Below are 276,394 nucleotides of genomic sequence, written 5' to 3'. Positions count from 1 at the left end.
TCAGCGATGCACAGAAGCATCTACGGCAGCACGTGGATAAGCAGAGCCTCATACAATTGAATTAGACTTTTGTCCAATTTTACGGCGCCGTCTCCTGAAGATGAAACATTTTTTTTCGGCTCGGGGACATGCTAAATCTGTGTACGGCTGAGTACAGAAGCACGTTGTCGTCATACCCTACACCTCACACGCATGTCCCAGAACGCGCATATGCAAGAATCAGTAGAGGACGGCGCTGGAGCTAAGCTGGTTGCCCTATCCACGAGTTCAGAACTCAATATGGTGGCAGTTAGGCATACGGGTAACATCCGCCGGCAGAAGAGGTCGAAAGGCCGAAGATGAATGAACGAGGAAGTTGTCCGCTACGTCAGCCCCGACAAGGGCTCGGTACAGGAAGATCTCATGGGTAGGATTAGCCCTGTGAGCCTTCTCAAAATTTGAGAAAAACAGAAGGCTTGTTAGGACTGGGAGGAAGAAGAGTAACACCAAACGAACTTGAAGTTGCGTCGGGTCTCTTTTGAAATTCTGGCAGGAAGCACGGCCGGGCGAAAAAGCTCCATTTCGCAACACCTCAGTCTGTCGAAGCGATGAAAAAGCCGATCGTGATGCGTAAGTTGAAGGGCTTTTCGCAGATACAGCGTGGAAAACATCCGTAGCGACAAGTCTGCCTTGTTTACCGGCGGCGATGCATTCCGCCACCCCGTCCGCCATTACGGCAACCTCGCTCGCGCTCGCCGCATAGAGATTCTTACTCAGGCTCTACGACCGCTGCGCGAGAAAAAACATGGTCGGGGCATGTAGACGGAAAACGAACTCTGTATTTCATGCGCGGTACGCGCAACGTGGCGCGCTCGGGGCATCATGCGCGGCATTCGCAACTGGTTGCCCACGAGATGCTGACATGTTGGCTAAAACGAGGTCTGTGGAGGACTTGCAATCAGAAACAAAAGCCTCGTGTTCCCTTTTGGACACAGGTCTCGGCAGCCCGTGGGGAATGCACCGGTCATGCCATGCTTGAGGGTGGAGGAAGTGAGAACTTGCGCCTCTCGGCCGGTGCTACAAATCCAGTTACATATCGCTCTCCAGAGCTGTTGCTTGCGTGCTACCCTCCTGTAGAGGATGTATGATTGATCCACTGCAGATGAAGCAGCAAACAACGCACTTTAGCGACAGCAAGAAGCTGTTGATTGACAGCTCATAGGGAGGCTTGTGGTGCTTATCCAAGAAAAACAGTGATTGCGGTGCAGGTGGTGGACAGGCGAGGCCAGCACCCGAGTCAATAAAGGGGAATGGTTGTGCCTATTCTGTGAATGGTAGTGAGCACTGCGTAATAGCCACCCTCGATGATACGCCATCAGCTGTAAGAAAATTTCACATGCGAAAACAACTGAGACTGCGTGTAGCTGACATTCCGGACTCACCCCTTCCTCTGGATCAGGCAGTCACTGCAACTAGTACGATGCCGGGCCCGCCACTCATATCCTCTCGAGGAGTTCTCACAATGCATCTCTCCTTTTCCGTAGCGTCAAAGTGTGTTTGCATCTTGCCGAATGTTTAAAAAGCATGATGTTTGATTATCCCAAACTCCGCGCCAGATTCCTGTCGGCCCCGCTTCCGACTCGTCCCGAGCAACCAAACTCCCCAGGGGGCTTGTGTCTGTTGCATGCGTCACCAGAAGCTAGCAAAGAACTGCTAATCCACTCCTACCTCCATGGCTGGTCAGACGAATCATCTTTAGTGTGTACGCCGTCGTTTTGCGCCCCTCCTCCATCACGTGGACCTCGCTTCAGCGCTTTCCTACAACACGCTGGCGTCTCTCTGATCTTGTTCCCTTGCATCGCTGGCAATTCTTTGGCGCTGCGCTGCCCCGCTAGACCCTCCGTTTTTGCGGGCGCGAGTTCAGAGCGCACTACTAGTCTCCCATATTCCGCAGAGCTGGCTGCACGATGCACGCAATTCACATGGTATCGCTCCTCTTTGGTTCTTTTTAAGTCTAGACGGGATTTGTTTAAATCGCCGCCGTTCCCCGCCACGCTTGCAAGCGCGTGTCGTCGGTTTCCTCACGAGCATGGTTTTCCTACCACCGCTGCACAGTCGGTCAGTCTCAGCTCTCTGCGGGCGACTTGCTACTCGCGCGCTAGGCTGCCCGTATCGCCCAGTGGCTTCTTGCCTCTGCTCTCCTCCGGGGCTTTGACGTGGCTTCTCGGGTTTACTCGTGAGCTTTTCGGCACTGAACACAATCCACGATACCTCTTGCATTTGAGTGTAAGGGCGGTAGATCTTCCAGAAAGGCCGCTGTTTTTACTCTCCCATCTTGCAATGGGGAAATGTATTTTGTGCTGGTGCAGATAATGCGCAGAGTGTCACAGAAAAGCGAGGAGGATGTCAGGCCGCGTAGTCGCCTAAGCATGCAGAGAGTTGTGTAGGGCCTACTTCTGAGGCATCCGACTGTCGATTTTCCTTTTACCTCAGCTCGACCGTTTCCAAGAGACAAGACTGCACTTTTCTCATCTTTGTGCATGGTAATTCTCTCTCAAGTCAATGCCTGAGACTCGGAGGGTCGCTCCTCCAGTTTTTCCGCTCCGTCAATTTCCCCCTTCAGTTGCCCCTCGCGCGGGCGCGGAAGGGCAGCTTCACCTTTTTCTGCGTTTGCTCGCTCGCTTTGACTTCTTCTCACTGCCTTTGAGTCACTCAGCAGTCGCCAGGCGTTCGTGGACGATTTTTCCCGATGGTCGGTTAGTCCCGTTCACCTTTTCTTTGGCGCGTGGTCAGAATTGTTTCGTTAAGTTTTCACGTGGCCGTGGGCCGACTGGAAATTAATTGACGAGGCAATTCCCCGAATTCGTCAAATATCGCTTGGATCTGACTGATCTACGACATCGTCACTTATTTTTCCTGCCGGATGTGACCTCTTAAATCAAAACATCCGCTGAGGACACCCTTCCCGCGCGGAACATCAATTCCAGTTCGAGAATCTGCGCCTCTCAGCATTCTTTTCCTCAGCGAGTGGTTCCCAGATCCGCTACTCAGTGTGGAGAGGCTCCGTGTACAAGGAAGTGTCACAACTCACGAGGTTAGCCTTTAATTCTCTGCAACGACTTCTGCACCCCCATGTGGTGGTTCCGGACGTGGCCTCTTCGCAAACTTGAGACGACCAAAGTGAATGTCATGGTTTTCGTACAGGGTGTGTACCAAGGTTGGCTTCACAAATGTGCGCGGTTAAGGCAAGGCCGTGTATTAGGCAATGCATGGTTGTCTGTATGTTGCGTCGAGCAGCTTTCGCAGGTCGTATGAATGTTCCCCGGCGTGTGGTCGGTGAAGCTTGTTTTTCGTCTGTGTAAGAGACCCCGCTTCTGGGATTGCCTGCCGAGCCTCGAATTCAGTCGACAAGGATTCATTTCCGTGTCTCAATGTTCCTCCCATTCATCTCCTCTGTGCCTCGTGGAGAGTCTCCTCCCGTATTGCAGGCAACTTTTGAAGCGGCTTTCGAGGGGCGGGGGGTAGTTGTACTTTGCACATGGCCTCCACACCTTGTACCAGAGGCGACCTTTTGCCGGCAGGCTTGCCAGACAGGTTCCATCCTGTGCGCGCATCTTCCACCTTCTTTAGAGACTGAACAGGAAGGGCACGCTCACATGTCGCGGGTGTTTCCCCCTGTTCCGGTCACGCGTGTTCAGGTCGGCGTCATTTTTGTGAACTCGCTTTTTTGCTCACTTGGACACGAGAGCGGGAGAGGAACCTTGCACGTCCCGTACATTGACAGTCTCCAGTCTCGCTTTCGTCAGCAACCCAGGCGAAAATGGCTCTTCCGGTACGTCCGGTTCAAATATCAAGTTTCTGTGCAGAGTCCTATCGCCTTGGTTGGGGGAGTGTCGTGTTCTTTTTTTTTGCGTTTTCTGTTTCGATGTGGGGTAGTATCTTGGGACTAGTTGGCGGCTGAGAAGTGTATCTGTCGCGGCAGAGTTTTCTGCTTCACCGTTACAGGGTCTCCGGATGATGAAGACTACTCTGTGGGTAGGAAGGGCGGTCGCGCACGCATGTAGCTGGCGCGTGTTCCCGAGCCTCGTGTATCGTCGCATTCGTTTAGGGTTTGCGTAGACAAATGTTTTTGCACATGTCGCGAGTGCCCAGAGGCATGCGATTTCCGTGTGTTTTGTGTGCTGGGTGCGTGTTTAGGACTTGTATTGCCTCGCGTACGCTCCGCTCCAGAGCACGTGTCTCGATTCTCTTGGGGACGAGGACTTCACGGCGGAGAACATCGTGAAAGAACTTCGCATGCTGCAGGAGTTCGCCACATGCGGATTCAAGGTATGTGCGCAGTTTGGTGCGCGCACGGTTAAGTTGGCGATTGATCGTTCCCTCTGCTGCAGCGTCTTGTGTCCGTGTCCGCGGACTGCCGTCGTCGGCCCTCGGCTGCTTACGGCTGTGCGGGTTCGTGAGACGCGCACCGAGGGCGGCGTTTGCGTCGGTATGATTCGGCAGTAGGTGCGGAAGCGTGTGCGGAGCTGACAACAACGCATCGCTGGCTTGTCGTTACCGTGCTGCCCCTTTTGCTTTGCGTGGCGGGGATACGGGGTGAGTCTAGCGGTGCCTAGTGCTCAGTGTGTGGGCCGTGGCGGCATCGGCAGAGGCTCGAAAGGGGGCGACTGGAGAGGGCGGTTTTCGTCTCCGTGAGTTTCCGAAGTCTCCTCTGAAATACTTCCGTGGTGTGCTCGCTTGTTTCGAATCGGGATGTCGTCGTCAGTCGCCGGCTGGATGACTGGCCTTTGCCGCGGCTGCTGTGTTACTGTGTTTGACAGAACTTCAGCAACTACTTCGAGAGTGCCGATGGAAAAGAGAAGTCCTCACAGGCGGCGGCTGCGCTGTATTGCCTAACAGGATTCTGCAATCGCATCCAGACTCTGTCGCTTGCGGCCAGCAATTTGGTGAGCGTCCGGAGAGCGTCCTCGATTGTGTTTCCGCAGGCGTTGGGGTTGTGTGTGTTTCGACGCTGGTGGCTGTAAGGGCACAGCGCCGCGGTCCTCCAGCCACCGGCACAGCCGCGTGCGCGTGGATGTTGACCTCATGCCTTTCCTCCTCTTCTCTCTTTGTCTCAAAGCGGATATCTCGTGTGTGGATCCACGTGAATGCGTGTGCCTGTGTCGTGGTTTCTGGCGTCCGACGGGTTTCAGGCAGGAGGTACCATGCAAGATGGCTATCCGGACGGTGCCCCCATCCTGAAGGAGCTCGTGGCGACTGCGAAGGACGTTGGACTGACGCCTGCGGACAGCACCATTACCGATCTTGTGGATTGCGGTGAGAGGCATGCGGGGGTCCTCGTGTGGGCGCGGGTCGCTGACCCAGCGGCACGATTGTCGAAGCCGCTTGTTCGGTGTGGGAGGGGAAGGGAGGGGGACCTTTCCTCCCGTATATTGATGCACTGGGAAGTCGCCACATTGGACTGATTGTGAAGCGTCCTTCAGACAGACTTACGTAGGCTTCGTTTCTATATATTTTCAGTTGCAGGTTGCGGGTCCCGCGTTCGAAGCCGAAAAATTCGTGTGCTTTACACTTTTTTTTTCAAGGCAGACAAGTGTTTTCGGTCCAGTAGCATGGCTGTTTTATGCGTGGGAACCGGGTTTTTGTCCTTCCCTTTTTCTCGCAGAGAAAGACGCCGAATGGGAGACCCCGACAGTGGGGAGAGGCAAGGTCGAATTCCGCAGCTCGGTTTCGATGATATCATGCGTGAGTCGCGGATCTATTTTCTTGTTCTCTTTTGGGGGTCTGTGCCGTCTCCGAGGAAGGTGGTATGTGGTTAGATATTGCCTCGCGAGTTCAACTGACAGCAGCCTCCTCTTGTTTGTTGTGAGAACGCGCAAGTGGTGAATCAGTGATTGCTTGGGCGGTCACGCGTATTTCGCCGAAGTCTCTCGTGACAGCGCGGACCTGGTCTGTCCCTTTTCGATTTCCGCAGAAGGCAGGCCAGGAGGAAGCCCCTTCAGTCAGTCACGTGCCCGTGAAAGCTGATTTCAGCCGAAAGAAGGTCCGGAAGGCAACAGGCTACGCGAAATTCAACTTCGAGAAAGGTATGGTGTCTGTCAACGACCCGTCGAGAGCGTGTTGTACCGTATTCGCGCTGGAACAACACGGGTGCAGGAGGGCGATCCCGGCAATGCCGCTCGCATCTGACTATTGTTGCGGCGACGTGGAATGCCGTGAACGCTAGCTGCCCTCGCGGGCAGCGCTTCTATGCCGCTGAAAGGCTGTCGCATGATGCCATAGTTCTCGTAGCAGCACCAAGCCGGCGGAGCCCAGGAGTGCGTGTCCTAGTGGGGGCACGGGTGGCGCGAGCTAGGGAATTGCAGGCCATAGCTGGCTGCGTGTGGAAAGGGGGGAGGGTGCTGTGTTTCAGGAAGGTGAAAGCACACCTGCAGCTGCAGTTTTCATGCTGTGTGATGCGTATCACTTCCAGAGAAGGATGAAGACGATCAGGACGATGCGTCCACGTCCGCTAGCTCGCAAGCGGTAAGTGTGACAGAATCTATATCGTGGCGGAGCGGGGGTGGTGGCACCTCTTCGTTCGCAAGTTACACAACCCGGTGTCTGCGTGCATAGTAAGGTTGTCGACTTCAGAAACGGACGCACAGACTTTTGTCTCGGCGAATATGTATATATGTGTACTGTAAGCGGCCTCATCACGTGTGTATCCCCAGTGCGTGTACTGTCGTCATACGGGGACGTTTTCCGTTTCTGGAACGTGTGTGCTGTTAGTGGCGATGAGTTCCGTCTTGAGACGGCTGAAGGTACCGCGACGTCGTTTCCCGTGGAATGTTCGTCCGGGTGATTTGAGGTCTGAACGGTTGAGGACGAAGAAATTTGTGTAGTTGCTTCACCAGATTGCGCATGTGAGGCGCCGCAGACGGCAGCTCGTGTGCTGCGTTATTTTCGTGTTTGCAGAAGAGCAACAAAACGACACCGGAAAATGAGAAGCGAGACCTCCAGAGCACCCCCAAGTCCTCGGCTGGTCACCCAGAAGGTGGATCACGCTCGCCCTTTTTGTGCAGACTCTGCACGTAGGTTCCCCCTGAAAAGCCTTGTCTCGCTGCGTTCTTCGTCTTGGTAACCGTAGTGTAATACTTCATGTGTATTTCTTCCTCACCTTCGACAATTTGCTTATGTGCGGTCAAGAGGGCTCTTTCTTTCGTTTTGCCAGCGGCTGCGCGTGTGCTGACTTGTTTTGTGTTTCTGCGTGCCAATATTCACGCCCATAGCTCGTTTCTGGTCTTCTACCAGTCCTTGCGAGGGTGTGAAAGCGCGTGCATTTCTTCCGTTTTTGTGTCACGTCCATCACGTCTGTTCCTCAGGCCCTGCTGGTAGGCTTCTAAGTAAACTGCGTCATCTTGGACCTACTCCTAGGAGCCGTGGTCGTTTACAGTTCTAGTGTGCGGACGTGTGTCAAATTCTGAACTGCCGTGGCGCCGCGCTCGGTCGACAAGATAGTGTCAGGGACTTCGAGTCGCGATCATGCAGATGTCGTTGCGCGGGAGGGAGTTTCTCAACGTGTGGTTAGGACGTTAACGCGGCACCGGAGGAGCTGTTGTAGAGTTTGGCAGCTACGGAAGGGTGAGCCTTCCCGCTCAGTCGTGCTGCGTTCGCTCGCCTCGGAGTTTCGTTCTGTTGGAGAGGCGTTAGTCAGAATCGTCCGTTTTAAAAGGTGCGCTCATCGGATTTTGTGATTCTCCATGATTTTGCGGCGGAAACAAGTGTGTGCGCGCCTTTCGGGTCTTCGTAGCAGTCTCTACTTTGCGGAGATCTGTTGCGTTCAGTGGTGTCGATGACGAGCCAGAAGTTCACGTCCTGAGGCGCGAAAGTTCCGTCTCCATGGGCGTCGTTCAGGAGATCAACGTAAGCGCGCGGTCGACCTAGTGCGTGTGCGAGTTTTACTTCCATATCGCGTTACTGCACGGAAGATAATCGGTAGAGTTTGCGATAAGACGTGGCATGCCATGAATATGTGGTAGTGTGTGTGGGTGTAGTCCATCCGCGCAGAAGTGGAGAGTGTGCGTTGTGTCTGTAGGAGCGTGTGCTTTCAAGCGCGCTTGAGCGTCGTATCGGGAATGGTGGTAGTCGCTTTCTTCCACAGAGTCTGTAGTGGACAGCGCGGGTGTATTTTGCTATGCATGTCGGCTCATTCGTGTTTGTTCAGGATCCCGAAGGCGACACTCACTGGCACGACAGCGAGCGCCACTCAGGCCGCTTCAACCGTATTAGAAAACGAGTGTACGCTACAGAGAAGGGGGAGAGTGGAGATTGACAATCTCGTTTACAAGCCAGGAGCAGTTTCGTGTGGAGTCGAGGAATGGGGAGGTTCATGTGGAGGGCTGCAGGTTGGTGGCATTAGCGTGCGCGCCAGTTGTGGTATCTACCCATCGCCTCTTCGTGTCTCATCTCGGTCCGCCCATCCTGGCGATGGAGGGGGGGTATTTGAATTTCAGAAAGACGCCGTTGGATATTCATGTCTCAGATAGTGTGGAAGGCGATGTTTCCGCAGTACATTTTCGCAGCGTCTCATACGGCAGTCCCCAGACGGAAAGGCCAGCAGATGGGTTCTCTGCCGCGGCGTACTTTGTGAAAGCTAAACGACGTGAGCGTGTTGATGGGGTTGCTAACGGAAGGGAGGAAGCTCCGAGGGGACGAGGAGCCAAGAAGAGGCAGGCTGTATGATCTGGTGGTGTGTGCCTTCGCTGTCTTGTGCAGGCCGACCGGGCATGCTTCCTTGATGAAGAGAAGCAGCGACGACCTTCTTGAACTTCTCGAGCAGGATGACACTGAAGAAGGAAGAGCGGCGAGAGAGATCCTCATGCGCAACACTGCCCTGAACACAGCTGAGTGCCCGATCTTTGCACTGTCGGACGGGGAAGAGGAGGCGGAAATTGAGATTTTGCGCTGTGTTGACGGAGCCATGGACTTCGGGACGCAGAACTGCGTGGCAAGCGGCGAAACGCGTCTGAATGTAGAAGATTTCAAAGTTTTCCTTTCTAGTTGCGAATACAGTGTGACGGAGATCTAGTTCGGAAGGCGTTGCTGAAGGCAGGGGAACGCAATTTATCTCAACAGGATCGCCAGAAATGTCTTGCATTCCTGGAAAGACACTCCATCGCCTCCCGTACGTGATAACTGATGTCAACAAGCATGTTCGGCATGGCACTCCTGGGCGAGTGCTCAAGAATGATAATATGGAGGCGCGGAACCGTAGTTAATCCGGATTTCGGGTACGTCAACAGTGGCGCTGAGTAGTTGCAATTTTGGGTGATATTTGGTTGTGTGTTTCGGGGGATGCTACTGGCGTGAACGATATTTTCGGCTAAAAGCTCGTCTCAAGAAGAGGGTGGGCTCGGCGGTGTTTCCTACAATTTCCGAACTCAGGCGCGGAGGGACTTTCCGTGAGGCGCTTAAAGAGATCGGATATGCGTTGCATTTCCTGTGGAAGTTGCACGACCATCTCACGTAGGAGACGAAAGATTGATGCATGCGGCGACAATCTGGTTGCTATTTCCGGCCGTGATCGTGTGGCATTCCGGTTCAACGGAGATGGGGGTCGCGTCTGTGTATTGCTCCCACGTTTCTGTCGACCGTCTGTTTGATGGCGAAGGCATCTGCTCTCTGGGCTGCACCTAAAGAAGAAGCGGGTTCTCATGTCTCCTCTTGAGCGGCCAGTTGACATGTGGGCTGGTATGCCAAAGCTGTCTGCCCATCACTGTTCACTTGGGGACTGGAGACTTATTGTCATCTTGGGTTCGATAAAGTCTCTCAAAGACTTTATGAAGTCACGTTTTTCTCATCTAATATTGCTCCAACAGATGGGATACGCCACTCACAACAAGTGGCTCACTTGCGATTTCCGCCAAACATCTCGTCTCGACTGGCGCTGCCAGTGCATGTCCGAGAGGACTCTAGATAAAATATTTCAGAATCAGAGACTTGATCGATAATAGGAGGGGTAGAATATCCAGAATTTCAGCACACCTGAACAGGTCCCTACTCTGAACAACACTATACAGCAGTTCCCGTTTCTACGCCCTCGGCGCACTGCCATCATTTTTGGATCGGGGCTGGCGTAGCCAATCTCGCAGTGTCAGCGGTCGGTTCAGGCTTATTGCGAGACGGCTAAAAATCGTCGTTGACAAGGCGATTCGGGGCACAACGGCATCATACTCTATGAGTCGCACGAAGGAAAAGGGTCGTTCTAGACAGCCACGGCAACCATCAATTCTTCTATTATCTCGTTCAAGTCTATTTTGGAGCGTAGAGAGGCAGCAGCAGCGATGTCCGAAGGAATTATTCTGCAAAAGCCCCTGTTATACCTAGTGGGTCGACCACAGCGTCGAGAAAAAATGCTGCCATAGAAGCAGGCAGGGCAGCATTGCCCACAACCTCGCCCATCTGAATGGCGGTTCCCAGCACCTTGTCATACGGCTCGCTCCAGTCGCCGGTTTCTGCCGCAGCCTGGAAGCGTCCGTTGGTCACCATGCCCAGCGCGCCCCTCGCCCTCCGCAGGAACGACATCTCTGGAAAAGTTGAGGTTCCGACTTTATCAGTTTTAGCCTGCAGAAGGTCCGTAAGCCTGCTGGGGTTGCCAAGGGGCTCGAGGAGTTGCAGGAGTGCGAGTGTGGCGACTGAGTAGAGATGTCCTTTGCCCCAATTTTTACCAATTTGGTACGCCAGGCTCGATATGTTTAGCGCGTCTGTGGGATACGCGAGACTTTCGGACGCCAGTGGATGCACAGTTTGAGTTAGCCAGTTATCGAGAAGCGGTGAGAGTTTCAACGACTCTGTTGCTCGCTTCACTGTGAAAGCGGCGAGTGCTTTTGGGGCAATGATGGACATCAAGAACGGGCTACCACCAGAACTACGTACCCAGGCGACCTTTAGCGCTGCAGTTGAGAAACTTTTACCTTGGCGCGTGCCTATAAGATCACACATTGTCGAATGCAGATCCAGAGGTCCGAGGAACCAATAAAACGCGTTTGCAATGCTCAAGAAAAAGCCTTCAACGTCTATTGTTTCGCCGGCAGCTCTCGCTATCTCCAGCAAGGCGGAGAGATCACCGGATGGACCGGCCAAGTCTTCTATACGCAAACCAACGGGGTTCCACAGCTCAAACACGTCTCCGTTCTGATCACCTACGCTTGTTCTGGCATCGCGAAGTAGCTTGGCGGCCTCCTGAGGGACCCCTGCACGCAGCAGGAACTCATCGGAGAAAGCTGCGACTAGGTTAGCATAGTGGTCCCCCACTACAAACCGGTCTACAGTCTCACGGGCAAACGACATCAGTAAGTTCCTTGCCAAAATGATTCTGTCGGAAGGCTCAGAGGGGGCAAATTCCTCCCCCCCTGTCTCTGAATGAGACTGCTTGGGCAGCAGTTCAGTGATTCCTGTTTCATCTTTCGTAGCACGGGTATGTGCGGGATGCAGTTGCCCGGGCTTGCCGGGCTGCAGAAAGTATCGAGGGAGCCAGCAAGGCGAAACCGTCTCCGTCAAGCCGGGACACAATCTGCTGAATGATGACTGCTGCTAGACCTTCTGTGTGACCCAAGCTTGAAGGATGCCATCGCCTCAGGTCGTGATTACCGCCTCCATCTCGCCCGACGCGGTGCGGGAAGGTCGTTAACCAGTAGCACGGCAGCACTGAGGTCCAAGATGCGACCCCCAAGCACGCCATCAACGGCCTACAGAAAGTATTGAATCTTTCTCTTGGCATCATCTACAGAACCATTGTCGTTGCCTGCCATGGTGTGCTCGCCGCGCAGTTGCCTGTTCAACAGACCTGAAGGAACAGGTTCACCGCCCGCTCACGCCGCATCACCTACAGTGCAAACACGGTCACCGACAGCCCCTAACACTGATAAAAGGGAGCTGTACTTGGTTTTCCTCCCTCGTCAGTGATGGCAATTTAGTGTATGCTTGTGCGCTCACCGGCAACGAGGGCACTGAGGTCAGGCTCTTCTTGTTTGAAGACAGTGTAATATGGGCTGACGAAACGAAGAGGCAGCCGGAACTTTCGGAATATGTCATCTACGAAGATTTCATTGCCGCTTGCCACCGGAACAGGCACATTGACGTCCGGTCGGTAAGCGCTAGATGTTGCTGGGGTGCCGGGCAGGTTTGATCCTGCGGCCCCCATAGAACACGTTGCAACTAGTGCACATGCTATTATCGCGCAGTTCCTTATATACTCACGCATGGTGATACCACTATAAGAGAAGTACACTGTCAGAGAATTCACAAAATAACTTTGAAGACTCCGTTCCACAAACAATGTCTTTTGCGTACTTTTATGCAGAGACGAGTATACTCTCACGGGGAAGGGGTATTATTTTTACGCGGCCAGAAGAGCGCGTAGCTTCTGCCGCTGTCCAAAATGTTGACGACCAATACCTGCGGTTATAAGCATGAGACTTAACGGAACATTTCTTTCGGGCTCGCAACTGGTTTCGAATTGTGCTAGCGATTTGTGGCGACATGCTGAGCCCCCCAGCCGCTGGTTTGCTGCCCAGATCGGAAGTCACCAGGCACTGGCCTGGTGCGACAGTGTTCCGGACAAGCTGCTTGTAAGCGTTCGTCGACATTAGATAAAGACTTCATAACTACAGAGGGGACCGCAGGTATACAACTTGGAAGCCCCACATTTAAGAAAATAAGTATGCCAAACTGCCAGCCGCAGCGGCACCTAACCTCAGGAGGCATGGATGTGTTCATACTGTCATAACTCTGCTGGTACACCTCACACAACGGTGTGCACACACTTTGTCTTAGTACGTTTAAACACGCAGCAGCTAAGCACACAGTCCAGAGGCTGATGGCTCAAGAGCTTTCGGCGGAAGTGCCCGCTTTTCATCTCCTCATTCTGCCGGCGAGGATACGCATTTCGACAATCGCAGGCCCCATAAATCTTGTGGTAGGATGCACAGTGTTTCGGTCAAACGCCACTACTATAAGAGGGGGGGGGCAGTTGGTGACCGCCGTCGCCCACTGCTCGGCACCGCCTCCACTGTGTCGACGGTTCGACGTCTGAAAACGCAGAAAAGGGTTTGTCGAGCCGTTCTGTCGCTTGGGGGTCGGTCCCTGGAGGGATGCAGACGTGGTGAAGATCCTAGAATTGCCTCTGCACGGTAGTCACAAAATTCTTCCTTTGCGTGTTTGTGATGTCTCAACGTTGAACAGTGGAGAACCCCGAGAGTGTGGAATGACAGTGTGGTGCAACATGGGACAACATGGCCGCATCTAGTGATTTGAATCCCTGCTGTCGACAAAGTTCATTGCTCTCAGTGATACCAGCAGTAGCCTTCATGTGCTCGCACCGCCGCGAGAGCATGTCACTCATCTGTGGCGGTTGCAGCGCGTGCTGATTTTCAGGAAACACTCCGGACATCAAGGGCCGCACGAAGGGAGAGCAACCTAGCCGGATGTTAAGGCGTCACCCGGCTATTTTGCAGCAGCCCGCATATCATACCTGCTGATTGTGCTTCTTCCGGTATACCAAAATTAGATCGCCATTTCACGGCAGATTTGGTCGGGAGACGGCGAGGAGAAAACGAAATTCAGCTCCAGACGCCGCCTCCGATTACTAGCGTCGCGGCGGAGGCCAGCTTGCGCTGGCGAGCATCTTGACAACGGTGGCGGCTGGGGTCGACGAGAGGGTGGCGGTCTAGAGGACACGTCAGTGAGCTGCCAGCTGAAGGAAATGCGCGCAATTCGCGTCGATTAGATCTGCAGGTCGTTCTTGCCTAATTTTTCGTTGTAGATACAAAACGAGCCGGACAGGACGGGTTAGGTTGGGAGGGGCCGGCACATCACCATGTCTTTGTCAGTTCGGTCTTAGTAAGAGACGGCCTGTACATGCTGACGTCTCAAGCCCTGTACGAATGTATTTCTAGCGAGCCTCTGTCTTCTCAGCTCTGGGATTGTCTTCTTTCTCCTAGGGACCCTGGCTAGTTTCCAAGACAAACATCGAATTGTTTTGTTGCTATATACACGGAAGGGGGTCGAGGGCGGCGGAATTCATGTTTTTCCCGCTGCATTCGATACTGCCTTCCCCGTTCCCTTGTCTATTAATCCGTTTTATGGGGACCGCTTCCCCCGGGATCTGCTCCTGCCCCTGCCCAGCGGCCTCCCTTTCTTTTTGAGTCTTACGAGAGACCATGGCGAAATATACCTGGGGGCCTTCTCTATCTTCTCCATTAAACATGGCTGGTGAGCATTTTCCACCTGCCGTACATGTTAGGAGACCCGGCCGCATGAGCCTGTTGCCGTCAAGCACGCGCGCACAATTTGCATGAGCACGGAATAATGGCAAGAGAAAGTTGCAGATTTTCTTTTGTCGTGGGTGGCTACGCGCCTTCATCTTACGTCTAGCACTACAGTAGCATTGCGTTACCACCGCTTCTCTTTGAATCAGTTGTTGTGGATGCATGGGCAGACGGCTGCTTTGTCACGCCGTCGCCTGCGCAGATGGGGACCGCCAAAGAGGCTATGTGCGCTGCAGTGTTTGGCTTCTGGTGGCGTTCTCACTCTCTGGCCGCCGGATTCTCTGTGCTTTTTGTCCGCAGCTCTTCTCCTTCTGCTCCTTGTCGGGGCGCTGACTGTTGAAGCGGCTTCCCGCCCTTCTGTCTGTAAGTGTCTTTGAAGGATCTGGAAGGCACACTTGCTTGTTTCCGGGGAAAAATATCGTCCTTCATACCAATCTTCTCTGCTTCGCGTGTCATTTTGTTTTCAGCTACACCGGGTAGGTGTTTGGGGATTGCTTTTCTGAACAAGTGCAGTCAGACGTGGCGGCGTTATTTACCGTGTCGCTTTCAGTGCAGCCACATGTATAATCGTTTTTGTTTGTTGTGTGTTGTCCACTGCAGAAATGCTTGCCAGTAAGTGGAGCCGTGTGGCTGCGAGAGAACGACTTTATTCAGCATTTGCAGTGATCCTGAACTTCTGCTGTGCTCATGGGGGACTTTTTGTGTGCTTGTGTGTGATGATGCTACCCTGCAGACGCACAGAAGGGCTTGGAACAACGTAAGTCTCGCCCCCTGCGACTCAGTCAGATTGTTAAAACGGATATTTGCCACCATGCGGCATGATACATGAGAGTCTGCTTCTGTGCGTTACCGCGGTGCTGCTCCAGTTCGCAGGCTTCGAGATGAAATGAACAAGAACAAAGAAGACATGAAGCAATCGGGAGACTTGGAAACGCCTTTCAACAAATACTTTCGGGGCGGTGATTCCTCTTTCACAGACCTTGCAAACATGGATGACCAGCAACTTCATGTTGCGTTCTATATGATGTCGAACCCGAACAGGTTCGAGGCAGGCTATGATCTTTTCACGGAACTTTTAAGGTGCTGTGAGACGTCGCTTCAAGGCTTCCTACAAAACGCCCGCCCGGATATGCCTCCCAGTGCATCCGTCGCTCAGTTGAAGGTCACCTGCAGGGGAACAAACATCGGACATTCCGTTGCAGCACGCCTGCGGAGAGAGCTCCTGAGACTGCTCGAAGGTACTCCTCTTCTCAACGCAGGATTGTGTCTGGTGTTTGAGTGAGGTTCCGGTTCGTTTTCGGTGCCCGACTATTCAGGCCTTCTCTGCTCACACTGTACTTTACGCGCTCATTGCGTCAGGTTTCCCCTGGTGTGTTTGTCGTGTTCTCAGGTGGCAAGGTACGCGCGGTCAACAGGAACAGGTTTCACCTTTTTTTCGCGACTTTGCCGTTTTTCCGCTTGGAAGCTGCTTGCCCATCTTGTTACACGTTCATGCGTCTTCTGCAGCTTGTAACTGGTATCCGTTCCAGCGACCTCTGCCGATTTGGTTTGCAGGTGTCTGAGTCTGACTCGGAGGGGTCTCGAGACGAAATGTTCGACACGGGGTTCTCGCCGCCCGCCATGAACGCCTCCGCAACTCCGGGAGGGGACAGACTTGTGCATGTCATGGAGTGCACAGCTGTAGAAGGGAAGATCGATTGCTCAGGACTCGCTCCTGGAGCCAAACAGCCTCTCTATCGGGGTATGTCTCAAAAATGCCAACATTTCGAGGGGCGCGACGAGTCTGGGTGAAGCGTAGTATCTAGCGCAAGCACCAACGGGGCACAGTCGTTTGCTTCTGACGTCTGCCCCGGTGCACAGTGTCGTGCGACATCATGTGTCCTCTCCCGTTTGGTTGGCTTCTGCATTTAGGCGGCATCGACGCGACAGAAGTATTTCAAATGGTACAGCCGAGGACCGTAGGTCCTGCCGAATATGACGAGGAGCGACCGGGTAAGACGGGTTCCAGCGTTTCAACTTGTGATGCAATCATGATGACGCTAAGGGTGAGCCGGCGCTTATTTTGCCGTTTGACTGCTGACGTGCGCCTGTCTTTTGTTTCAGATTCGGTTCCTGATTATCTCTCTCCGGCCGGTAGGTCACGGGCGCCAGAGATTGCTCACTGCTCCCCGTCCGCTGGGTATGCCGTACGTACCGTCCACATTTCTACTCAGGCAGACGCGACTCGCGCCGACTGCCTCAGCTGCTGTTTTTTCAGCAGAGGTGCTGTCCTCGAAATCATCTGCCACCTCGCAAGAAGAGAACAACTGGAAACCGAGCAGTTGACGGAGCAGGGTTGCGTTTTTGTGCTTGTCGTGGCCTGCGTTGCAGATTTCATGACGCTCCAGCGATTCACCCAAGCAGCCACCGCTTCGAGCAGGGCTTTTTTGGAGGACCCTGTCAATGCTTGCCTTGCGCAAAGGAGGCCCACATACATTTGCACACTTCTCCAAGAGTTCGCAGCCACATCAGTCATCCTCGAGGAATCTGGTAACTGCAGAGGGATGGCGTTCGCTGCAGAGAGGAAACACCGGACGAGGGGATCCACAGGAAGGGGGGTTGCCGCAGCTGCCTGAAGCAAGCTAGTGTCGACGGAGAACACGCTGCATTGAGGTTGTCAAAAGAAACCCGGCTGCGCACTTGAGCGCGCAACAAGACCTGGGAATCGACGGTAGAGGACTGGAGCGCTCGTGGAGATAAGCTTGCTTGCTCCACGCTGGCTGCTTCCGCTGCTGTTCGACGTTGCGGGAGTCACCTCTTCCACGCGGTAGCGAGACGCGTCAGGCGGAAGAGGCCATCTCCGAGGAGTGCTTGGGAAGCCGGGAGGAATGGCGTGCTTGCCGCAGCACTGTTGCGCCTGCTGTGAGGAGAGCCCGCCATGTGTGGACCTAATCTGTCCTTCCTTCGCTGTCCTGTTTTGTCACCAGGCAACCTCGTCTGCGAAGCGCGGGAGGCCCCGTCTGGCAAAGAAATTGAAGCGATCAACGCAAGCGTGAAGGGCCAACCCGTCATCCGTCACGGCGCCCTCGCGCAGCCGTCCGGTGGTGTGACTTCCTCTGCTGCTGGCAAAACGTCATCGTCACACCCACCGAAGACAGCCGGAGCCGCGTCGGCGGACATAGGTGCACAAGCTCCCAAAAAAGAGTCCGCTTTCTCGAAGCTGAAGTCATTGGTGCCCTCCTTTGGCCGAAGGAGGAAGGACTCGTACGACGTGGCTGCAGGTACGAGGGGGCAGGCCCTCTTTGGAGTTTGCGTGTTCCAGCCGCAAGCAGGCACTGTGAAGCTGCGTCGAATGCCTCGAATATCCTTGTAGAATCGAGCAGCGGCCGTAAGCTGGCCGGGTATCTTCGGCAGGCAAGCGTGGTACCGGATCGACGGCGAGAGTCCTAAGCCTTTACGGAGGCGGGCATTTGTGGCTCCTGAGGGCAGCGTGCACCTTGATGAGGTCTGGGACGTGTTCCAGACTTTGTGCGAAATCCATCCTGCAGCAAGTATGCACCCTCTGTGGCCCGGATTCACTGGTACTTCTTGACTGCCATCAGTGTCGAGGTGCTCGCGGCGACGTAAGCGCGACGGGCGGTGGATCTATGGAGCGCGAATGTGGTTCGCTCTGCCACGGGTTTCTGTCTGATACTCTGGCGCCGTGCTACTTCTGCAAGTCCTTGTACTCTCGATGGGTCTTACCCTCCTATCTGCGTGTTCTGCCGCAGGAATTTCGCAACTGGAAGAAGCTGCGGCCGAAGGCGAACAGTCCGAGGGAGAGACAGCGGAGGCAAACCTGAACCCGCCGCCGTATAATCCCAACTCAGGGCAAGTGGGTGTCCCAGAGGCTGTAGTCAAGGCGTACGAAGAGGCACGCCCCCTCCAGCAGCAAGTCATTGACAACTTCAAGCGCCAAGGTACGCTAGTGCTTCGATCTTGGGCGGGGACAAAGCAGGAGTCTGTATGCCGTTTGAGGTCGTATCAGGGGTATCTTCGTATCGTATGGGCTTCGGAGTTGGCCTCACCTTTTTATGCTTGAGATGTTGAACGACTTTCTACGCGCGACGTGAAGTCCTTTGATGTCCAACCGGAAAAGACAGGTTATTGGGCTCCGCGGCTCCCTATGTTTTGTTTTTCTAGTTACCGAGGCAGCCGCGAAGGCGGACGACTACGCTCAAGCTTCTGCGTACAACGCAATGCAAAATGCTCTGGCGAAGGTTTCTGGTCAGTTCCGCCGGTGTCGCTCTGAAGCCTGCTTCACCTCATATTACTAGCAGTCTGGCAGCCGCTATTGGAGTTGCTCCCATAACGTTAAAACGCACCTTCGAGACGGGAAGAACACCTTCCACCCTGCCGCAGTGCTGGCTTGAGTCTACCGTCCGCCTCCACATAGTCTCGGGCACAGGCACGGCCGTTTACCCTGTGGATCAGCCAGAGTACGCCAATCTGTTCGCATACTTTTCATGTACCACGTATCTTATCTTGTGTCTCCCTTGTGTTGGCGTGCAGCTGGCTACCACGTCCGCGCAGGCAGTGAGTCTCCCTTTAGGTCTCCTCTCTTGCACACCCGTTCTTCCTAGCAGATCTCCACAGATCGAGTCGCTTTCCGGTCTCTCCACGTTTCGCCCGATGTGTTGTCTCATGTACCCTTTTCTTCTCTTTCCAGTTCTTTTCCGTCTCCTCTCTGGATGTGTCCTTTGCAACGCTGACATGGTGTTTATTATTATTATTCGGCCCCGTTTCTCTGGGTCCAGCAGACCAAAACATTCTTGCTGCCGAGAGACTCGTTCTCTCTATCCCGGCTCTGATACGTCTCTTTTTTCTGCGAACTCGTTCACCGTTTTACCTGCAGCCAACGTCATCATGAGCTCCTGCAAGCGTCTCTTGGAGACGCTGGCGGCGAATCCTCCTGGGAACGGCGTGACGGTTCCCCTCGACACCATCCGGCTACAGCTCATTTCAGCCTTGACGCATGATTTCGCCGTAGCCCAGGCTTTCCTGGACTACCCGCTGAACATCGTTCAGAGTGCCTTGGATAACCTGTCGCGCCAGACGGTAGCGACCGCACTCCTCGAAATTGCTGGCATTGAGGAGCTCATTCACGAGACAGCCGGAGTCAAGTCCCGACTTGCTGCAAAAGGCGCGGACACCGCGGAAAACGTCCGGAAAGAAGTCCTCCACGAAGCGTATAGGCAGCTGAAACTCGAACTGTTCCAGGAGATTGTTGTGAAAGTCTGCGATGTCATCGATAGTAAGTCGAATCCCCTTGGGCTACGTATATTCCGTGCGACCCATGAGATTTTTTTTGCCTTGTGTAATGATGTTTTGGTGTTTCCTGCCGATAGACCGCTGCATGTGACCGCCTGTGCCAGTGGATTCTTTAACTTCTGTCGACCGCTGCCTGTTTTTCTCCACGGATGCATCCAGCACTGCATACTCCACAAGAGGTTGCTTGCCTACGCTCTGCTAGCTCGCTGAGCGTGCGACGCGTTGGTGGTTTGCTTTGCATAATCGGATTTTTGTTGCTGTGTTTTGCGTGCAGACCCTGACAAATTTGTTCGTAAGTCGGCTCCACGGAAAGAGACAGCATCTTACGCGAATAGCATTCGGTTTCAGCGGCTGCATCGGCGGGTATGTCTTCCTCATGCGTGCCTTTGTGCTCACAACGTGCCTGCTTTCAGAAAGGATCCTTGTCACTGAGCCAGCGCCCACCACGCCCCTGCGCACAGGCGGCCATCTCGCTGCGGTAAGCGTCCGCGCCTGTAAAGACTTTTGCGGTGTTCGACGTGTAGAATCCGCGGCTGGAGGCAGCATGCCTTTAGAGACCACCTCGCGGCGGCATCGCATGTTGAATGTCCCGTGGGTGGCGCGACCGCTACCACTGCCAAAACAAGTATTTCTGTGGGAGGCCGTACGTCCAAGTCCTCTATTCTTTTGACTGTCGACTTCTCAGGAGTATATCCTACACTTGAGAGACGATCTCTGCGACGTCACGTCCAGCGACGCTCAGATCTTTCCCTCAGCTCCCGCCGACGAAGGCCTCAAGGACTTCCCCAGACACAACCTGGGCGAACGGATTATGGGCTGGATGGATGTCATGGTTCGCTCCAAAACCGTGCGCAAGGATCTCTTCAAGATTATCGACTTCACCAAGACTCAAGAAGTCCTCAACTTCGCCAACGAATCATGTGAGGAGACTTGACGCGGGCGGAGGGAGGGGAGGGGAGAGGGGGGGGTGAGGGAGGGAGGGGACATGTTGACCCACCCCTCGGGAAGCGTCCAGATGCGTAGAACGCGAAAGCTCTCTACGGGGGAGACCTTCCACCCCCAGGCGAACTGCAGCGTATTATTAACGCGATTCCATTGTGCCAATGCGAGAGATGCTCCAGCCGCCGAGTGTTTCCGCTCGTACGCAATTGGTTTTTCTCCTACATGTGACTGCAGGGAAGGCGCAGATCGCCGAGCTGCAGGGGCCAGCCACCCCGGCCCCAGGATTTTACGCCATCACAAGCAGCGGCTGTCGGAACGTGAACGACGAGATCAAGAGACGCTACTTTGATTTGGTCGCCCACAACTCTGCCTTCATGAAGCTTAGCAGACAAAGAAGCGACGCGTCCCGCCAACGGCTCGTGCAGAAAGTCGCCATGCTCCACAACGAAGGTAAGAATTCCGATCTCGCATGCTGCTCGCACCTGTATCAATCTCTGCCCTTTGCCGTCTTGGATCTTACGCTTTGGCGCACGCCCATCGCCTCGCGCGGGCCTTGTTCTACGTCGCTCTCTGTTTACTCGAACACATTGGCGCTGTTTGTACTCGCCTGCACACTTACACTCTCACACAGCGTTTTTTCACCGGATATATTTTATTTAAGATAATTTAGTCATGCACTGCACTGATCCGCGGGAAAAATAGAGGCCTGTACATGTGTCAAGAAAGTTCGGATGGCGTGTGGATTCAACTGCATCGACGTCGACAGGCCTTGTTTCGATTTCGGTTCTCAGGCGTCTTGTCCCAGCTGCCCCTGAGCGCGGACTACGAGCTTATGGAGCTTGCTGATGCCATGCAGAAGAATTTCGTGGCAGGTAAGGCACGCTTTTTTCTCCGGAGCCCTGAGGCCCATAGATGCGGTATCTTTCCCCCGCTTGCGCAACAGTGTCGATTGTTCTGGATGTGTGTCTGCAGCCCCTAAACAGCTCCTCGCCCGTCGAAAGGGTAAGTCATTCTTCGTTCTCTCATGAGCGGCATCTGGGCGCCTCTGCGTAATGCCTACGCGTGCTCACTCAGTGAAACACCGCCTCTGCAGCCTTGTCTGGCGTCGCGTGCCACCCATTCACTTGCGCTGTGAAGCACGCGGAAGCGGCATCACACCATCCACGGTGCATGGCTCCACGGTAAAGTCCCTGTGCCGTGGGACAGGTCCGAGAAGGGACGTATGGGGCGAGCCAGCCTCTCAGTTGCAAATTCGCTGTCTGCACCACGTGGCTGAGTGTGCCTCAATATTTGACTTCTCGTGAATCTTTGTGCCTCTCCAGCCAAGCACTCGCCGTACGGCTACCTGGAGCTCTGCGACCTCACCTGCTTTCGACAAGTGGACAAGCTCCACAACGACGGTATGTGCCTCATCTGACCCCTTTTCCCGGTCGCGTTCATTCTTTTTCAGCTCTCGACAGTCCATGCGAAGGCAGTTGGTGGCTGCTCGTCGCTGTTGGCGCGGCGTCTCGCATCTGACTGAACCCTGCACTCCAGCGTGCTGTCTTTCTCATCGGTATTTGGAGCTATTGCCGTTTCCGATTCGCTGCACGCGTCCTCTCAATCCTCCAACGACCAGCATCCGCAGACAGTCCGTCTATGTGGTTCTGTTTTTGCTCAGTTATGAGCACAGTCTTTTTCTCTCTGGACGGCACCCTGATGAAGGTTGTCTCTAAGGTCCACCGCGCATACGGAATTGCGAAGGCCTTCTTCCAGCTTGGGCCTAACGAGCAGCACGTAAGGCCCTAGAGAGCGCGTCGTGGATTCCTGCGCACTCGACACTCCAAAGCGTGGAATCCTCGTTTCGCACTTTCCTTCGATTGCCGATATCCCGTTGCTTTCTTCCCACAGCCCGCGCCAGGGATATGTGTCGCTGAGTACTGCAGGATCGCCCTATTTGCTTGCTGTGCTCCATTGAGTACGAATGCGGCTCTCTGGTTCCCGAGCAATGAGTAGTTCTCTTTCAATCGTTCGCTTGCATCTTTTGTTCGCCACGCCTGCCTTTCCCGGTCTGCGGCCGCTTTCGGGGGTTGTGAGCCGTGGGTGCTTTCCTGCCAGTTCTAATATGACAGGGGCATCCCGGCTGCCTTTCTAAGTGTTGCTCTCGCTGGCGTCTCTCCTCGTGTCTGCCTGTAGATCGCGGACCCGAATCTCGGCATGTGGGCGCGTCGTCTGTTCAACTTCTGGGAGGCACACAATGAAGTCCGAAATATGCAGGGTGTGAAGACTGTCAAAGTGAACTACAAGAAGCTCGAGAAAGGCGAATTCACGTTGGATACTGTCCACATGCGCGACGCACTCGTCCGCTACGTGAACATGTTGAAGGCCGACCCGGCGACTCGAGATCTCATGAACCTCGTCATTCACACGTGGATTCAAGTCCGCGGACTTCGCAATGCCGCCAAGGGCTTCAAGGACTCTAAGAAGGTCAAGGACTCGCTGGGAGAGTCGGCTGTCGGTGCGGTATTCTCGAAGTTGTGGTATGAACACGACGTTACTAACCTGGCGCCACACCAGCACTTAAAGCCTTTTGGAGCCCCGCTTGCTTCCGTGGCACTTCAAATCGGTAAGTCAGACGGCGACGGAAACAGAAGAATGGCCAGCGGGGAAAAATTCATGGAGAGGAGCGCACACGATGGAGGAGGGGTGGATTGTTTCGTCTAGGGGCTCCCTGCTTGGATTCGTTCTGTCGTGATGGCGGGTGCATCGAGGGCTTCACTCGGCTGCGCGCCGTGAAACATCTCTTGGCACAGGAACCGCCACACGTTCGATTTCGCCTGAGTGGGATGCGCCCACCCCCCGCCGAGTCCTCATTTTCGCTGCAACTCTGATGTCACTGACGTGTAGGTTTCTTCCTTCATACTGCGGTCGAGGAGTACAAGATGTCGATTTTCGAGAAGGCGGGCGCCCAGATCAAATCGTGGTTTATGGGCATCTTCAGTAAGAACAAAAGGCGCTCGATCCCGCGAACCTGGCAGGAGGTGGTGGCCGCGACAAGGCGCCAGCCGAGGATCGACTTAAAGAAGTACCAGGGTGGGCTTCTGGTGCTTAAGAACCTCGCGAGAATGTTCCGCGAGAGATTCCTTCACCGATTCCACATGCAGGGGCAGGGAAGCAGAATCGACTACAACACTCCCACCCTCCTCATTCACGCGCTCGTCGCCCTATGGATGGACCCCACACTCAGCCGTCTCGATCTCTCCAGCCCGCACATTCACCAGGCCAAAAAGCTCTTCTGGTACAACGTCTGGGTCAACGGTAAGGCCACGCTAAACCAACGAGAGCTGCACTTTTTGCGGGCGGACTCGACGGGAACTCGCGCTCCACCGTCGTGTAGCACATCGCGAAAGGCGTCTGTGTGAAACAAGCCGCGATACTTCCTCACATCTCTGGCGCCGAAATCCGAACTGTTTCGCCACCGGATATGCTGGTCCCGGTCAAGGTCGGTACGCCCGTCTTCCGTGAGCGCGGGGGTCTGCTCCAGACACCGGCTCTCTGTTGATAGATAGCTCAGTCGTCCGCTCATGTATGTTGTCCATCTCCTCTAGGTGTCTTTAAGGATCTATGTGTGTCTCTATCTGTCGTACATATAGGTATCTGCATCTACGCATATGCTAATATGCCTCTGCACATGCATACGTGTTTCATCCGCTGCCTGGTGGATGAGTCCTTTGCTGTTTGTCGACAGAGAACGGTCCCTCCAACGCGGCCGCGCGCATCGTGCTTGTGGGGTGCAAGAGGTTCACTCATCTCGACGCCGGAGTTGTGAGAAGCGTGACGACCGCGACTGGCGAAGTTGTACAGGCGGGCTCGGACATTCTGAAGATCTCCAAGATTCGCGTGAACAGGAGCAGTATCGAGTCCTACATGAACCTCCTGCAGGCCTCGTACGAGGATCCTCTCACCGTGATTCAAGTCGCTCTTGACCTCGCAGAGCGGTGCGAGGGGTACACCTCCGCTGGCGACCGCCGCGCCCACTCCTTCGCCAGCTCCTTCGCGGGTGAATCCGCGGCGGGAGACATCTCCGCCGCGAACGCCCCAACGACAGGATCTTTCGTCGAGAGCAAAGAGCATGCATCCGAGGCCGAAGACGAAGACTTCGACGATGACGAAAATGTGGAACTCTTCTACCAGGACCTGCCGAAGGAGGGCCAAAGCTTTGCTCAGCTGGCCAAACTCAAAGTGAGGACGAGGACCAGCCATACATCGAGCCCTTTGGGGCAGACTGGAGGGGGGGGGGGGGGGGTAGAGGGCGAACTGTGTGCATGATGGCAGTGAGAATCTGTGCGCATAAACTGCTGTTTTGAAGGGAACATTCACATCGTCGGTTTGATGTCGTGGTGGGGAGACGCGCCCGTGCCTAGATCTCAGGGGGAATCGATTTGTTGCACCCAGAGTCTCAGACAGTTCTCGGCTGTTTGCCTGAGGTCTCGTTGGCTTTCCAGGAGAAGACGAAACTGAAGCTGCTCAAGTCAAACGGGCCAAAAGGACAGGTGAGGCGCTTTTCACGCACGCGAAGCCGTGCGCGTGGACCGACCGTGTTCCCTCCAGTCTTTTCAGCGGCGCTTGATGCAGCGAACAGTTCTCTGGCTGCTCTGTTCCAATGGAGCTCTGATCTGCCTGCTTTGTTTTCAGGCGGCGGTGGCAACTCCGAAGCCCATTAAAGTAAGCACCTGGCGGGGAGCGCAGGACCACAGTCGCGGAGAGGAGATAACTTGCAGGTGTTTTTCCTGCACTGGCACCACTTAGTGCCAGGAGGCAGCAAGAATTTTTGTACAGAAGAAACTGCCAGGTCCTAGACGTGCTCTCACTGGAGTCGTCGTTCGTCAGAAAGACCGTGTTGTCGCCAGCTTTGTGTCCAGAGGCGGACCGCACACGCGCTGCCGTAGCACACACACACACATAAACTCACACGCGGTCAACAGGCTTGCTGAGTCCTACGTTTGAGGCGGCAGATGCGTCGAGTCTCCTCTGAATCCGGCGTCCTGTGCGCTTCCGTTCTGCCGCGTCCAGGTCAAAGCTGGAAGTACCGACAGCGAGACAAGTGCCGCCATTCTGGGATCCAAATTCATGCTGGATCTGTGGTGCATCAAATACAAAAGTGAGGCAGGGGAGAGAACAGGGTCATCGTTCTGCGTTAGGTTCCTCTGCTGTCGCGCACAGTGAGGAGATGGCCTGCTTGACTGCGCCTGGTTTTCTCTTGGCTCTGGCGGCTGTTCCTCGTTTCTGTGCCGCTCTGCACGCGACCCGCGTGTGACTCGATAAAACTCCAGACGGTTTGAGTACCTGAGAGACCTCGCAGCGTCTGCTTCTTACTCGTGGACTGCTGATACGGAAAACGCTCGCTCTGTCCGCTGCGACCCTGCAGACATGGTCGTGGCCAAACTGGCGGGCATCAAGACGACGGACGTCGCCGCGATGCAGAAGGAGATCGAGAAGGTGTACAACGCGGTCGGCTCGATTAAGATCGCCGTCCCCGCGTACAAGAAGTTGTGGGACATATCGATTCGTTGCGACTGGATGGTGAACTACCCTGACCAGGATAAAATGCGGGCCTCACGCGCAGAGATGGTATCCTACGCTCTCTCAAAGGCAGGCACAGGAAAGAAGATCAAACGCGCTCTGCAGAAGGCCAGCTCGTGGATCAAGAAGAAGGCGCTGGCATTCAGCAAGCATCTCAAGAGGCTCAAGGAGAGGGTCAAAGGCGCCATCGGAAAGGCGTCGCCGGCGAAGGCGAAGGTCCGCGACTGGGCCACCGTCAATGCGGGATGTAAGTCTGTCGGCTCCGCTTTTCCTGCTGCCAAAGCGAGGGTAGCGCTGCGCAGCTCTAGAGTGTTTTGCTCTGTATGCCACAGACAGGGAAAGCCAAGTACTAGGGAGCGGCCTGAGAGGAACCTGCCGGCGCGAACGTTGTTGTGAGCCGCCACGGTTCCTCGCTGTTCTACGGTGGACTTCGCCTTCCTTTTTTCAGTGTCAACGCATCTGCGCTCCCCTGTGTAGCCGAATAGCTGCACTCTTGAGCCGCCTGCATCTCGTGTCTATGCACGCATCATGAGCGCGTCTCCAGCGGTGAAGACTGGTCCCCGCCTGTCATCAACTCGCGCGTGTGAGCTGATCTGCTTGACACTCTTCCCTCGGAGCACGGGCGGCGCTATCTGCGTGGAATAATTCGGCGCTCGTCTTTTCTACGAACCCGGAGAGGGCTGTGCCACTTCTTCCCTGTCCCTGAGACCCGTGAAGAATCAGTGTGGCTCAGATGCCGTCTACTGCATCTGTGCATCCACGTACAAGCGAACTTGCCTGCGTTTCTGTCTGCAGTGGGCCACTGGACTGGCAAGGTCTACACCACACGTAAGTGCTGCCTCGCGATGTGCCACGTCCTGTGGCATGCTCCCTGCTCAGATATGGTTGGAGTTCGGAACCCGTTTCGCGAGTGTGGGTCCCCTCATTTAACGTCCGAGTGCGTTTAGGTGAAGGCGCAGCGGTGCACGTATCTGTAAACAGCCAGGCGCGTGTGCAAGCGAGTGTACCGGTCCATACGCATGCTGTGTCTGATGATACCGCCTTCGTCCGTGAACCTTTCAGTGCAACCAGGAAGCCAAGAATGGTGCAGTGAACAGAGTCGGCGGCTTCGGTGGCTACTCCTCCCTCGACGCGGTATTCTGGCTTCTGCGTTTTCCACCTGGTTTTCAGATCTGACCTTCAACGAAGACGAAATGGCCTGCAGTAAGTCAGCGGGACAGTCACACCACGTCTCCCTCTTCCCTATTCTCGGCAGCTAGTATAAGGAGATATGCACATTCATCTGGGTGCCTCCCCGTGCGCGCCGTCCCTCCTGCATCAAAACGTTCTCAAGTGTCCGTTTTTCCATCGTCCTGTGATGAGACCTTTGGCGTAAACGTGTGTTGCTCTTTGCCGGAGACCGGCTCCACGCAACGTCTTCTGACTGGCGCCGCTTCCCAACTGGCAACGCTATCTGCAAATGGCGGGCACAGCTTGAGCCCCTTTCTAAATGCTGCCTAGATCCAGATGACCCGTTGTCTCTCTGTAGGCACCGTTAGATTTCCGCGTATTCTCTTCTACAATTTCGTGCGTGGCATCTTCCCTCTCTGTGCGCTGTCGTTCGCCGGAGGCGTCCGAACGGGGCTCCTGCGGTCTTCACCATCCATCAAATCTTCGGATTGCCTCTCTTGATGTGCGCAGACGGCCCGCACGAGCCGATCAGGGCCGTCTCATGGAAGGACGGCTTCACCACGTATGCCTCGTCCTCACCAAGAGGTGCGTCCACCATGTCCTCAAAAATGAGCTTGTGTTTCGGGGTTCTCCAGGGTTCCCGCTGCTCTTGTGCTTGCGTGCGGAGAGATTCGAGATAGATTTTCACGCATGTACGCGTACGGTAGGAAGGGTGCTGACTCTTAGTCATTTTCTGCGCATGCGCGGATCGCGCATCGGTCTCTAAGGTGGTTCCGCAAACAACCCCTCTAGACTGGGCTCAATGTGCACTAGTCCGCTCTTCCTGGGTGGTGAATGTCCCTGTTTTCAGCTGAACAGAACTTCGTGCTATGCAAGGTCGCCGATGGCAAGCACTGCTGGGCGACGCGCGAGGCGCTTTTCTACAAGGGATGGACCGGCACTCCCCTGTACCAGCATGCGCACCCCGCGGGCTTTTGGCTCGAGGAAATCGCTCCGTCGAATGGTATTTACGTCGTGAACAGGGACGGCTACCTCACGACTGGCAGCAGCCTGACGCTCCAGGACATCTTCGCCAGCGGTGAGCACGCGTCGTCGGGGAACCAGAGACCTGAGGAGGTCGGTTCTGCGCCACGGCGCACGCGAGCGACGAGGAGGGGGAGGGTGTCACTAAGTGCAACCAGATGAGGGCTCCATCGTCGCGAACAGCCGACGCGGGCTGTTCACGTGAAGCCGTCGAGGCATGCTGTCGGCATTGCTGTGAATGGCTGAATTACCAGCCCCGCTGCACCCGGAAGGGTTGTGCGCAAGTCCCGCAGCACTCCTTTTCGAAAGAATCTAAACACGACGCCTGTGTGTGTATCTGTGCACGTGGCTGTTCGCAGCGGAGCCCGTGGCGCTGAACCCGCAAGCGGTCATGCGCATCATCGGCTCAGACGGAAACCTCATCTACGAAGGCCCCGTCTCCGGTGAGGACGCGTCGAAAAACACTATCTGCATCTGGTCACAAGGCCGCCCAGGGCGATGTCACAGGTCGCCTATGCGCGTTCATACACACTCATTGCGTCATTCGTATCATAGTGGGAATTATGCGCTATGCGTCTGCGAGGATAGAAGATACGTTCGGAGCTGCCCTTGTCTCCAGTATTCTGAAAGAGGAGGGCGCCGCCTCCGCTTTGCGCGCTCTTCTGAATGGTGACCTTCCCTGCGTCTTTGGGAGCACGTTTGGTGAACGGCTCGTTTCCCGCGTGCTCAGGCTCTCCGTAAAGCGAACTGCGGAACAGAGGAGCTACAGCGACTGGAAGCGCATTTTATGTTGGCTGTGCGCTGTCGTGTCCTTCTAGGCGTGGTACAAACCCCCGGTGGCGCGGTGACTATGGGCAGCATCCGCCAGCTTGTCAGCGGCGTGCAGGCGGCTGGCGATAACATTGAAGTCAGGGTCAACGTTGCAGGTAGGATAAGAGATCGCCGAGCCTCATCACCTCTGTCGACAGTCAGGAGCTTTTGTCCGTGGTACCCGGGAAACTTTGTTGGCCTTGACAAATCGTAAGATAGAAAAACACAATCTGGTGTGTGAGTCTGTATCCTTTCTCAGGTCCGCAGCTCTCGAGTGTCGCGGAGCTCAGTGGAGTCTACAAGGGGCGACCCGACCTGTACGTCCGAGACAGCGAGCACCAGGGAAATTAACATGAATTATGGTTGCAGGGCGATTCTGCTAGTCTGGCCTGGAGTCTTCAGATTAGCAGTTCATGCTTGAGTCGTTTCCTTTCTTCCACAAGATAGATTGTTTCTGGCTGAGTTTTTCGGGGTCGCTGTTAAAACAGGCCACGTCGCTTTCGATCGGCATCGCGCTGTTTCACGCAGAGTGCCTTTCTGCCCTCATTTGTCTCGTGTTCGTTTTGTAGTCTGCCATCCGAGCGTCGCTCTTCCCACATTGTTTGCCGTTGCCCAAGATCCGTTCGCGTGAATCTTCCTGCTACTCCGTTCCGTTCGCTCTCTCGATTAACGAGGCGAGAGTTTCGCTTCTTCAAACCGCCTTCGTTGCCACACGCTCCCAGTCGATTTGTTTCTTGACTCGCGCCGCAACCTCGTTCACTTTGGTCTTTTTCTGGTACCTTTTTTCAGGATTATCCGATAAACGATCAAGCGATCTCAGGTGCTACGCACATCTCCGTGTATACGCTACGGCCTTTCTTCATACGGGGCAACAACTGCGATGATGATGATGGGAGCCGCATCCGTGCACTGGCTGCCTTCGCATGGAACTGCGCCTCCTGGCGACCAGAAGAGGACGATCCTCCTGAGCTGTTATGAAATGGATGCCCTCTGTTTTTCTTTTTCCAATCCGTATACATCCCGATTTACTCTGATGTTCTTCTGTTGAACACTGAACGCGGACCAGACAAACGTAATCGATTTTTGCCTTCTGAGCATGCACTCAAAACTTCCGGTGTACCGTGTCACCGTTGTTATCGTGCGTGTCGGCCTCCAGGGATGTGAGGGAATATCGGTTTTAGTTTTTTTCTTTGTTTGCAAATTGAACTACCTTGTTGGCTGATCAGCACGAACATGCGCGTGAAATATCGCCGTATTTCTGAAGTTGTCCAAACGTGGAAAACCGCTTCCCGCCGTGGCGAACTGAGTTGACGACGGCTCAGGGTTCAGTTCCATGTGAACGGCGGATGCCGTGCGGGCACCTTGATTCCTAGACTGTGGAGTCGCACGCCTGGGGCGCACCTCCTGCACTTGGTAGAGCGCAGATGTCCACGTTGTACGCCGTGGAGGAAGCGGCATCCAAATTAGGACAGTTATATCTCGTGGTTGCGGTCCGAAAGCCAACAGCTAAAGCTCCTCAAAATTTATCAAGGGTAACGCATCACTGCCTGCCTCGGAGGGCCCAGGGCCTTTTCATGAGCATCGCCTTCCAAAAAAACGTTCAGAAGCGCGAACTGGCTCCTTGCTGCACGTAAAGTTTGATCACAGGCGGTGCCCATGACTAGGGGCAGCGCGATAAGGAAACAACTCACACCTTCGCATGCGCACACGCATATTTAATAAGTTATTTCAGTGCATGTTTCCCTGTCAGAAGCCTCCTGGCCGCTATCCTGTGCGTACCATTACCACGCCAGCCAACACGCTGCCCTCTCTCGTTGCTTCATCCGCGGTCGTCTCACATTTGGACTACGGCTGAGACCGCGGGCGCGGGCGTACATCGCAATAGTTCTCGCCTCGTGGCTTCAGACCGAAATTCTCCCCTACGGTGGTGCAGTCTCTGAAGCGGCGAGGCGATGAAGGAAATACCGCAGGAGTTAAAAGTGCGGAGCCGCGACCGCCACCGTCTGCTCCGAGGCAACACGCGGCACACTCGGCCCCGCTCGGCAGCCCTCCCTTCCCCCCTCACCCTCGCTCGGCGATGCTCTACGGCACTCGTTTTGGAGCTTCAACTCTGAGGTGGTGCAGTTGCCATTCTTCTCGCCTCCCTTCTCTCGATGCGCTATTTGTACGCATGCGTTCCTTCCAACTGTTTTTCTTTTTTGGCTCGCCTTCACACGCACACGAGCCTGCGACAGACGCCTTCTGACCCGAGAAAGCGGGGGCTCCCTTTCACCCCATGGATGACAGCAGGCCCACCTGCACGGCGTCGACGACCCATCCCGCCGCCTCACCCTGATGTGAAGAAGTGTCTCCGCGCTCGGAGTCTGGCAGCAAAACTCTCCTCTTTTTCTCCCTGCGGTGGCCTTTCGCGGACCTCTGGTGGCGAGCTCTTTCCCTCTCGTGCCCTTCCACTGCTTCGCGCCCTTCCCCCTCGCCCGCCGCGGCCGCGCCGGTTTCCTCGCCCTGGCTCGGTGCGGAAGAAAAACTAGAAGCCCCAGAGCTTGTTCTCGCGTTGCCCGAGAAGCATATCGAAGGCTGTGGGGGAGACGGTGCGGGCGCCGCCCCACAGGTCTCCAAGAGGCTTCCGTCGCCTGAGGACTGGTGCGGCGGAATTCCCGCCTCGTCCGGCGATGCGGTTCGCGCGGCGCCGCCAGGAGGCCACGAAGCAGCAGAAGAAGCTGGCGATGAGATCAGGGCCGAAGAAGAGGGCGGCGGGTGCGAACTCGGCGCCTGCAAACTTGCCTGGCACCCCTCGGGCAAGCTCCACGAAGCACAGTCTTGCTCCGGACCGCGAACCGGCAGCGCGACACTCGGAGGCACTGCGGGCGACAAGGGGCCGCCGGACCGCGGGGGGCGGACGCCGTGAATTTTGATCAGGTGCCGCCTGAGAACGGCCTTGAAGCCGAAAGACGCCCCACATACTTCGCAGCTGAAAGCTCGCAACCGAAGGTGCTTCACGCGGTAGTGCGCGCGCATGTTGCTCGCCTGCAGGGGCAACAACGTGACAAAAAAACATCGATCCCCCAGCATCTCCGCGTAGCAGGGACACCGCCCCACGGGTTTCTGCGGCTACGCGCGGTGCGAAGAAACCAACAAATGCAGAAACGCTGCTCCCGCAGAGTTGGCGGCGCTTTTACGAGACCCCTTTGTCGGCCGCGTTCTCCCGAGATCCTCGACGTACGGTGGAAAAAAAAGCCGCGCAGCTCGGCTCGGGACAAGAATACCACCGGTCTTGCGGGTCCTCGATGGCCTTGTTTAGGTCTCCATCGGGCTCGTCGCCTGCTAGCCAACGGTCTTCGGCGGCGTGGCGCTTCTGCGCACACAGAGCAGCAGACGGCGCGCCACATGTCTTCGCGGAGGCCATTGAAGAGAGGCGCCGCGCCGGCATTCCAGGTGTACGCTCTGGCCGCGCGTTCTCAGAAGAGCGGCGACTGCAGGCTTTCCCGCTGACGGCGCACACAACACAATACGTAGGGGGCCTCTTCTTCCACATAGAATTCACAGAATCCCCAAACTAAAAACTTTTCACTCGTGTGAAAATGGCTGGGGTGCAATCCATGTACTTGCGCATGGCCGCAGCAGGTAGCCCGACCAAACATTCGTTGAAGGGACGATGCTCCGTACCCGGATGTGCTCTCGGAGTCGCGAGATCCTTGCGTAACGCTGCATACGAAAGCAAGCGGCAGGCCACAGAAACCACCGCTTTGCGAATTGGAGCGCCGCATCGCGAAAACGGGACCAAATAGCAATTCGCAAAGCACGAAACATGATCCCCTGAGTGAGATGCGCCGTAACAGTAGACTGCATTCGAAAAGCGCGCGTCTGGACAACACCAGCAACGGAGGATGCGGTCTTGATGGACGGCGCTGGCAAACGCCCAGAAACAAACACGATGGTGCCAGCAACACACACTCTGCAGTCTCACGCCAGACGACGGGGATCAGCGCCGCGAAAACTCCTGCTAGGTCGAAACTCGCTGCATCACCCAAAGCGCAGAAGACCAAAACCACGATTCACGCGCTCCTGGCGCACCGACGCATGGCCGAGCCCTGAACCCTAAACCCTAAAGCTAGTCATAGCCCTAAACCCTAAACCCCTTCCTTCTTACTTTATTGCAAGTTTCACAGACGTGGACGTTTGTCGGGTGCACAGTCCGTCGGTGAGCCACGAGCGACGAGAAGCGGACAAACGTCTCCGAGCAAGTCTCGCATGTATAGTCGCAGGACCCTGAGAAGCACCGAACGCACCAGTGACGAGACGCCACAACTCCGGGGATTGGCAACTGCAGTTCCTCTTCAGATCATGCCGCAGTGCAAATGAATGGCCGCAGGAAAAGGCACGCGCGACGTTCAACACACACCGGTGTGTGGTGTATCGTGCAAGAAAGCATCCACGTTCGAAATCCGGGACGAACTGCAATCTACAGCTGCAGAAAGCGGCGCAGACAACAGCGGCGATCACTCTAACGACAACAAGACAACGGAGCACGCACCGAGCTGATCAGCTAACAGACTCCCGCGAAAGCACCCAGTTCCACAACGGTTGCTTTCGAGAAAAATCGAGGAACGGTACCTTACTTTCGCGCACTCTCCTCAGGTGTCTGTATAGTTGGCCGCGAGTGAAGAAGATCATGTCGCAGTCCTTGTGCGGGCAGGGAAATCCCACGCCCTGGACAGATTCATCTGATTCACTGCGGCCAAGCTTCTCTGGACTCGTGGGCGTGAGGGGCGCTGCCTCGTGCGCCTCTCCACTGGCGTCCTCGGAGTTCGGTTTCTCTGCGGCCCTCTTCGCACATTCTGCATTTTCTTTTTTTCGCCGGACGCCCTCCGTCAGGATGTGCTCCATTTTGTGCCACCTGATCTGGTGCTTCTTGGCGAAGACTGCGCCGCATTGGTCTAAACAGCGAAGAGAGAGAAAATGCGAAACTTCGACTTACAGTTCCACGGCACACACACATGTGCTAACGTATTCGCCGACAACATACAACTCTCGTATCTCAAAACCCGCCGGAAATCCCGACATCCCAAAGGCTTGCGCAAGTCTCCCCCCCAGAATAAAACGTCCCCGCATCCGCAGGCTCGGGACTGAGTTCGGTAACGGGGAATTCGAAGAAGGCGGCGGCAGTGTCTCCGTGCCCAGGTCCCCTGACGAGAGGCCTTACACACCACACGACCGCTCTCCTACCCCCCTTCCCCACCGATCATGGTTGTCTTCCTTTCGCAGGAAAGGAGAATTCCGCGGAGAAGGTCAAGGCGCTCACCGCACGTGTGACGCCCCACGTGGCTCTTCTCGTGTCGGCGAAGGTGTTGCTTCAACCGGAAAGACTTTCCGCACTTCTCACACACGAAAGACCTCGAGCCGCGCTCGCCTGTGGCTGGCGAATAAGGCGCTAAGCTCTCGATGGGTGGCGTCGCGGCGCTCAAACGCCTTTCCTCTGTTTGGTCCGTTGGCTCAGAGCGACTGCCTGTGCGTCTGTGTTCCTGCGTCTGCCTTGTTTCGTCCGAACACGCCTCATGCGGCAGAGGCTCCGCCTCTCGGCCTCCAGTTTCCAATGCCGGCACGGCGCGCCTCCATCTCTGCGCCGCCCGCAGGCGTTCGTCGTCTTCGTCCTCTGTTTCTGCTCTGCCTGGGCAGACCGACAGGTGACATCTGTCAGATTCTCGCCCCCCCGAAGATATCGGTGTCTGAGCAAGAGGGACTTGCAGGTCGCGGGCAGATTTGGAGGTACTTGAAGCTGAAGTCCCCTGCGGGTCCTCAGGAAGCACCAGCTTGCCGTCTGTGTGGTGGAGAATCGCTACATGCCGCCGAAGGTGTTCGTCTCTCTTGAATGACGCGGAGCAGAAAGGGCAGTTGAAGGGCCGCTGTACGCAACACACGCATATATACACGGTAATAATGCAATGACGCTAGACGCTCCCCCCCCCCCCCCTCCCGCCCCCGTTCAACAGCGCTGCGCCGTCAGAAGTGTTCACGAATACGACGGAAAACTTGCGGGAGAGATTCCAAAGTATCGCACTACAGACGCTCGGAATGCGGGCCGTCTTTTTCGAGTTGAAGAGGCCCCAGGTTACTGCCAATGTCCTCATCGAGCCACACGGCAGAGACAGGACCGCGAGATAGATAAACATATCTTGGATGATTGTATATTAGCGGCTAAATGTCAATCAAACATGCGAAATTTACGTTTCCCATGAAATTTATTCGGAAGAAGAGGCTCTTCCTTGTCCTAAGTGCTCATCGGGCACCCAGTCTATACAGCAGAACTATGATCCAATGCAAATAGCGCCGTAGCCGCCACGGGCTCGAGTCGCATGGGGTGGGACGTCCCAGTAGCGGAAAATTCGCGTAGTGCATCTAGCCTACCTCCTCTGTATGGACCGATGCGTGGCGCCTGAGATGTGCAGGTTTTCGAAAGCGCGCGCCGCATCCCGCCACCGCACAGGTGAACATCTTCGGCGAAGAGGACCTTGCTGGGGGCGCGACCCTCTCAGACGGATTCGTTTCTTGCGACATGTTTGCGGAGGTTAGTTAGATTAGATGGTTCACCTCTTGACTGACAGCTGGCTATAGATCAAATAAGGCAAAACGGAGGGGCGAAGGGATGTGGGCGGTCCAATCGCGCAAACACTTCAACAAAACTTTCCGCTGACTAGTTGACAACCTCAGTTAACAGGTATGGAGCTTCGGAGGCGCACGGGGCAGGCGCCTTTCCGTCAATCACGAATATAGGAAAACGCAGACAGTCACACCAGGCAACAGCGCGCGAGTGCGAACTGAAAGGGGGGATAAGACACAGTGGTTGCGCTGAAAAACCTGGTCGGCGGCAGCTGTTACAACAGCTAACAACTAACTGACGACGGGGGCCGAACGAACAGGGACTCGGTAATGGAAACGCCGCCGCCAAGTGAGGAGAGATGGGCATTTTGCAGGTGCCCAGCCGTCAGAAGGACAGGGCATATGGCCTGAGAGGGGCCGAAATCTCGAGAACAGTGCCGAGGCAACCTAGACTGGAGACTTGGAGCTGATAACGGAGGGCCCAAGGCGTGAAAATCCGACAGGAGTAAATGAGGGGGCCGGCAGGCCACTGGCGAGCAGCCCAGTGCCAGTCCCGCGCGCTCCGAGGGGGACTGCCGCAACAGAGAGGAGAACGCACGAGTTATCGCATGCCTATCCCGTCAAATCAGTACGGTAACAACGAATAACGTGAATGGATCCGGGCGGCTCGTGCCGAGGTCTTGTAAAGCCAAGGTACAACCGCAGGTCCAGCTCAACGTTTCAATTTGCAACGCCGCGCATGCGCATGTACACGCGTCAAGTCTCAGCGACGGGCCGTCCTGAGACTATCTTTAGTACTCTATCATGAAATGGTTAGAACGCAGAAAAAGGCCGAGAATCTTTTTCAGCCCCATATAATTGAAGGAATGTGAGAAAGTGCGTACTGCCTTGGGGCCAGTAGTCTCTTCTCTGCGCTCACCTCTGCATGCATGATGGCGAGCCCTTCTTCAGCGTGCGGTGGAACAGAGGACCGCTGCATTCAGGCGCGGAACCTGAAGTCATTCACCATGCTTGTGCCAGTCCTCCTGGCCGCTCAATAATGTCACACACTCTGGTCCCTCCCGTGGGTTTTGTTCATATTATTTCGAGGGGCTAGATCCGGAAAGGATTTTGCAAACGGCATTGCACGCCTTGACTCCGGTCATAGCTACAGTCGCTGTGGCGCATGTCAGCCGTCGTCATTACGCAAACAGTGGGAGCTCGAGCACGAAGCGACCAACATGCCGCTCTCTTCAGAGTCTTCTCTTTCCTACACTGAGGTCATTGAACTGGCTGGAGAGCGCTATTTGTCTTGCCGTTGAATGCTGATAGACCACGGCCGGAACCAGCGTCGTGCCCCCCCTGCGAGCAGTATCACACGTTGGCTCGCTTCACGTCTCGGAGGCAAGTCGACGATCTTGACTCGCGATTGTTTAACTGTAGAGCGACTGTTTCCACACAGAATACGGTTTCTGCCTCTCTGCTGGAACGGTAAATGCCCTCCGCCCCTCCCGCCCCCCCCCCCTCAGGCGCCGGCGCCGCTGATCAGGTAGCGACTGCTGGTGTGCACGAGTTTGCGACCCCTGCGACGGCGAAGTGGCGGGATGGCATACCCGTCCTACGGCACCTGTATTCTTTTTTCGAAATTATACCATGCATACAAAGTAGCTATAACATTGATGGATGTACCAAGATGCCATCCTCTATCACATGGTGCGCGTCACGTGCTTCGCTCCAGGTGCCAGGTATCGTGGGAGATCCTCTAAAACTGCCTCATACGGTACACTCGACTCCCGCATTCTTTTTACCGATACCCGCCGCGGACGGCATGCAGCCTTGCGCCCGAAATAAGAATGGTTGCCGTCCTGAAGGACGATACATAGTGCACCTCACACTCCACCCATATCCGTTGTTAATTAGTCATGACTCGTCGCGGCGTTCATTGCCTTTCCGTCTCGAGCCTGGCCCTATCCCTAGCTCTGTAAAGGCTAACCCGTGTTGCTGTCATTGCCTTCTTAGAGAAAGCGGGCCATTTTGTGCATTGCTCTTGATGATTTGCGTGGGAAGAGCACACTCGCATGAAAGCGACTTCAAAAACTGCGCACAACCTTCTTCGCATGCTACTGGGTATAACGTCCCACCAACTGGGCATAAAACGGTATGACGACGAAAGCGGTGTGCCGAGTGGATGCATGTGAATCAGTGGTCCATATCACGAAACGAGCGGCTCACAAATCATGAGCGGAAGGAACTCAGAACAAGAGAGGGAGTACCAAAGTGTACTGGGAGGCAGCCACGAAAAGGACTGTTTCAATTCGCCGTGTGTGCCTCGTAAAGACGGCTACGGTCTGTAAAAGACGGGAGTTATATCCAGCGGCGCTGCACAGCGGCGCACAGAGTTCAGAAAACAAAGCCAAAATATCGGTTATCAGTGAACACTGGATACATGGCTAACTCCAGCGTCAGGCCCGGGAAGGGCGCTGGCAGCCTGTGCCCATCGGGAACTGGGATGCTTCAACATGGGGTTGCGGGCTCAGCGTGCGCTTTTGTACTTTTCGCTCAGGTGCTCGTGCAAGTTCCTGCTCGCTGCAACATTCTACAACAACGATACACGCAACTCTCTCATACTACTACCCTACCTACCGCGACACTGCCGATAAGGGGCAACTTCTGTTTGCTTCGCATGTTGCGTCTACCCCGATAAAAGCGACGGCATCGTCCACCCCCTTCTACCCCCCCCCCCCCCTCCCCCCGCCGACCTTCCCTGCCCCCCTCACTCTTGTGAAACCCCGCTCACCGATGATAGGTTTATGATGCCAGCAATTACCGATACGCGCGTGTAACATGGTATGACACTCGCGATGACGCCGTGTCGGACCGCGGTTGATGCACAGGCCGAGCTCTGCCCACGAGGTTTCGGTTGATTGCATGAATTGTGTGCTGCTCTTGTCATGACTCGACAGGGACGTATGAGCGCACAGTCTTTCACGGTGACGTGCGGAATCGGAGGAGACGCTCAACCAGCGGCTCAGGCGCCGTGTACCGGGGGCATCGCATGCCACGAAATCCATTATCCGTGATACTCGTTGCCGATACCACCACCCGAGTTACCACCAGGACGCGTCGTTAACGGCCCCCCAGATACACTGCAGCAAGACGTGTCATCTCGCTCCCTATCGCTCACATGCTAAGGCTGTGTCTCGGGTGTGACTGGGCTATCAAGGACAAAAGACGCGGGAACTTTGCCGCACACGCGGTGAGATTCCCTACCCACAACAAATTACCTGTTCCTCTCACAACCAGGGAGAAACCACATGCACGGCGTTTGGCCCTGTTTGTGTTGAGCATACCTGTTTTTTCTTCCTGTCTCTTCCAGGCCGCCCTGATTCGCGTCACGCGAGCGCCATTTAACGCGTTGGGGCCATACGGCGGCTAGCAGCGTGTCGCCCTATCCTCGAAGTCCAACTTGCCTCGTAGGGCTCGCACAAATTGATGCACTAAATTAGGTTATGCAGGTCTCGGAAGATGCTGTGTGCTTCAAGAGGTTTCTAGACTCGCCTGGTGAGAAGCCCCTGTAAAGGAGTCGCGGTAAATGCCATGCGGCCGTAATCGGGCAGGCGACGTGGCAACCGGCGTTGGCTCGGCGCATGCCCGTCGCATGCATGTTCAACAGCGTTGTGGGGACTACCAACCCCAGTACGTTTTGTAGCGAGGCGAGAAAAGAGTTCAGTCTGTCACCCTTCGTTGGCTTTGTTTCTGGCCTCTTGTTGTTTCGGGCCGCGCCAAAGCACAGGTTTCCTGGTTTCCCTCGTGGCTGCGTAATGCGCCAGTCGCTTTCGTTCTTTGCCCGTATCAACCTGCTCTAAATCGTAGTTTTCCGGAAACCGTTCGGAAACGGTCCATCCATTTTTCCAGCGGGTCGAAGCAGACGATCTGCCCGCACTGCATTTTTATAAACGTAGATCACGAAAATGAGAGGTGAGGAAATACGGCTGTGACTGTTAGCCACACATGAACTATAAGTATCTGGGGTCGTTCTGCCGTGGCGCCGAAGCAGGGTGACTTCGTGAAGAGTTGCATTTTCCAGTAGAAATTGTGTGCTGTGGCGAGAATGAACAGCGCGCGCCACTGGAGCAGGCGTACCGGCCTTTCACGGCGATTGCCGCAGAAAAGTAACTCCGCAGCCAGTGCGAGAACAGAGAGGCTCGAATGAATCGGATTACTGAAGGGAGGGGGCCAGGCGCGCTTGTGAGGTGGAGGCAAGGTTTCATCCCAGCAGAGGAGACCTCGAATGCGACGACGGGGTAACTAAAGGGAGGTTACGGCAGTCTGTTGCTTTTTCTCTGCTTGACGGCGGTATCCTCCAACCGTCAACTGTCCGAGCAAGTAGTGTTGCGCAGTCGTGCGTGCTTTTCCTCCCCGAGCTGGGGGCAATGAGAGCGAATACATGTGATATTTTCTCGGTGCTGTCGATGACCTGATTCAGGCGGCTTCCGAGGGGGCGGTCGAGGCGGCGGCAGAGGCGGCGGAAGAGGTGAGCGAAAGCGAGAGCTGTTTGCCTGTTGCATGCCTGTCCCTCGCACTGTGCAGCTCGTGACTTGCTTCGCCATCACGAAATGCACGTCGCGTCAGACGGAAAAAGTGCTCCGTGGCGAATTTTCCGTGGATGTTTCGTAGGAGGAAGAGGTGGCGGTGGAGGCTTCAAAGCGAGTCGCGGAGGAGGTCGAGGCGGAGGTCGCGGCGGCAGGGGCGGCGGAAGAGGTCGAGGCGGAGGCCGAGGCGGTGTTGGCGCCAAAGGAGGAGCCCAGAAGGTTCTTGTTGTTCCCCACCGCTTCGAGGGTATCTTTATGTCTAAGGGAAAAGCGGACTCCCTTGTCACCCGCAACATGGTTCCGGGAGAATCTGTATATGGAGAGAAGCGACTAGAGGTCGCCGAGGAGGGTGGAGAGAAGATTGAGTACCGTGTGTGGAACCCGTTCAGGTCGAAGCTGGGAGCCACAATCGTCGGTGGTGTGGCTAACATGCCCATCAAGCCGGGCAGCAAGGTCCTGTATTTGGGTGCTGCTAATGGCACGACAGTTTCCCATGTGTCAGATATCGTTGGCCCCGAAGGGGTGGTGTACGCAGTTGAGTTTTCCCATCGCTCGGGTCGCGACCTCACGAACATGGCCAAGAAGAGGCAAAACATCGTTCCCATCGTGGAGGACGCTCGTCAGCCGCTGAAGTATCGCATGCTCGTTGGCATGGTTGACGTCATCTTTGCCGATGTCGCCCAGCCGGATCAATCCCGAATCGTTGCCCTGAACGCGCACCATTTCCTGAAGGCCGGGGGCTGGTTCGTTATTTCCATCAAAGCGAACTGTGTAGATTCCACTGCAAAGCCTGAGGCCGTTTTTGCTGCAGAGGTGGACAAGTTGAGGAAGGAGAAGTGCAAACCCAGAGAGCAGCTCACCCTGGAGCCGTACCACAGAGACCATGCAGTGGTCATTGGTCAGTACAGAGTCTCCAAGAAAAAGGACTGATCGTCAATCTGCAGTTCTTTTCAAGATTACCGGGACGATACGTCTACTGTTTTGCCGCAGTCAACCAGTTCTCGCTGGTGTGCAGAGCGATGTGATTCATCTGCCTGGCAGGATCGAACCCGTTTTGGTATGGCCAGCCTGTGTAAGCGTGTTGTTTGTTATATGTTCTTCTTGGTGGGCATAAAGTTCATCTCCGTTAACTTCTAACTTTACTCATGTTGCGATTTGGCCGAATTTTTCGGAAGCTGATATGAAGTTCTTCCTTGGTGGGAAGCGCTTCTGGAGTGCAGCTGTTTGTCTCGCTGCCCAACCCGAAGCTTTTTTCTGAAGGCTGCGTGTGATTAGTACACAAGGAGTGAACTGAGTTTTACAGGAATCTGCGCATGCATGAGATATAGCAACAGTGCATCATTTGGTCGGCGGCGGAAAGTAGCATCGCGTGCTCGCCCACATGGGTTTGGAGTACATACGAAGCCGCTGAACAGTCGTGATTCATCAGCCAGTATCACCAGCGCTGACAAGCTCGAATGAACAACGGCACACAGCGCTGCGCGTCAAACCAGACCCTCTTGAGGCAGTCAGTCAGTGATGCTTGGCGGCACGACAATTTGCCCTATGAAACGAAATGCGGGAGGCAGTATCGGCGGCGTCGACAAGAGGATCCCTTTTGTGGCAGCCCAGGCAATTCTGGTCGTTCTCCTCGGGTATCGAAATGTACACACCAGCGCAGTTCTAGCCACTGACATAGTGTTTTTCTCAGTATCATGGCAGCTAAAGAACGCGACAGGCATCCTTCTTGTTATCCAATAGGGTTATGGTTTGGCGATTGTGTTTGGATATTTGAGGCAGTAGGGGCGATTCAAGGTGTTCAGGTAGGCAGGACGCGTTGTCCTCTTGGGAGGAAGTGACACTCCGGTCGCAGCTGCATAGAAACAGCGTGAACCATCCATCGGGCACTGACAAAAAAGTGGCTACTTTGCTTGTAAGCCGAACAATTGTGTCCTACTGAAAACTGATCCAGATCTGCTTTACCAGTGACATCTACACAGAAATTCCTCATGGTTGCGATGGGTTGCACCGCAGCCGTCGGCCTTGGTAATGCGTCATAACTCCGTTCGAATACTGCCGCACACCCTGCTTCTCCCCAGGACTGATAACGAGTTTGAGCAAATGTTCGGCATTCAGTCCAGTGTTATGGTGGATCTCGTTTTTTCACGTGGATGATCCTAGTAGCGGTAGTCACAGCAGGGTTTTCAATGCAAACGACGGGCAATCTTCCGAACAACTCGATACGAGACACGGTCTACCTCATGACTGTAAGATATAGATGCCGTTTCAGTAACCTTGCAAGTGTGCGACTATCTTCGTGATGCATGACTGGGCAGAAGAAGATCTTGAATTCAACTGCAATAAGGAGATCTTTCTCCTGGGAAGTTGCGCTCCACTATTGTAGATGCAGATGACATGCTTCTTCCTCAGCGTCTACGCTAGGCGAGATTGTGGAAGTTCGCATGTGCAAAACACATTTGCGCCTGCGATTAGTCAACTTTCGGCAACTAAACTCGCAACGTACAGTCTCTAACTCCGGCAGTGTCACAGAATGTATGAACGCTTGCATTCGAATGCTGTTTCTGCTTCCCACCGGATCAGGCAACCTTTCTCGTTGGTTCAAATTCGACGCCACCAAGAAGCGTCGAGTATGGGCGTATCTTCTTTGTAGATAGATTGACCCTACTGGTGAACGACGTGCTGCATTCCTGAAACTGGTTTTCAGTGTCAACACGCATACATACTATGCGACTGTTCCTGTTTCTTGTGCGACATCGTGTGCGTAGTGTATCAGTTGTATCTTTTACACTGGTGTAGATGTTCGCTTCTGGCATCGTCACTACATGGGTCGACAACTCTTTTGCAGCAGATTTCCCGCGCGTTCAATGACCGTGACCGTGCAACTGAGAATTCCTGCAACAGGCAGTTTCTTCATGAAGCATCTATGTAGCGGTTCGATATGAAGCGTCCGCGAGGCTGTGCTTGTAGAACTGTGTGACAAGGCCTCGGCGCTGTACGTGTGGGAAGTAGAAGTAAGCCACGCTGACTGATAAGTGGCCGCGGCATTCCGGAAAGCGGACTCTTGACCAGTCGGCTCTAACGAGAACTCTGCATTTGTAGCCTGGGATAGATCGCGTTAGTTCTTGGGAAAGCGACTTCCGAGCCACCAATATATATTGATACAAAGAGTTACCATATCCTCCATACAAAACAGGCATTAAGAACATAAAGATCATAGCTAGGCATCCCTTTTCTTTGAAACACACTTCCCTTCTCGCCGAGAATCTGGTTTGTAGTTTTCTTAGGTAGTATCTTATTAATTTTCATACCTATGCATATCCTTGGTTTCAACGTTATGCCAAGAAGGATACCAGATTACCCTGATTATCTTTGTTATATTAATACATGGTGTTCAATTGGTTCTATATCCACAATAGTTATCATCTTAGCTATGCTCTGCTAATGCACTTAACATGTTGGTCCTGAAAAGCACAAGAGAACTTGGATCCGGTAAACAAAGGCCTTCAAGATCTAAACCAGTAGTCCGCTGCTCTTAGTTTTATCCTACTGTTTACTCTATGTGGTACTATACGCTGGTATGGATATTGCCCTACACGATACATACTATATTGTAGCTCATTTCCATTTCGTAGTAACTCTTGGTGCAGTACGAGCTACTATATGTGGCATTTTAGACGCTAACTTTCCGGCTAAACATCCCTTTTCTTGAAACACACTTCCCTTCTCGCCGTTAGCACTCCGCTTCATATCGTACCTGAATGGTACTTTTTAGCATCAAAAGAGCTTTCACGCTATCTCTATTGCCTGTCGAGTCGCTCTACCTCTTCCTTTACGAGAAATAGTAGCACCACGCGGGGGCATCAGCCCTGCACTTTGACCGGAACTCCGTGGCGCAGATCAGTTTCGTTAGTCAGTCCGTCCTAGCAACGAGTGTGCACTTGAGCGGTAGCGGGACTCCTAATTAGAGCTGGCCATCATACGATCTCCCCATGTGATACTATCGACAGCTTCACGAACACCGAGCGTGAATGCCTTTTCTATCCTGCCAGTCTCATGCTATCAAGTTCCCGTACATACACCGCACTAGACGCTAGCACTGTGACTGAATTCTTGCGCCACCATTGAAGGCGTTGGCATTGCTTCAGTTCGGGAAGGGCAGCTCCGCTTCGACAGCCCCCGTGTTTTCGCGATGCCACATGACACGAGGCACCGGCTGCAGTTCGGGTCGGACGCCCTCTGTAGTCGCAATACCATACCACACCAGGCGCGCAATTACCACAGCTTTTCTTCACGCTAAGCAAGAATCGCCTACTTGCAATCATAGTCTACTGTCTACCTTCGAACTTGAAATGGTCACGCCAAATTTCGTGCCGGGTTTGCGGCGTGGTTGTACAAGTCTATGTGACCTGGGCTACTAAAACGCTTTTAGACATTCATTCCGTTCAGGTTTGGCATATATCGTATGGTCCGATTCAGGACGCATAAGTGATCAAATCGTCCCCGAGCTTCTTCGCACATGATTAGCCTAACACAATCGCCCCCGAACCTCGCCGGAGCAACGCGTGGTGTCCGCGGCTGGTTCTCTACTTGGAACCCGCTTTCTGACGGCGTTCCGATCGCGCAGCTTTCATCGCATCGCTGAGGAGTTCCTGGATCTTTACTCTTCTCTGATTCTTTCTAAGCTCTGCAATGGCTTCCTGTTGCGTTAGTCCAGTCTGCTTCTTGCTGAGCCGGTTCTCCTTTTGTTGTTTGTTCTTCGCCGCAATCTTGGTCTCCCTTTCCTTGAGGCCTTCCTTCGTCAGCTCTCCGCGTCTGACTTGCCCTAGCACGCGCTTGCGGCGTCGCTCCTTCTTGTTCCGCCGCTCCGCCTTGCGCTCGGCCTGCGTCATCTCGCTCTTGTCTTTCTGCTTCGGTGCCTTCCTGAGCTCCTCCGGCGCCTTCCTCAAGGCATCGCTGTGGAGCACCGGCACGGCCTCTTCTACCTGAACCGCGGCGACGCCGCCGTCTCCGCTGCCTAACTTCGCCTTCTCGGCTACCGCTGGCGGCGCAGGCCGGAAGCTCATGTTGCTCAGGCAGTCTAACTTGTACATCAACTCCCCAAACATTTCCAGCAGCTCCGCCTTCTGCTTTTCTTCTGCGGACACCTTTCCGCTGCCGCCCGCACCTCCCATGAGCTTCTGCTCGTATTCCATCGCGTACAGATCGCCCAACCCGACTTTGCTCTTCTCCATATCTAGTTCCACAGTCGCGTCGTCGCCCTTCTTCATTTGGTTTGGCGGGACGACGGCGCGCCGAATGACATCATCAAAGAGATTCTCCTCGATGCGCTGCCTCAGGATCTTTTCAATGTACTCACTGAGCTTGCTGATCTTCTGCGTGCCGCCCTGCTCTTCGTCTGTCTCTTCCTCACCGAGCGTTCCAAGCCTGTCATCCAGTTCCGCGGCCTGGTCATCCTTCACAGAAGATGTCAGCAGAGGGAGATCGAGGGGCCCGACATCGAGAAGCGCGTTCCGAGGGCGCTGCTTCGCCCAGGCCTCTCCCTGAAGATTCCAAGCCTTCTTCGCCACAAGCTCCTGCTCCAGCTTGTCGATGTCACTTTGCAAAGCCGCGGAGTGCGCCATGACTTCGCGCAGAGAAGCGTGCCGGAGGTTCTTGCGGTCTTCGCCACGGTCGTCGTCCTCAGCTGCGTCAGAAAAGGCACTCGAGGCATCGCTGGCGCCCTCTTCGTCGCTGTTGCCCTCCGCGTCTGCGCCTTTTTTCCCCTTCTCGCGACGCTGCTGACGCGCCTCTTCTGCGTCTTCCCGGAGCCGACGCTCCAGCCGGTCTAGCTCCCGCTGCAGGCGCCGCTCTTCTTCGTCCATCTCGCCATCCTCGAACTTGAAACCTTCCTCCTCCTCTTCACACGCGTCCTCGTCCTGCGAATCCTCGTCATCGGAAACCCTGGTGGCTCTCTTCCTGCGCTTCGCCGAAGAAACTCTGTCGTCGTCGCCGAGACCTTCGCCGGACGGCGCATCGAAGAAGTCTGAGTACTTCAGGTTTCGCGCTTCTTCGTCATCATCCTCGGCTTCCTCCAGAAGCATGTCAACGTCCTCGCCGTCGTCCTCGTCCAATTCGTCCGCGGAAGCGAGCGATTTGTCCTTTTCCGCATCTTGTCTCTTGCGCTCCTTCTCTTCTTCTTGGAGGATGAAACGTCGCATGGCTTCCATGGAGAAAAACTGGTCCTCCTCCACCTTCTGCGTCTCATCTGCCCCTTCCTCGCCTTCGGCAGCTTCACTTTCCGCGTCGCTTGCGTCGACCTCAGAGTCAGACGCCGCGTCTTCCGCAGCATCCTCCTCCCCCTCGGATTCGCTGCCGGCTCCCACCCGCCTAGCCGGACTGGCGTCATTGTCGCTTTGTCCCTCTTCATCGTCCTCCGATGGCGTCTCTTCGTCGTCTGCCTCTCTGTCGGAGTCGCTCTCCTGGATTTCTTCCTCTTCGAAGGGAAGCAGCCAAAGGAACCGGTCTTGCCACCGCCGGCCCTCTGCGGCATCCTGGAAGAACTCTGGTGCGGCAGACGGCCTGCCGTCGTCCGCGTCTTCCGCCCGTCGGCGCCGCTGCTTTCGACTCCGCTTCAGGCCTCGTCGGCTGGTCATTTCTGCCGTGTGCAGGTCCTTCACCTTCTTTCTCAGCTTCCGCAGCAGCCGTTTCCCCTCCGCATCAATGAGGGCCCAAACGTGCTGCACGGACACGTCCGCCGACGCAGCCTCGCGCGCAGGCGCTGCCAGCGCGCCCTCTCCGCGGCTCCCACCCGCCTCTTCGCCCTGCGCATCCGCCTCGTCCTCTGCGTCGCTCTCGCCACCGCGGCTCAAATTCCGCAGCAGCAGCGAAGTGAAGGACCTAGGTGCCCGCGCTCCGCAGCCGCCGACAACCGCGGTGCCGGCTCCAGTCGACTGAATCAGACTGTCCAGGTGGCGAAGTGTCATCTCCAGGGCTCTCCTGCGTTGCGACAGCGTTTCGCCTTCACTCAGCAACAGACAGAGGGGCTCCTCCGCGACCGCGTCCAGCCACGCTTCCTCAGGCGAGGCTTCCTTCTCTGAGCGACCCACAGGGACCCCCGCTGGAGCTTCCGCTGCGCCATCGGCCGCCCTCGCGCGCGAAGGAAGGACGGCGGAGACGCCGCTCTGTTCTGGAGCCATCGCGCCGAAGTCCTCGCGAGCTGGAACCTGAAAAAACCGACGCGGAACCCGCCAAGCGACGACGCCGCGGACGCCGGCAGACCCGTCACACAGAAGAAGGGATTCTGCCGGCTACCAACTTGCGTACAGGCACGCACACGTGAACTGCGTGAACGCTCGAGATGAGAAAATAAACCCAACCGACAAAATGGCACCCGGTCAACCCTTGCCAGCCGCCGCGCAGGTTCCGATACGACGAACTACAGGTTGTCGGCTCCCCAGCGCTAAGAATACGGATAGAGAAGGCATATGCGGATACTCAAAAACAAATTGGAAAAGGCAACGAATCGGATACCCGCTCGCTTTGGACCACAAACTGGAAAGAGTCCGATATGGGGGCGCCAGTGGACGATCTGTGAACGAGTCGGATGAAATACGAGCGAGTTCACGAGCCCAAACGGGCGCGCTGTAACTGAAAACTATAGCATCACGGTACGGCGGCAAATCCGAAAAAACGCCGCCAAAGTGTTTGACGAGAAGGAGAACATCTCAGGAGTTTGGATGGACGGCGAACATAAAAAACCCTGCATGCAGACAAACTCGAAAATGCCAGCAAAAGCGGTTGCCGTGGATGAGGAGGGGGAGAGAATGCTGTTCCACGAACGGCGCCTAGCGCCGCCGAAGCCGCGAGAACCTTGATTTTCAGACTGCGAACGGCAAGCTTGGCAGACAGAGAAGCTTAAAGGATTTCCTTGTCCCCTTTAGGACTGACAGAGAAGTCCCTGAATTAGTCCCGCCCCACAGAGCTCACTTTTTCTGCTGCTGCTCCTCCCGACAGGTGAAGCATGCAATTGATGAATCTACTGCCCCGGAGAGGAGGCACCGCGCACGTCGTTCACCCTCCTCCCGTAATGAGCAGGACGGCTGAATGAACGTGCAGAGCCAGCGGCGTACTGGTGGCGAGACATGCTACTCAAACAAAACCCGTCTCACAAAAGAAGGCAAACGGCTTGGGACCGGAAGTCCTTACACATCGATGCGTCGTGTGTATTGTTGACAGATTAAGCGTACGCACCTCTTCAACATGATACCGGGGCGGCACACGGGCGACTGTCGCGGAGGCGGCTCCGCAACGGTCGCGGGTGCGACAACGCTCTAGACGAGAAGCGCTGGGCTGGCACGTGACTTTCGCCATGACTCTGCTGATGGAGGAGGGAAGAAAACGAGGCAGCTCGCGACAAGAGGTGCTGCTCTCTTCCAGAGAAAGGAGACCCGCCTACATGATTGCGTGCGACAGCTTTCGGCGTCTAAATGCTGTGTGTAAAAGGCATCCGTTGGAAAGCGTGGATTCCAAACGTGAAGTTCAGCTTCTCCAGATTTTTGTCGGTAGCGCCTCTGGCGGTGTACACACTCTCAAAAAGCTACGGCTTTTTGTGTGCCTCGACCGATGCCGGCACGTCGTCATTCAGCATCCGTAAATTCGCACGCGGCGTCCTTCTTTCTGTCTGAGTTTGCTACATTGCGCGGTTTCTCTTTTTCTACTTTGGTCCTGCGCTATTAATACCATTCGTCTCTGTCGTGGTTTACTCCTCGGCATTTCCTTGTCTTCCGTCCAGCGTCCCTCCCCTCAGAACTATCTACAGCCCCATTCACCGTTAATCGGAAGCCTGTGGCTTTTTTCTGAGCGATAGTTTCCCGATTTCACTAGTAGCGTTCTCCCACTTGGTTGCCATCTTTGTCGCACTGTTGTTCACTATCTCTCGTCGCCTCGCCGCCCTTTCGTTCTGAAGCGAGCTCCCGTGTCCTACGGATCATAAAGAAAGCGTATGGAACAGAGAGTGACCCGAATATCCGCTGTCTTTCTCGGTCCTTCCTTCTCCGGTATCGTCTTCCCCGCCTTTTCGCTGACCTGCTCTCGTTACGCGACGTCCACTTCTGCCGGTAGTTCCGTTGCTGCCGCGGGTGCGGCGAACCCGTGTCCCGGCTAGTGTCCTCATGAATTCCAAGAACCGAAAAATAACTGCTGTTTCGTAAACCGTAATTTGTACCTTCCTGTAGTTACGCGTGACGTATTCTGTATTCGACTGCGCCAGCGAGCAGGATGTCGTTGAAGGAGGTGTGCCGTAGCGCATGCATTGCATGGGGGCCGCCCTCGGGCGGCTCAGCCCATGCCAAATGGATGGCTGCGTCCGACGACACTTCGTCAGGTCCATCCTCTCACCAGCTGTATTTGGCGTTGGGGACTATGGGCCTGGATCCTCACCTGGAACTGGCGGCAGTGGACTTCGCGTCTTCCTCTTCCGCTCTCCCCGTCGTCGCGTCCGTTTCCGCGGCTTCGCCTTTCCAGTGCATCGCCTGGGACAGCAGTGGGCAGAACAAGGCGGCTGGAGGGGAGCAAGGAAGCGGAGCGAGCGTGGGCGATCGCGTCTTTGGCCTTATCGCGGGCGGCATGGCGGACGGAGACGTCACGCTCTGGGATGCTGAAGTCATCTTGCGGTCAGTTTTCACGCAACTGGAGGGTGAAGTATCCGGAATTCACGTCACTAAACGCGCCGGCGCATGGGGATGCAGTGCTGCCTTGGGGGCGACACATCGGCGGAGTCAGCCTCTGACAGGAGGAAGCGACCGGGTCTCCACATGTATATCTCGAGGCACCGGTCGCCTTCGCTAGCTTTTTTGCAGGCACTAGAAGGAGATGCGCCTCTTTCTTCAGCTGCGCAAGTCTGTGGAGGCTTCGGTGACCTTTTAGACAGACAGGATTAGGCAAGCCGTTCGCGGGGTCTCGTCGTGCTCAGATGAGTACTATGCCAGCCCGAAGGCATTTCAGACGTTGCTTTAGTCAGTACGTGTATGCCTCTTCCATGAATTTGTGCGTGAAGACGCAGCTATGAGAGCTTTGTGTTCGGCTCGGCTGTGGGAACCGCGCGAGGATCTCCCAGCTCGGGCGCCAGACCGCGAGCCTTGGGTGGCTGCGGCTCTGCGCAAGTCTTCGGCTACGCGCTGGGGCTGAGTCAACTTAGGTGGCGTGGAGAGATCGCGTTCAAACGCCTGTTGAGGGCGCTCTGTCGCGTCTGGATTCCCTTCTGTCTGCAGCGCGGGCGCGTCTTCGGGGGCAGAGTCCTCCTCGTTCGGGAACGGCGCCTCGACCAACGGCGCGGCGGCGGGGGGTTCGGCTGGGCTTCTCGCTTCGGTGTCGGTTCACCGGAATCAGCGGGTTCACTGCATCCACTTCAATCCGTCGCGTCCGTCGCTTCTGGCGGCCGGAGGCAGCAGCGGGAGCGTGTCGATTCTCGACGTGGAAAACGTGTACGACGTCGCGGTCTACGAGCCCGGCGGGGAACAGCAAGGTAAGCCGCGCTCTCACCTCCAAGACTATGGCATCGCTCTTCTTGATTGCCCCAGCGTGCACCACGGCAGTTCGCCGCGCCGAGAGGTTTGTACGGCCTCTTAGGCCTTCCAAGAGCAGCAGCGCATTTCCTTTTTTTTTTTTCGTCTCAGCGTGGGCGCGGCGCGTCCGTGCGTGAATTTTCGGGGTTTGCGTCGGTTCCTCTTGTCACCCTAAGTAAATGTGTCCGCCCACAATCAAAGGAGCTTTCATCGACTGTATTTATGGAACGTGCTCAGCTCACCTGACCAACCGGACCCGGTTGTTTGAAACAACCTCCCTGTCTAAGGCCCCTTGCCGTTTGGCCTCTTCACGCCGAGCTAATGCATTCTGTCCGGGGGGGGGGGGGAAAGGAGGGGGCGTGCACATCCTGTCTTTTTTGGGTTTTTTCTGCGTTTTATTCAGGCGTCAACAGCGGAAGTTCAGGCGACGAATGCACATCGCTCGCGTGGAACCGCGTCGTGCCTCACGTGCTGGCGACCTCGTTCGGTTCGGGCTCGACGTCCGTATGGGATCTGAAGCAGCGGAAAACCGCCATCAGGCAAGTACATGAGTAGCCCACGAGAAAAAAACAGGGGGGGAGGGCCGGGGGGCAGGCTGAGACTGGGGTTGATGGAGCATTTTTCGTGGGGGGCTGTGGACTTCCCCACTCGGCCGATCATTCCATTGCCACAGCTCGGAAATATGCTGAAGGGAGCCAGAAGAGTCGGGGAGCGTAGAGACGATGCGAAGCCCGAGAGACTGGCCCCCATCGCCGAGCTAACAAACGGCCCCGCAGAACACCGATGAGGACTGGGAGGCGGGCTGTGGACGCGGTTGTTCGACGCTGACGCGCACTCAGATGCAGGCGGGAGGCTTTGCGTGTCCAGAAGCGGATTCCTCTTTGGCAGTCCGTTGGGAGGCGCATTTTTCCGCTCGGTGCTGCCTAGGCTGTAGGAGGCCCCAGTTCTTTTCAGTGCGTGTGGTCCCTGCCTCTCGTTTACTCAACGTCTGGCGTGATTTTTCGCGTGTCGCCTGTGGATTTCTTCAGCTTCTGCGACCCGACGCACCGACAGTGCCGGCCGAGCTCGATCGTGTGGCTGCCGAATCAAGCCACGCAGCTTCTGCTTGCGTATGACGACGACAGGCACCCCGTGCTTCAGCTCTGGGATCTGCGAAATTCGTCCTACCCCCTCCGTGAGACTGCCTCAGACGGCGTCTACGGACATACGCGCGGCATCGTCCACGCAGCCCTTAACCCCATGGACAGCCGCATGCTGGTGAGACACGCTGAGTCGTTACTTGCGGTTCTGCATCTCCGCAGGCTTCGCCTTCCGACGCACACGTGCTGTCGCGTTCTCCGCGCCTGCGCGCCCACAAAAGGCTTGTCGAAGTGACCCGCCCCAGAACACAGCCACCGCGCCCGTTCACGTCGCGCCGCTCTCATCGTGGCGCACGACTTCACTCCAGGCGCAGATCACGGCCTCCACCGTCGCCGCCCGCGCCGTGGCTCACCCCACGCCCTGTCCCTTCAACCTGTGTCTTGTCTCTCGACTTCCCGTTTGACCGGCGGCCCAGCGACTTGTAGAAGGCCGTCGCGGTTTGTCGGGTTGGGCTCGGTGCGAGCCCCGCGTCGGTTGCGGGTGCCGCTGCAGACGTGCGGGGCACCCCAGAATTTGGTTCTGAAGGCGGATGCCTCCTCCCGTGCATCGGCGCCTCTTAAACGCCGCTATTGTGTGTTGTGCGTTGCTTTTCTGCAGCTGACGAGCGGCCGCGACAACCGAATCGTGTGCTGGTGGCTTGAGGAAGACGCGTTCCACACGCAGGGCCACGCGAGCCAGGGCGGGGCGAGCAGCGGTTTCGGCGTGTATATGCAGCAGCAGACGCAGCAGCCGTACGTCCAGCTCCAGTGGGCTCCTTCCTCGACGCCCGGCGTCTTCGCCGCGGCCGCGCCGATCCGCGTGTGCATCAAAGGCCTCGGCAGCGGCGGCTTTGGCGGTGAGGGCGCCGGGGGCGCCGCGGGCCCGCAGGGGCAGCAGGGCCTCGGGGGCAAGGCGCGGAGGGCGGCTGGACCATGGGCCCGGCCCACGACAAATACATCCCCTCCTGGTTCCGGGTAAGCCCCCAGGCGTGTGTCGCACGGCCGCGCTTCCGGAGAGGGACTCTCAAGCGAAGGACTGGTCGTATAAATGCACTTCTACTCTAGCGGAGTTTCGAAGGAAGGTGCAAGAGGGTCTAGTCGCGAGCGTCATCCAGATCAGGTGCTAGAGATGGCGGGTGGCTTCCGGGCGTGCACGGCCGCTCTGGGGTTATGCTGTAAGCGTGGGGGGGGGGAGAGGGGGGAGACGAGGGGACGGCGCCTTCACGTCTGACGCGCGTGAGACTGGGCGTTTCGGTATCGCGCGGATGCCATTTCGCGTGGTTTTCTGTTTTCTGCGCCTTCTGTCTGCCCAGCATCCGCGCGGACTTCATCTAGGCTTCGGCGAGGAGATCGCCTTCTTTGGGCCAAACAGTACCTCTGTGGTTTGCGCGGCGCTGGGAGCGCCTCCTCCCTCAGTGGCCTCGACGAGTGGGTCGGAGGGAGACGCGGTGGGGCCGAGCGATGAGGAACGCGATCTGCGTGCGCGGCAGGAGGAGTGGAAGGCTGAGGAGAACGCCTTCCAGCAGGAGGCCCTCGCCCTCGACGCCCATCTGCAGCGCGGAGACTGGCAACAGGCCTGTGAAGAGGAGCTGCAGCGACTCGGCGTCGACCCGACGGCACCTCCGGGGGACGCCCCGGGGACGGACCCCGAAAAAAGAATGAACGAGAAAGTCTGGAAGCTCCTCGCAAGGCTCTTCCAGCAGGTATGCGCTCGAAGGGGACGCAGGGACTTCTCGGAACCAGCGGGCGACGCAGCAGAGACCCGAAGCGACGCTCGGGGAGAGGGGGGGCTTTGGCGCCAAGAAGCTCTGCGGAGGAGAAGCGAACGGTCACGCGCAGCCGGGTGTTGCTTTCAACAGCTGAGATATCAACACTCTCGAGGTGCCACGTGCCTCATCCCGTCGTCTTTTTGCAAGCGAGAAGCTGGTTCGTAATGAAATATTGACTGAAGAGCAGACGGTGATGGCCAAGCTGCCTTCGTGCTAGTTGCCTTCTCTGTAACTCGCAGTGGACTTTGTGGCGCACCGGCTTGCCTGGATTCGCTCTGCCGATTCTCTGCCGCGATTCTTGTCGTCCGCTCGATCGACGGACTTCCCAGGCTTTCTCCGTGCCCGGCGTCGGGCGTACATCTTTCTGGGCGCGCTGTGGTTTCTGTTTTCGCTCTCGCAGCCGCGCTCGTCTGCGCTGGTGGAGGCGTTCACGATGCCGAAGTCGGAGGTGGCGGCGCGCGTGGAAGCTTTCCTGGGCCGCCCTCTGCCGTCGACTCTGAAGAAAAGACAGGAAGCCGCGCAGTACGAGCAGCCGCCTCAAGGAATGCACGCGGCATCGTACGCACAGCCGGGGGGGACTGCCCCCCCCCAGCGCCCTCGTGTGCGCCGCTCGCCCAACCCGGCGCCTCGCCGTCTAACGCGTTCACGAGGCAGCCAGGCGTATATTCGCCGCAGCCCGGCGCGCCTGACGGGCTACCGCGCCCACCAGTCGGCGGACTGAATGCGGCGTACAGCGGACAGGCGCCTCCTGTCGGCGCCAGCATGCCCGCCCAGCTCAACGCCGGCACGGCGTTCTTCGGAGCTCCTCAGGTCAACGGCGTCGGCCCGCAGCCCCCCGCCTTCCACCAGGAGGAAGTCGACCCAGAGAGTAAGGACGGGAAGTGTGCGGCGTGAATGAGTACCGCCAAGCCTTTAGGGAGGAGAGACTGCAGAGAATTTTCTCGCGTAAAGAGCCAGACTCCGGGCAGCTCCCTGCTAGAGACCGGAGAAGCTTTCTTGTCGTGCACGCCGCTCGTCTGTGTGTGCCCTCCTCAGGAGCTTTCGTTGCGTGGGTCGCGCTCTCTGGCGAGCGTGTCAGGCCGCCAACCGCAGCTTTTTCAGAGGATCAGGAAGCGTTATGGCGTCTGTCTTGCGTTCTCTTGTTGTCAGAGTTTTTCTCGCAGCTCGGCTCGTCCAGCGAAGAGGAGAAGAGACCGCATCAGGCGGTTGAGCCGAACAGCGAGAGTGGAGAGGGGGCAAGCGAGGGACAGCTCTCTGCTGGCCAGCCCCCCGCGGCGGAGGCGGCGGAGGCGCCAAAACCTTCGGAGGACGAACAAGGGAAGGCGCCGAGCCCGACGCCGCCGGCTTACCGCCTGGGATCCTCGCACACCGGCCCCATCGATTGGAGTAAGGCGCGCTTCCGCAGCCGGCGCTGGGAGAGCGTGCTGCGGACACAGAGGCCGCGCTGATGTCGCCTGCGTGCTTACTTTTCTGTAAACGAGGAGAAAGCACTCGACAGCACCTCTCGCCGCGTTCCATGTCCGCGCATCAGCTATCCTGTCCGAGCGCCTTCCTCTCTTGGCCTCTTTTTCTATATATCCTTCACGTGCAGTCTCGTCCCACCTCCTGCGGTTCCACCAGTAGCCCCCCCCCCCCCCCCGGCCCTCCCTCGTCTCTTTTTGGGGCCTTATCGTTGCGTCCCGAGTGTGCTTTGTTCACAGGCTCCGAGGTTGGCTCGCTCGTGCGCGCCTGCCTGCTGTGCGGCTGCCTGGAGGGCGCCGTGGAGCTGCTGCAGAGTTACGGGAGCGAAGCAGACGCGCTCCTTCTGGCGGGGGCAGCCTCCGGCGCGGGGTGCGGCGGCGGCCAGGCTGCGCGGGGGACGACGACCAGCGTGGCGGCTGCGGCGGGCGCCGAGGGGGCGGCGCTGTGGACTTCGGCGTGCCAGGCCTACATTGAGAAGATGCAGGATCCGTTCATGAAGCTCGTTGGCTACGTGATTCTCGAGGACTTCCCCGGGCTCATCGCGGCGGTGTCGTCCTCCGCGCCCGCCACGCGCGGCGCGGAGACCTGGCGCGACGCCCTAGCGCTCCTCTACTGTTACGCGCCTGATGGGGGCCAACTCGCCAGTCTCTGTCGCCAGCTGGGCGACCGCTTGAGCGCAGACGGCGAGAACGTCTTCGGTGCCTTGTTCTGCTACTTTTGTGCCGGAGACTTTGCGGGCGCTTGCCGAATCTGGAGACACGACCTGCAGCTCCGCCTTGAGAAGAAAGACGTCTCCTCTGCGGCAGACGGGAAGCAAACCAAGAGCCGCAGCGCGTGGCTCGGCTACTACCTCCTCGCTACCGTGAAGCGCATGCTCATCTTGAGAGCTGCGCTGCGCTACGAGCAGCCGTGCGCCGAATTCGAGGAAATCGCCGTCGCCTACGCCTCCTCCCTCGCGTCCGACGCGACGCTTGCCGTCCCCGCCATGCGTCTCCTTGTCTTCGCGTGTGGGGTCGGCGCCCGTGGTGCCCAAGGCGAGCGCAAGGGCGCCGCCGGCGCAGCTGCCCCCGAGGATCCGCAGGCGGCTGCCGCCTCTCTCGCGTTCCGGCTCTTCCACTCGCAGCCTGAACAGATGCAGCGTCACGGTTTCTTCCCGCCTCCTTCGCCCTTCGAGGGCGCCGCCGCGGGTGCGGTCTCAGCCGCGAAGCCGCCTGCACCTGGCGTGCCCGCCGTCAGCCCGCAGATGCCTGGTGGTGCGCCTCCTCAGGCAGGCCCCAGGGGCTTCGGCGCCTCCCATTCGCACCGGGGAAACCTCGGTGCCTCGGAGGGGTTCGCGCCGCCGGCGATGATGGCGGTAAGCGTCGTTTTTACGCAGCCTGCAGACCTCGCGAATGCCTCTGCGGGGAGCGTATTAGGTTTCTCCGCCTGTTCATGCAGCGCGATCCCCGCTCTGTAGCGAAGGGCTTCTTCTCGTTTCCAGCACACGTGGAGGCGCGCCGCAGCGGAGAGTTTTTTTTTTGTCGCGGGGTCTCCGTGGTGTGTGGCGCCACAGGGACAGAGGGGCCCGGTTCCCGGTGCCGGCTGCCCGCCCAGCTCGTCCAGCAGTCGCTTCTCTGCTTTCCAGCAAAAAGGTAGGCGAGACTGTTCATCTCTCTCTCGATTTTGTGCTTTCCGTAAAGAGCGCGAGCTGGCGCCGAGTGAGCAGATCGGCAGAACGGTCTCGCTTGCTTGTGCCCCCGTCCGCGTGGGAGCGCGGCCGCTCACTTTCCTCCCTCTGGCGCAGCAGCCCGGTAGCGGGGCTGGCATGATGTGTGCCTTTGTAGCTACAGAACGCCGCAGAAACCGTTCTCGGTGCATTTCGTTTCCATCCGTGCGATTTCTGCGCCGAACGACAGCCCAGGCGACAGGTTTCTCTGGATCACGCAGCATTCTTGTTGTGTCCGTTGCCCTGCGCCTTTTCACTCGATTCACTGTATATAGAAACTCTCGCGCTGTCCGTGGCTCGGTACCCAAGGGTTTTGTCTGCTTCCCAGTTGTGCTGCCCGCCACCCGATCGTGCGTCGCGCCCCGTGTGGAGGCGCGGACTTTGCGGATGCCTGTCAATTTTTGAGGCCGCGCACTTCGCAGGTATCACGCATCGTGTGCTGAAATTCGTTGGTGTGCGTCGGCGCCATCGCCTTTCTCACGTTCGCCTGCGAGTCTCCTTTTTCTGCGTGCGTAGATCACGTTGTAGTTTCCACTGCTGTGCGGCGCTAGCCACATCCGCTTTTCTTCCGCGTCGTTTTCCATGCAAAAAACCTGCCTCGTTTTTGCATGTGGCGCAGGCCTGGGACCTCAGGCGCCTTCACATGGCTTCGACGGAGGCGCCATACCGCCGACTGGAGACGCGCAGCGCCTTCCGCCAGGCGGGGTCGGCCCCTCGCCTCCCAGCGCCCCTTTCCGGCAGATGAACGGTAGGGCCCTAAACACACAGGCTCGGGTGAAAAAGCGGTGTGCGTTTGAGGCGAAATGGCTGTTAGTCGTGTCGTTCGGTAGGAAAAAGTTTGTAGCTGTATGTAAGGCTCTGAGACGTGTGTTGGCCTGTGCGACTGCCTTCTCGTTGGTTCAGGCTACGGCGGTGCGGCGCAGCCCCCGCTGCCTCCTGCGGGGCAGGTGGCCCCGCCGTCGTCGGCGTTTGGGTCTCCGCTGTCACCGCCTTTGTCTCTTGCCCCCGCGCTGTCCACGCCGAAGCCTCCGGCGGCTTCGCCGTCTCCTTCGCCTTTCCTTTCCGGCGGCTATCCGTCTCAAGCCCCGCCAGCAGGGGCTGCGTCGCCCTCGCCCTCGTACCCGCCCCAGGGAGCGTACCCCCCGCCCGCGCAGACCCCGGCCCCCACGCCGTCCGCGGCGCGCCCGACCCCCCCGCAGGGCCCCATGCCATCGGCGCACGGGGTGTCTCCCTTGGGCGCAGGGGCCCCCGCGCCTTCCACCGGCGCGGCCCTCGCCCGCATGCACCCGGCGTCTGCCGCGTCCGCGTCGCCGCCTCCTCACCAAATGACGCTCCCGCAAGGACCCCCTCGCGGAGCGTTTCCGCCCTCTGCGGCGGGCGTGCAGCCCGGCAGGATGCCTTCGCAGGGCGGGGCGACTCCTTGCGGGGCTGAAGACCCGACAGGCTCCCAGGGATCCCTGGGCATGCCCGGGGTTCAGCCGCCGTCGCCCTACCAGCCGTCCCCACCCGTGGGAGGCGTGGGCGCGGGCGGTGTCCCTACCCTGCAGCAGCAGCAAGCTGAAGAGAAGCCGGTGGCTGCGTACTCCGCGCCGACGGTCGGCGCCCAGCCCATCAAGCCCGGCATGCCGGTCCCCTGGCCCATTCCGACGTCTGCACAACTGGTGAGACTCCTGCAGAAGACAAGAGAGACTGCGCAAGCAGCCGATAGGGAAGGGAGGAATCTCAAAAGCGCCGGAGCGGGTGGCGGATTCATTCGTGTTGTGTTCCTGCTTGCACTGCCTCTGTGCATGCGAGTCACGAGAGAGTTGTCGACACCAACACACGTCTGGAGGTCGTGGTTCTTCTGGTCGGAAGTGCCCCGAGTCAAGCCCCCGCCGATTTTCTGTTCGCCTCTCTGCTTGTCGTGGCGCGCCAGAACTCGCGAGCGACAAAAAGCACCTACGCGGCCAACGTGAACATCCACAAGGCCACGGAGAAACCCGACGGCGCGGGGACGCCCTCTCCGCCCATGCCGGCTGAGAAGCAGGTCCGCAGAACAGGGCTGACCTGTGTAAAGTTCGTTGCCTTGATTAAGTAGTATAATCACGGATCTATGTATACTAACTGTCCGCAGGCGAAGAGTCTTGCTCGGGGCTTCCTGCTGAGACGCAATGTACGAGAGAAAAAAGTCGGCGCGGAGGCGGGAGAAAGAAGGCCGAGCAGAGGTCCAGGTGCAGAGAGAGGCCAGGGGGACCTTGGTTTGCATTTGCCGCCTAGCAGGCTGCGCGTCGCTCTCGCGAATGTGCTGTGGCGGTCTGCTAGGCCCTAATGTGGGACTGGTTGCCCACAGGCCGACAGCTCTCCCGTGTAGTGTAACGGTGGGTATGCATGTGGATGAGCGGGCATTTCCTTCGCTTTTCAGGCGTACATCCAGCGCGTCATTTCTCAGCTTTTACAACTCCAGACAGGCGCTGCAGCCAACGACTTGAGCCAGAAGATGGAAGAGCTCTTTAGCAAGGTGGGGCGGGGCGACTAGGCTTTCGCGGTCTTGACGGGCGTGAGGGGGAGAGGCAGGCGCCCGCCTGTCTTAGCAGCGACGGGGGACGCTTCTCTGCTTCCCTCTGCAGGCGCCCTGCTGCCGACTCTGGCTGTCAGCCCGTGCCATAGTGCCGCGTGCCGCGCGGGAAATGGCGGGGATCCAAAGACTGACGAGGAGTCTGTTTTTGGGCCCAACACAGCCTTTCGCTCCCAGCAGGGTTGCCGTTCGCTGCACGGTAAAGCGCCCCAAAAGAGTCGCGCTTCTTCCTCTGTGCATGCTCGCGCGTGTCAGTTGTCGCCGTTCCTGCTGCCGCAGATCGCGCGCGAGACCTGCGTGGCGCTGTGACTGGCATGCGCTGGAGAGCGCCTGTCTCGCGCGCGATTGACGATCCCGATGCCCCACCTGCGGTGTGCTGTGGGGTGTGTGCAGATGCGCGCCGGCGAGCTGAGCGCCTCAGGTGGTCAGCGGCTGCTGCAGCTGTGCGAACTCCTTGAGCAGCAGCAGTACGTTCAGGCGCAGAAAGTCCACGCGGAGCTCTCCTCGACCGAATGGGCCGCTGGTAACAAGGCATGGTGAGTCTCGCGGGCGCCGCACGGGGCACTGAGCTGCGCATGCGCTCGGAGGGGTGTGAATCTTCCTTGGACTGCTGGAGAGCCGCTCGTGGATGCGTGTTGGGGAGGAGCTGCAGCCTGCGAGTAGCAGGAACGAAGGCGATTCCTGGTCGGGTAAACTGTATTGCTCCCGCTTGAGCGCCTACTCCTGCTCTGCGGTGGCTTCTGTCTGTCTCACTTTTCTTCTGTTAGGCTGTCCGCTCTGTCGCTATTTTGTTTGCAGGCTGATGGGTTTGAAGCGCCTGCTGCCGAAGCCGTGAGAGCTGCATTGAGTGGCGGAAGGCGAGCCCTGAAGAACTAGACGCCATGTGTGCTTTTTCTCTTGTAGACCTTTGCTGAGCGTGAAAATGCTTTGCATGTGACGAGTCTTTTTTAGTGCGTTTTGTGCCGCGTCTTCCTGCGTGATGCTTTCTTAACACCGAGAAAACCAAGGGCGTCAGGACACCGTTTTCCGTACTTCGTTATCCAAACGTGGCGGCCTTTTACCGCGCACCTTCTCAAGAGAGGGGGGAGGAAGCTGCTTTCGAGTTTCGTGCGTTTGGTTCGAGACAGCCTCAGCTCGACTTTTTTGGGGTTCGCGACACCGTGCTGCTGGTGTCTCATACCCGGCGTGCCACTGTGTTGCCCGCTCGCCACGTGAGCTCAGCAAACTGATGCGAGTGCGAATGGCGGGTAGCAACCCCCTTTTTATAAGGCACCCCGGAGTGAAGAGGCTGAATGCGAGCTGGATATCCGGCATGCTCCACGAGAGTAAGGGGATTCTGTATTGTACGCTTTCGTGCGGCCGATTGGAGCAACTCTGGCGTTTGCACATCAGCCCGCTCACCGCCCAACACAATTGGGCGCCATACTTGTCGCAGTCGGCTGTGACAATCGGTTGTGACGTTCGGCGGTTTCTTTTAAGGTTTGTGGATGCCCGTAGAACGGGCTTCACAGAGCCACATACCTCGCGCGTCGCTGAGCACCACACAGACACGAGCTTCTTTTCATAGCGACAGGCGGTCGCGCCACATCGTAAACTGCGTTGCGCCGCATACGGCGCAGGACGCCCCCATCAAAAGTCTGATCTCCCTTTTCGCGCAGGGAATGCCCTGACGAGTGCTGCGTGCCAGTCGCGAGTGGCCAAATACCCCAGAAGAATGTCAACTACCTGAAACGAAAGCACGCGCAAGACACGCGCAGGAACCTCATTACGGGGCGGGGGGGGGGGGGGTCACCGTCTGCCTACTGCTCGCACAGATATGCACGACATAGCAGGGCTACACGTTTGCCCACGCGTGAAGTCAAGAGATTGCTTAGCGAGCAAGGCCTGGGGTAGGAGGGATGCCGTGCAAAGAACTGAAAACACGCGGTCAGTGGATGATTGCTGCCTGGGTGACTGTGCTCTCCTCTGCAGCGACGAGAGGAATGCGTGGTGCCTCACTGGAAACGAAATTTAGACGGGGCTTTTGCACAGCTCGCACCAGACGAGGGGCATCCACCCTTGGGCGTCAACGTGTGGCGCGGAACCTAAAGCGGCGGGGGCCAGCACGCCGCACAAAAAGTTTGCCATCTTTTGAGTATCTAGTAGCACCTACCTGGTTGACAGTGAGAATGGCGCAGCCATCGAGTTTTCTACCCAAATATTCACGGATAGGCAGGCGAGCGATGGGAATGTTTTCTCGGTTGCCTTTTCGAGCCGTCAGCCCTTTGTGGCGGTTGCGGTCGACCAAGCCGCCGATAACGTAGTGACAGCCTGGGCGAATGTCCTCGAGCAGGTCCTCTGCGTCTCCACTCAAATAGACAATATTCGGCTCTCGCAGGCATTTCGATCCAGGGTTTCCTGCCTCCTCTGTCTGCCCTGCGTGCGAGGCTTCGGCCTTCGTCTCACGCCCTTCGCTCCCGCTCGCTGCGGAACCCCTGACGGCGGCGCCGACCCCGGCGCCTTGCGGCGCGTACAGCTCATTGAACGGCTGCGTATAGGCCTCGCACTGCCAGCGCTCAAAGCCCTGGAAGTTGCTGAGGTGGTGCGCTAACTGCGGGCCGACGCCCGTTACGGCAAATCCAACAGGCGGCACTTTTTTCCGCCGGCCGCAAAACTGACAGACGCCAGGCCCATCCTCGCTTGCACCCGCAGCATCGGCAGCGGCAGACGCGCTACGTTCCCGCGGCAGCGGCGCCTGTGCTGCCTCCCTGGCTGATCTGGCAGCCTCACCGACTTCTGTGGATGCAGCGTCTTCGCGTGGCGACGCTGGCGCTGCGCCGTTAAGCAACTGAGCAGTTTTTTCACGTCCCTGTCGTTCATCGTCCGCCTGACCCGAGCTCGGCATGTGCGCTCCTTGAGCTGCCTCCGCCCTGAGCGGCTCACAGGCTGCAGCGGCGCCAACCCCGTCGTCGTGGTCGGGTGCGTCGGACAGCGGATTCTGCTCTTCAGCAGCAGCCTGGTCTCTTCCCGCGTCGGATTCCCGCGTCCCATTGCCTTTGGGCGCTTCGCATGAACAGAGTCCAGCGGCTTCGCCGCTGTCTAGCAGACATTGTACTGTCTTATTGTGCCGCCTGGCGGCACCGTACGAGTACATGAGCTGCTGCGAGAGACTCATGATCTCCCGCTCGGTCTGGAAGTCCTCGAAATCGCAGTCGATAACGATTCCCACAGATCCTCGCCGACACGCACGACAGCGGGTACACCGTGAGCCTGCTGTCGACTTCAAAAAAAGACTCGTCGCACGCGACGAGTCGCGCTCGCCAGCCCCTGAATGCGCCGCAGGGGGCGTGGAGGGACCGGCTTTAGAGGCGTGCGGCATCGAAGAAGCACACTTGCTGGGACTGTCTGAGCAGCAGCAGCCGTCGCTCCCTGGCGATTGAACTCCTGCGAGGTTGCACAGCAAGGGACGCGGAGCTCGTCGCTGTGCGGTCTGATCCACGCACGGGTCCCCGTGGCAGGTAGAATGCGACGCAACTGACGATGCCTCTCTGCCGTGACCGCGGGCATCTCCACAATTCGCTGAGCAACATTCGTCCCGCGACGTCACGAGTCTTGAACTGTCGATGAGCGCCGCCTCTTCGCTGGCGCCGCTTGTAGGACGCTGTACCCTTTTGTTTGCTCTCAGTTCCTTCTTCTTTTCCTTCCACAACTGCTTCCTCTGTTCGTGTCTTTCCTGCCTCCGCCGTTTCCGCATCTGATTTTTGCTCTCGGGCGAACCGTGAGGCGGGCACACCATCGCAGCCGTCGTAAGCTCATCAGCGGGCGAACTGAGAGCTCCACGGCATGCGCTGGCATCTATATTTCCTCCAGGCCAGCAGGCTGAAGCTTCGCTCCTGGAAGCCTCCTCATTCGAGGGAGATTCTGGAGCTCGCGCCGCCGCTGGACTGCGGTTTCCGCCCCGAGCTTCCGCGGGAAATTCCTCGGAGTTCGTTGCCACTGACGAAAGATCTTCTGCCATCGTGAATCCCCCTCTCGTGTGCCAAGCAATGAACGCTGTAACCGTGAGGTCACAGGGCATGAAGAAGGAAGATGCCTGACCCTCGTATCCGCGGTGAGAGGATCTGGCGCAGAACTCGAGGACCGTCGTGGAGGTCGCTGTTGACAAGCATCCGTAGAACCGGATGCTAGAAGGAGACACCTCCCTGCGGAGAACGAATAGATGAAGCTCGTTCCAATCGACCACACCCGTGAATATCGGCGTCGGTCTCACATGTCCTTCGAGGCGCTTCTGCAGGCGGAATCGCTACAAAGCCAGGCTTGTGCTCAGACCAGCCAGTCCTCGAGCCGGAAGGACAAACCTCTGATCCCTCCTACAAGTGGTTCCTTTGAAATAGTGAACTCGGAGATAATGAAAAGCACCATATGCGATCCGGATAGCATCGATCTGTGATTTCGCCCGCCCTAGCGATTTTGCTTCGAGCTCCGCTCCCGCGCAACTGCCTGTCGATATCCGCGACCGACCGACTTTTCCCACCGCCAGCAATTTTACGCTACCACGCAGAAGGTAAAGTTCCAATGGCGGCTCCACCGAAGTCCTGCAAAGCAAGAGTGTTTCTCAGAACTACGAAAAGTACTCTTCAGTGATGGAGAATAAGCAACGCCGCGGCAGTTCCACTCACATGGCCGCAGGCACACGATATGGGGTTTTTGCAACTGAAACCCGCCGCGTCCTGCGAACGTGCGTGGAGCTGTGCATCGGCACGCACAGACCAACATTGAGAGCAGCGAGGCACTTCTTGTGCGCTCGACCGAATAATTCGAGACGAGGAAGGAAGACACCATAGGAACTTGCACGGTGATGTACAACAGCGGCAGACTGTTGCTGGCCGTGCGAGCAGCGAGACGGAGACAGACAGCGCCCGTGCTTCTGACCACTAGCCGAACGACAAAACCGATCCTGCGCGTCGAGGCACGAAACCCCGAGGGCGTAAGCATCGTATCAGCGGTCCTGCAGCTCTTTGTTGCAAAGAGGGGGAAGCGCATTACGCATGACAACTGCCAGAGTGCGGCTGGTGCGAAGAGAGGGAAAATCCGCTGGAGACTCTACAGAGGCCGCGGTTTCCAGTGAGATCTGCGTCTCCGACAAAAATTGACTGCATTTCCTTCTATGCCCGCCCTGCCCTCGAGCTGAACCCTTACGCCCTCGAAAACAACATCAGCGGAAAGTAATTGCCAAAAAATTGTTTAAAAGTGTGTTACACACATAGAATATGTACAACCAACCCCTGATACATACGCCCCATCCGCCGCTCTCTGTACCACCTAAACGGATCGTAGCCGAGCCGCTCGCCTCCTGTATACGGTGGAACAGACACGGCGTCGTGGAGGCTGTGTGCTCTCCCCTCTCCTGGAGAGTTTGCCTCCACACCTCTGCCACAGCTGCCCGTAACCTTCGCGAATACAGAGAGTAGCAAGACAGGTACGAGCTTGTTGCTTCCTTGTGCCGTATTCTTACCATTCTGGGAGGTCATCATGCAATGTAAGGGCTGTTTGAGTGCCTGTTAATCCTCTTCAGCGGCTTTTTCCTCCGTGCGCTCTACCTGTGACGCATCTTGCCAGGAACAAGCTAAACCATTTCGCTTCCAATTCTGAGGTCATCGGCCATTCGAGTAAGCAAGTGGAGAATCGATCCTGAAGCTCAGGGCCTGCAGTATATTTCTGCAGTGTGAGACACAGCAGTACTTCAAGAGCCCAGCGACGAAAGTGAGCGGAAGCGCTTACCCTCTGGAGCTGCCGCGAGGCCACCCCCCGAAACGCCCAGACAATCCCAGCACCGGCGATTCGCAGGACACCGACCGAAACTGCTGACAGAATGGGATATCCCAGTCCCAGGTCTGCTGTTAGCTTCACAGGCTAGCCAGGAAGACGTGAAGGAGCATTTTGGATGCAGCCTTTCTCCATAGTGGATATCCCGCGCCGCCTCATCACACTAGTAAGCTTCGTGCGGCATCGCCAGCCGCCCTCCCGCCCAGCTGGTGTCCGAAGGGTGGAGCGACAACCGAGTGCTTGAGAAGCAGTGGAAGGCATGCGTTATCAATACTTGAAGACGTAATAGTAGCATGTACCCGTGCAAACACGGATTTCCTAGTTAGCCAGCAATGTAGGAGAAATGCACTTCGCTCTACAATACTGTGCTATGTCACCAATCCATTATTGAGCGACATATCGCTCTCAGGTGGCATGAGCTAGGCAGAGTATGCTTGGAAACCAGTTCAAGCCGCCTTATTGAATTCAGCTCATTGCCAAGTGATGGGCCTTTTTTGACTGCGTGGCAGCGGCGACCACAGTACTGCAACGAAGCTAGACTCGCGCGACGAAAGATGCGTTCTTGCGTAGGGGCTCATTCATTGCTCGTACGTCCGGCTTCTCCGCTAGCGGCGTTTGACACCAAAGTCGGTCAAGACAATGGAGGATTTCAACGCACAAGGGGAGAAAGAGGAAGCGGGCCCGGCGTCATATGAATCGAAACTGTCACAGCGGCGCCGGGAGCTGGGGCAAACATCCTGCAGCAAATGGGCACGCACTGATGGCAACGCTTCCGTTGCTCCCGCGCAGCCATTTCAAATACAGAGCACCAGAATTCCGCCGATACAACATGATACATAACATATTGCCACCATCGCCATCAAGATAGCGAATGGGAAGGCGGCTGGTACTCTGCCGCCTCACGTACAGTAACAATACAAACAAACATGGGTTACCACTGTTACTGGGCGTCGAACACGCTGCCTCTCGAGGCTGAAACCGTGCACAAACGCCCTGATAGAGAGCATGAGAATGTGAAGACAGCAGGACACCATGAGCGTCCGAAGAAATCACTCGACGCCTGCAAGAGGTTGGCAAATTCGTGTGCACCCGCAACATCCCCGGCATCCCAATGTCAGAGGATGTCGTGAGAACCACCATTAGGGAGAACGACACCATCATAACCGGTCACGTTCAAATACAACAGGCCAGTGAGACTCCAACAAAGGACCGGCTGACGGTGACAATGTTGCATCGGGAACACGGGCGCGTCCATAAAAAGTCCTCCAGGAATTGATGCTCTTTATCAACAAAACACAAGGACGGGTGCATCACGACTGAGTGAGGAACTACGCACCAGATGCTAAGGCCGTCTCGTCAGTACAAGCTTCTGTGACGCCGAGGCGGCCATTCCGTATCCGTAGCACAGATCTTGTCTACTGTCCGACTGTAAGGCGAGGCGCTTCACAAGCACCCCGGGAGTGCAACTTCCAAGCCTGATGCTTTAGCTTCTGCGACGCTTTTTCGGGAAGAAAAAGCGAGGATAGGAATCATCTGGTACTCGAAAGATACATGCAAAAACAATGCCATGGAAACTGCATGATTGACGCCATCTGCATTGTGAAGAGGTGTCGCAATCTATACAAATTGCAAGTTCCCGTATGCTCACTTGGCTGCAGGAACCGCGCACGGGCAGATCAGGTACACATGAATAGAATCACAACCTCCTTCGCAGAAGAGAGGAGGCAGAACAAGATTCGCCAAACTGAAACTTCCCTTGTAACCCACACGAATGGTCAGCCTGGTCAAAAAACCCCGAATGCGTATGCAGCGCACCCGTTGACATGGTCACTTGAACCGGGACAACAGAACACCCACTAGGACTACTCTAAAAACGTCACCTCATTCAGTCTGCCTGCATCGAACTTCTTCACGCGGTCGCGAGCGGGTCGGAGGGCTGCCCAACAGCGAAAACCGCATCTGCTTGCGAGCCGCCGTTCACGCCACCAGTGTAGCCTAGTCGAGACCACTTCGGGTAGAAATCCCGGCGGGGGGGAGTAGGGGGGGGGGGGGGGGAGGTCCGGGAATGATTAGGCAAACACGCCATGGAGGGCTTGCATCCGCTACACCAAAAACAAGAATTCCTGCTTGTGGTGCCACAGGCCCGTTTGCAAACGGGAACAGGAGAAACACCTCTAGTTATGAAAAAAACTGGGCTCCTTATCACGCTCCGTCCAGCACTGGCTGGAAAGCATTCGCAGCACATATGCGCCAGATCACTACACCCGGAGGCCGCACATTCGAGAACGGCGAGACACGGACTAGGCGCTCAAATTCACTCTCGGATATTGATCGAAAAAAGAAACAAATTCGAAACGGAACAGCGGAATAAAACTGATACAGAAAGACAACGGGGACGTCGAACGGCGCCCCTGTAGAACGTTGAGACACTTTGGTTGCACATGACACTAGTAATAAAAGGAATCAGAAGGTCTTAGCCTTCAAATCCAGGATGCTGGTGTTTAGAGCACCGGCCTATGAACCGAACAACAAAACGAGAAAACCCGGTTCTGAAGTATGCAAATGTGCACGCAGCCACTCACCAAAGCGTGCGTTAGCTGCTCCGCCCTCACAGTCAACTCCTGCAAACAAAATTTTCATCTCGATCGATTCATCACCGAACCCAATGTACCACTACCTCCCTGGTCGACAACGCGCAGCCGATCGACGGGGATACATCGGACCGCACATTCATTCTGATCTGGATTCCGAGGCTACCCTTAAGACGGCGGAGCAGATATGATACATGGCAGTCCCATCCTGGACGATAGGCGTCGTTCGCGCGATCCCACGCGCCCGTCGGATTTTCTTCCCGGCGTTTGCACGCCAACGCGGTTTGCGTTTCTTCATGGGTGACCGGGTTCCTCCTCAAGATGTCCGTTTCCCTCCTCTCACCGCACTCTTCCTGGATCCCATGCTACGACGGCCAATACACGTCGCTCTAAATTGAAAAGAGACAGCTACCGGGCAGAGCAGCAGCAACAGCTGCACGTGAAAACCGGATCAAGCCCCACCTGAACTCTCTGCAAACCTTTCTTCCGCCCGCACATTCCGCGCGGAAGCGGTGCTCGTTCCACCATGGGGTTGTCGCCCCGCTGCCTCTCCCCTCACACGAAAAACATGAGCTCTGCGATAGTCAGGCTCTAGCAATTGTTGCATGGCGGAAGGCAAGAGCCATCCTGTGACATCGAAAACTAAACCCTAAACCCATCTGGTTCCGAAGGTAGAGGGGACGGCGATCTGGGCTTCCACGCGTCATTCAGTCTCCAGGTTCCTGCCCTCTCTGCAACGGAGAGAGACATCGCAGCCCGTGCTCCTATTGCCTTTGTTCCTACAGCTGGGAATCGGCGGACTCCTCCCAAGGCGAGGATACCAACTGCGTTCCTACAGAAGAGGCACTCATGGAAGCGAATCTCTCAAACTGACTTTCGAACCTTCCCCAATCATCTTTCTCGCATGCGACACCGCGATCACATCCCGCAGAACCTTGCGTACTGCCCCAAGCCGGGCGCCGCCGCGAAGACGTCATTTTCATCGGCAGGCAGCAGAGAAGTTCCCTCCATGACCCATTCGCACATGAGCAATTGCTGAACGTCATCCAATTCTCTCTGGTGCGCTCCAGGCGCAGAGGCGGTACGCACGCCCTGGTTGCCATCTGCAAAGAGTACTCCAGCCTCGCTCGACGGAGACGGACAAACACCGATATCCGTGGAAAGTGAGGCACTGTACCCCTGAGACACACACTCGAAGATATGCTGCTCTGGATGAGTGGCGAGCAACTGTTTCAAAAATGTGGCAGCAGCCTCTGCGGGAATCCGGTCAGGGGCATCCGTGCAGTTCTGAGGCAGCGGGAGGCGCTTCGGGGTCCGTTCGTCGTTCCACACGCCGTACGACTCCCCTCGCCCCTGTGCCGGCAACGCGTCGCTCGCGACCGCCTGGTTTAGAATGCTTGATTTGTGGTGTCGTGCAGGCCAGAGCGCCAGCGGTGTCTGATTCAAGGAAAACTCGACCGCTTTTTTTCCAGTCCCGTTCGACTTGCGCTCAGACACCTGATGCCGTTTAAGGCGCTCACTCTCGGAGTCTCTCGAGACCCCGCAGCGGCCCGCCATGTTGGAGTCACGAAAACTGCGCCCGCTCCGGTTCTGTGCGCTTTGACAGCTGGAGCGGACCTCGGGGCTCGGTGGCGGCGAGCTTAGAGCCCTGCCCGACGGGATCTGCCTGCTGCATACAGCCCGACTGTGCTCCATAGCGTCCCACGGCGCTTTCGCCCAAACTTGTTGGTCGGAACCCCGCGGTGGGTTCGTGGCGAACGCCTCCATTCTCCTAGGTCTGGGACAAGCTGCTGCGCAGCTGCGGCGGCGCGAGGAAGACATCGAAACGTTTTCCATTCCGAGATCCTGGTCAGCATCACTCGCTGCAGTGGACACTGAAAAAGAAAGGGGATTGCCCTCGTCGTCGATCCTTTTGTAAGACTGCGTGGTTCCCTGCGAATACTCCTGAGACAGCTTGTCTGCTGGCGAAGTGAAGAGAGAGTGTTCCAGGAAGATGTCCTCAGCATCCCTTTGCGCGAATTCGTGAGGCGCGGTTGACAAGCCTTCGCTGATTGTTTCCCTTGTCGGCTTTTCTGCGGACTCCCAAGGGATCGCGCCCTGATGCAGATTAGAGCTTCTGTGACTCGGCGTCGAGAGTTCTGCAATGCCGTCACACGCAGGGCGTTCCGCAAGCGCTGACAAAGCCAGTGCACCACAACCTCCTCGGTGCAGAAGACCGCGTCGATCATCAGGGCCTGACAGACCGCACTGGGAGGGCTGGGGCGGAGGAGGGGCGTAGCAGGCAGACAGGCCTGGGGGCGCCTCGTAGCCGCGTCGACGCAAAGCGAGCAGTTCCGCCGCAGGTGCGCCGTCGCCGGCGCCGTCCGCCTTGACACATGCATCGCGGATGCATCTGACGCGCTCTTCCCGGTCAGCTTTCTCTCCGTCCTTGATGGCGTCGGCAAGCCTGTCCGCGCAGCAGAGCCCGTCGTTCCACCGCCTTGGAAAACCGCGGTCGGGCCATGGCGCAGGCGCATTGTTTCTGGAGGCCTCGGCGGCGCCAGTAGAGAAGCCCAGCATCGGTTGAGGCGGACCGGGCACTTCAGCGGGGAGAGGCGGTGGGGAGCTCGAAGTCCCAACCCCCGCAGGACGGCCGTTGACCCACAGAGCGGCCCCAAGACGAGTAATCGCATCGAGCAGCCGTCGCTGGTCCGCCTGGGGGCGCCGCTCAATCTCGCCCACGATGTACTGCTCCACGAGCCGTTTCTGCTGCTCACGAGTGAGCTGGGCCTGCGTTTTCAGGCGCACTTCCCAGATGTCCGACAGCCGGTGAGGCGCGAGCGAATGCCGGCAAAGTTGACCGTCGAGGGTCGTCAGGATTGGCCGGGTTCCGATGCTGTACTGTTGAAACCGTGGATCGATTTCGCAAGTCATGCCATCGATGCCTCTGGTCGTCACGAGGCGCACTTCACTGACGCATATGTCACTCACGACCAGCCGAGCATACTCACGAGTCGGCTTCTCCAGAGGCCGCGTCTCAAAGGCGCGAACAGTCAAGTCCAAGTAGTTGCTCGGAACACCCGCAGACGCACAGGGCCCCCGACCAGCGGAGGCACTCTCGGCGCTCCCCGCGCCCTCTTCGCATGGCCCCGGGGGGCTGCCAGAGGAACTGCAGTCAGTTGACCTGCAGTCTGAGAGGTGGAGCGTCGCATGCATGTCACTGCTCAAAAAACAGGAGCTCGGGTTGACATGCCTCATCCCTACATCCACGGGGAAGACCTGAGCGCATCCACCAGGAGCGGCAGCGCAGGGCCGATGCCGTCGCGGCTGCTGGAAGCAGGCGTGAGCGTTCGAAGAGGAATACTCCGACGGCGGCGCCGGCGGAAGAGGACTAGGCAAGACCGAGGAGGGAACGCAGTTCATCGAGTAGCGCCAGATGTTGTGTTTGCGACCTGCACACGTCAGAAAATGACAGCAACAGGCCGCCGAGCAGTTGCACGCGGACCGACTTCTGAAGAACGCAGGCCGGATACACCACAGGCACGCGGCGGAACTAGAGGGAGACGCCAACCCATCCAAAGACACGCAGCGAGCGCAGCCAGCCAAAGCAGTCCTAACATCTTTTTGAAAATAGTACACCACCTCCGTTGCTTCTCTGGCGCGTACCGAAGACGGTGCTTCCAAGCCCGGATGGCGGCCCTCCTGAAAACGGGGCTGCGTCGCCAGCGCCTCCGTCGCCAGTCTCCACACTTGCTGGAGTCCCCGGAAGTTCGCCCTTTAGCAGTGTACCCGCTGTTGAGGCCGCGCCACCGGGGGAAGCTGCTTGCGGTCCTTCCTGCCTGGCAGCATCCACCGGCCTGGCGCCCTCGCACGCCGTGACGGCCTGCGGAGTCGCACCTCTCGCGCGAGTCGGCGACTGCTGCAGATTGTACGCCCGCAAGATGTTTTCCACTTGAAACTCAAACTGCGAGAAAAACTCCTGCATCCGCTGGAACTTTTGTCGCTCGTGCTCCTGGGCAGGACGCCGACAGCACAGACACATTGAAGTCGATGATACGACAGGAAACTACGGCACACGGATGGCACAACTCGGCGCTGCCGTTGCTGACAAGAGGCCAGGCCCTACACATGATGGTAGAAACATTAAGTTTATTTGATGGAGCCACTTCCTCGCTTCCGCCTGCTCGACGGTTGCAGCCCGCGGGTGATGGAGCGAAGCACACACGACTCGAGCTGGATTTGGAAATCGCTGTTCTGACCAGTGCACCGGAGCAAGGTCGCGTCGGTGCCGCAGGCAGTCGCTTACCTGTCCGATGGCGCATCCCACCGTTAGAACCTTGCCGCCGAATCTACCAGGAGCGTTGCGCTCCTGCAGTCCTCCGCATTCCAGTCTGAGCGGCTCCTCGAAACGCGGAAGAAGGGTCTCGGCCAAATAGTTAAACGCTGCTGCAATCCACGGAAGCACTGCCGGAGGGAGATACAGAATTGCCAGTTCCAAGTGGAGTGACGCCGCAAAGGTGTCGCAGATGCCGCCGGAATGAGAGAGGAGCGTATACGCAGCTTCGTGAAGCATTGGCGAAAAGCAGTAGTAGCTCTTCTTTGCGCCGAGCGACCGGGCCGACGTCGGTGAAGACGCTCCTGGCCCGGCGCTTGCAGCGCCAAACCCCGAGACAAGGCATGAAGCGCCTGCATCTCCCAAATTTCGCTCAAATCCGCGCTGCTTGCGCAGCGTCGCCGCCCTCGCTGTCGAAGCTTGAGGCGTGCTGTTCGCGCCAGCCACCATGGACGGAACTCCAAATTTGATGATGTGCCCAAACGGCAGGTTGAGGGGCAGCGTCAGGAGTAGAGACACCGGCGCCGAAGACGTGGTCGGCGGGAAGGATATGGGGACCGGGGCGACAGTTGGCATCGGAACCGCCGCGGGCACGGGCCCCGCCCAGCCGGACCTCGGAGGGGGCGGCAGAGGAGGCGCTGAGCCGCTGGAAGGTGCATGCGGAACCGGTAGGCCGCCGGATGCGATTATGGTGTGGCCTGGGTTTACAGGCCCCAAGTCCCCCTGCAGGGGGAGCTGCTTCTGCTCGTAACGCACCCCCCTTGAGTCGCACATCATCGGCCCATGCGCGCACGCGCCTCCGCAGGGGGACAGCCCGCCTGGAGGCGCAAGCCGCAGGGGCGCCGCCGTCGCCGACGGACCCTTCGCTTTCTCTGCTTCATACAGAGCACGCGCGTGCCAAGCGGCCTCAGCCTCGAGAAACGCGAACGCGTCTCTGGCCGCAGACGTGCCTGCAGTGACACTCCGCTTGTTGCGCCGGGACAGCAGACCCGTGTCTGGGACCGCCCTGTGGACGTCGACGGAAATGGACCTGCCCGACGGAGACCCCGGCGGGGCCGGCTTGCTGCGACAGCACCGGCACGAGGGAGGAGACTGCGGCCGCTGAGGCGGCACTCGAGCACACGCCGCCGCAGACCCCCCACAGCAGAAAGCCCGTGTCCTGCCTCGGCCATGGATGGGCGCCGACAACCCCGCGTGAGAAATGGATGCGGTCGCACCAGGCGAAACTGCCTCTCTCCACTGGCAGTCGTCAGGAGTGTGGAGGCACTGGGCTGCTGACTCTGGCGGCTGAGGCACGCACCAGGGCGCATATGCCACAGGATCGCCCCTAGAAGAGCTGTCTTTGCCAAACAGAGCTGCGCCAAATCGGGCTGCACCCTCCTTAGGCACAGCTGTGAGCTCCTTTGTAGGCGCCCGACACTTCTGCCCCAAGCCTTGCACCGGGGAGACATCGCTCTTCGTAAGATCCTGAGACATGTGACTGTCTCGAAATACCATGGCAGCGTACGGTCCTTCCTGGTAACTTCGGGAGCGTTCCGGCCCCGCACAGCCGTTTCGAGTCAGACCATTCCCCGGGGGGGCTGGAGGCCCCTGTCTCGGAGTGGAGCCTCCTACAGGGAAGCTAACCTCCTGCGCAGCAACGTCAACGTGAGAGCCAGCGCCGCAGGACCGAGCAAGAGGCGTTTCAGGCACGAGAGGCGGAGGCGGAGGAAGATGCGGCCGCGGCGGCGAGGCCGGGCGTCTCGCTGGTTTGTTCCCGCGGCTGCTTGGAGTGTCCACTGCGGCTGCTTCACCCCAGCCAGCGCCCTGTGGCAGGGGAAGGCGCGGCGCCGCGCATCCCAGCTCCTCTTTCGAGAGGCGCCGCGGAGGACCTTCCATCTCAGCTTCCAAGCAAGAGGCTGCTCCGCAGCGCGAGCGGCCGGCCCCTCCTCGCCGGCTGGCGCCGGGGAACTGTGGAGTCGTCAGACCTTCGATTTTCTTCGGAGCTCGCGCCGCCCCTGAGGTCACCACTTCCTCCGTGACGCCATAGGCACACGTCCCGCTCGCATGTTTCGAAGCCTCGAGGTGCTGCGATCGGTCTGGAGTCGACGGAATTGATAAAGACGACGCCCGGGAGCTGCACGCGGAGAAGTGTGGAAACCTGAGGCTGCCGTTGCTGTCCGACAGATGCCCCGAATTCGCCCTGCTATACAAAATCTGAGACCTACAAGAAGCGGGTGTCCCTGGAGATGTGGTGGGTACGCTACTTAGCGTTGGCAAGGTGGAATCCATCGAAGGCGTGTGCGACCCGTCGATCCCTTTGCTGCTGGCGACTGCCGTCTCAAATGTGAGCGTCGGAAGGAAAACGCCAGTGGAATGAGGCCGCTGGCCACGCATGGCCTGCGTCTTTACAGCCTCTTCGGCTGCATCAAAGTGCCGGGAGCAGTTCTCCCCAGCCGCGAGGTGGCATGAGTCCGCTAAGGCGGAGGACGCTTTGTCCTCACCCAAGCGGTCACCTGTGGAGGCTGCGGTGGCCGCAGGCGGAGTGGCGCCACCTGAACTCGGCGACACCGCGCCACGGTCGCTGCCACTGCTGTCGGAAAGCGGCGAAGTCGAGACAGAAACATGCGACGCAGGCGTCCGCTGCTTGATCCGCAGAGCCGACTCGAGGCCGCTCCGCGAGATCGATGGCGGCGCCGAGACGGCCTCTGCGTCTGCTCCCCGGGCCGCTGTCAGAGATAGCCGCGAGCCGCAGAGCAACAAGACGGGCACTGTTGTATCCTGCTCGTTCTTCATCGCCTCAGATTACTCGTTTCTCGAAAGACACCCAAGCTCCGAAGCCCGCCGCACGAGGGAATTGGTGGCGATTCGAGAGCGAAACAGGGGCATCTAGAGCTGCCGCAGACCGCCAAATACAAAACTTGCAAACCAACTCGAAGCTGCTCCACCCCGCCTTTCCGTCCTCTCCGACGCTGAAAAACCCCGAACACCCGCCTACAAAGGAAAACGTCGCGCAGCAGCGAGATTGTTGTCGCACGGCGGTAATAGGTCACCCCGCTGGACACGAAGGTGTGCTAGCACGGGAAGCTGATGCAGGTGATGAGAGATCGCCTCTTGGTGTTGGAGACCCACTGCGATGGGGACGGCGGCGCGCCGGTTTGGCGCCAGAATTAGAAATCCGCCGACCGGCAAATTCGTTCCTAGGCAAGACTCAGCAGCCACTGCCCCGTCATGAGCTCTCCTCTCGGTGGTTGAGACATAGACGCCCTGCCTGGAGGAAGGCGCTTTCTCCAAGTACCTGTGGAAACTTCATTACAGCCTTGGACGAGCACCTTCATACACCACACACACAACAGATGGTTCTCGCTGTCACAAGTTGATGGGTGTTTAGAAGCTGCCCTGCGCGGCAGCGGCATACTGCATAGCGTCAGTACGCGGGACGGCGAACAACTCAGGCAAAATGATAAGCAGCATCTGCATTGCGTTTCGCGAAGACCCCATAAACGAGATTCTGCAGGACTGAGAGAAGCTGTCAAGCCACAGAATGAGTTTCAGCCGGATTCGGGTGACAGCTGCGGTCGTGGCTTGTCACCACGACCTGCCTTCCACTCCACACTGGGTCATGAGCTTAGACAGAATCCCACAGGATGGCACGAGGGGCTGGTACAGCACCCGAGCTCGCGGGGACTGCAGAAGGCAGCACGCGTAGAAAGGTACCCTCGAATTGTAGTAGTCAGTGCCTGTGCCTCTCGACGGCTTTTTAGGCCGACGTGAGTGCGGCGTAGCGAGAACCAGCCACGTTGAGCCGACACAGACTTTCACTCTACAACGCAGAGCGGCTAGGAAGCTGCCACGTAATCGGCAAAGAACGATACAAGCTGCCGGAAAGTTTGGGCGAAGACGCACGCGGCCTCAAGCGCAGGTGTTTCAGTTCCGAATCGCAGGGGAGCTACACACCTGCGAAGGCGTGAACCTTGGAGTGTGCCACGAGCACACAGAATGTTAATTCTGGCAGTTGCGTTGCTCGCCAGAGACGTGGAAAAAACCCAGTATCAGAACCCTCACACGCGATCCTCGAAAGGGACTCGACACCGGGGAAGTGCACGCTGGGCGCGCGTGTCTTACCGAGATCGTGATGAGACCTGGAAAAGGGCGACGCGGGGGGGCGGGGGGGGGGGGGGTGGCAAGTGTTCGTCCTCGCGCGGTCAGTCCTCCGGTTTGTTGAGGCACAGCACAAGCGTCGCGTGCCTATCTTGTCGGGCTCTTTGAATAAATATGGAAACAGTCAAGCCTGCTGTCCATGGAGCCTCCTCAGCGCGTCGCGAGGCAATCTTACGGGGGGGCCGCGCAGAGGGCGGGGCTGAACGCTACTCTGTGCTGGGCGCCCGACAGGTTTATTATTGCTGCGTCCAGAAAGGGAGGAAGTCCAGCTGTGAGGCGCGTACACGATATAGCATTATTGCTGCTACTGAAGTTACGGCGTGGCGCAGGCGCCCGGGCCGTAGAGAAAGCGCAGAGGCGGAGCGACTACCCTGTGAGCCGGTGAGCTTGGCGATGGCCGCGCACAGCGCGCGCAGTTGGTGGACGAAGTCTGCCACAGCGTAGGCGGACAATTGTTGAACCAGGCCCTAAAGCAGATCTAGAAGACAAATGCTTCCGAATTGAAGAGATGTCGTGCCGAAAGGACAGCGGAAATCGCAGCTAACACTCTCCACGTCTTCCCCGCAAGAACCGGTATTTTCACGTCGACCCACCCGCGCCACACGAGCGCCAAAAGTGCAGAGAAAATACACAAAAACGGTCTCTACGCACTGTTGCAACGGACCCCAACCACCGGCGCCTCTAGCACACATTTGCTGCGAATATGCAGTCGGACCCTAGAGAGAGATGATACACACAGAAGAAACAGGACTGAAGACCCATCGCTCTGCTGCTGAAGAGTGTGACACCTCATCGATCCTAAGAAACATGTGGGGAGGCACGAAGGAACCTCACGCGGGCAGCAGCTTAGACACCACTACCCGGATGCGGAGCCTCTTGACTCCCGACAAATAACGCGAAAATTATCATCCGGCAGTTACCATTTCTGGCATTTGTGGGTCGCTTTCCTTCTACTGATGCGTATAGACACGGCTGGCGAACAACTGGACCCGCTACGCTCTCGATCGTACGGCCGTTGTGTGCAGAAAACGGAGGAGCACGCAGAACGAGCCAATCAAGACAATCAATTTGCCAAGATGCGTTTTGTGCCAGCACGTGACAATGGTTTCATGAGATGCCCTCTGGTGCGTACGGAGTTGCAGCAGCAAGCAGCACAAAATGACCCTTATGCGCTCTGCGCGCGACCGCGCACTGGGCTCCTCGCCTTCACATAGATCGCTCTTCTTGCCGGTTAGAATAATCGGCAAAAGGAGCAAGATCTGACAGCAGAGGACTAAGGGGAGACGATGCCCCACAAAAACGAGGAAGGAGAACAACGTAAATGACGCGCAGGAAGGAGGGTGAGGCGGGTGTGCCGCCGTGTACAACCCTCCTTGGGTCGCGAGTTTTTTGTCCACACTGCGGGTTCCGCGAGACGGTTGCACTGGAGCATGGGCGAGTCCCAGTGCGTTGCCCGCCCGCGTTGCTGGACCCGCACATAGGTCGAGCACTGTGCCAGTCGTCTCGCGCCCGAAAAATTAATCGAGGAGCCCAGCGGACACCCCACGATCAAAGAGCAAACTGCTCTGGCAAAGTAGCAAAATGTAGGGTCGTGTTACTCTCGGTAAACCCCGGGAACGGTCGCTTGGAGACGGTGCTCGCATCCTCACGCGGGCGTGTCGCGCTGCACTGATTCACGGGCACCTCGGCCTGCCAAGATATGCGCAGTGCTCCTGCCAGGGCGATCTGATTCACGAGGGGGCAGACAATTCTGGAGTCGTTTTAAGGCTCTAGTGCAATCAGGTGTGAAACAAAAGGCATCCGAACCAACGTAGCTGAACGTCCCACTGATTCGCTACAGCAAAGTAGAGGCTCCGGGTCCGGGACGGCGGATTGCCCACTACGAGACCATTCGCCTCTCCGCCTCGGTGTCTTTGTGTGTGTACCCTTTTGGATTCCCTTCAGCGGTAGGGTAACCCCGAAACCCGTCCGTCGTGTCCATCGTTGGAAATCTGCCGGGATGGCTTCTGAGTGGCATATTCTATACTCGACTAGTTTTGCACAGGGTCTTTCCATATATCTGTCGGCTGTGCGCCCCCCTTTGTACCACCTTCAGCTGCTAACGGGTACGAGCTATTCACATAACTCTACCGCAGGGCGACGAGGGACTCTGGTCGGACCCACCTCCTCACGCTACGCATTCCAACGGTTTTGCTCCGAAGAGCATCGGCGCTTGTCTGCGAAGACTAACACGCCATCTCGCTGTCACCGCAGACAGCGCCCGAATACCAGTACGCCATATGTTACAACTGTGAAGAGAACGCTGTCAAAGGTGATTGCGCAGTGAAGATGCACTTCAATGGGTAGATGTCCTCGATTGCGCAGTGAAGATGCACTTCAATGGGTAGCTGTCCTCTAATTCGACTCAGTCCCTTCATCCAGCGCTCTCCCTTGGAGACACATGATGAGCGCTCATCACCATATACGTGCTGGGTTTTTTTTCCGTTCATCACGAGGAATCGCCGACCAGGCTAGTGGTGTCCGGAGCTCAGTGACACTGCGGGTTTTAGCCTTGCTCGCGTTGCTCCTCTCATGTCCTGAGTTCTGTGTACAACAAGAGCATGTGGTGGCACCCAGGTAATGTTTCACAGCGAGTTTGGGTCGCGCTAACTGAGCACTCTTCCCAAGGGGCCACAAGGCATGAGAAACCGGTGTTACCCGCAGTGCACTGCGGGTAACACCGGTTTCTCATGTGGGTTGGACAGAGGACTGGCGCCCGCTATGGGCAACTCGTTCTCGCCAAGCCGTGAGCAGCGTAGCAAGCAATCGACTTATGGCACGACTTTGCTGCATGACGGTAACAATCGACACGAAACCATCAATATCTCTCCCAGTCTTCCCAGTGGAACCAGACGTGATACGTGACCACGGGAGGGCGTGGTCGTTCGGCATGCTTAGCACAGGGCCAGAAGACCACGATGGCGTTGGGCTCGATGCTAGTGAGTTGTCGATAGTCTGGTTCGGCCCTCATTATACCGTAGACAAACGGCCAGCTGGCATTGGCGGATAGTAACGTACCATCCTCTTATCATAATGTTTTGGAGGCGAATACTTAGCCGTCACGCGGACGGGGGGGGGGGGGGGGGGGCACGGTGGGGCGTGCACGAGAGCAGCTGGCTCGGGTTCAGATGCGGGGTTTGAATGTGAGACCGGGGCTCTACCGGAATTATTTCGGCTAGGAGGCAGCGCTAATCAAGGCTGTCGTAGCGAGACCCGTGTAGCAAGAAACGACGCGCCGCGCTCGTACGCCGCTCCAGCACCGTTTGCCTTCGAAAGCAGTGGCGGTGATTGTTCTATAATGGTTAACAAAGCAGAGAAAACCTCCCGCCTGTAGCCCAACCAGTAGCTTTCTCTGCGCTGCTTTCGAAGGCTGGGGAGGTGCATCGCCCTACGCCACCAAGGGACGAGAGGGCCGAAGGCGCTGCCATGCTTGCGCGCTTTTGCCGCCGGTGAAGTCCGTTGGCTTGCTACGAAATAACTTTCGTGTGCCACATGTATCAGGAAAGCTTTTCGTTCAGTTGATCCTGTAGGGTGATCGCCTACGGTTCGGGGAACCCTTGCGCGACTAGCACCCACAGATAGAGCCTCGAGTTTGTCCCCAGAGCAGAGGCACTGCTGGCGCCCAGCCCGCCCTTGCGCCGAAGAAAGTGAATTCGTCTTCCCGTTGTTGCCTCCGAATTTGCGTTGACCACTTCAAAATGGGAGTATGCAAGTACACCCATTCAGAGTCCCCGTCGTTGAGCACTTTAACACCGCGCGGATATCATAGCTATTTTACTGCAGCGTTCCATGAATACTCTTCAGATGATTCCTCAAGCCGCGCCGTTGCACAGATGCTTCTTCCGTCAGTACGTTGTGTCTCCTGATGCCAAGGAATTAACTTCGCTTGCGGCGGAATTCTGGAACGCTTTGCGCCTCAGCAGCGCAGAATGCTCTTGAGTTTGTTGACCATCAGCACGCAGTCATGCTCCACAGGCTTCCGATGTGCCGCTGCAGTCGTGTTCTATTTTTAGATTATCGGGGGAGATGCGTGCCTTCCTTTCCCTCAGCGGGCGGTAAGTTTGTCGAGGCTCTCCTATGTTTTACGCCAGTGAAACCTATTTGCCATGGAACTCTATAAGGATAGTGGCAAGGTACTCTCAGGTATATACCTGCCAGAATAATCTGATGGCTTCACAGTCAAGGGCTTATCCGTGTGCCCCCCTGTCAAGCTGAACTGTGAAGGAGGCGCCTTTTTGTCAACGCCGAGGAACATGCACAAACTTCACCCCGGAGATACTTATATCTAGAGAATGTCCGCCCACCAAGAGCATGCCATTTGATTCTGGAAATGCATGGACCTGATTGCCTGCATAGCATTTGTTTTCTTCTGGATGGTCAGGACTCGATGTATCTGGACACCCTCAAGCCGCAGGATATCCCACACGGTAGGCTCTGCTGTACAAAACAACGTGGCACTACGCGTTGAGCCTAAAGTGTCGGAAGACACATGTAGGGATAGTCTTTGGCGTCGTACAAAGAGAATGTTTGCAGGTTTTCTCTACCTGCCATTCGCCTGTGCGCCACAGGACTCGACCGGAAAGGAACCAGACTGTCCTGCTCGTTGATGACGCGCGATATTGAAAAGGCCTTCCCCGATAACCCCTATGAGCGGTGGGGATGAAAACTTCTCGGCTGTTGGTTGTTTGATAGGCGATCAACAACCTGAGAGTGTGGTCAGCAGGCTAAAGCTGTCTTGCCAGCGCCCTCCAGTTTGCACGCGCCTCGCGCTCGGATAAAGCTTTTCGCCCGCTGGCGAGCCTTGTGTGCGTCGTGTGCAGCCTGACTAACAGACGCGACTTCTCCTGCACTTCAGAGACCTCACTGTGAGAATGCTGGGATGTTCATAGAGAAAAAAATCCCAGGCTCACATGATCAGCCACACGTTACCACGGCACGACACCGAGAGGGGGGGGGGGGGAGGAGTCGGGGACTGACGCTCAAATGGAAAGGTTGCATCCCGTAGGCAACGGTGCAAGAACTTTGCGATAGAAATCAGGGGCCCACTTTCTTCTTTCAGAAACAGAGATGGCAATCACCCATCAGGACTCGTAGCACCTTGTCCAATACAGTTAAAACACTCCCTTTTTCGTAGGCCCCTTAGACCAAATACTCAACCGGAGATAGCTTTCGCCTCCGGAAAGGGTGCTGCCGCGAAGCGACACGTGAGAGTGCCACATCTGTACCGTCGTGCCTTCCCCGAAAAAATTCTGTCTGCTGTAAGGTACCACCCAGGAGATGTTGGACACGCCCTCATCAATCCAGCGGACCTCACCGGGCACAGGACTCATGAGAAGGCCTTCGTCTGCCGTTTCCCCTACACAGGCACGCCACGCGAACCCGGCGCGAGAGATCTAGACTGGCTGACAACTCCTTACAAAGTCGTGACATCGAGGTACGGTGGCAAGGCCGTGTCAGATAATCGCCACGAGCCGAGGCCTTCCAGCCTTCTTTGATGAGCCTCTCTCTGGTGCTCCACAACGGGCGGAATGGTGCTCGGAACGACGAATGGCTGCCACGGATTTTAGTCCCTGTACCCAGGGTTCAGGTAAAGCTTCATCGTTGTACGGAGAAGCAAGGTAACAGAAGCGTTCGTCTTCGCATCGAGCTATGCCAAGGCTTTCACCACTGAGTGAAGCAGTAAATTCTACCGACTCTTAGTGCAGATTGTCTATCGACCGGGGCAAGGCTCTGCTGCAACTGCTGGACTGATTCAAAGATCCAGCGGCGCGACGGGACCGAGCTATAGACCGGTCTAAAGGGCGCTACTCTTTACAGTTTCTGCTGTTTAGCGATTGCATCTTTCGACACCGCCGGATTTACATTCGCTAAGGACTTTCCATTCCGCCTCTTTCGCTCTGTGTTTGCTCTTTAGTTCTTTTATCCGACACGGAAAGGGTTCCGAACGAGTCGTGTCGTGAACCCCCTTGACCCTGAGGTGGGTGAGAACCTTTGATGTAGCAACGTGAGAGCACAGAGTTCACACTCCACGCGAAAACGTTCGGCCAGATCCATCGAGCCAGCCCCTCTCAGCTCAGCCGCAGGGAGGAATGCCACAAACTGATGCCCCCGGTTTTCCTGATGCACTGGGGAGAGGACGGAATCTCGACAAACAAATATCCAGAGTCTTACCCCAGAAGAACTACCGAAACCGGCTAGAACCATTTAGAGGGTCCATTGGTTATAGTATAGAATCTTAGGTTGCCGCAGGGGCACAACTCTCTATGATTGCATTGTAGGGGTGGAACGTCTTACCTGCAGCACAAACTGGCGTCCTGCGAGGACGAGAAGGCACCTGTTCTTAGGTTTATTAGGGACACACTGAATGTCAGCGATATCAACGGGGAGGCGGACGCCCGCCCCCCAAGGTGTCGTGCAAAAGATCGGTAAGTTCGGTGTTCGGTGAGAGAGGTTGATAGTCCAGGCCGACCTACGCCAGCGCGCCAGCCGTGTCTCGAATACTGACTCAAAAGCACATCGCAAGCGAAAAGACGATCCCGGCTTCATAACTACTACTACTGCTACTACTAGTGACATAGAACTGCATGATATCCTTTCCGCAACGTTCAACTTAGCTAGTGGGCAGAGTTGGCGTATGACCACGATGCCGCCGCTCAGGTGGCCTCTCGGTGGTTCTCACCCAGTAGATTTCTCTTGTAATACCCGCGAGATATGTAGGAACAAATGCATCCACTGACGCATCCGTTCGCACACGATGAGGTATCGGCTTGCTAAATGAGTGGGTGCGGTAAACAAGAGAGCAGTAACTGCCCAACTACAACTGGCGTGGCCATGCAGGTCTGTACGATACAGTGCACCTCATGCGCCCCAAGGCCCTCATGCTGCACCTATGTCCTCTCAGTGCGTGAGACTCTCACGAGAAAGAACCACTGATTGGGTCTCAGGGGCGTCGGACTCTCAGTGTTCGAGTGTAGTTGTCGTGCCAGCATGTCATGATTGTTGCACTATTTTCCGACCTTGCTACACATTTGATGGTGAGCCCCTCAAGTCGTGTGGGAGACGTCCCCTGATGCTTTTCATGTTGTATATTGTGGCAATACTATCTGGAAAAAGCACAGACCTTTCGCCCTCACAGATGGTTGGCACAAATCTCGCCTTCAACGCCGAGGCCAGCGGATCCAAGAAGCGCAATGGCGCCCCACGTAGTTTATCGCTGAGCTGCCAGGTAATTCATGCGCTGGTATGGTAAAAAAAAAGAACGTGCATGGAGAACCGATTTTGGCTAAAACGGCGGTAGGACTGTTCCTTCTGATGTATCTTTCTTTACATGTTATCTGCTGGCGACTGAACCACGGCAGGATATCAACAACCCGGAGAGCTCACCGCCCCGAGAGGCGGCACAACAACCCGAACAACCCAGTGTACGCCGTGCCGCCAGATATTGCATACCATTCGCAGTAAAATGACACTGTACGAGAGGGAAGGTTCCACATGGGAGATGCTTTTTTTTGGATGCCTTCAGCTACGTGCTCCCGAACTGGACCGCATCAACGCACACATGGACAGAAGAGGCTGTTTATCTGCCGCCCTACGGCGAATCGCAGAAGCTCGGGGAGAAACTAATAATAGGTTGGTCCACATTCCGCATGCCACGACGCCCCCGCTTCACTTCCAAACGTCTGTTTTGGATTTCGGCCACGTCGGTATGCCAACTGCAGCTTGACGAGCCCCTCGTACGTGCACCTGGAAACTCCCGAGGACTAAGACAGCACCAGAGGAATTTCAGAAAATACGCCATCCCGTCACTCAACTAAACCGCCCAACGGCGAACTCTTTGCATTAGAGTCAAAGTGCAGTCTGATGGACATCGCTGTTGTGTGTGGATGAGTAGGAAGAACTGATAAAAACTTTCCTCGGGTCCATGCTAGAACACTGAACTCTCCTTTCTATCCCTTGATGACGGCCGATATCGAAGGGGCAACAAGTACAAGGTAGAGATTCTATATGCTATTCACATCGTCAAAAGCTCCCATCAAACGGTTCAGAACACTGCCACAGTGTTCGACCGAACTCGCGTCGTCAGAGTGAATGAGTTGCACACTGGCGACGCAGTAAGCTCCTCGTGACCTGCTGATTCTGTACGATCCTCGGCAGATGCATTTCGTTAGAACCTAAAACAGGAGGCGTTGATTCGTGTTCAACTGCCGACATTCGGGGAGCCCAGGCAAGTCGTAGGCAGCAATGCATCATGGCCACGGAGATGCCTCTCGAGGAGGTTCGTGCTTCTCCGGGCAGGTTCTTGCCAGAGTATATAGGCAAGACTAATCGAGCACGCGACAGAAACGTATGGTTTACACGCCAAAAGTTTGGCTGAATATCGCCCTCCTGTTTTTTGGGTTGTGCTCAGCGGGTCGGTGCGTCCATTCCTAACCTGCGAGCTGTCTCTCACACACGCAGGCAGGTACGCAGAGAACTGGTTTGAAGACGCGTCGCCATGTCAATCCGTTACAGCCGTTGTACACTTGGGATGTCAAGCCATCGAGCCCTTCCGGCAAGACGGATGTACCGCGTACCACGCAACGAGTTGAAGAGAGCTCCCCGGCAAAAATGGGAATTCCTTGTGATGATCCAACGTCTCCTAAGGAGGCCTGCCCCCTGGACAAAGCGCAATGCCAATTCAGGTGCGATGCAGTGAATCGTAACATTCCGACAGCCGCGGTTGGTGTCCAGACGACAGCGTCGGCATTGCTAGAGAGACCACGAGACTGGCTGGGGAATACGAAACCTTCCGGCAATGAATGCCGTCAAAATGCTGGGCAGATGCTCCTTCCCGTTAGAGAACACTGGTCAGAGAGTCGGCAGAATCGAGACACGAAATGCGGGATGGACGCATACCCGAAGGCGGTTCCTGCAAGTTACCACTGCAAGAGTGAATCTTCTTTTCCACGAGTTATGCACATCGCCGGCGAAAGACATACCACAAGGCTTCGCAAACCGATGACAGCTGCTGAAAAGATCTTGATGCATGTAATGCCGTGAGACGATCAGATGCCAGGAATTCAATCCCTTGGACAATACGGAAAGCAAAAGCCTTGCTGCGTTTCCTGTTGAAACTCCTGAAGTCAGGTGCGGACTAATCGGCTCCCCCCCCCCCCCCCCCCCCCCCGCCCAGCCCCCGAAACCCGGCTCTGCGGTTACGCGGTGCCGCAGGTCTCAAAACACGCAACGAGTCTGGACACTTAGAAGCCACAGCAACGCGTTTGCCACAGTCTTCACTCGATAACCTATGTGGCAATGAAACCCTGATGCCGTTCTCGCAACAGCAGGACACCTAGAACATAGCCGATGTGGAATATTCTTAATGTAGTAGGATAGTGAAATCCAACATATTTAGTTGTTTTCAGCAGTCCAGTGGGGTGTTGGTGTACAGCAGTCACATAAAGAATTTCGGCAGAGGCAGTACCCATAACGCCCTACATTTCTGGGGTATCTACCCTTGCCCCCGCGGCTACGCGCGTGCAGTATTGTGTCTACGACCGCAGGCTTGTCTCGGAAAACAGTGGGGCACATCGTTCCGCGGGGGGAGCAGTGGTCACCTTTTGTAAGCTAAGATCTTGTGATACAGAATGAAACTCTCCTGCCGCTCTTCCTGCCAACCAGCGGTCGTTTTTTTCAAATTCTCTAAGGGATCCGCCACCCCCCCCTTTAAAGAGAACCCATTATGGCAGCCTCCAGTAGAGACGCTTTACGGTCAATTCATAGGGTATGGGGGAAAAAGAGCCGAGACCACAGCTCGAGGACTAGCCCTCAACGGGTAATGCGTCAGGCAACTTACTTTCACACCTTGCTACCAGCCCTCAGCGCACACGCGAGTGCTGCACAACCGCTTCTAAGCGTAGGCGAACGATCGCCCGTCATCGTTGTATTTGACACGGACCGCATAACATGGAAGCGAACTCGGCAATAATCCGGCTTCTGGATTCCGATGTGAGACTAAAATGCCTCAACTGTGGCACCGTCACTGGCGTCGCCTACACTACTATGATCAAGAAGTGCTCCAAGCCGAAAACCGCTCTGTCCTCACCTCTCTGGGCGGGCGCAGCGTTTTCGCTACATCCTTTTGGCCACTTTTCCTGCGTCGCCTGTTCCGCCTATTAAGACCGGCGTGCAGTATCGATATGACGGCAGCTCTTGTGGTATGTTACCATCGAAAATAGTCAGTACGCTGTTAAAGTCAGCTGCTATTCATCAGGACTTCCGACGTGTTTCTTGTTCCTTGTCACGGTTCTCTGCTCATCCGTTACGTCGTCAGCGCAAGCTCGTTATTGTGGTGCGTACTTGTCCTCTTGCGTACACTCTTCACCACGAGAGGTGGAAACCCAGCATATCTGTGTGGCATTCTCAAGCATTCCACGAGAACTCATCATGAGGGCTTCAACATGGCACCGGATGACGCGTGCCAATGCTGCACGTGAGACATTTTCAGTTGCATGTAGCCGCCCGGTTGCCGACCAGATGGCGCGTCCATCTGCTTGGTCCTCTCTTCTCCAGCCGGAGCGCTGCGCGCTAGTAACACCGATGGCAATAGTACTCCCGCGTATTTGGTATTTCTCGGCAATGTGGAGAGAAAGAGACCTTTTTGGCTATCGCCGCTTGGAGACAAGAGCCATGTCCACATGCATGGGACGACTGGTCCCTTTCATGAAAGATGGGAAAGTCCCCATGTTTATTGATAACGAGTTTGTGACGAGCAGAACGAACATCGTGGATAAGAACCAGGTTCACCTTGTGCACTGCCCCTCCACCAACGTAAGCCAGAATACTCACCCGCCGGTGTTTGAACACATAGCCAATATCACTCCGTCCCTAACCGCGAGATGGAAAGGCTTGCGCCATCCACGCACGTTAGTGAACATGTTTTGCACCTTTTTACTTGTGCCCCGTCCGATGCGCGTCAGCCTTCGAGCTGTATGCCAAGCTGTGGCACTCCCCCCATTTAAACAGTATCGCCTTGCCAGCCTCTTTTCAGAAGGCTTGCCGCAACGTCAGACTGCTGTATTCATCAGTATTGAAGCATTCCTGATGGCGAATACTGGCACTTCGGGACTGAATACTGCACGAGCACTCTCTGGTGCGGTGGGCGGTCTTCAAGTCAGCTCTTCTGCAGCAAGCCCCAGAGATAGGCTGATCGCTACGGTTGCTACGCGCCCTTCAATCAAGGTGCTGGACACTACGTTGTAACTACAAAGACCTGTACTGTGGGGCGCCTTGGCAGGCATGTCGCCCTCGACAGAATATATATTTCGCTATTGGTTTTCTCTCATCAGAGAGTGCTCACCCGTGTCACCTCGCACGTTCCGGGAACCACCTCCATGCTGTGTGGTTTCTGCAAGGTCCCTCTCCGACGCCGCTCCTCAGCGACAGTCATAACCGTTGTCCACTACCGACATTTGTTTGTTCAAACAGGATCTGTTGGCGGTGAATCCACAACCGTCGGAAACCGAGGTCCGCGCTGCGATCCAGAGCTGCAAAGCAGCACTTCCCGGATGGCAGCGCCTCAGCCTGTCGAAAAGGAAGAAGTTTCTACTTTCTTTTTTGAACGCGCTGGAGAGTGGGAAAGAGGAACTTGCAGACATCATAACCTACGGTGGGTGGAGCATCGGTGAAGCGGAATTACTTCACTGTATTGCCACATCAGTAGAGGGTGCTGTGTCGTATGAGCTGTACCAGACATCCTCGAGGGATGGTGACGACGTGCTTTGTGGAGTCTGACAGCGGCAAAAGGTGTCCATGATCTGGCCATTTTTGCCAAAACTGACTCGCACGAGCGACCGTCGGGTGCGCCCCTGTGCATCTGGCACCACCAGCTCCTTCAGGTGCGAAGCTGCCAGTTTGAATGCTTGCTGTCTGCGACTTCGATCGTCAGACAGCAGTGGAACCTGCATGAGCAGAGCAAGGAGGAAGCGGGAGGAGCCAGTAGCCGGGGGCGTTTGCTCCTTAAGAGCACCCTCTTTGGCATGGATTGATCGTTCTATGCTCCGCAGAAAGTTTAGGGTTTAGGGACTCTGCGCACAAGCGAAATGCTGAAGGCAGACACTGCAGCTTTTCATTGTGCAGCTGCTCTGCTAGGACGGAGGGAGGCTGCCGCCATCATGAGGGGAAGTCACGAAGTAAGGCTAGAAACTCCGTAGACCAAAATCCATCTGTTGAACTACACTGTGCCCAGAACAAGGGAAGACGCTGCGAAACGCGCGAGCTGAAGTTCAACGAGGCATCGAGGCTGTCGACGAAAGCCTGTCAGTTGCCTCTTTCCTTCGGGGAGAGACCATGCACAACGTGACAGAGGCGACGGACTGCTTTACGTACAAGCTCCCACTTGGTGTGTGTACCGGCATAACGCCGTTCAACTTCCCTGCTATGGTAAGCCGCCTGCCTTACAGAGGTGTGCCATCATAAAAGAAATAAAGGTTTTCGCTGACTCAACAAGCGTCTTACTGATAAGAACCCACAAGGGCATTGTGTCCCCGCTGCCACGGTGGGCGGCGAGAGGCATCTCAATGTTCCCTACGGTGGCGCTGAGTCAGCATCGGTCCAATAAGCCAGTGGAGATCTTTTGGCGATGACGGACTTTCAGTGTTTGCATAGACCGTCGCTCCACTTTTGTTACTGCTGGAGACCTCCACCACGCTGGGTCACCCACAGAAACACCGGTGGCCCGACTGTGGTGGCGGTGGTCTGTGTTACCTGGCAGATTCCATTATGGATGTTCCCTATCGCCTGCCTGGCTGGCAATACATTCCTACTGAAGCCTTCTGAGCGGACGCCACTGGCGGCGATGAAACTCATGAGTTTTGTTAAGGCAGCTGGCTGGCCAAAAGGAGTTGTGAACGTCGTGGTAGGTCTTTCCAGCTATGCCGGGCGGGGGTGCTACTGCGTAGCGTCCTGGGTCAGGGCTTCGCCTGTTGGTGCAGTGGCATCTCCGTTACTGGCTTGACATGATGGCGAGCAGGTCGGTCCTTCTGAGTCGCCAGTTCTCCCCTTCGAGCGGGTTGTTTCAGCCAGAAGCAGGGCAAGGACATTAACCAGAACACATTCCTATCTGGGGGTTGTGCGTCAGTCGTAGAGGGGCATCGCAACCCGGCAGGCCTGTCGCTTCCTTCCGTGTATTTGCACGGGCAAACGGGCCAAAGCATCCTTGACCAGTGGGCTGGGTTCGGACCACTGGACAGGCACGCTCTTGAACATCACCAGGGGATCTTCGGCGACGTGATGCTTCGGTACTCTTGCCGTTGCCGCACGCGTTAAAAGCGTGGCATTCACACGACGTCTATATCGCCGGGGGGAGTGGCTGTGGGGGAATATCGACTTCCGAAGAGCAAGGGATTGCGCCTTCGTAGTCGCGTGTTCAGGCTACGTTGCGTGCCACACTCGTCCTGTGATGATGCAGCATGGAGACGCGCGGACAGCGAAACTGCTATGCGCGGATCCCACGATCAGTGCAGTCTCTTTCGTCGGGAGTAACCGAGCAGGCAAGTCCCTCTGATAGGGCGCTGGTCCGTTTCGTCAAATGCCATATCACGCTACTTTCAAGAGCATCGGGACGTGACGCGCCCAGAGAAATGATGTGTTTCGTGTATCTGCAATGGAGCATCGTACGTGCGGAAATACTTGGTTCGATGCTTCATGTCGTGGTTTGCGATACTCATGTGGGAGTCCGGAAACACGTTTCTGCTATGTTGTTGCCGCATGCATCAGGTGAACAGATCTACAAGCTCTGTGGAGAGTCTGGGAAACGAGCCCAGTGCAACATGGGAGCCAAAAACCATGCCGTAATCATGCCGGGTAAGTTCACCTGTAGGCATTAGTCACCTGCCTCGCCCTGCAGCCAACAGGCGCCATGAGAGACAGTCTGCGTTGCTCTAGCCTCCACGCAAGTCACCACGATTACTGCCAGCGCTAACTGGCACACTTCTCGAGGTGGCCAATACCGTAAAATTACCTTCGGGCAGCAGACTTCCGGGAAAGCACCTACTGCACGCGGTGATAATTGCGCAGGAATCGCACATCACGGGTCCGTCTTTGTTAGCTCCTGTGCGTATTCCGCAGATGCAGACAGGGAAGAAGCCCTCAATGGAGTGGTTTCCGCGGCCTTCGGTGACGCCGGCCAGCGCTGCATGTCAATTTCCGTCGTGTTGTTGGTCGGCGAGGCCGGCAACTGGTTGGAGGACCTCTTGCTACGGGCAAGCGCTTTGAAAGGCAGGTCTATCCCCACGAACTCGAAAACATCAACTAAGAAATGCTCGATGTTGTGCTGCTTCCTACAGTCGCGCCCTCTGTGTCCAGGCAAAGCTGCCTGAGCGTCTCGCGACGTTAACTGGCGACGTCGAGGCCGCGTGGGTGTGGTGGTGCGTTGAGGCGTCTTTCCGCCCGGAGGTGTAGTGTGGACTTCACTCAAGAGATGCGTCCGTGGCACGAAGGGGTTTGTCTGTTTCCTCCCCTGAATGCAAACAGATATATTTCACGGATGATGGACGCTGAGCAGGTCCACTCGCCCATACCACCAAGAGAACTCTCTCTGGTGTGTATGACGCTTTCCGCTGTGGTACACGAGGCCAGCTGGGGTGCGCATTCAGATGTGAGCATTGGCCGGCGTGGTGTATTCAGTCGGGGCCGCTGACGACCCGAGCGTCGACGTTGGGCCTTTGATTTCCAAGGAATCGAGGATCCGCATCAAAGAAGCTGTGAAGCAGAGCGTGCGTGAAGGCGCGAAGGTTGTCCTCGACGGACTTCACTCGGTCGTCGAGGGGCATCCCAACGGTACATTCCTCGGCCCGACTGTGCTCGAGATCCCTCACCTCAACATCACTGCGTACACGGTATGTGATCTACGGCTCTATCTATGTACCGCCCTCGCTGCTGTGAAGATGGCTGACGGCCTATGGACGGACGCACTTGCCACGCAGCAGCAAAAACGAGTGCACAGGCGCTAGGCTTCTCGAAGAGGCCGGAGACATCCGCAACGAACACCCTGATACAAAACAAGAACCACAGATTCTGCAGTTCCGTTGCTCCGATGAAAGCAGGAGCCGATTCAAAAACATTCCGAAAACCCTGTTTTGAGCCGCGTGTGCAGTCCACAGTCACGCACCTCCGTTTGCAAGTCGATTGCAAAGCGTCCTGCGCGGTGATCAGCTCCATGCCGACCGCATATCTGTTCGCGTTGCACCGGCATCTTGTCTGTGGCCAGGAGGAACTCTTCGGGCCCGTCCTGTGTGTCAAGAAAGTCGCGTCCATCGAGGAAGCAATCGCTCTAGTGAACAGCAGCAAATATGTAAGTCGCGCTATCATGGCAAAGCTAGGGGGGAGGGGAGGGGGGAGGGCAGGAGGAAACAGCAGGGGGCACACCTCTCGTGACAACTGCTCTCTTTCGCGCAGCCCTGTGTGCTGCTGCACGCTCCTTGGTACGTGTCCTCCTCCGAAAGACAACGGGAACGCGCAGTCTCCCCGGTGTCCTCTGTATCGTGTTTATCGCTGGTTTGCGCTTGGATTTTCAGGGAAACGGCACAGCTGTTTTCACAAGGAGTGGCTCGACGGCGCGTTTCTTCCAGCAATCAGTTTCTGTTGGGCAAGTGAGTCGATTCCTAAGGTCATCCTCGCGCCTTCTGTAACCATCCTGGCTCTGCGAGCGGCTGAGGCACTGGGATTCCTCAACGTCGGATTGTATCAGCACCTCCATTTTGGCTCATTGCGCCTTTGAGACAGAGGGAGGCTGTCTGCCCTTCTTGAAGGATGAGTCTCCGTTGGGGCGTCAGCTGCTTGTCTTGGGTGGTGTTGTTTGGTAACTGCCCTCCTGCAGGTCGGGATCAATGTCCCGATACCGCTGCCGCTTCCCAGTTTTTCCTTCACTGGCTGGAACAACAGCATGCGTGGGGCGCTTCACTTCAACGGGAAGATGGGCGTCGATTTCTTTACGAAAACGCAGACGATCTCGGCACGCTGGGGCCAAAACGACTCGGCACCTCCTTCAGACAGTTTGTCCACGTACGAGTGAAGCTGAGGCCGCCCGGTAGACGCAGATCCGTTCCAGGACGACGGAAAGCCATCCGCTAGAACGGTTATGGCCCTCGTTGATCAGAACGCGTGAACGCCTCTCCAGGCGCCTGCGTTCACTCGTTCCTCCGGCCTTTGCTGGCGAGGTTCACTCGTCGTGCATGTTTGTAACTATATGCTGCGCATACACAGCCGTATGTGACAAGCTTGGGGTCGCAACCGTCGCAGTGCCTGTGGCGACGCGTGTCGTTCGGAGGCTGCCCCAGCGGAAGAACTTTCGCAGGGGAATTCATCAGGCCCCAGCGTCTGACGCTGCCAGGCGCACATGTTTAATAACTTTCCCGCTACCAGTGTCTTCATACACACGACCTCCTAATTGTCCGTAGTCCGTTATTCCTGAACGGCAGTTCCGCGGACGATAGCGTCTATCTCAGCGATAAGAGCGCCCCGCCTGGAACGCGCAGCAAACCTTTCAAGGAATGTCATACCGCAACGGAACTATCGCTGGCGTAAACTCGAGCGAGAGTTGCGTGACAAGAAGAACTGCTGCTAGTGTGCGCGATCCCCCTTGTAATGTAGCCGTCGTATTCGCGACAAGGAACTGTTCCGCCGTCTACTGGGACGGGCAATTTTGTATGGTCTTGTAAAAACAGCTCTGGGACGCCGAGGACCTCGCTAGCGAAGTTATCTCACGGGATAAGCAGCTCTGAAGAATGTTCCGCTGCCGGTTGAAAGTTTAGGCTGTGATTTGTGCTTTGATCACGCACACGAACAACGGAATATCTCGACGTGTAAAGAGATTCACCGCTCAGCAAGCCCGAGCACACGAATCATGTACGCTCAGACGCAGCGGCGCTCTTGGGAGGTTGACGCCAGTCACTTGTAGTCGCTCGGGGCCACCAGACTACGCAGAACCCCCCAAAAAAACTCCTGAAGGAGAGTATCGCTTCGCGGTGATAACGGTTTGCTGCTGCCCCGTTGAAGAAAGGCTGCATACCCAGTTCGGCTCCCTTACCGGCTTGTCGCGGGCGTGCGACGGCGATTGCAACCTGCGCCAACAGTCTTTTGCATCGAAGAAATCACGGTCACTTCGCTGCCTGCGACTTATTTCGGGGCGTCAAAAACAATTGCATGCAGGGCGAGTGAGCGTTGCCTCTCGAATGCTGAGCTGTTCACTGTGTCGTGGGGCTGGCGAACGAACTGCGACCCCTTGCCGATAGCAGAGCTGGAAACTCCAGAATTAAGCGGGAAACAAGAGTCCATTCGGTGCCTCACACGAACATATGGCGTGACGAAGAGTTGGATGTCCTCAAAAGTTGCGAAACCTAGTTGCTGCCTGGTTCAACCCTGATCGCTTCCTCTAGTCGATAGCGGCTCCGCTCAGTTTCTATGAAACGTTTTTGTGTCTTCGTGCCTGCACCCCGGACGCGCTGAGGAGGAAGGGTAAGTGCACACCACCCCGCAGCCGTGAGATTTCGGGTTTTGCTGCGGCGTTGAGGGAGGAAGAGAAATGTTGGCTTGCTTATTGCAGGTTCTTCTGGACGCGGTCTCCTGGCACGCCGCAACAGGCGCCTCGCTTCGCTTTGCGGGAGCTATCTGTCCGTGACGCCGCCGGCGGCAACGCGTGAGGGAGCGGTGGGGGAAAGCAGAGAGATGCCAAGCAAATGGTGGTTTCGTTCCTCTTTTTGCGGGAGCAAGCTCGTACCGACTAGCATGGTCGTGGCGACGACCACTGGGCCTTGCGTCGATTTCTTTGCAACGAATGTGGCGCTCTCTGGTGTGTACTGAGTACACGTTGTCCGCCGAAGCGATCCCGCGGCGCCGGAGCTGTGGGTGACGACGGCATGGAGCGCTACAACGGGAGCGCTTTTGATCCCCGAGTGTGTTAACGGAATTATTGTCGACGCAGAAACAAAACTGCGGTGTGATAGCGCGAGCAGCATGGAACAGAGTCAATAGAGGGGGCCCGCGCCGAACCCAGAAGCCAACCAAAGACTTCTTTAGGCGCCCGTATCACTACGTGCGGGTCATAGGCCTTCGGCCACGCGTGTGAGCGCTGCGAGGGCGAGTCTTAGACTATTTCTGTTCCGCCGTCGCCTGCTGGACTTCACCAAGCCGCAATATCCGGAAATCTCGAGTACTCACCTAGTTAACACCTAATTACGACGTGGGCACCACACACAGCCGCATTCATTGGTTGTGTAGGTGTTGCAGACCGGGCGAGTGCTTCCTAGTAGGGAATGCCCCCCCCCCTTTCCGGCATACAGAAGGCATCACCACCTTTGATTGATCTGCAGTGCGGCTGAGAACGGCAGAGCTCTGGGGATGTTGCAGCCCATGGCCGCCCTTACGTACGCGTTTTTTTCTGGATTTTTTCCCGTGTGTCTTCGCCGACTGTCTGCCCTGGAGAAGGGAGTGGAAGAGGGTCTTGCTTCCGCAGCGGTGACCTTCTGTCGGGGTTCTGCGCGTTCCCTTTTGCAACAGACGTGCTTCCCGGACGGTGAACATACGAAGGATGTGCCCATCGCGTGAAGCGCGCACGTCGCACATGGTCATCTGCAGAAGGCTGCAACGGGCCAAGATGGGATTCCGGTGCGCTGAAAATCCCCCCCTACTGCGCGCGGCAACGGTATGTGCGCGGGAGCTCCAGACCTGGGCTGGGGATAACACCGGGCGCGCGTCGCGCAGCGTGACGTGCCGGGGTGGGATCTCTGCCGTAAGAGCGCGCGCCAAATCCCGTTCCCACATTTGCACCGCATATCCAGGGCAAGCTCGGCGGGAAGACCAGTGGGCCCACGTGCTGTGTCGGTTCTGGGTTTTGTGCCGCGCCAACGCATTTGTTGGAGGACGAGGGCCAAGATGGGGGAGACACAGGGGGTGGGGTGGGGCCTCTGCTCGCGTAACGCTGCATCCCTCTCGGAAACACATGGAGATCTTGAAAAAATACGGAAATCGGCAGGGAAAGCTTCGAAAAAATCGAAAACACGGCAGAGGTCAGTCTGCGGGCGCCGTCGAGCTTGCGTGCCCCCATACATGCGCCGCTTCCTTCCCAGCACGAGTTCAACGAAACAAAAGCCAGTCTCACGTTTAGGGGCTGCGGCCTCCAGTTGCACTTTTGTGTGACGGAAGGCAGCTTGCGCGCCGCAGATATTTTGTTACTCCGATCAGCTTTATCTTGCCAATGCCGGCGTCTATGAACAACGCGATTCTTACTAGCTGCAACGTGTCATCGCAGGAACAACACTTATAGTGAATGAGACCAGGCATCTTCTGTTTATTATCTGCCGTTACTTTCCGTCAACCTCACAGACTAACCTCGTTCCCTTCAGAGATCTCTCGAAAACCTGCCGCCCACCGACGTGCAAGCGTCTTCCCCGGTACTTATTCGAGTTTGCCCCCTCGAGGGAGCCTTCCTCCATTGACTACACTGCGCTCCACACACAAGTACGCAACTCTGGGAGACAACTGCATCTGGTGGATTCATAAGTTGATTGAACCGAACGTAGGCATCCCTACGTGATTCGGGGGGCAGAGGCGCTTCAGAATCACGCCTGTCGTGGTAAACGGCAAGCAGCACGGATACGCAGCGAATACCGTTTCGTCTGGTACCTGAGAAGAGCGGTTGAGGAGTTGCCGATGAGTCTTCACTGTCCTGCGGTGTATTGAGACCGTGCTGTTCATTTGCAACCCTCCGTGCTGCCGCCACCCGAACACGGTTGATAAAAGTGCCGTTGGGCTTGCAACGTCTCTACGCGCTGTCCTGCCTGGGTTGGTATCCCCATGCTGTGGGTTTCGTTCTGCAACGATACTTCGTGCTTCTAAATAGAACGGTGTACCTGCGCGGGCCCATGGAGCAACAGGACGGCGGCTGCAAGCACGGCGACAGACACAGAGGCAAGCCGAGAGCTCACGAGCGGTCTCGAAAGATTGCATGTCGAGAGTAAAAAGCTGCACAAACGGATGAACACATTTTCAACCTCCGGAGCGAAATAACACGGTCATACTGAAACAGCAGATCCTTTTGCTTCTTTAGTTCGTGCAGCCGGAGACTCCATCCCTCTGTGTCGCCGGATGTTTGACAAAACGTAGCTACCGAACGTGTCCTTGTCGAGCACGGGTTAGCCGCCCCCGGACAGCCGCCACCTCTGCGGCCAGCTGGAGACAGCTGGTCTGGGATCTTATCCGGCACAATGCTGCCCGTCTTCAATCAGTTTTCCATCCGAAGAGCAGGGCCCAGGATACCATACAGCAGATGAGATATTCCCCCGGTGTCCTGGCTGGTATTGGGATCGCCGCTACCCCTGCATTTGCTGCGACACGTAGAAGACCTGTCAAAATCAGAAGGTATGCCTCTTCATATCGGGGATGGCAGTTCAGATAATACTGGGAGTTCTATTCCTAGGCTTGTATCAGCACGCGTATGTCGGCTCATTGCTTACTTTCTATTGAAAAAATTTCACTTAAGAACGCTAATTCACTGTCGGATGAAATACCTGAGCTGGGTTGAGGACGTGTGGACAAAGTCTCACTGTGTCTACCACACTACTTAAGGGGGTTCATTTAATTACACACCGCCCGTGTTCTACGGAGAGCTCGGGTAAGGCCCGCGGTCTGACATCGGACCACGCAGGTTCCATTTTAACGGATGTTTCCTCGATAGATTTCCGACTGGAACACTAGATTCGACCACTCCTTGTCGGTTGGCACACACTATAGCACACTGCTGTTGATTCCATTACTCTAGTGAAGGTGTGAGTCCCCGGTCTGCACCACTCTTACATCCTTACGACGTGATGTATCCTGCGAGCCACCACAACGGCTCGTACCACAACGGCATAGGCGCTAGAGAGGTGCAGGACAGGTCCTGAGCTGGAGATATTCCACGGCAGGGATGCGCCGCATGATGAACCCGAATCTGCGGTACCCTCCGCTAGTAGCGGGCCACAGTGTGCGTCACACGCTACCGCTGGGATTGCCTCTCCTTTTTTTTGTCCTTTGCCCCTTAGGTCGTCCAAGCGTGGTGTTCGCCGGTAGAGATACAACTGAATGCCGAAAGCTGTACGGATCGCGAGTTAGTCTGTTTTTCCCGGAGAGGCCGCGCGGTTGCTGCTCACGCCGAGTCTTGCCGGAATCGTCTGTTGCTTTGTGGTTGATTACATTGGAGCACCTTTTCGAGTATTGCGTCTGGTTGCCTGCTCTTCAGTGTCTTACACGCTGTTAGGCCCTTCACATGCGGGTTTGCCCACGACGGGATGACATTTTTGCTTCCCGTCCCCCAGCAGCCAGAGGATGCACAGCAGTGCGTCGAGGGAAAAAGCTCAGCGCCCCCTCTGAAGGATGAAGGCGCGTCTTTCTCAAGGGATGGCTTACAGGGGAATTGATGCTGGCGGCAGGAGGAATGTCAACACAGAGGGTATCACGAGAGAGAAGCACAAGCGGCTGTGTTCATGCTGGCAGCGGCGATGCTTCGATAGGCGATGTGCGCGGAGCCCCGGCTAGTTCCCCGACGATGGCAGAAGCGGCTTTTGAGCCGGTCTCACGGGTCTTGGCGTCCCTTCTGGATCATGGAATTGCATTCCCTTTTGTGTGGACAAGAATTTGCGACAGCCAATTTCCGCAAGCGTCTCGGCTTAACAAAGAAGTGGGGAGAGGCCGACGGGAGAATGCCGTATCTCATCTCCGCGAGGTGAACCAGTACCGACAGCGCGCAGCGACATCGTCGAGGCGGCGCGTGATTTATTTGTATATAAAGGCATGCTAGGTGGTGTCCTTGCGCAAGCTACATTTAACGAGTGCTTCTTTTCGCCACGCGTAGCGCGGCGCCAACGCCTTCGAAAAAACGCTGGACGCGGCTTCTCTCTTCTCAAATCGCACGGTGTCTGTTCGGGTCCTGTCCCGTTTTGCGTTTGACTGTATATACACAGTTAGCAGGGGGGTTCCGCGGCGGCAGCTTCTTTTCTTTCAATGTGGCTTTTCCGGGAGAGAGGACGGTTTTTGTTTCAGGTTCTTTCCATTTTCCCTCTGCGCAAAAGTTCGTTGCTTCAGACAGGAGTCAAGCAAGGAAATGCTCCCCGCAGTGCAGTGCTATGGTGGATGAGAAACGACCGGATGCAGTAAAAATGTATGCAGCTCCGCTGTCGCGCAGCGGTATACAAGTCGTTATTTTTTCGCACGTGTTTTTCAAACGCGTATGCATCTGAGACGAAACCGTTTCTCGCGTCGGTTTACTGTTTTTGCATTTTTGCCTTTCTAGCGTACTGTTCATCTTTCTCAGTCTATCTGATGCGTTTCCCCATATTATCCATCCGCCGATATTTTATTTTTCGTTCCTTCGTACGAACCTCTTTTCGACGGTCCCGCGTTTTGGTCACTTCGTACGATACGTCGTCATCGCGCGAGCGTGGACGGAACCATTTCTCTCCCGCTTTTTCACTCAGTTTCATTGATCGTTGGTCGACTTGCTGCCCTCTTCCGGCGACACAAGGATACGCCTGCTCCCTCATTACCGTCGCGCCACGCCCGCCGGGCCTCGCAGCCCCAAGGAAGCGTTTCGCTTTTCGCAACGGTGCGTTTTTGGATTTGGCGTCTTTACTCGTTTCTTTCAGTGGAACTGGTAGAAGATATCTAGGGCATTTCGTTCACGAATATGAGAGTGTGTTCCCGCGGCGTTGATTTATTGCGAGTGCGCGGCTGACACGAACGCGGCAGTTTGCATTAGATCATCTTGCGCTACATGCTTCTTCGCCCTCCCTCTTTGCGTGCTTTCCGAGTGCCACGCCTTCTGCGCTCTTCCACGCCGCTGCGCTTTCTGTCTTTTCTGGGGATTCGTTCATGCACGGCCGCTACTCCTGGCGCGACGCTGGCGTCTGGTTTCTCGCCTTCTTCGGCGCACGTCACCTCATGTCTGCGGCATCTCCCAGTTATTTTTGCTCCGGTTGGTTTTCCCCCGAGGAAAGTGGTGCGCAAAGGAGGGCTCGTTCGCAGTTTCCGTCCCGTGTGGCTCGTTTGTGACAGAGACGCCCTTTGCATGTCCCGTCTCTCGGTTCACTCCGGTTAAGCTTGCGCGCTAAAGGAGAGCGCGTGGCGGCCGTCAGCAGCAGGCAAGCAGAACGAGTGCGTCTGTGGACCTCTTCCATGGCGTTGCCGCGGAAGAGTGGTTCCCCGCACTTATCTGCAGACACACCGTTGCATGTTTTCTCCCGCGACGCCTCTCGGCTCTCACCCGCTGTGGATCGTGTGGTCGTCTGCGCCACTGTGGACATTGAGCTACCTCCGTCGGCTCTTGTTCAATAAATGAAGGTTCGACTTGGCTTCGCTTCCTTCTAGAAACGCAGCTTCCCGTGTTGAAGCTCCAAGTTTTTTCTGTTCACACAGCTGTCCTCCGCAACCCCCTCGTTCCGACGACGCCCTCCCGCGCGACTTCCGACATCGATGGCGCAGCTTAACGCGGCCATGTGGAAATGTGTCAAGTGTTGAGATGCAGTTTTCCTCTCGAGGAGCAATTGCCCGCATCGTGTTTTGCGTTCCCCTGTCTCTTCCTTTCCTCCATACCTTCGGTATCCCTTCTTTTCTCATGTATCGCCGTCTGATTCTGACTTCTTCTCGGTGCACTCGTCAGTTTCTGCCTTCCGCGTCCTTTCTCTCGCCGTAGGCTTCCGTCCGTTTTCCGCTCTCACCTTTCCCGATTTTCCGTTGTTCGTGTCTCTCTTTGGCCCGATTTTCGTCGCCGCACCCTCTTTTCTGTGTTTTGCCGAGCTCTCGGGTGTTTCCGTGCGCTGGTTGCGTGGCGACTCGAGGACTTGCGCTCGCTTCTTCACGAAGATCTCTCGCGACTTCTCTGTCTGCGCCTCGCGCAGCGTCGCCACGTCTGCACCTTTCGCGCTCTGACAGAGCGCCCAGATCTTCTCCGCTTTCGGCTGAGCTGACAGGCGTGAGCAGCAGCGGCAGCCCCTAGCCTCTCAGCCCTGGCGAGAAGGCACGGCGCAGCAGGCGGTCCTCGTTGACCTATCTCGCGAAAATGGGCTCTTGCGTCTCTAAAAACAGCTCGACTCGTGTTTCACGGTAGGTCGCAGCCCACAGTTCCGCGCGGCGAATCACGAGGGAGTCACCGGCTGCGATGTTCCACGGCAGTTTCCAGAAGACTGGACAGCAGATAGAGGTGTATATACACCCGACCGGCGATCCACGGTCCGTTCGTAGACACAGGAGTCCGGGTAGATGGGCCGTACGTACACCCGCGGCGGCGGCGGGGGGGGGGGGGGGGGGGGGGGGGGGAGCGCAGTGGCTGCAGGTCTACGCAGGCACCATCTGGCTTGCCTGCATCCCTTGTTTAGCCGCTTCGGGTATCGCCTTTGCGGATTTTCCCACTTTCGCGTCGCAGGCCTTCTGCTCTCTCCGCCTCGAAACAAACAGCGGCCAACGCACCTCCCGGAGCGGCAGGCGACGATACTTCTGCGACGGCTGCAGCGGAGGAAGCCACGAAGAAATCTCCGGCGAGGTACGTCTTTTAAATCGTTCGGCAATGTCCCCGGCGGGCCTACTTCGTGCGTCTTGAGTCCCTGGTCAGTAGGAAAATTAGCGATGAGCTACCGTGGCCTCCAAAAGGTAAAACAAGAAGCGAAGAGTGATAGTGTCGTTAGGGAGTGGCAGCCAAGGAAGCACTTAGATAGGAACTTGAATTTGCGAGAATCTACAGAGAATCGCATTCAAAACACGTAAGGGTTTCCCCCACTGGGGGAGCGAGAGCGCATCCATGCGAGCGACACTGCTTGAGAGGGCTCACACGACGGCAGCACAAGAGCGAGTGAATGAAGCGTGGAGAGCGAGGAAGGGGGAGTGGGGAGCTGTCGCGGAATGAAATAGGGAAGGGATGCTGGCACGTAAAGACAAGCGAGGAGACACAGGAGATGCCTTTGGGTTCTGCTTCGTGGTCGATTTTTCGGGGCGTCTTCGCGCGCATTTGATCTCTGCGTGCTGGTCTCCAGTGGCCGGGGCGGAAAGGTTTTCTGTGAAGACGAAGTGCTCTCGGAATTTCTGGAAGATCAGGAAACTCTCCCAGGAAGCGCCGGCGCGGGTGCGACGCGTGGTCGCGACTGGGGCGGAGACACGCCGCGCTCGCGGAACCCGGGTCTCGGGCGGCCAGATGGCAGTTGCACATCCTCTTGCTCTCCGCGCGCAGTAGAAAAGGAACGGGCTCCTGTGACAGCGCGCAGCGGCGGAAATGACTGGCGCTCTCCGTGTGCAGCAGAGGCCAGAGCTAGGCGCCGCGGAGGTCCCCGAGGCAGACTCCTTTCCCCTCGATCGCCTCGCGTCTTCTCGCGTAGGCCGTCCTCTCGAGGCCGGTCGCGCAACAAGTTGCGAGGCAAGAAGGACAGCGAGGTGCACAAAGGAAAACTCATCGCGGATTCGCTCTCCTGCCTTGATTCGTGGGAAGCGTCATTTCTGCCTTCAGAGCGGCTCCGCGGAGAGCCTTTAACGCGGTTCGACACGGCGCGCAGCTGTCGGCGAGTGGAGCCCGGTCTGCTGGAGAATCCTAAGTTCGCGTCGTTGCCTCCCACTCGAGGCGCCTCGCACTCGCCTTCTCCGCTGCTCGAGTTGCCCCTGGAGGCGCGCTGGACAGGAGGGGGGGTAGAACGAAGTTCCGAACGGTCTTCGGCGTCGCGTGCCTTGAGATCTGCGTCGGACGCTTGCCGCCGCAGAGACAGGCACGACTCGCCGCTGAGGCGGTTTTCCTCTCTTCGTGATTCTCGAGAGTTATCAAGGATTGAGAGAAGACCGGGCGAGGCGTCTCCGTCCTCTCAATGCGCGGGGTGGCGCGGCGAGGAGAATGACCCCAGCGCGCGTCACCCTCTTCTGCCTCGCCATTCTTTCTCCTTGCCTCGCGGCGGACGCGTCTCTGCGGAACGCGAGCAGGCGCGTGAGAGCTGCTTGAGCGGGGGGGACGTCCGCGACTGCCAAGGCTTTGTCTCGGCGTCAGAGGCCATCTGGAAGTCAGGGCGCTTGCCTTCTGCGGAGACGTGCGACCGTGGGAGGCTTGGGAACAGGAAACGAGAACAAAGTGCACAGAGGACGAGGGTGGGGCGCTGTCGGGATGGATTCGCCGAGACGCGCGCGGCAGCAGAGAGGGGGATAACGTTGGAGGGCGAGCCGTGCGGATGTTCCTCCCGCGTTCAGACACGGGTCGCGCTGCTTTTAGAGGCTTTGGAGCGCACACTGACACGTTTTGGCGACTGCGGGGAAGGGGAAGATGCAGCGATCCCGGAGGGAGGGAGACCAAGAAGGCCAGCGCGCGAGATCGGTATGCGAAGTCCTGCTCGAATTAACAGCCCTCGAATTTCGAAAGAAATCTGGCGAACGCGTCCCGCCAGCCTTTCCATGTCTGTCGTGCTATCGATCGGAGCCACGGGCGCGGCTGCAGCAGCGGCGACGGCGGCGAGCGCCCTCCAGCCTCTCTCTGTGTTTCTCTTCTTCTCTCTCGTTCTCTTCCTCCTGTTCTTCCTCAAGCACACAGACTGAGCGGGATAGAGGGGGGGGTGGGGGGGGGAAGGGGGGGATTCGCGATGGTGCTGCTTGCCGGCGGAAGCTGCTGCCGTGTGCCAGGGCTCGAAGGCGATACAAACACCTCTCATATCTGCTGTAGGAGCTGAGGAGGACAGACGGAGGAAGAAACGCACCCTCGCCCGTGGGGGCGACGAGGTTTCGTGCTTCGAAGGACGACGGAAGGTGCGAGAGGCGCGAGGCTAGAGTCGAGTTGCTGCAGCGCAAACAGGCCAGCCTGCGGCGCCCTAAAGGAGCAGAAGGCTCTCCGCTGGGGCTTTGCTTGATTCGCGCTGTCGTCTTGCACATCCGGCGTCGGGCTGTCTGCGGCTGCGCCGCGTCGCTTGGCGACTGAGCGCTAAGAGTCATCGGTGGTGACGAAGAAGAGACACCGAACGCAACAGAGGGTGGCTGCGAGGAAGTTTCGCGAAGCAGAACGCGCTCGGGAGCGCAAAGGGCGAGAGGAGGGAAAACGCGTGCGTGTGCGCCGCACGAGGTTTTCGCAGAAACTGGAGGAAACACAGAAGCGAGAACAACAATGGAGACTCGTTTGGCGCTGCCTGAGGTCTGCGGAGAGACAAGGAAACAATGAAATACGCTGGAACAAAGAACGGATAATGCGCCGTGGAAGACGCGAAGAGAGGAACCGCAGAGGGAGGAAGGCGCGAGCGAATGGAAGAGAAGACTTTCGCGGTAGCTGATTCTCCGTTTTTCTCCATTTTTTGAGACGTCCGCCGACAAAGCTATGTCTGCTATGGAGGAAGGAGCGTCACGCCGACAGAAAGTGTAGCACGAGGCTCTCGAGGATAGAAGGTTCAAATCGGCAAACAAGAGATTTAGAAAAGCTGACGCGGCAAGAGAGCGAACGCACACCGTACTCGCCCCGCTGTGCTTCGTCATCGCGTTCAATTCCCCATGCGTCGTTTTTTTCGAAGTCCTCACGACGCGTCGACCTCCGCTTCTGTCCCTTTCCGTCTCCCTCTCTCGCCTACCCCACAACGCGTTCTCCGCCTGGACGAAGCGCCTTTGTGGGTATGTGTTTTGTCCTTTTGTCAGAGAAGAGGTTGTGCAGGCGCCAACAGAGCCCGCCCCGCAGGCCTCGTTATCTGAGAACGGTCAGGCGGTTGAGGCGAAGACGAGCGAGCCGAAGGAACTGGGTGAAGCGCTCTCTCAGGCGAACTCAGGAATGCCGACCTCCTCGGAAGTCGCTCCGCCGCTCAACTCCGCCGCCGGCGACAAACGCGAGGCGCTTGACCAAACTCACGCTGAACACGGCGAAATACACAAAGAAAAACAGTCAGTCCACGCGTAAATCCATACATATATACATATTTTGTACGTATCTGTGTAGGTATATACTCACATAAACATATGTAGGTTTACAGGCGTGTTCATATATACATATTTTCGTGCATGTGTATGTTTGTAGAGTGCGTGAGATGAAGAAGCGTACAAGGTCGGAGCGAGACAAAACGCGGCTTTTTTTCTGCGACCCAGATGCGTGCTTCGCAGCAGGGTGCCATCTGTGGTCATAAATGTATATATATATATATATATATATATATATGGGCATTCGGGCGGTGCCTGGAAGGGCAGGTGCGGGGGGGGGGGGGGGGTCGTAGAGGCCAGACGGGGAGCCTGAAGTAGTGTCTGTCTGTGTTTGTCTGCAGTGGAGGGGATCGCAAGCCTGCGCAGAAGGCCATTCTGCAGCAAGATGATTCGCACAAAGAGGAAGAAGCGCTTAGCGTAAGTCGCGGGGATCCGAGGCTCGCTGCTTGAGGAGCGACGGCAAATTCATCCTCGTTCGCCGCGCGAAATGAGAGATTTACCGCCGCAGCACACACTAATCGCTTCAGACAAGAATATATTTGTGCGTATATTTGTTCATATATATGTGTATATGTATCTGCGAATAGGAGGGTGCCGAGTCGCAACAAGCCGCACGCATGCATGTGTATTCGCGTATGTCTATGTATATATATACATATGTATATATCTGTATTTGTCTATATACCTATATGGACGTGTGTTTGTGTGTGTTTGCGGGTTTGTTTCAGGCGCATCTTTCCTACCGCGAGAAGACGCCTTCGGACTTTGCGTTGATTCGCGACAGTCTGAAAGCGAACCTCGTTTGTTCATCTCTGAACGAAGGCGAAATCGACGCGCTGGCGGTCGCTATGCAGTTCTTCACTTTCAAGAAGGGAGACCTCGTGACCAAACAGGGAGAGCCTGGTGAGTTCAGTTTCCTCGAACAAGACATTCAGCTTCCGCGCTCTTCGCAGATGAATTTTGTGCTCCCCGTGTCGCGTCGCTTCCTCGCGCTGTGGAAATCTCGGCACGTCGCGGCTCCGACACGACATTCCTGTCCGCCGCCCGTATCCATTTCTCTTCCGCAGATGATATATACACTTACGTGCATATAAATATCCACATGCATAAATACACAGATATATGCATCCATATATAAATATACTAAGACGCATTTGTAGGCGCCTTCGTCGGCGGTCAGACTTGCAGTGGAGCCGCATGCATGAATTTCCCAGATTTCTCGTATATACGTGTTTTTTTTGTGTTTTCTTGCGTAGTGGGTGCGTCTCGAGGCGCGTCTCGCACGGTGATTTTGTCATCTCTCTGATTTTCTCGACAGGAAGTTATTTTTTCATCGTTCACAGTGGCGCATTCGACGTGTTGGTCAACGACAAGCGGGTGAACGTAATGGACAAAGGCAAGGCATTCGGCGAAATCGCGCTGATTCACAACACGGAGCGGTCTGCGACCGTCCTCGCGAGCTCCGTGGAGGGCGCCCTCTGGGGCGTGCAGCGCCACACCTTCAGGTGAGAAGTCGCCGAAAACAGAAAAATGGAATTTCAGAGGAAGTGGGGAGATCCAGAATCGCTGCCCTGCCGCGAGAAACGCAAAGAGGCGGGGAAGGACGGCAGACACGTGACGAGAAGACGTCGCGAAGGTCTGAGGAGGCTGAGGCAAAGGGAGCGAAAAAGGGAGGCGGCTGTTGCGCGAGAGGACTCTGACTTGACGGAAGGCATGCGTGGAGCGTGCGCTGTGCAGAGAGACGCTGAAGCAGCTGAGCAGCCGCAACTTTGCAGAAAACAGGCAGTTTTTGGCCTCGGTGAAGTTCTTCGAAATGCTGACGGAGGCGCAGAAGAACGTCATCACAAACGCGCTGGTAGTGGAAAACTTCAAGGCTGGGCAGCCGATCGTCAAGGAGGGCGACGCCGGAGACGTCCTTTACATCATCAAGAGCGGGCGCGCCATGGTTTCCATCGGCGGAAAGGAGATCCGCATGCTCAAGGTGAGAAGAGAGGAAGCGCCTGTGAGAGGGAAATCGCGGCGCCGCTTGGCGTACAGTGGAGAATCCAGCAGCGCAGAGCCCCGAGAGAGCGAGGAAAGCGGGAGAAGAGAACAAGAGGGGACGTGAGGCCTCGTTCAGCGCTTGAGTCGCGGGTAGCGCATGCCTTTTTTTCCCGTTTCCGTTTCGCGCTTGTGTTCATAGAAAGGAGACTACTTTGGCGAGCGAGCGCTGCTCTACAAAGAGCCGCGGAGCGCGACGATTACGGCGGAGGAATTCACAGTCTGCGTGTCCATTGGGCGCGAGTTGTTGGATCGCGTGTTGGGCAACCTCCAACACGTTCTATTCCGAAACATCATGGTGGAAGCCCTGCAGCAGAGCAAGGTTTACGAACTCTTCCAGGGCGACCAACTGAGCAAACTAATCGAGGCCGCGGTGGTCAAGGACTACGCCCCCGACTACGTCATCCTCGATAAAGAAAATAAAACAAAAGTAACGGAAACACTCCCACGCGACGCCCGTATCCATATATATATATATATATATATATATATGTATCTACTAGGCATCTATATTAACTTATGACGTCGGAGGGGTACGAGCGAATCTCGCGGCAGAAAGGCTCTGCGCAGGACACGCAGCTGCGTGAGTTTCAGTGTACGTACGGCGCATTCCGTTCAGCAGGCGAGCTGGACGCGCGCTGTCGTCTCCGCAGCGAGAGCAAAGATAATGTGCCGCTTCCCCGAGAAAGGCGGGTTATCCATCTAAATGGTTTGCGTGTCTTTTTTTCAGGGCGTGCGTTTTTTCTTCGTCTTGGAGGGCGAGTTGTCGGTGTACGCGTATGTGCAAAATGTGGCAACGAAGGAGGAAGAAAAGAAGCTCATCGCGACACTGAAGCGCGGTCAGGCGTTTGGCGAGGAGTACGTCCTCAACCCCACTCGCGCGTTCAACCACTTCGTGAAGAGCGTCGGCCCCTGCAAGGTGAGGCGAAACGTCGATTTATCCGCTCAGAGACTACGCATGCAGAGAGGAAAATATGCATCTACACATATATGTGTATATCTGCATATTATATATATCTCTAGGGAGGGAGTGAGATGTGAGTTGAGAGCCGCCCGCTCTCTTCCCCCAACGGAACGCTTGAGGGGAGGAACGATCGCATAAGAAGAGATGTGTGATGCAGCACACAGAGACATATATATATGTAAACTGTGGCGCGTGAGTTGATGCACACGATTTCGATGTGAGGTAGTCTTCAGGCCAGGATGTCGCGGAGTTCGCGGCGGGGCAGTTGAGGTGTCCAGCTGAGATTTTTTGTGGTTTCGTTTCGCAGCTCGCGCTGTTCACGTCCTCCGTTTTGACCGCCACGCTGGGCGGGGAAGACATCGATGAGACGCTGGACTTCAACAACAAGCGCGCCATCATCCGGAAGATGTACATCTTCCGCTATCTCTCGGATCAGCAAATGACTATGCTCATTAAAGCCTTCAAAACTGTTCGGTGAGAAAAGAAGGCAACCACGGCCCTTCACACGCAGGCACGTATCGTGCCTACTCCGATATAAACATACATGCATGCATTTTTTGTGTACGTGTGTAAAATTATTCATATGGTTGATGCCGGCACAGAGACACATTTGAAGTGGGTGCGTCGTCTGGCGTGGTATGGTGACAGGGAGGCGAGTCTTTTCTTTTTTGGAACGGTGTGTGTCTGTGTTTTTACGCGGCTGTTTTTTTCTGAATGCGGTTCCGTCTGAGCCCCTGGCGTTGTGCCTGCGGTTAAGCATCGCATGGCTTCTCGCGTGTGGTATTGCCTCTTGTGCGCAGGTATATGTCTGGGGAATACATCATCAAGGAGGGCGAGCGCGGCACGCGATTTTTCATCATCAAGGCGGTGCGTCAAACGCAAAAACTGAAACGGAATTCGTGGCAGCAAAGTCTCTTCTCGCCTCTGCATTGCACAGTCGCGCCGAAATCTCGTCTCAGCTGGACTGCCTCTCCCAAGTCCCATCTTGCCTTGCGCGGAATGCCACATCCGGCGCAGCTGCATGGCGCTCCGTCACGTGGATCAATATAAGTATATATATATATATATATATATATATATATATATATATATATATATATATATATATATATATATATATGTGGGTATTTGTGGAGTTGTGAATTGTCTGTGTGCGTGTTGGATAGAAACTGAGACTGTGTGCGCCTGACACAACCGCGTAGAGTCTGGAGTTTTTTTCCTCCCTTTAGGGGGAAGTCGCGATTTTGAAGAACAACAAGCGGCTGCGGACGCTCGGCCGGCATGACTACTTTGGCGAGCGCGCGCTGCTGTACGATGAGCCGCGAACAGCCTCAGTCTGCGCGAACTCCGCCGAAGTGGATCTCTGGGTTGTTGACAAATCTGTGTTCAACGAAATTATCAAGGTATATCTGACAAACCTGCGCAGGCGCCTATATTCCGTTGGGAAGATGCAGAGAGCTATGCATGGGCACCGCGTCCACAGTCATGCGGCGCTCTCCTTTTATATATAGCGTTAAACATAGACGTGTGCGTTGCGCGTTAAGGGTCTTCGAGGCCGCGCGGTTAGCGGGAGGCGCGGAGCGAGTGACTACACGCGCATTTTTTTACTTTAATTTTTTTATTTTCAGGGGCCTATGCTTGCTCACTTGGAGGAGAGAATTCGCATGCAGGACACTAAAGTTGAGTTCCAAGATCTTCAAGTCGTCCGGGTGGTCGGAAGAGGTGCGTTGCGGCTCGCGCAGATGCTGTTGTGTGGACGAGTTTGCCATCTTCTCGCGTTGCGCGCGATCTCGATGCATCATTTCGCAATTTGAGCGCGTGGCGCTCGCCAGGCTTCGCGGTCTGCGCCACAAGGTTGTTTTTCCTTTTGTTTTTTTTAGGAACGTTCGGAACTGTCAAGCTTGTGCAGCACGTCCCCACCAACATCCGCTACGCGCTCAAGTGCGTGTCGAGAAAGAGCGTTGTCGCGCTCAATCAGCAGCAGCATATTCGCCTGGAGCGAGAAATCATGGCCGAAAATGATCACCCCTTCATCATTCGGCTAGGCAAGTCCTTTAAAAAACTCTACAGGCACATACATACATAGGCTTGTACCGCGCGACACTCGTGCTCCCTGCGTAGCCTTACTTCTATGTATGTGCGTGAATCCATATATATATCTAGACCAATATATAACTGTTTTCAGATGTACATGTATATATGTTGGGATGTGTATTCTTGTCTGTTTAGAGGCGTGACGGAGTCGTGGAGCCGACCCTAAACAGTGACGTGTTGCTAGATGCTTTGCAGCGAATCGAGGATCGGTCTCGACACCTCCGTAGGAGTAGTCGTTTCGGATGCATGCATGCGAATATACGCGATATGTATACGTACACAATTGTGTATGTGAGTTTTTTTCTTGCGGTTGGATTTCGTGGTGCGCTCAGTGAGGACATTCCGCGACAAGGAGTTCCTCTACTTTTTGACGGAGTTGGTGACGGGCGGCGAGCTTTACGACGCGATTCGCAAGTTGGGTCTGCTGGCGCGCTCCCAGGCGCAGTTCTACCTCGCCTCGATTGTTCTGGCCATTGAATACCTGCACGAGCGCAACATTGCCTACCGAGTGAGGATCGAAGTGATTCTCTGTAGACACGGGCTTGTCCTCGAGGCTGCCAGCATCGTCGCTCGCAGTCAAAGCGCCTGCAGTGACTCAAACGCGCTGAAAGCTGCCCCTTTTTGGCGTCGTGCGCGTGTGTTCAGGACTTGAAACCCGAAAACATCCTCCTCGATAGTCAGGGCTACGTGAAGCTCATCGATTTCGGATGCGCAAAGAAAATGCAAGGCCGTGCCTACACACTCGTCGGCACGCCGCACTACATGGCCCCCGAAGTCATCCTCGGTTAGAAACCTGCCGGTTTTTTTAAGAAGCAGATTATATTTGTAAAAAACTATATCTGTATATATGCGCAGCGGTGTCCATATCTCTCTACATGTACCTGTGTCGATCAAATACAAGTCTGTGGATATATATATGTAGATATAGATAGATATATACGTATATATTTGTGTGTGCATATTGCGAGTGAGGGCGCGCGTGATGTTGGATGTCTCCTTCTGCTGCGCCGGTCACGCGCATCCTTGTGTTTAGAAAGCTGGTCTTCCGCATCTTACAAGAGTCACCGAAGAAGACGAGATGTTTGGATTTTTTCTCAGGAAAAGGATATACGCTCACAGCAGACACATGGGCGTTTGGCGTCTGCCTGTACGAGTTCATGTGTGGCCCTCTGCCGTTCGGAAACGACGCCGAGGACCAACTGGAGATTTTCAGAGATATCTTGACAGGTACACCCTCCTCTACCGCGGGGTTTCCGGCGCGTCTTTTCTCTCTTTTTGGTCTGCTGGCGCCGGAGAAAAAGAGGCTAAAAAGGAGCATGGGAATAATAAGTAGCCGCAGATGGACAAGCGGTTCCCTCGTCTGTGTTTTTTTTTCTGTGTCCACGCCGAGGTAGTCTCTCGCGCCTGGCCACGACGCGAACTTATTGGGGCATCTCTCTTCCATCGATGCATGAATATTCAAAATAGGTGTATACACGTATGTATATATATATATATATTTACTTATGTATATATTTATGTATATAGTTGTGTATGCATGTACGTGAGAGTGTATATGTAAATATTTATGTACTTTTTTGTAGATAAGGATAGAGATCTTAACCGTCGAGTGAGGAGGGACTGCGCGGTGGAAGATGCCTCGTTCTCGCTCGCTTTCAGTCTTTCCACGGAGTTTGTTTTTTTTTTCAGGAAAACTCGTTTTTCCTCACTACGTCACAGACCAAGATGCGATTAATCTGATGAAGCGCTTGCTGTGTCGTCTTCCCGAGGTCCGCATCGGGTGCTCTATCAACGGCTACAAGGTATGTGAAGTAAAATGTGAATCTCTGTCTTTTCTCTGAATTTCCGCTGTTTTTTTCTCTTTCCGACAGCAACCGGGTTCTGCAGACTCAAGCTCGAAGCACTGGCATGTGCGTCTTTTTAATTTTGACACTGCATCTAACGGATGTGAATGACAGGCAACTTTAGGGGTGGAGCCGAGTTTTTAGGTTTCGTCGAATTTTTCTTTTTTTCTGCTCCGCGCAGGACATCAAGGAGCACGCGTTTTTCGGCGATTTTGACTGGGATAAGCTCGCAGGGCGCGGCCTTCCTCCGCCGCTCGCACCGAAAGGCGAAACCTACGCGGAAGACACCGAACAGGTAAGAAAACTTCCTCAACAGGAGCCTCTTATAGAACTTCTGACGGTCAGTTTTTCCTATACGCATATATATACATCTATATGCCTATATAGATATATGTATGTTTGCATGTCTCCCTTGCATTGCTGATGGGCTGGAGGGTGCCTGCCTCGAGAGCTGAGACGCTGTGAAATTCTCCTGTTTTTTTAAAAAGAAATGCGTGGTCGGCCTATGGTAGAGAGGCTTGCAGGAGGGTTTGGTGCGCTTTCGGATGCTTTCTGCGTGGCGATCGCAGCTGCAGAGTTTGTGGCTGCATGCGCGTGTGTGCAGGGTTCTTTCGAGTTGGACGAGGACGACACGATCGTGTTGGAAGATGAGTACGACTGGGATAAGGACTTCTGACTGCGCGTCACAAGGCCGTTGTTTTTCGTTTGTATTCTCGCTTGTCGCGCGTTTCAAACTTTTCCCTGGGTTCGTCCGGAGACACGAACTCGCGGCGACCAGAATTTAAAGGTTCATGCGCACGCGAGACGGCGTGACGCAGAAAGCCAGCGAAACCAACCTCGCGCAAACTGAGCCTCGAAAGCACCGCGGTTCAGAGAATAGAGCTGTGGCTGCAGATATGTGTATATATATGCATATAGGTAGGTAGATAGATATGCGTAGATAGATCCAGATGTAGATAGATACAGATAGACAGATGTACCTTCGCTTATTCAGCTGTGATGGTACATATATATATATATATATATATATATATACATACATACATACATACATACATACATACATACATACATACATACATACATACATACATACATACATACATACATACATACATACATACATACATACATACATACATATATGTTTACGTGTAGGCGTCTAGATGCAGGCAGCTGAAGAAATCTATCTTTGGAAGGCGGATGAGTGCAGTTTCCGAGCCGGAGAGACGACACACAGATTCATTCGATTACTCGCTCCCGACGGGATGAGAGCAATGGGGGAGCACCGAGCTTTCACGCGAGAAAGGACGCATCCAAGTCTCAGACACGAAAGCAGACAACACAAATGCCCCGTTTTGCGAGGCTACAAAGCGGAACAGACATTCGGGAAGACCCGCAAACACTTCTTCGCCGCTTGTTAGGGCTTGGGAAATAGTTGAACACGCAAAATCGACTGCAGCATCGACGCTGAGCTTGAGAGCACCGCGCGCCTCGGAGATTTCTCTAGACGAGAGCCGACTGTCCAGTGCGGTGGCCTTAAGCCTCCACACCACACGCACGCGGGATTTCCATCTCCATTTACGCGAGGTAGGGCGTTAAAGAAAGGTAAACAAATATATAGCATATGCGCATATATATATGCTGGTAAAGATGGGGCGGTGCACAGAATCAAAATACATGTGTATACGTATTGGAATATCGACAAACATTTATCATTCGTATGTGCTTATACCTGCGGTTTTCCGCGGCAGTGAGCAGCGCCGCAGGGTTATTTCTCTCGCGTTTGAGTCTTTCAGAGTGTTTTCTCTGCGTCGGACTCTAGCTTCGCGTGTCGCTCAGAGTCGCCAGCGCGGCCTGCCAGCAGCTCCTCCGTTGCAGGTCGGCGTCGGCGAGTGAGCTCTGGGTGAGAGCAAAAAGAGCAGCCCCGAAATAGCGAACCGTTGCGCAGCTGGAGGCCTTTCAGGGCTGTTGAGTCAAGAAATGACGCCCGTATATGCGTGGAGAGGTCCACGCAGCAGGACTCCCTTAGCAGATACGCAAGGCGATGGGCACGTATTTACATGGGCACGGACTCACGCATCAGCAAGCCTCACTGCAGTCACGCAGCCAACAAATATAGACAGAGACAACCACGACAACAAGTACCTATTATTTTTGTTTCTAGCCGGTGCTGTGCACCACGCGGGTGGTGTTCCCTCTCCCGAGCAAGCTCTCTATAGATCTATTCATCGGGTCGCTGAGCGCTGAAACGCCTTTCTCCCCCCGCGACCTCAAGGCGAGGCGGAGACTAAAGTGCGCCGACGCATGCTCCGCAGTCGGTGAATTCAACACTGCAAGCGACACGACTGCGCTCCAACGGGGGACCGGACCGAGTAGCGACAGCATCCGGTTTCTTTCTGTTTCAGCCTGTTTGGAGTTCCCACGCGAGAAAAAGACGCCGTCTGCGTGTCCGTTTTAGAGGCTTTCCTTGTCTCCGAAATGCATGCAATCTCTGGGAGACGGACGAAGTGCCTTTCCACGACAAATCACGCGCAAGGCACCCGACAGCATGTAGTCTCGAGACACGGCAAACGCAAAGGGGCTTTGGTTGAACGAGGATGTCCTTAAGTGAGCGCAAGAAAAGCGCACTGAAGAACACTTTCTCCTGCGTACCTGCGCCAGTGTCCTGCGCCGAGCCTGTAGGAGGTGCCTTGAGGCCGGAACCCATAAAAAGAACCGCCGCAGTCGCCCGCGGGCCCCTCGCGGGTCTCCGAGTCTGCGCAGGGGGAGCCTGGTCAAGGAGAGGGTGCGGAAAGACAAAAAGTAAAGACGACAGCAGAAAAACAGGTAATGAGACGCGCATCTTTCATCCTCGACACATCAGTCTATCCTCTTATATTCACTTGTATCTACTTATGTTTATATATATACATAGATAGAGCTAGAGGTATACATGTATTCGCATGTTAGAGCAGTCTGCGTAGGTGGCCACAACCGAGACGGCGAAAGCATCTTGCTTCATTTCGGCAGAAAATATTTCTTTTCCATTAAAATTATTTTTGTGAGAAGTTTAATGCAGACTGCCGTAGCTGCCATGGGAATCCCGCATAGAGGGGGAAAGTTCCCGCCCTGAGTTACTTGCTGGGTGGCGAGCGCTCCGCGCTCTTTGCGGCTTGAAGGCGGACGGAATTTGAAGTTCGTTTCTCTCTTCATCCAAGCCCCCGGCAGCCGAGGAGCGGCACCTTGCGGCCGAAGAGAGAGTCGGAGCTCGCACGCCTGAGAGGGAAGCGAGTTCGCCGCCGAGACACACCGCCTCGGGTCCTTGAGATGCCGCCGGAGGCAGGTGCGCGGAGGTATCCTCGCACAGAGAAATACTATTATACATATATATATATATATTTTGACATCCATAATTATATGTAGATATATGTGCACATCTTGACGCAATCACGCAGATATGTCACTGGGCGAGAGCCGCCCCTTGGATTTTCCCTTTGAGTACTTTCCAGCTGCCAGATGCCGCGGGCAGTTCCAGCCGCACTAAGCAAACATTAAGATATATAGTCCATATATGTCTCTATATCTATCTATATATATATGGGGTGGTGTGAGCTTGCTTTTTCATGAGTCTACTGCATATCTGATTCATGTTTTTCAAAAGTGTGTAAGCCGTTAGTAACATTTGACGTTTTTGCGGTTTCATCGCCGTTCCACGGGGCCTCCGAGGGCCGCACCTCCGCTGAGTCTTGCAGTCACCAAGTTTCGCGGTCCGAAGGGCCGCCCGCTGTCTTCTAGAGTGCCGACTCGCCGGGTGCTGGGCTTGTGAGTAGACACTGCGTTGAGGCAGAGAGAGAACTCCTTGTTCAGCTGCTGCGCGGGCGCGACCTGAAGAGGCGAAAGCGATAGTCGCCACACTGCGCAAGACACTGAAAAAGATTCTTATTGCTTGCGTGTGTCTCTTCAACAAAGCTACATGCAATATATATGCATATATGTATATATGCATATATATATGTCTATATGTGTATATGTATACATGTATATTTGTATATATATATATATTTATATGCGTGCATATATGTATGCGGTCGCGGTGCACGCATGGCGGCGGCGATTTTTGGAGTGAATGTGAGGAGAAACAAATATATCTACCTATATATATATATATGCGGGGGAAGCTTGCACATGTGGTTTCCGCTCCGCGGACAGGCGTTCTGGTCTAAACACACGCCTGTCCAGTCCTGCGAATAGCTCGCCTTGAGTCAGTTCTGAGTGCTCATTTGGTTGAGACGTCTCCTATCACAGTATGCCAGAGTATGTGAGGGGCGCGGAACTATAGTGGAACGCTTGTAGAGCTGCAAGCAGACGAATTCGAGAGGAGATGTTGCGGAGGCTGCCTGAACTTTCGAGGCCTCGCGGCACGCACCGTTTCGCACTCGCGCGCTGCAGACGACGCGGCGCGGGTCCCGCTGCCTGCAGGCCTGAGGAGGAAAGACGCGCGAGGCACTCCGCAGTCTGTCTCCGGCTGTCGAACGCGCTTTTCTCAGTCTGCTCCCGTCTCGAGCTCACGCAACTAGAACCGGGGTAATTTTCTGTGTCGCTCACACTGTAGCTTTCGAGACGGCGCACGAAATGGAAAGCCGCGAAAACTCCCTCCATGTCGGCTCATTGCTCCCTCGCTACTGAAAAAAGATTCAGTCAGGAACAGCCGCGCTTACTTTGGGATGGCCCGCGTCTTCCTGTCCGCCTCAGCTCGCTGTGATGAAAAACAGTTCGCTCCGTTATTTTGGTACGCTTCCGAACCACCCTGTGCATCTGCTAGTGTTCGTCGTCACCCGTTTTCGCGGAAGCAGAGACACGAAATTTTCCTGCGACGTAGGCTTATAGAGGGAACTCTGCGTGACGGGAATCGTGGGCGAGGCTTGGCGGAAGCCGAAGATCACTTTCAAGACACCGTCAGGGCAATTAACTGCGGCTATAGAAACGACCGGCGCTCAATTGCGCCTCGCAGACCGCGGGCAGGAGAGAGGCGACGGGTGTGCGATGCAGCGCTTATCGGACCTTTACCGGCTAGACAGCCTGGAAGAGAGACGCGTCTCGAATTACTTACGCCGTGGCGAGCTTCGGAGAAAAATGCAGAGAGCCGCGCTGCGCACGATCCGCCAGGCCTGAAGGCATGCGCATGCAAAGCCCACCCGACCGCCAGCCTTCGGAGATCCTCAAAATCGTCATGCTAAATACATATCCTCAAGAATTTTCAAATTTATTGATTACAAATATCACTGTCTTTACAACATTTATCTCGGACACCAAGGAGACCGGTGCAAAAATGTCTCCTTCTGGGGATGCAGTTGGGTTTTCTGTTCCTTCTATCTATTCTATACCAATTGAAAAAGGAATGCAAGAAGTTTCTAAGAGAGCCTATAGTCTCATGGTAAGCTTTTTATGTAGATTCGAAGAGCTTTTTACTTAAATTCTCAACACAACCAGGAAGCTAATTTTTTAAAACCTTTAGGAAATCTGACAAAAATAGTTGCCTTTTACATAAAAAATACATGTAATTTACTAAATAAATATATATATATATATATACAGATACGGGTGAGCACATGCCCTCGCATTGTTAGTATCAAAGGACTCGATCTGCTGGTCAAACCACGTAGCTGCTTCTTCTGCAGCTGCAGCAGCGGCCCGGTGACGGCTCGCTCTTCTTCGTCTGTCGCTTTGCTTGAGAATACATCAGTGCGCGGATGACTCGTGTCTACAGGTTCTTCTTTTTCCGCCACACGACGGCTTTCGACTTCGAATCTCTCCTGCGACTCGAGTCTCGCTCGCTTGCAGCCTGTGGGACCCGTTTGTGTGTTCCTTCCGGTTTTCTCTCAGTTTGCTGTACAGCTCGTTCCATGGTCCGTGTTCCCGGTTTGTTATTCTCGCGAATGAGGCTCGGGGCTGGGCGCGGAGGCTGCCGAATGACTTTTCTTGTGGCACAGGCGGATAACCACACTGTCTTACAAGAGCGAAGCTTCGTAGGGATCGGCTCGGAGTGAGCCTGAGCGCGAAAACGTCTCCGAGAAAGCTGCTGAGGAAAACAAGAGATCACCGGGTAGAAGCCCTTATACATCCCAGCCTGTTCAGCCTGCAGAGGGCGAGAGGAGCTTGACGAAGCATCTTCTCGCGTTTTAATGATCGGTAGACGTTTTGAAGGGACCTCCTCTAGTCAGACTAGTCAGCGCCTCTGATGCACATCAGGCGGTAGATCCCCACGCACTCCGGGCCGGTCTGCGACGCCTGTGCGGCACTTTTCCGCGCGCGGCTGTTAGACGTACACGTAGATCGCGACCACTGAAGGAGGGACTGGGCGCCGCAGTCGAACGCCGCTTTTTCTCTCGCTTTTTCCACCTCGTGGGGCAGCTCTCTCCCTCTCAACGGACTGAGAGAGGCAAAGGCTGAGAAAAAGCGAAACAAAAAAAAAAACGAAAGGCCAAGCTTTCTTGGCGCGTGGCTGCCGCATTTTTGTGGTGAGAGATGAAGCATTGAAGAAAACGACCGACTCGGGAGCGCTGTCGTGACTCTGCGTGTCTCTGGGTGACGGGGGCCCTTCGGTTCGCTTGAACACTCACGCAGGATTTGTTTTTCGCTCAGAGAGGGAGTCTTCGCCGATGTAGACGGAGGACGCGTCGTCTCTTCGCGTGGATGCGCAGAGGATCGGCGCTCCAGCCTCTCTGGACTCTTCCGCGTCTCGCAATCGTCTGCGCATCTTTCAATATCGCGGCGCTGCTGACTTTGCTCCATGTCTGTGTGGTGACACACCCTCAACAAACACATACATGAACAACGTTGCTGCCCTGATCCGCGAACAGCTATCGTACACAGCCAGGAGCAATTTGAGAATCAACCCAATTCCCCGCTTGCCGCGCACCCTGGACTTGAACCTGTATCGATCCACATGCACATACGTACATTGTATATGTGTATGTATGTATATATACGTATTTACGCTCTGAAGAGTCATGAGTATCTCTGTGTGAACCCGGGCCCGTTTGCATGCACGCCTGCGCCCTTTTTCAGCTTTACTCGAGTCGTGCCTGCAGGGCACCCCTCAACCTGTTAGTTGCTAGTGCCTCTGTCTGTCTCATGGCAGACCTCCCTTTCTATATCCAGCACATGCATGCATATGAGCATGTAGGCATGAAACTTAATGGGTCTGTGTGTGTCTGCGAGTCAGGCAACGCGATGGCCTGCTTGAATCCTGCGTGTTTCTTGTCTCTATCTCTTCTGTCTCTTATATATATCTCTCTCTGTCTCACATGACCCTGTGCTGCTCGCCTCGCTCCAGGCGCGCCTCCGGGCCGCGCCCAGACCCGCGGCCGCCGTTTGGGCGCCTGGCTCACCGCGCCGGACGCTTACTACGCCGGTGTTGAGTCGCGTGCATCCACCTTCAGAAAACCGCGGGGAGAAACGAGGAGTGTGAGATGTTTCGAGGGAGACAACGAAAAGAGGCAACGAAGATAGAGCTATCGAAACGGCGCCGAGCGAGAAGCGAACCTTGCTTCGGCTGACGGAAGTGCAGCTGGTGAGTCCAGTCTCTTCTTAGGCGTTCGTCTTGATGTGCAGTCAGCTATCCCCACGATAGTACCGCTGCGGTGGCTGTTGCGCATATACTTACGGATCGCTACACACAGTTGATTTTTAAATTGTCGTTCATGGGTGCACGACCGTGGATCTCCACTCACAAGCCTGTTTCTGAGCAACTGCGCCTCCGTCCTTCCTCTGTGACTACCAGGGAAGAAAACGCGATTGCGTCTGCCTTTCCACATACCCATGTGTTTGTCTGTCTGCCTATCTCTCAATCTCTCTCTATATCTGTCTATATCTCTGTCTCTCACTGTCTCTCTCTCTATCTGTCTATAGCTCTACCTCTCTCTATCTCTCTCTATATCTTTTTATCTATATATATGTTTGTCGCTGAGCGGGAACGCACGAATACGCGTGCGTGGGCAGACAGAGCCTTCCCTTTTAGCGGGCATGTTCGAAGGCACGTGCCCGGTTGCAAGCACGCAAGAGATGGATAGTTCCTGAGTTGCACTTTTGAAAAATTCAAAACAAGCCCTTCTGAGGCGCTCGCACTCACTTGAGGAGTTGCCGCTACCGATCTTGGAGGTCACAGGACTCTGAAGAAAACGAAAACTCCACCGCAGAAGAAAGTCATTTTCTGAAGCGCGCAACTCGGTTTGCTGGCGCTCCCAGCTCCTGATCGGCAGCTCACTTATTTGTGCTTTACCGCTGAGGCTTTTATTTTCAGCTGTGTTCGCATATTCCCCGTTCCAGCCAAAGTTTCTGAATCCCCACCTTAAGGATAGACTTGCGGGTTCCTTGACGCTGCGCGGGTCTCGCGTCGCCGGCAGGGGCCCCAGGCCGCTCTTCGTCGAGCCAGCGCAACGCGCGTTTCTTCATATCGGCTGAAGAGACACGAACGTTCACACCCGCGTCTTCATACCGGCGTCCAAATGGAATAGGCCTGCAGAAGCACTCGGGGGAGGCTGACTCAACTCACAGCGGCCCCCTAACCGAGTGTCGCTGCGGTCGCTGCCCTCAACTGGCTGCGGCAGGCACTTCTGCTGCTTCTCACAAGCAGGAGTGGACCCGGTGAGATGCTTTCTCCTCACGGCCCCAGCGTCAGGCGCCTGAGACTCGGCTGCAAGGCATGAAGAAGTCCTCCGTCGACGCTCACACAACCTCTCCGAGGGGCGTGCGCCAGTCTACCCTGCGGAGAGGCCGCGTGGAGAAGCGCTCTCGAATGCAGTCACGTACGCTGTGCGGTGTGTGCGGCGGGCTCGGAGGAGCCTGGGGGAAGCGCTTCAGCGGCAAAAGTCTGCAAGTCGGTCTTGAGCAGCGAGTTGAGGTAGGTGTTCGCCAGCAACAGCTCCTCGTCGCCGTCTGAGCGCCTGAGTCCTTCTGAGGAATCGAGAAGACGCGACGCGCAAAGGCGCGAATCGACGCGAGGAATACGTTAAGGCGAGTGCCGAAAGAACACCAGGGTGCGCTCATCATGAGGCACAACTGAAAATGTGCCTAGGGTATATGGAACAACAGAAATCGTCCTGAAACCTTACTGGTCCACGCTTTCGATAGCACGACGCCTTGCACGCGAGAGAGACTGCGTTCCAACTGCTGCAGCTGCTCGATGTGTTCAGCGCGCATGTCCAGTCCTGGCCGCGGCGAAGTGAAAAACTCCTTCGCCTTGGAGAGAGACCAAGAATATCTGCGCATGCAAAAAAGAGAAATACTCGAACGTCCTCTCTACACAGAAACATGGGCACGTGCGCATGTTTGCAGCGGCGTATGTGCACGCAGGCTTTACGTCGATACCCGCTCTTAGAGTCTACAGACACCCGTATCTCTGCGCCTCATGCCACGTTTTCATATGGCTGCATGCGGTCTATAATGTAGCGGAAGAAGGTGCTTTTTTTTGCACGAGCAGGGAACTGAGCGAGCTTTCCAGTGAACACGATTCTCAGAACTCCGCATGGCGGTCTTCTTGAAGAATCCGTGCGTAGAAGCCCACGCATCTGTATGTATGCAGAAACCAACTTGCATGTATGTATAGGCGACGTAGCCAGAGGTTCCAGGTTGCTAGGTATAAGCATGTAAGTAAACAAATCCGCTGGGGCGCCTTGGAGAGCTTGTTTGCCTCACTTTTGCATGAGGTAGGCGAGCAGGACCGTGGCGGCCCGGGAGTGGCCTCGGACGGAGTGAACCAAACAGCCTTCGCAGAGCGCCTGACTAGTTTCGATGAAGTTGAATATCTCTTTCGACAGCAGTCCATCTGCGCCGAGGAGGCGATGGAGCTGTACAGCGCTCATCAAAGGACACACACGGGCTGAACCACGCGGAGGAGAGAGAACGCACCAGCGGAGGCGCTGGATGTTGTGTTGGGAAGTTAACGCAGCTACCGAGGCGACCTCATGTCGGCGTTGTTTCGCCAGTGCCCTTAGCACACGCGCAGGCGCCGGATATTTTCTGAGTTCCACTTGCGTACAAAAGCATATATATATATATATATACATTCCTCTATCTACATCCGTAGAGAGAGATGCATGAGTATATATATATTAGCTGTCAGCAGACCAGTATTTGCCTAGTTGTCCTCTACTTTAGGTGCAAAGGAGGCAGTCCACGCGCTGTGACCAGTTTTTTCGCCTTTACGGAAGGTCACACCGAACGATTCTAGCCTTCGGGACTTTAACCGAAAAAATGTTACGTGTTCATACAGGCTTTCAAAGACCTGCCTCAGGGCTCGTTCCTCAGACCCAATCTATCCGCCCCGCTATAGGTGCCCTGGGTTCGCCGCTTCGCTAGTGACTAGAGCAGACATTTGCAGCCTGCCGCTTTCGTCTATTCCTTCGATTTCGTTGCTTCGATTTTCCCCGGATCCCTACAGTTCCTTGCTCTGGCCACGGCAGCGAGAGGTAGGAGATCTGTAGGTCCGCGTCGGCGGCGAAAAAGTTTGAAGTGTCTAGGCAGCTACAATTGATCACGTGGGTGATTTTGTTGGCCGCCAGGAAGTCTCTGTCCCCGGCGACAAATTGGTTTCCGATGAACAGTCCGTCCTTGACTTTGGGATGCAGAAAGTCTTGTCCAAAAACCCCTTCTTCCTCAAAATCAAAGGTTGCGCTGTCGTCAGCGAAGAAACCCTCGACTGGGTTTTGCTCAAAGTCTTCTGCTTGCTTGTTCAGGAGAACTTCTGTTCTCGAGAGGGGCTCCTGATACAGCCGACAACTCTGACCCTCGGCTGTTGATGAGGCTGATGAGCTTGCGAGCACCGTCCGTGTGGCGCTTCCCGCGGTGCTTGTTGCTGGTTTCTCTCCAGTTATCTGGCCGCTGTCATGCTGCGAGAGGCGACCAGAGGAAGAGCTGCTTCTCGCGGCGAGGTGTACAGACACAGCATCACTGACAAGGCTAGAGGGAGCCATGGCCGGATATCGGTTTCCCCTTTCAGCGCATCTTCCGGTTTTGAGAAAGGAAAGGTCCGAAGAAAGGACCGACCCTGTTTCGTAGCCTGTGTCCTGGGGATGGAGGGTGACTTTTGGAGCACCACACAAGCCGGTGGAATCTGCGTTTTTCTCTCGAGGGGGTACGCCGCACGGCGCCCCACGCAGCGGGGAGAGACTGTCGAACTCGCTTTCCTCCTCTTCCCCAGCAGCCGTTGACAGGCTGTCGGCATGCGAGAGAGTTGTGAACGACGGAGGCTGACTCAGTTTCGTTTGAGAAGACGGTGGCCCATACTGTTTGTCGAGAAGAGTCGAGAAATTCGACTGCAGGGCGCTCGACTTGCCGGCTGCTGCGCCGACACCCATCGCAGACTGTCCCGGGACCGTCTTAGAAAACGACGGCGGCGCTGCAGAAGGAAACGACGTTCTAGGGAAGCCCCCCCCCGAAGCGGCAGTTCTTCCGCTACCTGTGTCCCTTGGTTGCCCATACGCCGGCAGTCCGCCTTGTGAAGTAACTGCGGAAGCACAGGAGACGTGCTCCTTCGCGGTCGAGGATGCTAGCCGCAAAAACTCGCTGGAGGCTGTGAGAGACACGCCAGAGCCTGTGGCAAGCGCTTCCGCCACATCTCGCTTCTCAATCCCGTTCTTCCAAACATTTGGCCCCAGAGAGGCAGAACCGACAGCCGCCGCCTCTGCGGGAGCGGAGGAAGCCGGACACGCAAAGCCGTCGGTCGCGACGTGCGAAGGGGCCGTCGCCGACGAGGCGCTCAGGACAAGCTTCATCTTGATACAAGTGCCACGAAAAAGAGCCTTTGAGAAAAAGAGTTGGGGGGAAACGAGAGGCATATGAAGACCCAGGAGGAACAGAAGACTGAACTGAATGCGCCAAAATGCGTGCACATGGAATCTAGTAGTCTGCGGCGGCGGGGGAGCGAATCGCGCAGCGGGACGAGTCTCTGCTGAGCGATATCGGGGTTAAGGAGAGTCACACGAGAGTGTCGTTTGTTTCGAGGCAAGTGTGCTTCATCTCGACGGTGACTCAAATGGAGAAAACACTCGATCCCTGCGTCGAGAGTCCGTATGTGTTGTGGAGAGAGATGCCTTATTCGGATCCTAGCACCAACCAGACTTCGGTCACGGTGCGTGACGCCGGCGCAAGCGCAAGCGCAGATTCGTATAGATACGTATCGAACGTTATACAATTAAGCGCCTACGAGCATCATTATTTCTTGTGCGAGTGTCGATGCGGACGCCCTAGAGAAAGCGAGATAAACGGTGTGCAGATAGCTCGCCTGGCGTAGGCTCCTTAATGCCTGAGTGCGCGAACGATTCAAGGAGCTGTTGGAGAATAAACTACTTACGCACAGGCGTGTCATTTTCAGCTGGTATAATGCACGTCTTCATGCGAGTCAGAGACGGCCTGCTGCAGAGCTTTGTTGGGCCTAGCAATCGCATGATCCCTTTCGTCATCCCAAGGAGTGTACGATGTCTCAAACAGCTGTTTGACGGGGTCCGCAGCTCGCTCTCTTTTGAGCTGAAAGCCGACAGCACACCATGGAGGGGCCTCACTCCGGGTATGAATGCTTGCGCTCGCGTGGGCCATGAAAGCGAATCGAGTGACAGACTAGCGTCACCGCTGACAGTAATGAGAGGATAATTAAATGGATCTCCTGCCACGCAGCCTTGGATTTCGGGTAAGCCGTGCGTGTAGGCTAAATAAACATATCGCGGGACTCACGACTGTAGCCTCGCGTCTCCCTTCGCGTCTCTCTCACACCATAGAGCCCTCTCGCTTGATCGAATCAATAGGAAGAAACGAAATCGAAACGATGCATCAGCGGACTTCCAACAGCCCTGCGAAAACCGACGCATTCATTCTCCGCCGGCTTCTCCGCAGCGAGATCGAAATCTGGGAACTGCCAAGGTCAACGCTCGGTCCTCCAGGACGCAACGCCGAACCGAAAAGAGGAGCAGAGACAGCCAGGGCACAGGAAACACTGCACACGAGAGGAGAAACAAGAAGCCCCAGCTGGAAAACGCGAAACTCGATCCCGCAGTCTAGCCCCGCACGCGGCCCCTCACCCATGGGCGTGTGTAGACACCGTGAAGTGTACGTACACCACGGAATGGGAAACTTCAAAAATGGAGCTTGCGGAGTTGCGAGACAGGGACTAGAAAAACGGACCTAACTGCCTTTCAGAGTGAGCTACGCCTTCGCTGCGCAATTCTGCAAGCAGGCGTGCCTGGCAAGAAAGGATTTCTTCGCTTTGCTACTTTGATGTTTTTTCTGTCTACTCTGGGGCACCCCCTGAACGCTCAGAACGGAGAAGTAGATACCCGCGCATACCACACGGAAGAACTCATTCAGCCCCTTCTGAGCAGACTTGCAAACCTCGAACGCAGAGAAGTCCGACTTTCTGTGTTCAGACAATTCTAGGCACTGTGCCTCGCACATTGCGCTTGGAAGCTGATTTGGAGTTTTTAGCACACAGATCCTGCTTCAGTGCGGCAACCCCGAACGAAAAACGGACTCAACACAAGCACAAAAGACTCAAGTTGACAGGACACACACGTGCTTACCTAACCAAGGCACACGAACACACACGTGTGCGCCTGTTTTTCAGTGGGAATAGCGTCCCCTGCGGAAGGCTTCTGCAGTACAGCGGAGGCGCTGCTGCGTCCACGTGAACGAGAGGCGTGTTTGGCGTTTTCGTGGAAAAGGTGCCAGTCCGTGTGCAGCAAACGCGAGATAAACGAATAGCTCCACAAGCCTCAATACATAAAGTATTTTTTTCCTCTCTGCGAGCTGGCCTCGCAGCGAAGAGAGGGAGTGAGCGACAAGGGGCGGGAGTATGTGTAGAGGACTAATTATATTTTTACATATGCATATCAGTTATAGACTCACGCGTGTACACACATGCATATATATATATATTTATATACATGTATATATCTGATGTGACTGCGCGTGCACGCGCTCCTCAAGGCTTAGGGCCTCCAGGGTTTATAGCTGGTAGCCACTCCTCGCTCGAGGAAGTGAGCTCATGAAGTGGCTTCGATGGGGTCGGATGGTAATCTCTTCGAGCGCTAGGGATAAAAACATGCGGCACTAATCACATCCAGGGCATAGCTAGGCCGTGCAATGTAGTCTCGGCACCTTCAGTAATATTGTTGCGTGACAAAAGAAAACAGCCGCTCCCGGGTTCGAGTTCCTTTTGCGGTTAGTGAGTTCAGTACAATACAGAAGTAAAAATATATGCGCTTCGTCGGGCTCGACTCGCGAACACGCACATGCTTATAAATATATCTATACATATATAGGTAGATAGATATACCTGCATGCTCGAAGATGCCAAAGTAACGCCGACGGCGCCCTAGGGTGTGTTGTGTGAATGACAAATTGAAATTTCCCACTTCGGCAACGGTGTGGGGTTACAAGAAATTTCCTTTCCTGTTCACTGGATCTTCACACCTGCGCACGGAAACACGAGAAGCCGGGACCGACGCGCACTCGCATGCACTCTGCGAGAAACGGCTCGGAAAAAAGAAATAAAAATAAAAGACAATAAACCGAAACACGTCAAACCGGCGACCGCTTTCTTTACTGTGCCTCGAGCTCTTTTCCCCGCGGACCCCACGAACGTTTGTCCTCCCTCTGCGGCAGAAAATGGGGAGGTGCTTGGAGGTCTTAAATTGCGTTGGAGTTGCTCTGCATTTACCTCCGTCGAGCATCTGTTCAACTTTTTGTAAACATCGTGAACGACGCGGTGCGTGCGAGAACCCACCTCTGTGGAGCGAGCCCACCGCCCTCGCAGGAGACCCAGAAAAAGAAATAAAACACTAAAAATTTAAAAACGGCGAAGAGAGACATCACCTCGACCCTGTGCAAATCCACGCAGCGCGAGGACGTGATTCTCCCCTAATAAGGTGACACGAAAAACCAAACACCTCCTCACGACGGAAGGGATGCAGCGCTCTGCCACACACGCACTCATTCCGCCCTTGTGCTACAGTCCACTCTCGAAGTCTCCTCAGACGCAAAAACAGATTCAGTCACACGTGGCAGACCTTCTGGCGATCTTGGTCCTCGCGTTCAGTTTGCCCTTTTCTCGCTCGCTCCCTCTCCCTTCCGGGTCGCTGACCGAGGAAAAAGCTTCACGAAAAAGAAGGTGTTTGGCGGAGTGAGCGCCGGCGGCGATCGGCGTTTTCTCTTTGCGTCACCAAATGCCATTCCACCACTTGGACATTTTCGTGAGAACGGTGTCAGCTTCATCCATGTTGCGCTGGACTTCTTTGGTTCGCGTCATCGTCCTCGAGAGCGTCTCACGCTGTACGTACAGCGAGCAGAGCGCGGCCTCGCCGACTTTCTCTGCCTCCGCCGCGATCCGGCAGCTTTGCTCGAGCTGAAAACGCGCACGCACAGTCCCTGAAATGGTTTGGCGAACCAGTCCTCGACGTTCGGCGAATGTGAGAGGACATCGCAAGGCGGACATAAGACTAGAAAACTGCCCACCCCAGGAAACTCCCCCGCCACTAGGCACAATACCCGCTCTGCGCATCGAAAGCGAGCGTTCCGCCGCGAAAGCCAACGTGCAAATCCAGGAAAACAGATTCCTTGACGTCCTCATCTGCCTTCTGTAGTGCATCTTGGGGAGAGGAGGATGGCGGGGCTGCTGCGCCGAAAGACCGCCAGCCTCAACAGCATTCACCTGACTGTTTCCACGCTGGAGTTTGTCGAGCGCACTCTGGTTCCGCCGCAGCGCGTTCGCCTGTCCGGGGCTGCGGCCTTCTCCTCCCAGCAACAGCGCTCTGCAACAGGAGACAAACGAAAGACACAATACAGCAACAGTAGAAGCATCTAGCATGCTGCCGCCCGAGGTTTGACAACGCCAAAACATCCCCGCAGAGAAATGGCACTTTTGATAATTCGACGGCCTAAAACAGCGCCCTTGAAGTCCTGCTTGCGCCTGCCTCTTCTCCCTTTCCCTCCCCTCTACTTCTCTTTGTTCCGCTCGTCCCTTCCTCCTCCCTCCACCGACTTCCTTTCTCTTCGCTCGACTTCTTTCTCGCTTCGACAAAGAAAACACTTCCCTCTTCTCTCTCTGGATGCTCCTGACCTCTTCTTTGGCTTCGCGCTTCTCGCCGTCTCGTCATTTCTGCCTCGCCCTGTCTGTCTCTACCTATTCTTGCTTTTCTCTCTATCTGTTCCTTCTTCTCTCTCCCTGCTACCAGCAAAAGCACCACTCTAGCCGTTTCCGGTGCCCTCAACGCATGTCGCGTTCCTCGCTCTTGCCTCTGCTTCCAAGAAATCAGCACGCGCCCTCGTCGCCTCACTCCGTTTGTCCTCGTATCCCTCTGTTTGTTACAAATCCATTCACTCGCGTTTTTTTACCCTCGTTGAATGTCTTCGAACTGCCGCCTGCAGGTGGTGAGCGACGCCTCCAGGGGCTGCCTCTCGGGGCGCGGCAGCGAGCGGACCTCCATGTCGAGAGAGGAGAAGCATCCTGTGGAGACATTTCGCAGAACAGACAAAGCATGTAGAGGCGAACATGCAGACAAGGCTGAAGCGCTCCGGGCCTGCGGCGCACCCCGGCTGCCGGCGAGAGAATGGAAACAGAAAAGAAGCTGCCCCGCACAAAAAACCGCCACATCGTAGCTGGAAGCGGCAGTCACCGAGACGGGCACGTTCCCAGAAGAAACCAGCTGCTGTGAAGCGCAGAGAGCAACAAGATGTAAAAAGAGGATGCTCTTCATCGAGAAGCCTTCCCCGCAGACTAGAGATCTCGACCGACCACTTACGTTTCATTTTCTTGAGAAGGACGTCGAGTTTATGCTGCCGCGCTTCGAGCGGCTCTGCGGCCTGCGCCTCAGCCGCGAGGAGGCGCTCTGCCTCCGCATGCAAGCCCGAAAACTCCGACAAATAATCTTGCCACATTGTTGGAATCCCCGAGTTGTCCGCGCAACGCTATCGGACTCTGAAGGGCTTCGAGCCAAACAGGCGAGAGAGAGACGGGGATAGAGCGAAAGAGGGACACAGGATGCGCATAGACCGCTCACAGCGCAGAAGAGGAAGTCGTGGCAAGAAACGATATCGGACGGCGAACATAACAAGAAAGACACCGGAAAGAAAAGAAGAGACTAGACAGCGGAACGAGAGATATAAGACACAGCGACGAGTTCGAGGGGAAGAATCAGGAGATGCGCGAGGCGGCGGAAAGGATGAGATAACGGAACTCCGCGAATCCAGCCAGGGGATGCAGCTCCCTCAAGGCACTACGGACGTTGAGATTCCGCCGTTCTAGAGGCGCGATCAAGAAGGGAAATCGCAGTTTAACCGGAGACTCACAGTTGCCCGAGAGGCGAGACGGATGAGCGGGAGTGCAGCGCAAAAAATGAGAGAAAGGGAAGTCACACACGACTGAGAGGGCCCCGATAGGCAAGGCGAAAGTCCACGGACAGCAGAAACCTGGCTCAACGAGTAGACGACAAAGAAAAGCGGGGGGCGAAGGCGGGCGGGGAAAGAGCGAGGCAGCGCCTTCGAAAACACAAAAAGAAAAAGAAGCAAACACCTTTTATGCAATGCCTAGGGCGAACTCAAAAAAAGGACGTCTGAAGACGTCTAGTACAGAACGCGGAGGGCCTCGATAATCGCGCGACCTGAGACAGGCGTGCAAGAAGCTCCTCGGGACGGATACATATGGAAAGTGACTCGATACAAATACTTCACTGACTGTACATACACTCAAAAACGAGCGGAGAATGAATTTTTTCCAGAGAGGCATGCGCCAAGAAGAAATGCGATAGGGGAAACACGACAGAGGGTGGTAGAGTGTCTTCGAAGCAAAGATGCTCGTGTCACTGCGCTGCTACGCTAGACACGGTTGATCGCGACAGAAGAAACCTGGAAAAGAAAAATGACGTGGTTCCAGAGTTGGAGTCGGTCTGAGAACCTCGGATACAGGAGGGCATGCAGACACAATAAGCTCGTAGTTCCAAGGCGTTTGCCCGGGACTTTCTCCCAGCCTCCGGTGAAACCTTGACAGCTGTAGCTGGAAGGAGCGGCCAACACACGTACGCGTAGGTCTGTATGTGTGTGGATGGAGCCTTATTCGAGGATAAAGTAACGACGCCCAGCAATTCCGGATCCTCTTCGGAGGGAAAAGGCTCCAGACGGGTTTTTTTATTGCAAACGAAACACCCGAAGACTGTCACGCCAATGCGCGCGTCGTCGGCAGGTGTGTCTGCCTCGCTCCCGCATTCCCGGATCTGCCAATTGGCAGATCGAAAACTCATTTCCATTTTCGTTACAGAACCTGCTCTGTCTCCGGTAAGTCCATGTCAGTGGCCGGCCGAAGACCCCCTGTTATTCAGAACGCGCGACAGAATGATCCAACAGCTGCGTTCGGCCTCGTACTGCACGACGCGATCATTCAGCCGGCATCTGATGGCCGTTCTACCGCCCAGATGCTGGCATCTGGAGCCTCTACAAGCTATTTTCCACTGCTTTTTCTAGATTTTTGACGTATGCGAGAAGAGAACGTATCTGCATGAGTCAAGGTCGGTCCCCTGGCACTGAGTGATGGAAGATAAACGAGCAGGGCTGTTCTGCTGGCTTAGTTGGCTGTGTTCGGACTGCTTTACCGTATCCCGATGTCAGCGGCTGCTGAGTGAAGTGGAGGAATACGAAAATCGTTTTCAAGCTGAACAAAACAGTGGAGTGATTAACAGCAGACCGTACCTGCATGGGAAATCAGTCTGTTTTTGTAGTAGGAAGCATGCACGGGTGAGGGAAACAGTGTGTGGCCCGCGCTTCTACCTCATGCTCAGGCTGCTTCAGGTGTGCGTACACTCGAAATTCACTCATCTGCTAAAACAACAATGCAGTGTATGTACACTGCGCCCACAGCACTTTTCGTAGGAAGAGGGGACTCTGCATCACATTTAGCGAGGACTTTCCTTGCCGCTTCTCTGTGAGCACATCCAGCCTACCCGATTAATGCAGTTTCACCCGTGCTTCTCTCAGACTCCTCATGCTTCGTCTGCTTTCTCGCTCGGCTAGAGAAGAGCGGCGACACTGTGCCGTCGGTAGAGGCTGATCTGGTCTTCAGCATACATCCGTACTCACTGCGAGGCGCGTCAAACGGGACACGGAAGTCGCAAGGGGTGGGCCTGTACAATGCTGACCTCTGGCTTCGTTCGGTCTTCGTCTTTCTGCATATCACTAATCCAGGAGCGGATTCCTGGGAGAGCTTTCAATGCACACATTTGTTTTTGCGTCGGCATTCTTCCTGCCCGTCGCTCTGTCGGCTACTGGTTAGCGGCCGTCACGATCCGGTGTCCACTCGAGCCTCTGACATTCCCGCGTTGCAGTGTGTCGTTTCATCGCTTAGCAGTGGTAGACCTGCGAACGCCGGAATCCGTTCGTAGAGTTGCAGGGGAATGCAGACACATCTGCACATCCCAAATAGGCTGCCGCGACTTGCGACGGGAAGCGTTTGAGGCTGCGTACGGAAACAACAACACTCCCCATTCTCGTTCATCTGTGGGACTACGGGTTTTGGCCCCGGTGTGGATGCGTTCGTCTTTTTTCTTTTCTCCTCTTTTGCGTTGCCGTCCGCCACTCACCTACTGCTCGGCCAGCACCGAGGGTTGCCCTCCACGGGCACCGGTTTGTTTTTGGGAAAACTCAGATTCCAGACGAGCAAATGCCTCGTATCACATTTTCTCTTCTATCCAGGGAGTTGGGAAGGAACGCCAAAGAAGGCTAAACCCCTTTTCTGTCAGTTCGCGCCGAGCAAGTTCCGGCGGAGATGTACATCTTTGAATCACGGTTAGCTGACGAATCGCGCTGGAGAAAGCAGGATTGGCGTTTCTGATTTTCTGTTTGCGCGCTGGCGCAAGGTTCTCGTTTTTCAGCAGAAAGGCATAAAGGAGGCAGCCGCCGCGCGCCGCCAGTGACGGTGTTTCCATTCTAAGAAATTATCATTTTCTGCGAATTTATCCTGAGCAACGTCTGTGCGCCTCGCCGCCTCTCGGATGCCCGTTCCCTCTCGACAGAAAGCAAAAAGGAAAGGCGACCGACACGCGCGCCTGCTGCGCGGGCGGGGCGTTGGGTTTTCTTCGTCCTGGCCTTTCATCAAACGTCTTCTGCTCTCTGTCGCCTTTGCTTTTTTCCCGTTTTCTTCTCTTTTTACGCGCGCATTTCTTGCTGCACTCGTTCTTCAAAAACTGTGTCCCAACGCGAATGTGTTCGCGCCGTTTTGCGCCCTTGAGTTTGCGTGACGGTAGAGCGTCAGGGTGTGGCGCTCTCGCTCCTCTCTCTTCGTGAGTTTGAGGAAAGAAGGAATTCCGCAGGCGATAGTACCGCTGAGCCAGAAACCCCGGTTCGCGCCTTTTCAGCGCGCTCCCAAAAGATCGCGGCAAATAGCAACAGTTCTGTGAATCTTCAATACAGGGAACAGCGCCGCATTGTTTGGAACAGCAGGCTACATATATCGCGCACAGTCGTATCCATTTTCTCCGCCTTCTGCCGGGAGAAAGGGCTCCTTCGCATGTCGCGCCCCTTTGAAAATCATCCAGCGTGCTCAGCATTTTCCTTCTTCTGGACGCCTTCGGAGAAACAGACGGCCGCTAAGTGGCGCCTTGCAGTCTTTTCGCCTGCTTCCTCGGCAAGAACTTTCTCCCTAGGCCTTGCCATCTATTTCTCGTTCTTTCTGAGGCAGAGACGACCTCTGCTTTCGCGCTTTGTCCTCACCATCCATCGCTTCTTTGGACTCGAGATCTATTCTTCGCTTTCTTGGTGTTTGCAACCCGAAACTGGAGAGACCGGCCCTCACCTTTTTCTTCCTGTTTCTGCCAGACTGACCTCTTCTGTCACCCGTATATCTGCCTCCGGTATACAGGACACCCACACCACCGCCTCTCCGTGTATGCGCTGAGAGTTCTCTCTCTCCGTATCTGCGTTCTACTGGTGCGTCGGTTTCCTATCCGCTCCTCTGTCGGGCTCGTCTCTTCGACGAGCATTCTCGTTGTCCGCGACTTTCCTCGCCTTCGTTTGCTCTCTTCTTCGCCGTCTTCTGTCTCTCCGCCTGTCGCACTTCACTCCCGAGCCTAGCCTTTCACTGTCTCTCTCTTGTCTTGCCCTCGTTTTTCAGTTGCGCGCAACCGCTCCGCGCTGCGCCTGGTTTTGCCGCGTGGGGTCGTCCCTCGTGTGTCTTGGCTTTCGCTGCTCACTTCTAGCGCCTCCCCTCGTTGGAACGAAGGAGAGAAGATCAGGAGAGTTCTTTGTAGAAAGAAAAGAGGTCTAAGCGTCTTTACTCGAAAACGGAGTAAAGGGAAAGCTCCATCTGCGACGTAGGCGTGGAAAGAAGAGGCTTGGTTGTGGGGAAAGGAGGACTCCAAAACTGACGACGCTTCGAAGTTGACTTCTTCTTCCTCTGAAGACTGAAGACTTCTGGCAGTGCCGCCTGACCGTCTCAGGTCTTCCCAACTCGCTTTTTCCGCTACATCTCTCGTCCAAGAACTGCTTTTTCTTCCACTGCGTGAAGCGTCGTTTCGGCCTCGTTACGACTGTCTTTCATCTCCGTCGTCCTTCCTCTCCGCGTTCTCGTGGTTGCGTTGAATCTAGAGAGTAGAGAGGATCGTCTCAGGTCGTCACGCACCTCGTAAACGCCGGCCTTCGGGCGCCAGCCCTTTTGCCGCTGCTTTCTCTGCGTTTCCGTCCCTGCGCGGGCCCGTTTGTCTCCGGTCGGTTCCCCTGTTTTTCTGGCGGAGCTCGTCAGGGGCGGCGTTCTTGCTTCGCGGCTTTGCTCTGCTTCTGTGTTTTCCGTATTTGCCGCCCTTTCCACCGGGGACCGTCTGACTGCAGCGTGGGATTTTTTCCTTCGATATCCCTCTCTCGTCCGTCCTTCTCTCCTTCCTGGGTTTCTCAGCTCGCCTGGCCCTGGTCGCGGCGCGTCGGCCTCTGTTCGGTTGGTTTCTTCTCTTTCTTGCCGCAGTGCGCGTTCGTCTGTGTGCCCGCCGCGCCGTTCTCCGCACCTCACTGAGTAGCGCCGGCGCGAGGCGCGCGCTTCCGCGTCGTTCGCGTGCAGAGGAACCGCAAAAGTCTGAATTCTCGGGGAATTTTCGCAAATATGGAGCCGCTCGCAGATCCACTTCATGACCGCGTGGTCACGAGTATCCAGCCGCCGCCCGCGCAGCCTCTCAAACAGTCTCTGCTCTACCCCAACGGGCCTTCGAACCCTCCCAACTGGCAGGTAGGAATTCTCAACACAACCCGACTCACATCTTCAAACGCTCTTCCTCTAGTCTATTGCGGAACTCCTCTGCGGCTATGTACATATATACCATCAAACTAACCTTTACTAGTATTTTATTTATACACTTGCGTGTTCACATGTATTTGGCTTTGTGCTTGCTGCGGGAATAACTCGATATCTATGTAATGCTAGATGGTGTCAAAGCGTGGTGAACCCTAAACAGTAATTCGACCGCTTAATGAACTGAAGCACTTTGCTTCTTTACTTATACCTGGTCGCGTGTGACATTCTACCAGTCAGCTCTTGGTCTTCTTCTGTCATGAATACATTTATTTACATTTTAAAATGTTTGTTGATATGAAACTGCGTATTTTGCTTCTTAACGCCGGGTTCATGTTGCTCTTCTAGTTTGCCTATGGTAGCTATGGGCATGTGTCGTGTTCTGCATGTGGCTCGGTTTTCTGCGTCCTATGAGGACTTCTGCCTCATGTGTGTTTGTTTTGTGTCTGTATTCGAGTTTCCTCTTCATGAGCCGATCGCGTTTCGGCTCTTTGCATTTCTTCCTTTCCTCTCTCCTCTTCATACGTCCTGGTCTAAATTTTTTCTTTTCTTTTCAGGAGCTGCGTAGTCATCTGCAGCGGGAGGGACGCCTCGCGAAGGAGGATTGCATGGAGTTGATTAAGAGCGTGACAGAGATCACCTCGAACGAGCCGAACCTCCTCCGACTCAACGACCCTATCACAGGTGTGTTTTCGGGGTTTTTCCCCCTCCGTTTCTCCTATCATATCTGGTTTTTTGGCATCACTTGTGTCTTTCTTCTCTCTTTTCTCGTTTTGCCTCTCTCCTTCCGGTGGGCCCCTATGTGCCGACGCGTTTCACGTTGTTCTTATTCGTCGTCTCCTGTGTTCCCTTCCGCATTTTGCAATGTTTCTTTTGAGTGCTTTTTCCTTCACCGCAGCTGTTGGGCCTCTTGGTTTGCCTCAGCTGCGTTATGTCTTCCGCGCGATTAATTAACTCTCCGCTTGTCAGTTGTCTCTCTCGTGCTGCCTCACGCTCCAGGGATCGACCCTCCTCCGCTCGCTCTGCGCCTGCGCGGAACTGCTTTCTTTCTTCCTTATCTCTGCCCCCTCGCTTTCTCACTGTGGATTCGTTTTTTTCAGTCGTCGGAGACATTCACGGCCAGTTCTACGACCTCCTCAAGCTCCTCGACGTCGGCGGCGATCCCGACACGACTCAGTGAGTTTTCTCGAATCACGCGAAGCTTCGTACTCCAAGCACAGCATATCTATCCGTGAATGAACCTCTCTGTCTTTATATATATATATATATATGTTTGTGTATTAACTGAAGGTGTGCGACAAGGCACGGGCGCGCCAACGGCGCAGTTTCCGTCGTCTTTTGCGAGGCGAGCGCAGCCTGGCTCTTGACGCGTGGGCGTGGACTTGGGGTTTCTTCGCTCACTTTGTCATATCTGCGGATTCCGCGTGCTGCTTCTTCGTTTTTCAGGTATCTCTTTTTGGGGGACTACGTCGATCGCGGCTCGTTCTCCATCGAAGTCTTGCTTCTGCTCTACGCCATCAAGCTGAATCACCCGACGCGAGTCTGGCTCCTCCGAGGCAATCACGAATGCCGCCAAATGACTTCCTTCTTCAACTTTCGCGACGAATGCGAATGCAAATACGACATGACCGTTTACTTCGCCTTCATGGAGGTATGCACACGCGAAGACGGCTCAACCTCCAAAGGTCTATACAGACGTATATTTATATATGTGTTCATATATATATTTATATATTTTTTTTTATATGTATGCGGCTCTGTGTCGCACAGAGAGGTTATGGCGGGCAGACATCTCCACTCGCAGACAGGTTCAGATACCCCATCCTGTCTGCAGACACATACGTATCACTGGTATATGCGTACATATATATACATGCAAACAGATTTATATGTATATATATATATATATGTTCGTCCTGAAGAAGAAGATAAGCAGCTGCGGGACTCCGAAACCAGTCTGGAGGAGGCGTCCTCTGTGCAAGCAGATCACTTTCACCGACTTTCATCGACTTGGCATGCTTTACTCACCCTTTAGGCATTCGACGCGTTGCCGCTGGCGGCTGTGATCAACGGCAAGTTCCTGGCGCTTCACGGCGGCCTCAGTCCGGAGCTGAAAGTTGTGAGTCGAGCGATTTCTGTTCATGCATGCACCAGCTGGTATTCGGGAGTCCTTTCTCCTCTCTGTGCGGGCGCTGTTCTGTGTCCGCGCGCGCCCTGCGGCTGTCGACTTCGCAGAGGCCGTCTTCTGGTGATAAGGTTTTTGGAATACGTTTTCTCAGAGGGCGCGGAAGAAACCCGCGTCGAGATAGTAATTGGAACAGCCGTGAAGAATCGAATCACTTCACAAGGCGGCCTGGGCTGTGTAGCGCTCCATGCCGTGATCTGATTTGATTGAGCTGGAGGTATCCGATCGCAACTGCATACCGTCGTGTCTCTTGCGCGTCTCTTTGAGACAAGGACGCCGCGATTTCCTTTTGTTTTTTTCCAGCTGAGTCAGATCGGCGGCGTGAACCGCTTCCAGGAACCGCCGAGGGGCGGACTCTTCTGCGATCTCCTCTGGGCCGACCCGCTCGATGATTCCAAAGATGACTGTTCGCAGAGTCCAGAAGGTAAAAATCTTGTCTTTTCGTGAATCGGAGAGAGAATCGCATCTTCCTGCCTTAAGTGAACTCGAATCGCGACTCGCGACTCGGGCGATTAGATCGCTAGCATCTTGTCTGCCTGGGAGCTCGTCGAGCGGTCAAGCAGCTTGCGTGTTTTTATTTTGTCCACGGAGGGGTCCCTGCTGAAATGTGTGTTTTTTTTGTTTTTGAGTAGCAATCCACGTGTGCAGACATGCGCCATAGGCTTGGAGTTCCTTTTCTCGCGCGACTGCTTTCCAGCCTGAGCGACCTTTCCGCCGCAGTTTTGTCATGTCCATATCGCTCTATCTGTAGATCCATCTGTGTATGTATCCTGAATAGCGAGAAAATAGAGAGCCGTGTCGCATGCGTGCGTCTCTCTGTGCGCGTCTCGCTCGTTTTTCTCAGACAGCTTTACGCCGAACGACGTTCGCGGTTGCAGCTTTTTCTTCGGCTACGCGGCGGCCAGCAAGTTCCTCGATCGCAACGGTCTTCTCTCGGTTCTGCGCGCGCACGAAGCGCAGCTCGAGGGGTACAAGATGCATCAAACGAACCAGAAAACGGGTTTTCCGACGGTAAGACAGGCGCGTAAGGGCGCTTCGCCACTGGCTTTTTGGCAGCGAACGACGCGAAGAGCGAAAGCGGCGCCGCCCAGGCTGTGGCGTGCGCATGCAGCGGCTACACGCCATACGCGCGTGGGGAGCTCCGAGGCTGAACTCGAGGGTAGCGGAAGGCCTCACAGTGGAGAGATTCTGCTGGTCTTTTTTTTTCACAGGTCATCACGATCTTCTCTGCGCCGAATTACTGCGACGTGTACAACAACAAGGGCGCCGTTCTCAAATTCGAGGTGTGCAGAGAGAGAGAAAAGCGGGCGGTTCGACGACAGGCGTTGTTTTCAGCTCGCCTTACGTGTCGTTGCGGAGGCGAACTCTCTGAGTGTAGCTCGCATAAGGACTCAGGCATCGCCTGTCTGTCGGGGGCCTCGACACCGCTTTCGTGAGCGCGAACGCGAAGGATGTTTCCTCGCATTCATTCGCTCTTGGCGGCGCATGCGTTTGTTTTCAGAACAACACCCTCAACATCCAGCAGTTCAACTTCAGTCCGCATCCGTATCACCTCCCGAACTTCATGGATGTTTTCACTTGGTCAATTCCGTTCGTCTCAGAAAAGGGTAAATCTTCGATGTCGTCTATCTCGGGGAGGCGCAGGAGGAGAGAGTGTGTGTTCTCTTTTGAGACCCAGATATCTCCACTGTTTTTGAGTATGCCCGCGTGTTTGTACAGCCGTGCGTCCATACGTATAGTTGTGGCCGCAGATATACGCACAAAAGCATAAATACATAGATATATATATATATTTGTTATTGAATATACAGTGCATTCGGGCTTAGTGTTGGTCCACGTGTGGAGATCCGGGAAGCCCCTTTGCCAGGGTATTTTGTCTCTTTTTTCAGTCGATTTGAGATATTTTCTTGTTCGTTGCAGTGACTGAGATGCTCTACGGTATTCTGAATCCCTCCGTCGATGAGGAAGAAGACGACGAAGACGTTGATGACGTCGAGCTCCCCCCCGAAGTGAGTAAAAAGTGAAGTCATTCACGTAACTGTATATTTCTTTGTTCACGTTTTTGCTCACGCTCATGCATGGGTGTCCGCCTGAAGTACGCGCACGTGTGCCGGCATGCAGGTGCCCTCGGCGAGTCGAGGCCGGAGTGCGTCTTTGCGACGCGCCTTTCTTACGGGACTGATGTCAGCAAGGGAAAGCTACGAAAAGCCAGTTTTTGCGGATTCGAGAGTGCCCAGAAATTGTTTTCGGTCTAAAAGCCCGGCAACTCGCTCGAGTGAAATGACCCTCCCGTGTGCCCATGCATGCGTGCATGCATAGACGTAATTGATGTTCTGTAGCCCTCTCTCCCGTGTAGGGGCTCGTTGGTTTTGTTTTCCTGGATCTGGCGGCTGCTTAACTTTGCGTTGCCCTTACGTTCGGATTTTTTCGTGATTTCGACTTTGTTACAGGTTATCAACCTCATGAAGGCGCACATCCCGTCCGACGATGCGAGCATGAAACGGCAGAGCGGAGGTGCGTCTCTCGCTTCTGCTCTCGCTTCGTTTTTTTTGCTTGCTTCTCTGCGTGCTCTGAGGCTTGTGAGCTCTCAGCCACGTGTCCCTCGTTCTTCTCTTTCTGTCCGTGTAGTCTTTGTCTCTCACCGCGTTTCTATGGCATCGCTGCAGCGCGTTGTGTTCGCTCTTTGCGTCTTTGCCCCTTCTCTGCGATTGAAGTGCAGCACGTTTTTGTTATTCTTTCTTCTTTTGTTCTCTTTTCAGGAGGCGACACGCGCATGTCCAAGGAGCGCGCGGATGCGCTGCGGAAGAAGGTTCAGTCCGTTGGGCGGCTCATGCGAGTCTTCAAGACGCTCAGGTAGGGCGTCGATAAAAAACTAGACTGCTTTTCATATTTCGTTTTCGCATCAGGGTTTGCCACGCATGAGCAACGCGAGTTCCGGCCTGGGGGGGGGGGGGGGGGGGGTGAGAAAGATCGCGTGTCGACGAGGAACGGGGCGGGCACTCCTTCTTTTTCTCCGTGGGCACTTTAGGTGTGCCTGCCAAATCGTAAATAGATTAATCGGCGCAGCAAAGAGTACGCACAACTGCACACAGCCAAAGATGTTGCATTGTATACATTTACCTTTTTCTATCTACCTTTTTTTTGCAGACAAGAGAACGAGCTGATTGTGCGACTTAAGGGCTGCACGCCTGGACACCGCATTCCCGTCGGACTTCTCCTTCAAGGCAGGGAAGGCATCGTTAACGGTAAGGCTCTTGTCCCTTCTTTTCTCTGCGTGCGTCTGTCTGTTTAGCTTGCGTGTCCTCACCCGCGATTGCGCGTCTCTCCCCCATGCATGTGTGTCTGTTCTGTGGTGCGGACATGCTGTCTTCGTTCATAGACTAAATGCCCCCTGTGTTGTTTGCTTGCGGATTCCTCCCCCTCTTTTTCGTTTCTTTGCTTCCAGCTTCTGTTTTGTTCTCGCTGTGTGGTCCTATGTCCACTGACGCCTCGGGATTCCTCGAGAGACTTTCTGCGCGTGCGGGGGTGCCTCACACGGATTGCCGCAGTTTTCCCTCGCTCGTAGTAAGACCCAAATAAGGTAGTTCCACTTTGGATGTTATAGCTTCTTGGTTACGATAAAGTAAGGCGCGTTCAATAATCGTATAAGGAAGGGTTGCTCTTAGAGCATATTCGGCTTCGTCTGCGAACGCTTTTGTCTTTTCCTCTTCAGAGCTGGACAAGTTTCAGAATGCCAAGGAGATCGACTTGATGAATGAACGGCGACCGGACGGAGGAGCGGCGCCGGGCGGTTTGCCGAACAACAAGAGAGCCTAAGCAAGCAACACGGGAGGGGAGAAAAACAGAAAACGATTCATTTGTCACAAAGATATGCACAGTTCGGGAGAGCCTTCTCGCTTCTGTTCGCTCTCGCAGACGATAGAAGCATGTACATACCTGTGTGAATGTCTGTGCTTTCCTTGTTATGTCTTCAACGTGGACCTGTGGAACTTCCTCTGGATGTATTTGGTATGACTACGCTGCGGCTTCATGGCAAGTCTTCTTTTTTCTGTTCCGTTCATTTCCTGCCGGCGGAGGCCTCGAGCGTGGCTGCTGATGCGCACGCGAGGTCCCTCGGTCTTGCTCTCTCTAATCTGCTCCTCGCGCTGCGAGACTCTATTTCTTTGCCTTCTTTGCTGCCTTCTGCTGCATGCTCTTGTCTTCTTTCGTTTCTATTAAAAGACGGTCTTTAGAGGGGCGAGCAATCCGCTCACACAAAGCATTGCTGGAAACGTCTTCTAAAGTATATATAGAATATATATGTATCAACATGTATCTGTACACGTGACCTACTGGTCAAGCAGGCCCGCATGCAGGGAGCATCTGCGTATGCATGTATGTGCATGTACCTGTGTGGCGGCATGGCGGGAAAGGGATTGGAAGAGCGAAACGGGGAATAGGCGTCTGTCTGTGCCCGAGGCGCCGATGCTGGCGTATAGGCAACAGGGACAGCGAGAGGGCTGCGATGCGGTCGTCAGCCGAGGCGTGAGCCGAAGTTCATGGAGTTTTTTCAGAGTAGCGGAGAACGCGATGCTCCCAGAGGGGGGCAGTACCAGAGCGCAGCGAGGATACGACTCTCGAGGCCTACGGGGCCTGCGGGTCCACTGTCCACATTTATTTATATCATATATATATATATATATATAGGGCCAAACGCAGATGCATCGCGAGGTTTGTGTAGGAGTCTGCGGTGCATGCAGGGCGTGTTCAACGCGCACTCGTTATTATTTTTGCAAAAAAGCTTGCGCCATTGATGGGTCCTTTGTCTTGCTGAAAAAACATCGCTTCTTCCTGTTTCAGCCAGAAAAGACATCGTTTTTTCTTGTTTCTGGTGCTCGCGTACATATACATATATGTATATATATATGCCTATATATACAAGCGTATTATCAGCATGCATTCATACGTATCTATGTATACCCAGAAAGCTGTGTCATACCGCAGTGCATATGTGTTGCGGAGTATAGCCCGTTGCTCCTTTTTTTCTTTGTTTCCGCGGTGTTGTGTCTGTCACGGAGGAGGAAATCCACGCACCTGTTTTAAGTCGCGCGTGGCGAGAATTCTCTTTTTGCGGGTCGCTCCCTCGCGGTCTCCTCCAGAGGCGCAATTGCCGTCCTCGTTCCGGCTGTACGTACACCACAGGTGTACATACACCAGGAGCCTCGCGCGTCCTGCCTTGTTGAACTTGGGTTTAGCTTTGCGCTGTGTGTAGGAGGGAATAATAAAAACTGAGAGATTTGTGCAGAACGACGGCTCATCCAGCAGGGTCTGTGTTTTGCGCAAATGTCGAGTCGGGTGGCGGCCTCTTGTGGAAAAACGCCTCAAGTTCGTCGTCGTATCGGCGCGTTAGTATGCATATGGTACATTCGCCCCGTTCCGATTCCGCGGTGTACGTCTTCTTTCTATGCATGGTACTCAGTGGCATGCGTTGTTTTTCGCGGCGAACCCTTCGCCAAGTCTCCCAAGAAACTTTTTGTGCGGAAAACTTTTCAACGTTTTCAAGCCAAAACCTGACACGCGGCGCCAAAGGCCGGCAAGACCAATTCTTTCCGCAGGGAACAGATCCGTCCGTGAGGTTTACAGGTCGTGCGAAACTAAGAAGGCGCAGTAGAGTGTCCGGGGCCACTACGAGGAAAGAAATAACGGAATGTCCCCGCGCAGTACACTCTCCGATGAAACGGCTACACGCAGTACTGGAAACTCAATTCAGGACACATATACGCACATCCATACGTCCTCCATCTATGCAGACAGACACAAGGGAATGTAAGGAAGGTAATGCGGATGTCAGTCGGGTGCGAGAGGTACGGCAGACCTGTACGTCGCAACCGCACACAAACCGACGCATGCCCCTCGGGGCGGAATCCGGGGGTAGGCGCGGAGCATGTAAAGTGTACATTCGGTGCAGCAGCGCGAAACGACTCAGTTCGCCCTTCGCGCCCGGTATTCTGACCTCGCCGCTCAACCTCACCACAAAAGAAATGTGGAGTTCGCGCAAAAAGGTTCGCGGTCGTCGGCGGCGTGCAGACACCCTACTGACGGGATGTGTGGCTCGCGCTGCGGTGGTGTTGAGAAGGATTGGTGCTCCATCAACCGTTAGGAACCGACGCCCGGAACGAATAGTGCTCACATGTAGAATTCGGAACGCTTTCCGATGTCAGAGATCTCGAGCAAGCAACGCGGCTCCTGAGGCCCGCGCTGCGCATGCCCTCCCTAGATGAATTATTGACGTGCAGTGCACCCTTCACTTTATTTCTGTGAAACAGTTTGGCTCCAGATTTGCGGCAGTTCGCGTAGGCCGCGTTCGGCAAGAGTTCGTTGCCGGAACGCTGTACAGACGTAGTTGTACACAGTGTCTAATTTGGTATGAGCTGGCTGCCGGCAGGACGTCGGTTTATGTATCTGTACGAAAACAATAACGGGTCCAAGAGGAAACGGGTTTGATCAGGCAGTGTCTGTCTTGCTTCGTGTGGGTGGGTGTCGTCCATGTCGGCATCAAAGCAATACCATGTCTGCTGCCTTTAGTTGTGGGGCCCTCCTGCGCTGAAGAGTCCTTGGTAAGTGCGGAAAATGCCTACGCCTTTGATAAGCCGCGTGGGAACTCTGTAGCTCGAGGTTTTGGGTTCCTTTTCTACCGCTCAGTTTGAATTCGTGTCGTTCCGGCCTTATATGCGCACGCTTCGACCCATCTGGAATGTCCAGATGTTTTTGATGCTTTCCGGCTTCTATTAGACACGTATCAGAACACCATAGATAGCTTTCATCAAGGTTGCCAAACTCTCTCTTGGGGCGGGGGAGGAGGTGGCTGTACTGAATTTCGGGTCAAAACGAAGCTGCCGTTGCGCGAGAGAGCACTGCACAAGTCGAGACTTTTTTCTCACGTACCGGCACAGAGGGCGGTGAGCACACTCGCATGAGCTTCCATCGATGAATCACGGTTTCTGGATTGAGCGACGAAGGTTTGCATTTTCACATGCAGTCCGCGCTTGCCGACTCTCCTGTTTCCGTGAGAGGGCGGACTGCGGGGAGCCTGCTACGCGCGCTGCTGGCCCCACATTTCTCCGCATCTGAGTAACTTGGTTTTCAGCTTTCTTCGGGGGACTGCGGACGAGAAACGCGGCACTACAGACAACAGTAGTAGCGAAAGTCACCGGTCGCCGGTACGCTGAAAGCAGGATCCTTTCTAAACAGACACGCCTTGACGCGGTGCATATGCCACGGTCTGCGCCGAGCAGGCGTCCCTAAACGTTGGCACCGGGGAACACAAGGAAAAGAAAGTCGAACGCCACAGAACGGCAGCGCAGTCGAACGCGGCAGCCGCGAAGATCCAAGTGGTCCCTGTACTTTAGTTTGGCTGATCTCGATTGTTCAGCCCACGTGCAATCGGTGGTGCAGCTGAGTAGACAACGAACGGAATCTGCAGACGACACTCTGCTACACAGACCCGCTATTTGTCTCCCTCCCTATTCAGTCGCATCTTCTATAACAGTTCGTATTTACGGTATTTATCGTAAGCGCCAGTTTGGTGTATTCCCAGTCCGCTGAGCGCCTCGCGGATTTCTTCGCTCACGGTTTGTGCGCGGATCTTTGTGCTTGAAACCGTCAGTCCGCGCATTCGTCCTCCTCTCTCTAAAATCACGTTTTGGAACCATGGCGGGCGCCACAACAGCGTATCAAGAATACATCAACACCAAGCTGAACCCTGTTCTTGAGGGTCTGGTCGTTGAGGTGCTCCTGGAGCACCCCGACGACCCAGTGACGTTCATGATTTCAAGGCTCTGCCAAAGAGCCGGCATTCCTGACCCAGTTGCAGGTAAAACGCACCTCGTCTGAGGCCCTCGAGAGTCGATCCGGCTCCTAAGGAATGCGCATGTGTGCGTTCTGCGAACGCTGCCTGGGCTTCACCGCCCGCCTTCGCACGCATCATCAACCTGGGGCGCCTAGCGAGCGCCACCAGCGAATAACGATTTGGAAGATTTCAGCTCTCGTTTACCGTTTCACGCACAAGTTCTTTTACAGTGCCATTCCGCAAGGGAGGGTCTCGAGATTCCACTCTCCCCGACGGTGTGTGAGGTAGCCGTGGAGTCTGTGTGGATGAAATCCGGCCTAACCATTCTCCTTGAGCAGATGGACCTTTCGTGGAGGTCGTCCTGTGTTCCCAACTCGCTTATCACGGATACAATTCATGACGGCGGCCGGCGCAATCGGAGACTCCGAAATCGCGCCGTTGGGGCCTTCGGTGTGAAGCTCTGTTCAGCGGCTTGCCGCAGCTTCGCGTGGGCAGTTCCACTCTCCTGCCGCGTGCTCCCTCGAGTCAGTCTTCGCACCTGAACCGTCTCCTTGCGTCGTCTCCCGGGTGTGTTTGATTTCTGTCTCTTGATCTCCTTCAGGGGCGTCCAGCGGGCCGAACGAGACGGAGGAACTCAGGCAGCAGATCAGCCTCTTGCGCGAGCAGCTGAAGAAGCTGGAGAAGGAAACCAACCACAGCACGGAGGAGACGCACGCACACGACGAGTCTGAGGAGTCCGACGACGACCACGACGATGGCACCATGGACGAAGAAGAGGACGAGGCGCTCACAGCCCGGTTCAAAAACCTGAACAAGATGCGCTGCTCGGTCTCGGCCGAAGTCTACGGCGAATGGAACAAGAAGAAAAACTTTGTCGCCCCTGTCTACGAAAAAGACGAGGAACAGAAAACCAAGCTCGAGGTAGGCGACACAAACGCGAGACGCGAGCAGCGTGTCCACGCCGCGTCCTCACGGGGCGATGCTACCCGAGAATGCAGAAGAAAAATAACGCGTACAACGCGAAAAACTAGCTGTCCATATGTGTCAACAGGAACTCAATACATATACACATACATGTCTATAAGTATTTGTATGTATATGCGTAGGTGCGGGTACACATGGAGTCTGGGCGTAGGCCTATCAGCATGGATCCGCCCGTCTCTCCCTCGGCGTCTTGGCTTTTCGTCACACGTCCTCGATCGTGGACGCCGCGTCCAGCCTCTGTTTAGGGGTTGATATTCTCTAGGAATTATAAACGAACGTGAACAAAAGTTAACTGGTAGTGTTTTACTAACAAAACTCAGAGAGAGCTTAAGCTACTCCCAACCGCCAACATTGCATGGCCTAAGGCAGTCCGATCGCCGAGTCTGGGCGTGTCAGTCAGTACGCTCACGTCCATAAATGAGACAGAATAAAAGGTGTCGCGAAGCTCCGCAGAGAGAGGCTTTTGGCCGCAGGCTCGTATTCACTGTTGTGTCACGCATCGTTCGAGGTGCGGGTGCGTTGTCGCCAGCCGGCCTCCGCTCTTGTCGCGAGCGCGTCGTGTGTCTTGCCTCGCACCTACGCCCTTTGACGCCGCGTTCACACGCTAATACATATAGAATTGTCTACATCTGTATATATACATATTGATAGTTGTATACATACTTAAACCTAAAGATATATATATATATATATGTATGCGTATACTTATATATCGGCGCTGGAGCGGCTTGCAGGCACAAATGCATCTCTAGAAGGTCTTTTCCAGTAAGGCGTGGCTCCTGGGCCTCGCACGAGGCCCAGGAACCCAAGCATCGTACGTGCTCAGCTTCAAAGCGCCCCTTCGCCCTCCTCCCTCCCAGCCCCTCATACTGCGCCCCCTCTAATCCCCCCCCCCCCTCCCCCACCGCGGCACTTTTTGTTTTGTGTCTGGTTTTTTTTTCGCAGCGGATTTTGCGCCAGTCCTTTTTGTTTAATCGGCTGGAGGACCGCGACCTGGCGACGGTGATTCTGGCGATGAAGGAGACGCGCATCGAGGGGGGGACGCGTTTGATCGTGGAGGGCGACGACGGCGAGTGTCTGTACGTAGTGGAGAGCGGGGAGCTGCAGTGTCTCAAGAAGATCGACGGCGAGGAGAAGGTTGTGAAGGCAGTTGGAGCGGGCGACGCGTTTGGCGAGCTCGCGCTGCTCTACAACGCCCCGCGCGCGGCGACAGTACTGAGTGTCAGCGCCTGCGTGCTGTGGGAGCTCGGCCGCGACACGTTCAACGCGATTGTGAAAGACGCCGCCACGAAGCGCCGCGCCATGTACGACTCCTTCCTGCAGAGCGTGCACTTGCTCGACAACATGGATGCCTACGAGCGCGGCAAAGTCGCTGACGCACTCCGAACCGAATTCTTCACCGACGGCGCGTTCATCGTCCGACAGGGCGAACCCGGTGACGTCTTCTACATCGTCGAGGAAGGCAGCGCCGTTGCCACCAAGGCCTTTGGCCCCGACCAGCCTGCCATCGAAGTCAAGAGATATCAGGTCCGGCACGCACCAAGCTCCAAGCACCCTGGGCTGCTTGGCTCACAAACGAATGCCACAACCTCGCATATACACATACGTATTTATATATATGGAATTGAGTACACAGATGATCTTGTATATGTACTTACTTATAAAAATATATATACGTATATGTATCTGATAGGCGAGATATACTGGGGATCAACGTAGAGACCCTCTCGCGTTACTGAAGGCAGAGCGCTTCGACGCTGGAGGCGCGGGGACGTCGTTTAGGATACATCTGTTGTGTATACGGATACATATATCTCTATATTTATTTATAGATATACACCCAGTCTCTGCTGTTGCTTCTTGGCTGTTCTTCGCGCCCCGCGGAAGCAAGCTTCGCCGTTGGCTATGTCGCGAGCCGTGGACGGGTCCGCGCGACGGGCAACTTTCGTTTTTGTATTGGGTTTTCCACTAGAAGTCGTACATAACGTGTCTCTGTAGAGCTTCGCGGGCTGAAAGCCCCCTGTCGCTGTTCTAGCGCAGTCGAGCTGCATCTCCTTAAGCTACCGGAGGCGTTTGCGCTTTCCTTCGCGGAAGGCTCTCCCTTTGCTGGGAAGACACCGCAGGGTTGACCTGCGTGAGGAGAATTGTGCGACGACTCTATCGCAAGGGCAGAGACAAGTTAATGCACGACGACCAATCGAACACTACCTAGACCGTGTGAAGCTGCTGAGACGGGAATGCCCCCGCGAGGGCCTCTCGTTTTTTGGTTTGCAGCGGATGCGCCGGCTCACCATTTGCTGCTCTGTCTCCTTTTGTAGCGGGCGCAGCACTCACAGGTTTCCGCGTCTTGTTTTTTGCTGTTTTTCAGGCTGGTGACTACTTCGGTGAGCTCGCGCTCATCAACGATGAACCGCGCGCGGCGAACGTCATCGCACAGGGCCTCTGCAAGGTCGCGTGCCTAGACAGAAAATCGTTCAAAAGGCTCATGGGCTCGGTCCAAGACCTCCTCAACAAGAAGGCCTCCGAGTACAAGAAAGAATCGGGCGAAGCCTGACAAGGAGAGAGACACAGAGAATGGGACTTGTTCGCTCTGTCGAAGCAACAGAAACTGGCGAGGTGTGGAAGCATTCGCATTCGAAGTCCAACACACGCAGAAAAAGGCGAGAAGACGAGTCGAGGACTCCGCACCGGTCCTTGTCTCCACTGGAGCAGTGCCAGCAACCACTTCCGTTAGCAACCATCTGCGCATGTACGTGAATCTATGTATACTTATGAATTAGTTCAAGTTTTTCGCGATGCTTGGCTTTTTCTGGCATGCGTCAGCGGAGACAGGAGTATTGGCCGTACGCATTCGGGTCCACCCACACCCGTGCCCGGTATTAGCCTCTTCTCTGGGTATTACCACACTGTCTGAGAGAATGCGCTTCAGGGCCGAGAAATGCAACGTCCATGCATGTGTAAAGACGCGATAAAATGCCGAGTAAAGGCCGCGTGAAGGTGTCTCTTCCTCCCATGTTAGTTTGGGCCTTGGCCAGGGTCGACAGCGGAGAGACACTGCCCCACCGATCTCCCTGCGAGACAAGCATCCGCCGTCGCTTTTTTCATTTAGATCAAAAACCGGGACGTGTGGGTACCCTGCCTCCGGTCGCGCCGCCCTGAGCGAAAGGGCGTCCATCCTCGTTGCTTAACTTCCGAGGCAAGCGATGGCGTTCCTTTCGTTCGTCGTCTCATCCCCCGCTCATCGGCACCAAAGCCTCACGCCGTGATAGACACAAGTACCGCGAATGGTGCAGAGGAACGTTTTGCGGAAAAGAGCTCCGGCAGAGCTACGGGAAGACAGCTGCAGTCTCTGCTGGCCAGCAGCAACCACGACTTCCGCGGATCAAATACCAGGCTAGCAAACTCGCGGTCGCCCTGGCCTTTATATATATATATATATATATATAGCTTATAGATTTATATTTCATCTATATATGGATCAAGTGTCTGGAATGGCGTGCATGTGTCACTACAAAAATACAATTCCTGCCTTGGACGAGAAACGACGATTTTTTCCTACTGCAGTGAAAAGGCGGCTCCACGCGGGATGCAGTAGCTATAGCACAGGACAAGGCTTTCTTCACCTTCGGACCGCGCGCGAATGAACCGATTTCCAGTTTCTTGCTCTCTCCGCACCTGCCCTTTGTACTCCGGTAGACAGCTTAGTAGGAGAGACGAAACAGAGGTCTACGGATAAGAATAGGGAACTCGCCGCCTACCCGTGACACACAGCGCGAATGGCTGGGTACGTTGGCTGCTGTACGACGCAATATGCGGTGCTCGCTCACAAAAAATGATGTATATATCTATAATGTACATCAATATGTACTATACACATTCAAATATACACCTATACATGGGAGCTCGCATATGTCTGTTTTCTCCGTGTCGGCGACATAGCCCTCCGCTCTAGAATGAAGACAGCGTTCCAGGAAGATTATCGGTTTGCAGAAATAGACAGAGACGGAATGTACATTCAGGTCCTTGTGGTCTTACTATGGTGCCTCAAAGAAGAGCTTTGCGCAGTCTCGGTGTGCGACTCCGCCGCTGATCGGCATTCAGAAAAAACGTGAAGAGGGAAAGACACTTGCACCCAGGTAAACGCGTCTGCGTAACTGCAATCTGGTCTCCAGGCTTGCCAATACCCTGCACAGGCTTTTTTTCCGCGCTGAGGCCTCTAAGCGGGAGATCTGTCAGTCCGTACAGGGTGCAGCAGCGGCCGGTGTCTCTTGCCCCCTTTGTGTCTCTTCGTCCCCTCTGAAAAAGACACCGAAGCCAGCGTCTCTGTACCAACCGCTTTGCTTCGCTTCACCTTGGTTTCGATCTTTCTTTCAGCCCAGAGCATACGAGGGCAACGAAGTGCAATTGCTTCTCGTGCCTTTCTTGGAGCAAAAAGCAGTGGAAATCGCATAAACATGCTACAACGAAGGGCGTTTGAGGTGTGCATACACCGGCGTCGTGCGCAAAACCGGTTACCCGTCATGCGAGCGGGGGCAAGGACGCTGGACTGCCGGTTTTTGTTTTCTTGTCTTTCTCGCTCTTCTCTTCGCAGCACACACCTCTTTGCTCTTTTCGATCGCGTTTGCTTGAGTTCGACGCAACGCTTCGTTCCGGTCAACCCTTACTCTTTTCCGCGTTTTTGGATCTGCCGCCCAGTCTCTCTAACAGAAGACAGAATATAGTGGCAGGAGGTTCGTCTTTTCCCAGTTTTTTTGATTTGCTTTCCTCAGCTGCCACGTCCTCCCGTTCTTCCTTCTTTCCAGCTCCGTCTGTGTATTCGTGTTTTGCTCTGCAACACTTTTCTTCGTCGAACAGGCGCACGGGTGCCTCCGGTCTCGGTCTCGTTTTTTGCGGCGTCAGTCCTTCGCCTAGTCTTCATTTTTCTGTTTGTTGTCCCCCTCCCGCGTGTGCGTCTTTTTCGTCCGTTTTCCCGTCACCTGGTCTTCCACCGGGCCCCCTCTCCCTGGCTCAAGAGATACCTTCTGTAAATCCACGTGGGCCGTCACGAGAACTTGGGTTTTCTCACGTGTCCATTCTGCGCACCGTGCCTGCCGCCGTCTTATTAACTCGCACGCCGCTGTCGTCTGCGTCACTCCGCGCGAACCTCGCCTTGTCTGTGTTTCGCGAGGCACCCGGTTCGTTCGCCCTCCTTTGTCGCAGGCGCTGACAGCCCTAGTCCTGCGCCTTTCTGAGCCGCGAAGGAGGCCTTTTCTCGAAGAGAGAAGCGGTTGCAGTCTCCCTTCCCCCTGTCCCCAAGTCTCTCCGTCCCCATGGCAGCCGTTGCGCCCTCCGTCCCCTCTGTCACCCCGGCCGCGGCCGCGGAGCCCAACGCGCCCGCGTCGCCTCCGCCGGAACCCAAGCTGGTGCGCGGCGCGCGGCGGCCGTCGCTGACGAGTCATCTGTATCTTTTCCTGTACAACTGCTTCGCGACGGCTGCGTGGGGGTACGTCTTTTTCCACTTTCTGCGATTCTGCTTGGAGAAGTCGAGTCTCCTGGCCTGGAGCTCCAGCGCGCCAGCGCTCTACCGCGCGATCGAGGGCCCGCTGATCGTCGCACAAACGATGCAGGCGATGGAAATCCTCCACGCGGTCGTCGGCATCGTGCACAGTGGAGTCGTGACCACGTTCATGCAGGTACGCGAACGCGCGAGAGGAAAAAAAGTTGGAGAAGAGTCGGTGCTAGAGAGCGCTCACCCGCAGTACGCGCTATGAGCTGCGCAGGGGCGAGCGCAGCTAGTGCAGCGCCCGCGAAGACCGCTTGGGTCGCTGTCGCGTTTGGGATCAGAACGAACTCCAGACTTTCCATTAAGGCTCCGAGGAGGAGGGACGCGGAACGTCTTGCGCGATCGCCTCAGCTCGCGGCGCTGTGAGGCGTCGCCCGCACGAGGTGGAATTGTACTTTTTTCCGGGGTTGCTGTCTGTGTCTCTCTAGGTCTTCTCGCGCCTGCAACTCGTCTTGTTCCTCTTCCGCTACGTCCCGATTTCGTACAACACGGTCGCCTTCTTCAACCTCATCGGCGCGTGGTGCCTCGCGGAGCTCCTGCGGTGAGCAGAGCGCGCCAATCGCCAGCGAAGAATAAAAAAGAAGGACGCGCGCGGAGCGTAGACAGCAGACATAGAGACTCAAAGGCAGTAGACGAAGCCAGGCCAAGCAAAAAAGAAACGACAACTGGCCTGCAAAACAACTCGTCAATTTCTATTTGTACCTATATGTATATATATAGTGTTTAATATATATATATATATATATATATATATATATATATATATATGTATCTATATGCGGATGAGGGATGAAGCACCGCAGCTTCAACGAGAGATGAAGCCCTACGCGCTCTGCGATTTGTGTGTTTTCAGGTATCCGTTCTTCGCCGCGCAAGAGCTCCTTCAGTGCATCTACTTCGCCGAAACGAAGAAGGCATTCGGCGACGAAGGGGCGCTGGCAGCGGTCAAGGTGAAGACCGAAGTTCCCATGGTCCTCAGGTGGCTGCGCTACTCAGGTGCGCACTTTCTTCTTTAATTTTTTTCCGCTGTCTGCGCTCTTGCTTCCAAGGTGCTTGCTTCATTCTCTTGAGCTCGCCTCGCGGCATCATACATGCCTGTGAATTCACGTATGCCGATGCATGCATGCATGCCCGTCGTATATGCAAATACACATCTGTCGACCTGTCCCTGTCCTCATATATATAGGCATGTCCACGAAATTTCTAAATAATATATATATATATATACGGGGAAGATGTAGCTGTGCATGTGTATGGTAGTGTGCTGCTGCGTGTGTGAGGCGCGTGTTTGATGTCTGTTTTGGTTTGCGTGTGCGCTTGTTCAGGATTTACTTTTCTGTATCCGCTGGGGATTACGAGCGAAGTCCTCTGCATGCTGAACGGGCTGTCCACGCTGCAGCTGCCTCTGTTTGCGCACTACCCAGTCCCGATGCCCAACATGCTCAACTTCGAAGTGAATCTGCACTTTATCTACATCCTCATTCTCCTCGCCTGCATTCCGGGCAGCTTCTTGCTGTATAACCACATGCTGCAGCAGCGCAAGAAGAACCTTTACGGCGTGGGAGTTGAGGAGAAGAAGACGCAGTAAAGCGCGCCGGCTCATCCAGCGAGCGAGAAGCGACGTCGAGCCCCTCGCGCGGCGTCGAGTTTCAGCTCGCGCATCAGCCACCGGCGTGTTTCGTTTGCAGCCCGGCAGCTTGACAAGAAAGAAAGCACGCTTCCGACCCTCGAGGCGAGGGACGCCGCGCATCGAAGCGGAAGCAGGCGAGCGCGGGAAAGACAGCAGATGCACGGAAAACGAGAGGCGCTGGCTTCTCGCCGGCTGGAAGGGAGGGCGGTACCGCGTTATCTATCAGCCACTTCGGAGACGGACTCGATGCCGCGGAAACTGGCAGAGAGAGGGACAGCGTTCGATAGGCCTGGAGACACGGGGGGAGGGAGGTTGAGGAGAGAGACGCCACAGAAACCCTGGAGAGTCGTGATGAGAACCGGTGCCCTCTTTCTTGCAGTGTGAGGCCTTCGAGGCACGTCTTCGCATGCGTCAAGTCATTAATTGTGCGTGCTCCCCGACGCGTGTATTGCGAGTTCGTTGCATTCCACGTCTCGGCGGCGAGGATTCAACAGCTCGCTTCTAACATGCTTCTATGTATCTGGTTGCCGTGCTGGACAGTGCGCTGCAGTTCCGTTGATTCTCCGGTATTCAAAACGCTACACTTCGATTAAGTTTGGAAACCGAGACGTCGTCTGCATACACTGCCTACAACATTAGCGTCCCCCTCGCCCAACTGCACGCAAATAAATATGCATACGTATATGTATGTATCGACATGCACCCTTTCTCCGTCTTTCCCCTTGTGGCGGTATCTGCATCGCTCGCCATAGATCTGCCTCGGAGTCATCTTCCGGATTCTGGGGACTGGGTAGCCTCGCGGCGGGATGCAGCAACGCGGCGGCGGATTGACGCCGGGAGATGGAGCACCCAAACAGCTCGGATTGCTGGCGTCGCCCGCCTCACACAGCAATCTTTCATGTGTATAGTTGTCAAATATCTGTTATTCAAGAGCTGCGCTCGCGCTTCCGAGGCTGCGACCAGGGCAGAGAGGCTACCTCCAGCGTGGATGAGCCTTTCTGACGACATGCTAGAAAAAGAATCGAATTCCGCGCGTCTTTTATGTGGGGCGATAGCTGTTCAGGATGATCCCGGCGAAAGTAGACGAATACAGGAACTCATTCCCCTTCTCCGGTTCCATGCGCTGCGCGCATGCTGTAAGCATTAGCGGAGGGGACCAGAAGGGGTGACGAGGCGGGACAGCGCAAGCTCGCGCGAGAGCGAATAGTGGACTCTCGAGCGTGGAAGAGAGACAGAAGCGGAATATAAAAATGTGACCTGTCTGAAAAGGTTCCTCATGAACGTGGAAAAAGAAATTGACAAGAAGTTTGTAAAAATAAAACATGCAAGGACACGGACTTTCGCGGAGCCTCGCCTCTCCTGTGGAGGTTCCTACTCTTCTAGCCTTTCCTGTTTCCTTCTCTACGTCCCCATCGAACCCTTCGCTCGCGCGCTCATCGCCTTCCCCTGGCTCAGCCCCCTGGCCTCACAGTGTACAGCACACCTTCGACTACCCACATATATATATATATATATATATATATATATATATATATATATATATATATATGACGACGCCGGTCTGTTTCCCGCTGTTTTGGACTCCACACTTCCGTAAAGCCTTCTGCCGTCTCGCTTACCCCGTTCTCTCTCTTGCGCGCTTCTGCGTCTCGTCTCTCTCTGCTTGTCACCCACTCTCGTCACTCTCGTTCGCCGGCCGGCTCCGGCTGAACCGGACTGGGGTTTACGCCCAGCCCTGCCCCGAACCCTCGTGTATTTCGCGTGGAGACCGGCCTGCGGCGACTCTCTCCGTCGCACCCAGGCCAAAAGACGGCGACCGCAGCCTGCATGCATCGTCCGCCTTTCCTCCGGCGCCGAAGGAGGGCGCGCAGGGCGAAGCGGGGTACAAGACGACGCGCGGAGTCTGGCGCTCAGCGTGAACTAAGCTTTGCCCGTTGTCGCAGTTTTCATCGTTGTCTCGCCTCTGTGCGACATCCTGGGAGCTTCCCTCTCTTCGCAGGAGTTCGCTGGGCGTGTCAGCCTTGCTCAGGTCAAATCTCGCTCGCGGCTCGAGGGCCTCCTTTCGCCGTCGGCGCATCGTCAGCTCGGCGATGGAGTCCGCCCACGGGGGGAGCACGTGGGTCGGCTCCGCGAGCGGAGAGACGCGCAGCGGCGATTCGACCTGCGTGCCTCCTTTCTCAGCGCATCGCCCAGGCAAACGCAGGGGCGCGCTCGCCTCTTCCTCCGCCTCCTCGCTGTCTCCGCCCTCGCGTTTGTTTCTGCGGGCCGCAGCGCTCTGCATCGCCCTCGAGTGCGTCTCCTCTGGCCTCTGCGCACTCCCGTCCAGTCCCGCGCTGTACTCGTCCGCTTTCTTTTGCGCTTCAGGTGGGGCCGGCGCGCCCGAGCTCGCGTTCTCGCCGTGACTTCCAGCGAAACCCTCCGCCGCCCCAGCCAGCACGCGCCCGCGTCTCTCTTGATCCTTGCTTCGCTCGTCTTTGTCACCCTCCTTTTCGCCGGCGCTTTCTGCGCCTCTCTCGCTCTCGCCTCGCTCTCTCGCGCCGTCACTAAGCTGTCCCGCGGCTTCGCTCTCGGCAGCCCTCCCTCGTCCAGGCTCCAGCGCGCAAGGCGCGCCTTCTGCGTCTCCGCCCCCGGTGCCTGAGTCTCTGCCCTCTGCGTCGCTGGCCTTCTTTCCATGCGTCGCTGCGGCAGAGGAGAGCGCCGCGTGCGCGGCGGCAGAGGGGAAAAGCGAGCCCACGCGCAGGCGCCCTCCGTGCAGGGGTCTCTCGTGTAAGGGGGAGGTCCCCACGGCTGACGAAGAGACAGCCTCCGCGGCCACCCCCGACGCAGGTGAGGGCGGCGCGAGCGCGGAATCGCGTGTCTCCTTGCCCCTTCCGGCTCCTGAGCGTCTGAGCGCAAACAGGGGCGTGGTCCGCGCGCCGAGGCTCGAGACCTTTATTCTCTTCACGAGCGGCGAGGAGACGCCAAACGACAACGGGCCCGAGGCGGCTGACGCCATCGGATGAGGAGGCAGCGGCCGAGAGAGAGAGAACTGCGGCAGCGCGAGAGGGGACGCGGCCGGCGACCGCAAGCGCTTGGCTGCCGCGCTCCAGGGCGTGGACGCCGAAAGAAGAGGCTTGTCGCCGTCGCGACTCGAGGACACGCCCGGGAGGGCCTTTGTCTCCTCGCTGCGAGGCTTCGTGCTCTCCTGCGTGGCTGCCGCTCCGTTCTCTTCTCCGCCTTCTCCGCTGGCCTTCGGTGGCGAGGCGAACCGCGTGGGCATCCTCCGGCGCGGCGTCTCTTCGCCTCCAGCGGGGTCGCCGCGTTTCCATCCGCCGCAGCCTCTTCCCCCCGTCTCCCCCTGGCCGTTCGTTAGCTCGGACTCTTGGCGCTTTCGCCTCCTCCACAGCGGCAGCGGCGGCGCCCCGGCGGGCGGCTCCGGCTGCGCGTGCCGCAACAGCTCGCAGGCGACGCTCTCCTCCGCCTTGTGGTACGTTTCGAAGAACTGGAGAAGCAGGGCGAAAAGATTCTGGCGCGTGCCACTCTGCGCGCTCGACGCCGCGCTCGCCTGCAGCGGCGGCAAGAGAGCCGCGCAGAGCGCGGCTCTCGCTTCGCCGAGGAGTAAAGGCAACGCTGGGGCGGACTCAGAGGGGGAGGCGGAGGAGGCGGTCGACGAGGGGTGTTTCGCAGGCGCAGCAAGCGGAAGAAACGGGTCGGGGTCCCCCATCCAAAGCGCCGTGAGCGTGTAGCGGTACGCGAGCTCCAGCGAGAGCGACAGAAGAGGCTCCACGTGCGACGTCACCAGAGCGGAGAGCGTTGCCTCGAGGTGCGGCAGGAACGCGTCTGCCGGACGCGGCGCCTCAGGCCACGAAAGAGACTGACGCTCCAGGCACGTCTCCAACTTTTGTGCAATGTGCACCACGCACCACGCAGGGACAGGAGTGCTGCCGAGAGCGGGCTCCGGCGACCGTGCACCTCCGCCTGGGCCGAGGCTTCCGCCGGGGCCCGCGGCGGCGGAGGGCTGTGGCTGCGCCGTGTTCGCCGTCTCTCCGCCTGTCTCTGTCAGAGTGTGGGTGGGCTGACCTTCAAAGCGTGCCGCTGGAAGCTGAGTGTCAGCGGTATCGGCCCCAGCGCGGAAGTCTACCTTGTCCGCCGGCTCCGAAGGATGTTTCTTTTTCCGCAGAAGCCGCACCGCCCACGCGAGCCCGCGGAGCGCCGCGACGAGCCCCGAGACGTCTGCGAGCAGATTCTCAACCGGTTGCTCAGCAGCGCGCTTAAGAAGCAAGAGTTCGCCCGCATCGAAAATGCGTCCTGAAGAGAAAAGCAAACACGGTGGCCCAGTGCGGAGTGCAAAAGACCGGCGGACACTCCCTCGTTTAGGAGGCGAAAGCGCAGGTGCGGGCGCGTCGAGAGATTGAAGATACACAGGCCAAGCACCCCATCTAAGAATTTTAAGTTTGCGCAAATTCCGCACGAAACGAGATAGCAGCTGAACTCGCAAAGCACAGAGACGCCCCTACGAAACCGTGTCTGCGGCTGTACAAGCGCACTCGATTCACATAGCGGTACGCCAAGAAAGGTTCGTATATAAAACGTTATCCGGAAGCGGTAGTTGAAAAGACAAATAAATACAGCAATACGGATAAGTAGATAAACCTAGATATATCGATATATGCAAATAGACGCTCACAGGCAGGTACGTGTGGATTGAAGGATGTACCTGAGTGAGCGGCGAGGGACCTCAGCAGAGGCGACACTCGGCGATCTGCAGCAAAAACTCCTCGCGACTGAATCTTTTGATCTGTCTTCTGTTCATCGTGTGCTGCAGTCCTCGCAGGGCTCACCCACAGCGACGCGCTGCCCTTCTCGCCTTCCTCAACCTGCGAGCGCCAGCGAGAAGACGCAGATCAATGAAGAGAGTCAGCAAGGAAAAGCAGAAGAACCTGACACTCAGATGCGGAGCCACAAGCCCGAAGGCCTGAAAAAACGAGGCTGCGGGCTTCAGAGTGAACTGTGTGGATACGTCGATAGCGGGAGGCGCTTGCGGAAAATCGTAGGTTAAGAAGTATGAATGAAAATATGTTAGGATTTATTTGTTATATTGCTTTAGACTTACTAGAGATAGAATTCGAAAAGTATCGAATATTAGAAAAATATCAAAAAAATATTGACGCATGTAATACAGTAATAGTGGCAGAATCACAATGCGACCCCGCGGTGAGCCGCCACACATGCAGAGCACTTCACGCATTCACCTCGGCTTCTACGGCGAAGCTCCCCCGCTGTAGCCGCGAACACACAGCCGTTCTGCATGACTCTCGAGTGTCTGTATAACGTGCGAGGCCGTCTTTAGCGCTCGACACGTCCTTGTCTGCTTGGCATACCTTGCGCAGCGTAACCGACCACCGGAACCACGCAGGCCGCGTCATCACATCCGCTTCTTGTTGGGGATATTCCTCTCCTCTCAGGCGCTTCTTGCCTCGATTCTCTCTGCCTCCGCCCGCGTCGGCGACATCCAGCTCGCAAGAGTGGGGAGCTTCTTCACCTTCTGGCGGGTTGTTCGCCTCCTCTTCTCGGTTGAGGATGTCGACTGTCGCCAGGAGATTCTGAACGCATGCGAGTACACGCGCCGCGAGCACGAGTGCAGAAAAGCAGAGCCCTGAGAGGCACCTGTCGCCCCTCGCGCCGGAATGGGAGCGTTTGCATGTCTCTCCAGCCTGTTGGCTCCACCGCGTTCTACCGCCTTCTCCCGGGCCTTTAGCGGTTTCTGCGTATGGATGTCCCTCTCTGCGTTGCCAGCCAGCCCCGCGCTGCAAAATTCCCTTCTCGCATGCAGTCTTCTTCTCTAAACCAAAACAGCTCGGCGCCCTCGCGGGCGAGCTCAGCGACTCGTCTCCGCCCACCACGGCGCGCGAGGAAAGGCACTGTCCGAGCGACCGCTTCTGTGGGTTTTAAATCGCTTACGGCAAAAAGGAGACGCAGGGCGGGCGCCTTCGCCCTCAGGAGCTGCAGCGCCTCCAGCTTGACTCGGATGCGCTGCGGGCACAGACGGAGAGAAAAATAATCACAAGGTGCACCAAGAGAGATGCGCACGCAACAGCGATCCGAACGATGTCGACGATCCGAGAGTTTGCGACGTCCTGCAGGCTACCCGCGGCGCGAGCGTCTCCGTGCCCAGGGTGCCCGCGTGCAGGAGGCAAGAGTCCCTCTCGCCCGCGGCGCTCTGTGCCCCCACGGTCGCAGCAAAGCTTGCAGAAGCGAACCGAGGACAAGCACGCACGCGATAACCCGCGCTGAACGCTGCCGTCGAGAAGGGACAGCGAACAGCGGCGAGGGAGGGACGCGACTTAAACGTCAACGGCGCGCGGCCGCCGCACGCAACCCAAAGAGACGCGTGGGGAGAAAAACGAATGAAGCGCGGCACAACATGGGTCCGACTGAAAGAAGAAAACGCCGGAAAGGACACGCCTTGCGTCGGCGGGAAGCGGGACGGCGGGGAGGAGGCGGGAGGTGGGGGTGGAGAGGCGGGAGGGACTCACCGCCGAATAGGATGCAAGCAGAGGGTGGAGGTGCTTCTCGCTGAGAAACTGCAGCAGCTCGACGCGTCTGCGCAAGCTCTCGAATGAAAAGACCTGGACGAAAAGCCAGGACGCAGCATACTCAAGGGCCTATTCACGCGAACCCTGTTATCCATCTGTCCTCCCGATAGGCCTATTTATGTATGTATGTATATATATATATATATATATATATATATATATATATATATACACGTGTGAATATACGCTACACCGTACTGCCTGCTTGTGCGCTTCTAATCATGATAATGCATATAAACATAGGGTTGTATATATAGGGTTTAATATATATGATTGATTAATAGCGCACTTGCAGGTACTGGCGCGCAGCATATATATATATATATATACATATATGTATAAATATAAATGCTCATGTTGAGAGGGACCCGTTTGCAAAGACGTATGTGTATATATAATTCTTTGTAGATTCGTGGCCTGTGCGCCATGAGCAAGGAAGCCTCGAAATCCTCCCGCCTTACAATATGGACAAGTTTCTCTTCGTCAGAGAGGGGCAGCGCGAGGGGCAGGGACGCAGCGAGCCCGAGGCGGCGGAGCTTCGCGGCAACGCCCTCGAGACTGCTGGCGAGCGCCTTTTCGCCTTCCCTCCAGAGCGCCTGCTTCTCCGAGCCTTCAATGCCCAAATCTGGGATCACGTCGCTGAACACAAAAGAAACACGCAGCCAAACGCAGTGACCCAGGAAGGAGCGGCACCGAGCGCATGCGCCAACTGCCCCCTCGTCTTCCACCTGCTCTGTGCGACGCCCCGTTGCGGCGCGATCCGAGGCGGAGAGAAAGCTTTCCGCAAAAACGGCAGAAAAGCTGCGTCATTTTCAGCAAGTCTCTCTCTCCAGTTATCGGTGCGTCTTCGTACGCTTCCACGTGTATGCATATATATATATATATATATATAAATAAATAAATAAATAAATAAATAAATAAATAAATAAATAAATAAATAAATAAATAAATAAATAAATAAATAAATAAATAAATAAATAAATAAATAAATAAATAAATAAATAAATAAATAAATAAATAAATAAATAAATAAATAAATAAATAAATAAATAAATAAATAAGCGTGTTTGCATGAAGAGTTTAGGCCGCGTGTCTGGGGTTGCTTTGAGTGTCCAGACGGCTCGGCCTGCGCGCCTGGAAAACAGGCTTTCGGACGCGAAGCTGCTAGAGCAAGAGAATCCTCCCTGCAACCCCGAATCTGTGACAGTATGCAAACGTGCATCGGAAGACATGAAAGGCTCAGGCTACCAGCACAAATCGGTCAGTGGCCCTACAGGATCAGGTCGATGTGCGCAGACTTGAGGGAGCACGAGAGCAGCTGCTCCTGGAAAGCCTCAAGGAAGCGCGACTTGTCTGTGGCTGCCCTCCGAATCGCAGACAAAAAAATCCCTGAAAAACGACAGAAAAACCGGAGACGACCCTTGGAGGAACACGAAATACAACGAACCGATCGAGCTGGTACAGTGGGACAGATCTGATAGTGACAAGCAACTTATAAATAAAAAATAAACATATAGGCGTTAAGAAACGCACATGCATACGTTTGCTTGTTTCATACAGCCACCTAAGTTATAAATATTTCGTCGCTGTGCACTGGTGTGAGCGTCCAGGCGCCTATGAATACCACGCAGCTACATTCGAGTGCTGTACAGCGGCAAGGCACACGCTAGGGGTGTCGTATGGCTTCGAGGCTCCGCTCCGTGACCCGCACAGGAAATACTGAAGAAACGCACCTCCCCCCTTTAGAAATGCCTCCGCGCTTCGCACAAAAGAAAACCCTGGGGCTGGGGCCCACTGGGGCAAAGCATTCCAGCCATCCATACATACAGGGAGCCAAAGATGCATACGCATGTATATATATGCATATATATATATATATATATATATATATATAAATGTGCATATTGTACCGATCGTCTTCTTTAGCGCAGGCGAGAGAGAGCATTTTCGCTGAGCTATAATGTCCTCTGGCGTGTCAGCGCCCTCCTCTGCCTCTGTGCGCTCTCCATCCTTAGCGTCCGCTGCACCCCGGCGGGCCTCGGCTTGGGTCTGCGCCCCCGCGAGGTCCGGGAGGCCTACACCCCCCACGGGCCCGGCGCCTCGCAGGGAGCCGGCGAGTGCCGGACCCAGCCCAGACCCTGCGAGCTGAGGACATGCATGATCTACCGTGTTCTGCTTCTTTCCTCCAGCCGGCAGAGAAGGACGAAGGAGCGAGCGCAGCTGCTTCGCCGCAGCGACAACCGCGGGGGGTGGGCTACCGGATGCCGCGAAAACTGGAAAAACAAAGAGGACAGCGCACACTGCAAAAGGACGCCTGCGTTGACAGCGCCGCAGATCTGGGCGCTGCGAACGAGAGCCGAAGCATGCAATGAAATACGAAGACAGAGGGCGATCAGAGACGGAGGGAGACACCGCGGAGACGCGACGCGGGGCACGAAATCTACTTCTGTAGAATTCACCTCTGCTTATAGGATGCGATACTGAGACATGGCTGTCTAATCAGAAGCGCGGAGAAGCTCGCACACCGCAGGCACGCGCGGAGCGACCACGGGGGGCACGCGGACCAAATGACGGCTCAAAAAAAAATCCACTACTGCGAGGACCAAAGAGAGAAGAACAGAAAACAGAGGGTTGAGGAGGCCGTACTTGAGGGGCCTAAGGCGTGAAGAAAGTCCTGCACCACCGCGTCCTTCTGAGGCAGTCGCTTGAACCCATTTCCGCCGGAATTTCTCGCTCTCGAAAGCTCGAGGCTCGCGCCCTCTGCGTTGGCGCCGAAGCGACCGGAAGCCTCTGTACTCCTTGAGCGAGGACCAGCGAGGCACAAAGCCGCGGCGGGAGCAGAGGGCGAGGCCTCCTGTTCGCGATCCTGGCGGCGCCTCCGCCGCTCTGCGTCTGAGTAAGCGGCACCCCCTGCCCGCGCCTCGCTGCGGTCTCCAACTATACTTAAACCGCGTCGGCCGAGCGCCTCGAGGCACGCGAGATGCGTCACGAGGGGGCCGGCTCGAGCGAGCCAGAACACGGACTCCGCCCCGTCGTGGGCTTGTGCGACGTGTCCTGTGAACTCTCCTGGCAGCGCGACCGCGCTGTCACCTCTGGCGTCCGCCCCGCAGCCAGGCGGAGCTTCGCCTGAGAGTATAGGATTCCCTCCCCCTCGCTTACGCGCGGCCTCTTGGTCCCTTCCGACCGCGGCCCGACCCGCGAGAGTCGCCAGCGACGGGAGGCGCTTCCGATCCACGCAGCAGCCCCAGGCCTTGAGAGCGGCGGGCGTTGCATCCGCGGCGAGGGACGCACGAGCGGGCACGCGCGGAGTCGACGCAGCTGAAGCAGACAGCCCAGCGCGGAGCGCGCGAGGACCCGAGGGTTTCTGGCCTCGAGGCGGTGGCCCCGGCGGGCGCGGACGAGGGCACGGGCGTCCCGCGGTCGCGGACGCGGGCGACGAAGCTGGCGAAGAGGCCGAGGGACGCGGAAGGACGCCGCCTGCGACCTCTTGAGCCGCAGGGACCACCGGTGTGGAGGTCTCCGTCTGGATTCCTACGTCGCATGTGCATTTGCTGGCGCCCGCAATCGCGCGCGACTCCGCAGGCCCGAGCGAGAGACACCGCGCGGTGACGCCTTCCGGAAGCGTCTCGCGCCGGACGGCGGCTCTCTGCGTCTCCGCAGCTCCTCGAGGCAACCCGCATGCGTCGCCAGAGGCGGCGGCGTCATCCCGCTGCAAATCGCTGAGGCGGCTGGGCCCGCTGCGAGTGGCCGGCGGTCTCGGCTGGGAGACGCCGTCGGCCTCGGCGAGCGCTGGTGCTGTTTCGGCGGGCGCTGGTACTGTTTCGGCGGGCCCCGTATCTTCCGGAATTTCGCGAGAGGCGCCCCTCGCCGCGAGTTCGAATCGCAGCCGCGCAACGTCGCGCTCAAGAGCCGCATTCTGCTCCTTCAGCGACGCTAGCTCCCGCACAAGCGCAGTCTTCTCTCCGCGCCACGCCTCCTCCTCGCCCCCTGGGACGAGGGCACTGTCCCTCCGCGTCCCCAAGTCGCTAGGCTTGCTCCAGGCCGCTTCTCGCTCTTCCCTCGCGCATCCCTCTCCGTCTCCTACGACTTCCCGCGGTTCTCCCCCTGTGCATTTCTCCTGCTCGACGGCCAGAGGGTGTTTTGCGGAATGTGCCGAGCGCGAAGTCCGCGCCAAAACGTCTTCCGCCTCTCCGCGCGCTTCGCCTGTCGCAGAGACTTCCCTAGTGCGCGTGCTTGCTTCTCTCCTTGCTTCGCTGTCGCCTCCTTCCTGCGTGTCCGTAGCTGCGAGCAAGCATGCCCTCTCTGCAGCCTGGCTGGGCGCCTCCACGGGCGCACTCAAACGCCCAGCGCACTCTGCGCCGCTCTCTCTGTCGCGCGAGTCGATCTCGTCGGGTCCGCGCTCCCCCCCGCCTGCGTCCTCTTCCGGTGTCTGACTCGACAGCGCGCTGTCGACTGGGCACGCCTGTGATGCAGGCTCGGACTCTCTGCTCTGCGTCGCGTCGGCGGCCTCACCCTCCCGGCTGTCCTTTTCGGCGCTGCCACCCTCCGGGGCTCCGCGGTAAGCCTGCGCCTGGCGGGCCTCTGGGCGCGCCTCCGTTTCCGCGCCTTCCTCCGCGCACAACCCTGTCTCCGCGGCCCACGCCGGCGCGGCGCGGGAGCGAGACAGAACGACACAGGACGACGACGCCGACGCGCCAGCGGACGCGCAACCCGACGCATGCAGAGGAACCTTGATTGCCTTACAGGGGCCGCACTCCTCTACGGCCCGAGCCTCTCGCGTCACGGCCACAGCCTCATCTCTTGTCCTCGGGTCTTGGCAAGCTTCGCTCTCACCTGTGGTTGGGCAGCCTCGTGGACTGCCGACCGGCGCAGGTCTGCAGGGGTGAGGCAGCTGTCTTATCACCACCCGTGCGCCGGCGCGTGCGTCTCGTTTCTGCGTGGCTCGGTGGAGATCGCGGGTGTTCACGGTCTTGTCTGCGTCGCACACCTCGGCGTCCGTCGGGGCCGCGCTTTCGCTGCTCTTTGGTGGCTCGACCTCGCCGCCGTGTCCATTTTGCTCTTGCTGGCGTCCCTTCTCTCGCTCTCCCTCGCAGTCACCACTCAGGGCCCTGGAGGGCTGTCGGGCGCCGGCGTCTCCGCGGTTTGATCGACCAGTAAGAAGGCCACGTAGCTCATTCACTGCTTTGCCCTGCGCGAGACACTCTGCACTCTCGCCCTCCCGTTCAAATTCCTCATCCGCCCTCAACCCTAAACCCTCTCCGCATTCCTCCTCTTCCACGCGGCAGCAGTTTTCTTCATGTGCAGCCTCGTTTCGGTTCGCGAGCGCAGTCTCGCATTCTGCCTTCTCACTTTGTGTATATTCTTTCATGAGGCCCTCCTCGTCTCTGTCTGCGGCGCCCGCTCCTTCCCAAGTCGTTTCCCCGCCTCCGGTGAGGCCGCTCGTTCCTTCCTCGCCTGCGGCTTCTTCGGTGACTCTTCCGTTCAGCGTGTCTCCCCCGTCCGCGCTTTCCTCCGTGCCCGGGGCGCGTGGAGCCGCCTGCTCCCCTTTTGCTTCCGCCGCGGTCGCGGCCTGCAAGGACTCTCCCGTCGCCCTGTCGCTCTGTCTGCAAGTCGGGGACAGCTGAGCGGCAGCGGCGCATGGGCTCTGCGTCACGTGGGGCGCGGGAGGATTCGACGTCGCCCTGGGGCGGACCGCCCATGTCCAGCCGCAGTCGGGCGCCGGCGGTGGGGACTCGAACGCCGCCACAGCGACAGGGGGCGCGGCGGCTTTACCGCTCTGGCGCGGAGGCGCAGGGCTGAAACACGAGGCGGAATCGTCTCCGCCGAAGAGCGCTTTCGCGTGATGCGAGGCCAGCCAAGCGGAGAAAGGCAGCGGTTGGTCGCCGCAGGGCGACGAAGGCGGAGAAGCCGGCCGCGAGCGAAGACAGGGCGCGGCACGAGCTGCTGGGCAACTAGTCAAGGGCCACGCCGGAGACCGCACAGGCGACGCCGAGGCAGGAAGAGAAGACGCACCCGCAGGCGGGAAGGCGGGCGGAAGAAGCGGACGAGGCGGCGCCGACGAAAGCGACACAGCCGCCACGGAGGGGTGCGACGCAGGCGACGGCCGCGGATGAACGCTTGAACGCCGGGCAGGCGCGGCGTTCGCCGTCGTCGCACAAAAAGACGAAAAGGGAAGGAGATACAGAGGCGACGGAGCTGAATCGGAGGCGAAGGGCGAGGAATCCGAGGAAGAGGGGCGCAGAGAAGAGTGGTGCGCAGGCAGCGGAGAGACGGCAGAGGGAGATGAGGACAGGGGGTGATTCGCCGGGAAGCGCGGAGAGCCTGAAGGCAGTGTCTGCGCTGCGCTTGCGCTCGGTCTCTCAGCTTCAATTCGCATTCGAGGGCCTTCTTCCTCGGTATCGGGAAGCACAGATTCTATTTGCGCTGGGCTGTCGACGCAGCGCATGTCTTCCGCGTGTCCACTGTCTGCTCGTCTCTGTGTGTTGGCGCCTTCAGCCGAGCAGCCGCCCCTCGCCGACTCTGCCTTGCTCGCGGGGACGGCCTCCCTCTGTCTGCGCTGTGTGTCCAGCGACGCGTCCTCATCTCCCGGGCGCGCTTCTGTCTCCCGTGTGTCTGCGGCTGTGGCTTCGAGGCCTGGCGCGAGCCGCGCGCCGTGTCTCTTCGCCTCCTCGCCCCAGCCTCTTCTCTCCGTCGCCGGGGACGCGCCTGCCGCTTCCTCTCTGTCGCCTGGCTCCGCCCTTATGCCGCTCGCCGCGCTGACGCTGGCGTTCAGAATCCCTCCGACTGCGCATCGCTCGCTGTCACAGGATCGCGGCTCGCTCTCAAAATCCTCTGCACGCGTCCTGTAGGCTCCGCCGCCCTCCCTCGTGTCTCGAGTGTGCCTTCCTTGTCGTGCCTCTGCGGTCTTGCGGCCTTCCTCAGGCGCCCCTGCATCCGCGGCCGTCTGTCTCTGCACTTCTTGCTTTTCTGTGTCAGCCAGTCTCGCTTCCTCGCTCGCCGGCCCGCATTCACCCGCGATCTCCCGCGCAGCCTGGTTTCCTGCATCCTCAGCGTCTCCTCGCGAAGACGCCATCCTCTTTCTGCGCCGCGTAGCATGGTGATCCGCACCGCTCCCATCGCAGAGCTCCCGCTGCGCGGAGGCGCTGCGGCGTGCGCGCTCAGCTTCTTCGGGTGAGCGCGTCTCCACGGCGCCTGGCGGCCACGCCGCGGACGCGCGCTTCCTCAGGCTTTCAGGCTGCTCTTCCCGCTGCCCAAGAGTCCCTGTCTCTCCTTGGCCGTCGCCACTGAGCTCGCTGGGGTCATTCGCGCGTGCCTCAGCCTCGCCGCTCGAGGCTGCCGCGCAAAACGCTGGCAACGCCGAGGAAGGCCCGGAGGACGCGAGCGGCGACGCAGCTTGCGGAAGCGCACACGGAGAAGAACAGGATACAGACAGCCCCGAGACGCCGTCCGAGGCTGCAAGCGGCACGTACAGCTCAGTGGCGGGGGGCGCCTGCGGACTCGCGTCCCCTGAAGCCCCCACGGGTGGAGATTCAGCGTCGCAGCGAGCTGTGCGAAGCTTGGCTCGGTGGGCTCTGGCCGCCCCCGCGGCCACCGCCTTCAGGAGCCCCAGACGCGCGCCTCCCCGCGGCTTTCTCTCTGCGCCGGCGGGCGCCCGCTGGTCAGCATCCGGCGACGGCAGGCGTGTGCGAGGAGACGACGGCGCAGGCGCAGCCGAAGCCCTGAATGGCGCAGAAAAGGAGGCGAGAGAGGCAGACACAGGCGGAGGCGAAAACAAAACTGGAGCCCGCGGCAGCGGAGCCGCAGAGGAACGGCCAGCCGTTTCACCGGAAGACCCGCGAGTCTGGGAGAACGGCCGGCGCGTGGCAGCGCAGCGGGGGGCCGCGGGGGCAGAGGATGTAAAAGGGGGGTGGGAGGCAGCCTCATTGCGCGCGGATGCGCCGGCGCCTCGTCGGCCTACCGGGCGTGGCTGGGAGCCTCCTGTCGCGGGAGACGCAGGCGAGGAAGGCCGTAAACTTGACGCGTGTGCGGATGTCGATCGAGGGCACCTGCGCGAGGAGGACTGCCGAGGAGATATAGCCCGTCCGTGGGACTCCAAACAAACAGGAGAGAAAGAAGATGAGCGTGCGCTTGAGGCAGGAGTCGGCTGGCTTCGTCCGGCCATCGAGGCTGCGCCAATTCCGCGTTTGAGGTGGCTTTCGGCAGACGGGAGGGCGTGTGGAGGGGCGGCACCCCAGGAGGCCCGTCCCCCGCCCTTCCTTTTCCGCCGCCGCGGCTCCATCTTGGTTTTTGGCGTCGCTTCGCTGAACTCTGAATCACTTTTTAGAGCACAAATAAGTGGGCTTGGCTGAGGCATCGGCCTCCAGTGAGCTCACCAAAGGCCGGCCTCTCTCGAGTGGCGTGCTAGCAGCAACTCTGGAGGGGGAGATGACCCAAGAATCGAAAAAACGCGTCACCGGAACTCGAGCTCAGAGGGATTGTAGGAGAATGGAAAAGGACACGGGAACAAAAAACGTGTTATTCTTTCTTGTAGGAGCCGCGTCGAGGGGTCGACCTCGCAGCGATTCGACCGCGGCGAGCAACTGGAACTACGCAACTGGCGAGACATGGCGGGATACATCTCCCAACCGGACGGGCTGCCTGCAGTTGGGTCACAGGACGGCGTAGCTAAAAGCGTATACGAGGCCTGCCTTTCTCGTCGGCACTCGCAATGGCGCCAAAGCGCAGAGCAAGTTTCGTCCTCGCAAATCTCCGCTCTGTTCGCGGCAAAAATTCGGCAGAACTCCGCCGCGGGGGGGGGGAGGGAGGCGGAGGGGCGGAGGAGGTTGGCAAGGCCAGGCGAGCATGGCACGGTGGCAGAACGGAGGGTGGGCGAAAAAGCACGGCAAGGCAAATGCATGTGAGTGCAAGGACCTGAGAGGCTCACAGAAATGCCCAATTCTCAACTGCCAGTCCTCGCTTTTCACGTTCGCGAGATTACAGCGGAGGCATGCGAACAAATCACGTATCGCAACCTGGGGAGTCTGTGGTATATAGCAGAGAGTAACGCTTCCGGAGGCGCGTGGGTGAGGCAGGAAGAGAAGTACCCTTGTTTGCCACCTGTCAGGAGAGTGCTGCTCCCCTTCGAAATGAGCCCGCGTGGCGTGTGAACTTTCGAACTGTTGCGTCCAGCGAATTTGAAGAGAGAAACCTGAGCGGGGTGTGCGTATTGAAAATGAAATCGGCGAGGAGTAGGGACGCTAGCAGTGCACGGATACCAAGTCTCCTACAGCTTCCGAGCCCATTACGACAGTTGACCGCAGCCATGCGCTTAAAAATTCCGAGCCCTGGACGAAGGTACAGACCCCTATCTCATCACGACTCACGGTTCGTCGGCACCTCGGATTGACGGTCCGCTTGTCGTGGTCACATGTCAACCAAAACATTGAGAAGACTCCTGACTTTACGATAGTGTGCTCGGCAACTTGACGACAGCCAGCGTGAAGCGCTTCCACCCCGCCAAAGCAAGGACCTCGCGAACACCTGTCCGCCGCTTTACCGGATCAGCATTTTGAGCGTTGGTGGGGTACTGTCTGACGACCATGTTCATGCCGGGCAAGCCTGCATCTTGCCGTTCTCTGACAGCAACCGGGCGACCACGCGGGAGTGCCTCACTTCGGCGTCAGTGACGCCTCCACTGCAGAGAGGACTGCACTGATACACCCGCTAAATCTTGAACACAGCTGTTCTTGTGTCGCTGTAGGAAGTTTGAGTAGGTCTTTGCTTTTGATCTATGTGACTCCGCGTAGGTGCGCATAGAGCGCTGTGTCAAATCGCTAGCGGCCAATCAAACAGACCTGCCTAGGCCACAAGCTCTGGATGTAGCATATAACATCTCGCACAAGGCAGTGGTGCTTCAGGAAGTAGTGACGTGCACTGGCAAGAAAGTATTCTTTCATTGACTTTAATTGACTTCGCAGAAGATAGGAATGCGTTGTCGTGGGACGTTGAGAAGACGTGGAACTGAAAAATTGTACGCTCCAAAGCAATATCCCACAACATTTTCACTTATCCAAAGTGGGCGGAGGACAGTTTTTTACCGAGGCACGGCTACGACTGGATAATGCGTGCGAGCATGCTGGCATAATCGACATTTTCGCCCCCGTCGCGCGCGAATTCCTTCACCACAGCTTCAAACTCATCATCAGTCAGAGGCTCGCCGAAGCTCTGAAGCATCTTCTTCATTGCCACCTTCGGCAACTTCCCTGTATCGTTCATATCCGCCCCTGCAAGTTTCTCACACATGCAAAAAAAAGAGGCACACCTCGTGAGGCGAGAGGTGGTAGTCTGTCACACGCGGGTTTTAGTAGGCATTTCTGTGTAGTGCCCGCCCTATGGAGCCGAAAGCTCGGCAACGCAGACCAATTCGCTGGTGCGGACATCCACCTTGCGATACTGTCTTACGACTTGCGCTCACAAGAAAGACGCGGTTTGTCCCTGGACAACCGTGTCGCCCATCCTAGACAGAACATCTTTTCGTGTTGCTGCATCTCCCAAAATTTCAAGCTCCAGTTGGTTTTTCATATGAGGGGGAGGCGTGCGCTAACTCAAGAGTCTCTGGCTCAAGACACCTCCGTATTGAAGGATTTCTCGCGCACTAAATTTGTTTCTGCCAGCATGGGAAATCTTACGGGATTTGACAGTCCCAAGGGCGCCGAGTTTTCGGGTGTGCTCACCTCTGAACAGCTCCTTCAGGTCCTTCAGGTCGTCGTCGCCATGCTTTGTCTTCGTGCAGAAGGCCTTGAATGCCGCCAAATCCAACCCTCCGCCTGACTGGCCTGCACAAGCAGAGACTTCGGCATTAGAAGGCGACGCGCCTGCGAGTCGGGCCGCTTCGCCAAGCTTTGCTGCTGGAAGCGTTCCCCTACTCTCGCACTCCTGGAATGCGGCCTGAATGTCGCTCTCGCTCGCCATAGTGCTTAGGGAACAGATTTCAAAGGACGCAATGATCCCGTCAAGCCGCGCTTCGAGGCAACACTTGAGACGCTTTATCACCCGCAGGTGAGTGGAAAGCTCCAAGCAGAACAGAATGGGAGATGGATGCACCGGAAATCGAAGTAAACTTTCTATGGAGTCATTTATTCATCGGCAAATCCAGCCCAGTAGGTGGAACGCCAAGGCATAAAACGGGGCCCACACAACAGCGCCCTAGAGAATCATCGGGTTTTCAGCAAAACGGTTCGAAGAGACAAGAGCCAATAGAAACTCGATTCGAGATGTGATGTGCGCGTCAATCTGTCATCGCCGGGAACGACGTCAGAGGCTGGCGACTCTCCGCGTCCTGCTGGCGACGAGTGCTTCGCCGTCGAGGAGCCTCGCAAGTTTCAGAGCAGCGAGACACGGAGAAGATCACCAAAACAATGAAAATTGGGCACAGGAGAAGGAAGAGTCCAGTGAAAACCGGGTTGAAGTGTGTGATTGATGTGAGGTTGAGAATTAACGGAAGGAATGGTAGAGATACGGCCGCGAGCAGAGCGGCAGTCACTAACAAACGCGAGCGACTACCTGGTCGAGAACTGATGTTATCGGCCATCTTACACATGCAGGAGGACAACTGTGGCTCAGCTTTTCTCGAGAGGAAAGCCGGAAAATGCAACTGTCGAAGTCCTACGAGATGCACGGGAGCTAGGCATATTTTTCTGGGCTGGATCACATCAAGATAAGGCAGCTGAGCAGTAATTGCATGTCGCAGCTTTATGGCGTGATCTGAAACGGGAGCAATGCGCCCAAAGTGACTGGACCTAACGATCATGCAATGACAATAGCGTGCGTCGCTCAGAGTCGACCGCGGTTATTTCCACGCTCGCTCCTCAGACACGCTTAGCTCGATCCAGTGAACAGGACACCTTGGCTAGCTTGAGTCTGTCGCCTGCGTCTTCCTCAGCGCGGTCAGGGACAATGAGAGTCAACATAAGGGCTGAATGTGCGAAGAACTCTTTTGATTGTCTCCGTCTTATTCCACTGGCCCTGCTCGCTGCAAATAGGCAAGGCGACTCAGCGAGCGCACGATCGTCAGCTGCCGAGCACGCGGAAAACGCCTCGTGTTGTTCCCCCGTTGTGGCTGGCGCTGGCCCTGTCGTCGACCAGGGACGGCACCCCGGACCACACATGAAAGAAAGCTGTGGGGGTGATCTGCCTGGTACACAATATCATGACCCCATACCATCATTGGCAGGCTGTGTAGCATTCAGACACTGGCTTTACCTGGTGATATCAACTGTGCAACAATCGCGCCGGTGTATGTCGGGTATCGGTGCGGCAGCCCCCCCCCCTTCCGCCCCCCCTCCGCCGCCTTCCCACTCCCAACGCCTGTCTCGCGCTCGAGCCCATGGATGCGGGAAGTTCCTTTCCAGGTGTTTATGCGTCACGCATTCGGGATCATAGCAGGCTCCGCGAAACGTGCAACACAATACCCCCGGCGCGAGGAGTGGTGACCACATAGCAGTGGCCGTGCTAGGCGCAACGATTGCCTTCGCAGATGCCACAGTCCAAATAGTGATAAATCTAGGGCGTTGCGTTACGGTAGAAATACGAAGTTGCCGCAATTTCAGATGAGTTTCTAGTGCCTCGGACAGCTGTGCCGCTGCCTTACTATCGGATCTGCAAGGGTCACAATCATACAGAGCTGTCGGCCATCCCTACAGTCACTTGCGTCAAGATGGCTGTGACACAAAAGAAAGCAATGCTTTACAGGTGGTATGCAACGTTTACAAATTACTTCACAGACCGTTACTGCGGCGCCTATCCGTCTTTTGCTAATGTTCGGCGGCACTGCCACGGTGCTCCTCATAAAAAAACGCATCATAAGGTTTCTGTTGCAGCACCAACCTGCTCTGACCACTTTGCATGTGTGAGGCGGCGCGTCCAGTGGTGTGTGATTACACACTACTGCCGTGATGGTTCTTCCCGCGTGCCGCCGCCGAAGTGTCTCTTCGCAGGCGACCAGGTCCCGATGTTTCGAGAGTCAATGTGTTTCAAGCCGTTGAACTAGTCTAGTTCCCACTGCGGCCCCAGTCACCCTGCGCAACTCTGTCGTTCGGTTTCTCTCTCAGTCCGCCACTAGTCCTGGGCAACTGCTGGCGTTTGAACAAAGCCTGAAAAGCATAGCATAAACGCGAGGCTTATGGAAAAAAAATAAACCTTCATGGCCGCCGTGTGTCTCTTTCCCTGCCACCGGGCCATAAGAAAACGGCTCATTTGAATCATCGCGCAAACATGCGTAAAATCCTTGTGCAGAGTTGCTGTTCCCGCTGAGTCAAGCGTTTACCCGCGAAAGTGTCCGGACTGCAGTGGCATTAGCTCAAGTGTTAAGCCAGGCCTTCCCGCTCTCTGATGAGGTGGGGCGGCCTCTTACTCACTGGATGTGATGAATATCTGGCACTCTTCAGATGTTCTACGAGGCGACAATCATGGGCCTGCAAAGTCGCTTGCGTAGGTACATCCGTGTGGCAGCCCCCGCCTTCGCAGCCCGTCACAGGCGACTTGTCTCGCTGTCTCGTATACACGCTGGTGCAGTTGCCCACTGTCACGATGTCTCGCCAACTTTCATTCCGCAGTGTGCACCACAAGCAAGTATGGGCGCCACGGCATTAACTGCTACTATATGAAGCGAGTGCGAGGACGCCTTGCCGATGTATGACAAGGACGACCCCTCCGAATCAGCTTCCATCTAAAAGGGGTGGACGTGCGTGCGGAGGCTGATTGCAGCTGAGGCGCAGTAGCAGTGGCACGCAGGTAGAGGTACGTACCGTCATCTGGTAGCTCAGGGCCTTCAGCTTTGTCTCTCGGGCTGCCGCGAGTTTAGTGCCGCGTTGCATCAGTATTCGCGTGCCAAAGGGAGTTACTCGCGGTATGCTTGTAACCTCAAGCTACCTCGAGGGTGTCGGTCTGTAGAAATCACTGTGCCAAGAGGTGCCCCAGCTTGCGCCAGCGCCCGGCTCTGCAGTGGCAGTGGAGAGTTTTATACAGCTTCAGTGCGTGGGAATCTCTGCGTCCGCGAATATGTCCACCAAAATCTTCGTCTTCTACACGTGGTGGGGCGCGCAGACGTCAATGAGACTTGCATTGCACTCGTGTGCACCGACTCTATAAACGGGCTATCTTGTCATTTGACCTGATTTCCTTTCCCAGTAGTACCACAAGCCCGCCACGACTCACGACTCTGATTAACGCATTGCGCAGTCCTTGCATCTCTGCCCCCCGTCCCACGCCATGCCGTTATTGCGACGTCACCGGGGCCTGTCACTGCAGCTACGTACTGCCCGAAACTGCCCCGCCGACAAAGAAGACAGCCACCCTGAGACTGGTAGGCTCTGCGTCCTAGTGGACTCAACAGACTGCCACTTGAGACACGTTGCGGGGATGGATGCCAAATAATCATGTGATTAAAGAGGGCTCCGAGCGCGGGCCTTCCCGTCCGTGACTGAGTCTTCAGAAATTCACCCTACGTTGAAGGAGTCCTGAAGCAGCAACTAGATCCGCCAACTGAGGCTGAGACGCCAGTTCAAATGCCGGCAATTCTCGTCGCTCTCTTTCCCCTCGAGTGTGAACCCGCCCATCCGGCCGCGAGGAACGGCCCGTCAACCGTCTTCACGCCGCCTCGTTGTCCCCCTCCGTCAGCTGCCCCTGCAAGTGTCCGAGACGGGTGCGTCCCGTACGGATTGTTGTCGCTGCAGCAGGCACCACTTCGCAGCGGTCCAGCCAACAATCGTGCGTTGGCCACGGGCCTTGGGGGATGCAGGACCAAGCAAGATGGCCAGCCGTGCTAATCAATGGCGACTCATCACACGTTGCGGGTATGCTCTGCGCTGAGCAGTTAACCCTCTTCGAGCGCCCCACAAAAGGCCAGCTTGCTAATGCAGTCAACTGCTGCCCAGCCATCGAACCCTGCCTACAACGAAAGAAAAGCGGGTAGGCCAGCAGGCACCTGAGGTGAAAGAAAAATGACACCGCTAGTTCAAATCGAGGGACTCCTCATTCAGCCTCTGCCGCGAATATTCAAACGCACACGCTCCTGAAACTCGTGTTGCACCACGAGTGTGGATCAGTCTTGCTTCACAGAGAAGGAGGCGCGGCGGTCGGCTGCGGCAGACCCGTAGTGCCACTAACTACTTCTGTGGCACATGAGCGCCCGTTGGCGTGTGGCGCATGCCTACGTGGCGCATAGTACAAGTTGTGTCCCACGGCTCCGGGTCTTCCATACAAGAATCGACACAGATACCCCCACAGAGTCTTTAAAATGGATTCTCCCCTGTCTCCAATGAAGTAAACAATTTTAGCGGCCATAGTGCTCGGATCTACAACAGATGGTCAGGAACCAGTCGGACAAACAAGGCGACTGTGGGCACGCGTTCCGATGGCATTCGCCGTCGGAATGCGGGCAAATGCAAGGTACTCGACCTCCTCCGGTGTCGGGCTCTGGCGGAAATGTAACTGGCAGTCTTCAACGCCCGAGCTGAACGGATGTATGTGCTTTTCTTAAAGCGTGTGTGGCGGCCTTGCCAAAGCGTACATCAGGTGTAACCACTGTTCGGGGGGAAAATGGCACTTTTCTAAACTAGGCATTGAAACACGAACGGCTTTGTTGATGTACCCTCCGCATGCCCAGGAGACTGCCAAGATGTCGTAACTCTTTCCCACTGAAACCTCCTCTAGCGGCCAGGCTTCCGGATGCACCGCAATGCGTGCCACGAGGCTGGAATCGAGGATGGAGCTAAATTCCCAAGAGCCCTCTGTAGACGTGTTGGCGCGCCCAGGGATGGAGGATGTTCGTGCCACTGGCTCAAGTGCGGTGGCGACGGGATCCGTGGTCTGAGTTTCCCCTCAGCTGACAGGGATGAACGGCTTCGTGGCATCTTTCATCCTGATGAACTATTGAGAACATCTGCTGCCAAGGCGGACAAAGTGGAGAGGTGGTGACCCTCGAAGACGTATCGGAGACGGGCAGGGTCCTACAATCGGGGATACGGCGGACGATGGGTTGCGTGAAACCGGAGCGTCAGGGCGCGAAGTTACAGATCGTCGTCTTGCGCACGCGACATTTGATCCGTTGGGACTCTTCCGAATTGGGACGATGCAACCGCAAACGCCTCCGGCTTAGCTGATAAGTTCGAGCGATAGTGCCTTCCGCACGATCCAGAGGTGTACGCTGCTTTGTTCCGTCGACAGTGGTGAGGGACACCGTCACTGAGGCCTCGGCACCCTACCGGACTAACTTTCTAGGGCAACGCCCGTTCTTCGTTTGTGTAAGTTCTGACGAATTTGCATTTGCGAGGCAGGAGCAGATGTGTGGTGGTAAGTATGTTGACGTAGACGTGTCCCGCAATGCATCTGGGTTGCCGGGGCGTAGCAGAACCCGCTCCAACAGACCTCAAAGAAACGAATTGTGCGTCTACCTACACTTTCGCATAACAGAAACCATGGCACAGGCGTTGTCAGTCTGCCGTCACAGTTCACTCCTACCACACCACTGTTCCCGTCGGTTCGGCGTCACGAAGCGACGGGCAATTCCATATTGCCGGCCACCGGTCGAAAGACGAAACCTTGTCTCGCGTGCGCGTCAAATGTTGGTGAACCCGGAATCATCTCTTGTTGTGCGGGCTTCCAACCCACTGCAAGTGCTTTATTCATTGTGGCTTTGCGGGAAAGACGGAGAATACGGAAGTGATGGGACGGACTGGCATTTCGGACCGTCTGAGTTCCGCCAGTCACTGAAGCAATGACGGTGAAGCCCACCGACGATGCCTGATCCTTCAGCTGTGTCGGCCAGTCGCCTGCTGGCTCACCGGGCTCGCCCTAGCTTGTAGCTGCCACTGATGGTTGCTACGCGCTGCCACTGACTTGAAGGCGCTGGATGCGGTAAAATCCCCTCGGTCGAGCAACAGAAGGCGTGGATAAGATGTGCGCGGATCCGTTACTCTGCCCGAGCGGCTGAGCGGCTTGAAGAGGCCGTTTGATTAGAGTATGAAGCAGGCCTCCTACGGCAGGACCTCCGGGAAATGGGTGTGGACATAACGGAAGACGACGGATCTAGCCCAAGCCATTCTGGGTCGTCTGAAGACGTTTTGCGCATAGCCCATGCTGGTGAGCTCTCAGCAGCCTGAAAGCGCGGAATCAGACTCGCGCCGTCAGTGAAGATGTGTAGGGATTGCACATTTTGCTCAGTGGTTTCATGACGTACCTGGCGTAGCCTAATGCAAGTTTATAGAGTAGGGTAGGACTGCATTGTACGGTGATGAACGTCCGCTCTTACGTAGCAAAGCGTGGACCACGTAGGGCGCATGCCGTGTCACGAATCAGCAACGACGAACTTGTGCTATCCACATGCGTTACGACGGTAAAAAGCACACATCGATAATATGCAGCGCCGACGGAGTCCTACGCGCACGCGCCCCACATCCGCGATGTGTGGAGTTGTTGTCCGCAGGCAGTGTGGAAGTGCGACTTGTTAGCGAAGAAACTGACCTGACACTATTTGTGGACCAAGGACTCGTGAAGGTGAAGAGAGAGGCCAGGGAATTACGGCAAAGGTGGGTAGACGTGCGCACATACGTGGCACAGTATGTTACACATCGCCTGGCTGGCATCGCGGGAGAACAGATAGGTATGAGGACCCTGAAAGCGTGGTGCCAGCGAATCCAAGGAGAATATCGCAATCGATGCAGGGCACGACTGCAGCATGCTGCTACGCTTGAAAGGCCGATTTCCCGGTCCGAGAAAGCGCGGGCAGCTGCTGCACTGATGCGACCAACGAGGGGAGATGAGACGACCCGTCCGACGGGCGGCCCTCCTTCGTCCGCAGAGTCCCGTGGTCCATCAGGTAAGATATGCGTGTCTCGGAAGGAAGCGTCGGGCTTGCGTTCTCGACTATAACGCCTGGATGGCGCAACGCGCTTGGCATTCTTCTCCTGACACACGGACACAGGCGTGCCCTGACAGTACGCGACAAAACCTGGTGCTGGGGAATTACACATGAAGGCAAAAGGACCATTCGACGGCGCACAGAGGGATGGCCACATGGCATGGAGGGACAGGCGACACGCATTTCGCTGTCCGGTTACAGGCCGTGAACGAGGCAGAGCTTTTTTGTCTCAGGTCGTGGACGACGCAAACGTCAGAAGTTCGGCCGCCTCCAACAGTTACCGGGTTCCGTGCCGGAGGAACCTAGTAGCTCTGCCCCTGGTGCCCCAACGTCTGCCGCACCATCAAGGAATTCCCTCTTCGCAAAGTCCGCCAGAACTCGTGGGAGAGAGAACGTAACGTACTTGTACGTGGCGGTTACGAGTATGACATGCCGCCCACTGTGCTCACCAAGCGTGGGAAGTCGAAAACGAGGATTTTTTCACTCGATACGCTGCACATCGCATGCTCCAAGAGGGAAACCGGAACCCTGAGTGCCGCACGTTTATAAAGTGGAGAAAACTAGCTGGCGTATCCCGTGCCGTCCTTAGACCCACCCGCCTCGAAGGCGCACTGAAACTAGAGTCGGAGGCCACGTTCCTGGAGAACTGGGCGGGTACAGCAGGAATAGCACGGCCACGTTCCTTTAATGCGGAGACTCCGGACGCCGGCTTTGCTGGTGAGACTGTGGTTGCTGCCTGCAGAGAGGTAGTCACGTACACACGACCCGTGGCACCTTGCTGGAAAACAAATTTTACGGAAAGCGCAACGTGTATAACGGCTGCAGCACCCAGAGAGAGCCCCTGAACACCGTGCGAAAGAGCATTTTGCTACAGGTACAACACCTGCAGGCCTCTGCCGCCTAAGATGGTTTTGGAGCCTCAGACACGGCGACGCCGTGTCCAGTTCCAACGTATGCGGAGCCTGCCATCAGCAAACTGAAGGCTCAGGCGGCCCAGATCCGTCAGAAATGGGGACAGGGAAAGGCAACATTTGTGTGCCGCCCTATATCAGACAATGATGTGTGAAGCGAAAACTACACTCCTCCTCGTCATGTCATGAACGACTGGAAACACGCAACCGGATCCAATTTCGTCCAGCGCGCCCGCGGCCGCCCCAAAGAAGCATCTGATCTACAAAAACAAATCGAGGTTTAAGAAGAGCTTGCTGATACTTCGTCGGGGGAGCGACAGCGGGGCAAGCCACTGGCAGCCTCGGGTACGAAACATATAAGATGTTCCTCGTGACAGCATAGACATCGCGTTCGACGGACCTGAGGACGCTCGTAGCGATCCCAGACGCATTGTGGACGCCAGCGAACACTAATTTGCCTCATGCTTCAAGCGTGTGGGCTCTGTACACAGGTGAAACGGTTCACGCAGAAGTGGATCGAACACAGCTGGGGTGGGCTAACGCGTCAGAGCTAGCGTTGATTCTACAGTGATGATAGAGACTAAGTTAGCGGATTGATGCTCGACTTCGTTTGTACAGGGAGAGGGAAGCTTCTTCCTGCGAAGCGAATGTCAATGCGTTGGCAGACTCGTTACACTCCCACGACGGAAGATGACGTAGGCGAAGGCCCCTCAGGAGTGCAGCAGATACCGCAAGTAGGGCCGCCGAAGGTCTCTCCAGTCAAGGCGTCATCGCAGTCGCATCGGCGTGAATCAACCCAGACGCCAGCCAGTAAAGGGAAAAAATTCGGTCGCGGTCTGCGTCGCCATTAGCAGAGGAAGAGGGTAACCGGACACCCGCACCTCCCCGCTCGCGAGGGTCTTAACTATGCTCTGCTAATGCACTTAACATGATTGTCATGAAAAGCACAAGAGAACTTGGATCCGGTAAACAAAGACCTTCAAGATCTAAACCAGTGGGATGGGCAACCCGCACCCTCTCCGGGAAGGTTCACCTCAGGTTGAGCTCGCTCCGGCGGCTGTCCCAAACGGTTCGGGGGCGTCGCCAACACATGGAGGCCCCTCCCAATGGCTCGCGGGGCCGCTCAAAAGACGACGAGGTTTTTCATGAGCAGCTTCCCAACAGCGGCCGCCACCGCTACGGGGAGACATTCACACTAGTACTGGACTGATACAACCGGCGTTCAGCTCACAGGAATGGCTGGGAGACCCGCGACTGGTGGGCGCGGCGCCTTCGGTGTACACGCATCTCCAGGTCATATTTGTCACATTCTGCAACACTGCCTGACGCTGAAGAAGAGACTGCCTCGCGAAAGATAAGCATGCATGCCTGCCGTTGCGGCCGAATAGTAAGGCCCCCGTTGCCGTAACAGCTCTAAGATAACATATGGCTGCCACAACCTGCCGCCATACAACCACACGGTCGACGAAGACATGCAGGGTAACACCCCACTGAACGCTGCTGTGTGACTACCGCGCGCCCAATGCCAAATGCGCCTGGCAGCCACAGACCTCGTGTATGACGGATGCTGTTGGCTGAGCTCCGACTGCTTCTTCAGCAAACCTGTCATGCATCCCACGCGCGTCATGCACGTGCGATGGTGCCGCGAAACCTCCGATGGACTTTTGGATATTCCCGTGGTGCGGGAAACATCTAGGGAGGCGTCCGTGCGCTACATCGTGAACCCAAATGAGCGCCTGCCCGCCCCCGCACGAGGACCCCCCTACAGTCTAGTTTGGCGAACTCATCTGTCTATCGAAACATGCGGGGAGATGGTCGAGTCCCGCTGCACCGCCGCTGCAGCCTCTGTCGCGTCAGCCAGAGCAGCGGCATGCTTCGAGTTAAAGTCACCGTGCACTTACGTGCTGCTGGTGAAGCGCATGCTTCCTTTGGGACGATGTATTCCAGGCGGAACGCGGGCGCTGAAGGCTGATTGTCGACATATGGTCGCCAATGCAGTAATGCGACGCGTGCGGCTGCTGTTCATATCGCTGGGACGAAGCGCGGCACATGAACCGGTTATTTGCTTGCGCGACCTTTTCTGTCTGCCAATGGTTCAGCCTGCTGCGGGAGCCGAGCGGCAGAGACCAGGGGGCAGTTAGAACAGTGCTCTCTCATCTCGTCTCAACTTTTAACTCATTTACTGGTATATGTAAAAAAAAATGATAAAATATCTTTAATATACCATTTATGTGCTATAGTAGCTAAATTAATAAAACCCGTTGAATTGTTTTTAAAAACAAAAGCTAAACTAAAATATCCTACAGTTCAAAGTTGATATCGAGTAAATCAGTTAGGAGAAGGAGGATTATATAAGATTACAACTAAACACGTTTGTCATCCACCTTGCACATGAGGCGCGGGGTGACACGAGCAAGCAAGCCAGCTCCCGGCACCGCCGCCCCTGTCGCTCGACCCCCTGGTAACGAAGACAAATGACAGCATTTCACCTCGCAGGTCGGAGGGAGACTCTACGTCGCGTGGTCTCCAGGGTTTGCTGTAGGGACCGCCGTTCGGCAGTTCACTGCAAACTGCTGCATGCGAATGCCGCCCGAGGGTAGAGTATCTCTGGAGTGCCAGTCCATGCCAGTGCGACACAGATTCCGCGGTTCTTCTCATGCGTGGACTGTTCGGTCGATGGGTGCGATGCACGGGGTATCAGTTCAGCGTGCGAATTGATTGCGCCACTGTTGTCGGAGGGCTTTACGCTTCCCTGTTATGGATTCCTGTTTCCGTTCTACGGTCATCACCTGGGGAGTGAAGAGCATGGCGCTTAGTCTTTCGGGCAGGTCGGTACGTTGTTCACTGGGAGTTCGCGCTGGTTGTTTCTGTGTTCTCCCCCTGCCCGCTGCGGATGCAGCAAGCGGCTCAGGGGGGCTCTCGGCAGTAGAACGTGGCGGGGCGCCGCACGACTAGGGCCGGCGTGCCTCGCCTAACCCCTAATCGATCAGGATTGCCCATTTTTGGGATTTTCCATCGAGGTTGTTGGCGAGGGGCTCGTGGCCTCCGGGTTGTTCTGGCGGGTGCAGCGGGAGCGGCTTTGTGCTGCCTGTTCGAGCGCGCCCGCTCCTGTCCTACATATCCGCGGTGGACGTGAAACGCTACCACTTTGTCGCGATCATCTTTACCGCTGCGTGCCTCAGTTTGCGACTTTGCAGTGTGACTCTGTTTGCTGCGACTTGTCACGTGCCGCCTTCTCCGAGGTCTACCGGTGAACAAGATATTGACGAACGGATGTGCCACTCTTTTCAGCATGATCGTACGCAGGCCTATATGCCGGTTGAGCCCGTGAGGCCGTCGGGAAGCGATCGGCGACACTCATCACGTATAGCCCCAGTGGCGGTATGGTTCCCACGGGTTTAGGAATTGATCCGTGGCGGCGCGGGATTGACCGTTGACGTCGCCGAGAGAGCAGGATGGTGCACGAGGGGATGATTGCGTGACTGCCTAAACGTTAGATCCTGGCTCCACGGGACCGTGGCCCTTGTCAGCCGCCAGGCTTGGTTCAGCGCCATAGACATTTTGACAGCGTGTTCAGAAACAATTCGCGAAGTATTAGCCCAACAACGCCGCTGAACTGGGCAGCGCAGAAGGGGCGACAAGACCATGTGCACCAGCGGCATGAGCGCACGTCGAGTTGTGCGGTTGCTGTGACCTGCAGCTCCCCAGCTAGCAGACGGGGCCGCGAGCGGTGTCGGGACTGTTGCCTACGACGCCGGTACTGTACACGTTGCCCCACTTGGACTCGCCCGCCCTGTTACTTTGCCTGGCACCGGTACAACAACGTACGGCGAGCTTATGGTGAATGTTTTGAGAGACGAGGCAAGGGAGCTACGGCGAATGTGGGGGTGCGAAGAGAGTTACATAGTGGAGAACGCCGGCCGCCAGATACTACGGCACGACAGTCCACCCACACAGTCTGATGTCAACGAATGGGTCGCCAGGGCTCGCTACCGGTACCGGCACCGATTTGAGTCACGCCTGGGGGAAGCCGCCAATCTCGAGAGGCAGGCAACCGCGCTTGCAGACTTGCTTCGGGCAGAGGGGGTTCACGTGGCGCAGACGGAGTCTCCGCCACCAAGTAGTTCGAGCGCGACCGCTGAGACGCCTGCCGCGGGCACCGCAGGTGAGTGGGCCATCGCACAGCGGCCGTCGGGGGGCTGCTCCATGTTGGATTGGAAGTGGCGGCTCAAGAGACATTCTGCGCAAGTTCGGTTCCTTGCATTGTCGTGATCAGGGTGCAGCAGGACGAAGAGACACCAGACGCGGTCGCGATATGGCACTCTTGTTGATGCCCAGTCTCGTGTGGGCTCGGGATAAGAATATGTGGCTGTGGTAGGGGGAGGCTGCACTGTGAAGTCTAGCTGTATTCGTCGCCTTGCCGCCGACAAAACACTCTTACTGCAATTAGTAGTTTCGCGTGGTGTGTGGGAGTCCATGCGTCAGAAGCATCAGCGCCTCTCCCGGGGCCTGCGCCTAGCGTGGTTCCATATGTGGTCGCTGGACTTGCGAGTGTGAGGGCGGACGCCCAAAAGCTCCGCACGCAAATTGAGGACCATGAGCGATCGATTTCGACAGCAATTGCAAAACGCATGTTCGAGTCGCCCACAGTACACCCGACGGATAGCAATGTGGCATACTGGTCCCGACGAGTACGAGTCGAGGCGCGTGTAAGGGACGGACGGCAGGCAAAGTACGCCGAGGCGCTGGAAGCCCAAGCAGCTCGAGCTCAGCGTTGGCTATCGTCAGGAGTCTGGGAGATTGCCGCGGAATCCTCCAGCGGCGCAAGCGCTCCTGCGGGCCCTGGCGCTCATTCGGTTACAGTCGGCTGTGTACAAGGTGCGGTCTGGTGTCTGTGGCCGCAAGGTGTGTGTGTGGGGCCGGTGGGCTGCACCGAGGCGTTGCAGTATCTGTCATTTCAGGTGTTCCACACATCCCTGCCGCCACCCCCCCCGATGCTATCGTTCTGCTCAGTCCCAGACCGGCGGGTGTGCGCCGGCCGTATCGACGCGTTCCAGGGCTGTTGTTCCATTTTCACGAGCCACAACGAACGACAGGAGCCGACAGAATCTGGAGACGCTGAGTCATGCCGGCGCTCCCTGCTCCTATCGTCAGCGTGTGCCCCTGTTCGTCTGAGGAGTTTGACGTTTGTGCGGTGTGTGCGGATGCAGCTCGCGGCCCGCGAAGTGCCCCATATAAATCAGCCCGGCTCGGCGGGAGAGGGGTCTTTGGCCCCACTGGGCGGACAACGGGGTGCTCGGCGGCTGGGCCGCAAGCGTGTGACATAGTAAGGGGGTCCCTGCTAGCGGCTCCCATCGGGCTTCCGGGATCTAAAAACGTACCATATGCGGCACTTGTCATCCAGCGATTGCTGAATAGAGCAGGTCAGCTAAAGAAGACATGGGAAGACAGGGAGACGTTCGTACGGGAATACATTGCAGCTCGAATGCTCCGACAAGGCACACGGAATCCATCGGCAAAGGATGTTAGAAGGTGGAGACGATCTGGGATTTGTAGGTATTGCACCCAAGCGCGGGACCGCCTGCAGCGTGCACAAAGCTTGGTTGACGAAGCCGAAGCTCTGCGGGCCCGTCTGGAAGCGAGTGGGGTGGCGGTCCCGCATCTGGAAGAAGGCGGCGGAACAGGACCTGGTGCCTCCAGTGAGATGCGACACAGCCTGCACCGCGATACAAATTCGATCATGCTATACAGAGGACAGATATCCGCGCTCCAGCGGACGAACGCAGGCAAACACGAAATAATCACGAAGGGCATATACGCGTTCACCGTTGAGGGATGCAGGCTCACGGTGTGTTTCAGCGACATCTCTGTTGAATGCTAGTACGCGGCATCAGTACGCAGGTTTCGGGGGGTCGGTTGCACAACCGGTTGCATGTGTCCCCCGTGGCAGGCATCAACGTACGCAGCTTCATTTTCTCGCGCTGCGTTGCCATCTGTATCTCCTATGCCGTAATGTGCGTCCTGATTTGCCAGCTACTCCCGACCGACCGGAGCACACGCTGACGTTCGCAGAGCTTGCCATTATCAAGATAAAGGAGGAGGCCCGTCGACTGCGGCAAGAATGGGGTCGCGGCGAAGGCATCTACGTCGCTCAGCATGTGGCACACAACATGTTATACAACAGCGACTACAGTCCAACGGATGCCGTGCTGCGGAGCTGGCAGAGCACAGCGACAAAGAATTTCCGACGGCGCGTCGCCGCACACCTGGAAAAGGCTTCGAGGCTGGAAGCTCAAGCCGTGAACCTCGAGAGCGAGCTTGTGTCTGCCATTTCAGAGTCACGGGGCCCGCAGGCGTCGCCTCACGCTGAGACCGAGTCCGATGGTAGGTTCAGCTTGAGGTAGTTTCTCTGCGGTTAGGCGGATTGTGTACAGAGTCAAGAGAATAACTTCTCCTCTGCTGCCCAACTGTTCAATGATAGATTCGCGGCAGGCTAGCGTGGAATACTAGTGACGAAGGGACTCGTCGTCGTTGCCGCAGCGCCGTATACACAATGCGCGAAATGCGCTGGGCTTCAGCTGTCTGCGAATGGTCGTGTGTGAGCTAGATGGTCGCCAAACAACTGCTATTGCACTACAGTCTTTTCTGATGTGCTGCAGAGCGCAGTCAAGCACCAACAGGCCAGAGACACAAACGTGCGCGAGAGCCGCCCCCGGCTCCTCCTGACGACCCGGGCGAGGGGCCGTCACGACGCCGTCCAGGTCCACCGGCATTGCCGCTCTGGTTTTCACCAGTTACGTCTGTGACCGTGTCGCGTCCGTCTTGGCTCACCATGAAACCGCCGACGGCACCACAGCCCCGCCTCCGGTCCACGACTCCACTTCATCTGGAAGGCCAGGCAGCGGCGCCTCCCGCTTCAGCGGCGACCTCGCAGGCTTCGCCGGTCGCGCGAGTTCACGTGACCGAGGCGGCAGGTGCCAGGCCATCCGGCGTCTCGGTCGTAAGACGCCGTCTTCGCCGCGAAGCTGACAGCAGTGCCTCAAGGTCGGAATCGCCGCATCCGCATCCCAAGAAGAAGTGGCTGTTAGCGAGCGTTGAGATGTCCGCGCCCCGGCCACCATCACCCCACGCACTCGGAGTCAGCCAGCACCTCCCGGAACAGTCCAAAGCAGGACCAGCAGCAGCAGAGCCAGTGTCCTCTGTTGCTGCACACGAATCGAGAGTAACTACGCCCAGGCCCTTGTATAGTCACTGGGCTCTGCGCTCGTTGCCGCTGAAGAAGCGACCGCCTCGCGAAAGGTAATTATGCATACCCGCCGTTGGCGGCCGACCAACAGAGCCTCAGTTGCCGTCACATGTCCTGATACATTATGGGCGCCACAACATATCGCCATCCACGCGATTGTTGACTACATGAGGAGCACCCCAATGAACGCGACCGTGTGGTTTCCGCTTGCCGGAGTGCATATGCACCTGTCCGCCGCAGAAGCGCTTGCACGTCGGGTCCCGCTGGCTGAGCTTGGACAGCTTCCCCTGCGACGTAGCATTTTGGATGACTTGCAGCTCGAGCAGGGAAGATGGGGGGGGGGAGTATAGTTCGGGGTGCCCATGTCTGTGGCTTGTCGTGCAGGCCGCGTGTGCCCCACTTTTGTGACAAGACGTGACGAAGGAAAGATGTGCCGCACAGCAGGGGCGCGCAGGCGTCAAGGGCTTGCTCGGCCCTCGCCGATGTTGCCTGATTGACCTGATGTTCCGCATGTGGAGGCATATCAACAACGGACACAGTGCAAACGCAGCTGCGTTGGTGGGCCGGCACCACCCCGGAAAACTGAGTTTGCTTCTCTCGAGCGCCTGTGTCAGCGGTCAGGTCAGGTCGCCCGTCCGGCCGCAGGTTGTTCAATTTGTCCTGTATATAGTTCTGGCACACGTCAGCTCCTCGAGCGGTCCTGGGTGCGAGGTAGACCCGACTACGAAGGATAAGCCTGGTGGCGCCGCCCTGCGAAGTCTGGAATCAGTTGCCGGTGCTCCACGGCCGAGTGCCACACCGCTACGCAGTGCGGGGGGGGACACGTGCCCGTAATAGCATATGCTGTGGTTGCGTTTCGAATTATGGGAAGACAGCTGGATCCATTGTACACAACCCGTCGCGAGACCAGGCGCGGTAGCGGACGAGACTTGTGCCCCGTCAGCATGTTGGACAACCACTGTGAGATGTTGTGGCATTCAGTCCCGCAGCGGCAATGTTTGAGACTAACATCGAACGCCTTCCCTTCCGCCATGAGCGATGGATCTGCGCAGTGCGTCCGCGGGGCAGGGAAGTGCACAATCTTGGATTAGGGGCGTCGTAGGGAGTAGGCAGCCCTGCGGCTGACTCCCGCCCATTACCTGCGGTGAATCAAGAGTGCGATACGCTGTGTGCTGCTGTACCGTGTGTTGGTGACGCATGCGCTCCATTGCGACTGCACCCGAGCTCGTATAGACTCGAAACACTAGAGCGAGCAACACGTGCGGCAGGTGCGCTCGCCATCACAGCCCTACTCACACGGTGGTCTCAACGAGACGGCCCTGGAGCCAGTACGCCGCCGACGGTGACTGTGCTAGCTCCCCGAATGGGCAGACACGGCGCCCCAACGCCACCGAAACCACTGCCCTGGCGGCGCATACTGTGCCGTGGCTTGTTGCGTGCCCTAGGGTGCGCGATGGCTGCCCGCAATGGCTGCCCGCAGATGCTCGTCGACGCGCGACCGACTCCCGATCTAGTGGGAACGTTGGGAGAGCCAGCCAGTTAGTCAGCAAACCTGTCATTTAGTGCACGGATTCCAGACGTGCGCTACGATGGCGCGTGACTTCCAACGGACTGTTAGTTACGCCCGCTGAGCGGGAAACATCTAAGAGGACGTCCGTGCGCAACGACGTGACCCGCAAATGAGTGATCACCAGCACTCGTACAAGTGTCCCCCGGTAGTCTAGTTTGGCTTCTCCATCTGTCTATCGAGACGCGCCAGGCGGTGCTCCAGTGCGGGTGCACCGCCCCTGCACGACTCGCCACTGCGCAACCCATGTGCGGACAGAGAGAGCCCGCGAGCGGCATTCTCGGGGAGCGATCTACTTGGAGTTACTTGCCACCGGTGCGGCGCGCGCTGCCGGTGGGACGATGGATCCCCGGAGGCACGCGAGGGTAGCAGGCTTATGGTCAACGCGTGGTCGCCAATGCAGTAATGCGACGCGTGTGGCTGTTGTTCATATCGCTGGGACGAAGCGCGGCACATGAACCGGTTATTTGCTTGCGCGACCTTTTCTGTCTGCCAATGGTTCAGCCTGCTGCGGGAGCCGAGCGGCAGAGACCAGGGGGCAGTTAGAACAGTGCTCTCTCATCTCGTCTCAACTTTTAACTCATTTACTGGTATATGTAAAAAAAATGATAAAATATCTTTAATATACCATTTATGTGCTATAGTAGCTAAATTAATAAAACCTGTTGAATTATTTTTAAAAACAGAAGCTAGACTAAAATATCCTACAGTTCAAAGTTGATATCGAGTAAATCAGTTAGGAGAAGGAGGATTATATAAGATTACAACTAAACACGTTTGTCATCCACCTTGCACATGAGGCGCGGGGTGACACGAGCAAGCAAGCCAGCTCCCGGCACCGCCGCCCCTGTCGCTCGACCCCCTGGTAACGAAGACAAATGACAGCATTTCACCTCGCAGGTCGGAGGGAGACTCTACGTCGCGTGGTCTCCAGGGTTTGCTGTAGGGACCGCCGTTCGGCAGTCCACTGCAAACTGCTGCATGCGAATGCCGCCCGAGGGTAGAGTATCTCTGGGGTGCCAGTCCACGCCAGTGCACCACAGATTCCGCTGGTCCCCCCGTGGGTGGCTTGCTTGGCCGATGCGAGCCCGGTGAACCGGGTATCATCCTTGTCTGCGGATGCGATGCGTCACGGCCATTGCAGGGCGTTGGGCCTCTCTGGAGTGAATTGTCGTTTCCGTGGTACGGTCGTCACCTTGAAAGTGAATGTCGTGGCGCTTAGGCTTCCGGACAGGTCGGTATGGTAGGCACTGCAGGATCGTACTGATTGTTCCCGTGTTCTCCGCGAGCCTGGCGCGCATGCAGCCAGCGGTTCACGGGGGCGCTCTGCAGCCAAATGTGACGGACCGCCGCACATCAATTGCCGGCGTGACTTGTCTGACCCCTAACTGATCAGAATTTTCCATGGTCAGGAGTTTCCTCCGGGGCTGCCGGGCGAGGTCCTCTGGTCACTCAGCTCGATCTGGCGGGTACGGCTGTAGCAGGTTCCTGTTGCCGGTCAGAGCGAGCTCGCTACTGTCGCACATAGCCGCCGTGGACATGAAATGCTGCCACTTCGTCGTGACCACCTTGACGGCTGTGTGCCTCAGATTGCTTGTATCCAATGTGATACTATTTGCTGCAACTACTCACGTACCGCCTTCTCCGACGCCTACGGGTGGAGACAACAACGATGCCGGTATGGGTTGTTTTTCTCAGCATCATGTAACGGACGCCAATACGCCGAGTCCACCGGTTGAGTTGGTCGGAAAAAACACTGACACTCATCATTTGATAGAACCACGGGCAGGTCGGTTCCCAAGGGTTTTGGGATTGATCCGTGGCGGCACGGGATTGACCGTTGACGTCGCCGAGAGAGCAGGATGGTGCACGAGGCGATGATTGCGTGACTGCCTAAACGTTAGATCCTGGCTCCACGGGACCGTGGCCCTTGTCAGCCGCCAGGCTTGGTTCAGCGCCATAGACATTTTGACAGCGTGTTCAGAAACAATTCGCGAAGTATTAGCCCAACAACGCCGCTGAACTGGGCAGCGCAGAAGGGGCGACAAGACCATGTGCACCAGCGGCATGAGCGCACGTCGAGTTGTGCGGTTGCTGTGACCTGCAGCTCCCCAGCTAGCAGACGGGGTCGCGAGCGGTGTCGGGACTGTTGCCTACGACGCCGGTACTGTACACGTTGCCCCCCTTGGACTCGCCCGCCCTGTTACTTTGCCTGGCACCGGCACAACAACGTACGGCGAGCTTATGGTGAATGTTTTGAGAGACGAGGCAAGGGAGCTACGGCGAATGTGGGGATGCGAAGAGAGTTACATAGTGGAGAACGCCGGCCGCCAGATACTACGGCACGACAGTCCACCCACACAGTCTGATGTCAACGAATGGGTCGCCAGGGCTCGCTACCGGTACCGGCACCGATTTGAGTCACGCCTGGGGGAAGCCGCCAATCTCGAGAGGCAGGCAACCGCGCTTGCAGACTTGCTTCGGGCAGAGGGGGTTCACGTGGCGCAGACGGAGTCTCCGCCACCAAGTAGTTCGAGCGCGATCGCTGAGACGCCTGCCGCGGGCACCGCAGGTGAGTGGGCCATCGCACAGCGGCCGTCGGGGGGCTGCTCCATGTTGGATTGGAAGTGGCGGCTCAAGAGACATTCTGCGCAAGTTCGGTTCCTTGCATTGTCGTGATCAGAGTGCAGCAGGACGAAGAGACACCAGACGCGGTCGCGATATGGCACTCTTGTTGATGCCCAGTCTCGTGTGGGCTCGGGATAAGAATATGTGGCTGTGGTAGGGGGAGGCTGCACTGTGAAGTCTAGCTGTATTCGTCGCCTTGCCGCCGACAAAACACTCTTACTGCAATTAGTAGTTTCGCGTGGTGTGTGGGAGTCCATGCGTCAGAAGCATCAGCGCCTCTCCCGGGGCCTGCGCCTAGCGTGGTTCCATATGTGGTCGCTGGACTTGCGAGTGTGAGGGCGGACGCCCAAAAGCTCCGCACGCAAATTGAGGACCATGAGCGATCGATTTCGACAGCAATTGCAAAACGCATGTTCGAGTCGCCCACAGTACACCCGACGGATAGCAATGTGGCATACTGGTCCCGACGAGTACGAGTCGAGGCGCGTGTAAGGGACGGACGGCAGGCAAAGTACGCCGAGGCGCTGGAAGCCCAAGCAGCTCGAGCTCAGCGTTGGCTATCGTCAGGAGTCTGGGAGATTGCCGCGGAATCCTCCAGCGGCGCAAGCGCTCCTGCGGGCCCTGGCGCTCATTCGGTTACAGTCGGCTGTGTACAAGGTGCGGTCTGGTGTCTGTGGCCGCAAGGTGTGTGTGTGGGGCCGGTGGGCTGCACCGAGGCGTTGCAGTATCTGTCATTTCAGGTGTTCCACACATCCCTGCCGCCACCCCCCCCGATGCTATCGTTCTGCTCAGTCCCAGACCGGCGGGTGTGCGCCGGCCGTATCGACGCGTTCCAGGGCTGTTGTTCCATTTTCACGAGCCACAACGAACGACAGGAGCCGACAGAATCTGGAGACGATGAGTCATGCCGGCGCTCCCTGCTCCTATCGTCAGCGTGTGCCCCTGTTCGTCTGAGGAGTTTGACGTTTGTGCGGTGTGTGCGGATGCAGCTCGCGGCCCGCGAAGTGCCCCATATAAATCAGCCCGGCTCGGCGGGAGAGGGGTCTTTGGCCCCACTGGGCGGACAACGGGGTGCTCGGCGGCTGGGCCGCAAGCGTGTGACATAGTAAGGGGGTCCCTGCTAGCGGCTCCCATCGGGCTTCCGGGATCTAAAAACGTACCATATGCGGCACTTGTCATCCAGCGATTGCTGAATAGAGCAGGTCAGCTAAAGAAGACATGGGAAGACAGGGAGACGTTCGTACGGGAATACATTGCAGCTCGAATGCTCCGACAAGGCACACGGAATCCATCGGCAAAGGATGTTAGAAGGTGGAGACGATCTGGGATTTGTAGGTATTGCACCCAAGCGCGGGACCGCCTGCAGCGTGCACAAAGCTTGGTTGACGAAGCCGAAGCTCTGCGGGCCCGTCTGGAAGCGAGTGGGGTGGCGGTCCCGCATCTGGAAGAAGGCGGCGGAACAGGACCTGGTGCCTCCAGTGAGATGCGACACAGCCTGCACCGCGATACAAATTCGATCATGCTATACAGAGGACAGATATCCGCGCTCCAGCGGACGAACGCAGGCAAACACGAAATAATCACGAAGGGCATATACGCGTTCACCGTTGAGGGATGCAGGCTCACGGTGTGTTTCAGCGACATCTCTGTTGAATGCTAGTACGCGGCATCAGTATGCAGGTTTCGGGGGGTCGGTTGCACAACCGGTTGCATGTGTCCCCCGTGGCAGGCATCAACGTACGCAGCTTCATTTTCTCGCGCTGCGTTGCCATCTGTATCTCCTATGCCGTAATGTGCGTCCTGATTTGCCAGCTACTCCCGACCGACCGGAGCACACGCTGACGTTCGCAGAGCTTGCCATTATCAAGATAAAGGAGGAGGCCCGTCGACTGCGGCAAGAATGGGGTCGCGGCGAAGGCATCTACGTCGCTCAGCATGTGGCACACAACATGTTATACAACAGCGACTACAGTCCAACGGATGCCGTGCTGCGGAGCTGGCAGAGCACAGCGACAAAGAATTTCCGACGGCGCGTCGCCGCACACCTGGAAAAGGCTTCGAGGCTGGAAGCTCAAGCCGTGAACCTCGAGAGCGAGCTTGTGTCTGCCATTTCAGAGTCACGGGGCCCGCAGGCGTCGCCTCACGCTGAGACCGAGTCCGATGGTAGGTTCAGCTTGAGGTAGTTTCTCTGCGGTTAGGCGGATTGTGTACAGAGTCAAGAGAATAACTTCTCCTCTGCTGCCCAACTGTTCAATGATAGATTCGCGGCAGGCTAGCGTGGAATACTAGTGACGAAGGGACTCGTCGTCGTTGCCGCAGCGCCGTATACACAATGCGCGAAATGCGCTGGGCTTCAGCTGTCTGCGAATGGTCGTGTGTGAGCTAGATGTTCGCCAAACAACTGCTATTGCACTACAGTCTTTTCTGATGTGCTGCAGAGCGCAGTCAAGCACCAACAGGCCAGAGACACAAACGTGCGCGAGAGCCGCCCCCGGCTCCTCCTGACGACCCGGGCGAGGGGCCGTCACGACGCCGTCCAGGTCCACCGGCATTGCCGCTCTGGTTTTCACCAGTTACGTCTGTGACCGTGTCGCGTCCGTCTTGGCTCACCATGAAACCGCCGACGGCACCACAGCCCCGCCTCCGGTCCACGACTCCACTTCATCTGGAAGGCCAGGCAGCGGCGCCTCCCGCTTCAGCGGCGACCTCGCAGGCTTCGCCGGTCGCGCGAGTTCACGTGACCGAGGCGGCAGGTGCCAGGCCATCCGGCGTCTCGGTCGTAAGACGCCGTCTTCGCCGCGAAGCTGACAGCAGTGCCTCAAGGTCGGAATCGCCGCATCCGCATCCCAAGAAGAAGTGGCTGTTAGCGAGCGTTGAGATGTCCGCGCCCCGGCCACCATCACCCCACGCACTCGGAGTCAGCCAGCACCTCCCGGAACAGTCCAAAGCAGGACCAGCAGCAGCAGAGCCAGTGTCCTCTGTTGCTGCACACGAATCGAGAGTAACTACGCCCAGGCCCTTGTATAGTCACTGGGCTCTGCGCTCGTTGCCGCTGAAGAAGCGACCGCCTCGCGAAAGGTAATTATGCATACCCGCCGTTGGCGGCCGACCAACAGAGCCTCAGTTGCCGTCACATGTCCTGATACATTATGGGCGCCACAACATATCGCCATCCACGCGATTGTTGACTACATGAGGAGCACCCCAATGAACGCGACCGTGTGGTTTCCGCTTGCCGGAGTGCATATGCACCTGTCCGCCGCAGAAGCGCTTGCACGTCGGGTCCCGCTGGCTGAGCTTGGACAGCTTCCCCTGCGACGTAGCATTTTGGATGACTTGCAGCTCGAGCAGGGAAGATGGGGGGGGGAGTATAGTTCGGGGTGCCCATGTCTGTGGCTTGTCGTGCAGGCCGCGTGTGCCCCACTTTTGTGACAAGACGTGACGAAGGAAAGATGTGCCGCACAGCAGGGGCGCGCAGGCGTCAAGGGCTTGCTCGGCCCTCGCCGATGTTGCCTGATTGACCTGATGTTCCGCATGTGGAGGCATATCAACAACGGACACAGTGCAAACGCAGCTGCGTTGGTGGGCCGGCACCACCCCGGAAAACTGAGTTTGCTTCTCTCGAGCGCCTGTGTCAGCGGTCAGGTCAGGTCGCCCGTCCGGCCGCAGGTTGTTCAATTTGTCCTGTATATAGTTCTGGCACACGTCAGCTCCTCGAGCGGTCCTGGGTGCGAGGTAGACCCGACTACGAAGGATAAGCCTGGTGGCGCCGCCCTGCGAAGTCTGGAATCAGTTGCCGGTGCTCCACGGCCGAGTGCCACACCGCTACGCAGTGCGGGGGGGGACACGTGCCCGTAATAGCATATGCTGTGGTTGCGTTTCGAATTATGGGAAGACAGCTGGATCCATTGTACACAACCCGTCGCGAGACCGGGCGCGGTAGCGGACGAGACTTGTGCCCCGTCAGCATGTTGGACAACCACTGTGAGATGTTGTGGCATTCAGTCCCGCAGCGGCAATGTTTGAGACTAACATCGAACGCCTTCCCTTCCGCCATGAGCGATGGATCTGCGCAGTGCGTCCGCGGGGCAGGGAAGTGCACAATCTTGGATTAGGGGCGTCGTAGGGAGTAGGCAGCCCTGCGGCTGACTCCCGCCCATTACCTGCGGTGAATCAAGAGTGCGATACGCTGTGTGCTGCTGTACCGTGTGTTGGTGACGCATGCGCTCCATTGCGACTGCACCCGAGCTCGTATAGACTCGAAACACTAGAGCGAGCAACACGTGCGGCAGGTGCGCTCGCCATCACAGCCCTACTCACACGGTGGTCTCAACGAGACGGCCCTGGAGCCAGTACGCCGCCGACGGTGACTGTGCTAGCTCCCCGAATGGGCAGACACGGCGCCCCAACGCCACCGAAACCACTGCCCTGGCGGCGCATACTGTGCCGTGGCTTGTTGCGTGCCCTAGGGTGCGCGATGGCTGCCCGCAATGGCTGCCCGCAGATGCTCGTCGACGCGCGACCGACTCCCGATCTAGTGGGAACGTTGGGAGAGCCAGCCAGTTAGTCAGCAAACCTGTCATTTAGTGCACGGATTCCAGACGTGCGCTACGATGGCGCGTGACTTCCAACGGACTGTTAGTTACGCCCGCTGAGCGGGAAACATCTAAGAGGACGTCCGTGCGCAACGACGTGACCCGCAAATGAGTGATCACCAGCACTCGTACAAGTGTCCCCCGGTAGTCTAGTTTGGCTTCTCCATCTGTCTATCGAGACGCGCCAGGCGGTGCTCCAGTGCGGGTGCACCGCCCCTGCACGACTCGCCACTGCGCAACCCATGTGCGGACAGAGAGAGCCCGCGAGCGGCATTCTCGGGGAGCGATCTACTTGGAGTTACTTGCCACCGGTGCGGCGCGCGCTGCCGGTGGGACGATGGATCCCCGGAGGCACGCGAGGGTAGCAGGCTTATGGTCAACGCGTGGTCGCCAATGCAGTAATGCGACGCGTGTGGCTGTTGTTCATATCGCTGGGACGAAGCGCGGCACATGAACCGGTTATTTGCTTGCGCGACCTTTTCTGTCTGCCAATGGTTCAGCCTGCTGCGGGAGCCGAGCGGCAGAGACCAGGGGGCAGTTAGAACAGTGCTCTCTCATCTCGTCTCAACTTTTAACTCATTTACTGGTATATGTAAAAAAAATGATAAAATATCTTTAATATACCATTTATGTGCTATAGTAGCTAAATTAATAAAACCTGTTGAATTATTTTTAAAAACAGAAGCTAGACTAAAATATCCTACAGTTCAAAGTTGATATCGAGTAAATCAGTTAGGAGAAGGAGGATTATATAAGATTACAACTAAACACGTTTGTCATCCACCTTGCACATGAGGCGCGGGGTGACACGAGCAAGCAAGCCAGCTCCCGGCACCGCCGCCCCTGTCGCTCGACCCCCTGGTAACGAAGACAAATGACAGCATTTCACCTCGCAGGTCGGAGGGAGACTCTACGTCGCGTGGTCTCCAGGGTTTGCTGTAGGGACCGCCGTTCGGCAGTCCACTGCAAACTGCTGCATGCGAATGCCGCCCGAGGGTAGAGTATCTCTGGGGTGCCAGTCCACGCCAGTGCACCACAGATTCCGCTGGTCCCCCCGTGGGTGGCTTGCTTGGCCGATGCGAGCCCGGTGAACCGGGTATCATCCTTGTCTGCGGATGCGATGCGTCACGGCCATTGCAGGGCGTTGGGCCTCTCTGGAGTGAATTGTCGTTTCCGTGGTACGGTCGTCACCTTGAAAGTGAATGTCGTGGCGCTTAGGCTTCCGGACAGGTCGGTATGGTAGGCACTGCAGGATCGTACTGATTGTTCCCGTGTTCTCCGCGAGCCTGGCGCGCATGCAGCCAGCGGTTCACGGGGGCGCTCTGCAGCCAAATGTGACGGACCGCCGCACATCAATTGCCGGCGTGACTTGTCTGACCCCTAACTGATCAGAATTTTCCATGGTCAGGAGTTTCCTCCGGGGCTGCCGGGCGAGGTCCTCTGGTCACTCAGCTCGATCTGGCGGGTACGGCTGTAGCAGGTTCCTGTTGCCGGTCAGAGCGAGCTCGCTACTGTCGCACATAGCCGCCGTGGACATGAAATGCTGCCACTTCGTCGTGACCACCTTGACGGCTGTGTGCCTCAGATTGCTTGTATCCAATGTGATACTATTTGCTGCAACTACTCACGTACCGCCTTCTCCGACGCCTACGGGTGGAGACAACAACGATGCCGGTATGGGTTGTTTTTCTCAGCATCATGTAACGGACGCCAATACGCCGAGTCCACCGGTTGAGTTGGTCGGAAAAAACACTGACACTCATCATTTGATAGAACCACGGGCAGGTCGGTTCCCAAGGGTTTTGGGATTGATCCGTGGCGGCGCGGGATTGACCGTTGACGTCGCCGAGAGAGCAGGATGGTGCACGAGGGGATGATTGCGTGACTGCCTAAACGTTAGATCCTGGCTCCACGGGACCGTGGCCCTTGTCAGCCGCCAGGCTTGGTTCAGCGCCATAGACATTTTGACAGCGTGTTCAGAAACAATTCGCGAAGTATTAGCCCAACAACGCCGCTGAACTGGGCAGCGCAGAAGGGGCGACAAGACCATGTGCACCAGCGGCATGAGCGCACGTCGAGTTGTGCGGTTGCTGCGACCTACAGCTCCCCAGCTAGCAGACGGGGCCGCGAGCGGTGTCGGGACTGTTGCCTACGACGCCGGTACTGTACACGTTGCCCCACTTGGACTCGCCCGCCCTGTTACTTTGCCTGGCACCGGCACAACAACGTACGGCGAGCTTATGGTGAATGTTTTGAGAGACGAGGCAAGGGAGCTACGGCGAATGTGGGGATGCGAAGAGAGTTACATAGTGGAGAACGCCGGCCGCCAGATACTACGGCACGACAGTCCACCCACACAGTCTGATGTCAACGAATGGATCGCCAGGGCACGCTGCCGGTACCGGCACCGATTTGAGTCACGCCTGGGGGAAGCCGCCAATCTCGAGAGGCAGGCAACCGCGCTTGCAGACTTGCTTCGGGCAGAGGGGGTTCATGTGGCGCAGACGGAGTCTCCGCCACCAAGTAGTTCGAGCGCGATCGCTGAGACGCCTGCCGCGGGCACCGCAGGTGAGTGGGCCATCGCACAGCGGCCGTCGGGGGGCTGCTCCATGTTGGATTGGAAGTGGCGGCTCAAGAGACATTCTGCGCAAGTTCGGTTCCTTGCATTGTCGTGATCAGAGTGCAGCAGGACGAAGAGACACCCGTCGCGGTCGCTGTATGGCACTCTTGTTGATGCCCAGTCTCGTGTGGGCTCGGGATAAGAATATGTGGCTGTGGTAGGGGGAGGCTGCACTGTGAAGTCTAGCTGTATTCGTCGCCTTGCCGCCGACAAAACACTCTTACTGCAATTAGTGGTTTCGCGTGGTGTGTGGGAGTCCATGCGTCAGAAGCATCAGCGCCTCTCCCGGGGCCTGCGCCTAGCGTGGTTCCATATGTGGTCGCTGGACTTGCGAGTGTGAGGGCGGACGCCCAAAAGCTCCGCACGCAAATTGAGGACCATGAGCGATCGATTTCGACAGCAATTGCAAAACGCATGTTCGAGTCGCCCACAGTACACCCGACGGATAGCAATGTGGCATACTGGTCCCGACGAGTACGAGTCGAGGCGCGTGTAAGGGACGGACGGCAGGCAAAGTACGCCGAGGCGCTGGAAGCCCAAGCAGCTCGAGCTCAGCGTTGGCTATCGTCAGGAGTCTGGGAGATTGCCGCGGAATCCTCCAGCGGCGCAAGCGCTCCTGCGGGCCCTGGCGCTCATTCGGTTACAGTCGGCTGTGTACAAGGTGCGGTCTGGTGTCTGTGGCCGCAAGGTGTGTGTGTGGGGCCGGTGGGCTGCACCGAGGCGTTGCAGTATCTGTCATTTCAGGTGTTCCACACATCCCTGCCGCCACCCCCCCGATGCTATCGTTCTGCTCAGTCCCAGACCGGCGGGTGTGCGCCGGCCGTATCGACGCGTTCCAGGGCTGTTGTTCCATTTTCACGAGCCACAACGAACGACAGGAGCCGACAGAATCTGGAGACGATGAGTCATGCCGGCGCTCCCTGCTCCTATCGTCAGCGTGTGCCCCTGTTCGTCTGAGGAGTTTGACGTTTGTGCGGTGTGTGCGGATGCAGCTCGCGGCCCGCGTAGTGCCCCATATAAATCAGCCCGGCTCGGCGGGAGAGGGGTCTTTGGCCCCACTGGGCGGACAACGGGGTGCTCGGCGGCTGGGCCGCAAGCGTGTGACATAGTAAGGGGGTCCCTGCTAGCGGCTCCCATCGGGCTTCCGGGATCTAAAAACGTACCATATGCGGCACTTGTCATCCAGCGATTGCTGAATAGAGCAGGTCAGCTAAAGAAGACATGGGAAGACAGGGAGACGTTCGTACGGGAATACATTGCAGCTCGAATGCTCCGACAAGGCACACGGAATCCATCGGCAAAGGATGTTAGAAGGTGGAGACGATCTGGGATTTGTAGGTATTGCACCCAAGCGCGGGACCGCCTGCAGCGTGCACAAAGCTTGGTTGACGAAGCCGAAGCTCTGCGGGCCCGTCTGGAAGCGAGTGGGGTGGCGGTCCCGCATCTGGAAGAAGGCGGCGGAACAGGACCTGGTGCCTCCAGTGAGATGCGACACAGCCTGCACCGCGATACAAATTCGATCATGCTATACAGAGGACAGATATCCGCGCTCCAGCGGACGAACGCAGGCAAACACGAAATAATCACGAAGGGCATATACGCGTTCACCGTTGAGGGATGCAGGCTCACGGTGTGTTTCAGCGACATCTCTGTTGAATGCTAGTACGCGGCATCAGTATGCAGGTTTCGGGGGGTCGGTTGCACAACCGGTTGCATGTGTCCCCCGTGGCAGGCATCAACGTACGCAGCTTCATTTTCTCGCGCTGCGTTGCCATCTGTATCTCCTATGCCGTAATGTGCGTCCTGATTTGCCAGCTACTCCCGACCGACCGGAGCACACGCTGACGTTCGCAGAGCTTGCCATTATCAAGATAAAGGAGGAGGCCCGTCGACTGCGGCAAGAATGGGGTCGCGGCGAAGGCATCTACGTCGCTCAGCATGTGGCACACAACATGTTATACAACAGCGACTACAGTCCAACGGATGCCGTGCTGCGGAGCTGGCAGAGCACAGCGACAAAGAATATCCGACGGCGCGCGCTGCTCTGAGGAATCTTTGTTTTGTGTGGTGCTTGCGAATGCACCTGGCGTCCCGCGTAGTGTTGGCCGACCTGGCATCAGAAGAAGCCGTGTAGCTACCGGGGGGGCCGCGTGGGCCTCGGCGTGTGTCTGGCAACATGATACACGACAACCGCTGCAGTCCCAGTGAGGCCCTGCTGCGGACCTGGCGGAGCAACGCGTCAAGCAACTTCCGGCGCCGCGTTGTAGGATGCCCGTCACAGGCCTCGAGGCTGGAAGCTCAAACCAGGAACCTCGAGAGCGAACTTACTTCCGTCATTTCCGAGGCAAAGGACCGTCAGGGCGGGTCTGCCTCCGGGCGCGACTCCGGCCGGAGTTTCAGGTTGACGTCGTGTCTCTGCAGACAGAAGTGTTTGCAGAGTGACACGAGCGTCCCATCATTATATCTGAACTACTGCTTTCACTCTAGGAGCAGGCGACCTGACCAACGGTTTTATCTTAGATTTGAGGCAGCCAGGATGGTGGAATACTAGTTGAGGAAGGACAAACAACTCGTCGTCATCGCCCGAGTGCCATATACACAATGGGCGTAATGTGCGTGGTGTCCGCCTTGACGAAGTGAATGCATACGCTAGAGTCATGCCAGCACTCTCTCCCTCTTCTGATGTGGCGCATAGAGCAAGCATGCAGCAACAGGCAGGCGGAGGCTGCCTTACGACCCTGACGAGGGCCCGTCACGACTCCATGCACGACCACAGTCTTTGCCGCTCAGGTTTTCACCAATTACGTCTGTCTACGGTGCGCGTCAGCTCGGGCGCCCCATAGGACCGAGGCTAAAAGAGCAGGTTCGCCTTCAGCCTACGACTCGACTCCGCGAGTAAGCGGAAACGCCAGCGGTCCCAGTATCAGTGGCGAGCTTGCAGGCTTCGGCGGTTGCGGGAGTCCACATGACCGAGACGGTCCGTGCCGGACAAATCGAAGCCACGACTCTACAGTAACGACGCCCAGGCCCCTGTACAGTGGCATGACTGTTCACTGTCCTCCGCTGAACAAGAGACTGCCTCGCGAAAGATAAACATGCATGTCCGTCTGTGCGGCCGACAAGTAGAGCCGCTGTTGCTGCCATGTCACAACTTCTCGATACCTTATGGGTGGCACAGCAGCCCGCCGTACAACCACGCGTTAGACGAGGGAACGCAGGGTAACACGCCAGTGACCACTGCTGTGAGATTGTCTGGCGCCCTATACCAAATTCTCCTGGCAGCCACAGAGCCCGTGCACGGCGAATGCGGCTGGATACGCGCGGAGGGCTTCTCCGTACGAAGCAGTGTTTCAGCTGACGTGCTAGACGAGGAGAGAATCTGGAGAACACTAGTTTGTGTTTTGTTTTGTGCGGGAATAGGGTGCAAGGGGGGTGTGCGCCACGTTTGTGACACCCCGTACCGGAGAAAAGATGTCCTGCACAGCAGGGGTGCGCACGAGCCAGGGTTTGGCGGCCCCACTGGATCTGGTCGACTGACAGGCATGTTCTACGGCGGAGTGCTCCCTAACCTCGTCTAGGGGCTCGACGTCCTCGCAAATAATGCGGGGCTCAGAGCTACCAAGGCGACCGTATATGGCATTCCCCCCGGGTCGCTCGGCGCATTCGTGACGAACGGCGACTGAAAGCGATGCGGCCATGAGAATCCCAGTGAGAGCCTCCGTCGCCTGCCACTGGGGCCAGGTATACGGATCGCAAGGCGACGATTCATTTCCGTTGAATGCAGCTGCAGCCGAATATCAACTTAGCTGTCTGGGGACAGCCGTCAGAGTGCACGTGCGTGTCTGCCCGGGTAAACGGCTCACCAGGAATGGCAGTCCGAGACGGTATGCAGGAGGGGGCGAGACACATAGGAAGCCGCACGTAGCAGATATCTGTTAAACACCCAGCATACAGCGTGCAGAAACCTAAAGTCTAGGTCAACACTTTGTGGCCGTGAAACGATTCCTGTTTCGGACAGGTTTTCTTCTCTGCTGATTTGTCATTTGCCGGCAGACTTCACCTGATAGACCCCGCTGCGCCTGCCGCAGTTAGCGGTGCTTGAAAGCGTTTATCCTCAGCGTGTTGCAACTGCTTCGAGGGCTCAGGTGTGTGTTTTCATTATCGCGTGGTGTAGCAAACGTGCGATTATTCGAGGAACCTCCGTTTCTAGGATGGAAGCGTACCAGGTTGTTGTCAATCCCCCAACACGTCTGAAACAGCCGTTGTAGATACGCCTTCCGTCGGTGCCACACGTGAATTTAAAGAAGCAGGCCTGGGAGGCAACTGAGCCTTGAGTCATACGCCTGCGGACCCTGCACTGCATGCAGAATTTGTTCAGTTTGTTGTAAACAGAGCTGCCCTGCATCTACACAGGCCACCTGCTTTGCGTCTGGATGGACCGCTGATTGGTGAAGAAACTTCATACCGTCCATTCTTGTAGGAATGGGGAGGCCAAGTTGCTGGTTATAGGTCTTCCCTCGCATAGCAAAAGCCGAGGTAAGGGGCGGAAAATTGTCGGAGCTAAAACACATGTGCCGACGCGAGCGGCATTAGCTAGCTTGCCGTACAAAAACTGGCGAGTGCAACTCACGGGCAGAGCGGAGCGAGGGAGAAGCCCTTGAAGGGGTCAAACGTGTCAACGGCAGTGGCTGAAAACAGCTCTGGAGCACTAGCAGTGTGGGGCGACGGAGGATGGACGCTCGTTGTGATACGGCCCGGCCGCTATGGAGCTGTCGCCGGAAGGAGGCCGCCGTGGCTGCAACCGCCGGCCACGCGATGGGTGCCGCAGACCAAGAAAGACGGTGTGACGGAGCGTGCACGAGGCGGCGTTTGTGTGAAGGCGGCCTACTAACTTCAGCTCTTCGTGTGCATGACCTAAAGTGCAGGGAGGGCGTGCTAGAGACCTGCGCCCCCTGGTTGAGAACGTTAGGGTGAAAGAAGAAGTGCCGACGTACGCTACAGGAAACGAACGTGTACAGCTTCTGTAACACCTGACCCGCCTGCTGGAGCATCTGCACTGGGTTTTATATCGAAGGTGGCGCTGCGAGGGAACCTCGCGATGTCGCAGTACATCTCGCCCACCGCTGAATGTAATTTGTGGATGCGCACATGGCGTTTCTGCGTGATCTGATGTGGTTTAGGGCCTGTCTGCAATGGGTAGACCTGAAAATATGCGTGCGGCGCTCCTCGCAGGCGAGGCTCATGATCGTTGTCGTTTCTGCGGAGCTTGAATGTCAGAACGCGGTGCCAACAAACGAAAATGAGAGGAAGGCGGCACAATGTTGAAAAAGTCCTAAGACATCGTAGACTCCAGTCTCTGGCGGGCAAGAAATATTAGTGAATACGTAAGACCGCACGCACGGAACGTATATAAGTAAAGCTGTGCAGCAGTCGGGGGCAATAGGGGCGTTACAAGGACGCAGCCTCTGTCTCCCGAGCGCACTCACCAGACACGCCGGATGGGCTGCTAATGTGGTGGCGGTGCCTACCGGTTACCCGGGAGCTAGACCAGGCTTGTATGTCACTCCAAAGGAGGCGCTGGGTCAATCTGCATTCCACATCGAACGAAAACCGTGCATGAATGCATTTTAAAAGAAGTTCCAGTTTCGTGTAGGCCCTCGATACCGACTTGTGCAGCGCGTTTCCGGAGTAGGCCGATACGGCCCATCACACAAGAGAGCGCGCCATCTGTCCTATCAGCAGGGGTAATCAGGTTCAGTGACGAGGTTAGGGAGGGGGTTTGTCACTTGCATCATTCCGAAACCAGGGGAAGTAGTGGGCCGCGTACAAGCCAATCACCTGTGCACTTACGACAGTGAGTGTCTACTGAAATGGCGCTCTGGTGTCCTCGTCTTCAGTAAGGACGCCTCCGCAGCATGGTGTCAGGGAAGGGGAGGAAAGCGTGGAAAAAAACCTACGTGTAACTCTGTGGTGTCGCAAAAAATTCGTATGTCATGCAAAGCACTGCAGCCACACTTGTGCTCAGGAGAGCTCTACACGCCTCTGCCAGAATCGCGCTCCAGCAGGAAAGCTGATGGCTCGAGGCTAGAGAGCTGATCATGGCACCACCGTATTAGGCTGGCACACCTACGATTGTCAAAGTTCACATAGAGCGCTTGAAGTAGGATCTCTTGTCATCTCTCACGGCTTCCACGGCGCAACCAGAGCTTCAAGGCCGTTGAATGGTAGCGAGGGGCCGCAGTCGACAACGTCTAATCGAGCTAATGCCACCGCGGGTCTGCCGGAGCCACAACTGTTTTGCGTCATCGTCGATGAGCTGGGCAATCATCTGAGAAAGCATGTGCGAAGGTAGCCATGCTGCATAACTGTACCGAAGACCGGTCAGAGTTTGAGTCGTATACAAGCTTCTGCCGGAGCTCACACTGGTGCCAGCACCATGATAGTGCGGCTTCGATAGCGCTACATCAGGTCTGCGACAAATATGGGGAGCAGGCGGGACGGCCATTAGGGCTGGTGGCCGTTTTACTCATGTGTCACGTTAAGGGCCTTTCATGCCCCTCGTAGCAATAGTCACGGCACCAAGTTTAAGGTTTAGTGATCTGCCAGCGAGCCCGCACGGCGGCTCATTCCTGTCTGCATTCTTGGCAGGCTCTGGATTTCGACCGTCACAGTTGGTGCTACTACCCCGGTTGTCTTCTTTACAACCTCAGACTTCCCTCTTTCAGGTTGTATTCTCTGTCTTGGCCCCCACATGTATGCCTGTGGTCGGGGACAGTCCCTTGGCGCGCCCGAGCATCGGCCGTCTCGCCGACTCAGAAAGGTTGGTTGATTTCAGGCAGTAAGGCCAATGGAGCGCAGTGAAGTGATCCGCCTCTCTTCAGCGCACTTTGGTTCGCCGCCTGGTAACTCGGAAGACGGCTTCAGGTGTCCGGAGGACGCCGGTACCCTCCACGGCCGCCTTCAGTACTTGCTTCGCATCATCCAACTAGTTGACTACGGGGGCGTTAACACCATTTTCAGTGTTCCTTGACGATTCCTGATTTTCGCCAGCTTCCTCTACCTTTTTCCGTAGTCGCGCGGCCAGCACTGTGGTCCAAGTACCACACGAGGTTTGCGTCCCTACCTCGATGAAACGGCGGCTGCTCACGTGATTCAGCACGAATCGCCATGAATTTTCTTTAAGCGTGGACATGGCGCACCTTGCGGAACATACAGCACGCGCGTGTGGTTAGCATAATTGCTCCGCAGGTAAAACGGGACTGGGGGCTTCAGCAACTCGGCGGCCGCCCTGACAGGCATAAAACCCCTAAAAGACCCATCTCATTCGCAGCGCCGACTTCAGTTTGCCCACCGTGCTTTCGGCACAAAAGGTACATATCAGAGTTCCCGCGGTCCGCATCGCGAGGGCTGCAGAACGTTCACCGTCGAAGAACTGTTGCACCGGCCCAGCCCCCCCCCCCCCCCCCCCAAAAAAAAACGAGCAAGAAAATGGCGCGGCACACTCTTACGTTAGCGTACATGCTGACAAAAAGGTTTGCTGAGATGACATGATAAGCATTAAAAAAAAGCCACACGGCAGGCAAGAAACAGGCGTCCCAGCCAGATGCCCCTTCGCACGACAGAATTCGCTGCCGGATCCACAAAATGCAGAGGTTAGCAGGCCCCTCCGTGCTGTTACGCCCCTGGACGGCAGATACGATGCGCAGAACAACAACGGCCACGAAGATAGTAAAGGCACAGTACAACCGGTAATACGAGGGCAGGGCACGACTGCAGGAGGCCGCGGAACTCGATGCGAAAGCATCTCCTGCCGAACAGCGGCTGGCAGCGGGCATGCCCAGTTTTTTGTGCCCCATAGATGACTCCTCCGACAACAGGGAGCCTGCAGTACAGCCAGAAGCCAGGCGACCGGCACGGCGCGCCGGAGGTGCGCAGCGTCCCGTGGGCATGGCCTCCCACGCCGGCTCTCCCTTCATCTAAGGACACAAATCCACGCAGAGTCACGCGGTAGGCACGTTTGTGGTCATACCTGATTTCCTTTGACGGCATGGCGTTAGCATGTAGCAGAGTTACTGCCACCGAATCTTGGGGAAAGAGCTGCTGACCACGTCTGCTGACGGAGCATTTGAGGTGACGAAATAATGTAGTGGCATCCTTGTGGGTGCAATCGGTAGCAGAGTCTGCAGAAGCATGGAACGGTTTAAGCCCCTATCTGTGCTCCCTACTCGCTTTCTGACGTGCCACTGTGTGACTCGTTAGTTCTTGTACACTGTCAGCGTAAAACACGGATAAGACGCCAGTGCCTTTGGAGATCGGCACCCACGTGGGCGGGCTCGGGGTCTGTCGTTGTCTCTAACGTGGTTGAAATGCCGCCGCGCGGGACCCCCCCTCGTTCGCTCGAGTGGTGCTCCTGCGCTTGGCAGTACGACCTTCTTTGAACTTGCTGTCGAGCGAATGAAGAGCGCAGCCCACGAGCTCACTCAGGTGTTGAGCGACAGATACGGCTACGTTAGCCAGCAGGGTGCATTATGCATGTTCCGGGAAAACAACAGAAGCCCGGTCCGCTCCATGTTGTCCACCTGGAAAAGCACAGCGGAGACAACATACAGAGACTGTAGCGAGCAGCGGCAACAAGGCGCTGCAAGCATAAACGCGCACACCTAGGGCCTGCATCAGTCAGCAGCAGCAATGTTAATCCCACGACATGGAGGAGGAAGCAAATTTGGGGTCTGCCATGCCGGTGTCAAACTCAGACCCCGGCGCAAATGCAGCTCGTACGCTCAGGGGGTTCACCAAAAGCTGAGCAATAGGGGACCCGAGTCGCAGGTTGCTGATAAGCAGCACCTGCAAATCATATGCGTGATCCTATTGGAGATAGCATCCTGACGTTTAAAACTGCGGGTACCAATCGCCACGTGATCTATGCAGAAAAAAGACTTCTTTGCGGCAACTTGTGGTATTCAGCAGGCCACTTAAGTTTCACTCCTGCTACTGTCAGGAGTTGCTGATCCTGGGCGCGCCGGCGGACTTACCTTGAGATGACACTATTTCCGCGTGCGTATGAGCTGTCTCCCGCTACAGGATCGTCATGCGTGTGTTCGCCGGCTGATGTGGTAACGTTTGCGGTCCTTTTCGCTGGCAACTCGAGGAAAGGAGCCCAGGAGATCGGGAGTCACTGGGGTTTAGGGTCCCGCTGGCTTTTTCCTATCGTCTCTCTGCCCCAAAGACTACGTATGAAGAGGCGCCCTTGGCACCCCGGAGTCACACGCGAGATTTGCGACCTGACCGCGGGAGTTCTGGGCCGCAGTCAAAGAGCAGATGCCACCATCCTTCTGCCTGACGAAGCTAGGGACGGACGCCCTCTCGATTGGCACAGGGCTTAGGGTGTCCAGTGGCCAGTGCACTCACTTGAGTGTCGAAATGGAGTGTATCTCAAAAAGCACTGCCAAAGGGGCGTCCGTCGCACACGACTTTAGGCCTTGTTGTCACACCACAAAAACAACACTCGTCGCCGGGCGTGCCGTATAGCGGAGGTGGAGGGTGGGATTCCGTGGCAGTGCCTCCTAGCGCACAACGTCCGGTCACTGTAACGCAAGGCCAATTAATTGCCTTCGTCAGTCCTATTTTGCTCACCACGCCTGGCCCGCCTTGTTGCAGATAACTAAAAGGGTGTTTCCACCACATTTTGCATGCCCCAAGGAACGGATTGTTCGTAGAGGCCGCTGCTTCCGCCTCATATTCAAACCTGGTGTGGAGTTATCAATCACCCTTCAGCGCATGCCGACTCTAGTTCACGTGGGAATCTAGTTTGTTCGTAAACCGGTTGAGCCGCTCAGTCAAGGAGGCGTCTGTGCACGCTTCAAACGTTGCAATCCGGGCCCGGATGCACGTGAAGTTAATGCAAGCTGGCTGCACGGCGTGTAGGCGTTGAGTCCTTAAACAAGGGATTCTGTGCCACCGTGTACAGTACAGAGCCCTGTAACACCAGTCGTAAGCCAGGCAGTCAGTCTGGAGGCCATGGCGACAACATCAGCAGGAGCGTAGCGCCCCGTGGGAGCAGATAGACGGACAGAAATCCTGCGAGTCTCCAGAGGATCCAGAGAGAAGCGTGTCTGGAGCAATCTCTACTTGAGCAGAAGGTTTTGTTGTGGTTAACTTGGTCCCTTCAGTGAATCAAACGGCTTCGATGTACTTGCATACCTGCAATGGTGAAGGTGGTCCTAGACGACGCCTGTGCTCCTCTTACCAGTTCGTACACGGGCGGCCGGAACAAGCCACAACTGCTCCCGCACCAGCCTACCCGGCGTTCAGCAGAAGCGGGGCTGAGCAATCGGACCGCGTGACGGTAAATCTCTCCAGGCAGTTGATACCTTTTGTTCGACGCCCGGCGTCTATTTACCCGTCCAACGCTTTGCTGTGCAAATCACACAGGTTATTCGCGTTGACTCTTGCATTCGCCGAGGGCGGGAAGCGCCGCAAATTTCGACTGCTATGGGGAAGAAACCCATTGCAATAACGGGCCACCGTTGCAAAAAACGCTTGCCCGGGTGGCAGTCATTTGCTGGACACGGTGTAGGGGCGTGCTAACCTTTGTACCGTGCATGCGCCAGAGTAGATCGATAGCTTCCGTAAGGCCTTAGTTGGCGCTGCATTGATATAAGTGTCGTACAAGCACTAAGCTGATTAATGAAAGACACTCACGAGCGCCGCAAACTTCTAGAAGTCCGTGCTTACGAGAGAACGACGCAACTCAGGCGTGGACTTGCAGATGAGTTCGACCTGTGAGGCGCGAGGTTTCAGCCGCATGAGGGTGAAAGACCTGTAGCAACTGGCGCGAAAGCATCTCCTACGATCGATAAAAGCACCGCATAACCTCTTTGCGGGTCGAGCCTCCCAAATTCGATCCGCATATTATCGTGGGTTCCCTCGTTCGATGGCGTTGCCGAAGATCCCCTCAACTCTGGGCATACCTATCTTGTTTGGGCATCTTAGTTCGAGACCTATACGTCGTTGGGGCTTTATAAATTATTTAAGCAGTGCCTGCGCGTTATACTAGCGTACGCTCGGAGTGAATTTATCATGGCTGCCCAGACCTGCTGAAGGGGGGGAGGGGAGGCGAACCACTTCTCCTGCGTTAGTACTTAGCCGCGTTTGCCAAGCACGATTTATGGGGCATGCCAATAATTCCAGGTGACAGTCGACTGCCTCGTCAACGCCCACCGGCTAATTTGCGAGACTCCTCTACGCGTGAGTAACCTCTCGTTGTATGGTCACGCACCCCAAGCGCGTCACTGTCCGGCAGGGCAGTCACGTGCGCCGGCGCCCCAACCGCGAAGCTGCGGAGGGAGGCAACAAGCCTACGACAACAGTGGGGCCGCGGTCAGGCAGTGTATGTGGCGCGGGTCGTTACAGATAACATGGTGCGCCTTATTCGACATAAGTCAACCGCCGTCGAAATCGACGAATGGAGGGGCTTAACAAGAAGTAACTCAAACGTGTTGCGGCCTGCCGCATGGCGCAGGCTCTTGACATGGAAAAGGAAGCGAGTCAGCCGGAACGGGAGCGTGCTACGATTCTCTCTCAGACGCCGCGTACAGGTGCGGTATCCATGACACCACCCCCGGACATAGGTACGTTACGGTCTCCGCAGAGGCGTCCGGCCCAGCAAACGCTCTTTGGCTGGTACAGTGGCGTGGAGCTGACGCCTTAAAAAGTGCACAAATGAGAGGTTTCAGTGTTCTCAGGCAATTGTCGATGCTCACTCATGAATTTGAATTTCCTAATTTGTCCCCGGCTGGTCGTACTGCGGTGTTCCAATGCTGCGTAGTTCGGAGACGTGGCAACTCCCGCCGAGAGGGAAAAAACGTAAGCAAGAAGAATGCGTCCCCTGGGCGTCGCGGAAGTATCACCGCCAAGTCAGGGGGAACGTAAGGTCCGGCAACGCTTGGGCTGTGATTCTGTCCATTGGCTTCTCGTGCAACGTTACTACCTCGGGAGCACGTGACTGAACCTCAGGAGGTGGAATAGGCGCTCCAGCAACATTTCTGCCTCCGCGTCCTCAGGAGCGATGCACGGCCGTCAAAGCCCTTCCCCTATGTAACGACAGTGCCATCACTCGAATCACCACGCTACGGATATCGCGCGCTACCAGCCAACTTGCGGACGTTTCCGCTCCCAGTACGTACCCCGGTTCCGCGGTAGCTAGTGGCCTCTTGTCGTTGGCGCCTGTCCCGCCAAAGACTCCAGGAAGACCAACAGTCTCCATATTCGACGGAATTGCCTCGTCAACTCATACGCGTCCTTCCTGTGAGGACCGCTCACTACTATTTCCGAGGAATGAGGCACAACCCCATGGACAGCTGCTGATACAGGCGTCCAGCGTAACGGGTGCACCCCCCGCCAGCCGCTTGAGTCGTTGACACCCCGAATCCCGTTCGACGCGCTGCCTCTGAAGAAGAGACCGCTCCCGCATGCGGCATACGACCACTAAAAGTAGTTCCATCCGACTTCGACCACCCACGGAGAGGTGAACATTTCCAGAACGCTTGTGTGGAAGACTGGTTCTTCATGCCGTCGTAGCCCCTCAATCGTTACACTCGCTCGTATTTCGGCGACAACAGCCTACCGTTCTGGGCAAACCAGGCGTGCCTCGCCCGATTGTCAGCCGGTGGTGGCAGGTAATTTCGTCCGGCAAGATGTATCAACGCGGATTGCCGGCGCCGTAGCAGTACGTCCATGCGGAAGCGTGTGGCAGTACCACGCATTCATAGCCAGTCGTGCTGCGTGCAGAGCACGCACCATCCCCGCTGCGTGGCATTCTAGATCACGGTGTCTCGTGTCAGTATGGCGGCTGGGGGAGCATTTTGCTTGCAGCACTAGCGCTTTGCTGCATTATAGCTCGGTGCCACTGTGCACCTGTCACTGACAATCTCTCGAGCCCAAACATACATGCTTGAGGCTCGCAAGCGGGACAGCCGTAGCCGCTGGGCAACACGTTTGCCCCTGTTTCATTTCTCGCTGCGGCAACCGATGAAGCCTCTCGGAACTGCGTAAAGGTTATACGTATTAGGGACCTCGATCCCCACGCTGCTAAGTGGCTTCCTCCGTTGGGGGGGTATGGGACTGCAGCACCGTCGCGACAGCCTCCGCGCTGGTACTCCAGGAGAGTGAGTGCTCTTCCTGGACGCTCCTGTATACCGAGCGACCAAGGCCAACCTGGTTTTGTTATGACACGCCTCTTGCAGATCAGCGCTTTCGATGCCATCTCCGGGGGTATCCGCAGGATCCCGCCTGCCCTCAAGAGCTAGAAACGCGCTAGAGTCCACATGTGAAAGACGCGCTCGTCATCCAGCAACACGTGCGCCCCTCTCCTATCGCTGAGCACTGATGCCCTTGACTATTCATCAGTTTGCAACGTGCCACATGAGCAACGGAGCTGGTGAGACGCAAAGGTTTGCACAAAGGACGGTGAGGCTGATGACATCAGGACAGGTCCCCCAGTGAGCTCCTCCGCCGGGGGGCAGCTTGCACTATCTCATGTGGGTCTGTTGGTAGTCCACCTGTGAGTGACAGGATCGCTGCAAGGTAAGTGGGTTTGCCTACCGTCGATCTAGGTCAGGCACCTTGGCGTTTGACGACAGAGTTGTCACCAGTCCTAGTAATCCGCACGCTATGTCCCGACGCCTCCTGTCGCTAACGGTCTCCGCGCCCGTATGCCACAAGCGGCGCAGTTGTCGCCCCCGCAAGCAGGGTTGTAGGAATTCACAGTTCGTCGGCAAACCCTCAGCTCATGCCAGAGTTACAATCACGCGGTACACCGCAGCTCGGTGAGCAAGGCGAAGCCCGGCACGCCGAGCCCGACTTGGATACGCCAGTGCCGAGCCAAGGTGCCTGGGACCAACGAACTTAAAGAACCATGACGAGGCGACGTTTGCAAACGCCAGCAAATTGAGCAGAGATGCATGGCAGTTGAGCGTGCAGACGTTTTCACGGCACCGGCAGCTGTAGCGTAAGCCTTGGTCGGCGCCTCTGTGGTGCCGGAAGCGAAGTCGTGGCGGTCCTTACGCTGCTCTCCGTTGATCCGGTGTCTGTTCGAGAGTAGGCAAAACTAGTTCCTGAGGAGCGGTTTCAGTTGTGGCCGACTTACTGGCGCGGCGCGGCGGCAGGGTGCAGTGTCCTCGTGCAGCCTTGCCAGGACTGCGAGTGGGCGCTATTATGTTTTTAGTTCCGGTAGGAAAAAGCTCTTGTGGTCGTCACGACGCCTTTTCTGGTTTCTGGAAATGACCATCATTTGTGGCAGTGTTTACGGCTCCGCGGCATTAGCCCTATTCCGCATTGGTCATGCTGGGGCACCTGTAATTTCCGGTGGTAACTTTTATTATCTTCGATCGGAGTCAGGTGTCCGCCCCGTGGCCTATGGCCGCTGAACTCGATCCCCGTGTGCGCGGAGGGACAGCATTCTTGCGTTGAAATAACACACCTGTGCAGCACCACGGCGAAGCAGTCGGTGGGTCGACAGCACGACACGCAAGCTCTGTAGTCTCGGGCGTTGAGGTGGCGTTGTCATGTGCGCGTCAACGCGATTCCCCCATTGCTGCTCCAGCATCGCTGACGCTCTCCCAGCACGCCCGATAACACAATCGCAAGGAGCAGAAGTAGCGTTCCAGCGGCTCTGGGCTACGCAGCGCGTGGAACACGTTGAGGTCTTATGTGGAGATGGCCTACAATGGCCACCACAGGCTTTCATAGTGGTGCGGTCTCTGGGGAAGCAGGGCACGCCTCGTAGCGAATCTGTCTCAGCATCAGAATATTCCGCGCCTCGGAGGCGCCAGCTTCTCTTTCCTGTCAGCTGCACAAAACCAATGCATTATTGCCTACAGTAGGTGTGAGTTATGGTCGCCGCTCCGTACCGCCAATTTGTTAAGTGCTCTTCTGCTTGGCCCTGTGACTGAAGCTCCCCGCAAGAACACTTTTATACGAGTGTACCCACTGCGCGCAGTATCATTATCACTGTTTCTTCGGTGTGTCTCCTCTGCAGACGTTCACCTATGAAGGTAGGCCGGTGGGTATGAAACACTGCATGCCCCCGTTTCCAGTCTGTGGGAGACAGCATGCGGACTTGCTCGTGTGAAGACGAGGTTGCGTCGCATCGAGGGTAGGAGTTGTATCTGCTGCACCGGCGCGGCGCTATAAGCGAACTAAGTTCTGGAGAAGCTCTTGGGTGCGGTCGCTGCCAAATACGTCGTAGAACTCTGATTGTCTATAATATGGCCTTACAGTCCCATGGTGAAGCGCTGGGGAATAGGGACTCTTGTGTACCCGCGCTCTGGGTCTCATCCATCAACGAGTAACACTGCTTTTCTGGCTGTCGTCGGCCTGGGGCGCGGAGAGTCTAAAATTGACGGGAGGTTATCACAAGTAGTAGGATGGCGGGCAAAAGGTCACTACATATGTTGGCGCTACTGGCATCCAGAAGCAGAGAGTTTTTGCCTCGTGCGTCATCGGCTATGCTCTGAATGCCAGGAGGAAACAAGGAAGTGCTATTTCCAGTACATTCTGAGCCCAGGCCTGAAGCGATCGCACTATGCATAGGTCGAGGGTTTGCGAAAAGTCCACAGCTGAGGATTTGGCCCGGTAACGCTACCATGTCATGGGTCAATGTGCTTTCATGTAGGCCGAACGGGCTGGATACTACAAGGCGCAGGCGCGTGTGCATCAAGTTCTCTTGAGTTTTCTTGTGGGCAACTCTGAGCTCTTCATTGCCTCTTACTCGCATCGCATGCTGGGATCCAGGGGGAGTTCAGTCCTCCTGAGTTTGGCGTTCACTTCATCTGGTCAGCACGTGGTTACGCGTAATTGCGGCCACAGTTAGGCTCAAAGGTATACTACGTCATGTGCTACAGTGCTTCCCTGGCTCACCCTCTGTACTGACACTGAACGCGCTGTACGTAGCCACCCGCCGATGCGTGGAGAGGGCCGCCCCTCGCCTAACCATGATGGATCCAAGAAATGCGGTGCTGTGATAGGTGGGCCTCGGCCGTTTTATGCCGCACCCGAAGAGTTGCTACTGAGAGCGCCAACATCGCGATCACTGCCGCTGTGTCACGCAGAATGACCCTACCTTTCATAGATAGATAGGCAAATCTACAGATGACTCAGACGACCTTGTTCTCAAGCTGCAGGACTAGCCAAATAGGGGCTACGCAAACCCAGCCAACCCGGTTCCGCTGTTGCTAGACACTTTCTCGGTTTGGACTCCGCTTTGCTTCAAGCATGCTGTCTGATATGCAGCACGGGTTTGCGCAGCCTTGAGGTGGAACGCCGGAGGCATTCCCGTGAATGTATAGCCATCTCTCTTGTATGCACTTCGCACGAGCTCCCGTTCTGTTGACGCATCAAAGCAGGTATTTTCAGAGGTGCAATAAAAAGGAATCGCCGCACTCTTTTGTTTTTACCGCAGCTGGCTACGCACCCTACTCAACAGTCGCATGCGTCTCAGGATTGCAGGAAACATCTACCACGTGGGGCCCTGTACCATATCCGTGACGACAGAGCGGGGCAATTGCCCCGCACCCACAGCTGAGCGCTTGTGTAGTGTTGCCCTGAGTGTACACTTCAGTCCGCAATGCTGATGAAACTGAACAGTTCCTTAGCACAGCTTCGGTTATACACTTTGCGCTGCCGTCAACCTCACTTCGGTTGAGTAGGAACAACCACCCGAACGGCCGTACCGCCCGCAGTACTCAAAAGAGGGAATCACGTCGATGCAAGACATCCCTGAGGGGAACGAAGTGATGGAGTGATCGAACTCAGCATCACAGCTGCGATTGTTTTGGGGGCATCAAGGCAGCTCAAAGCCATGACAGCGCCAAATGTAACAGCAGCGGCTTCATGGCATTTTGATTCAAAACAAGTCAAGCATGCTCTCCCACATATTATACCTGGTTGCGATTCTCCCCGTATCAATATTTAATCTCTAGCCTTCCCCAGGCGATCTTCGCTCGGCCTCGGCTGCAAGCACAGGCCTAGAGTTCGTCCCTAAATTGCTTGAAGCCCGAGGTTCCATCGTTTTGTATATCGTAATAGAACACTGCGGTTGGGATGACCAATTGTATGCGCAGAGTATTAATACAAGACTGAGCCATCGTTGAGTTGCGGCTGCAGTTGCCCGTTCACCCAGAGCGTCTCTACGCTGCGTCAACACCGAGGAACGCCACGTCCGCGCATGTCACGCTATAGCAGGTCGTCTGCTTCGCGCGCCGTGGAAGTGAACGAAGAAACGCTGTTTTGTGAGAGCCTCGCCTCGCTATTCGCATTGACTGCCATTACACGGCCAAACGTAGATGACGCTGCTTCATCATGCAACAGTATCTACGCTTGCGCCTTCAACCGGTTGACTGCTCCTGCAATCATTCTGCGCGCTGACTAGAAGGGCGTGATCAGCGTATGCGGAAAAGTTCAGCGAGTGTGCATAAGCAGCATGTAGCGACAGAGAGGGGAACATGGGGATACGTGGTCAAAGCAGGTGCCGGTACAACAGTAAAGACGGACAGTGTCTGGGGCGGTTAAAGATGACACGGGACTCGAGGCCAAAAGTCATTCAGCAGTCATCTTTAGTTTGGGGATGCTTTCACTTCTTAATACAGTTCTACCGCGGCTATCGTCTTTGCCAGCTGTGTGAGCGCTCCGTAGTACACCAATAGACTGAAGTAATGAGGGCTCAAGAAGATATGCGTAACTTCGGCGGCCGTACCACAGTCATCGCTGTTTCTATATGCGCCAGCGAGACCAACCCACTTTACTTGTATACAGCCTCCAACTCAGGACGCTGCAGCGCATCTGCAAAGCTGACGGCGATAGCCGAAGCAACTCTTATGCTAGCTGTAATGCTGGCCGCCTTTCACTGTAGTGCGAAAACTGATGCTGTGTGCGGTGAAACAGGACGCTGAAGATAAGCAATTCCGCCCGCCTGTAGGAATTGTGCAGACAGCTTTAGTCACCATTCGGCGCCAAAATGCAGTACGTCTAGGAATGTTAGCGCGTTCTGCGAAGCCCATGATCTCGTGTTACCAGTCTTGTAAGGCTGTTGGATATGGGCCCGGTTTCCCAGGATCGCACGACGCATTTGTAGTCCGTCGGGCATCCCATACCATTCACTGTTTCTTGCCAAATGGCCCCTCGTGAAATGCATCATTGGCAACTGCCTCCAGTGCCTGTTCATAGATAGACCTCAAAAAACCGATACTGTGTGGTGGAAGTTTCGCACTTGCAGCTGTGGCAAACAGGCACTATCAAGGGTCGGGGAGTTGCCTAATTGAGGCCAATGCAGCTGCGACAAAGACGCATGAAAGTGACAGGTCGAATGCAGGCCAGAGTTATGGTGCATGTTTCCGTACGGCAATGCACTAAAACCAAACCTTGCGCGCCCCCTCCGTAGCTGAACGTCAGAAGCACCAGTGCGTGTACTTGGCTGCCTACCGCTGCACAACAGCCAGCCTTGTTCTGCTATGCACGTCCCACCTGCCTCACAGAACACACAAACGCTAGGTGGTAACGGTAATCTCTCCCATGTCAAGATGCAGAGGCGAACCACGGTGTTCCTACCTCATCAGAATATGGAATATTCTGAGTGGGGCTCTTGGAGTACTGTATGCATAGAAGGGGAACGGCGTAACGAAAGGGGACCGGGAAACGATGATGACGAGAGCTAGGGATACAAGGGTGAGAAGAAGCAGAGAGCATGTCCTGCCTGTCTCAGCCGACGACGAGAAAAGGCTCCCACAATTGAAGCTGAGCTCTATCTTGAGGAAAGTAAACCGCAGAACCGGTAAGCGCATAGAACTGCTGCCACGGTGGAAGATGCGAGACTGGAAGAGGTTGAACACCATACATGTATTAGCGCTTCCCCCCTCTCTCCCCATTGCACCTCATCCAGCTATACTCAAGACGCAGGTATCGGACCTTGGTCTGTGGTGCACCCGCATTGGCCCACAAAGCCTCAACACCTCCGTAACGCCCTTCCGGGCACAACATCTTCATTTTCTCTTTGGGGACAAGTAATGAGCCCGCATGGCAATGCCCTCAGACGTGAGCTCGTGGGGCTCGAGTATACCGCCAGTCGCGTAAATTTGTGCCACGATACGACACGATGCCGCATTCCTAGGGCTCTGTGATACGCGTGCTGAGCCGAACAGCCCTGTCCTGGCCCCATTCCTCGTGCTGTGGTAAAATTCTGTCCGCAGGGTAAGGAACCCTCGATTCAGTCTCTGGAGTTGTGGAACGGAGCAGCTGGGCCGCGGTGCGAGTGCGACTGCGGTTGGGCCGGAGGCACTGGAACAAGCTGGGCCCGTGGAGAAAGTGGAAGCCAACACTGGATACGCTTCTCTTCGTAACGTCAGCTTCCGTGCCGTGCCACACAAAATGCAAGGCAATTATGTTTCTCTTGCCCGACGGCGGTACAACTTGGCCTACCTGAACGTGGACAGACGTAGACGGCCCTTCAGCCGCCCTACTGTTGACGCGGTTGGCGGGTGTGCCACGGATAGAAGAGATTTGGGAGGCATTTAGTGCCAGGTGTCGCAAGCCATTGCAACAATGGGGAAGGGGGGGTCTTACGCTCTGCCTTCCTGAATTCGAAAACAGAATATTCGTAAGGTAACAACAGTCGGAGTAGTACTTTTGCCACGTCTGCTACATTCTCTCTTCTTGTTGAGTCAACGTCGCTTGCAGGGTGCCATCTGCTTCAAAGAGGAGAGAGCTTCGCACGAGTCACACCATCAGCAGCTGGAGTCGCTGGTGTTATCTGCTGAGGGTGTTGATCAGTGGAAGGAGACTCAGGTCCGAACGTGCATTGTAAGCCTCCAAGAAAGACGTGACGGATGATTTTTTCCTTGTATCCTTGAGTCGTCCCCGCTGCAATGCAGTCGGCGCAATGTAGGCTGCCGCGCGTGCCAGTTTTCACGCACAAATTCCCCTGCTTTGGTGATAGTGAATCGAGAAGCATCTCTTTGTCTTATTACAAAAGGGAATATGCTCGCCCTTTTGGTCCTGAGTACTGTCGTGCAGAGACCCACGGCGACGCCGTCGGCATATATCAGCCGTTCCAGAGAACTGGAGTATCTACCTGGTGATACATAGAATCACACGTTCTTGCCTTTCTGGTGGAGATTTCAGGCGAATCTGAAGCCGCCGTTGAAGGAGTACTTTGAGAAGTTCAAAAGACAGTATGATCCGGGAAGGATTCCGCGGAACCTTGTTCCATGACAGCGACAAGAGGGCTGAATTCGCCGTCAGCCCCGTTAAGCGTCCACCACCCATTACAAGTCGTGCCCCTCTGCTTACACGTATTTGCTTCAACCTCCCGTTATTTTCAAGATATTTTGTAATGAGGATTGCATATGGGCCCTATCTTTCAGGCGAACCGACCAGCTCAGGTGGGCAATATTTGGAGGAACGACGAGGGAAAGAGAGAGGCTAAATTCTCGAGGCATTTTCGAGCCCGTAAGGAGGGAAGATGATACGAAATGCGATTCAGGGCCGCCCTAGTCAATTGCTAAACAGGCGGACTGTAACTTGCTCGCGGGTGGGCAGTGGCGGTACCACTGTGATCCGCGCAACACAGGCCCAGTCACACAGTAGTTCTGTATATCCACATCATGGACGTTCTGACTATTTTCAGTGTGGCAGCCGACCAATACCGCTCTTGCCACATCTGCTGTATGACTGAAGTACAGGTTGATGGTCACGCCAATGTATGATATACATACATTTACATTTGTGTGCAATACATGCCGACGTTCCGAAGGCGGCGGTTCGCTGTTGGATCATTGCGTCGGCTCAGGATGTGAATGCACTAAGGGTTCGGGTGAATCTGACGAGCGCATGGCATCGTGCACTCCGGAATCGTCGAGAGCGAATTCGTCGGGATTCCCTCAAAGGTAGTAAGATGGCGAGTAGGGCGGCTTGCTGAGGGCCAGTGCATCCCACGCCTACGGTCACGAAATACCGCAAAACTGAGCCGAATGAATCTCGAAGCGTCCGCGCAAAAAAACGTTATTCCATGACGCTCTAGGAACAACAGAAAACGGTTCTCTACGAGGGAAGAATACAACTCGATCGACATCAAACGATGTGACATAATGATAATGCACCCGAGAGATCGCATTCTTTTCAGACACCTTCAGGAGCGACGGCACGACGATCGTTGCAGCTCGCCATGTTCGCCGCTTTGTCAATTGTTCGTGTGAATTCAGAGGCTCTACGGCTCCCCGCTGCGCAAAACAACGCACCTGAAATTCATGCCGCATCTTCCATCTCTGCAAGGTCCGAGGCAACGCCGCAATAAACAGCCCTCCGCTCCATCGAGCTATGAAACGATCGTCTGCACGCCATTACGATGGTGCTGTTGCCGAGCAATTCGTAGCACGAAACTGAAGTAGAGGAACTCCAATTACATTGTATTTGCGATTGATAGTCACCTCGCACTTCGTTCACCCTTAGGCAGCCGTAGGTCGAGGGCTTCCTGGCACTTCGGAAACTAGCCTCCTCGCCATTGAAGGATTATCAGCGAGTCCCCTTCAAATGATTTAGACATGCTTTCTCGTTCATTCTGGTGGCAGAACGCATGCGCCGCGCTGTCCTAAGCTATATTTTGCCTGAAGCGAAACCGACTAGTAAACCACGGTAGCCAATAACATGATCTGACAGAGGCAGCTCGTTATTCCACCTTGCGCATGCGATTGAGACACGCAGATTGTTCGACCTCGTGACGCGGCCAGAACCGCTTAGCGAGAACTGTCGGAAAATTTGGGTATTCCCCGTTCACAAGATGACGGCAAACTGGCAGCATCGCAGCGCCCTGGTGTTGCAGCTCAAGGGTGAGAACGCTTCTAACGGGTTGTGCGCCTCAAGATCCCTCGTTGGTGGTGCATTGAGTTTTGCGAATACAAGTGGCCTGCCGCACGATTTGTGAGGTACGCAAAAACTCCTATAGGCCACGTCTGACGCAGAATAAGTCCCTCTAGGGTCCGATCCAGCCGCAACAACGGTTGCGATACTGAAGTGGCATTTGCTTCCCTCTCCGTCTCCATATGCCAGCCTAGTCCCTCCGGCCCTTCCGCATATTGTGTAGAAACAGAGAGCCCTGCCAGGATGAGGCTCTCCTACACGACAGACGTTCGGTGCGTATTGTAAAGTCTGTCTCCGCAAGAGCAGTGCCCTCAACGTTGTTAACTCAGAGTCTTAGGGGCGTTCTACACACGCTTCGATTAGTCGTCGTAACAGATGCAACCATATCGATACGTGTAGGAGGCAAATAATAGCGTAGGAAGGGCACAGTGTGCTGCTTGAGGCTTCGAAGCATTCCCGTTTTCCCCTGTCTTGCGCATTTGCCCGCACCGCGCCGCAAAGGCCGTACCGGGGGTCAGATACCAGCCTCAATCCACAACAGGAGATTCACCCTCAGATCACGGAAAGAGTGCCAACACGCGAGAACTTCGCGAAAGCGTGCCCCCGCTTCCTCTGAGCGGGGCATCACGTGTCTGCTGTCGACTCGCTGCCTCCATGCAGTGATTCACACTGTTGGCGTCTTCAAGGCGGTCCCGGCCGTCCGCCAGCGCAACACGAAGCTTTCCATCGGTATTGCCAGTTAGGAAATGGATGTCTGTAGCAGGCGGAGCCACACATATCTCATCACAATCGAAAAAATCACCTCTACGTACGTGAGAGACAAAACATCCACGCTTAGCCCATAGCCGCAATAATCCCCTGGAGTTCGCGCTCGACTCGTCTCCTCACCTCCCTAGTGAGCCCCAGCGCCTTTCCCCACCTATCCACAATGCCAAAACTCCTGGGGCAAACTCTCTCTCCACGCTTCACGCGGTCGCCTTCACGCTGGTGCAGTGCCGACGGTCTGCCCGGCCAGTGTAGAGGATCGGGTGTTCCGACCGTATCTTCATCAGCCCACGGGGGCAGCGGGCACAGGCCGTGGCATTGTTCTGCAGCGGACTCGTGGAGCTGAGGCATACACAGAAGAATCTGAGGAGAGATACATGAGTAGCCAGGAAGGCAGAGCCGATAGCCAAAAAGAAATAGCACGGTCGCCTTGGCGAGGGACACGTCAGCGGCCTCGCGTCCTTCTTCCACCGAGGGCAGCTTCGAGCCCCCGCTGCAACGACGTCGACACAGGGGCTTTCCCGCAGCGATTAGCTGCTGCACCATCTGGGCGACGACGGGAGAGCATGCTGGGCTTGTCTGTGCACAAGGGGAATGACACACAACACGAGAGAACGCACCCCTTATTGAAATCACGAAAACGAAGAGACTAAGCCCATCCAAACAGGCACCTCATGAAATCCGCACACAGGACCAGATGCCGCCTTGTCATCAAACTAGCTCCGCCACGAACCAGCTGTCGAGGAAAACGAAATCAAATGTTTCGCTCCTCATTCACACAACGACCCGCACCACCAACACCTCTGATGCCTGTTGTTGCTTAATTTTCGGTGACGTCACTCTCTACCTTCCTCCGCCTGAGTCACACCACCTCTGCTTGCGATCGTTACTCTTCCATCACGGCGCGAATCACCCCTAGCCACCTTCTAACACCTTATCTGCATTCTACGTATCCCTCAGCACTTGTGCGTACCATGAGCCAGGCATTACTAGCTCCGAAAAGATGCGGGAAAACCGGCGCGCTTGCCAGAATCGCAAGAGGTGTTTCTTTCATCCTTCTCCTGCGCTCGCGTTTGCCTGAGTCCCTCTTGCGGCGGCCGTCGCCAAGAGCCTGCGCCTCCTGTCTCGTTCGGCCGCACGCGAAACCCAGATCTTCTTCGAGGCCCAGCGCACACGCACTCGCCCGAAAAGGCCAGTGAAGGAATGCAGACGGGCAGGGAAAATGGAGGAAGAGTGTCTGCGCTGCGAAGCGAAGCAGACGGGGATGACCAGCTGTCCACGGGCTGCAGAGACTGAAAGACGACAACAGAAAACAGGACAAAAGCGTCACGTCCGGCAGTTCGGGGAGTGCGTTTCGAGAACAAACCTGCAGCGGCGCGAAGAGTACGCTGAGTGTTTGGGACGGTTGCACGGAATGTGCTGGCATCCGAGAGTCGCTGCGTAAGTATTCAAATGGCTCCACAGACGAGAGCGATCACAAGGATTCCTTCCTCGATCTCTATCAGGATGGAGGCAGTCAGCGACGTGACGCAATCACGTAGGCGCCACGAAGCTGTACGGCGTGGCTTCCCCGGCAAAGAGCTCCCGCGCGGGAGACAAGCATGCTACGAGCGAACACTGAGGTGCGCAGCGTCTCAGCTCCGACCACACTACACATGAGTTCCACCCCCAGCGACAGATCTGAGGCAGCTATGCATGCTTTACAAGCGAATGCATATTTCTAGGGGTACGTCAGAATGAGCCGGCCACCCACAGCCGGGCAGGCTCTTTGAAAGTTGCGCTTGACACTGCAGTTTGATCTGTTGAGGCCGAGTTGTGAAAAGCGAAAAGGGGGGGTGGGGCGCGCTGCCGCAGCACAAGCCCTGCTGCTCAGCCCGTTCGTTTCTCTCCTTACGCAAAGAGGGCGCTGTGCTTGTTGATGAATCGGCAGGCAAGATGAGCGATTTCCAACTGGAGAGACTGAAGCAGACAAAACTGCGCGCAGGCGAAGAGCTCGAGGAGCCACGTGTACGTGCACCTTGAGCAGCTCCCACGCGGCTTGCCCTGGCGGGCGGCCCCGTCTCCTTCGGATGCTTCAGCCTCGGCGAACGGACAGCAGTGTGAACAACAGCAGCGTGATGGAATGACCAGTTTGTCAGAGGCGAGGTACTGCAGGATCGGCGCCACGACGCGGCTGCTGTGGCTCGGGAGGTTCAAAGACCAGATCTGGCACACACAGCAGAGATAGCGCAAGAGAAACGGCAGAAGGATCACGGCGGGCGGTGACCTCGAACGCGCTCGTATAGAAACGCCCGCGGTCCCCCAGCCGATAACACCGGCTCCCGAGCCGCGGGCGCTGGCCAAATTCGCCACCAGGAGTCCCATGCGCGACTCCGGGACACGAAAACCCAGCAGGTGCGTGAGATGGAAGGAGAGAAAACAGAAGGGGCAGAGACGCAAAACAGCCCAGCCCGCATTTTACGAGACGGGGTGGGGGAGAGATTATACTCCGGGACTCTCCTGCGTCAACCCCGCGGCGCATGAATCGTTTCTGTGCCACACTGTCTCAGATCGCGCCGTTCTTCTTGGGCTCCAGAGACGCGGGTGCAAGTTCCGCGCTCGCGCGTCTCAGACTCCTTGACCTCCCGGTTCTCGTCTGACCGAGCGTCTCGTTCGATACCGTTTCCAACGCATCCCTTCGGCTCACTATTGCACGTGTTTTAGTATGTCGTTTCTGCATGAAGGTCCGCTGTGCCTTTCATGGCCATCGTATAAGTGCATTCGATCGCATTTCCACCGCTCCTCCCTCCCCCCCCCCCCCCCCCCGCGCCCTCTCGTGGCTGTTCGTCCTACCGGCTGCTCAACTTACTCCGTCTTTCCTTCCTCTGGCGGCGTCCGCGTGCGGCTCCTGCTCCCGCCACGCGCACACCCCCGTGAGCATCGCCTCGAAAAACGAACTCTTCGCCGCCAGCAACGCGCGGTGCGACGGAAGCCGCACGCCGTCGGAGCAGCAAATTTCGACATCCAGAAAGTTTTTGTGGAGCACCAGCGGCCCAGAGCCTGCGTGGGAAGCGGACGCGAAGATGGCATCGGCCCACAGGCTGCATGCGTCTTCAGAGGCGCGCCACGCGGTCGCCTTTGGCGTGCCGGCGCCGAGATACCGGCAGCGAAGAAAACAGAAGCAGCACAGTGAACTCTTTAGTTGCGTGAAGGAAGGCGCCGCCCACGCAGTTGAGGAGACGGCAGAGCAGCATGAGTCTTGTGGTGGGTAGCTCATGCAAGCGCTGCTGCCGGCAACATCTCGAGTTAACGACGACACGCTGACAGAGAAGGCGGCGCGGCCATGCCCCTCCGCTGTTGAGGCGGGGCGCACCGTGGCCTCATGGTAGCCCCTTTTGCTCGTTTCGTATGGGTCCAAGAATGACGAAATCGCGCTCGCTGCGATCCCCCTCCTGCTCGGTCGATTTCCGTACTTCTTGCCAAACCCCGTCGCGCGTCCACTCTCCCCTCGCCCAGCGTCGCTTGAATGCCATACGCCTGCAGGTCCCGCCGCCGACTCGCCAGCTGCCGCTGCGTGACTCGGGACGCCCGAGAAATACACCGAAGATTCGGCCTCGCAGCGGAGCAGGCCGTCGAGCAGAAACAGGACCACAGCGTCGCAGTCTTCCTCGCCGTCGTCCCCGCCCGTCTCCGCCGTGGCCGCGATGACGTGGTTCTGCTGGAGGTGATACGCGACGCCAGGAGACGTCCCCGGAACGAGGAGGCGTGATGCGTCGGACGCTCGGGGCAGCAGAAGCGCGCTGCCAGCTGTCGCAACACCTGCGGCCCTCATGGGTGGAAGCCCCGCGGACGTGGCAGCAAGCGCCGAACTCCGAGCAGCTGCAGGGCCGCCCGTGCCCCCCGGGGCCGACCGCCCCCGACCCACGGGAAGCGCAGACTCCGGAGGCGACCCCGAGCCTGTGGAGCTGCCCGCTCCGCCGAGTCGGCGGACGCGACTCGAAGGAATCGAAGATAGGGAAGCTACGCGCATGACTTCGGAAGCCGCGCCTCCTTCCGGCTCCTCGCCGCTTCCCGGCGAAATCCCTGCTGGCGCAGCGGCCCACGCCAGGGTGGACGAGAGGGACGCGAAGAGCGACGTCGACCCGGGAAGAAGCGTGGATCCGGACGCGGAGCCGAAGGTCTCTGAGCGGCGAGGCAGGTGACCGAGACCGGCTCCGGCAGCGGCGAGGAGTTCGCTCTGCGGACTGCTGCCGCGCCACCCCAACACGCTTGTCGTGGAGGATCGAGCCGCGACGAGGCTCTGGGAAAGCGAAGAGACGGAGGCCAGGCCCGGCGCCAGCTGTGCGCCAGCGGACCTCGACACGGGCGGCGCAGGGTGCAAGGGGCCGACGACCTGGACGGGGGGCCGGTTGCTCCGCTTGAGCTTGTTTCCTGCCTCCGCCATGATCAGCAGATGCCCGGTGGACGTCGGAAACATCTCGCGGACTTCCAGGTGGCGCGCGTCCTGCGCAATAATGTGCAAGAGTGCCGGGGCTGGGGGGCGCCGGTTGTCACCGCCGTAGCGCGGCTCCAGCGGCGGCGTGCATGCCCCGGACACGAATGCAGTGTCGCACAGACGTGGCCCAAAGAGCGCCGCAGTAGCCGACGAGAAGAAGGGCTCGTCTTCATCTTCCTCGTCCGACGAAGTGCTACTCGCAGTGCTGCTGGTGGCGTTTGAGCTTTCCTCGTTTGCCGAGGCCCCACGAGGAGTCAGACGCCTCCCCCCCTCGTTACCACCATGTCGTCTGCCGGACTCGCCGCGCGCTCGTCCTGCCGCTTCGCGCCTTTCTCTCCCGCGAGCCGTCCTCCGCGCGCGTCTCTGCGCCTTCGCGCGGCGCCGCGCTCGTCGCCGCGCTTCCCTCTGCTTCTCCCGCAGTGCGATCAGGCACCGCTGCGCCTCGCGCCAGTAAAGGTCCGCAGGAAGTTGAATCAAGTAGGCGCACTCGAGGCTGACGGCGGCATCGCCTTTCCGGTGGTCCCGCACCGACCGGCCCGGCTGCCAAAGGAGCCAGCAGCACGCGCTGTAGCGATCAAAGGCGTAGATGCAGACGCTGTTTTCGAGGTTGCCTCCAAAATTCAGCGTCGTCTGCTGAGCCAACTCGTGCAGCTCGCGGTCTGAAAAACCGGACAGGAAAAAACGCATGGACAGAAGGAAGGCGAACGCGTCGGGGAGCGACGCGAGCGCATGACTCCGAACGGGCCATAGTGACGCAGGGCATCGGCAGAGAGACGGGTCACAGAGAAACCGAACGGCAGAAGAAGACCCGAGGGCGCCCAGCCAACGGGAACATACGAAACACGTTCCGGCGGCCGTCTATACTCACGCAACGGCTGCCAGAGAGATCTGCAAAAAGAATATTTATGGCGTGCGCAGGCGGCGCTGCGTTTCGAGGCGGGACCTCTTCGCAAACGCATGCGAACGTGTCACCTGTTAGGAATTCAAACCTGAAAGCAGAAACGGGGTCAGCAGTGAGGATGACGGAACAACGCACGCGAACTGCATGGTGGATCCCTGTAGAAATCCGAGGCAGACGCAACTTGTTCTTCGTCTCCAGGGACCAAGGAGAAGCCCAGGGAAACGACGCGAGCGCCAGGGGACGGCGAAGAAATCCTTACTGTTCATCACTTGCATCATGGGCACGAGATTCCACGGCTCGTCCTCGTCGACGGGGTAGAACCACCAGTCGCTGCGCGTTCTGTCGTCTTCCTCTTCCTTTTCTTCGTCTTCATCTTCTGAGCTCTGCTGTGCCTCGCCCTCGTCTTCTTCTTGTTCTTCGTCCCCAGCCGCGTCTTCGTGCTGGTTGCCTTCTCGCGAGCTCGCCGTCTCACGCACGTCCGTCTCGCTTTCGCTGCGACCCCGTCCAATGAGTTCCCTGTTATCTCGGGAGGCCTCTGGTGCTGAGGAAGCCTCTACTGGCGAAGGCTGAAACGGAGGCGAACCGGCCGAAGCTGGCACAGACTCCCCCAGCAGAGGGGTAGATGAGTAGGAGGAAGACGCGACAGAGGAAAAGAAGTAGGAGGCAACTCCGTACAGGGCACTCGTGGCCAGCTCGCTATCGATCGAAGGCCCACTCGAATCCGCGCGAACCTCGGAGGCGCAGCCCTCCTCCGCCCCGCGGCAACCCTCAGCCTCGCCGCGTTCCGCTTCTCCACAGGTTTCGTTTCCCTCGGGTGCAGAACCCTGGCGCGGCTCCGGCGGCGGGCGGCACTCAGGTCCAACCTCTGCGCCTTCGTCGCTTCCCTGTGGAAGAGAAGGGCCGCCCGCCCCTCCCAAGGCCCACCCAAAGACGCCCTGGGGGACGCCAGCCTGACCGACACCTTCGTCTCTTCCTTCGCTGGCGGAATCACCGTCTCTGGGGTCGCCCGCTTCGCTCTCGTCGGCTCCCCCAGCCGCCCTCTCGCCTCGACCGTCTCCGCCAGACTCAAGCTGCTGCCCGCAGTCTCCCGTGTCTCCGTCGTCGCGGTCGCCCGCTTGTCCGCGGTCGTCGCCCGGTCTCTCCACCCGCGTCTGCGGTTCTTGTGACCCCTCCCCGTCTCGTTGGCTCTCGTCACCCCGCGTGTGGCGTTCGTCCGGAGAGTGCAGCACCGCGCCCGCGGGCGCCGCTCGCCTGCGGCCTCTGCGCGAGCGCCACCTCCACGTGGCGCCCGCCCGCCGACCCTGCGGCGTCTTGACAGTGCGCGCGGCTTGGTCCACCGCACAGGTGATGCCGCCGACCGGATGAGCTGCGACGGAGGGCAGCAGCACGCGGCCCGGGTCGACGGTCGTCGGGAAAAACACGGGGCGAATGACCGGTGTCGCCGCGCCCGCGTCGAGACAGAGCAAGACGCCTGAAACCACGCAGCCACACGCCAGCTTCCAGCGATAAGAGCGCAGGATAACAAGTCGCCGCGGGAGCAGCGCCACGCTGAAATCAACTGAGACTCGAACCCGTGCCCCGCTCAGAAGAACGTCGGAGCACACACCGGGCACCCGAGAGCGACAGCCCGTGTATGGGAGCACAACGCCGCAGGGGCAATGGCAATCCAGCGCGGAAAGCGGAGATGCGAGAGACTCCACGAAGAGGCGTGGTGTCTCTCGATACTGCGCCACACAGGCGCAGTAGAACACGGCGCCGGTATACGTAGCGACATAACCCCTCGACTGTTGACGAACAAAAACGTAAGCGGATTTCGGTTTAGGAGTACGGCAAACGCATGTGCCGCTTGCGACAGGGAGGCGGGTGCACAGACACACTGTAGACGCCGGCTGAGCCGTTCGGCGATGCCGATCACCTCTCTGCCTTCGTTTGCCTACCGTCTGGCTTTCGCAGGCTTTCCCGTTTCTCGGCGTGTCTTCCTAGCTCGCCTCTGCGACCGTCTGGCGAGGGGCTGGAGCTCCCGGTCGCCGGAGGGGACGCGCGGGAGTCGCCGCCTGCCTGAATCGTGAAAAAACACCAGCCGCGTCCATCGATGCAACACGAAGCCACCTCCAGCGGGGCGTCGGGGCTCGCGCCATCCAGTCGCGTGTGGAACATCATGGATGACAAGAAGTCTTCCTCGCTCTCCGCGTCGGACTGTTTCTTCTTGCGCGGCCTTGGGACCCTATCTTCAGCCGCGCTCGAGGACGCAGACGACCACTGTGAGAGCGAGGAGAGAGAGGAAAACGCACACGAGTCCGGACCCTCCCCAGACACTGCGTTCGGCTCTGCCTGGGTCGCGAGGTGGGCGCCACTCCCTCGTTCTTTGGTCGCCTCAGCTAGCGGCGCATGGACTTCTGAACTCAGGGGGCACCGCCAGGCCTCTGGTGCTTGACCGGCTGCCGCATCGAAGGTTCCCTCTCGTGGCCGAAGCGCGCGTTCGGGTCTCGCCGCGCCCGGGTCGCGCCCGTTGAGGGCACGTCTGTCCCTCTCGCCTCTTCCCGCGCAGTCTCTGTGTCCGTGCGGGCATGAGGCGTGCGCCCGTCTGCATCGCGCCCTCGATTGCTCTCTCGTCCGCCGCGCGTGGCCTCCTCTCCGCGAGGCCTCAGCCTCCGACGCCGTGGGCGGCCCCAGGAGAATCGGTCCCGCGCGATTCTCTCTCAGCAAACTCGTCGCAGCCTGCACCAGGTCCGCGACCGGCGCCATGACCCCCGAGAGCGAGATCCGAAACAGCGTGTGGTGCAGCAGCAAGTAGAGCATTCCGTCGCACGAATTCGCCATCAAGCAGCACGAACGACGCAACTCCTTCATTCGCGTAAGGTCAAACTGCAGAAAAAAAGCGCACCAGCCGGAACAAACGCATGCATCGCCGTGACGCGCACGCGACAGGCCCCCGTAAAACTGCACGCCGATGCTCCGCGCATCGCGAAAGTAGCGAGACGCAGCTATCGCTGATAGGCCTGATCTGTCTTGTGTCACAAGGCCTGTCCCTCCAGCTTCACAGCCACCTCACATAGGAGTGCAGCCATGCAAGGCAAAGATGGGCGCCCTTCTGCTCGACCGAGGCATATCTCCCTTCAGAGCGAAGCCGTCTCCGCGCTTACGCGACATCATTGACAAACATCCCTACCTGTTTATTTCCTGTGAAGATCTTGGAGTATTCCTTTCTGTGGTGGCAAAACAGATAGGGAATGACATCCACAAGCAGCTGTTTCCTCCATTCGCTGCCCATCACGACCGGACCTCGTTCTTCAACGTCGCGCGGTCGCTCGCCTCCCGCCCCTCTCAGCCTTCGCCTCTCGTTCTCTTCGCGTCTCGCTTCCGCCAGCGAGGCGTCTCTCCCCGGGCTGCAGAAAGGGCAGCGCCCTCCGTAAGCGCAACAGGCAGGTCCATCTCGCGACGCGAGCGCGGAGGCACATGCAACGTCTGGCTCCGCAGACTCTGACAGCGGGTTCAGCAACCGGTATATCTTCAAGTCGTGCTCAATCACGTAGACTGAAGAGTCGTGCGCGGTCGCGGCCGCAAAATGGCATCCGTAGCTCATTCGATACCGACTCGTGTAGATTTCCTGGACACCCCCAGTCGAGCTAGCGCCCCCTGGGCTCGCGCGGGGCCGAAGCCGCGCATGCAGAGGATGTGAGAAGTCCATCGCGGGTGCGACCAAGCAGAGCGGACTGCGCAGCAGGTACAGGGAACGAAGGGAGAAGGCGCCTCAGCGCGCGTGAACCGCCAGACAAGTCGAGGTAGCAGAGCTCGACAGCAGCGACTCTTCACCATGCTCTGAGTGACGGAGAGGCATCAGACGTAGAGCGATGCACGCTCCGCGGCAAGCAGGTCGGGGCACCGGGATAGTGGAGCACGGTCCTGCTTCGCCGACACGAGTCAGAGGCCACCGCAGCCGATTCGGAGGCGCAAAAACGCGGTCAGACAAGAGCCCCTTAGAGGGAGCGGAAGGCGCAGAAGGTAACACGCGCGAGCCAGCTGGTACGAAGCGAGAGACGAAGAGACAAGGAAAAGCGGCAAGGGACCGAGGGTTGGAGCCCAGTGACAACGCGAGAGAGAGAAAAGAGGACAAAAGACAGCGGCATGACCCGGAGCGAGAGAGAGGCAGAAGACAGAGAAGAGGGCCAAACAAGCGACGGGGCAGAGGCGCACTCCGCCTGCCAGGTCCTTCGTTCGGAAGTCTACATTGTCTTCGGCGGCGATAAGGGAAGCGATAGCGATGCAGCCGCAGAGAGGCGATACGCAAACAGCTATGGTAGCGTAAAGAGCGGCAGACTAGAGCGGGTGAAGCGTCGCTATTCAGCCGCAAAAGAGTGCTTCTCGGCCGGTGAAGCCACCGACCGTTCATGAGAGCCCGGGCTGCGGCCCTGACGACAACCGCATGCAACAGCCTCCAGGTAAAGCGCGGCTCTGAGAGGGAGAGGTCGACGGGCAAAGGGCGGATAGAGAATGGCGAAGAGACGCAGAGAGCTAGGAAGAAAAGTGAACGAAACACGTGAAGGCGGCGGCGGGAGGCACGGGACAAGAGAAGAACGGTTGGCAGGCGTCGAGCATGCGAAACTATCTGTCGGCCTCATGCGCTACCGACGGCGAGAACGGGAAGCAAAAATGTAGAAAACTCGAAGCGTCCCCTCATGCAGAAAATGTATCGAGACTACAGATACTGCAACGCGTACAGATTGCAAAATTGTATGTAGTGGTGATGCGTGTGTGCGGCGTTTTGCGTTTAAAACGAGAATTAGTCCACGGCTAATATTGGTGTCGCTGTCCGAGCTGCATGCGCGGCTAGCTGCGGGAGGTTAGTATCACAGTAGCAGCGGAGCGTCGCAGTGAACAAAGAGCACTCTGTACAGAATCTGGTTCCGATGTCTGCAGGCAATGGTAATCATATTGCTGGAAACGGGTGACATGCCAACCGCTGCATATAGATAGCTCGTCTACAAATGTGTGTGCCTGTGCGAAAACGCCAGGCGGGGGCATGCCTCGCGACCTGGGCTTTCGCATTCTCCTGGTATCGTACGCACACAGAAGCTCATTCCCGACTATCGCCGACTTCGTCAGCGTTAACGCGCAGCTCGGTTGCGATAGAGCACCTGAATCTCAACACCGGCGGGGGGGGGGGGGGGGGGGGGGGGGGGGGGGGGGAAGTTCCAGCGCCTCGATTCTGGTTACTCACTCAGCTGTAACTCTAGTGCCCATAGGCGGTTACGCTCCCCAGCGTCGCCGTGAAGTTAAGCGTTGTGTGGGCTCTCTGATAGTCAACAAAGATAAAATGTAGAAAAATCCGGAAAGACTTTCGGCTCGTAGACGGATCCTTGCTTTACGATTTTACAGTAGCCTCTGTGCCCGCGTGGCAGCTGGGGGCAAGTCTCTCCCACGGAAACAATCGCTCCGGGCAATGGCGCACCTCTCCGTCACTGGAGACGGACTCCCACGGGGACGCAGCAAACCTAGAATAGTAAAACCCGAAAATGAGAAGAGCATTATCGGTTCAGATTTCTTGCAGCGTGGTCACCCGCGAGGGAGGCGGCGCGCTGAATTCCCGCTGCCCTCTTCGCGAGGGCGTCCAGGTTCCGAGCCTTCGCACGCCGGGTGCAGGAGCGGGTTCGCCGAGCGGCACGCGGTGTGGTACCGTGAACCGAAGACGGAGACAAGGCATCCGGGACACTCGGTGCGGATCGTGTGTGCTATGTTCCCTGGCGTGAAAACGCGCCAGAGTCGTGGTTTCTGTCGCCGTCGAGGCGAGAGCACGCCTCCTTACGGCGCGCGTTCTCTGCAGTTCTGTTGGTTTTTATTGCCACATTCGAATGCCTCCCCGTTCGCGGCTGTGTTTCGTCTGCCTCCTCGGATGTGTTTGAAAGGCTCTCTGCGTCAGTCCGTCTTCGTTGACGTACACGGTGGTCCTGATCTTCTCCCCGTCTAGGTGGGTTTACATGAGTTGCTCCGGGCACTGAGCTCCATTTCCGCGACCTGTTTCTGCTTTCTTCTGTCCGTCGGGTTTACTTGGTGTAGCTCCCTGGCTTGAGAACCGCCTTAGCTTGTCACGCGGATGTGCCCTTAGTTTTAGGCCCGCTTCTCCTCTCGCAGGCAACCCGGAGTGCAGAGGGAGCGTTCCCTGTGCAAACTCAAGTTTGCAGCAGCGTCTGATGGGCTCGCGCCAGTCGAAGTCCCGCCGGAACGCTTGCTTCGCGAAAAAGGCTGTAGCGGCTCCTGGGAGGCTGACAGAAATACTTATCTCAATTCAGAGTGACATAAAATAAAACCCCTGCGGGGAAGGCCTTGAGAGCTATTTACTCCCGTGCAAGAAGAAAATCAATACAAGAATACCGAGCGTCACGTGGCTCCGTATCACAGTCCAGTTGCGCAAATGATTGAAACTTTATCTGTTTATGAGTATATATATGTATATAAGAGAATACTCGAGATCCTGCTGAAGATATCTTAACATGTTCGTTGAATAAGGCGATATTTTGCAAAGTCGACTCACGTCCTCAAAGGGAACCTCCGAGATATGTCCTTGTACAGTCACTGGCTAGAGCTGGGGAGAGACTACCCTTCAAGTGCACGTAGAGCAGAGCGGGTGACTCTGCTTTGACCCGGCGGCGCGCGCAGAGCTGCGAAAGAAGAAGTGTGGCGTTACTGGAGAAGAGTCGCGAGTGGAGAGCGGCAGAGAGACAGCGCACTCTTAATTTACTGGATAAGCGTGCGTGCGGACTGAGGGCAGTGCAATGAGATGTGGTGGAGTTCAGTATTTGAGACACTGAGAAGGGCAAGCTTTCATCGTCGACGTCGTAGACTACTTGAGCAGAATTCCTCCCCCCTGCCCCCCAACACCCCACCCCGTCGCACAGACGTGTCCAGTGTTCCGCGTGACAAACCTGCACCTCAGTCCGATTTCGCCAGCCCTCTCCCTCTCTCGCGTCATGTTTGTCGTTTGTGTCCGGTGTCACGAAAACCGTGGGTGCCCCTTACAGCCTCAATAGTCAGCGGGTGGTTCCACAACTGCTGGCAAGCTTGAGGTGTCGGCTCGCGAAGGTGGGGGTGCGATTCGCCTCTGATCGGGCTCGATGCTCTATCTTTTGTCAACACACCAACGGACAGTATCAACTGGGTAATGTGCCGATTCTCTGCGGGGTTAGGCCGCTGTGGCTCCACCTCACTATCGTCGCCTGGTCGCTGCCTTGGTTTCAGTTTTTCTTCGCCGCTTTTTTTTTGTTTTTGTCCTCCTTTCGCTCCTATTAATCTTACCGTCCCTGTTGACCTTATCGCGCATCTCCGCTCGCACATTTCCTTCGTCTCATAGTCTTTGCTCTTTCATTCAGTCTGCTCGCACCACTTCCACTCACTCTCCGTCTCCCTTGGGTCGTGTCTCTTCGCCATCTACTTTACTACCTTGATTCGTCCAGCACCACGATGACGGCAGAGGTTAGGCCTCCACTGGCACTCGTTGAAGTGCAGCAGAAGCGCGAGGCCGCAGGCCCACAGACGACCTGGGTGAGTTCCTCTCCTCTTCCCGCCTTCTCTTCCCTCACCGGCACGCCCGTCACGCCGCTCCCCCCGTCGCGGCTGTTCGCTTCTTGTGCTCGACGTGCCGCCGCCACCCTGTGCCCGACCGCTTCCCTCCCGCCCTCGGATTCTGCTCTGTCTTCGTTCGCATCGCTGTCTGGTCCCGTTGTGCCGTCTGCCTCGCTTCGTTCCTCCTCGGCCTGTCCATTTTCTTCATCCGTGGAAGGCGCGCAAAGTCTCACTGCCCTCTCATCCCCTCCAGGCCACGGCACGCACCGGAAGAAACCTAGTCGGCACTCGCTGCTCCCCGCGGGAGAGAATTCCGGAGGTTTCTGCGACGACAACGAGCACGGAGATGACGTCCGGAGCGAAGGCGACTCTGGCAGATCGGACGGAACGGGAGAGGGAGGCTGCAGCGATGAAAAATTCGCCCGGCCACACCCGCAGAGTCGTGGACGAGGAGAGGGCTCGCTTCATACCTGCTTCCCCGAGCTTTATGAGAGCGCGCATGCCCTGTCTTTGGCGCCTCGCACAGCCACCGGAGGCTGCCATGGGAGTAGCAGCGCCGACACAGGAGATGTAGGGAGGATCTGTGGGGATGGGCTCACGAGGCCAGCGGACGCACAGCTGCATGGGACACGCAAGGACACACAAGCGGAAGACGCGAGAGGAAGCAACGAAGAGGCTAAGGACAATGGGCACGAGTGCCGCGAGTGTGAACCGCTCAGGGATGACGGAGACACATCGCGGGGAGGTGTCGCGGCAACGCAACGCCAGGCTGAAGCCAGAAAGAAAAGCCGAGGCAAACGAGAATGGGCCAGGGGCAGACCAGAAGAGCTTAAGCCGCAGGGGCAGTGTCGGGAAGATGACGGGGGTACAGACACCGACAGGCCTCAGGAAGAGAGGAAATGCGACCATGACGAGAGTCAAAGATACGCTGAAGGTGGCCGCACATTTGGCAAAGAACACATGCAAGCGGACGATATCCAGGAGCCAACAGAGACCGGAAGAAATATGGGTGCACAGGAACTGCCAGAGTGGCGTACTCCTTGCGAATGCTCCAGTTCAGGTGAGGAAGAGCCTTGGGGCGAGATGAACGAAACCACACAGGATACAAGAGATGAACGTGAAGGGCGCCTGGTGCCTCGCAGCAGTGATCCGACTGAAAGTGTAACGCAAGAATACCAGAACCGAGGGTCAAGGGGAGAAGGCATGAGGGAGGCCCCAGACGTCGCCGAGGGCAAGGAAATGTCCCGCGTCTGGAAACAGGGCACAGGCGCGGGCGCGGGCGACACGGAAGCCGATGCGCCTGTTTTCTGGTGCAACAGAGCTAGGCATGCTATGACGATACCGGGAGGAAGAGGCGTCCAGTTTTCGCTTGCCCGCGATAGCGCGAAAGCCGATGGCGTGATTGTCGCGGCACTCGGAAGCGAACTCGCAAGTGCCGATGCAGCAGCCTGCCCTGGCGAAGACTCTGAGAACACAGGAGGCGAAAGAACCGTCACAGGACGTAGTAGACGAGATCAAAAGGACAGTGGGGATGGCCGTGGGAGTGGCAGTCTCCTCAGGGTGGCTGGTCACCCAGGTTCTGAAGACGCCAAACCAACTGATCAAACTAACGCGACGCTCCTCTCTACGACCGGCATCCATTTGCAGTTTCCGTGGGCCTTGTTCCGCAAGCGGAAACCTGGAGAAGCCAGTGCAGGTTGCCCTGCCGTTCCCTCTATGCATGCTCGCCCGCCGTCAATTGCGCGCCTACAGCTAGAAACGCAGCCATGTTGTTCGCATTTGACGGCGTCGCGTCCTTCTCCGCCAGCTTCGTCGTCTCGCGCTTCACCGGTCGATTTGCGTTTTCCTGCTCGGCTTGCTCCTCGCGGCGTTCCATTTCGCATTCATCACTTCGCTCCCCCTTCTCTCTCGTGTGCGGCGTCTCCCGTTTGCCATCGAAGCCCTCGTCCCTGCTCGATGTTTGGCTTGCCTGTTGTAGCGTCCGCATCGGTTTCCGCGTGTGCCCCCTCGTCCCCGGCTGTGCTGCGTGCGCAGTCACCTCCTTCGTCCCTTCTGGCTTTTCCTGCGTCTGAGTGTCCTTCCGTGTTTTCTTCGCGTGCTGAGCCACCGGCCGTACCACCTCGGTGTCCCCGGTCACTGTCGCCTGTGGCTAGCCCACGGCGACCGTGCCTCCCTGGATCTTCTTGTTCGCCTAAGCATTCAGCGAGCCCTGCGCCGTGTGTGCTGTATTCGGCGCCGTTTTGGAAGCTTCCCTCTGCACTCGCCGGATTCTTGTCGTCGGTTGTTGTTGATTCTGGTTCACCATTTGCGGAGGCTCTCCCCGTCCTCCTCGCTTGCTACTCGTCGCCTCGCTTTCCGCCCTTCGCATACCCGCGGGCGTTTGCTTCGCCGGTCCCTACGAGGCCCCTGCCTCGAGAACGGGATCAGCCTTCTCTGACCGGGCTCCGACAGTCGCTCCGGTGGTTGCATCGCCTGCTGCAGAAGGGGCCTTCAAAGCTTGTCGTTCGTGGTAGTCGCTTACGCCCTCCTTCGTCTGCGGGCGCCAGTTTGTCTCCGGGTTCCCGGAGACCAGCGAAAAGAGCCCAACGATCAGCGGAAGCTTCTATCCTTTTGTTGAAACAAGGCTTGCCGAGGCCTGCCTCTTCATGGGCATGCACTGCTACTTCGTCAGCACTGCACGCGGATGCTGGTCGCAGTGGGGAAGGACAGCCGAGTAGCGTCGCCTCAGGCAGAGTCCGGAGGTATGAAAATGGCATGGACTTTTTTTCTTTCGCGTCCGTGCTCGTCTCTTCTGGCGTGACTTCTTTATCGTGCTCCTCGAAACGCCGTAGGAGTTGCAGCGAGCGTGAAGCAATTCTCGCTTTGGGAGAGCTTTCTCAGTTGTCCTCCGTGGCGTCGCGTAGACCCGTCCTCTCTCCAGACTTCCCCCTGCATGCTCGGGCCGCGTGTCTGCTGCACCTACGCACAGGGGTTCAGCAAGAGTCGGAGGAGAGAGACTGGAGAGAAAAGACGACCGCAGAAGAACACGCGGAGAAGCAGAGCAAAAGAAGACGCCAAGAGACTGCTCAAGGCGAAGAGCGAGGACTCACCGAGAAATGCAGGATCTCGGCGGAACTCGACGATGAACACTCCCTGAGACAGGAGACACGGCGCACGCCGAGTGTAGACGCGGCCAGACACGAAAGTCTAGGGACAGCGGACGACGATGCAGAGTCAAGTGGTGAAGCCTACGGCGCTGTCGAGAAAGCGGCCGCTTGCTCTGGTCGAGGTGTGTGCGCACCGTCGCAGGGAGATACGGGCCGCACTGGGTCGCCACCTGGCGCCCAGCGAGACGCCGTGGAAACGCACCCCGCTGAGGGCCCTTCGGAGGCGAACCAACACGACGCCACAGAACCTCTATACTGTACAGGGCGCGACGCCACAGGGGGAAGCTTACTTGAGGCTCCTGAGGACAGCGAGAGCAGATATCCTCATGAAAATGAAGCAGTAGCAGAGACCGAAGGCTTCTTGCCTGTCCCACCGAGGGCCGTCGGCGAAGAGGAAAAGGCTGGGTCTGAGGAAAATGTAGAACGGCGAAAAAGCTGGGCTGGGCAACGTCTACCGGAGATGGCTCCAGATGAAAGAACCGCTATCGGGTCGATTCATGCGCTGCTGTCACTGGCCATCCGCGCTCCAGCTGGTCGCACCGAATACCTTCGCCCCGCTGCGCTGAATATGTCAGCCGCCTCCATCGATGGCGGTTCAGGCGAGCAGCTTGTCCCCAAGGCGCGTCAGGAGATGAGAGGAGTGCGCGGTGAGGGAGAGAATGGCGACGAACAAGGCGAGGAACAAAGTGATGGAACCGGCACGGAAGAAGATATCATATTCTCAGTTGTCGGCGAAGAGGAGCTTCTGCAAGAAGAAGCATCCCTGCCTCTTCGTCTTCCTCTCTACCTCTACGTCTCGTACTCTCTCCCTGTGTGGCGGCTGCTTCCGCTGCACTCTTTAACTCGCCCAGGGGAGCACTCCTCTCGGCCTGTATCGTATTCGTCATCTTCCTCGTCTTCCTTTTCCTCGCTCTCTCGAACAAACTGTTCAAGCGCGCCTGCCGTACCAGATGGAGGAAGAGCTGGCGAGTGGCCCTACCCGGATGTGAGGGAATACGGAATATACCATGCAGTAGTTGAACTCGTCGAGGCGTGCAGCCTGCGGCGTCAGCAAGTGCGGCTGCTTGATTTTACCTCCGACTATAGTGCAGTGTTTAATGCAGCGAGAGAGGGAGAGCCAGGCTGCTTGCCGTCTCGCGAAACAGTTTTACTTTCTTCTCGGAGACGCGAATGTAGCAAGAGGGACCACTCTCGCGCAAGCGGCAGGGTGACAGACGAAGGGGAGGCGCAAGGAGGAGGGGCGAGCGGAACGGAATGGCGTCGCAACAGACTCAAGAGGCATACCGGCGAGGCAGGCGATCAGCAAGAGCCAGGCATTGCGTCGCCAATCTTCGAACCCGCACAGGCGACTAATCGAAGCGACCTGCAGATGTTCGACAGCGATGTCACAGACAGTGAAAGCGCGGACCGACGAGAGGATAAAAAAGCACCAGCGTCTGGTCCTGACGGAAATAAGGAAGACGACGTCTTTACCTCGCTGGCTGCTGCATTGGATGCAATCCAGAAGCGAGTCGAAGCCCTGGGCGGGCGCGTTGAAGGCGTCGCGGAGGCCTGGTGCTTCTGTGGATTCTGCGCACAGGCTCGTAAAGTAGAACGGCCAGGCGATCTTCCTCCCTCCCTGTCTCGGCTTCACCCATCTTCACTCGCTGGTACCATTTTCGGACTTGGCGCAGCAGATGAAACAAAGGCGGAGCGGCAGAGCCGGCGCGAATGGCTTCGACAATGTGACCGTTTTTCTCAGTCCGCGGGTCATGCGCACAGTCGGACCGCCAGGGTCCACCGGCTCACCGCGCCTCGTTTCCCTTCTTTGCAGTTCTCCAACCGCTGGTGCAAATCCTGGAGCCGAGCAGTTGCAGCCTGGCAAACATTTCGTCTCAACGCTTATTCGCTACCGCTGTACTCAGTCCTCCTCCAGGTGGCGCGATGTTCACGCACTTACTCCGTTTCTGAGGTTTACGAGCCCAGCAGAGCAATCCCTTGCTGTGACGCAGGAGCGCCACAACAGCCCATCGTTCGCGCCGAGGGTTGTGCGCCGCTTGTGACGGGGTCGACGGAACGTTCAGCTCTATCGCCGGCGTCCACCAGCACCCCCCCTCGACTACCTTCGTCAGCGTCGTTCTTTTTCGGGCGTTCGCCTTCTCAGCCATCGACGACTCAGTCTTCTTCCAAATCTGAGGATACAGTGTCTGCCGGCATGTGGCCTCCGGCTGTGGGACCATTTTTTCGAGCTCAAGGTGTGAAAGGGAGTATGCTGGCCGCAAACGTGTCTGCAACGGTGTCTGCAACGGGAGGCTCTGCGGGCATCCCGAGTTTGTGGGGTTCCGGCGAAACGACTCACGCAGAGTTGCTAACGAACCAGGAGAAGTACAGGGCGATGTCTGATAGGTTGCGCCATGCGAATCATGGACAAGAGCACCGAAAACGAAACACGGCCAACATGTTCATTTGGATCGCTGCTGCGAACGTTTTCCTTATGTCTGGACTACGTGACAAAAATGCGAAGGCTCTTCGGCATCTCTTCTGTCGTCAGAGCGTACAGATCATTTTCCCTCTGCACCTAGTGCGCCGCAAAAAGAGCGCACGCCTGGACGGAATGGAGACGCTGGCACGAACAGATGACGGATACGGACGGCTGCGCGGCCCCCGAAATACGTCCCTGGGAAGCGAAAACAAGACTGAGGAGAAAGTAAGTAAGCCGAGGCGCGTGAGTGAACGTGATGTGCACTCCGGTGAGCAAGGGCGTCTGGACGACGCCGCTGAACCTTACCACGTTCATCCGCGTCACGCTTTGTACCCTGCGTCGTACCTCATAGCTCAGCTGGAGACAGAGCACGGCGAGGCGAATGTAGAGAAAACGAGGATAAAGATGTGAAAGATATTGAATGCCCCTCGAAAGGATCGTGGGCTGGACCTCCAGAAGTGTATAGTGCATGCTTTTATAACGAGTCTGTGTAACTGTCCGCCCCCCTAACATACACGCCTGTCGCCTATGAAAGTCTTCCGCGGGTCAAGCCGCGATTTTGGATCTGTCGCAACGATTTCGGCACCATTCAGTGGGAAAGCGTGGCACACTGGATGGTGGTCGGATCTGTCGAGCCACTGTTGTGCAAACCCCTCCCTACGTGGGGGAACTTCAATATCATGTTGCATGAGTGACTGGCCACTGCGCGTACGGCAGTTCCTACAACATGTGCCGGCCGCTATATGCCGCGCCTTTCCTGACGATACATGAGGCTTCAGCGTCTTCCCGTGCACCAGTGAGTCGCAGCACAGCGATCACATTATTCTAGATGTTTGTTTTCACGGTTCAGGGGAGAGGGATAAGGTCCAGCTTCTTTTTGTTCCGAACTGGATTCGGTGTGCTGCTCCACTACTATGTCTCGGTTCCTCTCTGGTAAGCTTCGAAAAACTAGCCAACGGCAAATGTACTGAACTGGGATCGATGGAAAAAACTCGGATGGCATGTTTCATCTGCAGGCAAATGTACCATCTCTGCGGGCACAACAGGCGGCGAAGTTGCCGTGATAACCGTATTCGGGGCGTTCTCAGGTGACTCTTGAGATGAACAGTACGGGGAGCAATGCCACAAGTCCCCCTTTTCTTGCGATAAAGGCAGCTGACTTCACCGCAGCATGGTGAAATGAAGTGCGGTACGAACGTTAGCGGTTTGTCTGACGCCAGGGCCTGACCTTCGCGCGAGATAGCGCCGATCATGGCGGTTGACGCGGGAACTCTCAGACTGCAAACAGGTTTGGCGGCGGCTTGTCTCGCTACTCGGTTTTCCAGATCTCCCTTGTAAAGGTGCAACTGGAGATGTTGCCACAGAGCTTTAGGGATTACCCCGCCAAACGGGTGAATCCGACTACTTTCTCTGGGTAACAGCGGGAACATAACGACTGACTCCGATGTCATCTTGTTCGCAGTGCCTCCCAGGAAGGGGAACGGAGTGAGCTAATGATGGCGGCAGAGCTAGCACGGCCGCAGCGATAAGCATTCTGGAACCCTATGCAGCTGACTGTTCCACTTGCGACCGAAAGAACGGCATTGGTAGAGCCCAAGAGATTTCTCCTGTTGGCTGGCATCATGCTCTGCGGCCAGTCAAGCTACAAACGACAGACGGGGGCGAAAGTTGCGACTATCCCATAAAATATCAAGCTCCACTTCTGCTTGTGTAAACTATCCTGCTTCACGGGTGTGCTGACCGCAAAAGGGCTGTTTTGTTTGTTTTAGCGAAATGCTTCGGTGGAGAGGAGAAAGCGTTATCGGAAACGCAAGTTTGCTACTTTTTCCCCCTAGTCGAAAAGTCCCCTCTGAATCCATGGTCGACCCTCGGCTCCTTGTTTACTCCTCCTTGCTCGCAAATCCTCGAGCGTCTGTAATATAGGCTTTTCTCACGAAAGTGCACTATTCTTTAATGCGTAGAAAAACGTCGTTCCCCCATCCTTCCTCCCACTAAAGTGAAACCGAAGATCTGCTGCCTCACCCCCCCTCCCTCCCTCCCCCCTTCCCGCCCCTCCCTCCCTTGAGCGCTTACCTTTAATTGGCGCACTGTGGTCGACACAAACACGGGAAGCGAGGCAAAAATCCTTTTCGGGAGGACGGATAGGGATTTCTTTTCTTGTACGCTCGTCCTCTTGCACAGTGGATGAAAAAGGAGGCGCTTCTGCGTCCCACCTCCGTGGCCTGATCGTTTTCTGCTGGTTTCGCTGTACAACGGATTTTTGGTGTCCCACCCCTCGTCCGCTCGGAAAAAGCGGACACCATCAGTGCGTCCCACCCCTCTTCGTCTCCAATCTTTTCGTTGGTGTGTCCTTCGGGAGATCGTGTGGTTCTTACCCAGACGAATTTTTTCTCCTCGTCCCTCCTGCGTCGTCGTAGAGTTCAATAGGCCTCGACTTCGTGAATGTACCCTGAGCGAATTCCTCTGGGTCATCTCCTGTTTTTTTTGCGCCGTCCCGTCGCCGCCGTCGTTCTCTACTACTTCAGCAACCGAACTGTGCAGCTTCTCGCGGAGAGACATTTGAAGAGAGAATTCGTGACAAGCTGTCTCTCTCTTTTCTTCTGTCGGTGGCTGCGTTTGCCCCTTCGTTTTTCCCCGTGCTTTCATCAGGATGTATTTCAGCAGTTTCCCCTTCGGGGATGACATGCGGGGTGGACCGGGCCCTCGTCGGGCAGGAAGCAAAGAGAAAAACAACACTAAGTTCTACGAAATTCTGGAAGTTGACCGCAGCGCTTCAGTTGCTGGTACGTCTTAGGGGAAGGAATTATTTTTCGGGTTTCAGTCGTTTTGGTGCGCCTGAAGCACGGCCACCTCGGGAGCGGGGGAGGGGACGCGGGTAGGCACGCATCCGACACGCGACGATATGCGGTACCACTCGGCTGGAGCTGATTAGGGGGGGATACTTGCCATTTTTCGTGAAGCGTAAACCAGATGGCGTGAGCGTTTTGTCTCGACCGGCGCCCTTCGCCCTCCCGCCGTCCCCCCCCGCTTTTCGTGCGATTTAGTGGAGGCACGCCCGTGACAAACGCCAGCTGCTCCTATCTCGAGCTGCTAGTGCAGTCTCTGCGTACAGTCGCCGTGTGTCGTCTGGCTCGTGACCTGCCCTGATGCATCCATTTCGTAGATGCGATGCGTCGGCACCGAAGGCGGACGCCTCACGGGTTCGTTGTTCTTTACTGGGGGGGAGACCGCGAGGCGGGAAGGTCACGCACCCCTGAACCAAGTCGGCAGCACAGCGGATCGGGCACCCCGCGCTGTGCACAACTTCTCTCTCCTGCGTTTTGTCGGCTTTTGGCACCATCCGTACCAGATAACAGGGCGTGCATGTGTTTCCATGAGCCCGCCAGCAGCCGCCGGCCGGTTTTCGGGCGGCGACAGCGCCCGCGACATACCAGTTGTTATGAGCAAGCTCACGCGCGCGCCACAGGCGCTCGCTGCCGTAGCCGAAATTCGCACGTGCGCAGCCATCCCTCTTGCTTCAATGCGCGTCCAGACTGGCTGCCGTTTGCACCGCCGGTGCTGTGGACCGGTGTCTCACCTCCGACCGCTGGGAAGTCTCGTCTCCTTGTGAAGCCCCGGCCGTGTGGATCTCTTTGGGAGATGCTGGCGTGGCGGGGAGATGTGTTTCGGGTCTCACGTGTCTCGGGGGCTCGCCGATTTGTCCAATCCGTGTGTTCAGACATTAAGAAGAGTTACAGGAAGCTGGCCATCAAGCACCACCCAGACAAGGGAGGCGATCCCGAGAAGTTCAAGGAAATTTCGAGGGCGTAAGCTGATTTTGCGGAGTCTTCGGTCTCTGTGCAGTGTGCCGAATATGTGATGCAGCACTGGCGCGCGGATACCTCGTTTTGCGCTCTCCCTTTTTTACCACGGGGCGTCGCGGCTTCCCACCATCGGGCGGAGGGTCACCAACAGACGCATCGCCCGGTTTTGCCTCGCGTCTGGGCCGTGCTCGCGGCATCTTCTGCGCTCTGCGGGTGGCGCTTGTGTCTGTTCAGATATGAAGTCCTCTCGGATCCTGAGAAGCGCCGGATCTACGACGACCATGGCGAGGAAGGCCTGGAGGGCGGCGGCGCCGGGGCCGACCCCACAGACATCTTTGATCTTTTCTTCGGCGGCGGTCGCCGCGCGACTCGCCAGGCCTCCAAGAAGAAGGGAGAAGACATTGTCTCCGCCATGAAGGTTACTCTGGAACAGATGTACTCCGGAGCGACGAAACGCATGGCAATCAACAAGGATGTCCTCTGCAAGTCCTGCAACGGCGTCGGTGGACCCGCGGACGCTCTGACCACTTGCCGCGACTGCGACGGCCACGGAGTTAAAATTGTGGTAAGCCCGTCTTTAGAGCACACCATCATGTGCGTTGGACAAAAAAGAGGGGGGGGGGGGAAGGCAACGGAGCATTCTGGAGTCGAGTTGGGGCGTGCAGATGTATGCGAGGCTTCTGCGAGCCCTTTGTTCCTGAAGAACGAGCGCGACGCGACGCCAGAGATGTAGAGATTCCTGCGAATCCCGCTCGCGCGTTGGGCAGGATTGCGAAGACGACCGCTCGCGATGGCTGCGCTGATTCTTGTCCTTCGTGCGAGTCTTCTTCGTTCTCTACAGACGCGACAGATCGGCCCGATGATTCAGCAGACGCAGAGCGTCTGCCCAGCGTGCAAGGGAGCTGGCAAGATGATGGACCCGAGCAAGCGGTGCAAGTCCTGCACAGGTACGGCGCTCTGTGCGAAACGCAGCAGCAGGAGAGATTCACGCTAATCCGTGGGCCTTTTCGGATTTCCCTTTCACGGTTGCGTTCGCAAGGCAGTGGTGGGTTTTCCCTCGTCTGGCGTTTTGAGGCGGCGCATTTTCTGCGAGACGTTCAGGTTGTGCTAGCCTCCGGCATTTCGTCTCTAGCGTTGAAACGGTTGTCTGTTGTGCGGCATTCGCAGGCAAGGGTGTCGTGAAGGAGAGGAAGATCTTGGAGATCTATATCGAGAAGGGTGCGAAGAATCACCACAAAGTCATTTTCCACGGCGACGCCGACGAGCGGCCCAACGAGATTCCCGGGGACGTTATTTTCATTCTGGAGCAGCAGGTGAGAAGCTGGTTGGGTCAAGAAGCGAGGGAGAGGGTGTCATCCTGGGAAAATCCCCCGTCAGGAAGCTCCTCTTTATTCTACGATCTTCGCTTTTTTGTGTGGTACAGGAGCACGCTGTGTTCAAGCGCCGCGGCAACGACCTCTTCATGACGAAGAAAATATCTCTCCTCGAGTCCCTCTGCGGCTACAAGTTCGTTTTGACGCACCTCGATGGCCGTCAGCTCCTTATCCAGGTAAATGTGCAGTTGCTTCTCAACTGACACAGCTACTGCGTGGGCGTCTTCGTCTCCGTGCTCCTTCCCAAGGGAACATTCCCTCATTTCCTCGCTTGTCAAGTGAATCGAAGTCAAGTCATGGAACGTGGAGCTGGCGTCGTTTTTTCTTCGCTTCCCTGCTGGGGGGCCGATTGTGCGTCTTCCCCCCCCATTGGCCTAGTCTCCGTCGTCTTCTTTTCTCGACCCTGCTGTGCTTGTTCTTCCACGATGAAAGTCTAGCGCGAGCCGTCTGTGTTATTCTCTTGTCAGAGCCCGCCCGACACCGTCACGAAGCCTGAGGCTGTGCAAATCATCAAGGGCGAGGGTATGCCGCAGCAGAAGAACCCCTTCTTGAAGGGTGAGTGACCGGCGAGGTATTTGTGAGATTCGGCGCGGAATTCCAGAGGTTTAACATAACAGTGGAAATACGCGGATGCTTTCCCAGGTAGACCGAGCGAGGCAGACAGCTGGAGTGTGTTTCATGGCTCCAACAGGGTCTGCGGCGAGGGAGACGTTGCCGTGCCGGTAGTGGGCGAAGAGGCTGCTGCGAAACTCTTGTCCCTCCGAGCAGAGGAATGGAGGAGACGCAGTTGGTAGACGGCAAAGCGTCAAACTTGGCTTTCACTGTCTGAGTATGGTGATGGCCTTAACGCAGTGGAGCGGTTGCGTGCGTGGCGGGTCTTCAGGTGACCTGTTCATCGTCTTCGAGGTCGAGTTCCCCGAACACGTCAGCGAGGCAGACGCGAAGAAGCTCAGCCAGATTCTCCCCAAGCCGGCTGAAGCTGTCATGGTAAGCGACTCGAGTCTGGTCTATCGCGCCCCCGGGGGATGGCTCGTGCGCTGGGGAGGGTCGGGGGGCTGTCGAAGGGCGTGGCGGGGGGGAACGGAGATAGGTTGAGTGAGAATGTGTGCGTTGCCAGCGGGAGACGGGAGGATGTCTGGTGCAGGAACATCCCTCGAAGGCGAAACGGGGTGTGTCGGGCGCTGGGATGGAGACCAAGAAGGAAGCTCTTGGCCCTGCGCCTGCTTGCAGAGGTTTGGGGCGCAACATCGATTGGCTTGTGCATTTTGCCTGTTTCAGGTCAACGAAGACGACCCAAATGTCGAGATCCACATTGCGGAGCCGATCGACCCCGATGACCTCCGCACTCGCCAGCAGACGCAGCGAACCGGCGAGGCGTACGAGGAGGATGACGATGACGAGCACCCTGGCCAGCAACGTGTGCAGTGCCGGCAGCAGTAGAGGGAGAGAGGTAGAGGACTAGGAAGACGCGCGGCGAGCTGCTTCGCAGGGCAGCGCGGTTGCGCGAGGGGGGGGGGGGGGGCGAGAAGGAGATCAGGTAGGAAGCTGGGACACTGAAGGAGTCACAGGAATGAAGCGGAGACGATAATAGCGGCGGTGGGTCTTTGGCGTCGGGTGTCTGTGGAATGGAGCGCGATGTGCCCCTCCTCTCGGTGTCCTGTTCCTGGCTTTTGCGCGGCGGCTGTCGCTTGAGCTGTTCGCTCTTCCGGCGGAGAACAGGAGAGCCGCGGCAGCGGCGGGACAGAAGGTTCGGATGGATAATCTACCATGACCTGGCGAGAGCCAGCGGTCACTCTCGCGCTGTGGACGGAGGGAGCGGCAATCTTCGTCGTTGGCAAGAGAGACCGAGACACGGACGATATTTTCTTCGTGTTTCGCTGTGGGCAGAGGATCTTGGTGCAGCGTGTGTCGCAGCCTATGGTCTGTCGCGCACTCGAAGATGGGATTGGTGTGCGGGCATACGCCGCGTCGCGAGCGAAAACGCTAGCGCTGGTTGACGTATCTTCTCAATAATGCAGGCATCCTCTTCAGCTGTGCACGTCGCGGGGTCTCCAGAAAGAGCGGGGAGAAAAGGACCACGCAGGGAACTTCTCTTCCTTCTGGTCCCACGGAGGGGCGGATTGATTGCCAGAAACAGAGAGGGAGGAAGGGCGCACGCGGTACGGGGGCAAGAGGCCTCAAAGCATGCGCCAAGCGAGTTCTGTTTCACAACGAACGCTTCGTCAGTCCGGACGCGCGGACGTGGTTGCCACGCGTGGCAACCACGCCGGCCGGCGCTGTGCTTTGGGAAGCAGTCAGAAAGCGAAGCAAAGACTGGTGAGGGAGAAAGCGTAGACAGCGTCCCTCCCTTCGCGGCACTTTTTTCTGTCGGGCTCGTCGTGGAGCGTGACTGGCGGGAACGCGTCCATACTCTCTTTTTGGGGGGTCGACATGAGGGCACACGGACCTTCTGGCCTTAGAGACTGGTGGCCCTGCACGTCTTTTCTGTTCAAAGTTCGTTTTTATCGTGGGCGTCGTGCTCTCGTCTGCCTCGTTGTTACATGTTGGAGGTTTTCGACGTGGGCGTCCATTGTCTTTTCTCGTTCCTCACCTCGACTTTCCTTACTTGCACGCATACGCTCTGACTTTGTGTCCTGTCCCCTTGATCGGTTCTTGCATGCACTTCTCAGCACAAAGCAATCCGTGCACAGGCTTATCTTGGTGCTGCTCTCTTTCCTCGTGTTACGTTGGAAAGCGCGTCTGCTACGACGTAGCCAAGAACAAACTTACGTCTTCTACCTTGAATGAAAACATCAAGATGGTTTCTGCAACTCATGTGAATGGCACCGATGAACCACAGCCGCAGGCTGTGCGCATGCAGAAAAATGCAGTGCCCGGCTCACGTCGATCCGCCAGATCAGCAAAATCCGTTGGCCGACGTCGCCGGCATTCTGCTCACGAGCAAGCGTTCGTCTGGGCGGTGAGTGCCTCTTTCAACTGTTCATGCGACTCTAGCCTACAGGGAGGAGTGCGCAACGGGGGCGAGACGCCTCCATCAATGCCCAGCACACGACCTAAATCCACGATCTCGGTGCTGTCCGCGTGACGCTTACCGCGTGATCAAATTGGTTTCTCTCTTCGAAACACGAATGAAGGAGAAACCGCCGAGACGCGCGAACAACACGCTTTTCCGGATAGGCTACACTGGTCGGTCATCATTCTGCAGGCTCTTGCTTCAGGAACTGTCGACCAGAGGGCAGCCAGAGCCGCCTGCGCTTTGGCGTCATGCCATTTCGCTGCAGCTCTACCACGCTTTTCGGTAACCATGATTGCTATCGGCACAAACCGCTGTGTGAATCGCCCTAGCCAGAGGTGGCGACAGAACCTGCGAATATCGAGGTGTCTGCTCGCACTTCCTTTTGACGGGAGATGGACACGCGTATGAATAGGGTCCGCTTGCTGAAATGTGCGCAGCCTCTGCACTGCGAGTGAAGCACGAGGTAGAGGAAAGTTTGTGTTTTGGCTTCTGGCTGTTCACCGCGTGATCAAATTGGTTTCTCTTTCCGAAACACGAATGAAGGAGAAACCGCCGAGACGCGCGAACAACACGCTTTTCCGGATAGGCTACACTGGTCGGTCATCATTCTGCAGGCTCTTGCTTGAGGAACTGTCGGCCAGAGGGCAGCCAGAGCCGCCTGCGCTTTGGCGTCATGCCATTTCGCTGCAGCTCTACCACGCTTTTCGGTAACCATGATTGCTATCGGCACAAACCGCTGTGTGAATCGCCCTAGCCAGAGGTGGCGACAGAACCTGCGAATATCGAGGTGTCTGCTCGCACTTCCTTTTGACGGGAGATGGACACGCGTATGAATAGGGTCCGCTTGCTGAAATGTGCGCAGCCTCCCTGCACTGCGAGTGAAGCACGAGGTAGAGGAAAGTTTGTGTTTTGGCTTCTGGCTGTTCACCGCGTGATCAAATTGGTTTCTCTTTCCGAAACACGAATGAAGGAGAAACCGCCGAGACGCGCGAACAACACGCTTTTCCGGATAGGCTACACTGGTCGGTCATCATTCTGCAGGCTCTTGCTTGAGGAACTGTCGGCCAGAGGGCAGCCAGAGCCGCCTGCGCTTTGGCGTCATGCCATTTCGCTGCAGCTCTACCACGCTTTTCGGTAACCATGATTGCTATCGGCACAAACCGCTGTGTGAATCGCCCTAGCCAGAGGTGGCGACAGAACCTGCGAATATCGAGGTGTCTGCTCGCACTTCCTTTTGACGGGAGATGGACACGCGTATGAATAGGGTCCGCTTGCTGAAATGTGCGCAGCCTCCCTGCACTGCGAGTGAAGCACGAGGTAGAGGAAAGTTTGTGTTTTGGCTTCTGGCTGTTCACCGCGTGATCAAATTGGTTTCTCTTTCCGAAACACGAATGAAGGAGAAACCGCCGAGACGCGCGAACAACACGCTTTTCCGGATAGGCTACACTGGTCGGTCATCATTCTGCAGGCTCTTGCTTGAGGAACTGTCGGCCAGAGGGCAGCCAGAGCCGCCTGCGCTTTGGCGTCATGCCATTTCGCTGCAGCTCTACCACACTGTTCGGTAACCATGTTTTTGAAGGAGACATCAGTATGGCAACAACAACAGTTTGAGGATCATACATTGGCGGTGGAATGCGGAGAGACCATGGCTTCTCTGTTGCCCAGCTTCGATGTTGTAGATCTGAAAGTGTTCCGCACAACCGGGAAGTATACGCAGGTTTCGTTAGTCTTTGCCGACTGCGGTTAGAATTTTATTGGCTTTTCCGGTCATATCGATTCTTCAGTATAAATCTGAAGTGGTCTTTCAAGGCTCTGATGGCAGAGGCCCCTTGTGCTCCATGTCTACGCCCCTGCCCTGCCCATCAAATAGAACGAATGCAGACGAAGTGCTGACGTTCACGAAAGAGCCTTTGAGTGCTTGAAAGCCACATACCTCCGAGGCATACATTCTATCCGCGAAAGGAGACAACAGTGACAGACAGTGAGGTCTGCTGTATTGCTACGTCGTAGTAAGGAATCTATTGTATAATGACGCAAGATGAGTAATCATACGAGTATGTTAAATGGGAGTCCAGCTGCGTGTGCACTTAGCGTCAGCATCTGCCCAGAAGGCCCGTAGTGTCAGAAGTGGCAATAACGAAAGCTTTGCTGTAGCTAGCGCCTGCGAAAAGTGTCTAAGCGCCCTCGTTCTCCATTTATAAAGAGCTATGGCCAAAGGCTACCAGGAGCCAGATCACGAACCTCCCTAGTTACATGTTGGGCGTTGTGGTGCTACTCCTAGAATCTCGCCATACATACACGCAGATGGCGCGAATAGGCCGCTATGTTCCAAGTCATGTTCTGGGTCCTGGTGGAAACTTGTACGTGGACGAGGACTAGCCACCCACGTGGTTGCTGTCACCCCCACCGGAGAATTACCGAAAACTTTAGGCGCGTACCATTTCCTCCAGTTTTATGCTTACGCAGTAGAAGCCGCTAATGAACCAACAAGGTGAATATGTTTAACAAAGGGTGAAGCCAAATTTGGATCGGATATCCCTGCCGCCGGAACACCTTCCACCGAGCCTTCAACCCAGCTTGCATGATTGATCGTCCCCTCGAGCAACTATTCCCGCTGTTGCGAGAGAAGTTAGCACATTCTTTATATACTCAGCAGTCTTCGGTTGCCTTGTTTCCAAGTCGCCAAAGCCACCCCACCTCACACATAGAAGACATAGACCTCCATAACTTCCCTCGAAACTTGTTCTGAAGTTTATGCTTCGTCACTCGCTTAAGCGTCTTCCTCAAAGGATCCCCACGAGGCTACAGAAACGAATTCTTCGGAGGTCGCATCGACAAAACTCTGCGCACGATTCCTCCCTCTTGTTTCTGCGCCTTCGAAATTACTATTTTCGGTGCTGCGGCGGCGCCGCCCCGTCTCTTCGCCCTGTGCTGCAGTCTCTTCGCGGTCTCGGCCAGACCGCTTGCCGGTGCGTGATGCACCCTGACCGAGCGAGACACTGTGGTGTCCTCTGAGTGGCTCTCCATTTCTCGAGGCCTGTACTCCCACTTCTTCCCTATCTCCTCTCAGAAGCATATCTCCTGGCTGCCCGACCTCGCAACGTCGCCCGCTCAATTGTTCTCTATCGGTTCCTATTTCGGATGGGAACGAAACAGCCTTGTGTCCCACGTTTCTCCTGTCGTTTCCACAAGTATTCCCCCCGCGAAAGCGTCTGAGTGGTAAACCGGCTTATGTGATCCCTGACTTGAAGGTGGCAATGCAAGAGAGGTATGCATCGCCTCCGACCGCTTGCTGACTGCACGCCGCTCTGCTTCCGCTGACCATACACCGTGACCGCCCAGGCGAGTAAAAGCATCCACTCTACAGGCTAAAGCGTCATCGGCAGGTGGCCGCCTTTCATCGCGTCCATCTGCCAAATGCTCAACGCTAGTTCATCTCTCTCCCATAGACAACGCTCTCCCCGTCAGCTGAATGAGACCTGAGATTTCATCGGTCTGTCCCAGTGCATCCAAGGCCGCGGAGTGTCTCTTGGCCTCTTTCCGGTCCATCGCTTTGGAGGCATCGTCGCCAGGCGTTGCGAGCGCAAGCGAGAAGGCAGGGCTGACACCACTGTGGGAGCTTCGGGTATTCCGCTGGCGAATAAGTGCCGTCGCTGCATCATTATTTTCACTTCCCGTGGCTCTGGTAGCCTGTTGGCGAAACATAAGTGCCGCATGCTCGGCTGCCGTAATTGCCTCAGAAACGGAGGCGTTGCGAGACCCACGCGGAGAAGTGGCTTCGATGAGGTTCGCATGCAAGTAAGTACCTGACTCTGAACTGACACTATTATCGCGAAGGAGCTTTACAGAAAATTGGCGTCTCATCCCTTCGGCAGAGCCACTGCGCGCAAATCGCGCTGTCTCCCCTGCAGCGGAGGCTCGGAAGCGTCCTCCAGCCTGCCGATTCTCCTTGTCAGCGGCACGGCGAGGAAGAGCGGGCAGAGAATCATGCAGAGATCTTACGAGTTCCCGAGCAATAGCATTTTCTCCCTCATCGGCAGAATGTGTCCCTCGCGGCGCTGGTCGGGGATCCGCCCGTCGCTCTCGAGGTCTCCTTTCCAACCGAGTCTCAATCAAGCTTAAGAGGTCTCGCTTCAGCTTTTGATTCTCGTCGCTCGTTGCCCCAGAGTCGCTCTCTCCCCCCGCGGCAAGCACTGAGGAAGGAGGCTCAGGAAGTGCGCCTGCAGAGGCCGTCGCTGGAAGATGCCTCCGCCCATGCGTTCGACGGTTATCGTCTGCGGCGGCACTGGTCTTGCCATCATGCCCACCAGAAAGCGTCCTCAGTGCTTGCATGTGCGTCCGCTCCCTTGCGACTATGGCTGGCTGCCTTGCACGGCCTTCCTGCAGCTGGTGGAGCCGAGCTCGTTCCTCAGTCTCTGCTTTCAGAGTCGCCTCACGCGGAGCCGCCTGTCTCTCTGACACGATTTGCTCTGATACCTCACCGGTAAACGCGGACGCGGCATGAAGCTTCGACGACTGAGACGACACCGCCCTCGGGCGTGGGCTCACTGCATGCGCACTTGCACTCCTGTTGGCTGGCGAGCCGAGCAAGGTATTTCCTGCACCAGAGGGAGACTCCGCAGTTCTCCCCATCGCAACTGCTGCGTCATCTCCAAGGCTGCCGCGATAGCTCCGCGCAATTATCACGCTGTCTTGGCTAGAGTCTCGGCTGCGCTCGCGATGGTCGTCTGAGCCCTGAGAGATATAGGCCGGCAAAGCGGCAAGCCAGGATTCACCATATGCATCTGAGTTATCCTGTGGCTGGCGGGAGCGACGCGGCACAGAGGAACCATACGACGGGGTCATACTGGCAGATTCGTAGCGGAGATGTGATCGAGGCGATGGAGACAATGCGCTATCCACCCTGACATCGCCTGAATAAACTGGACGCCACTCACGCCTCTGCCCGCCTTCCGAGCCTGAGCGCGATGAGGCATTGCCATCTCGATCCTGCCTTCCTGCATCATACGCTGGCTCCAGCCCTTCCTCCCGCATTGCATGTTTCACGACGCTCAAGAGCCCTTCTCGCGCTAGAGGCCTGGCTTCGCGAACACGTTCTTCGCGTGAATCTTTTCGCTGACTTTCAATCTCTGGCTGTCCCGTCCTTTGAGTCGCGCTGGCTAGTCCCGATCCCCGCGCACGGAGCGGACGCAGCGCGCCGAGGTCATGCTCTTTCGCGGGGGCATGCGGCGACCGCGGACGGCCACCTGGAGCCCCAGACTTTGGAGTCACGACGAGCCGGTACGACGGAGACAATCCCACGCCACTCTGCTCGTCAATGTCCGCCGTGCTCGAGTGGGTTTGAGTCGACGCCGGATGGGGAATCCCCGAGCCGAGAGCGAGGGGCAAGCACTGGAGTGCAGAGCGCGTTTCGCCTCCACCCCGACGCTGCACAGGCTGGGGCGCGCGACGGGGATATCTGAAAGGGACGACGGAGAACAAATCAAAAGAGGGAACTTCCTCCCTATCCTGAGTCTTTGGGGAGCGAAGGGAAACTGAAAAACAGACACACCAGAGCCGCGCACCGAGTGAGTAGACGAGAGACACAGCAACACTGCTTCCCGCTTTGTCGGAGAACGACGCCTCCGATTTCTGAGTTTGATATCGTACAGCAACTGAGGTTTTCGGGCCATCGTGGGTAAAGAAGATTGTGTCGAGAGAGCCCACCGGTCAGCTACTGACGTGTAAAAGCGCCTAGATCAGTTTTATATCTGCGCACATGTGGACTCACGGGTGCCATTTACGCGACGCTCCTGGGCGGCTCTAGTGCTTAACCAGTCTTTAGAACAATGCACATCCCCCCCCGCACCGAGTCACCAACTGGTAGAGACGGATATGTAAAAGAACCTTTCTTCCAAACAGCAGCCAGAATTTGCGAAGAAAAGGAAGAAAAGGCATATAGTGAAAACCGACACCGTACCTACTTCATTGCGAGGCTTCACTTCTTTCACCCGATTCCGGGTTCACATACCGCTGCTAGCAGTTCTCCCGCCTCGCGCAGCTGGTCCGTTAGTAGGAGACTGCGGTATGCCATTTCTGGGGGAATCTTTCTGACCGTCCGCCGCAGGAAACGTCGGAACTCTGTAGCCTGCCTCTCTGAGCGCGAGATGTCGGTACACTCGACGCACCGCATAGTTGACCGTCCGGAAGTAATCTTGCAACGCGCTGTCGGAGACATCTGCACGGCGGGTGAATACATTGTTTCGACACAATTAGGATGATGCGCGCACGCCACTACGACCCAGGCGCGCAAGAGCAGTTGTGAACCAAAAGGCGGAGACGATATGGGCAGACACAGTATCAAACATAGGCTTTCTCACGATACGATAATCACTGTCTTCGTACCTGCGTAATCTGTGTCTCCAGTAAGGCAGAAAAGCTTGCGAAGCCGCTCCTCAAGCATTCGCTCGACTCCAGTGAGTTTCCGCAAGTCGACGTCGAACACGTTAACCTCTTGGTCAACTTTCATCTGCACAACAGGCACGGGACATCAACGCCGCTACAGATCTCGCATGCCTCAGCTGTCTCAGTTGGTCCCCCTCAGTCATTAGTGGCAACCTGAGTGCAAGTACGAAACAGCATCACCTCTGGAAGCGCTCACCGTTCAACAATGTGAACGCTGGAGACTCGCCCGTGTACGCGCCATCATGCATGCACCTCAGGCACGTGGATACACACAGGAATACCCGTATTCGTTAATACAGTCATAAGTGGTGCGAGCGGGATCCTGCCCATTCATGCCAAGATGTAGAGGTTCCTCCGACCTGTCTCTACTGTGTGTATCTCGACATGCGCATAACCCGATGCATATGTATTCTCCTAGGTGTGATAAATGTAGCTACGTCAACAGAACATGCGCCTATTTCGTGCAACGAAGTCAGCTACCGGCTGAGGGACGGAGGAGACATCGCGCGCGATCTGCTCAGCTGCGTACCTGAATGCGTCTGTATTCTTTGCGGAAAGCAACATGCATCTGCTGAGCCAGTTTCAAGTCCTTCAGAATGTCAGACATTTCTGTGTCGACCTCTTCGCCCAGCGCCACGCAGTCGTCCACCGCCACCATGGCGGCCGGCTCCTCTGGCACTATGAACTGCGGACCCAGAAAACAAACCCTAATCAGCCTCCCATCTAGGGAACCACACCACACGACGACTCAACACATTTCGGGAGATCCAGCTAGCTCCAAATTCGAGTATAACTTCACAGTTACCATCACCTCGTCTGAAACAGTCACATCTTTTGTAAGTTCATACTCCATATTACCAAAGGAAAACCAGCGCTGCAAAACGAGCCAATGATCACTCAGAAAATCACTACCGCCCAACAAGAGAACGTCAAACACGACTACCACCTGCCAAGGGCGCGGGGACGGAGGCGCCGTACCGTTGTCTTTGGATCGGGAAGACAATCCGAGGAGAAGGGAAGAAGCGGACGCGGAGATTCGTCGGTGCAAAATTCAGAGACGCCTGCTTCGCGTTGGGTCTGCACAGCCGTTAGTTTGTAGAGAGCTGCAGAAAAGAAAACGGAGAGAGGGCACCGCGGCGAAAGCGGATGGAAATTGATGACGAGCCACGAGGCATCGAAACGTGATTCGCCTCCTTTCCGGTTTGAAAAAAAGTGCTCCATGGCGGTTTAAAGGCGACTCAAAGGCGGCTGACGCGATCAAGAACATCACAGCTGAGCTGGCGCGCAATTTTCAACTTACTCGCCTCGAGTTCCTGTGCGAGCTCTTCCAGCTCCTCCGTCGAGCATCCAGTGAGGTTTTCCGCCTGCGAGTGAGAAACGCAAACGCGGTCCCGAAGAACAATTATCGGCACACAGCAAGCTGTACAGCCGTGCTGGCGTCCACATTTATCTGTCGAGATCATGTGGAACCGACTCGCCTCGACCTTCACCACCGTCGCTACACCCCCCTGTGCTCGCGGCGGCCGCCGCTCTCCCTCCGGCGCAGGAAGCCCCCCTAAAACAACATGCAGAAGGGGGCGTATGGCGCCAGGTGGGAAGACACAGCGCCGTGACTGAACGTGGAGATAGAGCTTACAGTCAAGACTTTGAGTCGTTTCTCGACTTCGTTCAACTGCGTCGATCGGCGAGTGTAGCAGACATTGCAGTCCGCCATCGAAGTTTCCAAGGAGTTCTTGATCGCTTCGGCCTGTAGGAACACAAAGCGAGTGACAGGGACGTCGAGCGACTTGAGACAGACGCGTGAGAACTCGTAGCATGTATGAATGGTCTGCCTCGTGGCCATGTGGGCGTCAACACATATTTCGAACCAGATACTATATCTGTTTACGGTTTATACGCTCCGGAATCCGAATAAACTGGACACTACAGAAGCGAATTGCATAGGTGAGTACGGGGCCGCACTTTCCGCCACGACAACAAACAGCCACCTGCGTCGGAAACCGGAGCGGCTTACCGTTGTGTATGAGTTGTAGTAAGTCTGAAGCTCCTCCGTCTGTTGCTGCACCTGCTGCTGAAGAGCGTGCAGCTTCTCCTGCACCTTCGCTAATTTGTTAAGCGTGTTGAGCATGCTGCGAGGCAAACACAGCCGCACACGACGCACCGTATAACACGTGTAACTTCTTTTGGCCTCGACCCTCATCAGGCTTTGAACGATAACAAACGAAGGCAGACCGCAGCGGTCCTGTTTCAGCGTGGGCGACAAATATGCATTAGGTGGAGCCAATTCATGCAGAGCAACACGCGATCTCGCGAAGAGGGTTATATCGCTTGTCCATACACACATGCGCCTCGCGGAGGCGAAATGCGGAGTACGTTGCCAGATACTGCTGTTCTGGTGACGAATATGCCTGGTTCACCGTCCTGAACACGCCACAAAAGAATGTGTGCCTTGAATCGTTTACCCCTCATCAGCCACGAAAACTCCGACGCCGGGGCACGACGTTGCGCACTGCTGCAGTGCGGCGCGACCCAAATCGAATCTCAGAGTCGCGGAGGCGTAGTTGGCGGTGTCCGGGCTAGAGTGGAAAGCCTTCATGGAAGGTCGTTCTCACAAAAAATAGACTTACTGATCGCGAGGATCGCTCAAGATGCCGTTTGCTGAAAACACGAAGCCCGAAAACAAGCAGACCTGGTGAAGCAAGAAAAGGTGGACGTAGTTTGGTAGTGAAGAAACCCGCGAAGGTGCGATTCGTGGGCCCGAGGAATGCAGCCGACAGGAACGTCGATGCATAGGGCGCCACGTCCGCGTACGTTGCTCCTCCTGAAGGCCCACACTCCGCCTGCGAAAGATTCACTATTCTGCTATGAGGCATGCACTCAGGATGAACTCGGATGTCGTTCTATCTCGGCTTCTGATACGGTACCATCGTTTACGGCCCATGCCCTGGCGCCTCCTCGATGCGGTCTAGTAGTGAGCCTTACCCTTGCCACCATCTTGGTCAGCAGCCTCATTCGTGGAGGCATTCCTGTACCAAAATCCGGGCCGCGCAGGCCCATCTCTGCCTGATTCTCCTGCAGAGGCCTGCCTGTCTCCACCGCTGTCTCCTCGCGAACTGAAACGTCCTTCGAATGGACTGTCTGCCGAGCTGTCTCGCGGACGCATCGGCAATGCGGTATCCAGAAGTCCGCCCATCTCTTTTGAAGAGGTTCTCGACAGCCCTGTTCTAACCCCCCTCGTCTCCCCCGCCAACTCGCTACCGTCGTCGCGCCCTGCGATGATACTGTTGCGCCTGGAGGAGAAACTGCTTCTGAGACCCTCGCCATTCTGTCTGCCGAGCTGTCCGCGGAGCATGGAGCCCGACGCTGAGCCGACCAGCGGGCCCGAAGGCATGCGGAAGCAAGGCAGGCTGCTTGCCGCCGCCAGCGATGACGGCGAGGGCCCCCCCGCTGCGAGGCTGCTGAAGGCTCCAGCGAGATTCGGCGCCCCTGCACCAGTGAGGGGGCGGCTGTTCGTGCGGCGGGGAGCCAGGCCCGACGCAGGTGGATGCAATGACGTCGTGGGCTCCCTGGAGGGCGTCGACGGGCTGCGCGGAGCTTGGGGTGTGGATCCTCGGAAATTCGCTTGGCTGGGAGAGGACCGGCCGCTCGCCGCGGCAATCGGATACAGCGGACGGGTGCCTTCGCGGTCGTCTTTTTGCTGGCTCTCAGCCTGAAAGCCCGCCTCTGTCGCAGTACGGACGGACTCACTGCCGACAGTGTAGCGCTCCCCTCCGACTGCTCCGAATTCGCCAGTATTCTTCGACATGAGGTTTGTGGGGCTGGCATAGCCTTGGGCCGAGTCGTCTTTCACAATCGAGGAGGCAGCGGCGGGGGGAGGGCTGACGATAACCTCGGCGGGCCCGGCAGAGGGCACGGAAGCTGCGTTGACGATGCTGCCGTGTGGATGGAAGACCCACGTGCCTGCTGCGTTGGTGTGCGACGCAGATTCGGGCTGAGACGACGTCGCCGGCTGGTGAGTGACAGTCGTCGACACTGGACACACCTGACTGCGGTAGGGCGCAGCAGGCGCGCCTGTGCCATCGACGCTTCCACCTGTCACGTGAGGCCCTCTAACCGCGTATGGTCCGCCAGTGTCGGCGGGAGGCAGCGCCTGGAATCCGGACGGACTTGCTGCGTATGAGGCAGAGGCGTCGCCGCCTCCTGGCTGGTACACAGGGTAAGGCACTGTCGCGCTAGTCGAGTTCGCGAGCCCGCATGCTGTCGTCGCAGAAGGAAGCCGTGGCGGCGGCGTGACCGATCGCCACACGTGCGTGGCTGGCACACTGGGAGACACGCCGCGGTCCGCAGCGAGTGGCGAGTTGGGCACGTAGCTGCGGAGCACGCCGCTGGTCGCCCCCGCGCCTCCAGCTGCGGCGTCGGTCGGAACGGGGCTCCCATTAGACTGAAAGCGTGCTCCCCCGGTGGGCTGGGCGAAAAAGCATGACGCGCTTCGCTGAACTGCAGGGAGGGCAGCTGAATCTTCGCCGGAATAATAGACGCGAGTAAGAGGCGCGCCGCTTACTGGCGATACATAGACCGGCGATGGAACTCCGCGGTCCCCCGCCGGATGCGACGGACCAGTGTACGCAGCGTAGGATGTGTAAGGCGAAGATGACTCGCCTGTTCCAGGAGCGCAGAACGCCGTGCAGCACTCTGACAGAAACTCTCTTCGCCGCGCCCCGCCTGATGCCGGCGCCGCAGCCGGCCTGGCGGGAGGCGTTTGCCACCGACGGCCGTTGGTCGGACCCGACCGCCACTTGTTTCCGCCTGTGTCGCCACACAGCCACGGCCGCCTGCCGGTTCGCGGGTTGTTCTTGTGCATTTCTGCGGCCTCTGACGGAGACAGGGGGACGATCACCGGATTGCGGGGCATCGCTGCCGAAGGAAGCATCTTGCCCGCAGAGGGAAGCGAGTGAGAATAGGCGACGCAGCGCGGAGATGAAGATCCCGAAGACGCGTTTTTCCCACAAGAACACGGGGAGGCGACCGGGGTATTGAAGAGCTCGTCTAGGATCGACTGCTTTTTGGAAAAGGAAGGGATAGGATCAAAGGTTGCACTCACACAGTATGCAGCGGGCTCGTACAACCGGCCGGTAAACCGAGCAGCTGGATTGGCTCGGAAGCCGTACGAAGATGACGCAGCGGCAGCATATGCCGACGAAAAAGGCGAGCGCCGTTGCCTTGCCGACTGAGTATTTTGCAGACGCGATGCGGATATGTGCGGTGTCGCGCCGGTAATACCGGTATCAGCCTGTATCGAGACGGTCACAGTCTGCCGCCTGGGGGCCTCACCGTGGCGAAACGCTACCGTATCCTCCCGACTCTCAGTGCCTCCTGAGTCCGGGGTCAGCGGAGAGGACGGAGAAGCGCTGGCGGGCGCCGCGCGGCCGATGAAATGGCTGGGAGGAGATATTTGTCGAGACTCCGCCTGTCGAGCAAGTTCTGTTCCCTCTCCGGTGAAGCCTATCCGACTGCATGCACCCGTCTGATTCCGAGCTGGTGTGTCTCTCTGGGCTTCTGCTCTGCTAACCCAGACGTTCTGGGGGGTCGACGCCGCCCGAAATTTCCGTGGGAAAACCGTCGGCGGAGGAGAAGGAAGACCTGCTTCGTGATGGGCGATGTCGCGTTCGTGGCGTCGTCGAGCGACGCTTGGTCTCCTTGCCTCGAGCGAGGGATGCTTCTTTCTCTGCTTTATCTTTGTTCGGTGCTCCCGGCGTCGTGGCGCTGGTGCCAACGCTGACTCGGACGGCGGACTCGAACCAAATCGGGGACATGCCGAGACGGAAACGTCGCGGTGCACAGTGTCTCGAGAGTCGTCTCCGGTGTGCGGCCAAGTCTTCGAAAACTCGCAGATAGCAGCGAGATCGCACGGGCGTCCTGCGACCCCGGTGGATGGTGTGTGCCCCTGAGACTCGATGCTTCGCAGCAATAATGACAGAATAGGCGACACCGAAGAAAACGACGAAGGAAGCGCGCGAAGGTCTCCACACACAGTCGGCGGTGCGGCAACCGCCGAGTTTCTGCAACGAACGCTTGTTGGTTCAATGCGCCTCAGAGGCTGGCGGGACGACACCCGCGGGGTCGAATTGGTAGGCTCGTTGACACCCGGAGACAGGGCTGAAGAACTAGAAGGCCTGCGCTTCGGCAAAGCAGAAGAGGCAGCCTCTAGCACTCCAATGTCTTTTGCTGTCTCAACGCGCGCAGACCTCGAGTTGCCCTCCTTTCTTTCGTTCTCCGTTACTCGCTTTTTGTGTGCGTGACTCGGGAGCAGCGCTGGGCTGTGATTTGCCTCTTTGGTGGATTCAGCGACACAAGACCGGGGCGAGGACTCGCTAGCTCTTCGTGGAGTTTCCTCGTCGCCCGCGTTGGTAGACACGCGGGTGAGCTCAAGAGGGGGTGGCGGTAAACGCCGGGGGAGTAGACTGGGTCTGCCTCTCGCGGCCTTCGCGAGTCCACCAGACCCGCGGACAGGCGGGAAGAAACGCGTGGGCTCACGTCCAGCAGGCGCGTTTCCTGCGGAGCTCGAGAGCGACGCAGACGCGATATGGGATGGCGATGCTGGTGAAGAGTGGGGTGAAGAAGTCACGCCCGCCCCTGACGAAGGAGAGGAGCCGGCGACCGGTTTTTCGCGACTCGACGCTGAGTGTGCGCGAAAGCCCTCACTCGGTTGAGGTGTGGCGCTGGCCTGTGTCTTCGCGTCCCCTTCCTGATCTGCTGTCTCCTCCGCCCGCCTGGCGTCCTGACACTCTACAGGCGCCTTCCTCGTTGAGAACGAGAAACACGATGCAGGCGAGCAACTCTGTGAAGGCGGGGAGCAGTACGGAGGCGACAGCACCCGGACGAGCGGAAGAGAAAACGGCAGAATCTGGGAATGAGGTAAGGCCGGGCCTACGTCCGCCTGTGACGCGGCATTGCCTGCTAAAACAGCTGCGTTCAAGGGGGTACTGGGAACAACCCCAAAGGTAGGCAACTCTCGAAGACCGCTGTCCTCTTCCGGTCTAGGGCTTGCTTCTGTATCGACACAGTTGACGTCGGGTTTCAGTTGCGCAGCCTCTGGAGCGATGCCCTCGGGTTCGGCCGCTTCTGCGCCGCGGTCTTCGTCGCACGCCTGCAGAACTTCTACCGGTCCGCTGACGCTACTGTCCAGCGGGAGCACGCTAGTCTCCACGCTCACTTCAGCCGGCGCCGTCTGCGCGTCCGCGAGCTCTTCTACACGGGGGACTGGAGGACGCGGAAGTTGTGCCGTCTCGTTTGCGACAGATGGCTGGTGCGCCGCAGCTTCCTCGCCGGCGGCCGACGCACTCGGCGAAGCCTGTAAGCTCGCCTGACGCTCTGGCAGGCTGCGCGTCGGCACAGGCGGATCTTCGTTCTCAGGAGCTTGTCCGCTGCCCGGCGTACAGTCAGAAGGCCTGTCTCTGGGGCCTTCGAGGACTCCGCCTACGTTCAAGCTCGTGTCGCCGTTGGGAGCGTCAACAACGTCGGCCTGGGACGAGGCGGCACGGAACGCTGCGGCGCAACTACCGCGGCACGACGCAGGTAAACCCAGGGAAACGGACAGCGGCGAGAGAGGCTGCTCGACGTCACCACCGTCTCCCGAGTCTTGATCCACGATCGATTTGTTTTCAGAGACCGGCTTGGCCTCGTCTTCCACGTGTCCCTCGTCAGCCGCGGGAAAGCTAGGGCAGAGGTCACGTGACGATTCCTCTCCGTCGAGTAGGTTCGCTTCCGCCTGGACTCCAGATCTCTCTGTCTGTTCAGAATGTGCCCCGTTGCTCTGTTGCACTTTCTCACACGAGACCTGAGAGGCGTAGGGGAAACGTGCCACGGGACCAGCGAGCGCGCGAAACTCGTTAGGCTTCGGCTCGGCCTCCTCGGCTTCGATGCCCTCTAGAAAGGCCTTGTGATGCTCAGTCTCCTTCCCGCCTTTCGCGCCAGCTTCGCCAGGCGCCTCGACCGTCGACAGAAGTGGTTCAGGCGCTCGCAGCTCGTCTTGGCCCGCGGGCGTCTCAGGTGGGGACGCGTCCGCTCCCGTCGCGTGTGGCTCGCCAGCCTGGGTTAGCGCGTCGGTTGACGCAGTGCGTAGTGCGCTGTCTGACGCGCTGGAAGGCAGAGAGGGCGGGGCGAACGACGCAAACTCGTGCGTAGCCGCGACTAGAAATGGGTCTGCCTGCAATGCAGTCCCGGGAGCCAAGAGACTCTTCGAAGACTGACGAGAAAACTCTGAGGGTGACCTGGTATATATCGTGAAGTGCTCGGGACAAGCGTGGGTTAAGGCCTGACGCGTCTCGTCGGGCACCGGAAGAGCACCAACAGGAATCAACTCTCCGGCGTCACTCCGGAAATCGCTTGCCGGCGCCCGTAGGCTGTGATCTGCGCGTTCCGCGGCCCTATCGCCTTCGGCGAGCCTCTCCGCGCAAACGTCCTCGTATCGTAAGTCTTCCAGGGCGCTGACACTGGGCGTCAACGCGAAAAGCGGGACTGCCTCGAAAAACGTAGAGCCGGGCGACGGCGAAGGCCTCACACTCTCCGAGTGGTCAGCGGTCGCCTCGTCTGCAAGCTCGGATTCAACCAAGCTCCTTTCTGCGATCACCGGACGCAGCGCGGCTCCTTCTTTGTCGTATGAAGACCTCAGCTCGTCGACCTTCTCAGACTCTCCCAGTGGCCTCGATTCTGACTCTGGCGCTTCTTCCACTTCAGAGTCAACTGCATTGTCGCTCTCGGCCTCGTCACTCACGTCGCCTGAAACAGCAACAGGATTATCTGCCCTCTCAGCCTCCTGCTGCTCAAAGTCGTCCGCCTCAACGTCGCTCTCAACGATAACTCGCGGCGACGAGGTGGCTTCCCTGAAGACAAATACAGGCTCTGGCGTGGCGTTTGCAAGGGGCTTGAAGCCCTGCGCTTCTGTGCTTGCCGCCTTCTGCTGGTCGCCGCTATCGCGTCCTTCTCTGCTCAGCGACAGCACCGTTTCCTCTGGGTCTTCGCTTTCTTCGCTTTGTACCGCTCCGTGCCAGAAGGAGTTTTCTTCGGCTTCCTCACCGCTGCGCGAGCTTGCGGATGGCGACTCGCTGCAAGAAGGGCACACGAATCGCGCAGGCCGCTGCGAGCTCAGAATGGGCAGGAAGGGGTTAGAGGCCGGCTTAGGAGTGGGTGCGCACGAGAAGCCTTGTCCTTCTGGAAAAGAAAACGCGCGGCTGTGTGCCGGTGCGAACGCCGGCGACGAACGCGTGGACTGCGGCACAGAAGAAGAGTGTGGAGCCGCTGCGACTCTGTGCGCACAAGCTGCGCACGAAACAGCAGCAGAGGACGAGGCAGGAAAACTCTGCGAACTCTGGATGCTTTGCAGCGCGGGTGTTCGCGGCCGCCACAGAGGCTGACGCGGGAAGAGAGAAAAGAAAGGAGGAGGCTCAAGGGGTTCGGTACTTTGCGTCGGGCTGCTCTTGAAACGTGATGGAGCCCTGCTTGCGGCGACGATACGTGGACCCGCCTTCTCGATGTTTAAGTTTTCAGCGGCACCTGCTTGTGCACTATCCTCTGATGCAGGTGACGCAACTGAGCCCTCGAAATCGTCCTGTGTTTGTTGAAACCTCGCTTCCTCTTCCGCCTCTTCACTTGTATACTTCGCTGCGTCGTCCGTTTTTAGGCCCTGGGGAGCGAAATCGCCCTCCTCGTGTTCACACTGATGCGTATCTTCCTGATCGTCATCGGACTCCCCAGACTCCACCTCTTCGCGTCGGTCTCTCTGGAGCGCTTCAGTTGGAATGCCTTTGTCTTCCTTCGCCGCCGTTGTTTCCTCCGGCTCGCTCACGTCTTCGGTCTGATTCTGTGCAGCCTTGGCAAGAAGGCGCAGCTGATCAACGATGACGTCGGATACTCCGTCGTCTTCTCCGTTGTCTGCGCCGAAAGCGAAGACGGCCCCCAAGCTCTCGTCGTCAGATTCTTCGTTTCTCGTGTCGCGCGAATCTGCAATCCCTGCCTGCTTCACCTCTCGTGGCTCCTTTTCGTCGACAGCCGAAGTGAGTGTGAGCTCCGCGTCTACGAGGGAGGGCGCAACGCACAGGAGAGGCCCAGAGAACGTGGCGTGGAGCCCAGGCTGTGCGGCGCTGGAGGCGGATGAGACCAGCGATACGAAAGAAGAGTAGCCACCGTCGTAAGCATCCAGTACTTCATTCAGGTCTTTCTCTAACTCGTTTAGAGTTTCCAACTCCTCTGTGGCGTCTCCCTCAGCAACCGTCAGCCCAACTCCGTCTCGTCCTGCCGAAGCGTCGTCGCTGCTTTTGCTCTTCGCCTCAAGCTCTTCGCTAGGACTCGTGCGCTGAGCACGTTCGTCGTTTTCTTTGCTTTCTGGTCCCTGCTTAGTTTCCGCGAGTAACGCGCTGAAAAGGGAGGACACGTCCGAGTCGTACAGGACGTTTTCGCCTTCTTCAGGCTCTATACCTCGAGCTGCCTCGCAAACTGCAGAGTCACTCGCCGCTTGACCAACTCCCTTTTCGACAAGCCCGAAATCGTTGTCATGGCCCCGGTTCTCCGCGGCGTTGCCGGAATCCGTGTTCCCTGTTGCCACACCCGCTGCGTCCTCCGATTCGACTTCCTCTGCCTCTCTGGAATAGTCCTCCTCTTCTTCGCAGGCGAACACAGCCGTAAGTTCCTCTTCAGATCTTTCCGACTCACTCCTGCCCGACGACGTTGCATGTTCGTTTTCAAACTCCTCGTCTCCGCTGGAGCTCGTCGCCTCAGATTCTTCCTGGGATTCCTCTGATTCCCCTACGGTACTCGATTCCCCTGATTCCCCTAAGCTGCTTTCTGCCTCTGTGTCCGTTATAACGCCTGTCTCATCCGACTCCGTTTCCTCCTCTGAGCTTGTTTCGTCTTCCTCTGTGTCACTCTGGTCGCTGTCCCGCCTGCTGCTATCGGCCTCGCGGCCGCTACTGTCTCCTCCGGGGTGCTGGCGCGGTGACTGGCCGTCTCTGTAGGAGTCCTCGGCCTCTTTAGAGCCGCTCTCGGAGTCCTCAACGTGCCGGTCAGAGCCGCTGCCGCCACGGGTCTCTGCAGCGTCTGCCGATTCGGCTGCTTCTTGCAAATCGCTGTTGCGTGGCGACTCTCTCTCTGAGGGATTCGATGAGTCTTCCTGCGGGAACGTGAGTGCAGCTTCGTCTCGAGAGGCTTGAGGGTCTGCCGTCTCGCGGGCGAACCTGTCGGCTTGACCGGCTTTCGTACAAGACATGCGAGACTCTCGAAAGCCCCGTTCGTCTGTGCCTGAATTGTTGTCGACTTCGGAGCTGACGTCGCGTCCACATGGAAAAGCTACCGACTCAAGCTCAGCTGCGTTCGACTCGCCACCGGCTGAACTTTCTGGCTTTTCCTCCGGGACGTCTTCGCTGGAATCCGTGTCGTCCGCCTGGCCGGTGTGCTCAATAAAACTGAGACTACCTGGAGATGGAGGGGCTCCAAAAACATGATCAACTTTTTCTTCCTCTGTATCCTGCTTCTTCACTTCTTCACGCTCCGCCTCCGTCTCCGGATGTCCGTAACTTGCGTGCGTCCCTTCTTCACTTGCGGAGAGGGCAACCAGAGACCTCAGTATCAAATCGCGTTCCCAGTCGGGGGTCTGTCGTTCTGCTGTGGCAGCTGGTTTACATCCAAACGCAAGATCGAGTCGCACAAACTCACCGACGTCTTCTCCGCGGGGGTCGTCTGTACCTGTCACGTCTCCCGCGGCCTGCGTCCGACTCATGGAAGCCACCTGGGGCGCTGCACGCGACTGGTATCGCTCGCTTTCGTTCAGCGTGAAGACGCCTCGTGTGTCAGCTGCAGTGGCAAAGAAAACACCTATCCCAATGTCTTCTTCCTCTGAGTCCTCCTGCTCATCCGACTCGCCTTCGTAGTCCGTGTCGACAAGAGTTTCCAAAGGCGTTACCTCCGGAGGTGCTGGAATGCCTTGTTCTACTTCTCCTGCGGTGTCCTCAAGAATGAAGGAAGCAGGGGAAATCCCCTCTGGTGCGACACAGCCGGTTTCTAGGTGTGGCGCGAGATGGGTTGGCGCAGCCTGCGCGGGTACGGACGACAGCAAGGCATAACCTGGAGGCGCAGGTTCGTCCGCCCTTGTTTCTGGCTCTGCGAAGAGAGACCCAAGAGAGTCCAAAGTGGTTTCCTCAGCTTCCTCTATGGAACAAACGCCAGTCTCGTCCGCTGCGCCGAGAGCCTGTTCCCTGCTTCGAGGGGACGCAGCCGCAACAGATAGAGTCAGACACACAGCAGAATGTGGGCCGACAAAGCTGGCTGTCGTCGCCTCGGAGACAGACTCAAAACGCACTGAAAGCCACACGCCCCCCTCTGGTTCGTATGTCTTCGGTTCCGGAAGAAGGTGAGCTGGAGCAGGCACAGAGTGGGCCGCAGCCGAGTCACGGGCGTCTTGTAGCTGGCTACAGACTCCGAGTAAGACACGCGCGTTATCTGTTTCCTCCACAGCAGAAGCCTTGCGGTCGCCCTGAGGCGAAGGAAGCCGCTCTTCGAGCCCCAGCGGCTCTTCCGCGCCGTCGCAATGCGGAAACACGTGGCTGCCGGCGTCGGCCACGAGGCTGCTCTGGCACAGAGGCGAGAAGTCAGCAGCCGGCGGACGGCAAGAACTATTATCGGTCGTGGACGCCGGCGACAGAGGCTCTGACGAAGGCGGTGGCGGCGGTGCGAAGAACTCGGAAAAAGAGGAGCGGCGCGGCGAAGATGGGACGGACGCGGCGGGAGACGAGGACAACGCGAACGATGAGGTCGTGCGAAGGTGGAAGCCGGAAGAGGTACTTCGCAGGCACGCACAAGCGGACAGAGAGCGAGCGTACCGCCGGCAAACCTTAGATACCTCCTCTTCTAGCTGCGATTCCTCAATGACGAGCTGGTCGCAGCCACACAAGGCACACGCCGACGCATCAGGCAGAGGCGCAGCCAAGTCGGTCGCCGACGAGGTGTCCCCAGGCGAAGACAGTCTGCGCTCTGGAAAGGGCACGAGATCTGTGTCGAAGTCGTCGACACAGTCGGGCGACTGACACACACTACGGCTGGGGGGAGAGACTGGAGAAGGCTGAATATGGCTTAAACGGTCGATTGCAGCCCCAGGCACATCTGCCGCACTGCGGCTGCGCTTCTCGGCATTTTCCCTGTGGCACGAGATGCGTCTTTCCTCGCTAGAACTCTCCAACGGCCTACAGACAAAAGGCGCCTTAGGGCCTGAAGAGAACAGAAGGTTCAGCGAGGGAGCCGAAGCCGTTGAAACCGACCGACACGGGCGAGGGGAAGGTGGAGCAGAGAGAGCCCTTCCGCAGACCTCGCGCGGAGTTGCTTCTGCTGATGGAGCGAACTCTGAAACAGACACTGACGTCACTCGGGGCTGCAGGGAAGTGTCGCGAGTCAGGCGTCCACAGATTCCTGTGGCTGAAGCCGTTGCGCAAGCGTGCGGTGATGCATGCGACTCTAAAGAAACAGACTCTAGCGAAATCGACCGTGAGAGACCAGATGAGCAGATTGAAGCACTCTCCGATTCGGAATGAATGCTTTCGCCGCCAGAAATGGCACAGCGCCCCCTTCTTAGCCAAGAGCTAACCGTGTCAACAATCCACAGCGTTAGCCCCGAGACGCAGAGAAGCAGACATGTGGAGGCCGCAGTCTCTGGCGAAAAGAGCAGCGGGAACAATAAAACAAACAGCGAAGCGCTGAGTAGCGCGCGAATGCCGTAATAAAACACGGAAAACCGCGCTCGACCAATTGCTTTGAAAAGGTCGACGAGAGAGTCAACCGTATGCTCGAAGCAGGACATGAAGTACAGATGGATGCAGAAAGAAACGGACAGAAGAGTGGGCACCAAGTGGCTCACGAGTCGGACTAGGCGATGGCCGGAAGCCTGCAAACATAACAGAGCAGTTACAAAAGTGGAACCTGACAGTGACGGCCTGTAAAGCTTTACGGTTGCGAAATAAATCTGCGACAAACCTTCTACGGGCCTCCAGCGGCGCACATGATCGTAAAACACTTCGCTCCGTTTAAGACCAAGGCTTAAGCTGCCAGAGGATGGACACGGATGACATAGGTGTCCTGGGCAGATCCAGAGGGGATCTCAGCCCTGCTTCCAGCTAGCGACGGCCAGCACGTAAACTCGGCATGAACACATCAACTTCGCGTGTGTGGTTGCGGGACAAACAGAGGAAAGAGTCCGATTCGGCAGCCAATTACACCCAAGGCTTCGCAGAGTCAACGCGACAAATTCGCCGCGATGACGCACGACAAACGTGGAAGCGAATCACAAACGCGAAACGCGCCGCCGCCCGGAGAGTGCCTTACCCATCACCTCTCCAGACGATCTTCGTCCCTCTGAATGAAACCTCGAGTACTTTGGATGGGGGGCACTGGATACAAAAAACTTGTTCTATACCCTTCGGGTGAGACTGTAAAGCAGATCGCCCGCAATCGGATTGGTTGGAGCCGTCCGCGGCAGGTTTGGCTCTGGCAACCACGCGACAGAATAGAGTTCTCGTACTTCATAAAGAGCAGTGGGAATATAGAGACGAGACCAACACACCGTTGGTGACGCCACACAACTCATAAATGGGACCTCATCAGCGCAGGAAAATGGGCAACGTTTCCGTTTCCCAATATTTTTTCGCCACGACGTAATCCGATGCTTCACGCAGCTCTCGTACGCCCCCCGACATGGGTGTGCTGCGAGCCAGCAGCGTGCGCGGCTTCTGAGCTGGGATGCAATTTTCCGTGGCAGAATCTGGAGCGCATCGTGGCACAGAAAAGCCTATAAAGAGTTAAAAAGCGAGATGTGCGAAGGTTATGGATTTTTCCGCACGAAAACTTTGAAGCAAGCGGAGAATTGCGCCTCTGAATCTTTACGCGTACAGCCAGTTGGAATTGCGACAGAACCCTGAAATCCCGTTCCTGCTCAGGAGACGCCCATCGCGGACTCGCTTGAGTCAGTTGCCCCGCAACGAAGACGCCGGCCCGTCTCGAGGCTTGCCATCCCACGCGACAATCGACGGCCCTGGCTTCTTTCCCGTGGAAGCACGCCTATCCCAGCGACGACCTGACGTGAAGTTGCTTGTTTTCCATCGCCAAATCCCCGCTCAAGTTCGCCGAGTTTTGTCGAAAGCAAAGCGGGGTGTTCGCGTGTGGCGGCTGGAACGCAAGGTCAAAAGCTGTAGGGCGCCACGCAGCCGTTGCTCACGCTTCGGAACTAGACTACTCGTCCATTCGCCACGAGTTCCTGTATGCAGTCGGCTCGGCGCGGGCACATTTTCTGCCGAATGATCCGTAGCGCGCAGTCTGCCCTTTGTCGGTACGCTTGTCGAACGCCTAAGGAGCGTAGCTCATAAATTTCGTTCTTGCTGCTCTGGCGCAGTCATGAGAAGTGCGAAACTTTCCTCATTTATCAAACGTTGCACCTACGAAGACACCGAGCAGAGAGATCCGCAGGAGACGTTTGCGAACGGAGTGGCACAGCAGGCCCAGCACGCGTGGATAGAAGTATGCTATCGGAAGATTCGCAGCTTGCCGTCGTATGTGCGTTTTACTAAAAGTGTGTCAAGAGTAGTGAGTAGAATCTTGCCGCGCGCTTATGGGAGTCATCAACCAGATGACCCAACGGTAATCGAAACGGAAAACAAACGCCAACGAGCGATCATCAATCACTAGGAATAACGCACTGTTACCATCCCTGTTACCATCCCATCGCGAACCCAGCATCATTGTCGCGCCCCTCCCCCCTAATTGACCTTCTGGTTACAGTACACACTAAGCGCATAAAAGGGAACACCTCAATGCTAAAGAGCTGAAGGCCTTCCTTGAAGATCATTGTGCGGCGGGGAGACGCCACACCATCACTGCTACAATGGCATGTTGCTGGTAAACACCAAGACCAATGTTTTGTTCCGTTCCGTCGCCCTTGCTGTTGGTCCTGTGTTAGCCAAGTGAAGGGGATCGATTGTTTACTTCGAAACTACAACCGGTGGAACTCGTCTCAAGACTCTCCGGAGAAGCAAACCTACTAGCACACATAGAGCCGCTGACTTCCTCTCGCTTGCTCAGTGACTAAAGGCTGTCCCTCTGTTGTGTATTCCGATGCTACAGCATGATGCTACTGACAACGAGGGTGCGTGTCTCCAAGACTGATGCGGCCGGCCCCAGACACCGATAAATATCTGACAGAAAGAGCGGACAGAAGGGCGTGCATGATAGAAAGCAAAGTCTTCATGATATTGCGAGGCGTTGGCTAGCATCCTGCAGCGAAATTGATAATCTGAGGCGCGAGCGCGACACAGACAGAGACCCGGAGTACACGACAGCGCAGCGCATGCCTTTTGGCCAACTGGGCCTATCTGGTTCAGTTGCATCTGTACCATTCAAAAGATACTGCACCACCCCTTATCGAGCGCACTGGATGACGCCCTCCAAGGAGACGAGCGGCCGTCATTCCTACTCTCCGTTAGACCTCAATTAAGAGGAAACCCGTCCCCGTGCTAAACCGACGCAAGGAGACAAAAAAACGACTCACCAGGCAGAAGCCGCGTAGCGCTTCAGCTGGTCGGCCTCCCTTAGGGTTCGATTCCGACGTGGACCTGAAGAGCGAAACTCTTCAAGCAAATAGTTAGCTATCAGCGCTTACACTGTATACGACCCAGACCGACACCTATACATCGAACCCTGCCGGTCTTAACCAGTACTCGGACGGAGAAAAGCGTGGCGAGAGCACTTGCTTCCATTCGTGCCGCGCACATTTCTTTAAGATGGCTTAATTGTGCCACAGCGAAGGTCTACATCATCCGTACTCAACCCCGAAGGGCGCTAGCGGCACATCACAGACGCCAGAGACCCTGCTGAAGTCAGTCATCACGCAACACACTTGTTTCGCGGGCCCGCCCTCCCTCATCGCGCTGCCGTCTGTTCTGGAAAACTCAGGGCCCTCCCCGACGCGGAAGCGGCTGCGTTCTCAAGCTCTCCCCTACCGTGGCGCAGACACTCCTAATCGACCGGTGGTGCTGAGGAGTCAAAGGAGCCGATGCCTCGTCCCCATTCTTTTCTCCTCGCTGCATTCGACTCGGACGCGTTTCGAAACTCTTGCTAAGACGCGAGTGCGCAGAGATCAACGTCACGGGCTCGCGGCACCTGGCGCGGGCGAGACCCACTCCGCCGGCCCTCTTCGTCCGGCGTGAAGAGCCCCAGCCCAGGCTGCGCATTAGTCCCGACGTCTACGTTTCCTTCTTTCTGTTTACCTTGCTTCGTTCAGTGTCCGCCAAACATAGCGGTCTCGACGCATCTCCACATCGTGAGCACCGACGCAACAGTTACGGCTAGCGCAACGCAAGCGGCGATGACGCTCATGCGCCCCCCCACGGCTCTTCGAAATCTGTGAATGCCGCACGTGGCTGTCGCGGCGGCGGCGGCTGCCACCACGCCGAAGAGAGACGCAAAGAGCAGGGGCAGGCGCCCGATGAGCAGAAACTGGAGAGACGTGGATGCAGAGGTGAAAACCACACACGCCGAGGCCGTTGCGACGGCGGCGACGGGGTCGCTGCCCATGAGGAGCAAAAAGGGCGAGAACACCACTCCGCCACCAATTCCAATGAGCCCCGCAAAGACGCCTGTGAAAAAACCGACAGCAGGCGTCACAAACAGGGGAGGGAGCGCCACTGTGGGGGAAAGCCTGCGACCTGTGAAGAAGAGCGAACACCACGACACGGGCGGAGTCGCGCCGCTGCGGCGGTCGGCCCGCGCAGACTGGCGCTCAGGCGGTCCAAGATCGAGAGCGAAGGGATTTGTGTCCGGCAACGGCCGAGGAGCGCAGCGACCCTCTCCATCGCCCGTCAGAGAGGACAGATCAAGCGCGAGGCCCTCGGGGCCTGCCCCGTCCTCGGCTAACTCGATTTCTTGGATGTCGCCGATCGCGTGGACGAAGGGATTTCCGCCAGCGTCCCGCAAGCGTGCCCGACACGACAGCTGGGCGATTTCGATCGAGTCCCGGGTACTGTCTCGCTCTTGCAGGAACGCCTGCGACGCCGCCATGGAGCTCGGGAGAATTCCCACACTTCGGAGAAGCGTCGCGCCTCCTTCGGCTAATCGGCGCAGCCCTCTGCCTGCCTGCTTCGCCCCGAACTTCACAGCTTTGAACACATACGCATGGCACGCCGCTGCCGCATGCAGAAGCCCCTGGCGCGTTGGGGGCGCTGGAGCAGCGCCAGCGGGCACGTGCTTTCCGAAGATGCGCATCGACAGTCGGGCCTGCACGTATACCCCCAGGACGAGCGAGACACCCGCCGTCACTGCGGCACCGCAGAGGTTTTCGTGTTTGCGGAACAAATGCAGAAGCGAGCTTGCGAAGACGTTGACGACCAAGAGGAGAAGAAGGACAAAGTAGTGGGGCGTCTCCGCGCCACCCTGGAAGCACAGACGATCCGCTTCGAGGACGGCTTTCTGCGCCTTCTGAAAGACCGGGGACGCACGCAGCTTGGTCAGCGGAGAGAGCAGCGCCGCAGCTGGAGACCGAAGGAGAGAGCGAGAGGAATCCGCCGTCGCACGAAGCAGGGAAGAGCGCGCATGCAGAGGGCCTTCAAAGACACCCTGCCCTTGGTCTCGCGCGCGCCTCTCGCGTTGCCCCTCGTGGACGGCCTCGCCTGCGGCGTCATCAGACACGCCTCTGTAGGAAGCGAGGTGCTCAGTTGAAACAAAAGATGATGGCGCGGTCGGCGCGGAAGAAGCACCAAACCGAAAATCCGACCCGGACGCCCCCCCTGATGACGGCAGCAGCAAGGTCGGGTCAATCCCAGTCTCGATGGACGCTGCAGAGAAAGACGCTAGTGCGTCGTCGTAGGGGTCGGCCCGCGAAGAAGGAGCGATGCCTTCGCATGCGAAGCGCAGCAGGTGGAGGGCCTTCGAGAACGCGCCTCGAGTCTCGCCATCCGCCTCTGCCGAGAAGGGCGCGGCCGAGGAAGGGGCGAACGCCGCATCGCTGGGGTCTGACGAGGAGGTGAAGATCGATGAAGCAGACAGGTGGCTGCCTAGCGCGGCGCCAGATGCCTCAGCCTGAGACACGAAAGACGAAATGTGAGAGAGATCTTCTTCGTCTTCTAGCGAGTAAAAGCGTGGAAAGCGGGCGTGGGCCGAAGGCGAACAGGGCGAAGCAACCGGCGCGCGGAGAACAGCTGAGCGGGACACTTGGCCATTCAAAGCAGCCTCCCCGTCGTCAGCCGGCGCTGTACCACCCGAGCGTCCACTGACAGTTCCTTCTGCCTCACGCTCGCCGTCCCCCCGCGCGTCGCAACTGCCGTGTTGTGCATACCCCCCGGCTTCCTCGACAGCCTCTGCAGCGGGTCGTCTCTCTCCAGCTTCGTCGCTTCCTCGCCCGCCAGACTCGGGCTCGCCGTCATTATCTGCCTTTTCTTCTGGGGCGGCGCGCTGCATCTGGGGCCGAAAGGGCAAACCCAGGCCATCGGGCAATGCACAGCCGTCTTCGTACACGGCGTCGCTCTCGTTGATCCTGTATGCGCCTTCCGGCAGAGCTCCATCGGTATGCGCTGCAGTCAGCGCTCCAGCATCGCGCAGCCGAGCCAAAACCACCCCGAGCTGCGAGCCCGCGTCTGCGCTCGCTGCGAAATGATGGCCCGTGGCGTCTCCGTCCTCCGCCGCGTCTACATTGGCCGCGAAGGCGCGGCCGCCCGCCTTGCCTCCGCGCGCGAGTCCACTGGTTTCCTCTTCCGCGCCGCGACCCCGAGAGTCTCCGTCGATCTCCTCTGGCAGCACGACTGCAATGTCCACCGCGGCGGCGTGCGCAGAAGCCTCAAGGCACGCATCGGCGTCTTCGTCGCCGCACAGAGGACGGCCGAATATCCCGCCCGACTCAGTGCCTGCTGCATGTGAGGGCGAGGATGTCCTCAGCTCCTCACGAGGCACGGACGGAGGATAACGCAAGGGACTCGCAGGAGTCGCGGACTGCGACCCTCCCGCCGGCCCCTGCGCGTCGTCAGGGAATATAGCTAACGGCGGAATGGCGCTGTGCGACGCCGTGACTGCGAAGGCGTGAGGCGCTGCCGCGGGCGGCAGACGGGAATCGATGAGGTAAGCTGCGACGCAGGCACACAGCGAGGAAGCAACGCTCTGCGCATGAACGTTTTAGCACAAGAAACGCACTGGGTCATATCTGAACACCCCAAACTTCATCGGCCGCGTTTGCACAGTGGTTGGCACACTTGGCGTGCGGGCTGCAGTTCTTTCGTTCCGTCCTCGCTCTCTCTCCGCTGCGTCATTCCCAGCCTAGAAGTCGCGTGCTTCGTGACGGGCGAGTCGCCTCCCCTGCAGGCGCCTCTGGCGCACCAGTGATGATGCACTACCGCGGCTTTCTCGGTGCCGCCTACCGTGCCTTGCCTCGCGTGCAACACTCCGAAAAGGCTGCGCGAGCGCCGCGCATGCGGCACGCTGAGGAAGTCATTGCAGCCCTACTGGCTCCACGGCCCTGACAGACCAACAGTACCTGGGCGAGACGTCGGCGTGAACGGCGCGGCAGCCGCGGACGCGCCGCCGCGTGGAGAAGTCGTCGGGCTCGGGAGGAGGACTTCGTCGAAGGGCTGTTGCGCCGAGGCTTCTCGTTCGCTGCGCCAAATGCGGAGTGCCGACGCAATCGTTCGCACCGAGAGGCCCAGAAGAAGCACCGACAGCAATAGAAGCAGGTACAGTGCCGGGAGTACCGTGTTCAGCAGAACACCAACCAGAGAGCCAGACAGCGCCAGCGGCACCAGCAGATCTACCCAGTCCTGCGCACACGCACCCCGCAACGCGACACAAAGACTCACGCACCTCGCTCCTTCCTCCAGTTTGCTCTCACTGCCTGCATCCACCTGCTGGGCGCGCCTCACCAAAACAGAGACGCTGTCGACTACGACGAGAAATCAAAAACGCGACCAAGAGGGCGCCAAAGGGGCCGCACGCCCCGGGATCGCACGCCCCGGGATCGCACTTCGCCCTAGGTCGCATGCAAGGCGCCTCTCGACGGCGAGGCAGTCTCGAGACGAAAGACAGCCTCACTCGCGAGGAGAAAAGCAGCCCACCCAGCTAGCGAGAAAGTGGACACTCGTGACTGTACCTGTGCGACGGCCCGGGCGTCTTCGGCCGTTTGCCGCTCCAGTTTTCGATTCAGCAGAAAACTCGAAAACGACGAGGAGAAAACCATTACCTGAGAGACACGCAGATGACACCAGTGAAGTCGAGGAGCTCAAGGCATGCGCGGATGCGTCCACGCCTCCGCAGACATCAACTGGAAGACAGGAATGAAGCCCAAATAGATTCAACCCCCACACACAGCCATAAAAAGGGAGAGGACAGCACCACAGTCGGGCCCCTGTCACGCAAGGCCTGCGTGGGCCCATGGGACCTCCACCGGCCGGCACCAAGACGTCACAGGCTCGAGCGGCGACTTGTGTTTTGAGTCTCCGTAGCACAACGCCCATTAGGTGGGTCTCTGAAGCGCACGTCATGGCACGACAGCCGAAAAGGGCAACAGACGCGCAGGCGAAACCGACCCAGCCCCTGCCTCAAGTCGCATCTACTTTGCTGATGGGGATGGCGTAGGAGAGATGCATGTGCCCCAGGCCGACCAACAGCGCGACGAAGACCGAGCCCCCTCCGATGCCCCCGGCCGCCGCGAGACTCGCAAAGACAAATAGCGATTGAAGAAGAAGCGCGACGGAGATGAACGAGCTGTGCGGCAGCACTGGCGGCGCTTCCTCCTCGGCTTTCCCCGGGGGCGAAGATGGGCCCTCCAGGCTCGTCTCCGCGACGCCATATGCCTCCTGAGCGCCCTGCGCAGGCGGGAGGCCCGCTGTGGAGCCCGGCAGATCGAGAACCCCCCGATGGCCTTCGGCGCCGCCGCCTGAACTTGCAGAGGAGGGAGAGGGTGGCAGAAAAGACGAAGCGCCTGAGGCAGAGGACGGCGCTGAAGCAGACGAGGCATCCGCGGGGTTCCGAGTAGGCGAGAGCGGGGCCGCCAGCCCCTCCGCCGCGCCTCTGGCTGTCGAGGCCGGTGGTCGCACCTGTTGAGGCGCGGCAGGCAGCGAGCCCGTAGAGACATCGACGCTCGCAGGCCCAGGCGAGGACGGCGGGGGACCTGGGAAGGAGGAGCCCGCAGCCACGCCAGGAGGCATGCGAGGAAACGAACCCTGGGAGAGCACGAACCCGGGGCTGCCCTCCGGCGAAGAAACTTCCGGAATTGCCATCTCTTGATTTGAGACGCGAATCAACTCCTGGAGCCTCTGCCGGCTCACTGCCAGTTTGTCTGCATCGGTCAGTGTCTCGGCTGGGCGTTCGCCTGGTATCGGTGTAGAGACACCCGACTCCGCGCCAGACGAGGGGCCGCTGGGCGCTCCACCCGCGCCCGCAGATGCTGTTTCGCCGGCGGCTTCAAGCCCCTCTCTGCGGTCTGCTGCTGACTCATTTCCTGCGCCACTCAACGCGATCCCCCCCTCCCCTGCATCCGAGGACGTCGGCCGCGACAGGGAAGGCTCGCCGCCGTAGGAAGTGGCCTCAGGTGAGGTGTATGGAGAGGGCTGAACGGTAGGGCCAGCTGCAGTTAACGCCCCCTCGTGAAAAAGGTCCACGGCCGCGCGAGATATTTGCCTGGTCGGAGCCGAGGCAGGCAAGACTGTGTGGCCTATGGTCGCACCCGAAGCATCCGCGCCTGCGAACGTCTTTGCCCACAAAGGTCTGGACTCTTGGACCTGCGGCGCACTCCCTTTGTGGCGGAATAAAAGACGCGCCGGGTCTGGCGGCTGGGGGCTGGTGTCGGGCTGCGCAAGGCTGGCGAGCCCCTGAGTCGCATCGCGCGGGAAGCCGCTGCCGCCTCCAGCAGCAGCCTGGGCACCCGGTTCGATGGGGTCTTCTTGCGGCCCGGTTGGGCCGCCCACGCGCGCAGGAACGCCTGCCTGACGCTGAAGGCCTTGAACGCCTGCGTCGGCTGGCGGCGGCTGCGGGGGAGAGTCCCGTGACAGGGCCACGCCCCGTCGGCTAGCGAGGGAGTCGGGCTCCCGCTCCAGCGAAGCCCCCTCTGCAGAGGAGACCGAAGGCTGCGCCAACGCAGCGCCAACCTGCGGCGCAGTTGCCGGAGACGGAAAAAGGGCGGCACTGCTGTTGGAGCTGACAAAGCCTGGAGGAGGCACGGAGCCCGGCGGCCGGCTCGCGCAGGAGAGAGGAGGCACGATCGCCATCAGGAAGAGGCACACAATAACGGCTGCCAGCCGGCGGCGCGAAGCGAGGCACTGAAGAGGCCTCATGGTGGCAGCGAAACGAGGGGGAGACGGTCAACGGAGGGACGCTTACGGCCAGACCAGATAGGAAAGGCCGAAGATCTCGTGCCCCGAACACCCGCCAGGATTCTAGCGGCAAAAGTGGAACCTGTCGAGGACGGCGGCTCAAGCCGCCGAGCAATCCATGTCAGCGCGGAATAATGCTACAGCGGACGGCGTTTGAGCGTGCGAGGAATGCGAGACAAAAGAAGAGAGAAAAGCGTGCCGCTCGCCACGTCTTGAATGCTACATCGAAAAGCACACGGCTTCGTCACAGCGGATCGCCTGCATGCGCGGATCGAATTCGCGAACCAGCATTCGCTACGAACCCATAAAGTTGGCATAATTGCCTCATTCGGCTTCCGCGGTTCAGTGCGATGGCCGTAGAAAAGGAAAGAGTTCAGGGGAGTTCATCTCCGCTTCTACGACGCGCATGCTGTCGCTCGTCGCGGCGTAGCAAATAGGACGAAGCTCGCGGACTTGCCGGCACACCACCCAACTTTCACGAGAATCGGACCACACAACCGGCTTTGCCGTTCTACCTCTTTCACGTTTTCCGCCTTTTCAGAGAGATTTAGACCTCCAGGGTCTCTGTGTTGACTGGGTGGCAACGCGGCTCTGCTCAGTGCAGCCACGCAAGAATCTGCGGCTTGTGCTAAAAACGCGGGAAGTGCGCAGCAGAGCCTGCGGCTTGAGACTCACAGGAGAAACGCTTCAAGCAAGCAAAACAAAGTGTGAAGTGCGCCAGAGGCATGTGCTGCCTATCGATGGCAAAGGGGCTAGCAGTTTGCAGCGAAACAGGTACTCAAGCGCGGCTCACTGCGCGATCGGCAGCTCCTCGTAGCTGCACACGCGGCTGAAGTGTCAGCGTCGGCACAGTACCGACTAACTGAGTGCTTTGCGGTTGTCTAGCGGGTGCATGTGCTACATTTCAACCACGGAGAGCTATACTTCAGGCAGAATGAAGAGTGGTGGACAGGAAATCGCGTGTGCACGGCCAGCACCGACGCGGTCGTCGGGGAAATGGCGTGCACGGCGCATCTCATGGCCGGCCGAACTAGAAGGCAACCGCGCTTTCGACTCGCGACTGTGAGGCTCTCTTCCAGAGCGTCTCTGACTGGACGACCGCTGACACATTTCTAGTTACAAGCGAGCAGAAAGCACATGCGCCAGCCCCATGTGGCGTCAGGCAGGCAGCCGATCGCCGCACGGGCGTTTCGCAGCTCTGCCCGCATAGCTGAACTCAGAGGTATACTGCGAAAACTTGTGGTAAAAGAGGATTCAACTCGGATATGGGGTACCCTCACGTCGTACGAAAGCGAGCAGTCTTTCAAAACAATCTGCGTAGCGAGTGATGAACTTGTACCTGTTGCTGTCCCTCTTCGCAGACTCGAATTTACTTGGTGCGCTAGACCAGGATGTGAGCACCCTGTCCGAAGCTTGTATTTTAGAAACCCCTCGGGGCGACACACTGACAGGCAGTGTTCGGGTAAAAAGTGAATCTCCGACCAGCCATCCCGCATGCTGCGTTTCACAGCTGACTCACACACAAATCCAGGTA

General features: G+C 56.8%; 26 protein-coding genes across 26 annotated transcripts; 14 read left to right on the top strand and 12 right to left on the bottom strand.

Annotated features, from left to right (window-relative positions):
• Nucleotides 1-4,275: 4,275 nt before the first annotated feature.
• Nucleotides 4,276-9,049, top strand: BESB_072930 (uncharacterized protein; the record flags this gene model as incomplete). The annotated part of the gene is made up of 10 exons (XM_029365666.1): nt 4,276-4,308; nt 4,800-4,925; nt 5,172-5,295; nt 5,645-5,724; nt 5,954-6,065; nt 6,452-6,504; nt 6,937-7,052; nt 7,806-7,884; nt 8,186-8,259; nt 8,737-9,049. The coding sequence occupies 10 exons, from the start codon at nt 4,276-4,278 to the stop codon at nt 9,047-9,049; spliced, it is 1,110 nt and encodes a 369-aa protein (XP_029218150.1).
• A 1,268-nt stretch (nt 9,050-10,317) lies between these two features.
• BESB_072920 (uncharacterized protein) lies at nt 10,318-12,163 on the bottom strand (the record flags this gene model as incomplete). Its single annotated transcript, XM_029365665.1, has 2 exons — nt 10,318-11,213; nt 11,956-12,163. The coding sequence occupies 2 exons, from the start codon at nt 12,161-12,163 to the stop codon at nt 10,318-10,320; spliced, it is 1,104 nt and encodes a 367-aa protein (XP_029218149.1).
• A 2,017-nt stretch (nt 12,164-14,180) lies between these two features.
• On the top strand, nt 14,181-29,435 carry BESB_072910 (rhoptry neck protein RON5; the record flags this gene model as incomplete). Its single annotated transcript, XM_029365664.1, has 36 exons — nt 14,181-14,232; nt 14,589-14,651; nt 15,022-15,045; nt 15,155-15,329; nt 15,605-15,686; nt 15,843-16,029; nt 16,200-16,280; nt 16,392-16,421; nt 16,659-16,817; nt 17,255-17,548; nt 18,038-18,226; nt 18,450-18,533; nt 18,819-18,842; nt 19,162-19,560; nt 19,852-19,869; nt 19,991-20,055; nt 20,263-20,497; nt 20,754-20,969; nt 21,311-21,391; nt 21,492-21,521; nt 21,842-21,919; nt 22,180-22,295; nt 22,695-23,124; nt 23,406-23,816; nt 24,247-24,740; nt 25,004-25,051; nt 25,194-25,223; nt 25,572-25,659; nt 25,927-26,328; nt 26,877-26,909; nt 27,252-27,284; nt 27,762-27,836; nt 28,102-28,329; nt 28,634-28,717; nt 29,093-29,200; nt 29,344-29,435. 36 exons carry the CDS (start codon nt 14,181-14,183, stop codon nt 29,433-29,435), a joined length of 5,238 nt encoding a protein of 1,745 aa, XP_029218148.1.
• Nucleotides 29,436-31,352: 1,917 nt separating this feature from the next.
• On the bottom strand, nt 31,353-35,636 carry BESB_072900 (zinc finger, c2h2 type domain-containing protein; the record flags this gene model as incomplete). Its single annotated transcript, XM_029365663.1, has 7 exons — nt 31,353-32,108; nt 32,305-32,436; nt 32,748-32,786; nt 33,232-33,350; nt 33,701-34,018; nt 34,384-34,984; nt 35,487-35,636. 7 exons carry the CDS (start codon nt 35,634-35,636, stop codon nt 31,353-31,355), a joined length of 2,115 nt encoding a protein of 704 aa, XP_029218147.1.
• Nucleotides 35,637-40,273: 4,637 nt separating this feature from the next.
• On the top strand, nt 40,274-41,179 carry BESB_072890 (fibrillarin; the record flags this gene model as incomplete). Its single annotated transcript, XM_029365662.1, has 1 exon — nt 40,274-41,179. One exon carries the CDS (start codon nt 40,274-40,276, stop codon nt 41,177-41,179), a length of 906 nt encoding a protein of 301 aa, XP_029218146.1.
• Nucleotides 41,180-44,832: 3,653 nt separating this feature from the next.
• On the bottom strand, nt 44,833-47,424 carry BESB_072880 (putative M phase phosphoprotein MPP10; the record flags this gene model as incomplete). Its single annotated transcript, XM_029365661.1, has 1 exon — nt 44,833-47,424. One exon carries the CDS (start codon nt 47,422-47,424, stop codon nt 44,833-44,835), a length of 2,592 nt encoding a protein of 863 aa, XP_029218145.1.
• A 2,080-nt stretch (nt 47,425-49,504) lies between these two features.
• Nucleotides 49,505-60,232, top strand: BESB_072870 (WD domain, G-beta repeat-containing protein; the record flags this gene model as incomplete). Its single annotated transcript, XM_029365660.1, has 17 exons — nt 49,505-49,899; nt 50,497-50,750; nt 51,194-51,329; nt 51,819-52,047; nt 52,528-52,765; nt 53,244-53,611; nt 54,078-54,199; nt 54,412-54,545; nt 54,827-55,063; nt 55,378-56,492; nt 56,691-56,769; nt 57,463-57,591; nt 57,747-58,504; nt 58,759-58,869; nt 59,245-59,340; nt 59,791-59,933; nt 60,196-60,232. 17 exons carry the CDS (start codon nt 49,505-49,507, stop codon nt 60,230-60,232), a joined length of 4,581 nt encoding a protein of 1,526 aa, XP_029218144.1.
• Nucleotides 60,233-61,026: 794 nt separating this feature from the next.
• BESB_072860 (tRNA (guanine(9)-N(1))-methyltransferase) lies at nt 61,027-63,394 on the bottom strand (the record flags this gene model as incomplete). Its single annotated transcript, XM_029365659.1, has 2 exons — nt 61,027-61,122; nt 61,550-63,394. 2 exons carry the CDS (start codon nt 63,392-63,394, stop codon nt 61,027-61,029), a joined length of 1,941 nt encoding a protein of 646 aa, XP_029218143.1.
• A 5,317-nt stretch (nt 63,395-68,711) lies between these two features.
• Nucleotides 68,712-74,880, bottom strand: BESB_072850 (uncharacterized protein; the record flags this gene model as incomplete). Its single annotated transcript, XM_029365658.1, has 3 exons — nt 68,712-71,224; nt 71,439-71,784; nt 72,079-74,880. 3 exons carry the CDS (start codon nt 74,878-74,880, stop codon nt 68,712-68,714), a joined length of 5,661 nt encoding a protein of 1,886 aa, XP_029218142.1.
• An 11,919-nt stretch (nt 74,881-86,799) lies between these two features.
• On the top strand, nt 86,800-92,335 carry BESB_072840 (putative methylmalonate-semialdehyde dehydrogenase [acylating]; the record flags this gene model as incomplete). The annotated part of the gene is made up of 11 exons (XM_029365657.1): nt 86,800-87,093; nt 87,751-87,931; nt 88,511-88,704; nt 89,036-89,179; nt 89,732-89,813; nt 90,040-90,126; nt 90,391-90,540; nt 90,949-91,160; nt 91,532-91,615; nt 91,839-91,913; nt 92,141-92,335. The coding sequence occupies 11 exons, from the start codon at nt 86,800-86,802 to the stop codon at nt 92,333-92,335; spliced, it is 1,698 nt and encodes a 565-aa protein (XP_029218141.1).
• Nucleotides 92,336-100,351: 8,016 nt separating this feature from the next.
• On the top strand, nt 100,352-111,817 carry BESB_072830 (protein kinase G AGC kinase family member PKG; the record flags this gene model as incomplete). The annotated part of the gene is made up of 21 exons (XM_029365656.1): nt 100,352-100,395; nt 100,715-100,831; nt 101,319-102,323; nt 103,927-104,166; nt 104,541-104,616; nt 104,928-105,102; nt 105,518-105,704; nt 105,937-106,180; nt 106,382-106,669; nt 106,970-107,158; nt 107,511-107,677; nt 108,004-108,070; nt 108,433-108,606; nt 108,832-108,925; nt 109,084-109,248; nt 109,630-109,805; nt 109,943-110,081; nt 110,396-110,524; nt 110,987-111,099; nt 111,323-111,436; nt 111,746-111,817. The coding sequence occupies 21 exons, from the start codon at nt 100,352-100,354 to the stop codon at nt 111,815-111,817; spliced, it is 3,975 nt and encodes a 1,324-aa protein (XP_029218140.1).
• Nucleotides 111,818-114,822: 3,005 nt separating this feature from the next.
• On the bottom strand, nt 114,823-122,897 carry BESB_072820 (dual specificity phosphatase, catalytic domain-containing protein; the record flags this gene model as incomplete). The annotated part of the gene is made up of 11 exons (XM_029365655.1): nt 114,823-115,008; nt 115,550-115,604; nt 116,234-116,291; nt 117,450-117,569; nt 118,431-118,559; nt 119,255-119,294; nt 119,473-119,582; nt 119,935-120,078; nt 120,237-120,385; nt 120,820-120,971; nt 121,563-122,897. 11 exons carry the CDS (start codon nt 122,895-122,897, stop codon nt 114,823-114,825), a joined length of 2,478 nt encoding a protein of 825 aa, XP_029218139.1.
• A 3,434-nt stretch (nt 122,898-126,331) lies between these two features.
• BESB_072810 (uncharacterized protein) lies at nt 126,332-128,049 on the bottom strand (the record flags this gene model as incomplete). The annotated part of the gene is made up of 4 exons (XM_029365654.1): nt 126,332-126,517; nt 126,824-126,923; nt 127,507-127,618; nt 127,914-128,049. 4 exons carry the CDS (start codon nt 128,047-128,049, stop codon nt 126,332-126,334), a joined length of 534 nt encoding a protein of 177 aa, XP_029218138.1.
• A 5,197-nt stretch (nt 128,050-133,246) lies between these two features.
• On the top strand, nt 133,247-139,433 carry BESB_072800 (protein phosphatase 2B catalytic subunit, calcineurin family phosphatse superfamily protein; the record flags this gene model as incomplete). Its single annotated transcript, XM_029365653.1, has 14 exons — nt 133,247-133,369; nt 133,990-134,116; nt 134,533-134,608; nt 134,879-135,083; nt 135,468-135,551; nt 135,921-136,041; nt 136,462-136,628; nt 136,829-136,900; nt 137,119-137,224; nt 137,538-137,626; nt 138,068-138,131; nt 138,377-138,470; nt 138,765-138,862; nt 139,330-139,433. 14 exons carry the CDS (start codon nt 133,247-133,249, stop codon nt 139,431-139,433), a joined length of 1,530 nt encoding a protein of 509 aa, XP_029218137.1.
• Nucleotides 139,434-143,306: 3,873 nt separating this feature from the next.
• On the top strand, nt 143,307-146,983 carry BESB_072790 (cyclic nucleotide-binding domain-containing protein; the record flags this gene model as incomplete). The annotated part of the gene is made up of 4 exons (XM_029365652.1): nt 143,307-143,469; nt 144,047-144,366; nt 145,375-145,956; nt 146,798-146,983. 4 exons carry the CDS (start codon nt 143,307-143,309, stop codon nt 146,981-146,983), a joined length of 1,251 nt encoding a protein of 416 aa, XP_029218136.1.
• A 2,755-nt stretch (nt 146,984-149,738) lies between these two features.
• BESB_072780 (protein tyrosine phosphatase family protein, ptpla protein) lies at nt 149,739-151,559 on the top strand (the record flags this gene model as incomplete). The annotated part of the gene is made up of 4 exons (XM_029365651.1): nt 149,739-150,101; nt 150,400-150,512; nt 150,825-150,967; nt 151,297-151,559. 4 exons carry the CDS (start codon nt 149,739-149,741, stop codon nt 151,557-151,559), a joined length of 882 nt encoding a protein of 293 aa, XP_029218135.1.
• A 1,765-nt stretch (nt 151,560-153,324) lies between these two features.
• On the bottom strand, nt 153,325-166,529 carry BESB_072770 (uncharacterized protein; the record flags this gene model as incomplete). The annotated part of the gene is made up of 9 exons (XM_029365650.1): nt 153,325-155,888; nt 156,298-156,457; nt 156,962-157,183; nt 157,542-157,613; nt 158,117-158,209; nt 158,638-158,815; nt 159,451-159,565; nt 160,087-160,449; nt 160,823-166,529. 9 exons carry the CDS (start codon nt 166,527-166,529, stop codon nt 153,325-153,327), a joined length of 9,474 nt encoding a protein of 3,157 aa, XP_029218134.1.
• Nucleotides 166,530-168,262: 1,733 nt separating this feature from the next.
• Nucleotides 168,263-169,126, bottom strand: BESB_072760 (putative myosin light chain MLC1; the record flags this gene model as incomplete). Its single annotated transcript, XM_029365649.1, has 2 exons — nt 168,263-168,438; nt 168,889-169,126. 2 exons carry the CDS (start codon nt 169,124-169,126, stop codon nt 168,263-168,265), a joined length of 414 nt encoding a protein of 137 aa, XP_029218133.1.
• A 10,614-nt stretch (nt 169,127-179,740) lies between these two features.
• On the top strand, nt 179,741-184,286 carry BESB_072750 (KRUF family protein; the record flags this gene model as incomplete). Its single annotated transcript, XM_029365648.1, has 8 exons — nt 179,741-179,811; nt 180,181-180,281; nt 180,684-181,148; nt 181,469-181,861; nt 182,194-182,309; nt 182,388-182,682; nt 183,017-183,367; nt 183,643-184,286. The coding sequence occupies 8 exons, from the start codon at nt 179,741-179,743 to the stop codon at nt 184,284-184,286; spliced, it is 2,436 nt and encodes an 811-aa protein (XP_029218132.1).
• Nucleotides 184,287-187,200: 2,914 nt separating this feature from the next.
• Nucleotides 187,201-191,506, top strand: BESB_072740 (KRUF family protein; the record flags this gene model as incomplete). The annotated part of the gene is made up of 7 exons (XM_029365647.1): nt 187,201-187,474; nt 187,904-188,368; nt 188,689-189,081; nt 189,414-189,529; nt 189,608-189,902; nt 190,237-190,587; nt 190,863-191,506. 7 exons carry the CDS (start codon nt 187,201-187,203, stop codon nt 191,504-191,506), a joined length of 2,538 nt encoding a protein of 845 aa, XP_029218131.1.
• A 2,913-nt stretch (nt 191,507-194,419) lies between these two features.
• BESB_072730 (KRUF family protein) lies at nt 194,420-197,687 on the top strand (the record flags this gene model as incomplete). Its single annotated transcript, XM_029365646.1, has 4 exons — nt 194,420-194,693; nt 195,123-195,587; nt 195,908-196,300; nt 197,455-197,687. The coding sequence occupies 4 exons, from the start codon at nt 194,420-194,422 to the stop codon at nt 197,685-197,687; spliced, it is 1,365 nt and encodes a 454-aa protein (XP_029218130.1).
• A 20,692-nt stretch (nt 197,688-218,379) lies between these two features.
• On the bottom strand, nt 218,380-227,373 carry BESB_072720 (uncharacterized protein; the record flags this gene model as incomplete). Its single annotated transcript, XM_029365645.1, has 7 exons — nt 218,380-218,889; nt 219,284-219,602; nt 220,205-220,515; nt 221,159-223,443; nt 223,945-225,156; nt 225,623-226,550; nt 226,855-227,373. The coding sequence occupies 7 exons, from the start codon at nt 227,371-227,373 to the stop codon at nt 218,380-218,382; spliced, it is 6,084 nt and encodes a 2,027-aa protein (XP_029218129.1).
• A 3,767-nt stretch (nt 227,374-231,140) lies between these two features.
• BESB_072710 (uncharacterized protein) lies at nt 231,141-237,260 on the top strand (the record flags this gene model as incomplete). Its single annotated transcript, XM_029365644.1, has 2 exons — nt 231,141-236,037; nt 236,380-237,260. The coding sequence occupies 2 exons, from the start codon at nt 231,141-231,143 to the stop codon at nt 237,258-237,260; spliced, it is 5,778 nt and encodes a 1,925-aa protein (XP_029218128.1).
• A 2,239-nt stretch (nt 237,261-239,499) lies between these two features.
• BESB_072700 (putative DnaJ family chaperone) lies at nt 239,500-243,465 on the top strand (the record flags this gene model as incomplete). Its single annotated transcript, XM_029365643.1, has 9 exons — nt 239,500-239,632; nt 240,568-240,655; nt 240,887-241,217; nt 241,494-241,599; nt 241,820-241,965; nt 242,076-242,201; nt 242,493-242,580; nt 242,909-243,012; nt 243,304-243,465. 9 exons carry the CDS (start codon nt 239,500-239,502, stop codon nt 243,463-243,465), a joined length of 1,284 nt encoding a protein of 427 aa, XP_029218127.1.
• A 5,008-nt stretch (nt 243,466-248,473) lies between these two features.
• BESB_072690 (uncharacterized protein) lies at nt 248,474-265,419 on the bottom strand (the record flags this gene model as incomplete). Its single annotated transcript, XM_029365642.1, has 11 exons — nt 248,474-250,575; nt 251,052-251,258; nt 251,426-251,549; nt 252,015-252,170; nt 252,464-252,588; nt 252,786-252,849; nt 253,122-253,232; nt 253,500-253,614; nt 254,113-254,143; nt 254,468-264,739; nt 265,383-265,419. 11 exons carry the CDS (start codon nt 265,417-265,419, stop codon nt 248,474-248,476), a joined length of 13,344 nt encoding a protein of 4,447 aa, XP_029218126.1.
• A 3,370-nt stretch (nt 265,420-268,789) lies between these two features.
• On the bottom strand, nt 268,790-274,821 carry BESB_072680 (uncharacterized protein; the record flags this gene model as incomplete). The annotated part of the gene is made up of 4 exons (XM_029365641.1): nt 268,790-271,623; nt 272,031-272,310; nt 272,640-272,729; nt 273,103-274,821. The coding sequence occupies 4 exons, from the start codon at nt 274,819-274,821 to the stop codon at nt 268,790-268,792; spliced, it is 4,923 nt and encodes a 1,640-aa protein (XP_029218125.1).
• Nucleotides 274,822-276,394: the final 1,573 nt, after the last annotated feature.

The sequence above is a fragment of the Besnoitia besnoiti genome (genome assembly GCF_002563875.1).
Source record: "Besnoitia besnoiti strain Bb-Ger1 chromosome Unknown contig00007, whole genome shotgun sequence".
Taxonomy (NCBI): domain Eukaryota; phylum Apicomplexa; class Conoidasida; order Eucoccidiorida; family Sarcocystidae; genus Besnoitia; species Besnoitia besnoiti.
The sequence above is the reverse complement of the archived record's forward strand: the minus strand, read 5'-3'. Positions and strand labels throughout refer to the sequence as shown.